Source organism: Cantharellus anzutake, assembly GCF_015039405.1.
Source record: "Cantharellus anzutake strain C23 chromosome Unknown EI90scaffold_60, whole genome shotgun sequence".
In the NCBI taxonomy this organism is placed as follows: Eukaryota; Fungi; Basidiomycota; class Agaricomycetes; order Cantharellales; family Hydnaceae; genus Cantharellus; species Cantharellus anzutake.
In genome coordinates, this window is record NW_024067010.1 from 12,609 (window position 1) to 271,612 (window position 259,004).

The window sequence follows — 259,004 nt, forward strand, 5'->3', positions numbered from 1 at the left end:
TCAGGCAAACTTCCGGGGATACCCGGAAGTCACATGAGGGGGTGGGAACCGGGCCCAGAACATGCGGCATGCAGAGCATGCACAGATGCAGGAAGCACAGTGGGTGGACACGGGTCCGGATGTGGGTCCAGGTCCGGGCTAGTTAGGGTGTGTTCCCTGACAATACTCAACTTCTCTGAGCATTGGAGAAGATCTTGCCCTGACCAGGTGAGTTTCAATGAGCGTTTCTGGAACACTCTTCCTTTATACGTGAAAAAAGAGCTAGTAATGTGTGACCGAATTTCAGTCGATTTCTCATTCAAAGATGACCTCTGGACTGCAGTATTACATGTAGACCATGCATATGATTCCATGTGTGCCATCAATGTGTATAGGGGAGGACTGATGTCCTCCAAATTTACAAATCCCTCTCGAGTGGCTCTCACAGCACTGCCCCTTCAACAAAAGGGGTGGCAAGCTCCGTTTCAAAGGTAACTATGACACGTAGTTTCCCTCCATCTGTAGCCTATAGTGCTAAGAAAACACAGGTGGTGACGAAACCCTTAGTGGCTTTGTTGTCAAGAACTCAGACTGAGGTGCCTACTCATGCACCTCCAAATAATAACCGGTGTGCTTTGAATACCGGATCTTCCAGTTATCAATGCCATCGCTCAAAGGATGCAAAGGGTAACCCACTTTGCTACAAATGTGGCAAAATTGGGTATTTGTTCCAATGCCCAAATCACCCACCCAGGGCCAAACTTTTTGCTCTGGGGATTGATGAGGATGTGAACGACAACACCCCAGCAACAGAAGCTGGGGTGGAAGAAGAAGAGCCATCTGGGGAGTCCCCAGATGACCCAGCAGCTGCTGTTGACGAAGGGGACGACTGCCTCATCGACAATCCATATGAACACCCTGATCCTCAGGATGAGTTAGAAAGTGAGCCTGAAGGTGAGGTCACCTTTGGGCATGTGGGTCTATGAGGAATGACATTCATGGACCCATCTGAGGACAATTATGCCCTCGGCTCAGAGAGTGGAGAAACTCCTGAGTGAAGAAGAAATCTACGCTGAACTGGTCGACGAACCTGTTCGTCAATTCAAGACTGAGGGCCAGTTACCCCCTCGCAAGCAGGAAACCGAAACGGTTCCTGCTAAAATTTCAAAGAAAAACCCACCCATGTTTGACACGAAGTTTAGACTATCATGAGAGGCAGGTAAATACCCTACAGATCGGAGTGCAGACTTGTGCCACACTCTGACTGGTCTTGTTGAAATCAATGGGACTAGAGCATTCACCCTGTTTGATAGTGGAGCAGAGACGGATGCACTGTCCCCTGACTTTGTCAGGGCGTGCCACATCCCTCTGCTAGAGCTACCAAACCCTTTGGTACTCCAAATGGGTACCAAAGGGAGTCGTTCCTGCATTTACTATGGAATGAATGTGAACACAAATAAGGTGATGCTTGACTTTGGCAAGCATGTCATCCACATTCACAGAGGCCAACTCCCTTCATTTGACATTGAAAGAGGGCTCGTGGCTCTCTATGCCGACTAAGCTCATGGGGCCAAACTCCCTAAACTCCTACTTTCTTGACTGAACTTCGCTACACTCGATCCTTAACTCCGTGGTGGGTTCTCCGGGTTTCCGCAAGGTCCGGGCTCAACAAATCCACTACCCACTCGTTGCAGGCTAGATTGTTGCCCTTATTCCTACTGTTGGAATCCACTCACTCACACCCACTCTAGCGCGTCCTAGCACCTTAGAGAAAATGGGGGAGGGGAGAACTTCTTTTCAAAAATCCGGTATGTACAGGATTATAAGAAATAATTATTTTTAGAAAGAATAGATGGAAAATATTGGTGCCATATGGCACCTGCATACCTTATTAGGCGAAATAATAAAAAAGGTAACAGTATCAATAAAAGAATATTGATCAATAACTGAAATGATGCAAAAATATGAAAAGATAAGAAAATAAGCGATATCTCAACGGATTTACGGAATTAAAGGCCGAAATTGGAAATGTAGCCGGAGATAACTCTCACACAGCCGACAAACATTTTTACCAATTTATTAGACGCCGTGGGAACGAGTGAGGCTGGAATTCTTGGTTGCCGCTTGAGATTCCCACGCCCGCACATGCCCGTGACCTGCTGTGCCTAACTTCTCCAACACGGAACTCCGTCAAATCTCCACCGATTGGGACGTTCTTGGTATCGTCATCGCACGAATTAGGACTATTTCTAGATACCAAATTCGTACCGAGTCGTTGCGTGAATGAAAGTCATTTCCCAATCATAGAATCAGGTATCTGAGCCGAGTCTGTGCATGGGCGATTATCCCACCTACAACGTTCCAATGGAACATTTCTTTGTCTCAACTGGGCACCAGGCCCACCGACACAATTCAAGCCTAGTTAAGAAGGCTTCACCCTCAAATAACCAGGCATCCAAATTGCCAAGCACACAGCAATTGTGACTTGGTAAGTGTCAGGGCACACCCGCCTGACCCTGCGCCGCACCCCGTGCCGTACTGCCCTACTCTGCTTTCCCCACTATCACTCCCTGTCCCTCCTTCCTCACTTTCCCCTTTTCTCTCTATTTCTATTCTACAGTCGATTTCCCTTTTCTCCATGTACCACTATGTACCTAACCCCGCTCCCCTGATCGCCGCACACGCCGCGCACACTCCTGCCTACTGAGCGGTGAAGGAGCGGAGCTGGATCACCTTATGTAACCAGTTTCCTACGTCCAATAACGATATTAGAGTTTTGTGCTGATTTGCGTACTGACCGTGTTTTGGTTGCCAAATATATGATTGTTCACTGTCTAAACAACAATAAACACCCCCCAACGATCTCACCTGACGTATAGATCGTCTACGGATAAAATTCTATATTGACTTTACTATGATTTCTAGTCAATATTACACCTATATTTACCACTTTTCAGTAGGATGTGATTTTCCTGATAATTTACTGAAGGAAAACTGCTAATAAAATAATTCCGCAATAAATGTTACTCAATACAGGAGTGACCAAACTGCTCTTTCTATCGCTTAGAGTGCGTGCTAGTTATCTAGCAGGTTCAGGATCGCTCACTTTTCTCCTGTGGTGTGATAACCAAGTATTGCTGAGAGATTATTCAATTAAGAAGTCCCTCCACCAAATTCTCACTAATTCTCACTATGACACTTTTGTTCAGCTGTGTCTAACTGACCCTAACTCACGCTTAGAGTGACGTGTTAGTTTTATATTAGCTAACAACTAATATTTGCTTTTATCTTTTGGAGCAAACCAACCAACCACTGTGTTAGAATGCGGGGATTCGGACGACTCCGGAATGGAATCGGAGACTTAGCATGGAAGGACCTTGGCCTCAGCGACTCAGGCGGAGCGCTGTGCCATTGCTGGTTGTCCTGGGGGTCCCTAATTTCGGATCTAGCAGAGGGAAAGTCTCTTGGGGGGAATTCAAGTCGATTTCAGACTGAGGTTACAAGTTACTAGGTACATTGTATATAAGGAGGGGTCCGGAATCAAAAGGAACAAGGGTAGGACAAAAGGAGACAAAGGGAGATGGAAAGAGGAACAACACCGAGGGTCAAGAGTTTGACTCAATGGTGTTTCCCAAAGGAGGAATGAAGGGCCAAGGCCCAAGAAGGAAGGAAGGAGGATGGGAGTCGGGAATGGCTAGCTGACTGAATGGAAAGGAAGCAGCAGCCCAAATAGGAATGAGGGAGAATAGCGGAATTGAAATGGACAATGCAATAGTTGCAAGGTCCGGAGTAAGTCCGGAAAGTCCGAACTCGGAGGTTAAATTCCGGAATATTGGCAAAGGTAATTAAATGGAATGAGCTAACCAATACAATGGGCATAAGCGGAGGTGGGGTCAAAGTCCGAGGTCGGAGCTAAGACCGGAGGTTCCGGAGACGAGACGTGAACAGGATACCAGAGCGGAGGTCCGGAGTTGGGAGCATAGGGTTTGTGTACTCGTCTGGAAGGTGTCGAGGTTGGGGTCGGACCCGGAATGTTCCGGAGTCGGACCGAAGGTGGTGTTGGAGCCGGAGGTGGGATAACCTCTTGGGAGTCGGCAAGGAGAAAGTGACGGAAGGGAAGTAGGGTTCCGGAAGTTGGAGTTCGGAGTTCCGGGAGCCCGGAGCGGAGGTCGGGATTGTATGGATATGACACACTGGTGAGGAGAATTAAACTTTTATTTCTACCTGAGGTTTGAGAGGGGGCAGAAGTGGTGGCCTTTTATGCTTTTCAGAGGCCTCTCTACTCCCACGCCTCGCACTAGTTACATGTGCTACATTTGTATTATAGATAGTTCTAGAATGATATAGGGGCTTGGGCTGTGTAAGCTTAATAATGGACTTAGGACATGACTCAGCAATAAGTAATTCATTTCTTTGTCTTTTGGGCCGATCTCAGCGGGATCTTGTAGCGCTGAAGCTATGCTCTACACCGCCTTAATTACGAACGGTTATCTTTAGAAATGACTCGGCTATAAAGGAACTTTCTAGACTGTTCTCTAATTGACCCCTTTTTGTGAAGCCGCATCATTACTAATGTTCTAGAGCCTTCCCAATTAATTAACTGATCCGCGGACTTCTGAATCACTTCATGCTTATGATCCGAGATCCAGATCATCAATCATTCCTTTGTTTCGATTTATTTGAGCTTAAAATCAAAAAGTTTTGATGAATCATGGGAAAATATACAAGATCCGGTTTTTTAGCATTTTCTCCTCTTCTGATGCGATCAAAAACTGTCCGCCCGCGCCGGGGAATACTCTATCATATGGTATTCGGTCCGCCAGACTTCCGGGCGCCAATATATTTCCCTTGAGTCACATTACTTTTTGTAAGAATTAGCAAATAAATATATATGAATTATAAGGTGTTTCGCCGTTTGAGCGATATCTCCGTCAGTCTTGAAGCTTTTAGAATGAAACAAAACCGTGGATAAAGTTAAGAAACAGTCCTTTCAGATGGTAAAAAGATTACAGTCAAAAGTGTACTGGTTCCCGAGATATTTACATTTCTTTCCCAATGTTCCTTCTTATTCTGCCGTCTATGTGCTATTTTCTTGTTGTAGGGTTATATTCTTTGAATATTACACCTATGCCAAGTTCTAGGCATGATTGTAGTAGATTAAATCTCATACTACATGGGTGTAGATAATTTATAATGATCTAATGTCTGTCCAGTCTCATAAAGATCATGAGATCTGTTAAACGTCTGAACTTGTCACCTGTTCGTTGACTATTCTGATAGATCATTGTTTTATTCTTTGAATATTATTCTCCTACAGCGGCCACCTCCAGGATCTCCTGCGGAGACACCCGGGGAGGTGCGGCTGTGTGCAGAGATGACGTGGCTTCTCCCACGTGACCCTAACTGCATGTATATAATAGCGCCTGGGGTGGGAACAGAAGAAGCAGCCTTCTTCTCAACTTCCCACTTCAGCCCAAGTGGTCAGGGATGCTCACCCCACGATGGGACCGCCGCTATGCATAGCCGACACCTGTCCCATCGAGTCCCTCGTGCCGGGACCTTGCCGCTTTCGGAGCTGTCCCTGACATCATCCCTATTTGGACTGCTGCTTCTTCCCATTCTAGCCAGTTAGTCATCATCCCCACTTCTCCTCATCCTCCTGCCCCTCTGGGCCTCGCCCTCCCTACCTCCTTTCGGACGTATCACAGGTCCTGCCTTATGACCTTCGGTACCACTCCGCTTCTGTCTACCCTTTGTTCCCGTTCGGACATCTTCGTTCCGATTCGGATCCCCTTTGTTTCCTTGTGCTTTTGCCCCCTCCATTATATATATCGGCACTTGTACATACTCGTTTTGGGCTCAGTCCGAAATCGACCTGAAATGCCCCCTAGAGACTTCCTGCTCGCCTACTGTGAAATTAAGGACCAAATGGACAAACAGCAATGGCACAGCACTCCACTTGAGTCGCTGAGGCCAAGGTCCCTCCATGCTAAGTCTCCGATTCCACTCTGGAGTCGTCTGAATCCATGACACATCTCTAACAGGCTCATAATGCTGCTATTCAGGGTGGAGTAGTAGCCATGGCAGAAGGTGTAGCAGCGAGTTGGGGTATCACCGATCAGTTGCCCAATTAGGAAGTTTGATACAATTTACATAATAATTTCTGTAATCCACCAATGCCCATTTGCTTTCAGTCTCAAACTAGTTTAAACTACCGATTAAAGTCGATTAAGACCAAACATTATTAAACAAGTTTAATACATATCTTCGATTAAACAACACTGCTCTCAAGACTAAATAACCTAGAGGAAGCTCTAGGGGGGGGCGACAACCTAGAGGAAACTCTAAGGGGGAGTGCCAAAATCAAAGAAAAACTCGCAACAAGACATGTGAGAAATAACCCAGACAAAAGTCCAGGGGGGAGTACCTGGACCTGGGAAGGAACCACACTCCCAGGAATGAACATTTGAGAACAACTTGAAGGGAACCTCACAGAGGCCCATTCCCAACAGACTTGGGATACGATTCCATCCAAGGAATTGTCCACAGGTGGACACAACAATGTCCACATGATCCCATTAAGACAACCATGAATGCATTAGAACTAGCATTCATGTTTCTTCGTGAAGTTGTACAACTTCACAGATTACCACACTTGATCACATCAGATCGAGATTCAAAATTCACGTCAAAATTCTGGCATGAACTACACCGAATACTCGGTGTGCAGTTGAGATTCAAAACTGCATTTCATCTGCAATGTGATGGTCAGACCTGTCAGGGCACACACCCTGACTAGCCCGGACCCGGACCCGCGTCCGGACCCGCTTCCACCCACCATGCTTCCTGCATGCACACATGCTCCACACGCTGCATGCTCCAGGCCTGGTTCCTACCCCTTCATGTGACTTCCAGGTATCCCCAGAAGTTTTGCTGATATTGGGGCCACTGTGGGAAGATGGGAAGTTAGCTTCCTTCTCATCTTCTTACCCACAGTAGGATTGTGCCCTGGATAGGGCTGGCCAGACCTGAGGCTGTGGGCCATAGGGGAGGGTCATGGGGACCTGGGAGTCATCCCCTGACAGACCAGATCAATGCAACTGGGCAGCGAAGCTGTTGATAGCAGAATTCACAATTGATGCAAGCTCAAACACATTGACAGGATTTGCCCCATTTGAATTAATCTATGGCATGTGCCTAACAGCACCACCTGGGAGTGAACGACTTTGCGAAAGGTGAAGGAAAACCTAATGGCAGCACATGATGCGATAATACACAATCACACTGCCCAAACAATCCAGGTGAATAAGAAAAGACACCCGGACCCACCTTTGAGAAAAGGCAAGCTTGCATACTTATCCACAGATAAGTTGAACCTACCCAAAGGAAGGGCAGGCAAACTAGAGCCCCTGTATATAGGGCCTTACAAAATTCTGGAAATATTTCCAGAGACATCAAACTACATCCTCAAGTTGCCACCACAACTTGAACAACATGGAGTCCACCCAAGATTCCATGTATCTCGGCTCACACCTCATGAGCCGAACGAGAAAGAAATCTTCCCAAATAGGGAAGTAAACATATTTTACAATTTTGGGGAAGACCCCAATTGCAAAGCAGTAGTTTGTGAAATCTTAAACCATGCATGGGTTCATAACGAACTCTGGTTTAAGGTCAAATGGGAGCTAGGGGACACCACATGGGAACCCCTAGAAAATTGCAATGACCTCATCCACCTGGACAAGTACCTCACATTACAAAATGTGAGGGAACTGGAAAATCTCCATATCAAAGAAGATAAGGAACCCTCGGCATCACTCCACCCCCAAAAATGGAGGTGGAAAAAGTGAAGCTGAAGGGTGATTGTGCACAGCCAAGAGCATGGGAAGATTCTGGGTGAGCAACTTGCCTGGACAGCCACACCATGTGCTAGATATCACATGGGCTAGGTGAGTAACTCGCCTAGACCACATGAACCACAGGCTTGTTGGAAAACAGCAGGCTAGCATGGCCATGTGAATTTTTGTACAGCCACATTCCCACAGCTGAGTGAGGAACTCGCCCAGCCAGCCACCTCTATTTATTTATTCTTTTGTATTCATTTCAGACTATTCTGCTCCCAAACTACATGGGAATTACCACTCATTGAATCACTTTTTCCCTCAGCTCTCTTTCACGTTATTTGCTTGAGACTGAGGTTAGTAACACCATTCCTTTATTTCAATCTATACTTATATACTGTATATTACCTCTAGTTGCCCCACTTTGCTAGGTAATATAATTTAGTTCTCTTTCACATTATTTGCCAGTAACTCGTGAAAAGTGATAGATGCTCCATGGGCTCCATGGAATTTCATGAAAATTCATGGGATTCCATGGGATTCCATGGGATTTGTTGAAATTTCATGAAATTTCATGGATTTTCATGGAGTTCCATGGAGTTCCATGGAGTTCCATGGAATTTCTGACAAATTACATGACTTTTACAGCCTCCCATGGGTGGTCATGGGCTTCTGTGTATGTTCATGGAATCCCATGGGCATTCATGGACTCTCATGGGTACCCATGGGTGCTCATGGACACCCATGGATGCTCATGAACTCCCAAAGGCCATTTATGTAACAGCTTCTATGTGCTTGTTATTTTGCTCTGGTACAAGGATTTGACACTCAATGCTGCCACAGTGATGTGCAGATGGTCAGAGCAGAGGGGGGGGGGGGGTTTCCATTGTTCAATCAAGTGTGAAGCAAATATTGCCATAATTAATGATGAAAGTTACTGAAGACAGGTAGCACTGACATGTCTATATTCACCAATACTATTTACATAAATTTTGCTGTGATCAAAACTGATGGAGATGTATGCATGTTTTTCCCTGGGCTCCTCACATGTATGATGCACCTGTGATTGGTTGTAAGGATTGTATTCCCCACCCTTAACCATATATGTAGCCTCATTATGGCATGTACTGATGGACTGGGAGTGTGAGGCAACACCAGTGCTTAAACAAGCACACCAACATATTCAGTGGACACTTGCAGTTGTGGCACAAAAATCAAAGTCCATATTTATTATTATAGAAATGGGATTTTCCCATTTTTAGCCTCTTATGGGCTCTGTGGAGTACAGTATCCCATGCCATGTAAATAGTTAGTATCCAACAACTATCATCACACAAAACCTGACCCAACCATGTTATTGTAAACCCAGCTCTCACAACCTCTGCCACATTATCTGTAGAATCATCTCTATGCTGACCCCCTATGCTGCACCCAAAACCTATGGAAATGGACCAATTCAGCCCCACAGTTCTAACATTTATACAGACTCCTGTTGTCAAAGACTGCCTAGTAGCATGTTGGGGCCCTAATTTGCAGATACATGGGAAGTCTAGGTGGAGGGCCCATAAATGGTAGGAACCAGGCAGAGCTGACATAACAGGGTCAAGGGTTAGTCAACTGAATATTACTGGCAACTTGGGTTACAGGCAACAACCCAAAAGGAGAATGGAGAGGGCGGTCCAAAGGCAGACTTGCAGGGCAGGCAACTAAATGGCCCAACAGAGTCAGGGGTGCACTTGTGGACATTGGAGCTGTCTGGAGGCCTTTGGGGTTCCATACTTAAGGAGGTGTAAGTAATATATGGAAATGGGGGGTGGTGACCATTGGGGGCCTCTGAGGTTGGTATGAGTGGAGCAGAGGTAATCAGGGATGGCTGGAGGTGACAGAAGGTGGTGGCAGAGGATGGATATGACACCTGTGAAGACATATGTATAAAGGCTTTTGGTTGGGTCCCCATGGGTCTCTGAGTCCTGCAATTTTAACTGATATTTTCACTTGCTATAGTATTGTCAGGGCACCTCACCTGAACATACAACCCTGAAACCCCTCCCCCCAGTCTCTCCCCATTTTTCCCTATTTTTCCATGTGTATTTACAACCAGGAGCCCACATACAGACCCATGTGACACCCTTTCCAAGCTGTGGGGATGTGCCTGGCTTCTGCCTGCAGTCACACTATGAACTGGCACAGTCCACTTCCTTTTATAGCAGCTTAGCAGGGATAGGGAAACTCACCCTTCTTCTCAACTCACCCCCCACTTAGCCCCCTCAGTGAGTTTGAGGAACTACAGGCAGGATCTAGTGCCCCACTGCCCAGAACACTGCACACACCCAACTCCAAGGTCGGGCTGCCCCTGAATGAGGAGTCCTGACAAGTATGTTGTTGTTCATGCACTGTCATGGACTTCTGTGGACCTCCATAAACATCCATGAACATTCATGGACCCTTCTAATAATGCTCCCATGGGTATTCATGGGTATCCATGGGCATTCATGGTACCCATGGAATTTCACAGAAATTGAAGAAAATGTTGTACATGGGCTTCCATGGGTGTCCATGGGTGTTCATGGCCCCCCATGAAAGCCCATGTGTCATATCCATACAATTCCAACCTCTGCTCCGGGCTCCTGGAACTCCGAAACTGAACTCCGGAGCCTTACTTCCCTTCCGTCACCTTCTCCTTGCCGACTCCCAAGAGGTTATCCCACCTCCAGCTTCAACACCACCTTTGGTCCGACTCTGGGACATCCTAGTTCCGACCTCAACCTCGACACCTTCCAGACGAGCATGCAATACCTATGCTCCCGACTCCGGACCTCCGCTCCGGAATCCCATTTGCGTCTCCATCTCTGGAACCTCCAGTCTTAGCTCTGACCTCGGACTTCGACCCCACCTCTGCTTATACCCATTGTATTGGTTAGCTCATTCCATTTAATTATGTTTGCCAATATTCCGGAGTTTAACTTCCGAGTTCGGACTTTCTGGACTTACCTCGGACCTTGCAACTATTGCATTGTCCTATTCAATTCCGCTATACTCCCTCATTCCTATTTGGGCTGCTGCTTCCTTTCTATTCAGTCAGCTGGTGTCATGGCTGTGCATTCCAGCCCGTTAACCGCCTGTCCCGACACTGCCCGAGCCCATTCCCACTATGCGAGCATGAGCGCGAGCCCCAACCTCAGCCCTATCCTCCCTGAGGACTCCCTGCTCACTCCCCTGCTTGCCCCTAGGCTCCCCTACACTTGGCCGACTTCCCTGCTGCTGCACCAACCTCCCCACCCTGAGTCCGCCTCCGGCACCGTGCCCAGTGTGACTCCCCTACCCCACCCACTTGGCCCCTACAGGGCCGCTATCATCCCCACTCCCAACTCTGGCCCAACTCTGAGTCCAGCACCGCTATGATACCATCGCCGCTATCATGGCCCTACGCTCTTTCCTTTATTTATCTGTTATTGTTTGTTTTGACCCTCGGTCATTGCCGGCCACTATGCAGCCAACCCTGCTCCTTGTTCTTGTTTGCTTCCGGACCCTTCGGCCTCCGGCCCGGGTCCACTTCCATTCAATTCTTCCTCCTATATATATCCTGTATGATACTTTATTGTACCTTAGCTCTAATATCGATGTGACCATGACCCCTAAGTCCTGACCCCAACAAGGCAACCCCAGTGAGTCCGAAATGAGGGCCAAGAGACAACTAGGGGGCACAGCGCTCCTTTAGAGTCGCTGAGGCCAAATGCCCTACCCTCGGGCCTCACAGCCATCGCAGCCTATAGCGGCCCGCAACGGTGACCCTCGGTGCCAACCCCGGACCAGTGTCTAACAGCTGGCCATTCCCCACTCCCATCCTCCCTCCTTCCTCCTTGGGCCTTGGCCCTTCATTCCTCCTTTGAGAAACACCATTGAGTCAAACCCTTGACCCTCGGTGTTGTCCCTCCTTTCAGCTCCCTTTGTCTCCTTTCAGAGTACCCTCACTCCTTTTGATTCCGGACCCCTCCTTATATACAATGTACATAGTAACTTGTAACCTCAGTCCGAAATCGACATGAAATGCCCCCAAGAGACTTTCCCTCTGCTAGATCCGAAATTAGGGACCCCCAGGACAACCAGCAATGGCACAGCGCTCCGCCTGAGTCGCTGAGGCCGAGGTCCTTCCACGCTAAGTCTCCGATTCCACTCTGGAGTCGTCTGAATCCACCCATTCTAACACCATAGAAACCCATGGAAACCCATGGATATCCATGGAGCCCATGGGAAATATTACACTTTTCAGATGTTACTCTTATTTGCTTGAAACTGAGTTGCCCCATGTTGCTAGCAACCTCATATTACTTTAAGGTTCACATGTAAAACCATACACAATTGTGGTGAATCCCATGCATGCAAGAACCTAAACCCCTCCCACCACCATGAGAAACAAAACAACAAAATGTTGTCCTCTGGGGGAGGCAACCCTTGATTCAATCCAAACAAGCTGCCAGACATCGAGATGCAACAACCCAGGGAGCAAAGCTCCTCAGAACAACAACAACACCAGGTGCAGATAAACACCATGGACTATATGATGCACACAGCACAAATGAGTGCCGCAAACCAACAACCTTCCACAATGCCAATAGGCACCACATACCCCCAGCCTCCCCAAAGGGGCTTTCAACCATATGCAGTGCAGACTGCACTGATGGCACAACAAATGCCATTCCAGGGGCAGCAATTGCTGCTGCAGCCCCAGGCATACTCTGCAGGGAACTTCCCTGGCCAAATCACTCCCTGGATCGGCCAATTTGGCCCAGGTCCAACAACACCCCAGCCAAACCAGTAACTGCAAAAAAGTGTAATCCCAAGTCATGAAGGGTCACAGTTTCATGAAGCTGCACAGAAATTCATGAGGGTTCATGAGGGTTCATGCAGGAGCATACACAGTCATGCAGTCTCATGAAAGTTTTCATGAAGTTTCATGAACCTCCATGAACCTTCATGACCAAATATAACCAGTTCAAGTTGGAAATTGACAGGACACATTATGCACCCCCATGCCTTCTTATGAATGTTCATGAATGTGCATGACTTTCCATGAAGAAGAATAGTGTCATATTGTCAGGGCACATACCCTGACCTAGTCCAGACCTGGACCCACATCTGGACCTCCTGCACTTCCCACATGCACTTCTGGCACCACATGCTCCAGTCCCTGGATCCTGTTTCCATGTGACTTCCAGATATCTCTGGAAGTTTTCCTGATATTGTGGCCACTGTGGGAAGATGAGAAGTTAGCTTCCTTCTCATCTCCTTACCCACAGTAGGATTGTGCCCTGGACTGGGCTAGTTACATGTGAGGCTGTGGACCATAGGGGAGGGTCATGGGGACCCAGGAGTCATCCCATGACACATATCCATACATACCTGACTCCTGCACCAACTCCAGAGTCCCACTTCACCCATCCCCTGGCCAGCCCCCAAGAGTCTACTCTACCTCTGGCCTGACATCACCTTCCATCTCCCAACTCCCACCCCACTTCTCCACTAAGGTACTACCTTCTGTTGTGTCTCCATACCCTGACCTCAGACACCATGCTGTACCTCTGTCTCCAAGATTTTGGCCTTAACCCTGACCTCAGACTTTGACCTCACCTCCACTTAAGTCCACTGCATAGGTGACCTCATTTCATTCAATCACCTTTCCTGGTATCCTTTTGGACTTCCAACTCTGCCTCTGTAACCTCTGTTACCCCTGGACCTCACAGATGCACCACAGACCCTGCAGTTTACTGCATTGTCCCATTCACTCTCACCTTTCTCCCTTACTCCTATTTGGGCAACTGCTTCTTTTCATTCAGCCAGTTACAGCCATACACCCCACTCCCACCTCTCCTCCTGCTTGTCAGGGCACACACCCTGACTAGCCTGGACCCAGACCCACATGTGTGCTTCTGCCCCGCATGCTCCACACGCTGCATGCTCTGGGTTTGGTTCCCATCCTTCATGTGACTTCTGGGTATCCCCAGAAGTTTTCACCATATTGGGGCCACTGCAGGAAAGTGAGAAGTTAACCCTCTTCTCACTTTCTTACCCACAGCAGGCAAGTGTACATTACTTGCCCTTTGTTTATTTCACTTTCTTACCCACAGTAGATTGTGCCCTGGACAGGGCTGTTTACAGGTCAGGTTGTGGGTTGTAGAGAGAGGGGTCATGGGGACCCAGAGGTCGTCCCCTGACACTGCTCCTCTGGGCCTGCACCCTCTTTACCCCCTCTCAGATGCACCATTGAGTCAAACCCTTGACCCTTGATGTTGTTCCTTTTCTTAGACCCCTTTGTCTCCACTCAGGCTCCTTGTCCCAATTCAGCCCCCTTTGTTTTCTCTGACCCTCCTTATATACAATGTACATAATTACTTGTAACCTCAGTCTGAAAATTGACTTGAAACCCCACCCAATTTCCCCTAGAGACTTTCCATTGTTAGCTCCAAAATTAATGACAAAACAGCAGTGGCACAGTGCTCCACCTGAGTTGCTGAGGCCAAGGTCCTCATGTATTAAGTCTCCATTCCACTTCTGGAACCATCTGAATGTGCCACCTTCTAACAAATAGAGCCACAACCCTGGGTGCATGGCCATATCTACACCAAATCTTCATGGATTTTGGCAATCAAACTGGCAATAATTTGAGAGAAATCAAGTGTTTCATGTAACCCAAAGTATTTTCTGTATTTTTTGAGAGTGCAGTAAGCAGAACAAGTGCACATATAGTGAACCAGCTCATCTGAATTCCTTCATATAATCTGGGACTATTGAATCACAATGAGATACAGAAAAAGCCTTAATTCATGTGACAAAAACGGCACCCACCACATAGCATTTGATGGAGAATTGAAGGAGAGACAAATGGGGAGAAATTTGGTTGCACCTTGCACACTCAAGCCATGTGCTGCTCAGTCATGACTCTCCATGAAGAGTCAGGAATATTCATGAAGGGTCATGAGCATTCATGTGCAGGTATGGGTATTTTTGGGCATGCTCATGAATTCCTGTGAAGAGTCATGACTATGTATGACCATGCATGAACATTCATGGACATTCATGGCTATGCATGAAGATTCATGATGCATGGCTTCATGACAATTTCATGCTGTTTCATGAAACTTCATGAAGGTTCATGCTTGCCAAAAAAATCGACTTTTTGGGTGGAAAATTAATGCTTTCAATATAAATATTGTATACAAGCATAAAGGTTCATGAACCTTTATGATGAAGTGGATTACACTTTTTGATAGTACCTCAGCCAAACATAGGCTGGGAATCAGCTATTGCATCAGCGGTAGCTGCCCAAATGGGTCAACTCTGTCAAGAGTTGAAAGAGATGAAGTCCCTTGGAGGAGGGAGACAAGGAAGCAACAGCAGCTCCTCATCCAGGCCATCCAAATGGGCATGGTCTAACAACTCGGGGGTGTCAGAAGACACCTGCGATAATTGCACCCATTGGAGGCATGAATACAATAGAGCATGCAGAGATGCCAAAGGCATCTTTGCCTTCCTGAAAGATACAGAGAGAGAAGTCGATCCCCAGAAGAGGGAGATCGAACTACTGAAACGTGATGTTAGACACTGATCTGGGGTCGGCACCAAGGGTCGCCGTTGCAGGCCGCTATAGGCCGCGATGGCCATGATGCTGCAAACAAGGCCTGAGGGTAGGGCATTTGGCCTCAGCGACTCTAAAGGAGCGCTGTGCCCCCTAGCTGTCTCTTGGCCCTCATTTCAGACTTACTGGGGTTGCCTTGCTGGGGTCAGGACTTAAGGGGTCGTGGTCAAATCGATATTAGAGCTAAAGTACTATAATGTAGTATACAGGATATATATATGAAGGCAGAATGAATTGAAGCGGACCCAGGCCGAAGGCCAAAGGGTCCGGAAGCAAAAGGGAACAAGGAGCGGGGTTGGCCGCACAGTGGCTGGCAATGACCGAGGGTCAAAACAAACAATATGTCAGGGACTCGTCCAGGGTTGAGGGGGTCCGGGTATAGCGTCCGGGACCGAGAGCCTGGCGGGGGGCGGATCGGGCGTGCGTACTGACAGGCCTGATGTGGGACAGTGGTCCCTGGCCACTTAGACTGAAGTGGAAAGTTGTTATTATTATTAAAGGAGAGATATTGTACTACTTACCTGAAGTGGAAAGTTGAGAAGAAGGCTACTTCTTCGGTTCCCACTTCAGGTTCGTTTATATACATGCGGCTTGGATCACATGACGGATGCCACGTCACCCTCACACACAGCTGTAACCACCCGGGTGTCTCCGTGGGAGATCCCGAGGGTATCCGGTGCAGGTGCGCGTGCTGGGCACAGCGGGAAGTCACCCGAGGTGCCCAGGCCAGGTACATGGTGGGCGCGCTGTAGATGGGTCAGTTGTACATTGATACAGAGAAAGTCGTCCATGTAGAATAAAGAGAGAATAAAGGAGAAGTAAGATAAGGAGAAACTGAGGAGGGGAGGATGAGGGGGAAGAAGGGAAAGGGGGAGGGGGTAAGGAAGGGTGGACCGGCGGGGTACCAGGTCAGGTTGGGCCGGGTGGAGCCGGGTCAGGCGGGTGTGCCCTGACACAATAACAGATAAATAAAGGAAGGAGTGTAGGGCCATGATAGCAGCGATGGTATCGTAGCGGCACTGGACTTGGAGTTGGGCCGGAGTTGGGCGTGGGAATGGTAGTGGCCCTGTAGGGGCCAAGTGGGTGGGGTAGAGGAGTTGTGCTGGGCATGGTGCCGGAGGCGGACTTGGGGCAGGAAGGTTGGTGTGGCTGTGGGGGAGTCGGCCAGGTGCAGGGGACCCTAGGGGCAAGCAGGGGAGTGAGCAGGGAGTCCTCAGGGAGGATAGTGTCAGGGGACGACTCCCGGGTCCCCATGACCCTCCCCTATGGTCCACAGTCCCAGGTGTAACCAGCCCTGTCCAGGGCACAACCTACTGTGGGTCAGAGATGATATATAAAAGAGAGGCAAGTATATACAACTTGCCTACTGTGGGTCAGAGATGAGAAGGAAGTTAACTTCTCATCTTCCCACAGTGGCCACAATACATCGAAAACTTCCGGAGATATCCGGAAGTCACATGAGACCCGAGACCCGAGGTCCGGGCCATCCGGCCGCACTGAGCATCCGGCACAGGGCGCGCGCGGGGAGTGCAACAGCCGGGTGCAGTCACGGGTGCGGGTGCGAGTGCGGGTGTGGATGCGGTATGGGCTAGGTCAGGGTGTATGCCCTGACAGATAGGGCTGAGGTCGGGGCTCGCGTAGCAGGAATGGCCTCAGGCGGCATCGGGATGGGCAGGGAACAGGCCGGAATGCATGGCCATGACACGTGAGCTCAAAGAGGCACATGCACTGGTAGACCTTTGTCAGGGCCTGGCCTTGGACTCGGAGGCTCCCTGACCTCAACCCCCATCTAACCTATCCTCACACTATGTGGGGCATGAGATGAGAAGAAGGGTAAAGGTCTCATCTCCCCGCATAGTTGCTATATAAAGGAATGGGTCACATGCCCACAACTATACAGCTCCTAGAGTTGTGTAGTGTGACCCAGAGGGAACATCCAGGCAGCAGTGCCCAGTAAGCATGGGAACGTTCTGGGTGAGTTGCTCACCCAGAATTGTGGCTGTGACCCGTGGGAACATTCTGGGTGAGCTGCTCGCTCAGAAAGTTCCCATGCTATCCCGTGCATGCATGTACACAACACACAAAGGCAACAACAAGGCAACAGTCAAAGAATAAAGGGGGTAAAGTAGGTGGGGAGTCCAGGGCACCCTAAGGCAGGGTGCTGAACCCTGACAACCTTGCTGCCAAACCCATTATGATGGAGGCCTCCCAGGTCAGGGGGAGGGGATACAGTGCCAGGCCTCATGAGGCACAACCCCATGCAGGGACTAGTGCACCAAGGGGTGGGGCACTGACTATCCTGCCACCCTGTGGGCAGGCAACCCTGTCCAGGTTGCATAAGGGCCTGCCCTCAGGAGGGCAAACCCATGTCAAGGGGAGGAGGGAGAGCAGTGGGCCACCAACAGCAGACCCCAAAGCAGGGACCACTGCCAGAGGCGGTGGGCCACTGAGTACCTCAGCACCCTATGGGCAAGCTACCCTGCAGGGAAGTGTCCACATGTTATATGAGACTGCTGAACTCAACAAGTTTGGCAAAGTTGAAGCTCCTGTCGATGTAACAATCAACCCCAACTTCCCCATGAGGAGAATAGCAGGGTCAGAAGTGGCACACAATGCCACATATGCTTGGTGGACAAGTGAGTGGAAAAGCATTTGTACAATGGTATGAACAGGCCGAAGCCACCTTCAAAAGCAGCAAGGTACACAGAGTCCTTTGTGAAAAAGCGAAGGAAACTGAGAAATATTTCTTGGAGCTCCTGAGTATTGCAAAACTCATGGGGGAGTACAACTCCCCAGAGAACAGGGGAAATTTTTCCTGGGAAAGTCTAGGCAAAGCTGCCTATGTGAAGTCCCAGTTCAAACCGCTCAGGACTCCTGAGGAACACACTGCAAAAGCTGCAGGGTGGGAAGCGAAAGCTTCCAAGTACTGAGAGAGAGATGCAAGTCTCCACGCTGGACAAACAAGCCAGCAACCATCCTTCCCCACAGGAAGAGCGGTAAACTTACTGTATTCTACACCTGAGCCAAGTGGCTTGGGAACACAACAACCCACTCCCACCCAGGGAGTGCTGAAGGAGAGAACAAAGGAAGGTCAGTTGGGAGGTTCAAACGAGACCACCACCAAGCTGTTCCCTGGTTCTTTAGTTAGGATGGGGAAGTGTACTAGTAATTTTTGTTGTAATTATAGTACCAATCTGAGTGTTTTGGCTAATTCTATTTTTATGGGTTAGTCTAAAAGTTTCTGGTAATTGACTTACAGATAAACCAAGCCCTGTGGAGCTGTTCCTTTATTGAAATTTCTTAATTTGTCTAGGTGTAATTCTGTGTAGCGTTGTTTAATTTGGAATTTAACTTGAATTAAATCTTCTACTTGGTGAAGTTTCAAAGATTCTACTCAGTTAATGGATTTGGATTGTGTCTGGAGTGTCCCTTGAGTTTGTTTTATTTTTGTCTTATTTTATTGCTTGTTTTAACAGTAGCAAAATAACTGTTTTGTGTTTACACTTTGAAATCTGGAGTGTTAACCAGCTCTCCTGTTGAAATATCTACTTAATATTCCCTCCTTAATTGCTGCCTTTTACTACAGTGGCAATCTTAACTGTATATCACTTTTTCGCACTGGAGTGACAACCAGAAATGCTTGAGAAAAATAATACTCTATTTTCTTACTTCTCTGGGGGGGCGAAAAGTCGCAGAAAGGGTCTCCCTTTTATACTCCTTGGGTCGCCTTCCTTTTTCATGCTCTACCTCGTATTTACAGGATTTATTTACAGTGTATTTTTCTCAAACTGAATAAAAAATGAAATTTTCACACTATAGTTCTACTGCACTCTGCTGTGCTGAACTGCAGCTCGTCAGACTGCACCTAGAATCCTTATTGTCCTTCCTTGCCTAAGCTATTTTAATGGTTAATTAGAACTTGACTGCACTGCATTTGTTGCAGTTTCCTATTTCAAATTCCTCATATTTACCATTAAATTCGCTATGACTTGGTGATTCTAAATTCAAACTTCGCATTACTATGCGTACGGCTGCGCTGAGACCTTCAGCTGATTTATTCCATTTTTATTCAGCAACATTTAGTTAAAATGAGACTTGAAATGGTAAATGAGTGAATTATTCAGGTTTAGAACCGAAAGAAAAAGTTGCTAGTAGTCAAGAATTACTCAAATGAATGTATTATAGCTCTCCACTTCATTAGAATATCATTCCCTAAAATTCCCGCCATGGTCCATCGCAGTTTAGTGGTTTTCGTGGATTTCGTTCATCTCCCCTGATTCCCCTTTGTATTATCACATCCTAATCCTCCATATGTATTGTTCGTTGTTATAATAGGTCGTCCTCGAAGATATCATATTTTTATGTATTTTATTTAGGGCTCTGGACCTCTTGAAGCTGTCTTCCCGCGCATTTTCAGGTTTCTAACTTCATGTCCTTGTATCTCATTCATTTCTGGATGGTTTTTCACGTTCTTGGTATCATAAATTTTCATTTATTCCCACCTTTCCAATGGTACTAAAGTTGTGTTCTATTTCCTGGTATTCGTTGAGTTAGCAAAAGTTCACATGCACATTCGGTAATCACATGCATTGTTCCCATAGTCATTCGTATGCAGGCACCGTTTCTGTTTAATTGTTCGGGATTTATGGTATGCGTGGATGTTTGTATCCTTCATATGGGCTTCCGTGATTTATTTCAGATTTTTCCCTCATGATCTAAGGTTGTTTTGCGCTTTCCATGCTTTGTTTTGACCGGGCTCTTCCTTATTTGGATGGAAATTGGTCTTCGTGATCTGCTGAAGCGCGGATCTCGGTTCTGACAGCTGGTTCCCTTCACATTGCCACCCTCACGTGTCATTAAACATGATGTGGATTTCTATATTCCTGTCATTGGTATAACTTCACAACGGCTGGACCGTTTGGGCTGAAAATTTGCATAACTATAGTTCCCTATTTTTCATAATTTCCGTGTATATTTTGTTGTATGTTTTAATTATGGATCCTTCGTAAACATTGTCTTTTCCCTGAGTCCGGACTTTTGATGTCGCTATTCCCGTTATTGGATATCTCATTAATGCGTAATCCTTTTATTATGAAAATTTGGGTGGATTAAGATTAGATCCCTTCCTTTCTAATGGGCTATCAAGCTCATCTTGGTCATTACTGGTTGTTCTTTGTGCTTGCTTTTTAAACATTGTCCTCATTTTCCGGGAGTTTTAGTCATATCTCCATCGTTTATGGGTAGTTTTCCCTGTAATTACTTTCATTGGGTCCGTTTGGAAAACATCTACATTTCCTATTATAAACACGACTTTGAATTTTGCATTAGTTCCTAAGGAATCCTTGTTCCGTGGTACTTCCATCCTCGGCTACATGTGCGGACATGGGAAAGTAGTTTCCATGGAGGTTCTCTGGTTGTTTTTATAGTCAAATCTTGGTCGATTGTCCTAATTCTTGGTTTAATATTTGCTATAAATTCCCCCGAGAATTCCGTCTTGTTGATGCTAAGCTTGAAGTATTTTTGCTAATTTTGTTTCTCCCATTTTGTCGTATGTAGTCATAATAATTCATAATAATTCATAAAATTTCGTAAAATTTCATAAAATTCAGGTTCTTCTATTTTCTCATATCTACTTGTCGTATGGGGTTTTGTGATTTATCTGGCATATTTCCATAATGGGTTTCCATGGTGTGACCGTTATTTCTCCTACACCAAGTCAAATTGTTAAGATGTGATAAGTTTGGTGGGTTGTGTTGTAAAACACACCTCATACACTTAAAAAAGTGTGAGGTCTCAGTGGGTAGCTCAGCACACAGAGCCGTAAGTGATACAAAGATGTGTATTTTACGGTGTGTGTAAGCAGTTAACCAGAGGTTACTGCTTACCCACATGACTATATGTATCTTGTAATTACATATGGCTTGGGGTTCAGGGCTATTGCCCTGACATCCTCACAGCATTTCTTTCGTTTCAGGTGATCTCACCTGAAGTTGTATCTGGATTCTCTCATTGTTTTGAGAGAGTGTGGTTGTGTTACCTCTCTGTTCGAGAGGTTTGTCGAAGGTGGATGTTTGGCTGAACCTTTGGTATGTGCCAATTCTCCTCCTGATTTCTGAATGGTGCCTTCTTTCAGCATCATCTTCTCCTATCCTTGGGAGAAGGATCTCCTTTGCATCTCTGTTGAGTCGCTGATGATACTCCAGTGTACTTTCACTGGTTGTTCTTTTCATGAATTTTTCATGAGTTCTGGTTTTGTCCTGGCCCATGGCCCAGGGATATTTTTTTGTTTCCTCACTATTTTGTGAGAAGTTTATTTCCTTCAGCAAGTCCATCTGCTCACTGATTTTGTCAGTCAATGTGTCAATTGCATTGGCCATTCTTTCTAGAGTTATCTCTAGACAAGCTGTGCTATTATGGCTTGTTTCCTCAATTTTTTTTGGATCAAGTTTATCACATTTATTATGTGCAATTCCTGGTTTTCCAGGAGGAAATTTGGCTGGGCAAGTAGTGACTCTCCCCAGTTAACATTGCCGCTTCTGGGGGTTCCAGAAGGGGTTCTTGGAGTGAAAACTCCATGCTCGCTTTGTTTAGGCAAGGCTGTCGTGGAGGGTGCTTCCCTTTCATAGAGGGGTCTGTTTGCTGGTTTTTCCTTACTTTTCCATAAGGCTTCCTCAGCGAACTCCCTCATTTCAGTTCACCTCCTCTTCATGATCTCAGAGACCTCCTCTGAGGTTGGCGACCTTGCCTTGTCTGGCATGGCATGGGGTAGTGTAAACAGCAGAAGTTCTTTTGGAGCTTCCACACTCTGGGAGATCCTGCTCTCAGGGCGTTTCTTTGTGCCTTCTCGGGCCTTTAGCCTGAGAAGAAGTTGGTCTTTGTTTTCCATCCTCCATTCAGACAGAACCTGGAACAAGTCCAGTAATTTTTCGGATAGCCAATGTGGAGGTTCTTCCCTCTGTTTCCCTTTGTCTGCCTTTGGGGCTTGGCTTGGGAAAATGGGGGAGGACTCCAGGGGATAGTGGGGCCCTGGATTTTCCTGCAACTCTATCCAATCAGCTTTTCGGGCTGATTGTTCAGTGCTTACATGTCAGGGCGTGGGAAAACGTTACCGTGACTCGCCGTCGGCGACCATTAAGGTCTGCTACTTCGGCGTAACAGCCCGTCAAGGGCGGGGATGACAATCGCAGCGGAACGGGGTTTCGGCTTCAACGACTCGTTCGTGAGCGTTGCGCCTCGTACTTGACACGGCCCCGATATTTCAGGAGACAAAGGAGAGCCAGGGGCATTCCCCCTTGAAGCGGGAAATCGACCATCACAGGAACCGAAAGAAACAGAGAAGGAAAGAGAATTGGGGTCCGATAGGGTGGACGCGTTCAAGCATACCTCCCTCTTCGCACGAAGGGGTTGAGTACAACCCTCTGATCGTGTGGCATCCGGAGGGTTGCTGGTTAGTTTTTTGCGTCAGACGATGAGTCTGACTCCGGCTCTGGTGTCGTGGCCGGTTCTGGTGTGGTGACTTTGGCCGCTCTGGCCTTAGCCGCACTTGACCCGGCTTTGTAGCACTCTTTTGCTACATGTCCCGGCTTACCGCAGAACATGCACAAGTTATTGTCGAAGCGCCGTTGATGCTCTTCCTTGGTCAGCCTGCCATCTTTCCCGAGTTTTGCGGCGAGGTCAGATTTAGGCTTACCGTCGGGGTGCTTGTCCTTTGATTTATTGTGGCGGATGTGGATGGTGTGGCAGGGGAAGGTGCGGCGGATCGGTGGGATTTGGAGGGGGGTGGTTTCTGGGAGCTGTCACAACCCGACATATCCGTCACCTCCCTCTATGCGCCCTAGTGCCTCTTGGTCCGTCCCTCCCGCTATCATCATCATCCGTCCACCCATCCGTCCACCTGTCACCCTCATCCGCACTTCCTCCCTCACACACGTACCCTCCAACCTAGGTTGCCTGCTTCATTGTTGTCCGCTCGCCAGCTGGACGGCTTGCTAGACGGCCGGATGGTTCTTTCTCTTTTGTCCGCTTGTGGACTATTGTTCTTCCTTTTGTTTCTTGCTTTCCTTTTGTTGACCAAGTTTGCCGATATTAACTATTTGTTTGTTTCTTCATTCATTAATATCGCGCTTGATCCGCCACTCCTTCCGGGCCGGTCTCATTTAGTTACTTGTGTTTATAACGCATGTAGGTTACACCGGATGTACCTCAGTTCGTATATCGACTTGGATTCCCCCTCTAAACTCTTATCCTCATCGTAAGGCTTCTGTCTGAAATTGGGACACCAACGTAAGAACGAAGCGCAGCGCTCCACCCGAGTCGCTGAAGCTAAAGTCCCGCCCCTCCGACCTTATGAGCCCAGATGACCTTGCACGCCTCGCGGGTCACCCGGATACGCTTCTGACACGTTCCTGACAGGAGCCTTTATCATAGGTGTCGGAGGCAGGTTTATGACGCTGATCAGTCTGGGTCTTTCGTTCCCAGTAGCGTGTATCGATTTCATTGGCGAGGTCCCGTAGGTCGTATAATGATGTTGGCTTACCAAACCGAGTGATTTCATCTTTGATACGATCGGGCAGACCGCGGTAGAACAGGGCGCGGAGGGCTCCTTCACCCCAGTTGTCCAACTTACCTGCGTAGCGGTTGAACTCGGTGACGTACTTCCCGATGGTCTGTCCATCCTTCATTGTTAGGTTGAACAAACGCTCTTCAGCTTCGCCGATGGGGTCGCGTGGGCCGAAGTTACGTTTGAGTTCTCCCACAAACCTTGTCCAGTCATTCATCCACTGTGGTTCTCGACCGGGCCGGTGGCCGCAAAGGATATCGGGCTCAAACCAGTCCAGTGCTGCCCCCTTCAAGTATGAGACGGTGAATAGGACTTTGTCAGCCTCGGTCAGGAAGGCTCGGGCGCGGGTCATAAAGTTTACTTCACATTGGACGAAGAACGTACGGAGTTTGTTACGGTCAGAGCCATTGAATGGTTCGGGTTCACGGACCTTCTTACGGGCCGGTTCAGGTCGAGGCAGCAGTGGAGGAGCTGGCGGTGGTGCCGGCGGTGGGATCATCTGGCGGATGTCGCAAGTGGTTCGAGCAAGGTCGCTGATTGCCTTGGTGAGTATGAAGGCCATACGTCCCTTCGGCAGGGCTTGCTCTGCTTGGTCAATATCGATCTCTTCGATCTCATCGACCGTAACCGGCGGATCGGCAGGTAGCTCCTCTCGGGGCGCTGGCTTGGGCTCTGGTTCGGGTTCTGGCACCGGCTCGATTGGTACCTGGGCCGTTGACTCGGCCTCATTACCAAGTGAATCACTGTCAACCTCGCTCGGCATTCGTTGCCAGCGGTATCAACGGCGTTTCACCAGCGTTGAGGACCGTAAGTCTGCCCGGTCTGCCATGAAGCTCTCGAATAATGGTTCGTCTGACTCTTCCCTATCAAATAATACGCGCGAGGTGTACTGTGTGTATGGTGATGCGGAAGTACCAGCCACTGGTTGGCGGGTCTGAGAATGGGTTCTGGGTTTGCGAGACATCGTTTAACGTCAAGAGCGAGGGGAGTTCGAAAATACTGTCAGGGCGTGGGAAAACGTTACCGTGACTCGCCGTCGGCGACCGTTAAGGTCCGCTACTTCGGCGTAACAGCCCGTCAAGGGCAGGGATGAGAATCGCGGCGGAATGGGGTTTCGGCTTCAACAACTCATTCGTGAGCATTGCGCCTCGTACTTGACACGGCCCCGATATTTCAGGAGACAGGGGGTGCGACTGGGTCAGGCAGAGGGTGCAGGGGGTAACCCTAGTTGATTTTCGAACTGAAGTACGAGGTAGTGTACAACCGGTATTTAAGTATAACGGAATGAATGGAATTAAGTCGCCAGATCTCATGGAGATTGCGGGCGGGGTTAAGAAGAAACGAAAACAAACAAAGAGTGTGGGAGAAGGACGGCCGTGTACGGTGAAGGAGAGAACGAAGGAAGGTCAGTTGGGAGGTTCAAACGAGACCACCACCAAGCTGTTCCCTGGTTCTTTAGTTAGGATGGGGAAGTGTACTAGTGTTATTTATTGTAAATAAAGTACCAATCCGAGTGTTTTGGCTAATTCTATTTTTATGGGTTAGTTTTAAAGTTCCTGGGAATTGACTTACAGATAAACCGAGCCCTGCGGAGCTGTTTCTTTATTGAAATTTATTAATTTGTCTAGGTGTAATTCTGTGTAGCGTTGTTTAATTTGGATTTAAACTTGAATTTAATCTTCTACTTGGTGAAGTTTCAAAGATTCTATTCAGTTAATGAATTTGGATGGTGTCTGGAGTGTCCCTTGAGTTCGTTTTATTTTTGTCTTTATTTTATCGCTTGTTTTAACAGTAGCAAAATAACTGTTTTGTGTTTACACTTTGAAATCTGGAGTGTTAACCAGCTCTCCTGTTGAAATATCTACTTAATATTTCTCTCCTTAATTGCTGCCTTTTACTACAGTGGCAATCTTAACTGTATATCACTTTTTCGCACTGGAGTGACAACCAGAAATGCTTGAGAAAAATAATACTCTATTTTCTTACTTCTCTGAGGGGGGCGAAAAGTCGCAGAAAGGGTCTCCCTTTTATACTCCTTGGGTCGCCTTCCTTTTTCACGCTCTACCTTCTATTTACAGGATTTATTTACAGTGTATTTTTCTCAAACTGAATAAAAATGAAATTTTCATGCTATAGTTCTACTGTGCTTTTGCTGCGCTGAACTGCGGTTCTACTGCGGTCAGACTGCGCCTAGAATTCTTATTGTCCTCCCTCGCCTAAGCTATTTTAATGGTTAATTAGAACTTGGCTGCGCTGCATTTGCCGCAGTTACCTATTTCAAATTCTATATATATACCATTAAATTTGCTATGACTCGATGACTCTGAATTCAAACTTCGCATTACTATGCGTACAGCTGTGCTGAGACCTTCAGCTGATTTATTCCATTTTTATTTAGTGACATTTAGTTAAAATGAGACTGAAATGGTAAATGAGTGAATTATTCAGGTTTGAAACTGAAAGAAAAAGTTGCTAGTGGTCAAGAATTACTCAAACAAATATGTTATAGCTCTCCACCTCATTAGAATATCGTTCCCTAAAATTCCCGCCATGGTCCGTCGTAGTTTAGTGGTTTTCGTGAATTTTGTTCATATTCTCTGATTTCCTTTTGTATTATCGCATCCTAATCCTCCATATGTATCGTTGGTTGATATAGTAGGTTGTCCTTGAAGATATCATATTTTTATCTATTTTATTTAGGACTCTGGACCTCTTGAAGCTGTTTTCCCGCGCATTTTCAGGTTTCTAACTTCATGTCCTTCTATCTCATTCATTTCTGAATGTTTCCTCACGTTCTTAGTATCATAAATTTTCATTTATTCCCACCTTTCCAATGGTACTAATATTGTGTCCTATTTCCTGGTATTCGTTGAGTTAGCAAAGATTCGCGCGCACATTCGGTAATCACGTGCGTCGTTCGTATGCGGGAGCCGTTTTCGTTTATTTGTTCGGGATTTATGATATGCGCGGGTGTTTATTTCTTTCATATGGGCTTCTGTGATTTATTTCAGATTTTTCCCTCATGTTCTAAGGTTGTTTTGCACTTTCCGTGCTTTGTTTTGACCGGGCTCTTCCTTATTTGGACGGAAATTGGTCTTCGCGATCTGCCAAAGTGCGGATCTCGGTTCCGACGGCCGGTTCCCTGTGCATCGCCACCCTCACGTGTCATTACACATGATGCGGATTCCTATATTCCCGTCATGGGTATAACTTCACAACGGCTGGACCGTTTGGGCTGAGAATTTGCATAGCTATAGTTTCCTATTTTTCATAATTTCCGTGTAAATTTCGTTGTATGTTTTAATTATGGATCCTATGCAATCATCGTCTTGTCCCTGAGCTCGGACTTTTGATGTCGCTATTCCCGTTATTGGATTTCTCATTAACGCATGATCCTTTTATTATGGAAATTTGGGAGGATTAAGAGTAGATCCCTTCCTTTCTAATGGGCTATCAAGCTTGTCTCGGTCGTTACTAGTTAATCTTCGCACTTGCTTTTTAGACATTGTCCTCGTTTTGCAGGAGTTTTAGTCATATCTCCGTCGTTTATGGGTAGCTTCCCCTGTAATTACTCTCATTGGTTCCGTTTGGGGGACATCTACATTTCCTATTATAAACACGACTTTGACTTTTGCATTAGTTCCTGAGGAACCTTTGTTCCATGGTACTTCCATCCTTGCTACGTGTGCGGACGTGGGAAAGTAGTTTCCGTGGAGGTTCTCTGATTATTTTTATAGTCAAATCTTGGTCGATTGTCCTAATTCTTGGTTTAATATTTGCTATAAATTCCCCCGAGAATTCCGTCTCGTTGATGGTAAGCTTGAAGTATTTTTGTTATTTTTCTTTCTTTCGATTTATCGTGTATAGTCATAATAATTTGTAAAAATTCGTAAAATTCGTTAAAATTCAGGTCCTTCTATGTTCTCATATCTACTTGTCGTATGAGGTTTTGTGATTTATCTGGCATATTTCCATAATGGGTTTCCATAGTGTGGCCATTATTTCTCCTACAACGGCCGTCAAGGAAACAAGCGTGATAAGAAAGACTCGTAGGCCCGTGACGGGCCGTGGAAACAGGTAGTGGTGATGGGGAAGTGTTACAGGAATGGGTTCCAGGGAACCCAACCTGAGCCGTTCGGCTCACTAATGGAGGTGGCTGCGTAGCCATCGGAGGGAGAGCGGAATGGGATGAGTGTCTGGCAGTGTAACCTGTGGGTTGGCCAACGGTAACTTGGTGCTCCTGGGAGCGTACCAGTAGCGAGTATGACATGGGCTCCTTGAGGGAGCCACCTGGCTGTCTGCTAACGGGGACTTGGCGCTCCTGGGAGCGTACCGGTAGCGGGTGTGCTGGGAGCAGTTGGCTAGCGGCGACTTGGCACTCAATGGAGCGTACCGGTAGCATGGGATACTGGGACTCCCAAAGGGAGTCACCCAGTTGGTGGCTATCGGTGACTTGGCGCTCATGGGAGCGTACCGGTAGCGGGGGTTGTTGGGGAAAGTGGGCTGGTGGACCAGTGCACGGTAGTGAGTGACCGTGGGAAGTGGGACCCGCAGGTGCGTGGCCAGACATTCTGGAGCTGCCTGGACTATATCCCTCTCCTAAGGAGGTGGGATAGGCTACAGTTCCTGATAGGGAACTTCTGGTTGGATGGGAGTGACCACTCAACCACCCGGTGGACTGGTGGGAGCGGGCAGCAGGAGGTTGGGCATGGGAATGCCCTCCTCGCTGCAGTTTTGTCATGGAGAGGATGAATAGGGAGGTGGACATGGTTCCAAGGTTACAGGTTGAGTTTACAGTGGTGGCACAATGGTGAGGATGTTACAATTGTGGTACAAGGTTTGTGGGTTATGTATTCGATAATGAGAAAACATCTTGGCAATTACCATACATATCATATGACTTGTATCTATCTAATACAAATGTTATAATGGCCAAAGGAAGTCCTTTGGAAATCAACAAATCCCCCAGCCAGCACCAAAACCCAGTGGGAAAGCTTGGCATGGGGTTTGGCAGAGAATGAAGTGAGAAGAAGTAAGAAATATCTTACCTGTGTGCCTGGTCTATAGGAGTCTAGGCCCATTTCCATAGCAAAGGGCCTCAAGGTCTGGTTGCCTGTCACGGACCATAAGATTCTCCATTTCCATAACAGGAAGGGTGACGGGCTTGTTCAGGCGGTGTCGGGCGGTGTCGGGCGGGCAGTGGAGTTGACGGGGTTGAAGCGGGGGAGGGAGAAGGTGTGGGGAGTGATCACCTGACCGTGGGAATTGCCGGGTCGTGACATTACATGTTTATCATGCAAGTCGATCACCTCCTGAGGAGGTGAGAGATCTTCCCCAGCTTGGGTGAGATCGATGTGACATGGAGTTCTAGGGGTATTGGGCCCTGCACTTACTCCACGTAAGTTTTTAAAACCTTCAGGGACCAGCCCTGAGGTGGTTGTTCTCTCTGGATCATGTTGATCCTCGTCATTGTCTGACAACGGCTGTTGATTTGAATCTCCCATGATGTGTCATATCCATCCCTGGCCATCGACTTCCGATCCCTCCGATCCCTCCAGTCTACCTCTGCTCCTTCTTCACTAACCTCGGAGCTCCCATATTCCGCAATCCCCTCGGTACCCCTCGATGGTCACCACCCCCTCCTTTCAATTTATTACCTACGCCTCCCTAAGTATGGAGCCCCGAAGTCTTCCGGACAGCTCCAACGTCTGCTAGCGCACCCCTGCCTCCACTGGGCAATACACTCGCTTGCCCTGCATAGCCCACCTTCAGGCCTATCCCTCCTTTCCGTTTCTGGGTTATCGCCTGCCTTTCCATTAACCCCATAACCCAACTTGTCGGTAATATTCAATTGGCTAATGTTTATCCCCGTTAGCTCTGCTCCGCTTGGCTCCACCATTTGCGGACCCGCCCTCACTGTAACTATATATACCCAACTTGTACATAGGTTACACTTCAGTAATAAAATCGACTAGAGTTTATCCCCCTTCAGTTCTGGTTGCCAGTTTAGTAAGTTAGGGCACAGACGTGTTACTTGGCACAGCGCTCCTGGCACAAGTCGCTGAGGCCGAAGCCCTCTGCCATGGAGACATTCTCTCATCTCAACCTGGTCTCTGACAGTATTTTATTACTCCCTGACTAGTACACGTCTTGTATGGCACCAAAAGCCCCTCGCACTCGTTCGCAACTACACACATTAGTTCCAAACTCTGCCTCACTGTCCCCAGAACCCTCACAGCCTGGTCCTAGTCGATTGGCGAGAAACCCAGTTGAGTTTTGAAGCTTTTCTAACCTTGAAACCCCTCTCCCATTGACTCCAATCATGCATCCCGTTAGGAATCAATCACCAGTTGCAGATTCCGACTTCGGAGACACCACGGAACAACCCATAGACCCCGTTCATTTCTTTGGACTTGGGCATAGCACTACTGTGGGTAAGAAAGTGTATAGATAAATAGAAAGTAGGCTACACTTGCCTACTGTGGGTAAGAAAGTGAGAAGAAGGTTAACTTCTCACTTTCCCACAGTGGCCCCAATATGGCGAAAACTTCCGGGGATACCCGGAAGTCACATGAGGTGGGATCCGGGGTCGGATCATGCGGCACACGGAGCACGTGGCGCAGGAAGTGCGCGGGAAGTGGAGCAGGTCCGGACACGGGTCCGGGTCCGGGCTAAGTCAGGGTATGTGCCCTGACAGTGGCTATTGCACAACTAGCCCAAGCCATTGCCAGCTTGGCTCGTCACACAGGACGTCCACCACCACCACCATCCTCTGCTCTCCAGACCAAGGTCCGTGAGCCCGAACAGTTTGATGGGAAAGATCCCTGAGAACTCCGAGTATTTCTGGTCCAATGCAAACTCAATTTCCAGGACCGTCCCCTCGCTTTTGCTAGTGACCGCGCTAAGGTCATCTTTGCACAGTCCTACCTTAAGGGAATGGCCCTCGATTGGTTCGAGCCGGATCTATTATTTGATCAAAATTCTACACTTCGTCCACGATGGATGAATAACTATCAGGAGTTCGTCAACAAACTCCAAACCAACTTCGGTCCTCACAATCCTGTGGGCAACGCCAAAGTTCAACTGATGACCCTGGATATGAAGGATGGGCACCACATCAATAAGTACGTTGTCGAGTTCAACCGACACGCCTCTCAACTTCATGGATACAGGGAAGCTGCGCTTCGTCATTTTTTCTATAATGGATTGCCGGAATGTATCAAGGACGATATTGCCAGAGTAGGTAAACCTTCTACTCTCTCGGAACTTTGCACCTTGTCGCAAACTCTTGATGCATGCTATTGGGAGCGTAAATCTGAAGTTACACATCACACAAAACCCTCCTCCTCTAACGTTTTCGACAAGTCCACCACCGCTTCTCATTCCGACCCCGTCCCTTCCTCCTCCTCTTTCAACTCCGCTTCCGGTAGCAAGCCTCCAAAGGACAACAAGAAGTCCGAGGCCAGCTCCACTAAACCGGACCTTTCGTCTAAACTCGGAGACAATGGCAAGCTCATGCTGTAGGCAGGATAATTGCCCATGCACAGACTTGGCTCGGATACCTGATTCTACAATTAGGAAACGACTTTCATTCACGCGACGACTCGGTACAAATTTGATACCTAAAAATAGTCCTAATTCTTACGATTCTGACGATACCAAGAACGTCCCAATCGGTGGAGATTTGACGGAGTTCCGTGTTGGAGAAGTTAGGCACAGCAGGTCACGGGCATGTGCGGGCGTGGGAATCTCAAGCAGCAACCCAGAATTCCAGCCTCACTCGTTCCCACGGCGTCTAATAAATTGGTAAAAATGCCCATTGGCTGCGTAATAATTCCATTCAGCCACATTTCCAATTTCGGCTCTTAATTCCGTAAATCCGTTGAGAAATCGCTTATTTTCTTTTATTTTCATATTTTGCCATCATTTCAGATATTGATTGATATTCTTTTATTGTTACTGTTACCCTTTTTTTTATTATTTCGCCTAATAAGGTATGCAGGTGCCATATGGTACCAATATTTCCCATCAATTATTCTAAAAATAATTGTTCCTTATATCCTGTACATACCGGATTTTGAAAAGAAGTTCTCCCCTCCCCCAAATTCTCTAAGGTGCTAGGATGCGCTAGAGTTGGAGTGAGTGTGTGGAATCCAACAGTAGGAATAAGGGCAACTGTCTAGCCCACAACGAGTGGGTAGTAGATTAGTTGAGCCTGGACCTTGTGGAATCCTGGAGAACCCACCACGGAGTTTTAGGATCGAGAGCATAGCGAGTTTAGTCAAGAAAGTAGAGTTTTGGAGAGTTGGGCCCCACGAGCTTGGTTGGCGCTGAGAGCCGCTAGCTCTCTTGCAATGCCACAAGAGTGTAAGCGCTGTCTCAACGAGAAACTTTGTATGTTCTGTGGTCAGACTGGCCACATGGTCAAGGACTGTCCCAAGTCTTCTTCTCGCGCGTCTAAGGCCCGTTCAGCCCAGACCAAGGAGCAAGGATCCGCTTCCGCAGATGCAAAAAATTAGTCCGCACCCCCGTGGACTCCGCACAGACTGGGGGTTGCGATCCTTCCTTCCGTGCACTCAAAGAAGTGTGTTTAAACGCATCTTCCATCTCCGACTTATCCTCCCTCCATATTCCTGTTTCTTTTTCTCTTTCAAATGGTCTATTTTCTCCTCTCAATGTTGACCCTTCAGTTAATGTTCTACCCATTGTAGATAGTGTTGCTGATGTACCACTCTCTCCTCCACCCCCTCCGACTACTTCCATAGATCGATCCACCTCTCTCCGTTTCTCTTCTTTCTCTTCTCCTGTTCCTTCTCCTCCGTCCGATGATAGGACACAAAATAAACTTTTCTGCTCCTATGAGAACGTCCCCGCACTCATAGACTCTGGGTCTTCGGATTGCTTCATCAACGACACATTCATAAAGAAGTTGGCCTTGAAGACATATCAGATTAAACCCCTACAACTACGCCTATTCGACGGTAGCACCAACTCAATCATAACCCATGCCGTTGATATTCCCCTCCGCTTCGCTTCCGGAAACATCACCCCCATGACTTTCTTTGTCACATCGCTGGATGGATCATGTTCCTTAGTCCTAGGACACAACTGGCTTACCCACTACAATCTGTTGATTGACTGGGTCTCAAGCAGTATTATGTTCCGAACTTCCGAACCTACCAAGACAGTTACTCCGAGCTCTCCCCTGTCATCTCCGGCACCACTGCCGTCGTCCAACATCCAACCATCTGATGTTTTGCCAGCACCTCAGTCACAGGCTCCCACTCCTCCGTTACCATCTATCGAGTTCGTCAGCTGTTCCGCATTTGCGAAGGCTTGTCGACTTGAAGGATCAGTATCCTTCAGCCTAACCATCCCTTCCGAGGAAAGCCGCTTGAGGGCTGCCTCATCCCACACCAATTCCGTTGACCTCTCGGGCATTCTGAAGGAGTATCACGAGTTCGCAGATGTGTTCAGTAAGAGCAAAGCCTCGATGCTGGCACCGCACCGTGAGTATGACCTGAAAATCGACCTTGAGGAAGGCACTTCACCACCCTTGGGTACTATGTACTCTCTCTCTACTTCGGAACTCGAGGCCCTCTGGGTGTTCTTAGATGAACACCTAGCCTCCGGGTTCATTTGTCCCGCTACTTCCGCTCACGTGGCACCGGTCCTCCTCGTCCACAAAAAGGACAGATCCCTCCATCTTTGCGTTGGCTTCCGAGGACTGAACAAGATCACCAAAAAGGATCGCTACCCACTCCCCCGCATCTCCGACCTCCTTGATGCACCTAGCCGTGCCACAGTCTACACCAGACTCAACCTCCGGCATGCTTACCACCTGGTTCGCATTGGAGCAGGCGACGAATGGAAGACTTCCTTCCACATGCGCTATGGTTCCTATGAGTGGCTTGTCATGCCATTCGGTCTCACAAATGCACCCGCAGCCTTCCAGCGATTCGTCAACATGATCTTTGCCGACCTCTTGGACGTTTCTGTGGTAGTCTACCTAGACGACATCCTTACCTACTTGGAAGACATGGCTTCACATCAGGAGCATGTCCGAGAAGTTCTTAGGAGACTCCGCAAACACGGCCTATATGCCAATCCAAAGAAATGCGAATTTCATACAGACACCACGGAATATCTCGGATACTGCCTCTCTCCCTCCGGACTCACCATGTCCATTGAGAAGGTTAAAGCCATCCAAGATTGGCCTGAGCCCTGTAAAGTCAAGGATGTCCAATCCTTCCTTGGCTTCGCTAACTTCTATCGGCATTTCATCCACCAATACTCCGACATTGTGGTCCCCTTGATGTGCCTTACATGTAAAGGGGCCCCTTGGTTATTCTCTGACGACTGTCGCTCTGCTTTCAACACCTTGAAAGAAGCCTTCACTTCTGCTCCTATCCTGACACATTGGCTACCTGATGCCCCCCTCATTGTAGAAACCGATGCCTCCGATTATGTGATCTCCGGAATCCTGTCCATCCACTGTGATGACGGAGAGATTCGCCCCATCACTTTCCGCTCTAGAACACTCTCGGCACCGGAGCTCAATTACAACACCCATGATAAGGAACTGCTCACCATTCATGATGCGTTCCGATCGTGGTGTCATTACCTTGAAGGTTCAGGAACCCCAATCAACGTCGTCACCAACCACAAGAACCTCGAGTATTTTTCCACCACCAAACTCTTGACCTGGCAGCAAGCCCGTTGGTCGGAGTTCCTCTCCCAGTTCCACATGACTGTCCGATTCCGTCCCAGAAGACTCGGAGTAAAACCAGATGCATTGACTAGACGCTGGGACGTCTATCCCAAAGAAGGGGATATGGACTACGCTCGCGTCAATCTGCAGAACTTCCGACCGGTCTTCACTTCGGAGCAGCTCACTGCATCCTTACAAGCTACGTTCCTAGCTGCCACAGTAATCTGAGCAGCCATACTCGTCGACACAGAGGCTCTCCATCAAGACATTCTAGCCTCCCTCTCCTCCGACACCACAATCTCTTCTCATCTCGCTTCCCCCAACCTCCCCAATTCCTGCTGGTCCGTTGATGCCGAAGGCCTGTTAAGGCTGGACAACCGCATTTACATTCCGGATTCTAACGATCTCCATCTCCGCGTTTTGTGAGACAAACATGACCACCAACTTTCCGGACACTTCGGTCAAAACCGGACTCTGGATCTAGTACATCGTGAGTATACCTGACCGGGCATCCATAACTTCATCAAGAGTTATGTATCCTCCTGCACTTCTTGTGCCCATGCCAAAGTTCCCCGTCATAAGCCTTATGGCTTGCTCAAACAACTCCCCATCCCCGAACATCCTTGGAACTCCATCTCCATGGATTTCATCGAACAGCTACCCTCCTCTTCCGGATTCACTTCCATCTTGGTCATTGTGGACCGCTTGTCCAAACAGTGCATTTTCATCCCTACCCACGACACCATCACCTCTCCGGAACTGGCCAAGCTCTTCCTCCTCCATGTGTTCTCCAAGCACGGAGTTCCTTCCCACATCACCTCTGACAGGGGTCCGGAGTTTGTCTCTCATTTTTTCCATTCACTTGGTAAGGCCCTCAACATCCACCTCCACTTCACCTCCGGTTATCATCCGGAAGGAGACGGTCAGACTGAATGGATGAACCAGATGCTCGAGCAGTACCTGCACATCTACAGTAACTACCAGCAGGACAATTGGTCCGAACTCCTGCCTCTCGCAGAGTTCGATACAACAACGCTCCGAATGCCACCACAGGCATCTCCCTGTTCTTCGCCAACAAAGGCTACCTGTCAGGGCACATACCCTGACTTAGCCCGGACCCGGACCCGTGTCCGGACCCGCTCCACTTCCCGCGCACTTCCTGCGCCGCACGCTCCGCATGCCGCATGATCCGACCCCGGATCCCACCTCATGTGACTTCCGGGTATCCCCGGAAGTTTTCGCCATATTGGGGCCACTGTGGGAAAGTGAGAAGTTAACCTTCTTCTCACTTTCTTACCCACAGTAGGCAAGTGTAGCCTACTCTCCATTTATCTATACACTTTCTTACCCACAGTAGTTATGCCCTGAGATGGGCTGTGTTTACAGGCTAGACTGTGGGCTGTAGAGAGGGGTCATGGGGACCCGGGGTCCGTCCCCTGACACTACCATCTGAACATCACCGTTCACCCAGAGCGAGACCTGACATCAGTACGCGCCCAAGAGTACTCCGTAGATCTCGACTTCCTCCATCACTTCCTTCGCGAGGAAATGCATCTCGCTCAGATCCATTATCAGGGCCCGGCAGACTCCTGTCAGAGTCCTGCCCCAGCTTTCGAAGTAGGGACCTCAGTCTATGTAAAGGCCAAGTATTTCCGCTCCACCTGACCTTCCAAAAAGCTCTCCGAGAAAAACCTCGGCCCATTCAAGATCATTGCCCATGTTGGAACTCACTCCCTCACTCTCTGCCTGCCAGAAAACATGCAAGCCATTCACCCGGTATTCCATGTCTCGCAGATCGAACCCTCCATCCCGAACATCATTCCAAACCGCCACCAGCCACCTCCGCCTCCCATAGAAATCGAAGGCGAGATGGAGTTTGAGATCGAAGAGATACTCGACTCCAAGATCAACCGATGTAGTCGCAACAAGTTGCTCTACCTGGTCAAGTGGCTAGGCTATGAAGGGACCGATGAGGCACAATGGCTCCTTGCCAGCGAACTCGATCATGCCTCCGACCTCATCGAAGCATTCCACTCTCGGTACCCAGATAAGCCTGGACCCGAAGCTCCTTAGGAACCCCGACACCTCTCCCATCTCTCCCTTTCTCTCCACTCCTCACTTCCGTTGTCACTTTTTCTTTTCTGTAAGTACAGCTCCCCTCACCTTACTAATTCTGGGCCTTCAAGGGTTCAGGCCTAAGAAGGGGATACTGTCATATCCATCCCCGGCCATCGACTTCCGATCCCTCCGATCCCTCCGGTCTACCTCCGCTCCTTCTTCACTAACCTCGGAGCTCCCATATTCCGCAATCCCCTCAGTACCTGTCACGACCCGACATATCCGTCACTTCCATCAACGCGTCCTAGTGCCACTTGGCCCGTCCTGCCCCCAGCCGGACGGCTTGCTAGACAGCCAGATGGCCTTTTCTCTTTTGTCCGCTTGCGGACTATTGTTCCTCCTATTGTTCCTTGCTTGCCTTTTGTTGACCAAGTTTGCCGATATTGATTATTTGTTCCTTTCTTCATTCATTAATATCGCGCTTGATCTGCCACTCCTTCCGGGCCGGTCTCATTTAGTTACTTGTGTTTATAATGCATGTAGGTTACACCGGATGTCCTCAGTTCGTATATTGACTTGGATTCCCCCTTGTCAGGGACTCGTCCGGGGTCGAGGGGGTCCGGGTATAGCGTCCGGGACCGAGAGCCTGGCGGGGGGCGGATCGGGCGTGCGTACTGACAGGCCCGATGTGGGACAGCGGTCCCTGGCCACTTAGACTGAAGTGGAAAGTTGTTATTATTATTAAAGGAGAAATATTGTACTACTTACCTGAAGTGGAAAGTTGAGAAGAAGGCTACTTCTTCGGTTCCCACTTCAGGTTCGTTTATATACATGCGGCTTGGATCACATGATGGGTGCCACGTCACCCTCGCACACAGCCGTAACCACCCGGGTGTCTCCGTGGGAGATCCCGAGGGTATCCGGTGCAGGCGCGCGTGCTGGGCACAGCGGGAAGTCGCCCGAGGTGCCCGGGCCGGGTACATGGTGGGCGCGCTGCAGATGGGTCAGTTGTACATTGATACAGAGAAAGTCGTCCGTGTAGAATAAAGAGAGAATAAAGGAGAAGTAAGATAAGGAGAAACTGAGGAGGGGAGGATGAGGGGGAAGAAGGGAAAGGGGGAGGAGGTAAGGAGGGGTGGACCGGCGGGGTACCGGGTCAGGTTGGGCCAGGTGGAGCTGGGTCAGGCGGGTGTGCCCTGACACCCCTCTAAACTCTTATCCTCATCGTAAGGCTTCTGTCTGAAATTGGGACACCAACGTAAGAACGAAGTGCAGCGCTCCACCCGAGTCGCTGAAGCTCAAAGTCCCACCCCTCCGACCTTACGAGCCCGGACAACTTCACGCACCTCGCGGGTCACCTGGATACGCTTCTGTGTCAGGGGATGGACCCCGGGTCCCCATGACCCCTCTCTACAGTCCACAGTCTAGCCTGTAAACACAGCCCATCTCAGGGCATAACTACTGTGGGTAAGAAAGTGTATAGATGAATGAAGAGTAGGCTACACTTGCCTACTGTGGGTAAGAAAGTGAGAAGAAGGTTAACTTCTCACTTTCCCACAGTGGCCCCAATATGGCGAAAACTTCCGGGGATACCCGGAAGTCACATGAGGTGGGATCCGGGGTCGGATCATGCGGCGCGCGGAGCGTGCGGCGCAGGAAGTGCGCGGGAAGTGGAGCGGGTCCGGATGCGGGTCCGGGTCCGGGCTAAGTCAGGGTATGTGCCCTGACATTCTGGCACGTTCCTGACAGTATATACGAACTCAAATCGCTCTTACGTTCTTTCCTTGCTCTATCATTGTTTCACTGAACTATGTCTAGAGCTTATCAAACCCGTTCACAGACATGCACCGAACCTGGTTCTTCTAGGCTTCCAGGTCTCGGGACGCTTGAAGAACTTTTGCGCAGACATGACCTAGACCCTTCTGAACGTCCGCCATTCCAAAGCTTTATGGCTGACCGTGACGACCCTACTTCCTCCTCCACTCCTGCACCCTCCCGTCGATTCTGTCGTTCCATATTCCAAGACCATGACGAGGCGGCTGCTGTTGAGAGAGATGTCGATCCGGACAGCCAAGCTGATGACTATGACCCCAAAGCTTCTCGTAACCCTACTCCACATCCTGATCCCGCTAATCCCCTAGACCTGCCAGATGCCCCACCCAACCATGGTAACGGTGGTGGTGACGGTGATGGTGGTGGTGGTGATGACGGTGGTGATGATCCACCTGAGGATCAGCTGCCAGATGACCCGGGTGTCAGGGCACGCCCGCCTGACCCGGCCCCACCTAACCCGGTGCCCCACCATCCACTCCTCTTGACCTCCCCCCTCTTCCCCTTTTCTCCCTTCCCTTCCTTCCTCCCCTTCTTTTCTATTCTCTCTCCTCTTTATTCCTTTCTTATCACACGGACGACTTCCTTTGTATCAATGTACCATTGACCCGGCTGCAGCGTAATGCGCCCAAACCCGGACACACCGGACGCTCCTAGGACCTCTTACGGAGGTACCCAGACGGAGGTGGCTGTGTGCTCGGATGACGTGGCGCTTCCCACGTGGCCTTCAACCACATGTATATAAACACAGCCTAAGTGGGAACTGAGAAGCAACCTTCTTCTCACATTTCCCACTTTAGGCAAGTAGCTTACACTTCCCTTGATAATGACAATAACACATTTCCCACTTTAGTCTTAGTGGCCAGGGACCCTTGTCTGCTTCGGGCCCGCTGCTACGCGCGCCCGCGTCATACCTACCGGACCCTCAGCCTCGGGCGATACACCCGGGCGCTCTCGACCCCGGGTCGGTCCCTGACAGCAGAAGAAGGTTTCAACCCCATCTCCCCCACCTCCCCCACCATGGTGACACAAGAACAGTATGACGACCTCCTGGCCCGGTTCCAGGAACTACAGGCCACTGTGGTAGCCCAAGCCCAGGGCCTGCCTGCACACGCACCCAGACCACCCAAAGTCGCCCCCCCCACCCCCTTCTCGGGAGTCAGAGAGGACCTCGACTGCTTTAAGGCCGAATGCGGGATCTACCTCTACGTCCGCGCGGCCGAATTCCCCAGCACCCTCTCCCAAGTCCTCTTCATGCTTTCTTACATGAAGGGAGGGACTGCAGGAGCATGGGCAACGCAACGCACCATGGCGCTACTGAGGACAGGCTCCCCTACACCCACCATGGACGAGTTCAATGCAGAACTTGACACCATGTTCCAAGACCCAAACCGGGCGGCTACAGCCCAGCAGAGGCTGGCTACTGTCCGACAGGGAAGTGACCCCGTGGACGGACTCATCCAGGAGTTTGAGATACTAGGGCCCACCTCACAGCTAGGCGACGTAGGGCTAGTCGACCGCTTCGAGCGGGCAATCAACTCCCGGCTCCGCGAGAGCATCTACCAGCTCCGCCCTATGCCCATCACCTGGGCCGAATGGAAGCGTGAAGCCACGCTCCTTGACAGCCAGTGGCGGCACTTCCAGAGGACGCAGCCATGCACGCCCCCACCCGGGCCCCCTCCACCTGCCCCACCTGCGACCCCTGTAACCCGTCCCAGACGAGGGACGAACCCGCACCCCGAGACCCGCCAGACCCGACGCCTGCACCCGGAAGACCTTCAAACGCTGATGAAGGGGCTGAAGGGCCAAGCGACGAAAGGACCGGAAGCAGGAGGGAAAGGACTGGACCCGGACCCAAGAGGACGCCCGGAGACCCAGCCTGTAAGGAGCACATGCCAGCCACCCACAAGGGATAGCTCACACAGACGCCACGATGCCCAGGAGCCGTCACCAGCACCGAAGCTCCATCGAGTCATCGCAAAGAAAAGGAGAAAAGGAGCACCCCGAGCCCGCAAGGATGAGGAAACCACAGAGACGGCCCCAGAGGTAGCAGTGTCCCCACCTGCTATCTATGTCCTCTCCAAACGGTCCCCGAGATCCCTCAACCTTGTCGTAAGGCTGACCTCCCTAACCTCCCTTGCCTCCGTGTCCGTATCAGCGCTCCTAGACTCAGGAGCCACCGGGAACTTCATGAGCCCTGAGTTCGTCCGGAGACACAAGCTCAAGACCACCCCGCTCCCCACACCCATCCCCATCCATAACGTCGATGGAACCCCAAACGAGAACGGGGCCATAACCGAAGAATTAGAAGCCCTCTTGACATTCGGACGCCATACAGAGCGGGCCCGCTTCGCAGTCGCGAACCTCGGGCGACAGTCCCTCATCATAGGACACTCATGGCTGCTCCACCACAACCCGGAGGTGGACTGGGTACGGCAAAAGGTCGTCATGTCCCGCTGCCCATCCTCCTGCCGGCCACCACGAGCACAAGGTGACCAAGACCCCACACTAGAGCCTGGAGACGGGATCTATGCTGCGATCATTCCTCCAGAGTGGGGACACGAGCTAAGAGCAACTACCACACCCTCCCAGCGGATGGCCCAAGAAGCCCAAGGCCCGGAGGCAGAACCCGTATCGTTCGAGGCACTGGTGCCAGAGCAATACCAAGATTTCCGGGATGTGTTCTCGAAAGAGGCCTTCGATCAACTACCCCCCCGGAAACCCTGGGACCACGCCATTGATCTAGTGCCGGACGCCAAGCTCCCCAGAGGGAAGACCTTCCCACTCTCGCGGCCAGAGCAGAAGGAGCTGGACGAGTTTCTGCGAGAGAACCTGCAGAACGGACGCATCCGACCGTCCAAGTCCCCGATGGGGGCCCCAGTCTTCTTTGTTAAGAAGAAGGACGGGTCACTACGGCTAGTTCAGGACTACCGGAAACTGAATGAGATCACGGTAAAGAACTCATACCCGCTCCCGCTCATCTCTGATGTCCTGGCCCGCCTCCGCAATGCCAAGTACTTCTCAGCGCTAGACTTGTGCTGGGGGTTCAACAACGTCCGAATCAAGGACGGTGACGAGTGGAAGGCCGCATTCGCAACCAACCGAGGGCTGTTCGAGCCCTTGGTAATGTTCTTCGGGCTATGTAACTCACCCGTGACCTTCCAAACCATGATGAATGACATCCTCCGGGATTTCATTGACCGAGAGGTCGTCATCTGCTACATGGATGACATTCTCATTTTCACCACTACCCTAGAGGAGCACCGGAGGGTCGTCCGAGAAGTCCTGGAGACGTTGCGAAAGAGGAGGCTCTTCCTGAAGCCAGAGAAATGCAAGTTCGAGCGGACGCAGATCGAGTATCTGGGACTTATCATCTCCGAGGGAAGTGTCGCGATGGACCCTGTGAAGATTAGAGGAGTCCTTGACTGGCCCACCCCAACCAAGGTAAAGGAAGTGCAGTCCTTCCTAGGGTTTGTGAATTTCTATCGCCGGTTCATCAGAGACTTCTCTGAGAAAGCCCGCCCGCTTCATGCATTGACCCGGAAGACCAAAGTCTGGAACTGGGGCCCGGACGAGGACCACGCCTTCCACGCCCTTAAGGAGGCCGTCACCACTGCCCCCGTCCTCTCCTTCCCCACTGATTCCGGCCACTTCAGGCTCGAGTGTGACGCCTCCAACTTCGCAACTGGTGCAGTCCTCTCTCAGCTTCAGTCGGATGGGGAGTTCCACCCGGTAGCGTTCATGTCCAAAAGCTTTACGGACGTGGAGCGCAACTACGAGGTATATGATAAGGAGATGCTCGCGATCGTCCGAGCCCTTGAAGAGTGGCGGCACTTCCTGGAGGGTGCCAAAGAGAGGGTTGAGGTCTACACGGATCACCGCAACCTGGGGTACTTCCACACGGCCCAGAGGCTAAACCGACGCCAAGCACGCTGGTCCCTCTTCCTCTCCCGCTTCTACTTCACCCTCGTCCACCGCCCAGGGAAGCTCATGGGGAAGCCAGATGCACTCTCACGACGCGCTGACCACCCGAAGGGGAAGGATGACAACGAGGGGCTGACACTCCTCCAACCCACCTGGTTTGAAGCCCGGGCAACAGAAGCGATCTCGGTAGAGGGAGAGGAGGCAGGGATCCTAGAGAGGATACGTGGAGTGAAGGAGCATGACGAGAGGGTGGTGAAAGCCATGCGGGAACTGGGAGAAGGGACCCTGAGGTCGGATGAATGGGAGAAGCAAGGAGAGTTAATCCTATACCGAGGAAAGGTGTACGTACCGAGAGACCAGCAACTCCGCCATGACCTGGTACGGTTGCACCATGACGCACGGGCAACGGGGCATCCGGGGCGATGGAAAACCCTAGAACTCGTTTCCCGTGACTACTGGTGGCCCCGGATGGCAGAATACGTCGGGCGGTACGTACGCGGGTGCGATACCTGCAACCGAGTCAAACCTTTCCCCTCACGAAAGGTTGGGAAGCTCACCCCAAACAAAGTCCCCACCCACCACTGGCAGATAATCTCAGTGGATATGGTAGGAGAGCTCCCAGAGTCGAAGGGGTACAACGCCATCCTGGTCGTGGTGGACCGCTTGTCCAAACGCATCCATGCGGTCCCCACCGTAATGACGATAGACTCAGCGGGCGTAGCGCAACTCTTCCTAGAACACATCTGGAAGCATCACGGGCTCCCAGAGGAGATCCTCAGTGACAGGGGGAGTGCCTTCGTCTCCCACTTCTCGAGAGAGCTCGCAGACCTCCTTGGAGTCAAACTCACCCCTTCAACACCCTACCACCCCCAGACGGACGGACAAACCGAGCGGGTCAACCAAGAAATCGAAGCCTACCTCCGAGTGTTCGTCAACCACCGCCAGGACGACTGGGCAGACTGGCTCCCGCTAGCAGAGTTCGCCTACAACAATCGCATCCACTCGTCCACCCACCGGACCCCCTTCGAACTCGACACCGGGCAACACCCCAGGATGGGGACAGAACCCACCCGTACGTCCGAAGTAGAGGCTGCTGATGCCTTTTCATCAAGGATGATGAAAATGCAAGAGGAGGCGAAGGCGGCGTTAGAACATGCAGCAGACGAGATGGCCCGCTATTACGATCGGGGCCGCGAAGCAGCCCCCAAGTACCAAGAGGGTGACCAAGTCTGGCTCAATGCCCAGAACTACACGACCGACCGCCCCACCAAGAAACTAGACCACAAATGGCTCGGCCCCTTCAAGATAGTCAAAGTCGTCTCCCCTGCCGCTGTCAAACTCCAACTCACCGCACGACAGAAAGGGATCCACCCGGTTGTATCTGTAACGAACATCAGGCCCCACCACCCGGATGAAATCGCAGAACGACCCCTCGACCCCCGCCCGGGCCCGGAACTCGTAGATGGAGAAGAGGAGTACGAAGTTGAAAAGGTATTAGACTCCAAATGGCTACGCCGGAAACTCTGGTACCTGGTAAAATTCACGGGCTGGCCAAACTCGGAGAACCAGTGGCTCCAGTGGGACCACTTAACCCACGCCCCCGACCAAATCGAGGAATTCCACAGAACGCACCCCCAAGCCCCCGGGAGAGAGAGGGAGAACCACCTGGCCGCTTCGAGGCGAAGCGGCTTAAGGAGGGGGTGATGTCAGGGCATGCCCACCTGACCCGGCCCCACCTAACCCGGTGCCCCACCATCCACTCCTCTTGACCTCCCCCCTCTTCCCCTTTTCTCCCTTCCCTTCCTTCCTCCCCTTCTTTTCTATTCTCTCTCCTCTTTATTCCTTTCTTATCACACGGACGACTTCCTTTGTATCAATGTACCATTGACCCGGCTGCAGCGTAACGCGCCCAAACCCGGACACACCGGACGACCCCCCGCACACCGGACGCTCCTAGGACCTCTTATGGAGGTACCCAGACAGAGGTGGCTGTGTGCTCGGATGACGTGGCGCTTCCCACGTGGCCTTCAACCACATGTATATAAACACAGCCTAAGTGGGAACTGAGAAGCAACCTTCTTCTCACATTTCCCACTTTAGGCAAGTAGCTTACACTTCCCTTGATAATGACAATAACACATTTCCCACTTTAGTCTTAGTGGCCAGGGACCCTTGTCTGCTTCGGGCCTGCTGCTACGCGCGCCCGCGTCATACCTACCGGACCCTCAGCCTCGGGCGATACACCCAGGCACTCTCGACCCCGGGTCGGTCCCTGACACCGGGTAGCCGTGTGTTGGCCCAGTTGACAGACGCTATTGCCACCCTGGCCCACTCAACCACTGCCACTCGTCAACCTCCAGACCCCAGCCGTAGGACAAAGCTTCGTGAGCCTGACCAGTTTGATGGTACTGACCCTCAGAAACTCCGCACTTTCCTTGTTCAGTGCGAACTCAACTTCCAGAACCGCCCCCAAGCATTTGTTAACGAGCATACGAAAGTCATCTACGCTACATCCTTCCTCAAGGGGATCACTCTGAGTTGGTTTGAGCCTGAACTTCTTCATGGTAACCCGCATTGCCATCCACGTTGGATGGACGACTACGAACTCTTCGTCCGAGAACTCGAAGAGAACTTCAGCCCGCACAACCCCTTTGGTGATGCTGAGCGTCATCTGAGTACTCTGACTATGTCGGATAATCACAGGATCGCCAAGTACGTTGTCGAGTTTAATCGCAATGCTTCACAGTTACCTGGATACGGTGAGGTTGCCTTGAGGCACCATTTCTATAATGGGTTGCCGGATAGGATCAAGGATGAGATCACTCGTTACGGTAAGCCACGCTCGTTGCATGACATGCGCTCTCTTGCCCAAGATATCGATGGACGATATTGGGAGCGCAAGGGCGAGTTGTCGCACCGTCCGAGAGATCGAGCTACCTCACCCGACTCCTCCAAGCAGAATGCGAAATTGGGCAAGAACCCGAAGTACTCTAAGTCCTCCAACCCTCCTGACTCCACGTCCGACCCCTCCACCTCCGCTGATCGCTCTACCAAGGACCCTAAAAAGTCTAAGGGAAAGCAACCCGACTCTGACCTGTCCTCGAAGCTTGACAAGAGTGGCAAGCTCACCAAAGAAGAACGCCAGCATCGCTTCGAGAACAACCTCTGCCTCTTCTGTGGGCACTCTGGGCATGTGGCCAAAGAGTGCCCTAAGTCCTCCTCCCATGCGGCCAAAGCTAGGGCAGCCCAGGCTGAGGATGTCGCGGATTCGGTGGTGGATTCGGATGAGGAAAAAAACTAGATAGTGACCCTCCAGGCCCCGTACGACCGGTTGGTCACGCTGACCCTGCTCGTACGTCTAGAGTCCTGCGCTTGAACACATCTGGGCTATCCACTCTTCATTCTCTTTCTGTTCCGATCTCTTTTTCTCCTTGTTCTGATGATGGTCGATTTCCAACTTCAAGGGAGTGTGCTCCCGGCTCTGATCTATTTTCCGCTTCAAGGGAGAATGCTCCCGGCTCTGCTCTGTCTTCTTCTTCCGGGGGGTCTGAACCCCGTAAAAATATGTCTTTTCCTTCTTCTCTTCCGTCTGGAAACTTTTCCGCTCTTATTGACTCAGGATCTTCTGACACATTTGTAGATACATCCTTCGTCAATAAACATCACATCTCCACATACCCTGTCGCGCCTCTGCAACTCCGACTATTTGACGGCTCCATGAACTCCATGATCACCCAAGCCATCAATCTGCCCATCCGATTCACCACTGGTGAGGTTACTCCGACGACATGTTATGTCACATCGTTGGATGGCTCTTGCGCTATCGTCCTAGGACATGACTGGCTCACCCGACACAATCCGTTGATTGACTGGGTCTCGAGCAGTATAACTTTCCAGATGTCTGTGCAATCCAGTCCAACCGCCCTGAGCTCTCCTCCCGTAGTTGTGGACCCAGTCCCAATGCAAGGGAATCCGACCTCTGACCCACAGTGTGCATCCGTCCGTCAGGCAATCGTCAGTCCGGCTGTGTTCGCCCGGACTGCCTGACTCGATGGGTCCATCACTTTCTGCCTGGAAAATCTGTCCACTTTAGCAGAGTTGCACTCGACATCCACCTCTTCTGACCCTGTCGACCTCTCAACTGTTCCTAAGGCGTATCACGAGTTTGCGGATGTTTTCAGTAAGAGTAAAGCCAATACTCTTGCGCCGCACCGTGAATATGACCTGAAGATCGAGTTGGAGGAAGGCTCCCATCCTCCCCTTGGCACCCTATATTCCCTTTCCCAGTCTGAGCTTGAGGCTCTCCATACATTCCTTGATGAGCACTTGGTGTCCGGTTTCATCCGTCCTTTGTCTTCAACCCACACCACGCCAGTGCTCTTCATCCGCAAGAAAGACGGTTCTCTACGTCTTTGTGTGGACTTCAGGGGCCTCAACAAGATCACAAAGAAAGATAGGTATCCGCTGCCGCGTATCTCTGATCTCCTAGACGTTCCTAGCTGTGCAAAGATCTACACCAAGCTCGACCTCCGCCATGCGTACCATTTGGTGTGGATAGCAGCAGGCAATGAGAGGAAGACTTCCTTCTGCACGCGCTACGGATAGTGGCTTGTCATGCCATTCAGTTTGACCAACGCACCCGCAGCCTTTCAGCGCTTCGTCAATACCATCTTTGCTGATCTTCTCGACACTCGCGTGGTGGTCTACTTGGACGATATCCTGGTTTATTTGGAAGATGAGACTCAGCATGAGGATCACATCCGGGAAGTCCTAAGTAGGCTATGCAAGCACAGGTTATTTGCCAATCCGCAGAAGTGTGAATTCTCAACTGACACTACGGAGTATTTGGGCTACATCCTTTCACCGACTGGTTTGTCCATGTCACCCGAAAAGATTCAATCCATTCAGGATTGGCCCGAGCCCCGTAAGGTCAAGGACATCCAGTCCTTCTTGGGATTTGCAAACTTCTATCACCGTTTCATCCATGATTATTCCAGTATAGTTCTTCCGCTGACCAGACTCACCCATAAAAATGTGGCTTGGTCCTTCTCTGATGAGTGTCATTCTGCCTTCCTTTGCCTCAAAGAAGCTTTCACATCCGCCCCCATCCTTACTCACTGGGTACCTGATCGTCCGCTAATAGTTGAAACTGACGCGTCTGACTATGCAATCTCAGGTATTCTCTCCATCCGTTGTGAGGATGATGAGATTCGCCTGGTTGCTTTTCGCTCGAGAACACTGACAGTGCCCGAACTCAACTACGATACCCATGATAAGGAGCTCCTAGCTATCTTTGAAGCTTTCTGCTCTTGGCGACACTATCTTGAAGGCTCTGGCACTCCTATTGATGTTGTCACGGATCACAAGAACTTGGAATATTTCACCACTACCAAACTCTTGACCCGCAGGCAGGCGCGCTGGTCAGAGTTTCTCTTGCAGTTTAATATGGTTGTCCATTTTCGTCCGGGAAGACTTGGTGCGAAACCTGATGCGTTGACTAGATGCTGGGACGTCTACCCCAAAGAAGGGGATAGGGACTATGTGTCAGAAACTATGTTCGAGGTGATCGCGGGAAGCGGAGCGGAGTACGGCGGCGTAAGTGGTCACTTAGCTAATGAGCTACTCCGTTGCAAGGCGTCGAGGGGGTTGGGACTTCGGCTTCAACGACTTTGCCAGAGCGTTGCGCCACGCGTTCCAGGCTGTCCCGTATTTCACGTTAGCGGGAAAGACCTTGCGGCGACGTTGACTGAAGCGGGGATGAAGTTGAGAGGCGAACTTAAGATGAAAGTACTTGGGGGGGGAATTCTAGTCGATATTCGAACTCAGGTACATCGACAGTAAACGACAAGTATAAATAAGAAAGGAGAACAGAGAAGGGGCCAGTCGGTCCGGCGCGGGACGGGAGCGGGACGATAAGTACAACAGAACTAAAAGGGCGATGCGGACCAGGGTAATGGAACAGAAGAAAAGAATGGAACAGAGGACGGCGAAGTTGGGAGGCAGAATGGATAGGCCGACAATATAGGCGCGCGGATCAGAATGTCAATATACGTATAAATCAAATATCAATAGAGGAATAATCAATTGTCAATAAAGGAATGTCAATAAGGAGCGGATCACGGCGACCATAACAACCGCTAGTTAGTTAAGCGAATGAATAGAGTAAAACGGTATCGACCGAATGGCTGAGGAACCCAAGTGGTGGCGGGAGAACGAAGGAGGCGCTGCTACAGGGCCGTAGAACGGGAACCACTATCGGCGCCGCTAGGTGATGGGCAATGGCGAGATTAACGGGCGCGAGTAACGGCGCGAGGGTGGGGGTGCAGAAAGTGGTAGAGGGGCGGGAACTTTGCGGGGCCGTGACACTATGCCCACGTCAATCCGCAGAATTTTTGCCCTGTCTTCACCACTGAACAGCTCTCGGCCTCCCTACGAGCCACTTGCCTAGCCACTCCAGTCCTTTGGGCCAGCTCTATGGTTGACATCAAAGCTATCCACAAGGACATCATTACCACCCTGCCATCCGACTCCTCTGTTGCTGAATATCTCTCTGGTCCTATCCCTGCAGACTCTCGTTGGTCCTTAGACGCGGACGGCCTATTAAGGCTCGACAAGCATATCTACGTACTGGACACAAACGATCTTCGTCTCAGGATCTTGAGATACAAGCATGACCATCCACTCTCCGGACACTTTGGTCAGAACCGCACGTTGGATCTGGTCCATCGAGAGTACACTTGGCCAGGTATCCGTTCATTTGTTAAGGACTACATCTCGTCCTGTACTGCCTGCACCCGTGCCAAGGTCCCTCATCACAAGCCCTATGGCTTGCTGAAACAACTCCCTGTCCCCGGTTGCCTGTGGAACTCAATATCCATGGACTTCATTGAACAGCTTCCCCCGTCCTCTGGCTTCACGGCCATCCTGGTAGTCGTTGACCGTCTTTCTTGTTGGAGGAACCGTGTGCTATGGGAGGCCGGACGAGTTTTCGTACAGCCACATTCCCACATCCGAGCGAGGAACTCGCCCGGACAGCCACATTCCCGCGGTAGCGTGACTACTTGGTCACAACACCTTTTCTTCTTATTTTGGTCACTTCGGACTTATCCGCGAAGACCACAAACTATATTCAATCTTTTGAATTAGTTTCCTTTTCCCTCAGTTCTCGCGCATATTGCTTGAGACTGAGGTTAGTTACTTTCCTTCATTTCTTATATCTTGTAACTTATTGTATATTACCTTACAGCTATTGGCACTAGGTAATACACCAGTTCTCGCGCATATTGCTTGAGACTGAGCTATTGGCACTAGAGCAAGCGGTTATTCCGTTAGGTTATGAGCCCAGGAGCTCTCTATAGCTCCAAGTCCACAAGAGAACTCGCCATCTAGCTCTACAATGAACTATAAGACAACTCCTGCATGGCCCTGTGCCAAAACTTTCGAGTACACTAAACTCAAGTTTGATGGGTCAAACTATGCAACTTGGAAACAGCGAATCGCTCTAGTCTTGGAAAGTCAAAATCTATTTGGCTATGCAGATGGTTCTATCCCAAGACCGCTACCCCCATACATTCCCCGCTCATTTGCCGATTCCGACCCCGCTTCATCTCAATCAACAACCACAACTCCCTTAGAGACATGGAAGAAGGGCAACTCTGAAGCCCTCCTCCAGATCTTAGCATCTATCGAGGATGAGATTACAGAAACTTATTCTGATCTCATGGTCGCGTCTGAAATGTGGAACGCGATACAAACCCAGTTCTCAGGGATAGGCATCAAATCCGTGGTATCATTATTGATGAAGTTGCGGAATGAAGAAAGGACTCAGAAATGGGACCATCGAGTCCATTTGCAACTATGAGCGCAAAGGGAAATGTCGGGAGCAGAAGCCGAGTATGCAAAGCGGAAACAGTGAATGTCCAAGATCGGACTCAAGGCAAAGGAAAGGATTGAGATGCCAAAACTGCAGGAGGCGAAGCCATTCCACTGAGGAATGTTGGGCTGAAGGGGGAGATGTGAGAGAGCAAGGTCCGAAGAGAAGTCCGGGGAAGAGGCCGAAAAGAGACTCGGCAAGCGGTAGTGATGGGAGCTCAGATAGTCAGCCCCACATAACAACTCCGGCAGAAGCACCCCACCTCAGACAAGAGGAAAGGGTTGATTGCACTGCTTCACCCAAAGGCAGCACCTATTTTATCATCGACTCTGGTGCGACTTCGCATATGAGCGCGGACCGCTCACTTTTCACCACATATCAAAGTTTTAATCAACCTAAACATATCCGAGTCGCAAATCAGAAATCCGCAATAGCGATCGGCATCGGAAATATCAAAGTCCAAACACTCACCGAAAATAATTTGCGCCCGGTGACAATCAAAAATGTCCTCCACGTTCCATCAATCACAAACAATCTCCTCTCTATCCACCAACTCTCCAGTGTCGGACTCTCAACTACCCTCGGTACAGAAACCGCTGACATTCGGTGCTCCAAGACCAAACAACTCATTGCCCAAGCCTACTCTCACGGAAGTCTTTATAGACTCCAAGTAGAAGTCCAACAGACCCGCGAGGAAATTCCCGGAGTCATGGAAGAGCGGGCAGGTGAAGTTCTTGGAAGGGTAACAAGCGACATATGGGGACCAGTACACCAAGCGAACCGGGAAGGACATCGCTACATTGCAACCTTCACCGATGAATATAGTCGCTATACACGTGTTGGATCCACAAGCACGAAGGAAGCTACCCTAGAGCTCTTCAAGAGCTGGAAAGCCAGTGCTGAGATGGAGACTGGTCGGAAACTCAAGATATTCCGGACCAACGGAAGTGGAGTGTATGATTCGGAAATTTTCCAGAGGCTCCTGGCGAAAGAGGGGATCAAACATGAAATTGTTAACGCAGATTCCTCACAAGACGGCATTGCAGAGTGCGCAGACCATACTTGGAACAATCGCGCAAAGTCCATGCTGAGGGAAGCCCGGGAAGTGCTGAGAGTTAAGAAACTCCCGCAGAACCTCTGGGATTTCGTGATCCGACACGAGATCTGGACCAAGAACCGAGTCTTGGCAGGCACCTCAGAGGGAGAGAAGACCCCATACGAGATCTATGTTGGGGAGAAACCGAAACCCAGGCAGATGAGGCCATTTGGGTGTGCAGCATACATGCGCATACCAGAAAAATCCCAGGAAAGGCTGGGTGTGCGATCTTTCGAGGGAGTCTACATCGGATTCGATGAGAGGAAGAGCAACTGGATGCTCTATAACCGGGAGAAACGACGGATAATCGGCGCGCGCAAGGTCGAGTTTATTGAAACCGACAGTAGCAGATGCGCGCGAATGGGTGTGGTTGATGGAAAGGGGGGAATATGGAAAGGAGTGGCTGAGAGTAAACCTAAGGGCGTCGCAGGACGTCAATATGGCGATTTAAGGGGGGAGAAAGGTGCGAAGAACCAGAAAATGGAGAAGCGCGCACCGAAAATCTCCAAATCGACGAAAACTCGCCCATCCAACCTCCAAAACCCATCGAAATCGACGCCAAATGCTCGCGCGAAGCAGCCTGTCACCACAGAATCCATTCCCCGTCGATCAACGCGCAAAAATCCTTCGAAATCGTCGAAAAATGTCGACAGAAATCGCGAAATTGACCAAAACACTGACTATTCATCAGACCAACCAGTGACACCAAAACCGAGGCTAAGAGCGCGCGTAGAGCGGCTCAACACCACAGATAATGGACACCGTCGATCCAATCGCCAGAGATCCAGGAAGTTGTCCAGGGAGTCAGATCCGGACACTAGTACGGACTCAAATCCGGAATGCCCAAGTCATACACCAAAAATCTTCGAAGCAACGACTTCAGTGGGCGAAATCGAGACGGATTCTTCAGTGGGCGATACAGAAGACGACGACGGGTCATCACTCGCATTTTCGAGGATGGAAAACGGTGATGAAATTGATTCGCGCACGTCAGAATCGCTACAAGACTCTGACAAAGCGACGGTGCGCGATGCCTCAGACTGGATGGAAGAACTCATAGAAGACTATGAGAGTGGAGAGGATTGTAGAGATGAATGTAGGGATGGAGAAGATAGTTGGGAAGGTGGCGCTTCAAGGGGGGAACCGATGACCAATGGATACGACGGAGCAAGACATGCACGCGAATTGGCCATACTGAACCGCCGAAACCTCCCATTCACTCCAAATCCAGATCGATATCCATTCCCCAATCCAATCCCATTGTTCAAATGGAACAGATCGCCAGGATCGACGACTACAGAGTCAGATCAGCAAAGATCGGTCCACACCAACGAATGCGCAGGAAGCGCAGGTGAAGAGACAACATACCGATCAACAAACGACGGCGAATCTTCACCAATCACAGCCGAAGCTCCCCGATGCAATCAAGAGATGAGGCACAGAGAGACCTCAAGCCGGGTGGAAGCATTTATCGCGAAGTATGAGAACTTCGAACGATATCGGGATGTCGAGATTGACAATCCGATCGACGCGCAGTTATGCGAAAGCCGAATCAGTACTGCTAAGAGGCAGGATTAGTAGGCGAAATTGACGGGAGAGACAGCTAAAGGCTGCTCAACGGTGAATGATGATTCTCACCTGTTTTGAAACCCCGTTCTTTCCTTTATCTTTTATCTTGTGTTTGTTGTTTCTTTGACAACGCCTCACATCCGATTTGTGTGATCTGGGCATCCATTATTTGGACTGCAGGATTTACCCCATTGCTACAGATGACTCTGGAGGAGCATTGAGAGCTAGGGAAACTCACCTGGACTCGTTCCAGTGGGCGCACACGGAGTGGGCGTGTTGGAGGAACCGTGTGCTATGGGAGGCCGGACGAGTTTTCGTACAGCCACATTCCCACATCCGAGCGAGGAACTCGCCCGGACAGCCACATTCCCGCGGTAGCGTGACTACTTGGTCACAACACCTTTTCTTCTTATTTTGGTCACTTCGGACTTATCCGCGAAGACCACAAACTATATTCAATCTTTTGAATTAGTTTCCTTTTCCCTCAGTTCTCGCGCATATTGCTTGAGACTGAGGTTAGTTACTTTCCTTCATTTCTTATATCTTGTAACTTATTGTATATTACCTTACAGCTATTGGCACTAGGTAATACACCAGTTCTCGCGCATATTGCTTGAGACTGAGCTATTGGCACTAGAGCAAGCGGTTATTCCGTTATTTCTAAGCAATGTGTCTTTATTCCTACACATGATACCATTGATGTGCCCAGTCTCGCCAAGCTGTTCCTCCTCCATGTATTCTCTAAACACGGCATACCTTCTCACATCACTTCGGATTGAGGATCCGAGTTTGTATCCCATTTCTTCCGCTCTCTAGGTAAGGCTCTTGACATCCGCCTTCACTTCACTTCGGGTTATCACCCAGAAGGGGATGGTCAGACCGAGCGGATGAACCAGACGTTAGAACAGTATCTTCAGGTGTATTGCAACTACCAGCAGGATAATTGGGCTGAGCTATTGCCCCTGGCTGAGTTCGCGTACAACAATGCCCCTAATGCTACTACTGGCGCCTCTCCATTCTTTGCCAACAAGGGATACCATCCGACCCTCTCCATCCATCCGGAACGAGATCTGACTTCAGTATGCACCCAAGAGTACTCGGTTGATCTCGATTCCTTACATCAGTTCCTACATGAGGAAATGTCCTCAGTGCAACGGCGTTATCAGGGCCCTGCAGACGCTAGACGTTCACCTGCACCTGACTTTGAGGTTGGTACTATGGTCTTTGTTAAGGCTAAGTATTTTAGATCCACCTGACCCTCGAAGAAACTCTCAGAAAAAAACCTCGGGCCCTTTGAGATCATCGCTGTGCCAGGAACCTATTCCCGCACCATCCACCTCCCTGAGACTATGAGAGCCGTGCACCTGGTCTTTCATGTGTCCCAACTCGAACCAGCCATCCCCAACACCATCCCCAACTGCATACAACCTCCACCTCCGCCCGTTGAGATTGACGGTGAACCTGAGTATGAGATTGCTGAAATACTAGATTCAAAGTTGGATCGTAGGCGTCGTAACTGTAAGTTACTGTACCTGAGTACTCGTGCATTGTAACGGGTCTATCGCCTAGACTCAAGACAGAGAAAGGGGGGAGGGTGGTAGTGAATGCGTGTGTGATGGAGGTTCGGTTCTTTGGGTCCGGGTTTTGGTCCGTGGGTGCTACTGAGTCTGCAAAAACCTCAAACAAACACTCACCTACGTCTCTCTTGGACGTCAAGGCTGAGTATTATGATGTGAGGGGTCTTAGACGTGAGCAACTAGCTCAGAGGGGGCGTTAGGGTCGTGGATGGCGTCTTTGCCACTTGGATGCAACTTCTGCTTGTCCCTTCACAGGTCTATTCAATACTAACTTGTTATGTACAAGCTGTTATCTAGTTTATATATGTTTGAAATGAAATGAATGGACTGGGGGAATGTAAACGGGCCGTTTGTCATATCCATCCCTGGCCATCGACTTCCGGTCCCTCCGATCCCTCCGGTCTAGCTCCGCTCCTCCCTCACTAACCTCGGAGCTCCCGCATTCCGCAATCCTCTCGGTACCCCTCGATGGTCACCACCCCCCCATTTCAATTTATTACCTACGCCTCCCTAAGTACGGAGCCCTGAAGACTTCCGGACAGCTCCGACGTCCACTAGCACACCCCCGCCTCCGCTGGGCAATACACTCGCCTGCCCTGCAGAGCCCACCTTTGGGCCTATCCCTCCTTTCCGTTTCTGGGTTATCACCTGCCTTTCCGCTAACCCCGCAACCCGACTCGTCGGTAATATTCAGTCAGCTAATGTTTAAACCCCATTAGCTCCGCTCCGTTCGGCTCCACCAATTGCGGACCCATCTTCGCTGTAACCATATATATATCCCACTTGTACATAGGTTACACCCCAGTAATAAAATCAACTAGAGTTACCCCCTTAGGTTCTGATTGCCAGTCAGTAAGTTAGGGCACGGATGTGTCACTAGGCACAGTGCTCTTGGCAGAAGTCGCTGAGGCCAAAGCCCTCCGCTATGGAGACACTCCCTCATCTCGAATCTGGTCTCTGACACCGTTAGGCAACCGTAAATGATGAATATCCAATTGGGAACAAAGAAACAATAAAAGAAATATGAATGAATGGGGAATATATCATAACGGGTCCGAAATGGGAAATGTAAAAGTTAACTCCGCAACGCTTCGCCACAGCGCCCGCCTATCCTCCCGTCAGCAACCTCCTCGTCTCCAGCTTTCCAACGAGCCCCTATTCGTCCCATTTGGTGCAGTACTTCTTGAGATGTGGCCATTGACAGGTGCTGTCAAGACCACGTGAGAGTATACTCCGTGCTGAACCATCTGGATGTGGGATTGCCATTCTGGGAAATGCTCCGGGGGTGAAGAAGGGTGGTAGAGCATCACTATCGGGTGGAAAAACGGCTAGGTTGTGTGTGTGGGTATGGAGGTCTGGAGAGGGGGTGAAATTGGCGGCGTGGTTGGGCGTGGGAATTTTGCTTGGGGTTGTCGGGAATGATGGGGAAAATAAGGAAAAATATGGAGTGAGTGTATGGAGTGTTGGATAGTGATAGAATGAGTATCGGGAGCGTCAGCGGATATGTACTGTGTGTTGGTGACCAAATTCCGCAGAATCCGACTTTTTGCGGTACACGGAGTTGTCCCCACAACAGTGTCAACTGGCCATGTTGATTAGGGTATGGCACATTGGAGGTATATACAAAAAATGAAAAAAAAATAGAGATTTCAGGGCGACGCGCCCACACCACGGGAAGTATACGTGGGCAGGTCACCCACTCCCCCACCATCCGACTTCTCCTTCTTCTTCCTCGACCTCTCCTCCCGCATAATCTTGGCGACCTTGCTGGGCAACTGCCTCACAGCGTCAGTCAGCTCCTTGAGGGTGTCCACGATTGCCTCACCCCACTTCTCCATGTCACCCCCATCCTCATCCCAATCATCCTCCTCGTCCTCCGTATCCTCTCCCTCATCCTCGGACGCGTGTGCTGGCGCCTTGGGTGAGATCACCCGCAGTTTCTTCTGCTGTGAGGGCGTCGCAGTCCCCACTCGAATCGTGACCAGGTTGCATTTGGCCCTGGCACGCGTGCAGTTCGTGCACACCTGGTACCTGCCCCGCTCGCAGACCAGCTGGGACTTGAGGCATCAACCACAGGGGGGCTTTTCCCTTGCGGCCTGTGGGGGGTCGACTGAGGCCTTGCGCTAAAAAAAAAAAAAAAAAAAAAATACTTGTGTTAGCCTCAGAGATCGCGTGGCAGTAAGTGTTTAAGAATGCTGGCTACTCACCTTGCCCTTGGACGTCCCAGCCGCCCGTGCCTGCTGGCGCTTCGCCTCTGCCTCCCACTCCTTGGCTTCCTCTTCCTCACGCCTTTTCTTTTCCTCAGCTGCCTTTTTGACCGCCTTGCACCTCACCTGCTCATTCAGCTTCGCCTGCATCATGGCAGGCTCGTCGTCCGTTGCCTCCTGGATGTCCTTCTCCTCCCAGGACGCGATGTTGTGAAGATCAAGAGTTTTGGACATGAAGGGCGGGTTATTGAGTAGAGCTGTCGAGTAATGACTGGACTTAGTCAAATTGATGGAGAGAATGTTTGATTTCACACACGGACTCAAAATTCGGAATTGGCCGAACGATTCCCACATGCACCAATTGGGCCTCCAGGGGCGTCGGCCCTAAGAAGGGGATACTGTCACGACCCGACATATCCATCACTTCCATCAATGCGTCCTAGTGCCACTTGGCCCGTCCTGCCCACTATCATCATCATCCGTCCACCCATCCGTCCACCCGTCACCCTCATCCGCACTTCCTCCCTCGCGCGCGTACCTTCCAACCTAGGTTGCCCGCTTCATTGTTGTCCGCCCCCAGCTGGACGGCTTGCTAGACGGCCGGATGGCCTTTTCTCTTTTGTCCGCTTGTGGACTATTGTTCCTCCTATTGTTCCTTGCTTGCCTTTTGTTGACCAAGTTTGCCGATATTGATTATTTGTTCCTTTCTTCATTCATTAATATCGCACTTGATCCGCCACTCCTTCCGGGCCGGTCTCATTTAGTTACTTGTGTTTATAACACATGTAGGTTACACCGGATGTACCTCAGTTCGTATATCGACTTGGATTCCCCCTCTAAACTCTTATCCTCATCGTATGGCTTCTGTCTGAAATTGGGACACCAACGTAAGAACAAAGTGCAGCACTCCACCTGAGTCGCTGAAGCTAAAAGTCCTGCCCCTCTGACCTTACGAGCCCGGACCACTTCGTGCACCTCGTGGGTCACCTGGATACGCTTCTGGCACGTTCCTGACAGTACCCCTCAATGGTCACCACCCCCTCCTTTCAATTTATTACCTACGCCTCCCTAAGTATGGAGCCCCAAAGTCTTCTGGACAGCTCCGACGTCCGCTAGCGCACCCCCGCCTCCGCTGGGCAATACACTCGCTTGCCCTGCATAGCCCACCTTCGGGCCTATCCCTCCTTTCCATTTCTGGGTTATCGCCTGCCTTTCCGTTAACCCCGTAACCCGACTCGTCAGTAATATTCAATCGGCTAATGTTTAACCCTGTTAGCTCCGCTCCGCCATTTGCAGACCTGCCCTCGCTGTAACTATATATACCCAACTTGTACATAGGTTACACTTCAGTAATAAAATCAACTAGAGTTTTATCCCCCTTCAGTCCTGGTTGCCAGTTCAGTAAGTTAGGGCACAGACATGTTACTTGGCACAGCACTCCTGGCACAAGTCGCTGAGGCTGAAGCCCTCCGCCATGGAGACATTCTCTCATCTCAACCTGGTCTCTGACATGATGGGAGATTGCAGTTTCTTTATAAACCGCTCGTTTTTCTTTATCGTCACTGCAGATGCAACCTTGCCCTTGCAGGCATGTTTAGGCACCATTGGCACTACCAATTCAAGTTGTTAAGATTTGATAGATTTGGTGGGTTGTGTTGTAAAACACACCTCATACACTTAAAAAAGTGTGAGGACTCAGTGGGGTAGCTCAGCACACAGAGCTGTAAGTGATACAAAGATGTGTATTTTATGGTGTGTGTAAGCAGTTAACGGAAGTTACCGCTTACCCACATGACTATATGTATCTTGTAATTACATATGGCTCAGGGTTCAGGGCTATTGCCCTGACAGACGGTTTGGTTTCGTGTTGACCTTCTCTCATATCAGGCCGCTGTTAGGTACAGGTCAGGCAAATAGGGATGACTGGCAGGGACAAGGCTCCAGGGTTGGGCTTCAGCCTCAGTGACTCCAAGAGAGCGCTGTGCCCACCTACTGTCTCACTGCCCACATTTCAAGGTGACTTGAGGCTGCCTTGTTAAGGGGGACAAAACCTAGTCAATATTCAGACTAAAGTTATGATGATGTAATATACAAGTATATATAGTAAGGAAACTGAATGGGTCAGGTGACAAATAAAACAAAAAGGGCCCGGCATCTGGGTCAGAGTGCATGGTCGTGACAGCTGCTCCAGCAGTATTTCCCCCATATATCCCCCATTTCTTCGTCGATTTCCACATAATTTGTATCATTAAAAACTGTCATCAAAACGAATCGAAGTAGGCTGTAGTGGAGAGATTTAGTGCAGCCATTGTGGAAATCATCGACTTTATTCATTGTGTGGCCATCAATCGGCATAATTTGCCAATATATTCACAAACCTGCCATTGATTTCTCTCAAACTTGGCACTATAAGAAAAGTATACTCCACAGGCACTCACAATATTTTTTCATATTTTTAAGACTCCTGAGAGACTCTGGATGTCGACCTTTTCCCTTTTTCCATGCAATCCATGCAATCCATGTTCGGTGAATATTCATGACAACACATCTTAGAACTTGAATGTGGTAATATATATGCTTACATGCAACATAACATGTGTGTTCTTCCTGTTATAAATTTCCTCTTACCCAGAGCTTGTATGTACTTTTAAGTGATGGAAAGAGGAGAATCTTCCAAATCGGTGGAGATTTGACAGAGATGCCAGCCTCTCAAGCAACCCATAGTGCATGGGAAAGGGGCTTGCACATACCAGAGATAATGGTTATCTACAATGGCTCGTAAAATCTCAAAAGCATTAAAAATCCCTTTGAAAACACTACGGCAAAGTATAAATGCTCAAAATCATTGAGAAACATTGCCCATTCCCCCACCTCAACCCTAATTTCGATAATTTTGATTTATCTCTTCCATTTTCCTGTCTACTATTTATGTATGTACAACTTCCCCTAACATCGCGGGACACATAGTTATCAGGACGTCCTCAGATTTTCCCACAGTCCATTTTTGGCAGCAAGCCGCATCACCAGGACGTCCACATTGAAATAGGCCGTTTAGGCCCTAAAAAACACCCCTTGATAGGGTGGGTTAATTGGCTGACTAGCCTGAGGATCTAGCATTGAAAGAACAGCTTTGACAACAAACTTGGCACCTTAAGCATTAACCTTTGTGATGGCATTGATCATCCGGTCATGCACCATTACTACTAGAAGAACTAGCGTCGTGCAAGTGCTAGGAAGATCTGCACCAATATTAAGCTATGGCTTCAAGAGAGAAAGTTATTTCACCTCAGCTCCAGATATGTGAACTGAGACCGATATTTGCCCTAGCGCCTTCTTGAATCTTCACTATTGCGATCCTACAAAGGATGCCAGCGAGAATATTCAGATGGCAAACTACAGAGCATGCGAATACACGCGTCGACATAAAAAAATGTCTGACTTTACCATTTCGCATGTAATCGGGCTTGGAAGCTGGTTGGGCAAAAAAAAATAAGACGGCACTAGCCAAATGGAAACAAACAAAGCTAATATAAGGATACAGCAACACTGTCGATCATAACATGTCAGAACGCACATACAAATCACCAAGGAAAAGGTAGAAGCTCTATGGACAGGTATAAACCTTGTCGTATCGAACAATGTAACGTCAGATTTTCGCTTCTAGACCGCTCCAATGCTTGTTTTTCCCAATCTCCCAACGCGGTATGCTGACTCTAAATCCAGCCTTGAGAAACACCTTGGCGAGCAAACTTGCCTCCTTAAAAACCTTCGCAATAGCATCGATCTGCACGTCCTTGCCATTACCACCACTCAGCGACAGCAGCTGATTTTTTCACCAAACCCTCGGACGTTGCTACCGTTTCTATTACGAGTCAGGATCAGAGTTTGGTGCAGAGATCGGACTCCGGTGGCGGAGAGGCCATGGCAGATGGGAGGCAGGGAGACACTGCTATGGCTTTCCGATGAACCGCTCCGTGTCGCGCGAGCTGATCTGGTCTTGCAAACCGTTTGCCACATCTCTCTTCGGAACAAACGTACGGTCTATCACCAGTATGCGTTCGAATCTAGAAACAAAAAAGAAAAACAACGCCATTCATTAGTAAACTTAGAAAAAAGAAGGAACTTGTAATGTCCTGCCTACAAGGGAGCGGAAGCAAAGAGCGGGGGAGAAAACAGAAAGAACACGGGAACGCACATGCTTTGCTAAGTTCGAGCTCTCCGTAAAACATTTCCCACAATGTGTACACTTGAACGGTTTATGTCCGTTATGCGTCCTCTTGTGAATCGTCAACGCACCAGCGATCGCAAAGGATTTACCGCATCCCGGTTCGTCACAGACGAAGGGACCTACAGCCATTCAAAACCCGATTCAACGAGGCGAAGTTCCCGTCGACCATCAGCATTAGGGTTTAGCGAAGGAGGGTAGAATTAATGAGCACAAGTAACAAGAACGCAGACAAAGGCAACTGAAAAGAGGGAAACGGTGGAAACTCACGCTCATTGGTGTGTCTCCTCTTATGCTGCTGCAGCGTAGCAGCCTCCGAGAAGCACTGGCCGCACCTTTCACACCTAAAAGGTCTATACCCCGTATGCGTCTGAAGGTGTCGTAAAATCTTCTGTTTACTGCTGAGTGCACCTCCACTTCCACCGCTTCCACCTTGTCTGCCGCTCACTTTCTTCTCACCCTTCCCGCCTTCTCCACCTTCTCCACCTCCTTCATCGCCAAGAGAAGTAGAGTAAGGAGCAGAACCCGAATTGTTCCGGTCACATCCCCCCCAAAAGCACTCATAGACATTCTTGCCGGACCCCACATGCACCGACGTCAAATGCTCCGTAAGAAGTAAAGGACTGGGAAAGGCCTCTGAGCAGTCTTTCCATCGACATATGTGCTGGTGCTGTTGCTGTTGCTGTTGCGTTTGCGGGTCACTTTCTGATTGCCGAGATTCAGGTGGCAGTTGTGAGTGAGGGGATCGTGAAGAGTGAGACTCGGATTGATCGTGTGAGGAAGGTAGAGTGGGTAATAAGCTGATCTCGGACGAATACTTTGCTTCAAGATCCCCATCCACACTTGACAAAGATGGGGTAGAGGGAACTTCGGGTGATGTATACGAAAACGGAGGTGAGGGCATTAGAGGTGGTGAGGGTATTAACGGATGATGGAGCTGGGGAGGACGAGAATGAGGGCGGCTTCGGAAATGGCACGAGGATGAGTATAATGGAGCATGATGATGATGTGAAGTTGCCGCTGCAGGCGGGTCCGAAAGGTGATGGTGATGTTCTGCGTGTGTGGAGGAGTGCTTCTCGTCAACGGGATGTCTTTGAGCAGACACTGGATATGGGAAAGGTGCATTGGGTCGAGTCCAATTAACAATTTCTTCGCATGGGTGTTCGCGGTGGTAAAGGGCGCTAAGGGTGCTTGTGTTTGTGGTACTACCTGCGGCGTCGGCCGTGGAGAAAGAGGGATCAAAGGAAGCCATGGACGGAAGGGGGATATGCTTGCTGTGAACATGATGAGATAGTTCATGTACATTCATGAAGATCTGATTACAGTTCGTCCATTTACACTGACAGATCGTACCCCCTTGAGAACTCAGGGGATAGTCGCCTGAGACAAAATTGCACAGTGACCCTGGATTTACAGTGGCGCTAGGGTGACGAGTCCTGGATGATGCTGGCGCCGTAACCAGGTGCGTATTTGTGGAAGAACTGGAAGGTAATAACGCATTGTCCAATTGAGCCATCGTTAGTTGCTCGACGGATGTAGCATTCCTGGGCGTGATCGTCCCATTGTCCAATGGATTTGGCGGCGAAGATAACGACCCTGAGGCTGAAAGATGTAAAGAAGGCAGAGAAGATAGCATCTCTGCGCTTTCTCCGATGCCGACACCAACACCACCAGATGTATTCCAACAGGGGTTCAACGCTTGAGGGAAAAGGTCATCGTGAGACGTCGAGCAGCAATCAAGCAGCTGTGCGTGTGTGGAAGACTAGCTTTTAAACGTTATTACGAGTGGTAAGGTAAAACACGACGCACCATATCATCCGCCTGTGCGCAGGAAGGATCAAAACAAGCCCACCCCTCCCAATTAAAATTAAGATCGGGTAAATTCATAAGGGCATCACAATCGGAATCGGAACAGATGTTTTCCTGATTGCAATCATTATCACAGAGGAGGATGCAATTCTTGGTACAAGATTCAGGAGGGGGTTGCTGCGCTGCATTGCATATGAAGCAGGCATCCTCGCATGTGGCATCGCACGATGAAGAAGGCTGTTGAAGAGAGCAAGACGAACAGTTCACAACGTCAGTGTCTGTATCGGTATTATTTTTGGTATTGTCGCCACTGGTAGTGAGATTGAAAGAGTGGGGATAGGGTGGATCGGAACCCATGAAGATAGCTTCGTTTTTGGCCATTTGGTAAAATATTCCTGCTGCTGGCTCAGGGCCTAAGACTTGGAAAGATGGGAAGGTTCAAGCTCACTTTAATGCTTAGGCTCCAAGTCAAGTTCACGATTCATTGACTGTGACGGTACTCGTTCCCGAATGTAGCTTATGTAAGCGTCACCCACGTTGAATTCTCACATCGCACTGCCACCTTCAGCTGTGCCGGGGTCTCGAGACCCACAGTACGACGCCCCCAGCAAAGGACATGCTAAAACCTATAATTCCACTCGTTGGACTGTTGAGCAAAGCATGCCTGTATGTCAACAAAGTGCAGGTTAGCGGTTTGGACGTTCTTCAACGCGCTCTGAAAGAAAGTAATGGGCGGGGAAAGGGTGTCTTAACTAGTAAGCATCCCCTTCTATTCCAGTATCGGCTGATAACCTGCCTAGCCTCCCCTCCATGGTTAGACAAGATCTCACTAACCCTCTCTTTTTACTAAGTCTCTAATCACATTTCAGTGTTCGTTTGATACCCTTCCATTCAAGTCTTGACACTTTATGCGTCATGTAGGGTAGACGAACCATTTGTATGGGGGTGCCTCCCGATCTCTCAATATTTCCGGCCTCGTGATATGCGGTGGACACTTGGCGCTTCTGATATCATGTTCACGAATCCGTACGAACATTCTAGTCATCACCGATGGATGGTCACTGCAGTACTGAATCTTTGTGCTTAATAGGATATTCTCTTCCTTCTTCCGTGCTGGGCAGGTTATCGAGACCTTTCGAGGGAGAGGCATATACCAGCCGGCCGTTAATGATGCAGTAAGAAAACTCGATGATGGAGCCTGGATACATCTCTTTCCCGAAGGATATGTCAACCAGGCTGGAGGCCTGCTAAGGTTTCGATGGGGCGTGTGAGTTATCCCTTTCGGCCTAGAAGTCTATCCCTGAAACTGACCTGACCTTAGTGGGAGAATCATCATGAACACTCGCGCATTCCCTACGATAATACCTATGTGGCTTTCAGGTATCAATTAAGCATTCTAGGGGAGTTGAGTTTTTACGATTAGCTGACCGGTTTGAAATACAGGATTTGACAAACTGATGCCCGAATCCCGCTCCTTTCCTAAATTCATACCCCGCCTAAGTCCTAAACACGAAGTGTCTATCACTTTCGGAAACCCTATAGATTTTAAAGCGTCATATTCCCCACTTGGACCGTCAACGCAGAAAGCAGCACAGTTAATGGAGCTTGGCGAAAGGCTAGAGACCCATCGCCGTCGGCGGAGATCCGACACCCACATATATTCGCAGTCACCAAAACCGCCCCTTACCCAGCGGTATTTATACCCTCTCTCGGATCACCTGTTCCCTTCGAGGCGCCAGCAACTGCTTGAGAAACGCATCCAAAGTGAAACTGGATTGGCCGAATCCCTGGATTACGGAATATCATCAGAAGCGGAGGTAGTCCAGTTGAGAAAGGATGTGACGGCGCACCTTCAAGAGTGTGTACATGCCCTTGGCAAGCTGGTGGGGAAGTAGGTTCAGAGGTGTGTTCGCATGTCCACTTGTGGATTCCGTGATACTTGCAAATTTACATTGGGCGCACCTTGCTTGATTAGAAATCATTACACTATCTACATGGAGCGCACGCATGGTTCGTTGTGACCATTGTGAGATCCTTGGGTGCGGGTCTAAATAATAGCTCTATGTGCAAATGCAAACTGGGTGGTTGGGGCTCTGTTAAGTTTCGACATTCTGGTGCATTTGGTGTGCGAATTAGTAGCGTCGCATTTGGTGTATGAGTTCTGCTCACATTGCGGAGAGCTGTTGCACCTTACCCGGAACGAGTAATCATGTTGGAAGACAGGCCGATAGTTCATCGAACTAAGACATCAGTACCAGATGTCTTCATGCATGCAGGATTTGGCACGCAATGAATGCGTATTTCCCCGTTACTCCGTAGGGGGTCCTGCAAATGTTCGATCCACAAATGAATTTCACCGTTCAAAAGGTCTTGTTTATCCTACGGTGAGGAACCCTACTTCGATGAATCCACGTTGCGCAGTAGTGTGCGAATGACAATTCAAAATTCCATGGATACGTACAATTCTCGGCGGGGCAGTGGCTTTGTCATCTAGCAAGAGCAAGGTGGTCGCTCCTTGATGGGCTGATTTATCGTGGATGGTAACTTTCTGCGTGTCAGAATCCCTCTAGAGCTTCTGGCTGGAATGCAACGCAAACGGGGAACGGGGTTTTGGAGTCCCTGATTCTGCCTGGGCTGTGTAACCATTTATATAGAGTGGCCTGCCACCCTTTTCCTGCTTGTGTGATCAAGGTTTTGGGATCGCATTACTGTATCGGCTGGTACTGAAAACGCTAAGCCTCGTCTCTACACCTGCATCGTAATACCCGAAATGCTAGAGGGCTTTTCGGATTTGATTGCAAAGTTCTTGGAGCTTGTCGTCTCCGCCCGTAGGATGATCAGAAGCTATTAGGTATTCCAAACGTCACCAATCACAACGTTAAGGTGGCGTGGTCCTTGATCTACATTGTCGCAATATGAGAATAGGAGCCGAGGAAAGAGCATGGACATAGACGGTCAGGGCTTTCATCCCATCCTGGATTGTTCTTTACGGGCAGGAAGAAGGCATCAGGATCATCATCCTCCACATCCTTGTATGTCAGTCAACCGCCGTACCAAACTTCTCCGTTGCAAACGAGGAACGCATTTTTTCTGATGGGGCGGCGATCGATCATCGAGTTCCAGATCCCTGGCCTTGGGGTCGAGTGAAATTAGCGGAGGCCCCTCCTGCTGTGGAATAAACTCCGATGTGTTCATAAATGTTACCGCGTGTTGAGCGGGAAGCCTAAAAAAGGGTACTACTTCAGGTAGGATTTATCAGAGTTGTGCCCTAGACACTAGTTTCTTCCGGAATCAGAAGAACGGCTGGATAATGCCGGTGCGGATAACTCAAACATTGAAACATGGTAGACGAAACCGAGCGACTGGCTCCCCCGGATCCGTCGGCCAGCCCTCATCGTGAGTGCTGACATATAGACATCTTAAGAGAGAGCCCCAAGGGACGATGAATAAGAATCGGACTGAGCAGTGAGATCCGAGAAACTGAATAGATGGGTGGCCAAAACTCATTAAAGTGCCTAGCTTCATCACCTCTCGGACTGTAAGCTCAAAGGAAAAAAGCGATGGGAAAATCCGCCGAAGACTAGAAGGTGATCCGAGGGATGATCATACAGTGATAACGAATGGAGTGAATGGAAGGCTGAACCGATAAAGAGATGCGAACATGTAGTTCAGGCTGGTGCCAGTACACATTCCATGACGAGAGAAAGATCGCTAATCTTGCTTGATTATTACGTAGAGGTCATGATGTAATATAATTTAGGTCCTCAATAGAGGTTCGGATGATTATGTGTGGAGCGGCTACTCCTCTCAGCCCGTAAGAACGTTGAGCCATATCAATTCAATGTCTTAAATGTCATCATTCATGGCCGTATAGGCATGCATGAGGGATGTAAGACAGCACTACTGTGGGTGAGGCTGATTTAGTCATTTCGTGCTTCCTTGTCGGTTTCATCAGAGGCTCATGCGCTGAGCGGTAACGGTTGTCCAGTATATGCTCTTCAGAAACCCAGCTATGACCAGAACGCGTGGGGCTAAAGCTTCCGATGACGGTATCCTAGACTGGTCTGTCCGACTGCGTGTGCGCATGTGTGTGACTTCTGGATATCTTGCCCGCAGAACAGATTCGACTGCAGATTGTTTACTTTTATTGTGCTCGAGGGACACATTGTATTCTCTTCATCAAATTCACCTGTGGTGCTTCAAATTCTGGCAGGTACCTGGTGTGAAGGTTGGCGACTCTTATGGTCGTGTTTTGTGATGCTTCAGCTGACCAAATTATGTCTGTCATTACTCCCAGAGCGATAGTCTTGTAGGGGGAAATGGGAATTGAGATGGCGAGTCGAAAAGGTTGCTTCAAGTGTGGAAATCTGGGGCACATAGCAGAGAACTGCCCATCTGATCAGAGGTTGTGCTATAACTGCCGTCAAGTGAGTTTTTTGAGAACTCGCTCGCCCTCTGGTTCCTGACCCTCGACAATGCTGCACCACCAACTATCTTTCCCATCTGCCGACCCCATGAAGGGAGGGCACGAGAGCGCGGAGTGTCCCAGTCCACGAAGCGTTAGCGCTAAGCAATGCTATGGATGTGGTGGAATAGGACATGTGCAGTCAGACTGTGCGTCATTAAAAATTGCTGCTAGGGCTGCGTCTAGCACATCTGCCAACACGAAGTGCTTCGTGAGTTCCCCCCATTATGCTTCAAGTTAGTGCGTTATGTGTTGAGATAAGATATATTTCCCCTTACCCCTATGCTTCTTAGAATTGTGGCCGCTTCGGACATCTATCCAAATTTTGCCCCTCTGGTGCGGCACCACCACGGCCCCCGGTTGGACCGGCGGCGTCCCAGCCACCTGTAAGATGCCTGAGGTGTAATGGCATTAATCATTATGCAAAAGATTGTACTGCGCCGATGCCTGCACACTTAAGTGGTGCTGTTGGCGCCAGGACATGCTATAAATGTCAAAAAGAGGGCCATGTGGGTTGCGCGATTTACATGCCTGACTTGACCGTTATTCCTCAATACGTTGATTCACAGCTTGCCCGAGACTGTCCGCAGGCCGATGTCTCGTCCGCCAAAATCTGCTACCACTGCCGGGAAGGGGGTCATGTTCGTACTTGCTCTTTGACACCTAACGTCAAAACTAATCCATGAATTAGATTGCCGCTTTCTGTCCAAATATGTCTGCCAATGGTATTGGGAATGGGGAGGCATTCCCATCAAATCGAACGAAGACTTGCTACCACTGCCAAATGGAAGGACATGTTTGTATTCATCAGGCCCTGACAGCATCGGCCGTCTTAATAACTATGCGCGCAGATTGCCCGTGACTGCCCCGAAGCAGGGAATTCTACCGATGCGGACAGATCTAAAAGATGCTACGTGTGTCAAAACGACGGACATGTATGTGGAGATGATTTTATGTGGCCCAGAATTTTCCTCCTGATAATGTGGCCCCCCTCAGATCGCCAGGGATTGTCCGGACGCTGGTGAGAGCGGCTTTGGCCCACGAAGTAAAACCTGTTACCATTGTCACCAAGAAGGACACGTACGTTATTGGTATTCCTCAGCATTTGAGCAGCAATAATTTGACACGCACGCTCGTATGACACCTCTTTTGCTAGATTGCTCGCGAATGTCCGGAGGCATCCTAAGTTGGTAGTTTGCAACTAACGTCTATAGAAAAAGACGCGATTCGGTACATGATTAGCACGCAATCCATTGGAGATGAAAGTTCGCCTCGCGCAAGTTGTGACCCCCTTCTTGTATTCGTATCCTGATCCCTCTTGCTCTGAGTGCCTGATTAGCGCTTTGTATCTACGTCCTTTTGCGTAATGCGGACCCAACAAGTGTCGGCAGATGCGGCACTGCCACATATGCCCGAGGCCCGTCAGGTCATTGACCGGTATAACCCCTGCCTGATTGACCGGTGTCCTTACTATTAGTAATTCTCCTTGTCGACGTACATGGCTACTGCGTTTGCGAGGGTGTACTGTGAAGATATTGAGAAGGAACATTATTCCGACTATGCTACAACTGTCAAGCCCGACATTGATTTATCTCATCACCTTTCGCAACTGTCTAAGCGACGTCCTGCATCGACGCTCAAGAGCCTTTTCAAATGGCTGGACGACCCTGAAATGATATCTTTCGCAGGTCTAACAATAGTATATTTTAGCGTTGCTGAGCTCTCGACTGACATTGTTGTCCAGGAGGAATGCCTCCGCCTGAGTACTTTCCGTTTGACTCGATTTCAGCAGACGCGTTGGTCCCAGAATCTTTGGGCGGACCGTCTCCCACATCATATACACAAGCCGCGCTTTCGTCTTCATGCAAGGATCATGTTGATACTACCAATCAACAAGACACTTTTGGGCCGGTGTCGTGGCTCTGGGGTTGGCTGTTCGCGAGCACCGAACACACGCCTCGCACGCGGCCCTTCACAATACCCAAATTTTCACCGGATCCCAAGTCGCCAACCGCCATACAATTAAGTACTTCTCTTCAGTATGGCACTGCTCAAGGTCACCCTGCCCTGGTTGAATTTATCACTTATTTCACGCGTAAAGTGTACCAGCCCCTGAACGCAGATTCTGCGGTCCTTCTCCACGTTGGTCAGTTCATAACTACTAGTTCTAGTTTCCCTGGACTTGATTGCGATAATGATCTGCAGGCAACACCGATGGTTGGGTAAAAGTCGTGCAGACCTTCTGTGAATTCGGCGATTATTTCTTGACCGAAGACTGGGCATACACTTCCGCCCTATCGGCGGCAGCACCATATGGCGTAAAACCCGTTGGTGTAGCCATGGACGGACAGGGACTCCGCGCCGATGCACTCGAAGAAGTTCTTGAGCACTGGAACCCTGCTCTCAGAGGAGGGGCGAGGTAGGACACCTCAAACTGGGATCTGGGGATTACGTGCCTGACGGCCTTTTTTTCAATTTTTTCGCCTTAGGCCTCATGGTGCGGGATATTCCACGAGCGTCGATCGTTTAGTCATGAGGCTGACACCAGACTCCCAGTTCTCTACACGGTCCCAGTTGGTCAGAATCCATGTGGCACGGTAAGGATTCCATCTGCAGTCCTATCGTACCATTGATTTATTCGATGACAGACTATGGGTGCCAAGCGCAAGAAGGCGATCTACGAGGTTTGCGTTAAATATGGTAAGCCACACAAGCCACACCCCGATTCAAATATCAACTCCCTTGCGGCAGATGTCATCATTGTGGAGGATGATCCCTACTTCTTCCTACAAGTCGGGGAGTACGTTGCGCCCAGTTTTCGCCCACATTCATCATCCTCTGCCATAAGCGGAGATGACGAGTTGAGGTTTATCGACAGCCTGGAGCCCAGTTTTTTGAGGCAAGTTCACGGTGCCACGTTATGTGAGAGTGCTCAAATGGCTTAATTTTCTTGCTTAGGTTCGATTACCAAGGAAGAGTCATACGCATGGACACGTTCTCAAAGGCAAACAACTCTTAGGCCTGATTTTCTACAAGCGAGCTGAGGGCACGAATTGTTCCCGTTTTCATTTTGTCAGACCATTGCACCAGGATGTCGCCTCGGCTGGTTTACCACGAACTCTCTCTTCGCTGAGAGACTGGAACGCCAATCCGAAACTACGACCCAAGCGCCAAGTGGCTTCGTTCAGGCGTGTTAACATCCCATAGTATCCCAGTACCGCTGTCTTAATGCTTCCCTTTCCAGGCGCTGGTAGCCCAACTCCTTGTTCACCAATGGAAATACCCTGGGTATATTCGCTGGTTACAGGGTATCCGAGTGGCGTACACTCAGCGACGAGACACTATAATTGATGTACTTGGTGAAATCTTCGACCTCAAGGAGGAAGAAACCGATGACACCAAAGGAAGGATTTTACCGCTCAGTGGGGATGTCAAGGTTTTCGTAGCTCGGAACAGGTCTCAGAGTGTGAACGAGAAGAAGGGAAATATATTATTCAGTTTCGTAGTACCAACTGCGGGGATGTTTTTATGGGTAAGTATTTCTTCCTTTGGATCACAATGCTCGGCTAATGAGATGCCTTCTATAGCTGAAACTTCATATGTACAACCATAAATCGTATTCGCCCACTGCTCCTCCACCGAAGACACCGGATGATGCGCTCGAGGCCCAGTTCTGGACGGAGCTTGCGGAGGATCACGTTCTCTTTGCCCCCGGCTGGATATTTGGTACTGATGACGACGCTAGACTTATATCTGCGGAAGCAGTGTCACCGGACACTGGGGCCCTAATCCAAGTTGGCATGGGTGAGAAGTATTGGACCACGATGAGTGAGCATGGGAAGTATGGCCATTTGCGAATGAGCTACTCCATGGCAACGGTGAGTTTCCGGTCTCTAAATATTGATCGAAGGCGACGTTTATAAATTTGAGTCGACAGGTTGAGGAGTTACGTCTCGGGATAACCCGCTTTGCGAACGTCCTTAGGAAGCGATTCTACCTTTAAACTCTTAATCCCTATAGATGTTCATACTGTATATAATCCCGTCTGAGGATAACCCATCCGGTGAGGTCAGTTACATTACCCGCGAACGCCATATATAGGAGATAAGCCAAAATGTTCGAAACCTGCCATCGACTGCAACAGCTGCATATCCCCTGTCCGGGATGAACAGTTTTGTGCGAGGGATGAAACGAACACATCCGTTATCGTCCATGTTCCGTTGTCATGGTCGGGTTCCTATCCCTGTGCATGTCCGTCGTCCGAGCCAACACCTTACATATTGTCAGTGCTGGCGATTGCTACTGATTGATCTAGGGGTTGGTCAGAGAAATGGGATCGAGTCATCTACTGGGTCTGTGGCTCGCATCACCGATGCGAACGTCAGCATGACCCCCGGGGACCGGCATTTCGGGTAAAGACTACTGATTCCGTGACGGGTACAGGTCTCTACGTTGAACATACGACCACTTGGATTGGTAGATGGAGCCGAGCATCTTGCAAAGAATAAGTGTGGCGGAAGGATTATATGATACATACTTTTCCGTGTTACTGGTACAATTAATCAATTGCTACCCATTTGACTCAGATGTACACTTCTAGGGACTATCAGACCCTGCTCGGAAGTCATCTTCATCTTCAGGATTCTGAGGGGGGGGGGGGGCTCCACATGTACTTCAGTGAGTGCCCAGGCTGGAAGTGACAGAGAACATGAGATGACTGTTGGGAGGATTGGAATGGAAGAATAGAAAGGTAGGATGACTCACTTGCTATGATTCCGTCAAATGAATGCTAAGTATCAAGTATACATGGAGTAACTCCAATTATGGATAACCAAGCAGTGGATTAACCTTAGTCTCAAGAGAAGTGAGGGAAAAGAAAGGAGCCTGAAGTTCGCAAGCTAAACATCCAAAATTCACGCACACACACACACACGCCACTAGGGGGAATATTATCAAGTTTAAATTCTCGACACCGAGAGAACGAGATCGAACCATTCCACTATTAGTTTTACTATACGCGCAAGTGGCGCTCTCCCACAAACCAGAAACCGATACTGACGTGGGATAGTGATCACAATGAGAGATGTGTGGAAGTCTGAGAAAGTAAAGCATGCGAGAACGCGCTGATGGATGCGATGAGGAAATTAACTCAAGGGTGTGTGCGTAATTAATTACTCCTGATGGAGGGTGCATACCAGGTGGTCGAGAAGATTACAGAGCAATTTCATGGAGGAAAAAAGTGAAGCCGATGAATCAACCGCTACACGGCTGCGAGAAGATAAGAGATATGATCCATAACAGGTTGACGGCATCCTCAAAGTTGCGGACACCAGATGGTTGGCAAAAAAACGGAGCACCCCATATGGGGATCCATCAACGTTTCACTTTCTAATTCTTGAAAATCAAGCATATATCCTTCCTGTGCATACATGACAACCAAGAGACCGAGATAGTTGGGCGTTGGTACAACACATTTCTTTCGAGTGCAGCGACGACAGGCTAGCCGAGGAGCGTTAAAAGCAAGCGAGAAAGAGTAAGAGCAGAATTGGTAAAGGGAGCACAAAGTGTTGGCGCCAAAAGGGCGGAACATGCGCCATTTTAGATCGGAGGCTGACCGGTAAGATTGATATGAACAGCCTTGACTTCGGTATAGTTCGCCAGAGCGTACTCTCCACACTCACGTCCGATGCCACTCTCTACAATCAGAAGTATGGAACATCAGCAAACAACAACACACCACTATAAGAACCCGCAAACACGGAAAAAGAGGGGGGAACTACACACGTTTATACCCTCCAAACGGAACGCTGACATCCAAAAGGTTATAACAATTGACCCAAACGGTCCCGGCTTTCAAGCGATTCGTAATCCCAATGGCTCTGGTGACATCTTTCGTAAACACGGCAGCTGCCAACCCATAAACACTATCGTTCGCCAATCTAATCAGCTCCTCCTCATTGTTGAACCTAGCCAAGACGACGACAGGTCCAAAAATTTCTTCTTTGACGATGGTCATTTCGGGCTTGACGTCGGTGAAGATAGTTGGTTGGATGAAGAACCCTTCCGTTCCGTGGCGTTCGCCTCCAAGGTGAACTGTAGCACCTTCTTTCTTACCAATGCTGATGTGGTTCATGATGCGCTGAAAGCAGGCGATCGAGCATTAGGGCTAGACTAATAATTTGAATAGAAGGGACGCGCACGTTGTATTGTGTCTCAGAGACTTGTGGCCCCTGGAAAGTATCGGGTTGGAACGGATCACCGACTTTAATCTCCTTCAACTTCTTCGTGAACTTTTCAAGGAAAGTATCGTAAATCTTCTCGTGCACAAACACTCGCGAACCAGCACAACATGTCTGTCCATGGTTGAATCTAAAAAAAAAGACCAAAGAAAGGGGGTACGGAATCATGCTGATCAGTCCCTGAATCACGAAAAGGAAGAGAGAAAGAGAGAGAGTGGAAGGAACTACTCACCCAATACCGAAGGCAGCCCATGAGACAGCTGTGTCCAACTCAGCGTCATCCCAAATAATAGCAGGACTCTTTCCGCCCAACTCAAGCGTAACCTTCTTTAGATTCGAGTTTGCTGCACTCTTCAAAATATGTCTCCCCACGAGCGTACTCCCCGTGAACGCAACCTTATCAATCCCCATGTGTGCGCTGATGGCCGCCCCAGCTGTGTTCCCTATACCAGTCAGGATGTTCACAACACCCCGAGGGAACCCAACTTCTTCGATGAGGGAGGCCACGCGGATGGCTGTGAGAGGAGTCCATTCCGAGGGCTTGAAGACGATCGTGTTTCCTGTTGCGAGGGCTGGGGCCAGTTTCCATGAAAGCATCCAGAGCTAAGTAAGGTGAAGGAACATTCATTCCTCCAACGCCGTCAGGGACAAGCGAGGATGACGCACGGGGAAGTTCCACGGCGTGATCTGACCAACGACTCCAATAGGCTCGTGGCGGGTATAAGCAAATTTGGTATCGTTCACTGTTCACCAACCAAACGAACCATCATCAAGGAGGATCGCGGTAATTCCGGGAAGACGTGAAGCGGTAGGTGGCGTCATCAGAACAATTATGTAAGCACGAAGGGATCGGGACCAGACGAGCGAGTAGGTACAATCAGTCACCCAAGGTTGAGAGGGCAGCGAATGTTGAATAACGAATCAGACGGGACGCTGAATGCGAGGTAAAAACATGGGGTCTCACGACCCACCTTCGATCGTCTTCCCATGAACCTTGTCCGCCCACCCAGCATAATACCTAAACGTATCGATGGCCCCCTGCAGATCCACCGCTCTAGCGATCGCAAACGCCTTTCCATTATTCAAAGATTCCAACGCGGCAAGTTCATCAGCGTTCGCTTCGATCAAATCTGCCAACTTGAATAAAAGTCTTGCACGTTCGGTGGGAGGGACTTTGGTTCCCCAACGTGTCTCGAAAGCTTCTCGAGCGGCTCTGACGGCTATATCGACGTCTTTGTCGGTCGCAGCTGGGATATTGCTGAGGGGTTTCCCGGTCGCGGGGTTGACGATTCTGTGGGAGAGGATCAAGGGAGTTACATCGTGGGGATTGGGCAGGGTGGGAATAAAGACAACAAAGTGGAAACAAAGTTAGATGGAGTCTGGGGTAAAGGGTCCGCTCCCTACGCACTCGACGGTGGTTTTGTCAACACCCTCGACGAATTCTCCATTGATATAGAGTCCAGAGTTAAAGGAAGACTTTCCGTGAAAGTTACCCGCCAAGTCCTTAAAGTCGTACTCGAAATTAGGAGGAGCCATACTGGATCGTTGGGTGTTGAAAGAGAGGGGGGGATTTGGGGAGGTTACGATTTGGAGATGGAGGGAGCCTTATCTACGTCTGGAAGAACTGCACCTCCACATTCAGGGTTTCATGAGCAAGAACTCGATTGGGATTGGACAGACTAGGGTTCTCCGGATCCGTAGGGTGAGAGTCATGATAGATTCATTTCTAGGCAGGTGATCAAGCTCTATTGGAACAGAAGAAGCCTAGCGCATTGGAGATCAACGTTCCTAACAATGGGTATGAGGCCCGATGACCTTTTCTCCTCCGATCGCGAGCCATCCCACACTGGCCGAGCGATTCCACAACTTACAACTTGGTGAAAATAATAATAATCAACTGCGCCACTGCGCCACGATAACGCTTTCCATCGTCATGGTTTCCCAGTACATAGTATGACGGATGCACAAAAGTCGTCGAACCCAGACTCGTACCCATGTTTTGCAGCGGAGTTGGCCGAATTTATTGTGTAATATCAAATTTCGGCCCTGGAATCTCCGTGGGCCGCATGTCCACTAGTGTTGGGTCATTCTAGTTACTATGGGCGAACACGGCTCTAGTATAGTTAGATGTATACGCCAAAAATAAAAATCAGTCCAGACATAGTTTGCAGACTACCCACTTGACCGTGCCCATGCATGTATGCGCACCAAACCTTTGCATCGTGCAGCGACAAATTTGCTGATTTTGCAAACTGATATTGCCTCGCACGACCACCATCTCACTTCCTATGAACGATAGCGGCATGCTTGGAGGTGAAGGTGGCCAAGTGCATATATGTACTACATATGCCGCCATCATTAAAGCTACTATCAAGGGTAGGACCTGGTACCACCGAGTCCTGCTATGTGTGAGCATGTGTACTATTGCCAATCGTATGCCATACTACCCGCCGCCAGCCCAAAAGAAGCCCCATGGATGGCATGAACGAGCTAGTTACTACTGTAATCAAGCTAAGTGACTGAACGTCGAAAATTGTCGAAATGATAATCCAAGATGTAGAAATGATTGTCCCAGGTGTCTGATGGATCTAACTGTCATAACTGCCTGGACTATGTACTTGTGATGGGTGCCTGGCGATAGGATTTACACAAATCAGTTGAACGCATCGTAATTATAGGATAATAAAAGCGTACGCTAGTACGTGAGGAGCTGAAAGTTTATTCCCATCACCTCCAGTGTCGCTGCAGCATTATTGGGCTCCTCCGAAGTAACGATGAGTTCTTCCAAGTGCGGTAGGCGTTGACTTAGTAAACTCCTCCATCCCTCATCTTCTCCCCCGCCAACAGCATCAATAAACTTTTCCACGTCCCAGTCTTCCGTGCCGATAGTCACACTGGAGAGATTCGGTGGGAGCAAATCAAAGAATTTGCGGCTCTCTTGCGGCCCATCGTCAACGACACTCGGATGCCCGAATAGGTACAAGCATGGGACAGAGAGCTTCTTTAGCGAAATGAAATCACTGAGGGTACCCATGGGTTCAAGACTTTCATCGATATCCGCCAAATAGCCTGAAACCGTAATGCGGAGAGTGGTCAGACTCCGGATTTGGTGTCGGAGAGCCCTGCAGAAAGCAGGAGGATCGATCTCATGATATAAGACAGCATCACCGCCATTATCATAAATCAGTATATCCAACGCTTCAGGGATTTGCAAAATGCCATCCAATAGCTCTGGGGCAACAACGCTCAAGTTGAAATCAAGCTTCTTGAGTTTTGACGATCGGTTGGTGAAGCGCATGCTTTGAAAAATTCGAGGTGCCGGACCGTCATCGTCGCTGAATTCTGCATCATTGCTGGATTCTGCATTGTTGGATTCTGCATCATTGTTGGATTCTGCATCATTGCTGGATTCCGCCTTGTGCCAACGAACCGTACCCCATCCTGCAAATTGGCTCACTCGGAATGAGTTGAGAGCGGGAAGGGACATAAAGGGGACGACATCCGCAGCGCGCAGACCATCCTCGTCCATGTGGAAGTTCAGCTCGAAACTCCTCAAAGACTGGAAGGCTACGGGGAGGGGCCCATGATATTCACCGGGACCCCAGGCCCACTTTGTGGTTATCACTGCATCAGAATTCATTTCCCGTATCACTAGACTTTCCAACGATGGCAGGATATGCATCAACAATGAAAAGTAAGGTCGACACCAACCCTTCTTGAGGTCGGAAACAGCACGAGCTGACATTCCCTTTTCGCGCGCTAAAGTTTGGAGAGTACTCAGTTTGCTTTCGTCTGCAACGTATGGCATTTCTGGCTTTGTTTCCTCTTCATCATAAAGGCCATACCATGAAATGGCAAGATGCCGGGTGAGTGGTCGTAGTTCAGGCCGCGAAATAAGCGTATGTACGAATCCTCGAAGTTGGCGTTCGTCTTCTGTCTCGTGGCCACCGTCCTCGAGAGACACGGACCGATATAGCTGAGTTTCGGCAATGCCACGTAAACGACGGGATGTGAGTGTGAGAGAGATGAGCTCAGAGGAGGATGACACATCCCGAGCAATGTGCATGATAATTTCATTGGGAATATCTTCGAAAGTGCGCATTGCCGTTGCTTGTGGATGCGTTTGACAGGCGGTTTCACAGGTTTTGAATTGCACGTGTGGAGTCAATTTGACTCATAAAAATTCAGCTCATATGCAACCCAACCCCACCAACCAAACCCAAACCCTCATTCTTCATAATATTATATCCTCGTGAATCGAATCGGCTTCACTGCACCCGACGGATCACCTATTGCGCACCGCAACTCGTCGGCTCGATGAAGCCCACGACTCAATTTCTTTGCTCGAGCTTTTTAGTCCAATTCAAGAATGTTGAACGCAACGTTGTTCGTCGGGCGCGCGCGGGGTTAGACAAAGTTCTAGCCACGTCCGTAAATTTGCCTTTGTGCTTTAACATTCGGCATCTAGCTTCACATGTCGTAATTCAACACCCTCACCGCATTTGAATGTAACCTGATCATTGGTCCGGTCTGTGAGATTTCCCCTGAGGTATAAATATGGAGGAGCCCATTAGGGCTACCTCCGATTTAAAAAGACCTAGGATGGCACCCCCAACCTTCGAGTTTGACTTTCAAACGACGGGTGGAAACTTCACCGGAAAGGTTGCTTTCAGCGCAGGGCTGTTCATCAACAATGAGTTTGTGGAATCTGTTGAAGGTTCGACTGTCGAGTGAGTCAAGTTTCCAACTCTCAGTTACCAAGTCACATTCACACACATGCGTTCTCCCCCTCAAACCTTCGATAAGGCTCGTAAACCCGACGGACGGGAAGCCTCTTGGTCATGTCAGTGCAGCCACTGACAAGGACATCGACATTGCCGTGAAGGCGGCTCGAGAAGCGTTTGAACAGAGATGGGGAACCAAGGTCCCACCCCCGAGCGTGCTCGATTGATACGCCGTCTTGCCGATTTGGTGGAACAACATGCTGATGAGCTTGCTGCCCTGGAAAGTCTGAATAATGGTAGGTTTTCTTTGGTTTGGTAGCCCATAATACTGTCAATAACCTCGATAATGTTCTAGGAAAGACTGTTTTCGTGTCACGATTTGTAGATGTTCAAGGCTTCGTGAACACGTTGAGATACTATGCCGGGTGGGCGGACAAAATCCATGGGAAGACCATTGAAGGCCAGTCGCTAACGTATTCAAGAATTCCCAGCTGAAATTTCCAATCTCCTTTTTTAGTGAATGACGCCAAGTTTGCATATACACGCCATGAGCCCATTGGAGTCGTCGGTCAGATTATTCCCTGGTCAGTGGTATCCAATGACGCGAATGACATGATCTAATACCCAGTGTCAGGAACTTCCCCGTGCGAACCGCAGCTTTTCCTGTGGATTGACGCTGAATTCGAATCCTCTCTAGCTCGGCATGTTCGCTTGGAAGATTTCCCCTGCACTTGCCACCGGGAACACTATCGTCATCAAGCCGTCCGAGTGGACACCACTCACGGCCATCCGTGTTGCGGCTCTTGCGAAGGAGGCCGGATTCCCCAAGGGCGTTCTAAACGTTGTTACAGGACTTGGAAGTGTTGCGGGCGCTGCCATATCGAGCCATATGGACATTGATAAGGTTGCTTTCACTGGAAGTAAGCCGCTCCTCTTCGGCGATCATTCGGCGAGGAAGAAGAGGAGAAAACTGATGATCAGCATCGCTTTAAGGCACGCTCGTGGGAAGGCATATCCTCAAATCGGCGGCTGCTTCGAACTTGAAGAAGGTCACCCTAGAACTGGGCGGGAAATCTCCGTCTATCATTTTTGATGACGCCGACTTGGACAAGGCCGTCAGCTGGGCCGCCTTTGGTATTGTGTAAGTGATAGCATTATCCCCTTCTCTGGTGGGTTCTCTGAGGCGTCTTTTAAAGATTCAACCACGGCCAAACTTGCAGCGCTGGCTCGCGTGTCTATGTGCATGAGAAGATATATGATGAGTTCTTGCTGAAGTTTACGGAGAAGCTGAAGAGCCTGAAAGTTGGGAACCCATTCGCTCCAGACACTTTCCAAGGCCCCCAAGCGTCCGAAACGCAATTCAAGGCAGGTTATTGATGTTCCGCTCCAAGCTGAAGTTAACGTTTTCCCTTTCACATTTCAGCGTATAATGGGTTATATCGAGAGTGGCAAGAAAGATGGTGCCACACTCCACCTTGGTGGAAGTCAGCATGGTACGGAAGGCTTTTTCATCGAGCCTACCATTTTCACGGACGTGAAGCCGGATATGAAAATTATGAGGGAAGAGATATTTGGCCCAGGTATGCGAACTTTCCAATCGCTCCGACTCAACCACTTTACTCATAGTGGCCACCAACTCCAGTTGTTGTCGTTGCCAAGTTCTCAAATGATGAGGAAGCTGTGCGTCTGGCGAACGACACGTTGTACGGGTTAGCAGCAGGCATCTTCACGAAAGATATATCCCGTGCCATCGACGTTTCGAACAAGCTTAAGTCTGGAACCGTATGGATAAACGAGTTCAACAAAGTCGAAGTGACCTTACCATTTGGTGGGTACAAACGTGAGCTGTTCTTTGATCTCCGCCTCCCCTTGGCCTTTGTCGGCTGATTGGCGACCAACTAGAGAGCGGAATTGGCCGAGAACTCGGTGAATATGCACTCCAGAATTACACTGAAGTGAAGGCCGTGCACATCAATCTTTCAGCTACGCCGCCGATCTAAGTGCATTTTCCAATCCAGCCTTCAGAGTTTGGACAGCGTGCTAGTGACCCTTGTCTGCGATCGTCTCCCCGCTATCAGAACGCGCGAAAGCATTCGTGATTTGACTGTATCCTTGTATTCATCTAACCATGTTGAAATTTGCCTCGTCTCTTGGATCAATCATTTCGGGTGTTCAATCCCAGAGCAGATGTCCCGCAAATCTATGGCCGGGGAATGGATCCCACTAACATGCAAACAGATCCGGGGGAATTCCGGGTGTGGAACTGATGGTGGTCAAAGCCTAGAACATCAGACCGCATATGCTCATGCGCAGCTGAGTGCAGCATTTTTTTTTTGGCCCAGCTTCAATTGTAAGTCTTCACACGGTGCTGTAAAAGCGCTAGCATTGATGGGCGTTCTGAGCTAAACATTGCCCCGTTCGGACTTTCCCCATCCACCCACGGGCTTATATACCAATGGGACCAAAAGTCTTAATCCTTTTGCGGATTCATTACATTCGGTATCAGATGATTTGCGACCTCTTTAGAACGATGTCTGTTACCCGGCTCGAAGCTGTGGATACAAGCTCCAGCCCATATCCTCCCCTCTTTCGCTTCCTTTCTATGCTTCTGCCAGAAAATGAGCCTACCTGTCTTCATGGAGCACGACTTCAAAGCGCATGGGCGCACGCAATCCAGTGGGATGATCTCATTCAGCGTCAGCCTCTTTATCAACAATGAGTTTGTTGACAGCGTCGACGGCATTGTGGAGTATGCTGTTGCTCTGATAAATCATCCAATTTTCAGGGTATGTTCGGATCACATATTGGAAATGACGGATCCAAATTTGCACAACGCCAAGTCTCTTCATTTCATCAGCAGGGAGCGCCGCGTCAAGATCGTGTAAATACTGCCATTTCATGTAGTCATATCATCCCCTCGCGGACTTGGTGGAGCGATACACGCCAGAGGGTCTCAGCCACTAAATCCTTATTGGTGGCTGGCTTTCCAGTGTTGCATTCAGGAAAGGCATCTTCTATATCTTCTATGTCCTGCATGGGCCTGGACATCTGAAGCTCCAATTCTCATCAACATAACAAGGTATTTCACTGGATGGACAGACAAATATTTAGAAGATTATTGAGGGTCACTAAGGATATCCCACAACGCATAGCATTGTAGTAAGACAGATCACTGATTTTATGCCTTGCGATGCCCACTTCTTTGGGATCGTTTCAGAAACTCCCCGGTACTTTTTTAGTCTCTTCATTTAACTTTCGTGCACCAGCGCCGCCTCCTTCATCCCCAAGCTTGCCATGTTCCCCTGAGATATTGCAGCAACGCTCGTCACAGGAATATTAGCCCTTCTCACTGTCAACCATTGGTGTGCCTGCTATCACGAGGTGGGTTTCCCTGAGCATGCGGCGATACCCAGCCATTGGCAAACCAACCTTCATTTCGTCGAGTGGGTTAACTTATGGGGTAACCGAGGTAATATGGTGCCTTACCATTGAACCTCACGACGGACTGGGACGGCATATTTTGAAAGCTGCCACTGAATCAAAGGTAATCCCGGGCTCAGGCTCACCTCCGAGTAATTGAGACCGCCGGTTTAGACACACCCATCAGCTGAGCAGTACGCGAGACCGCGAGCGTCTTTCGCCCCCAAGATTCGAAATTCAGGCATTCAAGGGAATTGAAATAGGGTGCTATGTATTTTCATCAACGAAAAAGGACATCGTTCACTTGGTGAACGACATGATATGTGGTCTAGCAGCTAGCGCCTTCGCTCGGGCAGATCAAAGTCCTGAGCAATGCACAGAGGGCAATACGAGTCGACTGATTGAGCGTTCCGTGCTATTTGGGGTGCATGAACGCGAGGACCACGCCTCAAATATCTGCAGGATGCGCCAACGAGCAGATGCAGGCTTTGCACTGACTGAAGAATGCTCTTGGAAGAGAATCCAGAAATATTATTTTTCATGCAACTTCGAAAGCTACAGATTTTTAGTCTTTCCGTCTCATCCTGTCTCGAGACCTTTCGAAGAGCATGGGAAAAAGGGAGTAAGACTCAGGGGATGACCAAGTTGCTTCCGGTTCTCAGATGGGTAAAAGCGGCAAGAACCGAAAAGGTTGCAGTCCTTTCGCTCCTCGTGGTTGATTGCACAGTGCCAGTACAATCCTGGCTATTGCAACGCGGCCATTCCTCAAATTTATAGCCGATCAGAGAGCCCTGCTTTGGTGCTACACGTTTGCACCTAGTTCCCTTTCACTTATCAACATCCAACAATATATCATTTCTCCATTCCGAATCCGCTCCCTTCCCCTGAGGGAAGGGAGGGGGGTTATGTCGTCCACTATTACGGTACCTTTAAAGAGCAGATCTGGTGCGTACCTTCATAATTTGTGATGCATTTGCCTCTGTATCCTTCCTCCGTATGATGTGAACCTTACATGTCCACCGATCATGACCAGTCTCATGAAGTGACAGGAAAAATAAAATCTAGAATTGTTCTGAACCCCATCTTCCTTCCATCCTTTGTACTTGAGTATATGTTCAGTCCTGACTGACTTCCTTTATTCCAGGTCACATTCGGAATTCATCCTCCATAGCTAATTCATTGGCATGCCCTCTCCCGGATTTGGCGCCCCTATTCAAGGTGCGTTTCGTCTTTGTCCGATACTTCAGATGCATATTCCCTATCAACGAAACACTATTGGAATTCGCTCGTTGCACACGAACGAAAACATGATTGCTGAAGAATGGAGTCCTCACTTTGATATTTTCAGCCCCAGTACTGTTGAGAGTGTAGAACTGACCAACTTACGCCGAAGTGTAGATTCTCGCACCCTTTTTTTGGTGTAGCTTTCGCTGGGTAGGGTGTGCCTGTAGTAAGGGGCCGGCGGTGCCTTTAACCATTTGCTAGGGAAATGCTTTGGTACTTTCTTGGCTGAGTCATCACGTCAAATAAGGCCGCTTACGTACATAATGACTCGGAAACGACCTCGACCCCATGTATTTACCATTATTTGTACCGTGACGCTTTCTATTAAGAGTGTCCCTTTCACAACAGAACAAACGCTGAAAGATTTTTTTGAGAGACCTAGCTATAGAATTTCTGTTAGCGTGCACACCGTCTTATCCAGTCCCCTTCATGCATGTCGCCCCCATCGTTTGAGTTCGATTTCAACAGTGCTCCTGGAGGAGGATTCCGAGGAAGGTCATTCTTTAGCACGGGGCTGTTTATCAACAATGAGTTCGTTGATGCGGTCGATGGTAACAGAATTGGGTGAGTTTAAATCCTTCTGAATTGAGCTCACTCGAAACATCCATCTGGCGCACTAGTATTGTTAACCCTACAAGTGGGAAAACGATAGGAATTGTGGCTGCAGCGACAGAAAAGGATGTTGACATTGCAGTGCGAGCCGCGCGGGAGGCTTTTGAGCAAAGATGGGGAATGAAGGCACCTCCCACGGAACGTAGACGACTATTAAACCGTTTGGCGGACTTAGTTGCGGAAAATGCGGATGAGCTTTCAGCACTTGAGGCGCTGGAGAACGGCAAGCTGCTTTGGGCGATCTCGCGGGGCCAGCAGGCTGACTCTCTTGTCAATCAGGGAAGGCATTGATTGCGGCCAAGATGATGGATGTGGAAGGGACCATCGGTATCCTGAGGTACTTTGCTGGATGGGCCGATAAGATTCAGGGAAAGACAATCGAAGGTTTGGCGTCCCAGCTGTTAATACGCTTCCATCCTTCATGACTGAGTTTTGGTCAGTCAACGACTCCAAACTTGCGTACACACGCCACGAACCCATCGGCGTAGTTGGTCAAATTATCCCCTGGTCAGCCCTTATCCACATCCATGGGTTTCTGTGTGCACGCTGATAGTTCGTAATTAATAGGAATCTTCCCGTAAGCTGCTCGCCCCTGCTGCTGATTGACGTTCTTTACCTATTTCGTCCAGCTTGGCATGTTCACCGTGAAAATTGCGCCTGCCCTAGCCACAGGAAACACCGTTGTGATCAAGCCTTCGGAATGGACGCCCCTCACTGCGATCCGCATGTGTGAACTGATCAAGGAAGCAGGGTTTCCCAAGGGTGTGATTAATGTTGTTACTGGATATGGGGACACAGCTGGCGCAGCGATCGCTAGCCATATGGATATTGACAAGGTCGCGTTCACTGGAAGTAAGTGGTGATGTTCAGGCCTCGCAACCCTTTAATGCTGTTCGATGTGCTTGGACAACTTCAGGCAGTCTGGTTGGGAGGCACGTCATGAAAGCTGCCGCTGCTTCCAACTTGAAGAGAGTCACCCTCGAGCTGGGCGGAAAATCACCCAACATTATTTTTCAGGATGCCGACCTGGACAGGGCGGTTTCATGGGCGGCCTTTGGTGCCTTGTTAGTCTTTTACGTTCTGCTCCTATCACCGAGTCCTCACAGAAGTTGCTCCTCAGAGCCAACCAGGGCCAACTATGCATAGCCGGTTCGCGTGTCTTTGTACACGAGGACATCTACGACAAGTTCTTGGCAGCGTTCACTGAAAAGATGAAGTCTGTGAGAATTGGCGATCCTTTTCTTCCAGATACATTCCAGGGGCCTCAAGTGACCGAGACCCATTTCAATGTAAGTGCCTTTCGGGATAATAACTGTCCCCCGACATGATGAGAGCTGATTTTCCAACCACGACCCAAGCGAATCATGAATTATATCGAGATTGGGAAGAGGGAAGGCGCCACAGTACATTTGGGGGGAGAACGTTATGGAGCCGAGGGACTTTACATTCAGCCGACTATCTTCACCGACGTAAAAGCCGATATGACGATAATGAAAGAAGAGATATTTGGTCCAGGCATGTGTTCCATTCCAACCTGCTTGCGGCCCATGACGATTATTCTCCCTCAGTGGTGGTTATTGCCAAGTTTTCAAGTGACGAAGAAGCGGTGAGGATGGCAAATGATACCGTCTACGGCCTCGCTGCAGGACTCTTCACCTGCGATGTGTCGCGCGCGATCAGCGTGGCGAATCAACTGAAAGCAGGTACCGTGTGGATAAACTGCTATGGTGCCAGTTCCCTAAATGCCCCCTTTGGAGGGTATAAACGTGCGTAGTTCGTGCTTCTAACCCCTCCCCTCTTCGTCGTGTTTCCCACCTGAGATTCGCCCCTTTTTAGAGAGCGGAATCGGCCGTGAACTTGGCGAATATGCTCTGGAGCATTATACTGCAGTGAAGGCGGTGCACATCAACATGTCAGCTTCCCCTCCGATTTAACAGATCTGTGGTATTCTTTTGGGTGATTGTACTTTTAGAGTTATCAGAGTCGATCTATAGTGAAGTCAATGGTCGCGAACCTGGCTCTATGTTACCTGGAAGATCCTGAGATGGAACAGCTGGGGAGCCGACACGCAGACTCTCTCCGTGTGATAATTGTTGGATGGAACGTGCTACCGGTTACGTGGAGTGAATTAACAGAACCGCCTGGGTGTAAGTTTGCAACACCGTGCAATTGTAGAATTAGGTACAGCCACCATGATATATCGGTGCTTATACCAGTAAATCCCAGGAGTCATGGGTCCACATAGGATCGTTCAGGCGTGATCTGGGAACATCTGGAGCGTATAGAACTAAAAAAAAAAAAGCAGTTCGCAAGCCTGGCGACCTGCCTGTTTACAAAGACGGGCTTGCTTACGTCAGCTAAATCGGGGATTTTGATCGCATCTCTTCATGCCCACCGACGTCGACGACCTTATCATCGCAACGCTGGAAGGACCAAATACACCACCGTCCGATTCTTTCTCGGAAACTCCACCTCCAGCGCCCAACCTCCCAAATCCTGATGGTACTAACTTGAATGAAAGCGGTCCAACGCCCGAGTCCGTTGGCGCCATTCCATCACAAGGTCCTGCTTTCTTCTACCAACGCCGGGATGAGTGGGTAAAAGGGGACTACCGCCCCTCTCAGGGAGGAAGAGTAATAGCGGACAAAGATCGGCAAACAGTTCAGTCGTCCGCTGGGACGCCGGGTTCGGGTTCCTTTGAACCTCGCACACGACGAAGCGACAATGGACCTCTTGCAAGGCTCGGAGAAGTCCTTTCGAGGCCTCAGGCCATTGAGGATGAAGAAGTATGGGAAGACTATCTGAAGAGTATTCATGCGAGGCTTGTTGGTGGATCAAGATTGAGGAAGGGCATGTCGTTGGCTCACGCAGTAAGTACCGTATCCTTATGGCGATTACTGTGGCTTTTAATGCAATCAATCACGGATTCTACTGGTCATGGGCATCTCCCGTCCATCATGTGCAGGTCAAGATACTCCATGCAGGGTGGCTTAGGGATGGGACTTGGACTGGGGCACCGGAGATGGCGCAATTTTCATCCACATCAAATCCTACGTCTGTATCTAGAGCTAATCAAACGTTGCGGTCCTTCAGGACTATTCCTGGTGGACAGCCTTCTCACACTTATGCTGCCAACGTGGCACTTGGATGTCCAGAATGAATGATCTGGGGGAGACTGAGTGTTCAACCTTGGACTCAAACAGAACAAGCCAGAATCATCGTCAAGATCTTTTGTCCTGCTCGGTGCTACGACAACGAACGCGTGTTTCAGCGCCTGAAAATGCAGAATGAGACTGGAAGGCCCTCTATCACCAGCATCGGCACACATCCATTAATAGATGTTGCAATGGTCTATTTTTAGTGTTGACTTGGGCTCGCGGCATTGTGAGGGAGTAAAGCTGAGCTACTGCACTGTTGGGGACCGCTGAACCATTCATGAGTCACTGACACCTAACACACATTCGTGTACTTCCAGAATTTAATCTCGATTTTTTTCGCCTACACACGTTTTGACATCGTTTCAACCTGAATGCATCATATCTCCGGGAACACACCCGTCTGACTAATGACAGTATAATTTCTTCGGTCTTGCATTTGAAGAACGGGAGGGGACCAAGTCAGAAGGCGTCATGACATTCAGGTCGAGGAGAACGTGGACGCAGCAACACACGGTCCTCAATGACCAGGACTCAAGCCTAGTCCATGGTGCACAAAACAACGCGTATGGGTAGAAGCAGACTTCGCGATCATCTGGCTCCCGGTGAGACCTTTGAGTGCAGGGAGTGCTGAGAACAATGAGGTCATGAAATGATTCGTGGCTTACAAGAATAACACCGTCCCCTCTTATGAATAGAAGGTCTAGGTTACGTTTCGCTACCTTGATGTGGGTGAGAATGACGGAATCCATGTAAGGGAAGAGGTCGAACTCACTCGAATTGTGGGCTGCTGCCCAGGGATTTGTTCATGTAATCCTTCGACAATCGTTATAGTCTCTTCAACATCGCTCATTATCAAGTTCATATGACCGTCGAACGCCTACAAAATGTATGACTTAAGGGGAAAAGCGCGCTCAGTCCAAACACACATGCAAGACGCCGGTTAACTCGCGGTCCCCGCGTAGCTTCACATAGATACGCTCACTAAGAGACAGGCGAACGAGATCGAGAGGTACCCGGACCCCTGATGTGAGATGGCCCTCCGCCATGCGCCGGAAGCAGTTATGACAAGATAAACGTGAGTACACGTGATGGGCCAGATTGAGTTTGAAAGTATTCAGCTTCAACTCAGCTATGCCGAAGCATTACTGTCGGTCTCACCTTACGCCTGGTTATGAGAGGGGTGCTTATGGAATGTTGCAGGTGACTACTGTGATGTCTTTTTAACCCATGATTCGGCTTCAGGTGAGAGTGACAGAATGGGTCTCCAAACTCAGCTCATGCATTTTATTCACCAGTACGCAAGGCTCATAACAGTGGGCGGAATCATTTGGCGAACGTTCGAGATTATTATGCTTGTACGGCGTTCCCTGATTTTATGCCCATACAGAGGCCATATGCCCTTGTGATCTGTTTTGGTAGCGCTGGGTCATGATAAAGCACAGAACATTATCGACCAAATTACCCAAGCATACGAATCCGGAAATGGGCCGCCGCCAGGAGGCTTTGGATTTACTGCAGCGTCATTAGGTGGGGAAGGGCTAAATAAGGCGTTGTGCTCCACTGACAATCAGGCATTCGTAAAAGGTGCTCCAGCGCCAGCATACGGCCCACCCCAGTTTGGTGCGTTTTGAAGCCAGAAGCTTCTGCCCTTGATTCGAATATTTTTCCCACGTGTTTAGGACCCCCACCTGTGTTCAACCCTATGATGATGAATGGACCTCGCTACATGGGTGAGTGATTCACGAGCGCATGTGTCTCATATACCTGCAACAATAACTCTACATCAGGTCCTCCGGGACCCAACGGTCCACCGCCTCCCGGGGGAATTGGTACGCCCCCCTTCCCACCCAGTGGACCAAGTGGCCCCAATGCACCTCCTTCGACTTTCCCCCCATTTACTCCTAATGGACCTGCTCCCCCTGGACAGTTCCCCCCTGGACCACCTGCTCCTGGTCAGCCATTCCCGCCGAGACCCCCAGCAGGTCCTCCTGGTTCGTCCGCACCCCCCGCCGGTCCTGGCGGCATTCACCCAGATAGGTGTGTCATATCGAGAGGTTCCGGGCGCAAAATCAGATACTCACTGCCGGCGTTCCTAGATTGCGTAATTTCATGTGATATCATTTGGAGTGTCAGCGTGCGCGGAGATTGTTTGTACGGCGTCAATAAATCGTTCTTTTCTTTCTTGTTGAAATGATGTTTCCCTTTTACAAGCATGCAATTCTAATTTCTATGGTCAGCTTAATATTCAAGGTAGGGTGTTGGACATTCCGCAGCCATGATGTTCTCTCCTGTTTGCTTGACGGAGGGACGTTTCAAAAGCAATCTGTCTGAAATGTGAGTATCTTGGATGATCTCCGAATATTCTGTGTTACCGTTACCGAGAAAGCCTATCGCTTCATGCAACCCTCACATGTCTCATCTTTGACAAAGGAAACTTCCAATTTACAGCAGCTGAGATTGTCAGATCGATGGGTGAGCGCCGATTTCCGTTTCGGGATGGTTGCCTAGCACAGCTTTGCGCACTATCCCCGCTTAGTTGAATGATACGGATGAAATACTGTGTCTAGTATGTACGGATGTTTCGTGAAATGAGGACGCGTATTAGGCTTCCTCATCAGAGGTCGTGGATCGGATTCGTAATGACATTGAGATCTCTATTTGTTTCAAGGAGTTGTTCGATGAGTTTAGATTAGACACTGAGGCAGCGCTTGAGCTAGTGGATGGCGTCAGTTGGTGGAGCGGCGGTTCCTCAAACAAGTAACCCAGTTGATCAAATGTGCCACGCGTGATAGCCGCGCGGTTCATTCCACCTGCATGAAGCTGATCCCGGCGTTCTTTGCATGCCATTGCCTCGTGCTCGGAGACTGTATCGGAAATGCTTTGACAAACGATAGAAAAACGGGGAGTGAAAGCGACCCAGTGTTTTGTGAACTTGGTAGTGTGGAGGTTGCCGTGTTTTCACTAGTGCCTCGAGTTCAAGATCACAACAAACTACTACACACGACCACTGACCTTCCTCCCCTCTCAGTTTTCTACCCCTGAACACCTCCTGAAGCCCCTGCATATAGGCCGTCTCATCTCTGCAGAGCTGCTGCCGATGCCATGGCTGAAGCAATGTCTAACATGATGATGGCGCTTCGTCCTTCCTTCAGGTCAAATCGCCAAAACTCGACGCGTCCCGTCACTCCCCCTGCTGATGATCGACGACCTCACCCTCCTAGAATTGACACAAGAGAAGCTGCAGAGAATGCTGCCCGCGCTGCCCAAATTCCTCCTGTCTTCAGGAAACAGCACATACCCGATCCATCCCTCCCAATCGAAATGCTTCTCCAAGCTGAACTCCCCCCTCGTGCCGATCTCCCCCCAAACGCTGAGCCTATGTTTTCTGCTCGCGGACCATCTGAACGGGCCCAAGATCTACTCAGGCAACCTATACCACCGCCTTCATTCACAAGGAAGATTCGAGAGCGGTTGAATCGCGCTCTTCGGGATGGTGGCCGGTCTATCCTTTCCCCTTATGATGATCGTCGTAGATGGCCACTTTGGTCTGGAACATTTTGGTCAGAGATATACCGAATGCTCGAAATTCGTGATCAGTACGACCAAGTGAGGAAGTGGCTGGACGCGAATCAGACTCCACGCTCCGCCCCTCTTATCCCTCGGCTGTACGAGGGCTGGAAAAAGTTCAACTGGTCAGAATTAGATTCAGATCTTAAAGCCGACGATCCCACCGCACATTTACCTCAACCAGATCGATTGTTACCTATATTATCGAATCAGTGGATTGAAGATGACTTGGTAAGTCTCGCCTTTGTCTGGATCTCATTCATCTCGTTCTCATGTCTCGCTACTTCAACAAATCGCGTCTCCAGATGGATCTCTTAGTTAGACTGACTTCCCTAAACATGAAGTCAAGGCCAGTGCCTCCAGGGCTCGTTGTACCGCTGCGGTTCTGGAGGGAACTGGTGCACTTATACGAGAATGACGGTTTTTTTGATGAGATGCACTATCCATGCCTATCCGAAACATGGCTAACAGTTAAATCCGGAAATCTCGACGTTGGATTCATCGTCAACGACGCGAAACCCTTGCCAGGCGATCAGGGGACTCATTGGACTGCCTGTGTTCTCAGCGTGTCGACAGGGGAATACCGCTTCGGGGATTCCTTGGACGCCCAACCGCCCCTACTGCTTCAACCTGCCCTCGAATTGTGGCTGGCGAGGTGCAATGCGTTACCACCGGGTGCCCAGCTCCGAAGAGGAAACGACCTCGATCACGCATCTCAAACTGACGGATGGTCCTGTGGGATTATTGCCGTGAATACACTTGAGCATCACTTCCTTGATTATCCTCTGTGGGGCCCCAACAAGAATGCGGATATACGAATCACCAAGTACATCAACTTGCTTGAATACAATCGCGGAGCCCCGGTATGTGTTTGGGAATGACCCAAGCTTGCTCTTCAGTATTCACATCCTTCCCTTCTGACTTTGTTGATTCGCTTGTTTCAGTTACCTCCGCCACGATCACGTGCTAGCTCCGTCTCCACTGACGCTTCCCAGCGGTCTCGTTCACGAACTAGGACTCTTTCCACCCGTCCAGATGTAGATTAAATTAAAGCCACTTACGCGTCATAACAGCCTACTAACATATTTCACTATTTCCAGGTTTACTTTGGTGATATTCCCGTTGAAGGGCAAGATTTAGCGGTTTTGAGGGGCTGGACACCCGAAGAAGGTGCCGGCATCTCTTCGAAATATCAAGTTACTGTGCCATTTCGTGCGGATCATTCTCGTTCTCGATCTAATGTACGTCGCAGGATCCCGGGCTTTGACAAGTATGTCTCGTTAATCTTCCTTATCTTCCAGTCTCGCCTTTCTCAGGAGAACGTCCCCATCCTCAATAACCAGGCGCCAAGCGAAAGTAAGTGGTTGCGTGGAGGATATGATGATAAACTTGACATTCGTGCCAGTTCCAGGTCGCCAAACACGTAATGGGCCCGATCAACCTCTCCCTATGCAGGACCCTAATAACTCCCCCCAACTATCGTCTCGTTCGCCTGCCATTCAACACTCTCGACCCATTGGTGTCCCAAGTGCGCCAGCTCACATTCGACCCACACGTGATAGAGGCCGCGTTCCTGCTGACATTCCTGCCGGTCAAGGTGAATGGGAGCGTGAGTCACCTCAAGAAGATCGTGGCAGACGACCGCGACCCATTATGCCGCCTCCACCTTCTGGAAAAATTGAGGATCCGCGCTTATGGCCTGAGGATCAACTGAATAACACGCCAGTATGTACAGCCACCCCTGTGTCATCAATCATTATATGGCGCTGCGTTGACCTCATCGGTTATTTCCATTCGGTTTTCATATCGGCTCCTCCCTTATGACTCCCTGCGCGCCTATTCTCCATTTAGCCCGAGGAGCGGGGCGCCATGTCAGCTGGCTGGGGTGCAGCCTCAGCGCCTGTTCTGCCGTCAGCACCTATAATACCACCGATTAATGGGGGTTTGCGACGCAATCCAACCTTGCAACCAACCAGTGGCGCCCCTTCGGTACCTGTCATGTCGCAGAGTGCGAATCCACCGGTGCCCTTCCCAACTTTATCGACGTCACAACCACAGTCGTCTGCTTTAGTCCGGGGACACCGACGATCGAAGGTAGCGTCTGTTTTATTCTGATTAAGAACATGACTGGTATGAGCCTATCACTTCTAGACTGACCCACAGGTAGAAATACCAGGCGATCCGGAAGGTTGGCGGAACAGCAATGCTTCTTCTGTCAGCTCAATCTGGAAATCCGTTCGAAAAAGTGTTGGGAGCGAAAGAGGCTCGGGGGGAAGCCGCTCACCTTCGACGGTACGTTGGCTCAGTGCACCAGATACGCTTGTGAAGCAGTGACGTTCTGCAGGATCGATCGGGGAGATCGTCTGTAGCCCTGTCCTCTAATGGGTCCTCAGTGGGACCACGGGGACGGACGGATACTCTGGGCACGTCTCCGGCACGACGACGGAGGGTACGTTTCTCAATGATATACCTGTCTACATCTAAACTCCCTACAGAAATCTTCACTACGGTCAAGCGAACGTCCACCAGGAGAAACGAGGATTCCTGGTTTAAGCGTCAAATTCGAGGGGGGGCACAAGATTGAGAAGGAAGTAGTCAACGTGCGTGCATCCACATCTGCGCGCAATGAAAAATTCATGTTTTCGAAGCACGATTCATATCGCCGTCGAGCGTCTTCACCTGCTGCCAGAGATGAGGTGGAGTGTCATTCCTGGGCTTTGTTAACATTATGGTGCTGACATGACATCCAGAGACGCGCCAGATACCAATTTCGGGAAGCGATAGCGCCTCCACGAGGGTTTTCTTTCGAGGATCCATGGCTCCCGTCGAAATGGCGTCAGGATGCATTGGAGAATAAATACAGAGTCGTAATCGACCAGGAGCCTAACCGCTTCGTAGTTCAGGGTTCTTCCCGAACTGATGTTTCGGACGCGACACAAGAGTTATATCGGGCAAGTATAAACCATTATGTTCTCCCTCTGCCGACCTAAATTTGTTACCTGAAGGTGTTCCGCGAGCATCAGAACAACGGTGCAGAATACTTCTCCGTTTCCCCACGGGCTGCACATCGCATTCATCTTTGGGCCATTTGCCAACGACTTCAGAAGGAAACGAATACTAAGATTTCAGTGGACGTGAACAATAACATGATTTCCCTCACCGGCCATAAAAGCGCACTGTCATCAGCGCGCCGGAGCATTTTATCGTATGCGCGTCAGATAGACGATGAAAAACACACCCATTATATTGTTCCAACGAGCAAAGATCTCCGGAGGGTTCTGATGATCTCCTTGCCTCGTATCATCTCTCAGTGTGGTGGGCCAGAAGATGAGGAGGAAGCTCGGCAAATGTTCACAATGTGAGTGAGCATCTTTGGATTCGGGAGTCGGTTTCGACTGACACGGTCGGCAGAACGAACCCAGGTGAAAATGGGGGTACTGGAGAAATGATCGTCGATCTGTGGTGTCATCCATCTATGTCAAGTCCGTTGAGGGAAGGCCTCACTCGAGAGGTCGAGGAATTCATGCAGAATCGTATGCGCGAAATATGGGCAATTCGCGTTCCCACGTGGCGTGTGCATGCATTACGAAACTCTCACATCTTCAGAAGGTACGACGACAAGAATCCAGACGGCACACTGATGCCATCCATTGCGGTTCTTGAGAAGAGATTTGGGGTTCAAATCGCATTCCCTGACTCCAAGCGACCAACTTGGGACCAACAACCGATCAAGAACATGCCTAGTCCGAGACCAGGCGACGGGTCCGAAGTGCAGTTCACGAAGCTTAGGGGTTCTCAAGCTCAACTTCCCTTGATGGTAAGCGAGCTTGAGGTGAGTTGTGCCCACCGTGATTTTCCGGTGATGCCCCGCTTATTCTGCTGTTTTCAGGATCGCATGAAGCGTTTTCTACAGGTCACTCTTCGAGTCCCCGCCCAATTCCATCGTGACCTCAAATCAACAAATGTCATCAAGCGTCTCGAGTCCATGGGCGTTGATGCCCAAATATCCAACCCCATGGATGACCACTTTGAATGTCTTCTAAGTGCAGTGCGCCAGGAGGATCTGGAAGCAGGACAACATGACATTTCACGCATGGCGAGCAGAATATCTAAGGGATGGCCTGCCATAGATCCACTGCCCACGGCGAAACGAAAAACAAGCAGGGAAGGCAATGTGATCATTAACGAGCCAGATCGTGTGAGAGACTTGCCTCCACCTCCACGAGGCGAGGGACCGATCACACGGGAGCGAACAAGATCGGTACGCGTTAAGCCCTAGGATGCAAGCGACTGCACTATGACGAAATAATACGCAGTGATGATGAACTCCGTTCCCCGTGCCATAGGACTCGAACAACCCACCGCTCTACACCCAGTATATTCCGATGCAACCACTTTTACCGCACTTATCCACAGTCGTCCTTTTCTCCCACCATCCACAATTCCTTTAATTCACTAACGTCCTGACTGTAATTTCTTTCCCCCGATTCAGCGTGTATAATGACAGCATGCTGGTAGGGCGTCATTTGTATTTGATATTCACAAGAGAATCAAAGTACATGGTTGATGCGTGTTAACGAAAATGTAGTGTTCTGACAAGTACGGTAAAGATGACAGAGTTATGTACACATGGGCAAAAAAAGACTGATGTGAGGGAACTGTACATAAATGGGTGAACTGTGTGTGTAGACACTAGACGTTTTCAGCCAAAACCCGAAAACAATATGCGGAAGCTGAACCGGGGAAAACCAAAAGCATATATCTGGCAAATGGAGTAAAACACAAAGCCAACATGTCAAGATCATCTCAATTTCGCACGGCCATCTTCTGAAGCAGAGGGTGAACCCACGCTTTCCCAATCTGATATGCTGAGAGGTCCTCCACCCCTAGGCTCAAGGTCACTAACGGAGTGATGAGATGGGCTGGAGGCTTCCGATACGTTCTCATTCATATGGGTGTGGGCATTCCGGATATCTTCGATCCCCAAGTCGTCAAAGCTCCCACTGCCGATGGAAAATGCCAAATGCGACTCCCCTGATTCGGATGGCGCAACTTCACCATCCGTCCATGAAAATGCAGAGACTGACGCTTCTGACCATGCATTTGGTGAGCTCTCGAATACACCCAGAGCGCCATTGTGCATATTGAACGAGGGGCCGAGGTAGTTGTAAGGAGGAGGTGAGGATAAGTCCATGTTAGGAGAAAGAGCGAAGACCTGAGGATGGGGAGAGGATGCGTGTGACAGGGTTGGATGACGGGCGTTTGTTGATGGCGATGTGTCTGTAAATTGTCTGCTTACCCCTGGAGAAGGGAAGGAGAGAAGGTCATTACTCAGTTCACCAATCGGAGGTGTGGGAGTAGAACCATGCAGGACGGAGTCAGGTGCCTTGGTTGATTCGGGGTTCGGATCAGCAAACGGGTTCGGCAGGATCGATGGTGGCTGCTGTACCAACGCAGTGACTGCGTTTCCTGCGGATGACAAGGGCGTCAGTGGGATTTGAGGGATGGGCAAATTTGACTAAAGGAAAGGGTTAAGATAACGACGCGGTGTGCAGCGGTTCCTTCCATCTCACCTTGTCGAGCTCCATCATTTCAACACCTGTCGAGGTGGATGCATCGTCATTTCGTCTGTTCTTCCGCTCCCGGACTTGATTAGAGTCCAAGACACTGTCAATTAGACGCTCCAGAGCCGAAGAGGTGGCATGATTCTCTCTATCACCTAAAGTGTGTGCGTTGGATGTGTCTGATAAGGCATGGCGCCTAGGGGGCGGCACCGCAGCCACTTCTACAGGAGCAGTCCCAGAAGCGCGCTTGCGCGCGTGCCACCAACCCTTAGCCTTTACCGAAACCCTCTGTATCTCCGGTTTGATATGAGGCTCCCAAGCCTATATACGAATAACCGTTACATGAAGCAAAATGCCTCGGAGAAATAAACCGCTCGCCTCTTTAACAGCGTAGGCAACCACCACGGTGGCTACGACTGAGACAACGACAACAGCGGCTACTGGGGGTGACATTACAAAGTGGGAAGGTGGTGACTACGGCAACTTGGATCGCGGTATCGAGGAAGCGCATCCGGAGTTGATATAGTCCACGTGCAGTTTCCCACGGCTCCGTTGCTCTTTTGACTGCCAAGAACCTGCATCGCAATCGTTTTGACTCCGTACGTTGTTACAAAGAAAGTAGAAACCAGCGCTCCTATTCTTTTGGGTTGTTAAACAGCGAGCAAGAGATGCAGGGCTACACGAAATACAAGAAAAGAAAGAGAGGCGTGGGAAAGCGGACGAACTAGGGGAAAATGACGACATGAAGCACCCACCAACTTGCATGTTAGTCAATTTGGACAGATCCCGAGGGCAAATAGAAGAATTTGCACCCAGTGCGACGAACCATCGACACCTTTATGCTGACTGGCGACAAAAAAAAAGACAAATAACTATGGACACAGTTCACCGATTACCAGGCGCAAGAACAAATGGCCGAACACCATTACACCGAAGGTTTAGAAAGGTTGAGGCGCATGGCATTGGCCTCGCTAACTGTCCGAGCTTGTAACCAACCCCGCTCTCTGTTTGGTCGGTGGTTCTGACTCAAGTGGGAACACTGCTGAGCACTCCCGACGCACCTGGAAGCCCCCGAGCCAGGGGGACGTTCGGGTCCACAATGCGACCTAAAGAGTGCTAGCCTTCAGTTGGCTAGTGATTTTAATGGCGCGAGCGATGTCAGGGGTGGAGACGAACGCAGTCAGCCGATAGATGCTGTCGTGGGCTGGGCGGATTAGCGCTTCATCTGCTGAAATTCTGTCCATGGAAATAACTGTCATCAGGTCCCTGTCACTCAGGTCTATACTTGGGGACGTCTCTTATTTGACAAAGGTCTTGTGTGGTCGAACGTCGCTGAGTATTTGTTGGCTAGATGCACACTCTCCATCCAGGTGCACTACGCGTTACTGCGTGTCCAGTGATGCGAAACCTCCCACGCAGAACTGGTCTCCGAAATTGATGGGAGTCGGAATATATTGGGAGCAGAGGAATCAAACCTTTGAGCCACTGGATCTTGCGGCTGAACGCAAGAGGCTCGCCTCGCTACCTTCTTCAGAAGCTGCCGAAGATGCTGTCCTGCAAGAGTACATTCATCAACAATAATACTAACATCTCAAGCTAGGGGGCTCCGGTACAACTACCGTGAATGCCCCCTGTGGAATCCGGCCTCTGCCATGAGTGACGCCATGCTCTTGGCGGTAAGAAGCCTCCACCCTGATGGCTTCCAAACGATGGTGATTCCCGTGGCGAGGACGGGAGTCTGGCCGCGTGGACAATCAGTACTAGTGGACGACGTCCCACAGGAAGAAATGAACGAAAGTCAGGACATCACAGCGCTTAGCGTGTTTGGGGACTATATTTTGTTCGTTGGCCATTCCACAACGTGGAAATAATGACAAGTGAAGTGCTGCGGACGCGAGTCACTGGAACAGCCATTATTACATGTCCAAACAAATCTGGAAATATGTATGTCAGCTTCCAGCTCACTCGGTCGTCCATCCAGGATCGGCATTAATGCTTCCTTGAATAGTGTCCACCTACTTGACCTTGACTTAGGTTCGTTCTCTCCGATATATGCGACATTACCTATTTAAATAGGATGAGTTGTAGATGAGCAATACGTATATAGTACAAACCCCATGAAGGCTGGCTAGGACGGGTTCTAGATCCATCGGAACTACTAGTAGTCACAGAACCGAAGTCAAACCCGATGATTCCGACTCCCAGACAGTTCAGTCCCCCGTGTACCCAACCTACTGCCCACGCTAACCGGCCAACCAATCGAGCTGCATTTTTTCCGGTGCCATAATCTTATCGAGCTGAACTCGGGCGTCAAAGGGCCACCTGGAACCAGCATTATGTCACCACGCCAGACCAGCCGTGTAAGATACGAGTCATGGTATAGGAGGAAACGGCGCCACGGGGAGGAAGTATGCTCAATCAATAATTTTAAGGACCCCAATCCTCGCGCTCAGAGATCTGTCCACAATTGGCGTTTATGCGCAAGTGTCCGACTCATTTCGACACTTACCAGACTTGGACCTGTGAATGTGCGTTCTTGCAAGCTGTGCATTAGTTTTCGTTGTCGGCCCCTGATCGGGGTCCACGTTGCGTTAAGGCATTCAGAGTGCAGCAGCCTGTTGCGTTTGGGGCATGCTTCAGTCCCTACTTCCAAAACGGTATTCCAGCACATCCGTTTTCTCGGCTGTAACTGGCCACAGGACGCCGGGGACACATTCGTGTGCTCGCTCGGTTGCTCTCCCGTAACCACGCGGGCGGTTTTAACACTTAGATTCGAGAAGTCGATTTATCCGTTACAGTATCAATACAGGCCAGGACGTAAGGGGCGCAGCCATCCATTCCATTTTATCCATTCAGTGTCCTAGAAGGTATTGTGACAATCGGTGCCTGAAAGGTTGATGGATGAACGAGCGACAGGGGAACGGATGATCAAGGGGCGAAAGGAAAACGGTGCCTCATCAATAAACCAATAGATAGATGACTGATGTAACCTGGGGAGTGTCGATCGTAGAGCAGTGAGACGAGTGGCTACCAAGACAGACAGAGAAAGCAGGAGACATGTAGCTGGACGTGTTGGAATCCAGTACATATCGGGGCAAACGTTGGACAAAGTGGGGAGTGTATGAGGAGTTAGTGAAATCGGGCAGGACGTGTGAAATTGAAAGGAGGGACACGATGTGAGTCTCATGTTCTCAGGACATAAAAACCAAATAAAAACAAAAACTGGAACGAGGGACACTGAAAACGTGACCCCAGCATTGTGAAATGTATTGCCGGATGTGAAATTGGGGGAGTAACCTAAATAGGCAGCTCGGCTTGATGTTTCCATATTCAATTGCAGTTTTGACATTTGCATAGGGCTCACTGCGTGTAAGGATTGCTGGACGAATCCCAAGGCGGCAGTGACTATACAATCTCGCCGCAAATTCTCGCCGCGAAGGGCCATGTCACAATGCCAGAGGGTATGGACATACCCATGTCCTCCATGCGGGCCATGTCTGTCTGGATAATAGCCATGGGGGCCAGGCCCAAGGTCCCGAATACGTTATGTTGCATGAGCAAGGGGTGAGAATGTGCCTGCGACCGAATTAGACGATTTCGCTGTACTATTTGATAATATGTGACATTTTTCCACCAAGATCATTCCATTCTCTTTTTCTTCTGTTCACGGCAGGATGAGCCCGGATTCCTCATTTAAAAGCCTTCCCTTGGTCATTCACTGGTACCCTCCCCCTCTGCGGCGCTCACGACCAGCGGAACAAGCTTGCCTCCTTTGTTCTGTTTTCTTTTCTGGGAAAGTTACAGTGGGGTTGTCCAACATGTTCAGGCGCGCTCTTTTCTTCCTTCTCCTCTTCACTGCTTCCGTGTTCGCCTTCCCCGCCCACAGGCGGGAGTTACGCCGCCTTGCACCTCAGCTTCGGGACCCTGTGCACGGAGAAACGAACGCGAAGCGATTCGCGAACGGCCTGCCTCCTTTACCACCAGCTTGGAGGAGGAATATTAGGGCCTCACGAACTGACGGTACGTCTGCCGTCACATTCACAAACGTACGAAAATATGACTCCAATATGGTTTGATTCCCAGCGGCCAAAAGGGCACAGGGCAGCGGCACAACGACTTGGAGCGGCAGAATTAAAGTAACTGGCGCGTCGGGTGGTGGGGCCCTTGGGTACCTCACATTGACCAGTGCTCAGGACCGGTGAGCGTTTCGTCTGCTTTCTCCAAGTTGTATCGCATCTGAGTTGGCGCTTTTTTGTCTCTTCTGGGATTGATCAATAGCTATATCGTAGGCAAGGCATCAAGCGCCGATACGTTTACGGCCACGTTATTTCAAAGTGGTATCACTCAGAGCGTGAGCTTTAAGGACACTGTGGGTTAATTTTTCTTTCTTTCTTCTACATCACCATTAAGTTTGTTTTTTAAATGCAACTTTCCAGAATGCTCCGAGTTCTCATCCCTATTTGGCTGGTCTTGTCTCGCCGGGTTCCCCACTCCGTACGACAAATCAGAATTTTGCTACTTTGGGAGATTCTGTGCAAAGTAAATCCGGGAGCAATCCACCAGCCTAACCCGATCTAATTCCATCCGAACGCAGCTTCTCCCAATAGTACCCCTCAATCTGGCGGTGGAGTTTCCATTGCTGGAGACGAATACGAGACGGCGATCTGGGATTATGACGCCTCATCTCAGAATATTGCACCCAAGTGGGTAAATCATGATAGCAGTGAGTGTCTTCTTTGTTCCATTCGGGGATTCGCGTCCTTGGGGGGTCAAGCCCTCTATCCACACTCGCTTACTTGGGACAATCCCGTGTAGGCACGCCAGCGATCTCAATCTTGTGGGATGCAACTGGACAGGCGATTTACCTCACGGCCAATCCGACGGGCGTTACCAGCGCTCATCCTGGGTCACAAATTGTGGTGCGTAAGCCGTCAGGATCGGCGTCTCGTTGTGTACGCGCCTGTTTTGCTGATTTTTACTCGCGTCTTGCAGACACTCTCTTTAGCTTGATGACGACCTGTAATGACAAGACCTGACTTCCCTCACTTGCTGGGCTCTTTACTTATCTTGGTATCCAGGCATTCAATCTAGTTTGGATGACTCTGCTATTTTCATTATGATTCAATGAATTGTTAACTTCAAGAAGCGTGTCCTTTTATACTAACGCACGGGAAACCATCGCAATGTTTTTCGCCGTATCGTGCTCAAGAACTACCCCTATGTTCATTCATTCCCGTTATCTTACGCAGAATTAATCTAGTTACTTTTAAGCTAGACATCAGAAAATGCTATGCTTCGTCGAGTCAGCAGGTTGTTGCTTCCCTTCTGAGTCGAATGCAGCTCCTCTGGCACATCATTGGTCCGGTGATATGACAGGCTCAGATCCCCATCAGTGGAGCGGAGGTTGTCAAACCATCCGCTCAAAGCAGCCAGTTCTCTAGTGACGTCAATGAAATGAAAGCAGATAGCTCGTCGAGTCTTCCGGGAGACTAGCGGTTGATGGCGATGACAAAGGGTATGTGCGTAGGTATCAGGGTTAGAGAGTATCTCGCTTGCCTTATATAAGGATGTCCGTATGGCACCCATGAGTTTGCAGCGCCAAGGCTGACCCGGAGGCCTATGACGTTAGATAACCATCAAACGGCGAACCCCAAGGAGAAACCAGACTCCCCAATGATGGTTAGAGCCCCGGTGGTGGTTGACCAATGATGACTAAGTTCCCAGTGTAAACCGCGAGCGACGGCACCAAACACGAGATGTATGATGTCGGATGAACGGCGAGCTCTACAGCAGTACTTTGGAATCGAGAGCAATAGCCCAAAGGTGTCTGATGAGCAGAATCCAACTCGTGGCAGAGTTTGACGCAAGATGATAAGGGGCGCCTTGAAATTCAGTCTGAAATCAGAAAGTATGCACTGAGATGCCAGCCAAATTCGAGGTGTTTGATACCGGATAAACTGCAGCTAGTTGGTGACCTCCGTGAGCTGACAAAGAGACAGTATGTTGATGCCGAGCGTGGAAGGTGGACATGCAATTTGGACAGCTGGACAGTTCAATAAAAACGGGCAGAGCAGAGAAGGGGACAATCGATACCTGGACAATACGTGGAATCAAATTCTAATGGTTGTGCCGGTGTCTAGCCTACATAACGGCGTAACCCCCCTCACAAAAAACTCCACTGGCTGCCAGATTGAGTGTTCCGGGCGACTTGAGAGCCGAACGAACTTGTCTTTGTGCAAGTGTAACCGAGTCGTGGGACGACAAGGACCTTGAATTCCGCCGCTATATATAGATAGCGCTTTAAGTTTCAGGTCATCGTTCGATTATTATTTCATATCGATCACCGACTATATAATAATATAAATTCCTCCTATTCACGGGAATCGCCGCTCACCTGCAACTCGGAGCGGTCCATCTCGTTCTGCCATGCTGCAGTGTTGAGGACGAGGGTCCTAACTTGCCTCCAGCATGGCGGTAGCTTCTGCAGGGGGAGTTCTGCTCTCGTCTCCCACCTGCTCGCTCTCGCTTTGGTGTGAACTGGTGAGTTTCCCTGGCGCAGCAAGGCTTGTAACTTACGCACGCTACCAACATGTTCCCCCTGGTTTCGCCTAGTTACCGCGCTCTCGTTCTTCTACTGATCGGTTGTCTCATCTCGTTGTTCACTCTGCACTTATTTCTTTGTCTACCCTCCACCTTCCCCAGCTCCTCCTATCATGCCTTGTTGTCCTGGAACACTCGTGTTCTGGTCTTTGTATTGGTACTGGTAATGGAGAAATCCCAAGTGCCCTATGATACCCGCTGAAGCCGTACTCGAAGGCAGGGCGCCACAGCGTTGGATTTGCTTCGTAAATGTAATAGCTCATCTAGGAACTTCCTTTTTTCTTGTATAGGAATGTTCTGGTTAGGCGCCAGTGATAGGAAGATGCCTACGCGAATTGGTCAATTAATGGCACTGCGTTCTTCCTGAAGCAATAACCTCGGTGTCAGTCGACGCAGTAAGCCACTTTTCTTGTTGCATCTCGGGCATGTTTCCATTTTCGAGGCTGCATGTAGCTGGTCGCCCAATCTTATGATCACACTAAGACTTATGTACATAATGAGATTCGAGTAGCCGATTGATCGTTGCAACCCCACAGTGATGTGTACGTAATCCGTCAGGCGGATCTATAAACTCGCCCAGACCCATAACATTGTGGAGGGCAAACTAGTGGATGGCCATCACGTAGACGAGTACATATCGGCGACGGAAGATCCGCTCAAACTCGCAGCACGTGGCCAAAAAAGGGACCAGTCCAGATAGAGTGTTATCATTGGCTCCTCGGCATAGGCCGATGATTCACCGGATGATCTGATTTGGTGGCCCCCGCGGTTTATCTCACCCCGCGTGCGATACGGCCCTGGAGAGCAGTTGAAAAGGCAAGAAGTGGTTTATCTGCATGCACTGCATGTCTTCACTTCCGAGCCCCTCATGTTGGAAAACTTCAGACTCGTACACAGGGCGTAGAGTTATTCAAAGCTCGCCTTAGGGGCGGAAGCGTACCATAGTTTTGAACTGTAACTTAGGTTGCATATCAGCTGAAATATATGATGGCCATTTGAATTGAATCCGGCAATGTTTATGGCCATGGGCCTGGAAGTTCAAATGTGGCATTCTCCCGTTCGCCCCCACCTTCAGGTCCATTGCGCTTAGGATGGCCTCTCAACTGGTTAGATCACCCATTCTCATTAATACACATGACTTGACTCATTGGTATTTCTTAGTCCTTGGCAAGATTCGTCCAGAGAGCCGTAAGGGGAGTGAAGAGACCCCAATCTGTAGGTCTCACTGTACTTATTTTTGTTTATCTAACTAATAATCTCTCAGCGTGCTTTATCTTCCCTACTCGTTCAATCACAGCCTAAACTTGCTTCACTTCCCCACTTCCCCGTCATCAAGATCTTGCCGACATCCCAAGATGATAATGAAATAACTGCTGTGCTATCGATGCGAGCTTTGACCCGACTGTTAACAATGCTGGAGAACCCCTCTCCTGGAGCAGGGCTAGCTGCTCCGCCAGAGAACTCTTGCTTCTCCTTTACGTCCATTCCCGGCAAAGGTATCGGTATGATAGCAACTACTCGCATCTCCCCGGGTGACCTCATCTTATCTGAGCGGCCCGTACTTGTGTTGCCTCAGAATCTGAAAGCCTCATACGGGGTAGATCCTCACCCTGTACATGAAGTTTGGCCCCTCCTAAGCTCAAACCAGCGGGAAAAAATAGAGTCACTTCGGAATGCTTTCGCCAGTCGCGAGACGTTGTTGGTGAATCCCGAGACATGGTCAAAGATCGGGCTCATTAGCACCAACGCTCTTAATGCAAGGCTTCCCGTTGCAACCGAAAACGGAAAAGAGGACTACGCGGGTATTTTCCCATCCATAGCGAGGTGCAATCACAGGTGCGTAATTTGCGAATCTGCTGGTAGTTATTTAGTCTGAATGAAGCACCGACTTCAGTTGCAGTCCAAATGCTATGTATGACTTTAATCCAAAAACTTTCAGTGCCTCCTTGATTGCCACCAGCCCCATCGAGGATGCCGAAGAAATCACCATAACCTACATCGATCCTTGCCTCTCTCAGAGTGCTCGCAAGGCATTGTTGCTTGAAAGTTATGATTTCGAGTGCGAGTGCCCCGCGTGTGTGTCATCAGACATTGCAAGCAGCGATCGACGCCGTATGCGGATATCCAATTTTATGGATCATTTGGAAGTCCCATCGCAAAAAAATGAGTTTAAGGATGACATCATTCCCTATCCTAATGTGGCCCTAACTCATCCGAGTACCACGCCATCAATTCTGCGGCGGGTGGTGTATGTCGCGGACGCCATCTTTCGCCTTATCGAGGAAGAGGGTCTACACGCACTGATCCCATCGAGCCCTATTTACCAAGTTGTCGAACGGGCGGCTTTTGCATCTGTGCTCCTTGGTGACAAGGATGTTTTCGACATTTGGTCCAGACAAGCCTCGATATATTCTCGAACAGCAAGGTGGATGCATAACGGGAAGCCATTACTAAGTGAAGATCAGTGGGAACAGGCCTTCAATGACCCAGAGGCGTATTTCGCAACTTGGGGCCGAAATAGCGATTCATGAATGTCGGCTTTCTCTTCTGATCCTATTTTGAACGGATTTTTAATCCCCATTATCATGTACTCCAAACCCTCTGTCCGTTTCTCCCGATTAGTTCCACATAAGGCTCTTGTGGTGATCCATCTCCAAAACGCAACTCGACTGCCTCTCGATCCCCACATGTACCACTTGCCCAAGTAGCTTGGCCTTCTCCAGTGGAGAGAACCTGTAAAAATTATACATTAACAATCCTTTCCCCTTGGAACCCTCCGACTCACCAAATTTCCGTCCCCTTGGAAGAAAAGAGTACATTTCCGGTCATCTTGACTTGTCTCACCCCCAAAGTCATGCACTATTCGAAAAGCGCCAGGGTCTAATGGCCAATGGAGCTCATGAAACGCTTTTTGAGTGTATATTATCACGAAACGACGTTCCGGTGACATCGTGTAGACAAACGCTCCACCGCCTGGATTTCGCGGTGATGATGGTATCGAGCGGGCTGTATACGAACCGAAGGGGAAACCATACTGGTGCGGGTACGAGTACGAGGATGCATAAAGAAGGAAATTTTCAGGCGATGGAGAAGTGATCCGAACATGTGGCTTGGAAGAGGAAAAGACTAGTCGGGGCCGACTTGGAGGTCGTTTGCTCTGCTCATGGTCTTGCTTCCGCTCTCTGGGTATGTGCGGCGTAAAGTCGAACCAGATGTTGTTCTGGTTTTCCGAGTTAACAATCGCGAGCTTCCCGCCTTCACTGAACGTGAGCGTCGCATTGCGATAATCTGGTCGATGGGGATTGATATTCCCCGATACCCCAGCCTGCCACAGCACTCGGCCTCCTTCGGAGAGACTTATAACACAAAGTTCGGCATCCTCCTGTCTGAAAAGTATTCGTATCCCCCCAGATAGGTCGATGTTATCACCGAGCCTGGCTCTGAGGTCATTTCCTCCATGAAATACCATCGCTTTAGATTCGCCGGGCTTGATGGCTATCAGTCCCCAGACTTTTCCCTCTTTAAATTCATTCTGTAGCACCAAACTGCTGATATCCGCCTCATCGCCTTCAGCGTTTCCCCATCTATCATGAATGAAGGGTCCAGGGGGGCGTTTAGGTAGCCGGGTGGTGGATCAAGCGTTGGCGATATGTCCCCAGAATACTGCACTGATGGTTCCGACACATTGCCAATGCAAACCCAATTTGCAACATCTGATCCAACTGGAAACCCGTACCCAATGTTCCCAGTTCCAAGACGCTCTTTCGAAGATGAATCCGGACCTTCCCAAACGGGCCCATCGATGTGGCGCAGATCACGAGTGATGAGGTTATTTGTCACATAAGCACCACGAATGATTTGGCGTTTGGATTGTGCACCCCAAACTGAAGGTCCTTGTCCTATTCCAATCTCCAAGTAGTTCCCCGCTGTAACGATTGTGTTGTGATCTACTCGAGTGTAGAGATATTTTCCCTCGTCTAAAAATATCATTAGGGATAGTTGTGGTCTCGATAAGACTGATGGCTTACGTGGATTGAAGTCAACCATGTTGATTGCACCCAGGCCAAGGCGTTTCTCTGTTACGATCGTATTAGATGTAACCAAAGACCCAGGAGCACTGAATAGAACTGCATGATTGACAGTATCATCAGTCGGCTAAATGGGTAGCTAGTAGGGTAACCTGCCTATAGCGCCATCTGTGGTATCTCTCACCAGATTCCCTGCGACCAGCCCATCTTCGCAAGCGTAGCTGATGCCATCCGCCCATCTGAACTCAGCCTCATCGCAGCCAACTCCCGCCGGGCCTATAATATTATTAGTAATCCTTATGTTGGTAGCCCCTTCGAACGCTTGTACAGTAGACCAATGTCGCGTGTTCCTGAGTATGCATCTATCAAGAACCTTCGCATCCCCAAATTTCATCTAGTTCCTGGACTAACGCAACAGACACGTGTCATACCTGGTTTCTCGCTGGTGCGCCCCCAAGCTGCACCATCACAGCACCCTTTTCATTCCAACCGTACTTTTCCTTGTTCCCCTCTATTACGAGGTTCCTTATCCTAATGCCACTCTTAGAAAAAGCGTGCAGAACATGGCCATCGCAATCCTCTTGAGCATCAATGATCGCCATTTCTTTCTCATCTGTTGGGTATCCTTCTGTGGCGAGCTCCTGGAAATCGGACAATTGGATCGTTGAATGGACGAGCCACCTTGAACGTCTGGGAAGATAGACTGTAAGTGGAGATGAGGTGTCGGATAGTGCGTCTCGAATTGTCTTGTCGGTGAAGTCAGATTCAGACTGGGAATGAAGGATTACGTGGCGACCAAGTGGGTACAAAGGGAGTTCAGGTGTAGGGTAAGTTCCTGGAGCGTATATTGCTCCCGCAGCTGGTCGTCCCGCCGGAGGTGAAGGAATTACAGCACCTGCTTCCTTGCTACGTTGCTGCTGTGATACGGGCCGTGGAGGAATAGGGGGAGGTACTGCGGAAACGGGCCTAGGGGGTATTGCAGGGGGTATACTGGAGGTACTGGGGTGGTTCGCCTCGAGGGCGTCATATGGGCGTGATGCGCCAGCGAAGGGTGGAGACCCCTGCCAAGTAGTATCGAACCGCTGATAATCGTTCTGGGGTATCGGTGTCTGATGTCCCGTATAGTTTTGAGGCGGGGCGCTGGCACCATAGCTTGGATATCCCTGGTAGTATGGGGAGTGTTGTGGTTGTTCGCCCCAGGATGCAGAGCCTACGTGACTAGGGGAACCACTACTACCAAACGAAGAGTCACCACCAAGGTGCAATTTTTGCTTCAGGCGATTAGCTAGTTGGTCAAATCCAGACATATCCGAGTCTTCAGCTTCGCAATTGCCTTAATCGTAGTCGCCACGATCAGATGTGACGTGACGCTTGTCGTTCGATCGAAGTTCATTTTCGCAAGCAGATTCCCGCCATCGCCCTAGTCCATGCGACACATGGATTCATGAATAGCTGGGTTCTGGTCTTCTTCAGCCTCGTATCTGGTTCAGCTCAGGGTTTCTTCCTCTGGAGAGCATACTGTACTAGCACGACCAACAACCGGTAACGCGTGACGCGAGGGTCTTGGATTGAATTGACAACTGAATTGATTGGCAGCCTCCGGCAACTCCCGAGGCCGTGGGAACTGGTTGTTGGTCGTGCTGGCACAGTTCGGTCTCATAACAAGGATGTTTTGCTGGCATGTACGCCTGCATCAGGACTGGGTCGCTCGGCCTAGACCCGAACTCCGGACACACTTCTGCCAACATCAAGCGGTTTCTCCGGAATTTCCTCTCGTGTTTCATTCAACTTCTGATCTTCTCTCTGATCCAATCTCCCAACACGGGATGGAAACGTGCCCTATAATAATATCGAGCTGAAATAAATTAAATAATCCATTTGAGTCGCAATAAGAATCGCCATACCCAGCACTGAAAGATGGGATCGATTACACTTGACACACACGATTGCGCTAATCGATTCAAGAACAAATCAGACATGGATGGCCAATAAACATCGAAGAAAAAGTTCTATTTCAAGTCGGAGACCCAGTATATCTCTCAACGGACAATCTTAATCAAGGTGAAAATAAGAATAAGTCGCGAAAGTCGTCTCCAAAATTTATTCGGGCATTGCGAATAGTCAGAGGCTTTACCGAACGCGAGTTCTGAGCTGGATCGAATTGTCAGACGAACCCAAAAGACAAGGTATCCACTCGGTATCTCGCCGGAAACTGCTAAGGCCTCAGATCCCTGATGACGATATCCTATTCCCCAGTTGGAACGTGAACGATTGCGTAGGACTCGGTCCTTCAGAAGACATACTTGTACGACGCGTCATAAAACACGGCGGGCAAGGCAAGAATGCAACATGCTTTGTGCAGTGGTCGAATAGCTCTACGAGCTGGGAACGGTGGAGCTTATTGCGCGGAAAGACAGCGCTTTAGACATCTTAGGGGTAAGCAACCTGCGACAAGATAATATACCGATATCAGACATCGCTAAAGGCATAAAAGGCCTAACTCTCGCGACGATATCCCTAGGACCCGTTCACCACTAATTATATCTAGATAATCCCAACTACCGGTGTACGCGCACACGATTACACCGCCCAGGAGGGGCCCCGGGTGCGATAGGGCCTAGGTTCAAAATCGTACTTGAAATGGAGGCTAAAAGACTACGCGGCAGCATGTCGCCACCTAGCTTTGATCGAATCAGGAAATACCGAACCCACAACGGGACCTCGCTTCTGGCAGCCCCGGGTCGAAGTCAACGGCCTGTCCAACGTAATCCTAAACGCAATTGAAAGCCACGCCCTGCACTCTCCTTTCCTCGAGGCACAGGCGATATTGAGTTCAGGAGCGGTGATTAGCGCTGGAAACCGATTCAAACGTCCTCTAGCGCCTCCCACTTCCTTGCCTTTCAGTCTGGATCGACTAGCCCCCAACCCACCGTGGCGCGCCCCATATTCGCCGAGGCGGCCGTGGACGTGGTAGGATCAATGACACGGAGCGGGCCCTATCACAAAACCTCCGCAAATGGCGCATGTACCTCGATCGCGCTAAGGACTGCGTTGGACAGGCCGTTCACTCCCTCCAAGAAGGGGGTCCCGGCCCTGGCTCCGTTGGTCCCGCTTCAATGCGTGCCAGGTGTCTGCATACTGCAGCATAAGCTCTTGTATCCATGCCTGCGACCAGCTGAAATCTTGGTCTCGCGGATGTCGGTCTAGGCCTGGCGGGTATGTGGTTTGCAGTGTGTGTACTCGTCATTGCTGGATGGTGTCCCAAGAGGGGTGCAGAGTGATCTAAGCGTAAGGAGACAGTTCCAAGTGTCAGCCCTCTTAAATCTTCCGCAAGATCCAAGGAGAAATATTATCATGTCTCAGGCCCGTAATATTCACGCCCAAGACATTTAAATAGCTGTCTTTCCACGCAACAAACTGTGCTGTTCGCCCATTTAACCGTTCTCTAGTTTTCAAGTCCGGATGGTCATTTTAGAAATTGACTCGCATTATAAGGTTAGCTATTTCTCCCTTCTTGGAGTGTTTCTTACGCCGACTGTTGAAGCAGGAGGGACGAATTTAGAGCCGTGGACGGTTGGAAGAAGCACACTCACGGAGTGGCTCAAATAGCTTTCCTGGATGAGCATGAATGTAATATGTTTACTCATAACTGCTTTGATTCTTGAGCCCACTGCGGCGACTTCGGTAGACATGGATTGCGGCACGTTTTTCAATGGCATTAATAGGTTAATAGACAGTGGGCAGCGTGTGTCTTAATTCATCACAGACTGCGCGGTTTCGGGACCAGATGCATTGGGGGACACAAGAGAATCTCGCAGGTAGTCGTTTTGTTTGTTTGTTTTATTCTGGATATTTAACCTGCAGAGCTTCAGGAGCGCCAAGGGCAGGGGTCTCGAGAAAAATACATGCAAATAAAGTAAAAATAACAGATAAGTCCGATCTGAGAAAACTCGTCCTTCTTCGTCCGAATGAAACCCAAACCATATTCCCCTGGTGAGTCGTACGCAGGCAGTCGTTCTCTGTCGCTGAAACATTCTAAATGAAAGCTTCATTACGTCTTGGTCGACTTGTGTCGGATGATTCAGAGTTCCCTTTCTGCCAAGCAGCGGACAGGATAAAAGGGGGCTGTAGAGGCGGGCCCCCTGATGTGTGATCAAGTAATGGATATACTCAGTTAGGTAGAGATGTATTCGAGACACTCCAGGGTGTCCCATGATGAAAGAGGTATAGTCCGCGGACATTGAGTCGGGGGTGATGGGCGCCAATGCTGTTCACTCCTGGAAGTGGTTGGGTCATTTGCATCTGGGGCAGCTTCGGTGTCGTGCCATTGGTAGGATAGCGAGCGGTGCCTGCCACACTGTGAATTGTAATGTGTTTATCTCGAGGCTTCAATTCAAATTCGATTTCTGGATTTTGCTCGCCCACAGCGATCTACCACGTACTTCCTCTGTTGTGCGAGCCTTGACATTATATTATACAACTATAGGCATCTCGATCCCCCGTCCTATTATCTTAGTTCACTATGCCGCCGTCAGCTTCTAAGCAAAAGCGAATGGCTGAAAAGGCCGCCAAGGCCAACCTAAAAGCCAAAGGGAGTACCACGACTGGCTCGACGCCTGCTGGCTCAGAGGCGGGGGAAAGTCCTGCGAGCACTCCGATTACCAGCTTATCTGCTAATGCGAGCCAAGAAGACGTGAGAATCACGATGCAAAAATTAGCCATCGCGACGAATCGGTTAGTTATGTCTTGTTTTAAGGGTTGTAACAATAATCGATCTGCCCTGAAGGAGTGCTGCCGGTATCCTAATTTCCGATCCTAAGGGACGAGACATTAAAATTAGCAGTTACACCCTATCCTTTCACGGGCGCCTGTTGTTCGAGGGTGCTGAGATTTCTCTTAACTATGGCCAAAGGTAATCCAGCGAGCATCTGCACGTACGTACTACTCCTCATCACTGTTCTTCCAGATACGGATTACTCGGGGAAAATGGATCTGGGAAATCTACCTTTCTTCATTCGTTGAACGAACGTGACATAGAAATACCAGAACATATCGATGTTTGTACCCTTCTGCGCTCACAGAATCCCTCCTCATATCTCCAATTCCCAGATCCACCTCGTGTCAGCAGAGGCTGCACCGTCGGATGTCAATGCTGTGGACTACATCATAGCTTCTGCAAAGGCTAAGGTAGCCCTCATCGAGAAACAAATAGAAGAATTAAGCGTTGCCGATGATGTGGATGAAGCTATGCTTGAGGCCAAATATGAGGAATTGGATGATCTGGATCCGAACACCTTTGAGGCTAAGGCAGCCAGCATCCTTCACGGGTTAGGGTTTTCACAACAGATGATGGCCAAGCCAACCAAAGACATGTCTGGTGGTTGGCGCATGAGGGTAGCTTTGGCCCGCGCACTTTTTGTCAAACCCCACTTGCTCCTGCTAGGTCCGTTGAATATTTCTGATTTCTATCGCAACCGTTGACTTCAACTCCACAGACGAACCAAGTGGGTGAGACGCAGATCGGAATGTATTCGTGCTACTGACAGCCTTGGACAGCCAACCACTTGGATCTAGGTGCAGTTGTCTGGCTGGAAGCATACCTATCCACCTACAATCATATCTTGGTTGTAAGTTTTCGGTAGTCTCTTCCAGCTGCGAGGCCAGCCATAAATCCTTTTTGCAGATAACCTCACATTCGCAAGATTTTATGGACAACGTCAGTTGATGCTCCTTACGTTGGTGTCCCCATCCTGATCTCATAACTAGGTTTGCACCAATATCATGGAGTTGACACCGAAAAAAAAGGTGCCAATCATGGACGCTACACTCACGATTCATCAGCCTCATGCACTCCCTAGATGACATACTATACAGGGAATTACAGCGTCTACGTGAGAACCAAGGCGGAGAATGAAACGAACCAGATGAAGGCATACCACAAGCAGCAAGAGGAAATTGCGCACATAAAGAGGTAGTTTTGCGGTCGCGCTGTACCACTGAGGCTTCGCTCCAGCTGATAATTTTTCAGATTCATCGCAAGTGCTGGTACTTACGCAAATTTAGTGAAGCAAGCAAAAAGCAAGCAAAAGGTGGGAAATCTCCCATCGTCCAGGCTGGGCTGACTTCCAGCGCACTCTAGATTATTGATAAAATGGAGGCAGCTGGTCTTGTCGAGAAAGTCGAGGTTCCGAAGTCGTTGCGATTCGACTTCGAGGACGTTGCTAAACTGCCGCCTCCCATAATTGCCTTCAATGACGTCGCGTTCTCATACTCAGGCAAGGAGGAAGATTTCCTGTACGAGAATATTTCATTTGGTATAGAGTAAGTTCCACTCCCAAACGACCCCTACAACAATTGCTGATCCATTTTCACGTAGTATGGACTCCCGTATCGCCATTCTGGGAAACAATGGGACAGGCAAATCTACCCTCCTACATCTTATTACCAGTGCGCTTCAGCCAACGAGGGGGTCCATCTCAAAGCACGTCAACCTTAAATTGGCCAAGTATTCACAGCACTCCGCCGACCAGCTGCCTTACGACAAAAGCGCACTCGAATACTTCACAGCGCTTTACAAGGAGAAATACCCGGAGAAGGACGTGATGGTAGGTTGCATTCTTCCGCCTATTCAAACTTTTTTCTCACAAAACGCAGGCATGGCGGCAACAGGTTGGGCGCTTCGGTTTGAGTGGCGCACATCAGACATGTCCCATCAAGCAGCTTTCAGATGGGTTGAGAAACCGGTAAGATCCTCATGCTTTACGCTGACCGGATGATATTGATATTTCACCCAGCGTGGTGTTTGCGCAGCTCGCCATGGAGCATCCGCACATCCTTCTTCTGGGTACAGTTCTGCTGAAGAACATAGCATTCAACGTACTGACCGAGTGCTTCTTAGATGAGCCAACCAACCACTTGGACATGGGATCCATCGATGCCCTGGCAAAAGCAATCAAAGAGTTCTCGGGAGGTGTAGTTATTGTGTCACACGACTTCCGTACGCATGTCTCTGGTTCCCGAGGACTCGTATCTGATGGCAATCTACTCCAGGTTTGATATCTCAAGTGGCCGAAGACCTTTGGGAGGTCAAGGATAAGACAATACGCAGTCTAACACGTGAAGGCATCGACATCAAAGAGTACAAGGCTGGACTGGTCAAACAAAGTTTGTCTATTGTTACCTCTGCGGGTAGACATCTCTGACGATGCTTCATCCTTTAGGTATGAAGATTATCGAGAAGCTCCAGACAAAGAAAGGCTCGTTGGTGTGAACCTCAACCAGTTATGATGACGAACTTTGAGTCTATTTTCCGTGTAAGACGAACTACATAGATACGTCATTAATACATACATGGACCAGTCATCCAGTCAGATCCTTCAAGTTGATAGGTTCTGTACAGTTTCGATGGCGGATAATGCCGAATTAGCGTGGGAAGTACTTTTTTCCTCACATCGACGATAGCGAAAGAAGACATTCCAAGAACCCCGACACGTAAATGTGGGTCTTGGATGTAGTACCTGCATACTCGGGTGAACTGACCCGTCTGCATTATTTAGCTCAGAATGTCTGACGCTGGAGATGACGTTAATCCACCCATTGAGGTTGAAGTTCCCGCAGAGGCCCCGAAAGGGAAGCTCTCAGTTGAGGATGCTCTTAAGGTGGGAATGATATCTTGGCTCATACTGACCATCATGCTAAGACAGTCAAATAGATGGTTCTGAAGAATGCCCTACTTCACGACGGTCTTGCCCGTGGTCTTCGCGAGTGTGCCAAGGCCCTCGACAGGCGTCAGGCCCACCTTTGCGTACTTGTCGAGACTTGCACCGAAGCAGAATACATCAAGCTGATCGAAGCTCTTTGTGCTGAGCACAAGATCAACCTCATCAAGGTTGGAGATGCCAAGGTGCTCGGTACTTGGGCTGGGCTTTGCAAGATAGACCGTGAGGGTAACCCACGCAAAATTGTCCGCACATCATGTGTCGTTGTGACGGATTATGGTGCCGAGAGTGAGGGGATGCATGTTCTTCTGGACTACTTCCGCACGGTTCGTATGCTGTCTATGTTTTGAATCTTTCCTAACTGATGTTCGCCTCAATTAGCGATGAGTATGCTCGCCCGACTGCCATTCATTACTCGAGCAGTTGCGTCATTCGCACTTACGCTGTCCTTCCCCATTTGAAAGATAATGCAATCATCTACCTCAGATATCCCTTCATTGTTCAGTGACTAACGTGCAAGCAGATGAGAGATTTAGTAATGCCACGAGGGCGCCATGTCCAATGTCCCAACTGATTTCTTAATCGCCTTGCAAAATTATGATTAAAGCAGCTACCGACTAATGAATGTCGCACCACGGGTGGTCCTGACTGTTCGTGGGCTCGCATTCAAGGACCTGACCGTTCCTTTTATTTATTCACCACATTTACTGCCATCAAAATGAATATCAACACCTGAGGAAGTACAAGTGCGCTGTCGCTTACTTAATGCCGGTCGTCGGAACTGCCGCGTACAGCCATACACTACAAGATCAATTTTGAGACTGTCAGTGTGTCCACCTGGGATAACATGCTCCCGCCTCAAGGGTGTAGTATCAATGCCATCTAACGCTAGTAATAAATTTCGCGACATGGCTTCATCTCCTGGTCGTCGCCCCTGGTCTCTGCTGGTTGAGTACTCCAAGCTTGTGTCCACACGCGTTTTTCGCCGGCACGTATTGTTAACTCGACCTATATGCTTTCCCAGCCAATCAACCACTCGGCTCTTAGGATGGTCAATGGTTCCTTGCTCCCCGCGTCCCTTCGCTCCTCAGGCAGGCCACTCACTTCCGGTATGATTAGCGCCCTTTCTTTCGCCTTCCCTCGAGGTATCTTGTCGCAACACACTTGTACCCTGGCCCTCAGCCGCCGAACGACATGGAGGCCATGATGGATCTCCTCCATCTTCGGTCAGCTCCGAGGATTTGTGGCGGGTTGTTCGGGATCGGAGTAGCTCCGATCCCAATTGTATCGATCAATCACGCACATCCTATTGCGAGTGGTTGCTGTACGGACTGCGGCCATTCCGGTAACAAGACGTGTACTAGCTCTGGTCTATGGTACACTCTGTGCCCCGCGCGTATTCTCTCAATTAATAATCGCTCAGGGATTGAGGATTTCGCCAATACCTTCATAATGGAAAAGGGCATCGGGCAGTATCCTTCAACATCCCGCTGCTGGATGGCTTAGTGTCCGATGTCCAAAAACTTAAACATAATCACTACCCTGGTGGAGTACTGGATATGCGACAGGGTGTTCCGAACCACGCGTTCGGTGGCGGGCGCGCGCCGCGCGCGCGACTTCCCATATTAGCCCTCACTTTGAGTGTCAGCCTGGCAGGTACCGTAAGAGCTTTGACGCGAGCACACCTCTGCATCCTGTTGGCACGATCGCGTTTGGACTTCGGCTGGCTCCGCTAAACTTATGCCAATGTGAATTCCGCTGGTCCTATTTCTCCTTCACTCAATTGTCCTCTCACCTACCGAGTAACCTAGGGTCCTTCATTCCCCCCATACATACGCTTGCAGCCTCTCCTTTCCCACAAACCACAACCCAAGATCAATGATCAATGATTGCGTTTGACACGCCACATTTTAAATGCCGACTGTTATGACACTCCTCTCGTGATCGGTTTCCGTCCTTCATTTTGTTCTCTCCCCTTCCCGCTCTCTTGATCTTCAAAAATTGGTTACGCCTTCACCTCTCTGACGTCCGCCGGCCTTATCCATCCTTCATCATCTGCACACAATGACTTACTTGCACTTTGTCAGAGCGATTAAAAGTACCATTCACTGAGCATAAACGCCGACATGCTTGGCCTGTTCACTTCACTCCTTGTCATCGCAAAAGAAGATTGCCTGCGTTTGATTGTCTGAAAGTGTATGATCCGCGTTTATCTGGGTCGGACTGTGCTGTCTGAGGTAGCACGCTTGATTAGTCAAAGTTTCTCGCACAAACGGTAACTGAGACCGAAATTAATTATGGGCAGATGATGACCTATCTCCGGGACCTGCACCACTATTCTAACGGCACACTATAGCAGATAAAATTTGATGTTCAGAATTCAGCGAGCTATCTCTGTCGACTCTCCTTGTCAGATGCATGGCTCCAGATACACCGTGGGGGGGGGGGTCTATTATCCAAGGACATGAGATGTAGAACCGAGTGAAAAATGCCATTTTGGATCTCAGAACAGATTACAAAGGGAAGACCGGCCAGCAGTTATTCGGACTAGCTACTTGCACAATTTCATACCTCACATACCCAGAGAGCGCTTTCAACCCTTCGAAGACCTGTCTAGGGATAATTATCAAGCAACAACGGGAACGTTTGTCCAGTCTTTCATTCCCACTGGCATTCAATATTTACGCCGCCGAGTCCTCTGCAACTTGGATCAGTGGCGACTTACCATGCTCGCTGAGGGGCAAGATTGCTCTTGCCATTCAGGTGGGGTTCATACCAAGCATTGTCCAAAGTCCAAAGTTTGCAGTGAATGATTTGTGAGTCCTCCTGTGGCAGTCTGACTGTTTGTGTTTTGTTCACATCGTCAGCGGTAACACGGCCACTGTTTGGATTCCCGTGCTACGCGGCCGTTAATTTACCTTGCATCCCGCGACGCTTCGGGATCGGTAAGCATTCTCCTATTATTATCTCCCAGCGAGGGGCATAGCTTTATGCTTGCCTACTCCGTCACATCACGCGGGTCATCTGAACGGCTAGATGAGGTTTATAGCGCCATGACCGATGACAAACAACTGTAGACGTACCCAGCCCTGGAATTATCATCGTCAGCAACAGGATCGATGTCGAAGACGAATGCGTTGTCTCCACGCAGGAGGGAGAGCGGTTGGCACGAGGCTGGGGGTGTGTATTATGCAAACCAGCGCCTTCCGTATCGACGAGCCGTCCTGCGAACTCATTCAACAGTGCCGGAAGGCAGGACCTATGACTGGTCTGCCACCCCAATTCTATGGCCCTGCGATACGGCTCCAGATGCGCTGTCCACTACGACATTACCCCTCTGCAGCCCACCGCCAAGAGGGATAAGGAAGGGGGGGATCGGTCTGCTGGCTGCATTATTATGTGACACCCATGAATGCCTTGATTTCACATACAAGCATTATTATTCCTGCCCCATTCACTATATACACACCTATCTTGATTCTGGCACAAACAATCTTCCCCTTCATTTTTCGGGTGCGCGTGCGCCCACCTGAATTCAGAATTAACGAAGCGCTCGGAAGATGTATTCACACCACTAGATGCTGCTCGGAACCAGAACTGGAGCGAACAGTGCGTCTCCTTGCTGGCATTGAACCACGTATTAATATTGGTGGCATCAGGTACCAGCCTCTAGGAGCAATATCTGCTGCGGCGGGATCCGGATGGATGGATGGATGGATGGATGTATTCATTTTAAAGTACGTAACCGTGCCTATCGGCATATGCCGTACTATAGTGACTCGGGTGAAAAAAGTTTGGAGAACATAAGGATGTGAAGAAAGGAATTTGTGTGACCTAGGAAGTATGAGACATCGAGTAATCAATGGTGTGAAGGAGAATAAAGTGAGATGAAGCAATAACACATAAAGGGGCATGCGACCCCTGCACTGAGATTGAACAACGGGTGAGGGAGAATGGAGGTGGGAAGAGGTTGTATAGAGCCAAAGAAAAGGACACACGACCCCCAGTGTTGGGGTCGCATGTTTTGCTGCTGTGTGCCTATGGTTAAGTCAATGTTTGAGTGCGCGGTTCTTGCGGGTGGGTGAGTTGGAGGGTGCTTTCACGGGTTTATGTCACGGTAGGCTGGTGAATGTTCCAGTGGCAGCGAAAGGCGATGGGTGTTGGTGGCATCTTGCTCATGCTTGTTGAATAAAGGCATGTGGCAGATAGGCCTTTGGTAGAAGGGGTAGTGGAGAGAAATGAAAGTGTTGGGGTGACGGCAGGACTTGAACCTGCATTCCTTGCAGTCAACTTTTTGTCGGCATATGGGGCTATCGTTGGCGCTACCACTATCGCGCCTCGTCACTAAGAGGTAGTGGAGAGAAAGATGAATCGGAAGGGTGTTGGGGTGATGGCAGGACTTGAACCTGCACTCCTCTGGCCTGCCCATGGACTTATGGAGGCTACCATTGGCGCTACCACTATTGCACCTCACCAACCCAAAAGGTAGTGGAGAAGAGAAAAAGAAGGAAGGGTTGGGGTGACGGTGGGACTTGAACCCACAGTCCTCTGGCCAGTCCCGTCTGGGCTTACGGAGGTCACCATTGGCGTTGCCACTATCGCGCTCGTCATCCCAAAAAGGTAGTGGTGAGAAGAAAAAGGATGGGTTGGCTTGACGGCGGGACATGCACCCGCGCTCTTGCATCTCTCCAGCCAGTGCGGCTCTGGGCTTACGGGGTTGCGGTTGATTGGCATTACCACGGTGGCCACGTCATCCTCCCTTCAGATGTTAGAGGCCTAATTAGTTTTAAACAGGGGCACCGCGTGAAGGTTTAGGCCCGTGCCGGGTGTTCGCTGTAGTAGCAGAACTCCCCCTCGACTGACATCCATCGTCGAGGCCCAGGGATCCGGATCCGTGTCAGTCTAAGGCGTCAGCCATGCACGTGGTTCATCGTAATCGTACTCGGACAGGATGTCTTTTTGGGTGATGGTCGATGCCTCTCGTGGACCCGTCCCATTACCCAATGAATCTTTCTACACTTTCATTCCCAGCGCGGATGTGACAGTAAAGTTGCGTCCCGAAGTATCAGGTGGCACCGCCCACACTTTGCGCCAAACCGGGACGATACATATCTCTAACCAAAGAGTGAAGAGTCATGCTTTCCGTCCCTATCTCATATCTCATTCTTCCCGTTAATAGCTCGTCTTCATTGCCGACAAGGCGACCCCCCAACCTGAGTCATCTCTCGATACCATATCTATTCCACCGCTTGCCATCACCTCAACCTCCTTTTTGCAGCCATGGTTTTCCGCCAATTACCTCAATCTGACACTCGGAAGACCAGTAGAAGGGGGTGGAATAACATCTGGTAGTACTATTGAGGTTCGACTCAATGATAGGGGTCTGTTTCAGTTTGTTGAGATTGTTGAGAGGATGCGTGCGCAGGCCGTTCAGAGGATACAAGCCCAAATCGAGCATAATACTCTCCGTGAGTTTCTCTGAGGATAGTTCTTACCTCAACAAAATGAATGTTCTTTCCAGCGCCCTACGTTGAACCCTCAGTGATTCAAGATGCCCCTAATCTACCTCCCTCATCTTCCACTGGTCCAACCAACGAGCTACCTCCCGCATACGAACTATAGAAGGTACACAGTCTCCAGGACTAGGGAGGACACAATTTATAAGTTTCCGCTATTAGTTGGCATACCTTCGTTGGGTGGTGCTGGCCATCCGCCGCGCATGTCCCTAATTCAGCGTCTAGCTATTCTTGTTCATAGTATTTTCTGTGAAGTTGGCGTCCGTGATGATTTTGAATAATTTTCTCTCGGCAGAACGGAAGCTTCGGACATTTGGCTCAGAAATACTCTCCTCTCTTTTGGCGTCGTGCTGGTTCCCCCAGTTTATGCTATTTGCCATCTTTCTGATTTCAGGGTCGAATTATCGCATTGCCATTTTTCGCAAGATATGGGGATCGTGTTGTACCTCTCCCAGCCTTCCCGATAGTGATATTTGTTTCAACGTCGGTGTTACTGGGGGGAAGAAAGTTAAGATCGCGATTTTTGGGGTGCGTTTGTTTCTTCGCCCCTCTACCCATCTCCTTAAATAACGCTCGAAGCAGATCTCTGTACACTTTCACGAGCACTTACACACTCCTCAAGCAGTGAACGCTCCGGTGTTCGACGGCCGTGGTGGGCTCACCAGCCCACCAGCACCACAGGATATACTGTCCGACCAAGTGATTAATTCTGTTTTGGAGTACATATTTCTAGCAATGTCGCTGGAGCTGGTCATGAAGCGACTTTATGGGCACAGTTCATTAAAATATCAAGACCGCTCGCGACGTGTTCGCATATGGCACGATTGAAGCTGATGATTAGCTTATCGGTTGGGCTTCTAATAGTTCCCTCATCAGCAAAGATAATACAGGCGTGGATTTATTCTAAGAATCATAACCGTCTATAGCTCGAACGAGATACCCAAAAGACTTCTAAACAATAACATGTGCGGTCGGCGGGTTTGGTGGCGACAGAGAAGTGATCACTCGGCCCCAAAGCACCCCCGCCGATAATTATAAGAACGAGGCAGCATTGAAGGCACGACCTGTGTCTTGCGCCGATTCCTTCAGGTTGCGATATCGAAAGCCAGGGAAGAGGCGGAGGGACTTGGAGTTGGAATATCGGATGTCATCTTTATAATATTGACCATAAGTGCCTTTATTGGGAATGTGTGGAACACCGGCATCGTGCATGGCATCGACTATGAAGTGAGTTGATGCTGAGTTATTTCGTCAGCGGCGGTAGCGTCGTAAATCACGTACGCATTTCTTGCCACGAGAAGGATTCTAATTCATGGCGTAACCACAGAATGAGTCTCTCGTTCATCTAAGAGGGAGATCAGGCGTACCAGAGGTGAAAATGACGCGTTCGCCACCAGCGGCTTGAGTTTCGAGGGAAAGAACGTGGAGGAGTGCAGAGTCTCGAACGTCCACGAAATCTCCGACGAGCTCGCCACTGTCATCGCCAGTAGCCAGTACATCATAGAGGATTTGCAAAGATGATGACAAATGATCGGCACTGGGTATCTGGGATGAATGATTCAGCCCAAGCTGAGTTGCTTCTGGGTAGTAGGAACGTACATTGTTAATGAAAGGCTATTGAAAGGAAGAGACACGTCAGAAGGACAAAAGGCGAAACTCGGGACTGCAAGGCTCACCCCCCAATTCCAAGTGGACAAAGCGGAGACGAAGTCGAAACTAGGTCTTTTCTCTTCCATCCACTTCCACGCAGCCTGCTCAGCGAGAAGCTTACTGGCCACGTATACTGCGTATGGGTTGGATCTCCTTCCATTCTCGCGGACGTGAGCGGCGACGTATTCATTGTATATCCTCTCATCAAAAACAACAGGAGGAATTGCGCCGCCAGAATATACGGCCATGGCAGTTGAGGAAAAGATGATGCGCCTAATGTTAGCACTGCTCGCAAGGCATATTAGGCACAGGTTCCATACTCATTAGGCACTCAAAACGCACCCGTATTTGGAGGCGCTCTCCAGCAACCCGATAGTGCCTCTTATGGCCGGACCCAAGATCTCTGAATGGGGTGCCAATGTCGGCCAGATCCACACATTGGAACCAATAGTTACACGCACCCTTGTGATCTTTGAATGTGAACCGAACCGGAGTAGCACAATGTACGATACCCTCGACGTGACGGACGGCCTCATCGAATGCCCCTGCCTGGCATGAAAGTAAATATCATAAAGGTTGCAAGAATAATAGAATAACGACTTACCTTCTGGATGTCGGGTATGATGGTGTATTCAACTTTTCCCTTGTACGAAGGGAATCGTCTAACCAAAAACTCGCCCTCCTCTTTATAGCGCGTACTATAAAGGGGGTTAAGGACGAAAACTGCCGAGAAGGAATGCTTACGTTGCCAGTACTGAATAACCTCGATCCACAAGGACCTTCACAACCCATGCACTGATATTTGTCGATCAGCACCTTGGGATCCTGCTGCATGATCCAGATATACACTTACCCTACATACCCTACAGGAGGAGAGTGTAAATAAAGGGACAGACACAAGGAATGTCAATACCCACCTGAAGCACCAGTGACGAGGATCTTCGCGGGGGCCGAGATAGCAGGCATGCTGATGTGAATATGGGGGAATGGGATGTGAACAAAATAGTTGAAGAAGGGCAAGTATGGAAGGAGTACAGAACATAACCTCTTGACTTGGTTTTATACGCCTCGGGGCACTAGTGCCTCCGTGGCGTCAAGGGCCCGTAGTCAAGATAAATTTCATCCTCAGCGCGAAAAAACCGGAGATGCAAGCAATTGATGGGAAAGCTAAGTCCAAACACCACACCGCATAAAGTAACAGATGGAGCAAGAACATGCACTACCAGTGTTGTGCGTTACGATCCGCAGCTGACCTGTACGTCGTCCAGGGACTCGGAGGGTCGACGAGCAGCAACTAGCGTGGGAAACCGCAAGACCAATTGCGATACATTTCGGCCATGTCATTTCCGAAACCAATGGGAAGATAAAAGCAGCGTACGACATGCGGTGCCCATTCGCCTTACGTTGGGATACGAGGCTTTTAAAGCGTGCTCCGAGAATGTGATTTATGGTTGAACCTGAGAGGCTGTCGGTGGAACAAGCTTTATATATATACGTACACCGGGACGGGATCGCTCATTAATCAATATAGAGTTGTATCCAGCCTCTCAAAGTCTGGAAAGGGGGGCATTACGAACCAAGAGGTGACCCCAGTCGGAACATTGGTGGTAAAGAAATTCCGATTTCTGGGCGGTTAGCCGCGTATGTGCATGAGAAGTCGGCACATAGGGAGTATTCTAATCAAATTCCGACCAGGATGTACTGTGTCATGTAATATGTACTGGTACTATGTGACATTATGGGTGATGGGAAAGTGAAGCTTACTTGATATTGATATTGTTGTCGGGGTTCCACATGCTCTTCAAGTGCGTCAACTCAGAAGGAGCATGGTATCACCATGTCGAACGGTCATTAAAGCCTGGCCTACATCGTAATCTGAATGAACGTTACTGTATCGTCGGCAAAGCGTTACGGACGGGCGGATCACAATTTATTACAACATGAAGGTCTGGACTCAACGAGCCTGATAGTAAGGAACCTTGATGTAGTGGTAGCATATTAGTCTTCGGTAGATGACTGATAACTAAGTGTCGTCGGTTCGATCCCGGCAGGTTCCTCGCTTTTTTTTTTTGTTCAACGGAATTATCATTATCCTTTTCGCTGGCACGATGACATGCACATGAATTGCCTTTTGTCTCTTCAAATGCCGCATCAATCAGGTAGAAGTGAGGCGAGAAACACAACAGAGTTCTTATGATACATCTGCTGTAACTTGCAAACCAGGATCGATCACGAAATGCTCCACCCCGTATAAAGCAGCAACCGAGGCAGTTGCGCCACTGAGAAGCAAGGATAAAGGTGTCCGAGGCACAGGGACCTCTGGTGGATAGAAGTGTGAGCGCATCCGATTCAAGAGAAGATATGTTAATGACCAAGCTATGGCATCGAGAAGTTTGGTGAACAACGAGCGAGATGCAGAACCACATAATTGTTACCCAGAGGGGCAGTGAAACCGAAAGGGGCTTACCGGTAGCTACACCACTTCCGTTCCGTACATCACCTGTGTTAACGATGTAACCCGCCCCGGCAAAGACAAAGCCGAAAGAAAACCGCTGGACAAATGGGGGGAGAGAAGGATGTTTAGGCGAAAGCAATGACGTTCCAATCACTAAGCACGGAGACATGTAAGAGGACCGAAGACTGCGTGAACTTGGGTACGCACACAAGCCGCTCAAGCCAATTGCTGGCCATCTGTTGTAAAAATCGCATGAGCGGCTCCACAAAGAATGGAAGAACTCACGGTGTCGATGCTAGCCCATGGAGGACGCCAAGCGCTTTGGTTTCCCCGACGCTAGTCTCAACAGAAGTTTTCTCAACCATTATTCACACTTTAAAAAGCGCGTGATTCCGGGAATTCAACGGATCCGAGCCTAAAGTTCCCACGTTCCATGCCCCCACCAAATCCAAATCACAGACTTCGCTGAGCCTTACAGCAGAGCTTTGGGAGAGAGGAGGTTAGTCTTTTTGTATTCCCCAAGCCCACGGCCCCCAATTATTTTATTGTCTTTCCTCCAGCTTTAATAGTCGTTATGCCTGCAGTTCCTGGCCCGCGAGGGGATCCCTCCTTTGGCGATTCCAGAAGTCCATTTTCCGAAAAATCCCTGCGAGCTTATGTGAGGGCGTCGAAATCATTTGACAACTTAATTGCGCTCGCAAATGATCGAGAGCGATGGGACAATATGAAAGCCGGCGCTAAGAAAGTCATGTGGAGAGATGTTGGGGAACCACCAATACCAATCGACAATTTCCAGGAATGCCTTGAGCATGCTCTGAGGGGTGGCATAAGTGAGTTTTTCCTGTAACATATCTTGTAATGGATGCACTGAAATTCATGTTTCGGTCAGGAGCCGGCCTTCTGGCAGGCGCTATCCGCGCAGGCGTGAATATTTTCCTCCTGCTTTTCAAAATATTGCGGAAACCCAAGTGAGTGATTTTATGCCCTGTGTATTTCATTGCCTTTTAAATGATGTTGACTCAAAGGTCGTTTCGCACACCATTGGTCCTTCGGGCTCTATTTGGCACTGACACCCTGCGTTTCGGCGCAATGCTTGCGTCTTTCGCTTTCATTTACAAGTTCATTCTTAATGCTCTTCCCCTCACCCCTGTTCCTGACCGGCTCGTCATCCTCCGGTCTAAGAAAAAATTACTCGATATGGAAGCCACCCTTGAGACCCCGGACGACAATCTCAGCACAGGCCAGCAGACGCCTCTCACTATCCATTCAAAAAAGCATCCGGAATCCAAGAGAGGTCATCTAAGTCTTCACAGCGAGATAGTGTATTCAAGATTAGATGGCGCAAGGTGGCACGCCGTGCTTGCCGGCGCTTTGGCTGGGCTGAGCGTTCTATGGGAAAAGAAATCACGGAGGATAACGATCGCCCAGCAGATTTTCGTCCGGTTCGTATCCAGTTTGCTCTCGTTCTCTATGTGTTTCATTTTTTCCGGGTGCCACCAGCGGTCTTCAAGGGGTTTGGAATGCTTGGAGCCCACGGCTGGGCATTGAAATGCCTTTCGGCCCGGTGATAGTATTTTCTCTTGCGTAAGCTGATCCTTGCCTTCATTTTCGTGGCACTGAGATGATATTTACAGCTGTGGACAAATTATGTATGCTTTCCTTCTTCGACCGGAAACCATACCACAGTCGTATAATGACTGGTACGCAGCTGAAGCGGCCTTTGATCGTACTGGCACTCATCGTTCCAGCAGGATATTGAGAGCATCGAAAGTATGGCCAGAAACAATGGAAATAAACCGTGAACTCGTTCGGAATGGTAAATTTGATCTTCCTAAATTCAAGACTCTCTTGAGCCGACCAGTGCGTTTCCCTTTCCTGTACCATTTTTTCCTTTCTCAAGGCATTTCTCTACAAGGGTAATACTAAACGGAACCAAGAGGCTCTCAATAATATATGGGAACATGCAGTGAAAGGCGATTTCATGGGACGTCAGAATGGCACATGCCAGATGATCCATCCTTGGCTCGATAGTTGCATCCGGGTTGAGATAGAGCGCTTCGTGTCCGTGTGGACATGGATGTTCCCCATATACGGTGCTCTTCATTTCATTCCAATGATCTTGTTCAAGCGAAGACTTTTCATGAAAGAACCACTCGCTATGCTGCTGAAGAGCCTGAAAGGGACGATGCGAAGCTCTACTTTCCTAGGGATCTTCGTAAATATTTATCAATGTAGGTCATCCTGTTTGCCCCGTGCCATCCACTTACAGCCCCGTACCTTATATTAGCGATATTATGTGCAAAGAATAAGCTATATGACTCACAATGGGCTGCAAACAATCTGAGCCCTCAGATGCGTTCCGTCCTGATATCTCGCTTTTCATTCTGGCTCCTTGGTGCAATGTGTGCCCTGGCTCTTTTCATCGAGGAATCGCGGCGACGTGCCGAGTTGGCAATGTATGTTCTTCCCAAAGGGCTTGAAAGCGCATGGAGTATGATGCGCAACCGTGGATATGTCCCATTTATACCCTGGGGAGAGAGTGTTGTGCGTGTATTGTGTTTCTCGATTTGATTCACTGATAAAGTTGTGATACCCAGCTGAGCGCTGTCGCCATGGGCATGGTAATGGTATGGCATCGTCTGTATCAATTCTTCTGTAACTAACACGATTCCCTGCATTTGCACTAGAGCACTTATCAGGCAAGCAATATTTTTCTTGAAGTGTGTTTGCATGTGCCGAGCACCATTCCCTTAGAATGATCCCCACCATCTCTCTGGACTTGTTCGCCGCGTTCTCTATCAGTTCATTGGCCCAAATTAGATCGCCTCCCGCCCCATAAACATTGACAGTCGTACACTCCCGTGATTCTCAACCACATTATTGCTCCATGCGCACGGAACCCGAGGGTGCGGCAATGGGTAACGGCGTAGCTATTCTTATTGCTTAGTCTTCGTTTCCGCTTAATTCATTGGTAGATTATGGCGGTAATTAGTCCGTCTAGGTGCTGATGGACGACTTCGAGGTTCCGAGTCGAAAGTCATCTTTGAACATTTTTTTGCTCTTCTGATCGCATGATATGTATGGTAGACATTCACGGTCGTCCCAGTTCCGTGCTGCGGAATTGCCGCTTGAGGATGGATTAATGTGAGATATGTAGGCCGTGATCCACTCGTTTCAGGAAGTCAGGCATTATCGTTGATTCCTATTCCGTCGTTCACCCTGGGCCATGATTCTGGCCAACTCACCTTGGGCTGTTGAGTGTTCAGGGGGTTGCATGGCTGATGTAGGGATCTTAACGTCGGCAGAGGCCGGCGATTGAGTTCAAGGTGGTTGACGAAATCGTAAGACAATCAGAAAGTCGCTGAACCAAGGGCCGAACTCGATATTACACAAAGGGGTGTGAATACAAAAATCTCTGCTCCTACTATCTACAAAGTGTCTCTGCTTTTATACCGTTCTGGGGACGTTTATGTAAGCGTCTATAAAAGCTGAAACCCTTGTAGATAGTAAAAGTAGAGATCTTGTATTTACACCCCTTGTGTAATATCGAGTTCGACCCTTCAGCGACTTTCTGATTGCCTCAAGTCTCTCAACCACCTGAACTCAATCGCCGGCCTCTGCCGACGTTAAGCTCTCTCACAGCTGAGCTTACGATGGGTCAGCGACAGATTGCCGTTTGGATTGACTCTCCAAGTAGGTCGTTCGGGTCGCAGGTAGGCAATGGTAGGCACCTACATCGCAGCACCCATTAGGCCATGCACCGAAAGAGGACATTCCATTCCGGATCCGATCCTATGACGGCATGCACTGCGAAACCCCATACACGGCTTTCCCTTCCCGCCTTCCATTACTAGAGTGCGTGCTTCGCATCGCGAATACCTGCACGCCATGGGATACCTATGGGCAAATGTTGAGAGGAAGCCTTCCTCCTTTGAATGCGAACGTGACGTTATCAAGAGGACGGGGAACGTGTAAAGGACGAAACGTGAGTGGCAATTGATGGGATCGCTACGAAGTAAGTCACATGAGACTAAAAGGTTGAGAAGGAATACGTCATCAAAGTGACACGATTTACGCAATATCGGTCACTATGAAAGGGTTTGTGACACTCTGTCTTGACGGGAACCATTTTCTTCTTATCCCATAAGCTGCAGTGTCCAGAAGACCATTGCCCCTCGGTGACTGGGCAAACGCGTTGCTGCGCATGGAGCACATGGATTGATCGGACATTGGGCCTCAGGCTCACTGTGCCATCTACCGCCCCTGTATCACTAAAAGTCTTGCGAAGCTTTTCAAAGTGCTCCAACGCAAATTCCCTTTGTGCTGACGAATTTCAGCTATTCCCACCTCTCCTGAGCTCGGCTGTTCCCAAATTTCAGAGGCAGCACAGGAGGACTCCTGATGTTCTAGCAGATGCAACGCCTCTCTTTATGTATTGGATGACTGTTATTAGTAACCTGAGACGTGATAATCCTTAACTCCAGGATATCTGCTTTCACATCAGTGGGCGAGAAGTGCTAATCCCAGGTCGCACTGATGAACCGGGGGACTGAATAGCCTTTGCTGCTGTTGCCCAATTCAACTATGTCAGGCATGGTTGACCCATATCCATGCCATTGGAGACCATTACTTTAGCTGGGCTGCATTATTTAAAAGCCAAATTGTCGACAAGAACTGATGTTGAAGGCCAGAGAAGCCCTGAACTAGCAAACATTAGTCAGCCCTCTGGAACATCTGAGTCCTATTGGTCACTGTTACCACTCCATGCGTCTTACAGCGTACAATTTTATGTCACCACGCAGACTCTTAGATCCGCTGCGTACTGCATAATATTCCAATAATACTCTCCTGATGCTTCATCGCACCCTTAAAAAAGATTGAGAGTAGCAATTCGGACACCCCCCCAGACACAAGGACACCTGACTGTCAACCTCACCACGCCGCAGAATCTTGTCGTCTCTTGGATCCCTGCTATACGTGGATGATGCGCACTCAGCTTAGCGTTCTTATTTTGCCCCTGGTTTTGATCCTTGTGCCGTGCGTTTATGCAGCCTTTCTAAGTGTCGATCGTCGTGCCCGCCCCTCCGCGCGTCCGTCAGACTACCCCGATCTTCTTAATACGAATTCTAAGAGACTCGCCGCTGGCCTCCCTCCGTTGCCCCCTATCAGAAAGTGGTCTCAGAATGATATGACTGGTATGTCAGCGCAGCAAATACATACACAGATTGACCTTATATGGTTCCACCGCCCCTCTTTTAGCTGCGAAGAGATCTTTGCCCTCCCATTCCATGTGCGATCTGATCTTATGCATTAGTCGACTAACGCCTCACCCCCTCCGCCAGTGCTCGAAGGGGGACCGTGAGGGACTTCATCGGAACAATCAAGGTGACTAACCCAGCCACCGGCAGCACCTTGGGATTTCTTGGAAAGAGTCTCGTTGATGACCAGTGAGTTCGGGCGCCCTTGGAATTCAAGTCCAAAATTCGATGGTGTTGGGGCCACCTTAGTTATAGACTTTCAACGCAGTCACAAGCCGCAGTTTTCTCATTTCGTGCAGAGTCGACCGAAACTTCCTATATGCTCCTCATTCGGGACATGGTCTGCAACTTTTCTACGCGATCACCTCAAATATTACTGACTTTGCTGCCCCCGCGAACGCTGATGCATGTGTTTTAGGATGGTGCCCCTTCAGAGACATACTTGGAAGCCTGCATTAACAACAGTCGGAATCTCAGGTCTGACCCACCAAATACTGCGGTCCTCACAAATTCTGCTGCTAGTGCGTCTTCCGCTTTTTTCACAATGAGCCCTTAGCTTATATTTATGAAGTGACCCCGTCAGCCCACCCTGGTGACTCTCCGGAATCTTTTCTGGACGCCTTAGTGGGGGATGCATGTGAATCCGCGATTTGGGGTTACGACCCATCATCGATGGCTGTCACCCCGCAATGGGTTAATTATAATTTAGGTACGTCTTCTAAACACATCAAATGCTCGTTAACTGAGTACTATGTTGCTGTGTCGAAAGACGTCCCCCCATCTTGGGTCATGTATGACTCAACCAAGGACATATTCTTCATTGTGGTGAATCCCCCCAGGTATATGATGTCAAATCCTTCAGCTCAGGTAGTTGTGAGTGAATAGTCCTCCCTGGATCAATTCCCCCGACAGAGGATGATACTGTGGAATTTTTCTAGGTCCTCACGTTAGTTAATGACCACTGAGACTCGTGTTCTTCCGTGAAAGGGGCCTGGTCATAATTTACGCTGTTGGACGCTTAAATTTGGTGCGATTACCCCTGCGGCAGCTGTCTTTTAAGCTTTGACTGCTTGAGGCTATATGATTCAAACTGCTCGGTACAGTAGCTACCGGTCCCTTCTATGATAGGTCTTTTGGCACATTCATTTTAGGCAGATGAGTCAACATGTCACTCATTCCTTCCCAGCTTTCTGGCCAGCGTTTAAATGCTAGGACCCTTTTCAGAGCGAATAACGATTCAGTTGAAATATTTTCCCGGTGAAACCCCGATAGTTTTCATGGTGTGCGCAGCTCAGACGTTTTTTTATGAGAGAAGCTGATGGGTCTCGGCCATTTCTCGAAAAAGGAACAGATGGGCTCACCTGCGGTTGATCTTCGAACTAAAACATTTTCTTTGGGACTTAGCTTGGACGCGTAGGCATGCACACCATGCTGCGCACCCTAGCCTCATGGGTCCCACAAGGCTTTAGAACCCTCGAAAGCTTGATGGGTCCAACTGTCCTACGTGCTTCTGTACAACAGCACTCCGACAATGACCCCAGATCCCAGACCACAGAAGCGGCGATGATAGCACATGCACAGATCCGGCTACAGGTCAGATTAAGACCAAGGGGCTTCACGCATCGGCAACGTGGCTGTTGTGCACTATTCTAGTATAGTGCACTGTATTTCCATGTCAACGTGTTTGAGAATTGACGTAAATCCTTTGTTGTGGACACTTCTTGTCGAGCTAATGGCCAGTTTCATCTCGTTACATGTGAATGGGTCTAGATGTCGTCTGTACGACATCGGAGCTCACATTTGCTGTTGGATGACTATTACGTACCTCAGTTTAGGTGATATAGCTTATCTACTTTACGTCCCCAGAACAATTTCAGAACGCTTATGTAACCGGGTGCACTTGTCACTAACCGAACGGCGCGAGGTGGCCATATGCAAGGTGCCCTTACAGAGTCGCAATATATAATACTTGGGGGAGTGAGACATTGTTGGAGAAAGAAAAAGTGGATCATTGGGGAATAGAAGGAATGCCAGTATGACAAGCCAGCCTGCTAAGTTAACGCGGAGTGCTTAAGAAGCCATTGGCACCCGAGGAGGATATGACATGCTTTCGTTCAAAGGGTTGGGACCTGCTAAATAGGGATATAGCAGGCTATGAGTCGCACGCAAGAAAATTGATTCCCACACATGTCAACTAGAGAACAGAAACACGTGCAGGATCCTTGGCGTTCCGCTCTTCGTGATACCACTGTTACACAATATTGCCGAGAGATCAAGATCGGCTGACCTTGAGCTGATGTAACTATCCATCAGTGCCCGTGTTAAAACAATTCAACGAGAGAAGTGTAGAACAGGACAGGAATACTACCCACCGATCTTGAGCACTAGTAGTGCCGAAAAAGCCAATTGTTTAGATTTCTGGCAGCCCAGTGACCTTTGTCCTTGCTTAGCCCTGACCAGGTCGGCTTTTATGTCTTACCTTAGCTCGAGTTGGCCGAATTTATTCGTCTAGTCGTCTAGACCGTTGTACCGCTACCAGTAGCGCTCATAAGCAGCTAAATAAACACCTTCTATACGAGAAACTCGCACGATGCACACAAGCTAGGGGGCGCCACGCTCACTCGCAGTTCGCAATCCCTCACGCCTCTAAGCTAGCAGAAGAGGAGGCAAATCTCTTGCGAGCCTCCTTGCATGCATCCTCACGTTGGTCTTCCCATACACGGAATCCCGAAGCTGAGTCGCAATACTGCATAGTAATTTTGTGCCCCACAAAGGAAGGGAAAAAAACGACGGGAGTGATGATGTCGAAAACAGAAAAGACGAGGATGTCGTCTTGTCATATCCGGAGCGGACCGAACGGATACACAATTCATGATCTTGCCGCATGGTGATCTACCCATGCAGTCGCCCGTAAAGGAATCGTCGCCCAGCAGAGAAACACAACACTCAAGTAATTTCCTTCGCCACGGTACATTTCCGTACGTTCCCAGTCCTACCGGTGCTGAGTCGGCGGTTGGACAACTGTTGCATGCGGATCCCGACACATGCGACTCCATGCTCCTGAGGTACCGTCCCACAACGCCACGCATGTGGTTGTGCCGCTTCCATATGGACGTAATGTATCCCAGTTTCGCGGGTTGGGCTCTCAGCAGGGTTTGAAGTAAAAGTTCGATCCAAAAATCTGTAAGGAGAGAATTTCCTGAAGGCAAATCAGTTTGGCCAGTTTCCCTGTGAACTCGAGTGTAACCAAAATTATTTTCCTGTGAACGTTTTCTTGTTTCCGCGGGAAAACGTCCAGTTGAACTTATGTAAACACTGGGTGGTACGTAAGCAATAACAAATTACCGAAAAAAGGGACCTGGCTCTTGCCTTATAAGGGAGTCCGCTGGCACAAGTTTGACATCGAGTTCCTTGTTGAGGGGAGGTCTTGTTTCTTGCCTTCGACCCCCCGGTGCTGGTTCTCCCCCTTAACGAAGTACTGAATGACCCAAAAGGCAACAATTTGGTGCTGAAATCTTAGGTTAGATGGGCAAACCCAAGATACCATTTTATATTGTTGGGGTCACGGGTAATAGGTGCAAATTAGATGCGTTGATTTTTTTGCACCCTTGCTGCAATCGTGCCCGTCCTGGCATTTTCCGCCTCTACGGGAATTGCGCGTCTGAAGTGATAGTTAGAGTGTTCCAGCGAATCGTGTTGGCGGACGACCCACTCAACTTGCAATCTGGCCACACTGGCGTTAGCAGATGAAACATCTTGCCTTGTCGTGCTTAGGTTTACATCTTGTTGACTAACTCATGTAAACGTAAGTGTCACAAATGGCAAAGATAGCGGCATGCGAATCGCATTGATAGGGTGTTTGTTCTAACAATGTTGCTCCATGATAAGAAGAATGCAGATCCAAAAATGGTTATTGCCCCAGCATAAGGTGAGGCAATAACGCCGGAACGAGGCTCCTGATGCGCTAAAAAAACGCAAGGATGTTGCCGTGATCGAACTCCGGACATAACACGTAAAGAGATGAGGGAAAAAGGGAAAAGGGAAAAACTCGCAATGATAGTAAGCTCCAAGTCCCAGGATGCAATTAAAGTGAAGTTTCTTGTGGGAAGTGAAAGAAAGCAATATGAATGCATGGGAACCCATGCATCATCTCGACTTACAGAACCCTTAAGTAGCCGTAACGAAAAGCCATGGAAGGCAGTCCAAGTGAAGTGTAAGCAGAAGATAAATAAAACCATATATATGATAAACGAAGGGCAGGCGCAGCAATAAATGCGCCGGCCAACATGCTACATTAATGCAGCAGCAGGCCATTAGAGTCCATGATTCGGCTATAATTAATTGACATTGATCAACCGATTGGAGCAACTGGAGTAAAGACAAGTTGAGTAACAAAAGCACAGACATGGACAAATAGCTGCCCGCTTACATTCCACGGTTTGGGATCCAGGATGATTAAGGATTACTGCAGATGGATTGGCAGTAAGATACAGCGTCTGTCCAACAGGGTCCCACACGGCGGAGATTGGTGGTTGGCCTGTATGGTGATGTGTTAAATCAGTATAGGTTTAAAGACCCTCAAACCGGACAGGGAGGCTAGGGGAACAAAAACGATAATATAATGAGAGAAGCAGACACTTACTTCCGTCGTGATTCACCCACTTGGGTATCGCTGTTGGAGGAGAGGGTGTGTAATCCCAAATCGCTGTCTCGTACTGCGATCCAGGGATAGAAACGCTGCCACCGGACTGAGGAGTGCTCCCGGGAACAGCTGTGGTTTGGTGTTTAAGAAGATAAGCATGCAATTAGATCAGGTCTGATGCAGTACGGACAAGAGTAAAAGGACGCGACGTACTTTGCACTGGTGCATCGCCCACGATAGCTGCATTGCTATTCGACGCGAGGATCTCAACACCAGGGGAGATAAGCCCCGCCAAAAAGGGATGAGAGCCAGGGGCATTCTGTTGTGAGAAGAATGACCCCCCTAGGTGTCAATGGCCATAAAGAACACCGCAAGAAGGACGCTTACAGTATCCGTAAAGGTAACACTGGAGGTGACACCTTGCTTGAAGAACGTAGCCGTGAATTGATCAGCCGTCGACGCACTGCCCACAATGTATCTGTTTTTTTATTGAGGACGATGAGTCAGGCATGAAGTCAATATATTTGAATATGCAACGAGGAAGCAAGCGGAAAACGCTGACCGGCTCTTGTCACCCGACAACTGAAGGAAACCAATCGTGTTCTGATCCACCACGCTGGAAACCTTGATCTTGCCCTTCCAAACTCGAGTGTCGCTGTTCTGAGCCCTCTTGGCAGCTAAAAAAAAGTTGAGGGAAAAAAATCAGAATCTCATGCCATGTTGACGGACGGTAAAGTACACTTACAGTCAGTTCGCGAAGCCCCACGCCGTAAAGTTGGAGGTAATAGAGGCAAACCCCTCGCGAGCCTCTTGGCATTCGTGTCACTACGCGCACGAAGCTGGGGCGCAACACGGCGTAGCTCACGCTTTTCGAAAGAAGGGAGGGCGAAGACGGAAGTGATGAGGAGGAGGAAGCAGAGAAGGGTGTGCTTGAACATGGTGTATGTCTTGTTGTATCCTAGTTGGTCTGCACTCTAATTTGGAATGCTAAGGCCTACGACGAAACAACGCAGCAAGTCGTTGTGGGAAGAGGGGGATGACGGTGAGTGAAAGAGAAGACCAGAAAGGGGGGGGGGTTCAGGTTCTCGGGTCTTATGTAAAAACGAGGGAAGGAGTTCTTTAACAGGAAAACAGTGAAAGAGGGTTGATCTTCACACAACTCACAACTTGTTCAGAGGAAGGCTGAAAAAAAGAACGAATCACACGAGTTTCCAATTCTAAGGTACCCTTTCAGACCTTATACAATGTGGCCCAACTCCATTACAAATAGTATCACGGCGACAGAACGGGTTCAAAAAGAAATCCCAACAATTCGGTTCCTCCTTCCTCGAGGCATTTGTGTGGAGTGATTGAATTAGTTGATAAGGCTTACACGCCATCATGCAACATACTACCTGACGTTATTTCAACGTACCAAAGGCAGGCCACGCAGGCACTGGTGTGTGTGTGTGTGTGTTCAGAACTAGAACCTCAACCCGCTTCATGTCACAAGTCCAGCTGCGTCCGGTTTTAATACAAATGTCAAGGGGAGGGTCAGCAATTCAATTCTATAATGAATAAGACATTTACATATGCGTCCCTGTCAATGATAACAAATTCCCAAAAAAGGAATAAACTTCGGTCCCAGTGGACCTTCCTGATTTATTTTTAGTCCCACGCCATTACATCAAAGAAGGTTAGTATTCAATCCTTGAGACTCTGTAGCCTGCGCCAACTTGAACGTCTTGGAGGTCTGTAACAATGTGTTGACTTGTCGCACAGATCGCGGAAAAGTTTGTCCCCTCCCCCTTAAGGCACGAACATCTCGTATTTCAACAAGTTTTGGATCGACCCCTGTATCCGTGTGAAACATCACGGCACCATGTTTACCGTGGCAACCGTCTCAACACACAAGAAGTACGTATGTTAACGTGGGCGCTTATACAGACAGTTAACACGTAAAATCGAGTAGCCAACTACAAGATCCGTCAGAATGGGTGCAAGGCCTACTTGCATCGTTCCTCCAACACGGTATTGACAAGTTCAAGGAACTCTGGACATCAACTTCCTGTCGATGGTGAAATAGGTTTCTGGAATGACTAATCACTATTTTCATATCAGGGTCCTGTTTGTGACCGGTAACGAATACGAGAAACTTAATATATTCTTATCCAAAAGTAGCAATATAACTCATTCATTGTTCGCCTGTCGATTTATTTCGATCTGACATAAAATATGGAACCGACCGCAGTGGCACGGACTGTGATCGGGTCCACCACGATGTTCATAGACTGTGATACATAAAGGCCCAGCCGTTATATTTACACAGCAATGTGATAGATCGAGTCCATTCTCTCCTGTACCTTCCGCAGCTTGTTGGCGGCCATCCCTATGTCTTGGCATTGGCAGGAATCTTCACTCAACGTTTGCGCTGAACGACCCTGTGTTCCTGACAACTCATACTATTTGAACTCAGCGCTTTTGCGACACGGTTGGCCGCGCGAACCGCCTGCAAATGGGGGAATTAATAAATCGTTGGAGCCATCTGTCCCTGAACCTCCGTTCGTCGTCATTTCACTTGCAACACCATCATGGACTCGCCATACATGCACCCATGCTCACCCGAGACTGCAAACATGGATGAGGGGCCACAGGACCCCTTTGGCTATGGTGGCAACTTGTTGAAAATCAGAACTGGCTGCCATCCAGGCACACAAGTGGACCTCTGTGTCGCAGCAAATACGCTTTTCTCCGATTTGGTTTTCAATTTCTGTGATGCATTCTGGTCAGGTAAATTCCCGCTGCTTCTGTAGCCGGCCTAGCAAGTTTTTCGCTGCAAAAACCACATGCCTCTGCAAGGGGTCCTCTAATATTACAAATACCCTAGGTTACGAGGATCCTCACCAGTTACATCCTCCCAACTGCCGTTTCCTCAACCTATCCAATTCCATATTCCCAGGTTAGGTGTGTAAATATCAAAATTGGAGTGAGGGTTGCGAGATGGGAAAGGTGAGGAATTTTCAGGGCGGTGCACTCATCGCAAGCACCTGAAAAAATCCAGAGGAAATTCACCATGACTGTGTTCGGCGAATCAGAACACGAATCACACTTGTTGGTGTCTCAAGCATGACTAGGCGCACGCCCTAACTCAACTCTCAGAGTGATCATATCAGAGCCGAGCTGCTTCCAACTCGAAAGGGAAGAAAACAACCCCTGAATTCGGTGAAGCATAGCGTTTCATAGGATAACGAGCGTGAATGAACAGGGCGTAGTAGTCCATGGGAAGGCATAGGACGCGGAGGCAGCGATCGTGCTTGTTTCCTGTGCATTGCGAACCCATAAACTGCACACCAATACGAATGGACGCGTTTCTTGAAATACACGATTCATTCTAGTCGTGATAGAACTGGAGTAAAGCTGTCCATACCGATACCGAGATACGTAAATTTGCGACCCATACACCCATGCACGATTTAATCCTCGTTCTTTGGGGTTACTTGGTCTTGCAATTCAGCAAGCCACCTTCAGCGGACAAGGTATCCGCGTAGAACAATTACCTTGCTTCCAAGGTATATCACGTCAGCCGTCGGTTTCCAAGTAGAAGTTATATTATCGATTGAGTTTTCTTCGCCTTTGAGCGTTGTTCAACTGCCAGTCTTCTTTCGAACCGGCACGCGCGCTGGACAACGACAAGGTGGACGCCCCCTCGCGGGGGTTCATAGGAAGATCTTCTTATGAAACCAGGAACTCGGTCGAATGCATATTCTCACACCTTGCGGAGGGGTGATACGATATGACATATTCCTGGGGATGCAGCTTGTTACAAAGGCTGGCCCTAGCAGCTTGTGCCTGTCGCTTATAGCCCTCATCCTCATCTCCATCTCCATCTCCTCTCCACCATATGAATAATAATTCATGGGTGGGGGGTTTCATTGGCTACTTACTTCACCCATGACAACTCCGCTTCCTGCTTCTGGATCGAAAGACGACCAATATCGTCCTATGCTCATGCAGTGCACTTGTCCCTCGCATCATTGTCACTTAAAAAGTACACTGATTTGTGTCGATAAAGCGACAAGAATTACGGCTCCTTTGTATCTGCTTCTACATGCCAGGGGTCAATGCAAATGCCAAGAATTCAATCAACTTGATATTTCTGTCATGTTCAAGAGATAGACTTTACGAAAGACGATACATAAAGATAGTGCCTAGCAGCGAAACACTGGTGGCACTACTGCTCTTTCATTCAGTACTGACCCTCTATTGAGCGATCGTCAGGATCATCCATCCACGTATTTTCAAATTGCCTGCTTCTCGGCGTAGACGGCAGTCGAGACATTCTCAGAGAGATGATTCTTCCGGTTCACCATCCCCTTGCTCGCGTGTAACAGCATGTCTCGCAAGTTTCGTGCCCTTTCCAGGACCGTGAGTAATTTGGGCGGACGTAAAGACCTCTGCGGAGTGCTCGATTGGACACCTGATTGAAAAATTGTCTGGGAGCCCAGCCGGCGTGGTGAAAAGTTGAAGGAGAATGCATATCAATACCGGTACCCCAGTTCGCCCTTGCCTATAATCCGCTAATTGGCTCGATACCTATCCAGTGTAGGGAAATGGGTATGGTCGGTTGACCAATACTTGGGGAGTTAACACCACGCTTAAAGCTCATCCGGACCGCGTCTGTTGGTTTGGCTACATTTTACACTTTTATTGTTACACTAGCTGTGGACTCAAACGGTTTCAAGGGCGAGACAAGACCCCCGATATTCAGCCCGGGAATCCCCAATCAACATTTTCCTCTCTTACAACAGATTGCTGGGATACTCATGTCCAGTAATCCCCACAAACGTCTCCTTGATACTCCGTGCGTTCACGAACCTATAGAAAATGTTGATCGACCCGGCCTTGTCATTCGTCCCGCTCCCACGGCTTCCGCCAAATGGTTGCTGACCGACGATGGCACCAGTACATTTATCGTTATAATAAATGTTCCCAGCGGCGTTGCGCAAGCGGCTGGATGCATGTATAAGCGCAGCCCGGTCTGTGGCGAATCTGTTTCGAGAATTTAGCGTCAATTCAGATTCAGAAAGGAAAACTTGAGATGCATACATCGATCCAGTGAGCGCGTATGTGGATGTGGTGTCGATGAGGCTCAGGACTTCCTCATATTCCTCCTCATCGTAAACATATACCTATGACTGGAAAATGAACTTGTCTAGCGTGTTGGTGCTCGACTGGGACTCACCGTCAAAACTGGCCCAAAGACTTCTTCGACCATTGTTATGCTCCTCGGATCCTTAGTAAGGATGATAGTCGGCTGAATAAAGAATCCCTTGAAGTCGTCGCCTTAACCGTTTGAGTTAAGCCCTTCAGTGCATCCAACGTTTGTGCTCCTCCAACGCACCAGAACCACCAATGAGAATTTCCCCACCAGCCGCCCTGGCTGCCGAGATGAGCCGAAGTATCTTATCATATGCAAACCTCCCGCTGTCAGATACCCAGATTAGATAGTGCACCGAAGGAGGTCACAGAAACATCGCACATCACGGGGCCCATAAAATTCTGGAAGGCCTCTGGCGGCCCGACTTTAATGGATGCAGTGGTTTGCAAAAGCTTGTCTTTGAACCCCCCATTCCACAACGAAGCCGGAACATACAGACGCGACAAAGCTGAGCATTTCTGGCCTTGATATTCGAATGCCGAGCGCACGGACTGCTGAACTGCGTTATCGACGTCGGCACTGGAGTGGACGAGATGAAAGTTCTTCCCGCCTAAATAGGGAAAAGTATCGAGAAACACAACCTGACTGGGTAACGTACCTGTCTCCCCGACGATCCTAGGATAACTCTTGTACTTCTCAATGTTATTCCCAATGCTCTTCCATAACGATTTGAATACCGCCGTACTCCCCGTAAAGTGCAGTGAAGCGAAGTCGGGATGATCAATCGCCTGTTTCACAATTTCCGGCGCAGGTCCAGGAACAAATTGAATAACGTTACCTGGGAGACCTGCTTCGAGGAGGATCTTGTGTGTGATGTAGTTAGCGTAGATGGAGAGTGGCGAGGGTTTCCAAAGGACCACGTTTCCGACAAGCGCGGGCGCTTCGGGTGGTAGCATAAATTGGGCAGCTTGCTAGGTTAGGTAGATAAACTTACTTCCGGGAAGGTTGCCGCCAATGGCAGTGAAATTGAATGGTGATACTGCTAGCACGAAGCCCTCAAGCGCGCGATACTCCACACGGCTGGCTTGTCAATGAGTGGTAGGCTGCTCCCTCCCCGTCGTAAACGACTCACTTCCATACACCGGGGGAATTCTTGACTGGCTGTTGGGCATACAACTCCTCGACGTATTTTACTCCGAAACGGAAAAAATCCGCGAGCTATCGAAAACGCACGAAATCGGAATGATTACTCCTAAGAGTCGCAGAATGTTTGCTGACCTCCGCAGCGGCGTCAATCTCAGCCTGCCAAGCGTTCTTCCCTTGGCCGAGCATTGTCGCTGCCGTAATCTGGTAGCGATACTTTCCACTGATGAGATCGGCAGCTTTGAGGAATATTGCGGCCCTGTCGTTCCAGGGAAGGTTCTCCCATGCTGTCTTCCCTTCCAATGCGCCATTTATTGCAGTGTCAATTAGCGCAGAATCGGCTTCGTGATAGGAGCACAAGTGGGTAGCGTGGTCAGCTGGAATAAATTGTTTTGCCTGCGAGTTTGTCCTGACCTGAGGGGGGACATTGCGAGTGATCTTGGTTCAGGCAATAGAATGCATGAAAGTTCAACGAGATGGACTCACCGCTTTCCCATTGATTACACAAGGGACTTCAAAGGGTAGTTCCTGCTTCATTTGAGCGATCGCCGCCTCAAGTACCAGTCGTTCCGGCGTTCCCGGGGCGTACACTCTCTGAAATGGTGATAAGGAGACTTAAGGCACTCCTAGACTCATGATCACGCACAAGAGGCTCATTTTCGACGACAGGAACTTTGAAGGTAGCAAGGGTCGCCATGATGGTCGGAGATCGGAAAACAGGGTTGCCGGAGGACTCCGATGCTCACTGAGATTTCCCACGCAAGAGACCGTTCAACCTCAATTGGAAGGAAACAAGCTGGTCTAGTTTCGGTACCCCCGGTATAATCATGGTGAGTTGGCACGCCCTCCAACTTCAAACCTGCGCATCGAACCGACTCTTTCATTATTATTCGGCGATATTTCAATCAGTGAACTAAGACTAGCAGAGGAATATTGACCCTCAAGCCCCCAGCCTCGGCCACCACCTTCATCAATCATGTCCCACGGGTAAATCACCAACCCATGTCCCTACGAGCTGCAGGGCTCTTCGCCACCATCCCGTTCAAAGTGCTCGCCGTTCACCATTTCCCCATTGAGTTGGCAGATCCCCGCTCCAGAGATGCCTTCACAATAAGTAATTGGCCGAGCTTGCGAGGCGATTGTGCTGCACGTATTAGCCTATGTAAATACCGGTTTCGTGCTTTCCGTGATATTGTTCCCGACTCTTCCAGCGATATCCCGTAGGCGTCCCCAATTGAGCATTGACGCCACAAGTGGGGGCCATTTCAGAACCAACTAGACTTACATCCGAGCCTTTCTGGTTTCAGCTTGCTCTCTGCCTTGCGATACTCACCTGGACGCGATCCCCAGCTCGGCCGCCTTAAATAATAGTTATTTGTATGTAATTATGCGCTGGAGACTGGTCTCGATGCCTGAAACGCGTCCTCCCAGCCGTATCACCAGGGATTCTTTGAGTCTTGAAATGGGCGCAGTCGATCTTCTGTGAGCTTCCATCCTCTATTCACCGCTTTCTGTGCTTCCCCGTGGATCTGACGTGCCCACTGACAGTCTTGGGCCCATGCTGTAAGTCATCTTGACGGAGTATGGCCAGCATCTAAGCATAGTGCTAGCCTTGGCCTCACCCTCAACGGTTTGCTTATGGGATCGCTCTTTATTCAATACTTCAACTACTTTACTGTGTCTGCCAAAAGGTATTCCCTTAATTTCAGGCGGCAAACTCCAGGTGATCGACCCCCCGTGAAGGGATCCTGCCTGGCTGAAATACACAGTGGGTGACGTGTGCATCTACGATGATCAGGCTCAAACACGAAGAACACTTCATGTGCAGGTCGCTTTCCTAATGATTGCTGACATCGTGAATTTTGTTTTTGACTTCACTTTTGTCTGGCAGTAAGTTGCTGTGCTCACGTTTCCACAACATGCGTTAACATGGCGCTTATCAGGTACACGATCACCCACTTCGGTTTGGACCTTTCACTGTCACTCGCTGTTGGTTCTCATTGCTTGCCAGGCGATTTTGAATACATTCAGAGAAGTACATGGGTCTTTAACACTGGTACGTTATACTGGATATGATCTTATTTCCATTTCAACTTGAGTTTTATGCACTAGACCCCGTCATGACGGTGAGATCTCCTCGCATCACAGCGATTTAAATTTCACTTGTGATTTTAGGTCATAATCTCCACTACTGTGCAAAGTTTCTACGCGTGGCGCGTTAGGAAACTTACAGGCCACACCTGGCTCTACGTGCTGCTCTTCGTCTCTGCGTCTATCCAATTCTGTAAGCGATGACACAACGTATCGCGCCGTGTTGATGACTGAATCTTTTCACATGTCTATGTCGACTGTGTTCATTAGTGAGCGGTAAGCGCACTTTCGCTCTGTAGTTCCGCCGTAGCTTGATTTCACACCACAGGGCTCGGGACAACCATTGGTTGTTCTATCGTGAAAGACTTCTATAGATTCCAATCGTTCCGTTCCGTCGTTATTGTTTGGCTTACCCTTTCAGCTGTCACGGATATTGCCATTGCTGCTATTATGGTCGAGTATCTACGCACTCACCGTACGGGGATTCAAAAAACCGAAGATGCTATTACCAGACTGGTTCGATGTGCGGGTTGCTGATTGGTCTCTGGCTGCGCTCATTGATTTACTGAATACTAGTCACTATCCAAACTGGTGCCCTCACCTCGATTTGGGCCATCGTTGATCTCATTGTCTACCTAAGCTTTGTAAGTTCATAATTCTACCTAATTCATACCATGTTGATTCAGGTCTGGGATAGAACAATACTCTGTGTGCAAGTCTCCTATCGAATTGCCCTGCCAATCCTAATCCGATCCTCACTTTCAGGCATCTCATATTCAACATGAGTCTTTCCAAACTCTACTCCAACTCTTGCCTCTCCTCCTGTGAGTCATGTGAACCAATGCCCGAGGACGGAAAATGATCTCTTATTCCAGTAAATTCGCGCGCCGCTTGGACCGAAAGTGTTACTCAAAGCGAGAAGAATCTTGTACGTTCCTCCCCTGCGTCTGAAATGAAATTGATTTATAAGTATTCCCTGGGGCACCTAAGGGACATGGCGTGTCCATCATGACGACCTCCGTTATGCATCATGACAGCATCGAACTTGACCAGACAGCTAACTCTTCCTCCAGCCATGTGCAGCGCCAACTCCGTCACGCTCTCAATTCACGTCGCCTAAGTAATATCCCTGATACGCGTGCTTCTCATCCGAAAGGACTCCAGTTACGTCCCCAGGAATCCAGCGTAAGCGAATATGACCAGGACCAAGGCGACTTCATCATGGATGAGTCTAAGACCGAGAATAGTGAACCTGGAGCCCTTTCTTTTCAGGAAATCGAATCTAAGCCTCACCTTCGAGATGACGATCCAGACCTGCTCTCTCCTACGCTCACCAATCTCAGTGTTGAGGGTTATAAATCCCCTAGGATCTGACCACACCGTTCCTTGCCTTCTTGTCACGCCCTTGATTCGGGGTTCGACTTCGCCATTCCACTGGTACTCGGCCACTTATAATTCCAAACTCATCTGAACTTTGTTCGGTCCATGTCCTTTGTTCTTGTCTCGCAAGCACCCTCGACTCCTCACGGATTATACCAGCTTCGCTTACGCTCATCGCTCTGCATATAGCACCCCTCGCCACCACCAGGACGTTGTGCACGGCTTGTATGGATTACAACAGAAAGGATTCTGCAGCATGAAGAGGCATTTGTAAATTGAATGTTGTACTACATATGTTCTTTGCAATCAGCCTCTCTGATATTGAAGCAGGCCGGTAGCACCAAATTCTTTAAAGTCCGCAGCCTTGATGGTCATAAAATCCATGAATTTGAACTATTACTCCTCGGGAGATAGGCTTGGGGAAGTGGGTGCTTCGAGGATTGCCTCTGAGCTACCAGCCCTTGGTTCCTCGAATTTCAACTTCAAGACACTTCCTCAACCCATGCATTGTTTCTCCGATTCTCCACGTCATTTTCTTCCTCGAAGACCGGTCAATGAATGGCGCGACGCAAGTCTGGCAGATGCCAAAGAACAGATGCTCCAAGATCCAGCTCAATCGAGCACCCGTCATCTCAATGGCCGGTTCTGCATTGAGCTCTAAGATGCTCACTGAGAACGGGGACCTTGTCTTGCCGTTCTCCGAGAGATTGTGTGTAACGAGTAAATCGGCACCGAAAAGCTCAAAGGCATTAGGAAGGGGCTGATAGCGCAATCTCAGGAGTCGCCGGGGCAATGATGAGTGATGCAGCTCACCTGGAAATGGACTGATGTCTCAAGCGCTGCTCGGAACACGTCTGCCAGAATTTCACAAACTTGATCAATGATATCTTGCACATTCTCCTCCGAGAGGCAAGAGTGCTCAAAGCTATTTGAGGGCGGTCCAGATAAAATCCGACAGCCAATCATTTCTTGGAGCGTCCGCACATTGCGGTTAGGGTCTGGATTTTCCGATGTAACCTTCTGCCAGGATGTATTAGTGAGATGCGCCTTTAGATCAACATCTTGTTCTCCATTCGGACTGGACGGCAGTTCGTATGGGCTTCCGGCAAACAGAACGAGGATGTTCTCGTCGACAAAGAGAGTCAATGCGCCTGAGGCAACACAGTAGACACGAAGGTGGAACTTATAGGGGAAGAGATTAGGCGGGTGAAGTAAATGAAACTATCGAGAACTGACCTTAGTAGGTCGATGATGTCGTGGAAGGGGTGAATCCCTGAGAGCATTGGCTTCCGTGGGATCCATTAAGAGAGGTTTATCCAGGTATTCCTGATAGACATGCCAGTCATTCATAAGACCCCAGATACAGAGTCAATAACAGGTGTACAAAGGACGATGGGCACCTGTATTACAAAGTGGCGGAGCTGCGATGCGATGATCTTGTCCCCACCGTCAGGAACTCGTTTGCTTATTCCGTCTATTGTCCTGCCTGTTTCTTCATCAGAGGATTCAGAATCAAAATCCCAGAAAATCCGTTGGAGGGCTTCTTTGCTGCTAAACAGGCGGATACCAACCCCCCTTTCGCTCATAGAAGGCTTTAGGATGAACCACTTCCTGTCGGACATTTCTAAACTACTGTCATTTTGATCCAGGATTTCACCGAGCTCCCATAGTTCGTCGCTCCACATTTCATCAAGCTCATCCACGAAAGAGATATCTATAGCCCAAGTCTTGGGAACAGACGAACGACGAACGATGAAGGCGTCCGGATGTTTGATGGCGTAAAAATGCAAAGATTGGTGAAGAAAACGCCCCGGACCAGAGATTTGCGTATCGTGTACGAAGAAGCCAATGTAGATACGGGGTCTCGTAACGTAAGCTCATGATCCAGGGAGTCGTAGGTGCACCATTGAAGGAAAGGAGATCGACACGAATCCGAGGAAGTTGTCCGATAATCAGAGGGAATGGTGTCGGATGACGAGATCGTGACCATTGGGAAGTTCTCTTTCAATGCGTTTAATATCAGCTTCTGAGCAAAAGGTGCTGCAGGGAAGGAACACCAGGCATGAAAACCACCCATTTTCAGGATCCTTCGAAATCAGTTTAGCTCAGAAGTTAGTTGACAATGAGTTGGCGGCGACGAAATACGTAGTGTTTGTCATTTTGTCCTCCACGTGCGTGCCTGTAACATTATGACGGAGTGTGCAACGGGACTAAGTACACTGATCAGAGAAAGACCAAGGCCAACTATTGTGTCTAGTGGACTAGACCTCAGCGACTCCACTAGCAATATGAGAAGAGATGGACACCAGATGCTGGGCATGAGACTCGGTGACTGCCGCTTCAGGTAATGTACTCGATATCGCTCCTGGCATGAATGAAAACTGCAGGAGTTTTAAGCCTTCTATACCGATCTTGATCTCTTCCCGATGCCCTTAATGTCGTGGACGTGATGATCTCGTTTGCTCACCAGAGGGATGCTCAGTATATATGGTAGGTGACGTGGTGTTAGGCAGGATCCCAGCCTCTACTAAAGTAGACGTGGTGTGCCGGTCGGGATTATGGGACTCCTGGGGTTTTGTTACATCTGAGTGGTGAGGAAAGGAGAAAAACCCTGCTATTGTCTCCGTCCGTCCTCGTAGTCCTGTGCTCTTGGTTTCTCCCAGCACCCCAGCTTCTCCGTTCGTGCTCCCTTCGTTTGTCGGTGGATCGTGAGTTCCATATGAAGTCTACTATCCCTATCGTCTCCTTCACCTTATGCATGAGGTTGTTGTTGTTGTTGGCTTGGTCTCCTTGTCCGTGGTGTCTAAACAGCGCGAATTCCTCCAGCGGCCATGCCATCGTATGTGTGGCTATGCGAGATGCTTGTTGACTCAACCATAACACACGTTCTTCCTTCCCTCATATTACTTGGAAGCAGGCACTTCATTATGGTGAGGCTCCCCACGGTTACCGGCGAGTCTGCTGACTTATTCTGAGTGAAAAAGGCAATTTGCCAGTATTTTTTGCGCGGCCGTTGCAAGTTCGGAGGTGCGATCTTCGCTCACGTTGCACTGCAGTACCCCCTAACCAACTCGCCAGATCGATGTATAAATGAGCATCCCAAAGATAAACCAAACATATTTGGAGGTTAGTTGAGCCTAATGGCGTCGCATAGTTCACTTGCGTGCAAGACTAATGCATGTGACAGTTTCTCAGAGTAGTTCTGGAAATTCAAAGCCAGAGTGGACGCCTCCATTCACGTAAGTGGGTTTTGTCCTGTTGGGGAGGGGAAAGTGACGTGTTTATGAAGAACCGAATCAATTAATCGAGATATGACGGAGGGCAAGGACAGACCTCTCTGGCCCTTCTCTTCCTACGGTCCAGCCAAGTAAGAGTATTGGTGTCTAGATAGATGCATCGCTAACATTCTGTCGCTCTTAGAGGAGAGCCAAATCTAATTTCGGGCCTTGATGAGTCCCCAGAAGAGATGCGCATCAAGTTCTGGCAGGCTAACATGCAAGGGAATCCGGCCCTTTATGTGCGTTCTCTTCCTTGCAATGCACGCCCCTCCCAGCTCATTGTTCACTGATAATGGGCGTCCAGACCCAATACGAAGCCACGCAGATGCAACTTACGAATAATGCGTTCGACCGGATACGCAATGACCTCAATGGTGCCTGGAAGCAGGCCGCCATGCAGTCACCGAACTTCCCTCCAGAGATGCTTTCGCAAGCCGGCTTGACGAGCTCAACACGTCCAGGCAACAATGCCTTTGGTCAACCAAGCGCATTTGGCAAGCCTGCGTTCGGACAGCCTGCATTTGGAACATCCGCCTTCGGATCGTCATCTCCCACATTTGGCCAAACATCAGCATTTGGTGCGGCAGCTCAGCCAACTCAATTCGGATCTTCTGGTGGATTTAGCGCATTCGCCAACAATCAGCCCAGTGCCTTTGCAACTGCCGCTTCAATTCAGCCCCCCACATCCATCTTTGGGCAAACTTCCGGTCCTGGCGCCAGCTTTGGACAGCCGGCTTCGGGCTCGAGTTTTCAGGGTCCTACTTCAGCCTTTGGAAATTCCGCATTTGGCGGCGAAGGCACTCGATCGGCATTTCGACCATCTGGAAATAGTGGTGGGGGATTCAGTGCGTTCTCAAACCCTGGTGGAAACGCATCTTTTGCCGGCCCCCCCACATCAACAGCTGGCCCATTTACGCCTCCACAACCGGCAGGCACTTTCCAGCAGCCATCCACCTTCGGACAACCCCAGACGCCCGTTTTTGGACAGCCATTGGCATTCGGACAAACAGGTACTGGTTCCACCTTCACTAAGCCCCAAGAACCTCCCATATCGGCGTTCTCTTCGTTCTCTCCATCCCAACCTCAGAACGCTTCCGGGACAGTATTTATACCCAGGGCAGGACCTGCTCCCTTGTCCCCCGTTAATTACCCTTTTGAACAATTACTCCCCCCAAACTACATTGACATCATACCAAAGGATGCGCGAGCAAAGTTTGAAGCGCCAGCCTTCGTCTTGGGGGAGATACCTGAATGGGTACCCCCTCCTCAGCTGTCCTGATCCCCTCGTTTTCCAGTTAAGCGACCTAAATTTGGGGTTTGCTACCTAGGATACTTGCTTATTTCATGAAGGGCGTTTACTCTTGGATCAATCACTTCGACACCAATAACTCCCATATTAATGACTGAATTGTAATTCGGAACATGCAACAACAACGATTCGTTTCGCAAGCATTTTCATCAAATTCTCGTTCGTTTTCGAGGCGGCATACCCACCAAACCTGTGGGCGGAGGGTGACCACGGTTTTGCGTGTATGAACGCCCGGCGTGAAGTTGATTCTGTCCGCCTTGAGCCGTGGATACGTTTCCCGTAGCGGGTCTCGAAGGCACCATTGCCGAAGCTTCATCATTCGTCACACGCCTCAAAGGGTAAGTCTGGTTTTGTGGGAGAAGTTGGAACGCGCTAAAGACGGTATTAATTATTATGTTAAGATAGGTGAGGAAGCCTACTTTTTAGTAGGTCGCGGTTCGGCAGCAAACCAGCGATGCTGTAACGCTTCCTTAGCAGTAATGCGCCTCGTAGGATCATATGTTAACAGTCGGTTAATAAGATCATATCCCAATGGCGCATGGAGGCGTGTGGAGAACCATTGATGTAAGGACGGGCGATGCCTGCGTTGAATCTCCTTAATACTTGAATCTCTGAGGATTGGACGCGTACTTATCCAGTCGCAACATGCTCTGGTACTCAGGCATATGAGTTAGCCCAGGCCAATGCTCGGCTAGGTGCCGTAGAATGAGTAGGGATTGGCATGGCAAGCAGGCCTAACACTGACGATCAGGGGTCCCTAAGACCTCAATTATCTTCGTGACTTGGTCCTTCTGGAACGGGACAGTCTTCTTCGCGTCCAGCTTTGCCTCCTCACCTTTAAAGATGGGTCGCAGGCTGAGAAGTTCCGCAAAAATACACCCAACTGCCCAATTATCCACCGCTTTTGTGTAGTGCTTACTCCCCATGAGCAATTCCGGAGCACGATACCAAATTGTTACGACCACCTTGTCGCCGACGTAGAGAGGCTGGAGAGGATTATGACATAGACGGGCAAGACCAAGGTCTCCAATCTTGACAACTCCACCGGATGTGACAAGGATATTTGCTGGTTTAAGGTCTCGGTGCATGATTTGTTGATTATGGAGGTACAGGACGCCATTGATGAGCTGAAAGAGAAGGGATTTGATGACGGGCACTGCTATTGAGGTGCGAAGGACAGAAGAATGATGGTGAATGATTTGCTAGGCGTGAAACCGCATTCAGGATGTAATAACTCGGAGATAGTGTGCGTCTACTGACGAGAAAGTCATGCTCGGCGTACTCGAACACCATGTAGATCGACTTGTCCTCAAGCATTACTTCTCGAAGCTTAATGACATTTATGTTCTCGATCTCCATATTCAGCTGCATGCGCACGAAGATAGTCAGTGGAACTCCAGCCAACTTCGCCACGCACTCACGGCAATCTCGCGACAAGCGCTTTGACTGATACCAGTGTAGGTAACAACCTCGCCCTCTTTGTCGGGTTTGAATTTCTTAATGGCGTATATCTGCCCCTCTGGATCAAGGCTCCGGGCCTTATAAACACGGCCGTACGTCCCAGATGATATGAAACCAAGGATAGAATATTTGTCTACAACTGGTCGACGTGCCTTGTCCTTTTTCGCGCGGTAAAGCTGCATTGCGTCAATAGGTGGGGCGTTCATGGCCGATATCACTATTCCCGTCGCTGTTAAATAACTTCGGCGCAGGGGCTCAGCAGCTATATTATCGTCACATGCATGAGAGTCTGAACGTGTGCATGCGAACCAAGAGCTAAGCACAAGGACTCGGGAGTGTTCGAACTCGGCGTGACACTAGAAGCGACTCCACAACATACACCGCTCAGTGGTTCATTCACGACCTCGCCCAGAGTCTCTGAAGAATGGATGGATGGGAAATGCGACAGCCTGATGACGACGCGAACCGAATCCCCCCAGTCAACCACTGGCTCCATCGCCCATATTATATCAACTGTCTGGATCATTGTTATGCAGGCAATGTTCGAACACCTAAGCACATCTCAAGCATACAAGCACCCTCTCTTACATTGGGTCTAAACAGTCGGCAAGAAACAGGAACTACAGTCGCACCTAATTGTATGGTCTTACGTCCGATGTTGCACGGATTTTACAGCATATCGGTCAATAGCCGAGTTGATCAGCGCCGGGAAGGAGCCAACGTATTGTGCAGCTAATGCGCAAGCCACGATCTACCCAAACACCATCGATGGTTCCACTCCCATCCCGGCTCTCAATGAAATCTTGTTTTACAGACTGTATTCCATGTTTCCATTGGTATCGGGCTTCTCCTTCCAGGACGAGGATTGAACGGGGTGGTAGCCAGAGGCAAGTTGGAGCGTTGGTCGACGCACCATCCTCCGGAGTAAAATCCATGACCACCCCCGAGAGTAGACTGAGAACGATGATCCCGTCGCCAAATCTTCCAAGCAAATCGACATGCGGCGAAATCCCTTCCCCCGGACGGTAAAGATTGAGTATAATCTGTCGGGCCGGATATCGTTGGTTTATTGAAGTCGGGGGGAACAGTAGTGTGTAAGTCGATGCATTGAGATGGGGTTGAAGCAAGATCGAAAGACCGCCAATGAGCTCGAGAATGAAGGAGGGGAGACCAGATGAACCAGAACCGAACAGCATAACTTGATTCACTGTGCCACCCTGGAAATATGGAAGGATATTCTGTACCACGAATTCCGCACGATCCTCAGACAGTCGCACTGGAGGTAGATGCAGCCCAGGAACCGAAGGAACTCTATCCACAATCGCGGGAATGGGCTCCCATAGGTCATCGTTACTATCTGCTCTGGGGAGACTGATTGCGGAGATCGCTTGAGATGTAAGTGAAGGAAGCTGGCCTTCTAATTCCTGATGGACTCCTTCCTTACTGTCGGACCTGAAGGGCTTGTCCTCGCTGGAACTACTCGATGTGGGATGACCCTGTTCACACATACGCGGTTACGAATTTGGTAAACATAACAATCGAAGCCTGCAAAGAGGAACAAGCCGATGGGATTGTAGTCTGAAGCTCACATTCCCTTATCGGGTAATGGCTACTCTCTTTCAGGAGATTGTGATCGAGGTCAATTGTCTCAATAAGTTCGAACGGCATCGGATTTACTTAACAATCGAGCGTTGTCCCAACCTGAGTGCTAGAGGGTGGCTCTTCAAGCATTCCCAAACTTCGTGGACGCAATCAATTCGGTCGTTGAACCCAAAATTCCCACGCAAGTTGGTCACGTCGTTGTCCTTCGTCTACCCGCCACGACACGACGCGGTGCACTTTGAATGGAGACTACTTTTATCCCCCGAGTATTGTCCAAGAGGCCTAAAGTTGCATCTTCAGGGCAGATTGTCTCGGTGCCTCAAGAGGATAGCGGCGCCGTTCAAGTGGCGCCTATCTCTAACATCAGGCCGGATGAAAAGCACCCTGACGTTCGTGGAAATACCAAAGGCAAGAAAGCCCAGGAGGGATACCTCTCCGACCTTGAAGTCTTAAGTCTTTTGGAACTTAGCCTTTCGGATTACGCGCTCTGCGTTGACATTGAAACTCGACTCTTCATAAAATACTCCGAGGATGGATGTGAGCTACTCTGTTCATATCGCTGGGGCGTGGGACCACACATAACTCAACGATTCTGATCCAGATCTTCCCCTCGAGCAGATAATTACCAGAAGTCCATATTTCCAACAAGCTCTGTCTCGATCCCACACAAAGCACCCTGTGCGGCTCCCCCCTCAAATATCCATAATTCGTGCTATCCGAACTTCGCCCATGAACGAGCTGCTTGATGTTCGCGTGCTCCTATCGGAGCCAACGCCCTGGCCAGCCGGTTCCTCGTCCTCAAGAGGCGGGGAAGAGGGGGATGATGGCGGCTTTGAGATACGAAGAAAGGACTGGGAGAATATTGACCAGACCCTGCAAGGCGTGACAAAGGAAGGGTGGGATACCCAGAGTGTCTATGTTGTGTGTTTAGCATGACCCTGTTGTTCGCCTGTTACAAGGCTAATGATCTATTCCTTTATTGTGACAGGAAAATGTTCCTCTGCATATCCGAACCATCCCTAAAATCCATCGTTTCGTCACTGGATTGCTCTGCGCGAACGCTCCAAACTCAGCGGTTTCCTCAAAAGTCAACGCAGATGACCCTTCGCCATTGTTTTCGATACAACATATTGCGACACACGCGGGTGCCCACGAGTCCGGTGCCCAAAGCTACGCGAAGAAAGACAAATGCTATGGCTATGCGTTTATTACATTCAAAGAGAGGCGAATAGGAGAGAGATTGCTGAGTGAATGGCCCTGGAGTTTCTCGGAATCCCGCGACCACTACAGGGCTGGCAAAATTTTAGCTGTGTCTGATGAAGTGACGGAGGCTTTGAGATACAGCTTCCGGACACTTTCAAAGTTGGTTGTCTTTCAGGGTAAACGTTGTATGACTAATAACATGACCAATAGATCCCGATGGTTGCAGCTTAAGGACGAGTATCTAAAGCAGATGACAGAGGCACTCTCCCAAGAATCGGCATTGCCACTTCAGGCAGTCCCCGAGGAATGTACTCGCAATTCCGCTCAGTCTAAAATCGTTGCTACTCCGGAACCAGATCCCCCAACGCGAATCCAGACACCTCCCCCGCCGAACTATCCAATAGGTTGTCTCCTCTTCGTGAAGAACCTCCACCCAGAAACAAACAAAACCACACTAAGAGAGCTCTTCTCGGCGGTCCTCAGGGACGCACCGCCGAAGGGCCAATTCTCTCCGATCGATTATGTAGACTACACAAAGAAGCTAGACACGGTACGGATTTTTGACCATTAATACGTTGAAGGTGTTTGGTCTAATCTTTTGCATGTTCAGTGCTACCTTCGCTTATCGGATTCATCATACTCTTCTATGATACAGTCTTACTTTGCATCCAATTTGGTGTATCAATCTTCGGGTACCGATAGTGCTGGGAATAAAGCTACTGCCGATACTCCATCTTCGCGGAAGCTGATCCAAGCGGAAATAGTAAGCGGGAGGAAAGAACGAATCTACTGGGAGAAAGTTCCGGAGAAGCTAAGGATGTCGGCGATCAGGAAAGCCAATACTGCTGCTGAAAAGCCTCTAGGGGGTGCGGAGGGGGCCAATGGCCAGAACGATCCGAAGTCGAGAAAAAGGAAGAAATGACGCCTGGCAGTCCCGTTTGCAATGCTGGGTGTATGCTAGTGTGTCATAAATATTCCTCTGATGTCCACGGAAACAGTGATAGCATTGGTGTGTTGATTGCATATGCACAAATCTCATTCTCCGCTGCTGACGGCACAATTTTGCGTGACGAGGAATCCTTGGTTAAATAAGCGCCAATGTGACTGGTGACAAGTCACGGTTGTTCTATCACACATCACGCAAGTGCGATCGACTCTTTGACCAGTCGACGCGTCAGTTATTCCACAGACCTACACTTCGGATCATTGACTCGCCTAAAACCTCTGCGCGATGATTATCAAAGTCAAGGTGTGCGGACGCCTCGCGATCGAGCTTGCCGGCACCGAATCTGACTTTGAATCACGGCGCACAGACTCTTACAGGGAAAGAGGTTCGCGATCACAATTTGAAGGGAATTTCAAACTAATTCGAATCCTTTGGGCGCAGATTGAGCTTGACATCGACCCCGATGACAAAGTACGTTGCCGCAATAAAGAAGCGCCCCTGCTGAATTGACTTACTTGACTGTCAACGATGCAAGATCAACCGCATCAAGGAGAAAGTCGAGGAACAGTCCGGTGTACCACCACCACAGCAGCGTCTGATTTTTGGCGGGCGACAAATGTGAGTCAACTGAATTTGGGTTTACCCTGCGCGCGTTGCTTTTGTGCTTATGGTTTGTGCAGGGCTGACGACAAGACGGTTCGAGAACTAAACGTAACTGCTGGATCCGTCCTGCATCTTGTCCTTGCACTGCGTGGAGGTTGTTAGTGATGGTTTTTCCGGTTTGAGATGTCGCAGGGGCAGGTTGAAGGGGAGGCTGTACATGTTAACATAGAAAGCATTTTATGAACGCTTTTGCAGTTCTGTTTGATTTGCAGCTCTCTCAGTTGGTGTGCACACCCCTCGGTCACTCGGCGAACACCGCTTGGCGAGCTTCGGGCAACGCACTGGGTTCTCTTACAAGAGAATGCTATGTGAAGCATACCTTTGGCGTGGCCGATTTCCGTGAATGGCGAGTTCTGATGGTGTGAACTTCGCCTCGTGTATCGATAATCCCGCCACCATCTTACCTAAGCACACGGCGTCTATTCGCTGACGTGGACTCAAGCGCCCAGCAGCTTCTGTACCATCGGGACACACCCTTGGGACGTTTATTTTGGCGGGGTTTCGAAACTCACGACTGCCTCGTGTCTGTGACCAAAAACCGCATCACTTTAATGAGGATGAATACTTTTCCTTCCCATCCTCACCTGCTCAACTAGTTTTCCTGCACTGGAGCACGCGCCTCCGCCCCCACGCCGCCAAAGGGCTCCTTTCTCTCTCCTTGCATAGTCTCAGATACACACTTTCGCTTAGCGTGGGCCGGGACCAGCTTTGAGGGACACCCGCCCCAACGGACCACCATGAGCACACCGGCTCAGCCAAATACCCAGCAATATACGCAGCATGTGGCTGCGGCACCAGGGGGCGTCTATTACGATCCTCGTGAGTTGCGATCAATGATCCGAATGCTTAGGAAGACAAAATATCTAACCCTTTCCCACCAAGGCTGGTACACCCATTACATCGTCCCCCCCAATGGTGCCTCGCAATATACACAGGGGACATCATATCCTGTCCACTACGCAACAGCTACGACGGCCAACTACCCTTCCCCATCCTATGATTACTATTCCACCTCTACTGTACCACTCAAGTCATCCGAGAATAAACCGTTGCCACCTTCACGTCCAAATAAACGCCCACCACCAAGGCGCTCAAAGGCCTTTGGAGGATTCTTTCCTTCAAGATCTAGTTCAGCGAATACCGTCCCCAAGGTGGAGAGCACACCTGTAGTACGATCGCCCCTACCGCAATATCCGATGCATTATCAGCAAGGATATGCACTTCCATATCAGTATACATATCTCTATCCGTGGATGGCTACTGCTCTGCAACAACAAGTACAGCAGGCTGCTGCAGCTGCACAGCAACAGCAAGCAGGAACAACTCCTGTTTCCAAGGACCGGCAGCAGCAGCAACAATCACAGTCAACCCCCATAATAAAAGCTGATCCTCCGCAAAGGAGACCCTCCACGCCTGCGGCACCGATATTACCAGAACCAGGCACCCCCGACACGTTCACTGCTCAACCTCCACCAGTGGTGACCCTCAAGATCCCGCACACTGACACTGAAGATGAGCCGGACGATGAGCCGTCGAGTGTCACGCCCCATCTATCACCACTGCAGCCTCCAGAGATCATCATCACAAATGAAACCGGGGAGTCTTCCGCGGCAAATCTCCCCTCACCTGTGGACCCTCACAACGTTGCACTCCCTCTTTCCCCTCCGCGTAGTAGTTCCCCCGCCATGCGAGGCTCGTCTCCTCGTCCTACTCCACCTGTCATGCCGTCAATAGCAGGGACGATGGCTGCTGTCTCTCTTGGTCCAACTCCCAACCCCCCCCACGCTGAGTCCGACGAGCATCGCATGCGGCCCTTCCACCAAGCGCCTTCATTAGCAGATGCTTCAAAGTCGTCTTCTTCGCAGCCGATTATACCTGCTGGCACGGCGCCGTCAGATTCTGAGGTCGAGACGCTGAATGCCGCCGTACAGGCAGCACGCCAAGAGCATCGCCATGACTTACCCATTTGGATGCGTCAAGATGGCAATAAAGGCACAGCTTTACCAAGCCGGAGGAGTCGAACTGCATCAAGCCATAATATCAATGGTGCCCCCATACTTCCCGGTAATCACTCGAATAGCGAAATGGGCCCACCAAGCAGCCGTAGGACTGTTGGGAGATCACGCACACTACCGTATGAACCTGTGGAAGGGAGTTTTCTTTTCCAGCCTCCCGTCTCGACCACACCCACACCCCCCGACGAGGATGACCATGTTCCTGAACCATCACCCGCTCCTGCATCGTCCTCGACCACTCGCCGCATCGGGCCATTCCCCTTCGGGATACCAAAGTTTGTTGGGAGATTTGGGTTTGGGAGAAAGGCACCTCCAGCTGCCCCTATCATTCCCATCATACCTGAGCTTTCGGAGGAATCGCCAGTAGTGCAGACACGGGCAAGTGCTGACCAGAGTATGCAAGTCAAAAAGGGGAAGTGGCGTAGTGTGATTCCGACATTAGAAGAAGACGACCGACCACCCTCGCTGACTCCTTCGGAAGTCACGACAAGCACTGTAACAATACCCACACCCACTTCATCCAGGTCCGCTCAGTACCAACAACACCTCGCGCAACAGCAAGGGCTACAAGACCATCATTATCAACAGGACCATCAGAAGTCAAAGCCCACTGCCATAATTCCGGACAACATCCCCCCTTCCTCACCCGAAGTGGAAACTCCCCCAACCAGACACCGACGCCATCGAAAGTATACCCCCATCACAGATTCAACTCTAGGATTCAGCCAGTCAAGGGAGGCGAATTCCAATCCACCTCCGCCACCACTGAAGATCTATTTTGGAGCGTCTTCTGAGCCATACTACGGCTTCTCCATTGCATCCCCTTACACAGTCTATTTTAATAACCGTCTATATTCCACCGCAGAGCACCTGTATCACGCGTTCAAGTTCATACCAGCGAAAGTTGGAAGACGGGTTGGAAGTGGGAACGGATTCATGGGAGTTGGTAGGAATGAGGCGTTGAGGATCGCGGAGGCTGTGAGGAACGCAGGGCCTCGAGGCCTGGATGCTTGGCTGGCTGCAAAGGCCTATGATGCGTGGATTCGACCTGATTGGGAAGATATCAAGGTTGACAAGGTACGGCGCTCTTTACGTTCCATTTCTAAATTTGATCGATCGCGGTCCAGATGGAGGAAGTCCTCTACCTGAAGTTCACACAGCATAGGGAACTTCGAGAAGAACTCATTTCTACATATCCAGCTCAGCTTATGTGGGGAACGAAGCGAGACGCCTTTTTCGGTATCGGACCGGACGGAGATGGAAGAAATGAGCTTGGCAAACTTCTCATGAGCGTCCGGGAGCGATTAAAGGATGAGGGAGGGTATGACATATCCGACTCCAGTTAGCCCTGAAATCCGATCATTCCCACTCTGTATCCTCGCTTCCCCTTGGGCTCCTAGTGTTCCTATATCATCCAGAATCATTCAACCACTTTTCCACCATACCCCAATCCCAAGCTCTGGACAGCGTTCAGTGGCTTCTCATCTTGTTTGCTTTCCGTCAAAATGCCTTTCTCTCTTAAACAATTTACTCTAAGTTTATAATCTTTGTTCGTTTCTTAGTGGATGTTTCACACTTGTACTTATTGCGAATCAAGATAGCACGCAAGACAATCAATCACAGCAAGTTACAAATGAAATGTCTGGGAACGATCGTGGTGTTACCAAGGCTAACAGCTTGATCCGATTGTTTCACCTAATCGTTGCGTCTTCGCCGGTAACGCGGAGAACGAGAACGCACGTACGGACTGCGAGAGCGTGAGCGACTTCTTCGACGGACAGGGGAGCGAGAGCGGGATGGAGACCTCGAACGACTCCTCGAACGACTACGGGGCCTTCTGTGCGGAGCCCTGTCTTCTTCCGCTCCTCCTAAGGTGCGATCGGGTGACCCTCTACGAGGCAATCCGCGGCGGTTAAGCGCAGCGCTACCACGAGCACGCCCTCGCTCCGAAAGCCCATTCCTGTTTTCCTCATGGCCTGGAAGTCCGCCCCCACGCCCGAGGAATGATCCTACCCCGCGAGGTGCGCCTCCTCGCCAGTTTTGAGTAAGTTTAGATTCAGTGTCGCGGGTCCACCGGGAAGTTGGTGCGCGAGGATCCCAATCCCCCTTCCCGCTCCACGAGTAGCCGCAGCGCCTCTAATACTCGGGCCACCAGCGCCAAACGATCCCGAGGCACTGGGGATACCGGTTGATGTGGGGACCATGACTGCAACGTCGAGCCAGTCTCCTGGCTGGACTCGGAGTTCTTCTATGGTGCGTTCTTCGGCAATCTTTTTGTCCTTTTCTTCTATTCTCCCGCGTCGTTCCAATTCGTCTGTGCCTTGCTCGGTCTCAAAGTCTCCTTCCAACAAGTTGATTTGCGTGAGGTCCCTGGCGTGGATCGTACCTAGGTCTTTGTAGGAAATACGCCCTCTGTCGGTGGGATCAGGGAAAACGGCACGGAAGGAGAAGCGTGCAGCGCCATGTCGAAGAGAACTGGTAAGTGGGTTTGGCGGCAGCGCACGGAGTGCAGTGACCAGTTCGCGGAGGGTTGCATCATTCCTATGATGACAGATGTAATTACAACACATCCAGTGCAAGCCACTAATCTTTGTACGTACCATGTATACAGCTGATACTCGTCGGCAACAGGTAAGACGTTGTCTTCGAATATGCTCAAGCGGTGGTGTCCACCAATTTTTACAAACGCCCGTAACAGAAACGGGCATATCTAGGACACATTCGATCAGTTGCACCATGGATGATAGTAGCACCCACTGACCTTACTACGGTCTACAACTGGTTTCGAAGTGGGGGCATCGTCTGCCATTAGTTTGAAAGAACCCAATTTAAGGTAGTGATCACATGGAGCTACAGTAGAATTAAATTAGTTCCCCCTACAGCGATATTATAAACATCACTATATGCAGCATTATCTGTTTCTCAGAGAACCCGTCACTAAGTGCTGAAGTACGAGACAAATTCCTACGCCGTGCGATCTCTCATTTAGACTCACCATTGAATCTCAGCCTCTCTGTACTACTTCTGACCCCGATACCCCCAGTTTTGATCACCATAGTGCATAGAGGGAGGCGTTGGATGAACGCAAGGTGAATATTTATGGCCACTCCACTGTGATCCCATAGTGGCCGAAGACGCCCCAGGCAACGTAACTAGTGTTTGTGGTCACGCTGCGATATCGTGCACTCAGAGCCGTATTGATCGCCCTTGATGTCAGCGGCGATTCTCATACAGCTAAACTAGCTTCTCAAAAATGGGAGGAAGCCGGCAATGCCGCTTCAGGCAGTTATCAGATTTTGCTGAGCAGTACATTCTGTCATAGGGATAGAGAAACGAATATTTTCTGCCTGAGGTCAGTCATCCAACAAATCATCATGGAACAAAGCTGGTCATGGTGGACTTTAAGCATGTGGTTAGCATAAAGTGAGTAGGCCAACAACGGCCACTTTCACTGTAGTCGGTAGTACGGAGATCGGGGTACATAGGATACTAGAGGTTTCCCAATTCCACAGTGCGTCCCCTGTCATGCACGCAAGTGATGCCTTCCCCATTCTGGAGATTAACGCGACTACTAATCGGCCAAAGCTTCCGTTCGCGAAGAAAGATGTCGAACATGCCTACTAGAGCCCAAGTAGAACGCACCCTATTCACATTAGTTTCTGTTTGTGGAGGCTGGCGAGTTGACTTTTCGCAAGCAACGTAGCTCGAGTAATTGCATCATAAGAGCCCGTTACGCCACGCTCACCCTGAGGTAAGGACGTCACAGTATCAATGACACCAGTTTGTGTGATGCCACCAATATCACCGTTAGGATACATGACGACCGCCAAGGTGCTTTCCATTAATGGCTCCTCGAATGAAGTGAGATCAGCCAGAAAGAATGATTCAGGGACTGAGTTGGGTAACGGGCTTGAACTAGGTTTGAAGTGGCCAAAAGTGAAGGATGAAGGCGTCCGTGCAAAGTTGAGTGAGAGAGGAGCAGATAGCGTTCTTGAGATGGTTGTCCTGCCAGTCGTCTCCGAGAAGGTGGCGGTAGGAAGTTGCGCTAGATGATCACCAATGAGAAGGCGGCAGAAAGAGCAGGATAACGGGCGCAAGAGGAGAATAAGCGCAGAACGCTTACTGTTCTTTAGTGCAGTGACCACAGCTAACAGGGTGGCGTCAAGGGCATTCCCGTCATAATTAATGCATGCAGCATCAATATAGAGGCACCATACCGCCTTCCCTGGCTCAATGGCCAAACTCTTGAGAGGCAAGAATTCGGAGCTATAGGCCAAGGTTTTAGTAAGCCACAAGTGTCAAATAAAGGTTGACGTGAACCTTAAGAGGGTTCCATAAATATACTGGGATATAATTTGAGCCTCCTCCCCAGGAGGACCAGTTTTGAAGAGAGGAGAGCACATAGCGGATAAATCAACATTAGGAACTACATCATCAGTTCTCGAATGAGCTACAGAGTCGAAAGTATGACTGATTAAAGGGCCTCACCAATGAATCCACTTGCTGGATGATCGATGTCTGGTTCAGCAACCTCGGCCTTGACGCCACACACTATAGTAGTGTCTCCAAGCCTTACGAGGGCCGACCCATCTGCGGTCGAAATGGATCCTTGACAAAACGCTGAGCTTCAATAGGTCAAGATTTGCATCATCATACCGGAATTGACACTGATGTCCCGCCAGCTTGAATCACCTCTGCCATCAGGCCTGACGCCTTCCGCAAGAAATCGTTCCAAGTAAGCTCGCGGATGAAGTCGTTGGAAGGTAAGCGCTTGGAGCGACGTTGACATTTTTCCCGCACAAATAAATAAATAAATCTCACGTGTTTTACCCGAGTACAGTTCCGTGCCGCCGCCAACAGAAGGGAAAGTAACAGCATGTCCCAAATCGTGGGGAATGTAAGCTTCAACAATCCGTACGTGCTTGCCTGATTTGTAGTCACTAGACTGCTCTTGCATATCACCGAGCTTGGCATCATGTTGACGCGAGCGGACGGATCCTCGGGAAGCTTGCAACACGTATTGCTCTTGTTCTGATGGGCAAGCATAAACCAATATATGACCGGTCAAGTGCGTGTGTTTCCAAAGCTTTCAGAAATGATTCTGAGGTTTATTGGCCCCCCAGTCGACTGTGGCGACTACGTTACTGTTACCAATTCTCGCGGTATTGTTGTGTCTGGGCAGAAAGCCGAACAGAAACTTTACCGACATCACACCATGTACCCTGGTGGTTTGAAGGAGATACCATACAAAAGAATGATGGAAGTGAAGCCAGAAATGGTGAGTTACCTGGAGTCCAGGCACCCTGCCGCCATTTCAATCCCCCTTCCCCCAGATTCTGCGGAGAGCTGTATCAGGGATGCTACCGAAAAACAAATTAAGAGAAAGGCGATTAGAGCGGCTGTTCATCTTTGAGGGCGACGAGAATCCTCATGCTGCAAATGTCATCAAGCGATGGGAGGACGGTCAAGTACCAGGGTTAGGCCCTCGGCCACGATATCCAGCTGGGGTCAAAGCTACACTATATGATCGACTTCGTCGAAGATAGCACAAGGAAGATGGGTACTCATGTATCATAATCATAACATGTTAATATGAAATCTCGGCCAGAAGAGAAAGCCATGCTGTATGATTTGGAAAGTACCAATTTAACGACACTTATTCCACCTCCCTGAACCTTCCCGTCATCGGCAAAAATAATCAAGATCGGGCTCCTACGAAGGGACCCAAGTACAAGGCACCGCTTGTGCTTTTGTCGATCGTCCTCTCCAACTCCTGCCTCTTTTCCTCCCAGGATTTGAGAGACTTGACTAACTGGACAAGCTTATCGTGGTTTCCCTGTCGGACATCATTAATTGAGACGCTTCCCATGCGGACGTCATTGTCCAAAAGGAAATCGAAAAGGATGAAAAGACCATCGAGTTTCTCGTCCGTTGGTGAAGATGGAAAGGCAGAATCTGTGACCTCGGACCCATAAGGAGTGCCTTTAATATGCTCAGCCACACGGTAGAGAACAAGGCCTGTGGAGAGTGATGCGGAGAGGTCGGTCGCCCTATGTTTCGTTCCTGCAAGATGTGAGTTGACCCATTTTAGGAGTTCGACGTCTTGCGGCTAAAATAAGAGTCATCAGGACGCTGTACACGGCATACGTCATGTGGCAACTTACGGATTCGACGGGAATACTCTTGACACTGTTTTCAACCTGGCGCCTTGTAGGTCGGGCAGGCGCACTTGCAGTTTTAGGCGTGCGATCTACATGTGGCGTTGAGGGGCCCAGGGTTGAGCCATCGCCTCGTAATGTAGTACTATCTCCTGTGATGTCCGAGACAGCACCACTTGGCCCATTCTCAGATGGCAGACCCATTAGGACCTGCGCATCGCGACTTGAGAGCTGGCTAGTGTTTTCTCGCCGAAGAGCACGCTGAGTCGCATCCCGGGCTGTGGGTGAGGGAGGACGAGGTGCAGGTGACATGGCCTGGGCAACGCTGAGGGGGATGGTGGGAATGTTGACAGATGAAATCACGGCCTCTGTACGAATAGATGTGACTACAATGCCCAACAGCAGCGTAGGAAGGACCCACTTGAGTAGTCGCGTGCGATGGTAGCCTTCATCAATGCCTTCATCCATTCCCGAATGGTAATTTGTTCATCTGAACTGAAGTAATGAGTCATGCCGGTGTCGTGAACTATCCGGAATCCATATCGGCCAGGATATATGTTTTCATCGGCGATGATGCGATATCCTTTGATGTTAATGTAACCCTTGATCTTCGCTTCCTAGTTGAAACAGAGGACTGTAAGTGTGTATTCAATAACCTTGGATTGACTTACTCCCTTCCCCCGCAGATAATACAAATGTGGCCCTTTCAGAACGAAATATCTTAACTTCCATGTGTTATACCTTTCACCCTTCTTCCTCATCCATCCATCATGATCAAATTCCTCTATCTGCTCCAAGAAAGATTTATCAGACTTCAGAATCACGGGGCCATTAGCGTTGGCTGGAGGCTTTTCGGTTGGTGAAACCTCAAGTATTTTCCTCGGCTTATCCTCAGCATCTCCACTTGAGCGACGCTTTCCAGCAGATGAAGGTCTACCTCCTTCACCACTTCGACCTTTTCTTGTGGATCCCGAGATATAGAGGCGAGAAATACCGCGGGATACCTTTTCATGTCCAGCAGATGTAGGAGAAATCTCTTGACTGGATTCCCTATATCAAACATTAGCAATCGTGTTCGAGCAGCCTGGCGGACAGCACTCACGAGTACCGCGGAGCGGGTTTTCGTGATTTACCTAGGGAAGCGCTGAAGAACGAAAGCCGTTGGGCCTCCGCGGAAGGACTAGGGGTTTTGGTCGCAGAATCTATGCTCCTCTTCGACTTATGATTAGAACGCCTTTCAGAAGCTGGGGGCATCTTTTGAGGGCTAGATGGAGCATTAGCCCCCTCTAAACCTGCCGTTTGGTCCCGAGACACGGATCGCATGAATCCCTTCTTTGCCTTGCTGCGAAGGCTCGTCGGAGCACTCTCGGTCTGTGCGAGTATGTAGATAAGAGCTCAAGGAATTTTATCGTGAAGTCGATATGTACTCACGTCAGTTGCCGCTTTGTCTACTCCATCCGAGACCTGGGAAAGGGCCGCTGAACTTGTGCTCGTCTTCTTGGAGTGTGCAGACCACAATCCCTTAGCTGATAGGGCGCCATCGCTGGGGGACAACGAGAGAGATGCGGGCCTCGACTTCTGTATTTATAGAAAGGCTCATTAGGAACATCTGGGAGATGAGGTCGACGTTGTGTGAGTGATCTAACCTTTGTGGTCTCAGCAGTAACAACGCCAAGCCCAATCAATCGTCCTTCGGTGGGTATACCTCCGAGTTCAGTGGCCGCCAACGCTCCTGCGTGGACGGGAACAGATGCGGACACCGGCAGGGCAAACGATGGTGAGGCGGCCAGGTCGCCTGTATGCGGGGCACTCTCAGGGCTATACAGCATCACACTGGGGCTGCGGACTGAATGAGGCAATGATGATGGGCCCTGAAGTTGGTGCTCGGATGGGTTGGACGAAATGGCAGAAATAGGCCGATTGAGGTGATTCTTGAGATCATTGATCGCATGCGCTATTTTCATCCGTTTGCCAAGCGCATGAATCTCCAACTCTTTCAACATATTGACATCGAGTTCGAGGAGGACATCTCCACTGATCTCATGTTCTTTACAGAGATTGGTCAACTCAGTATGTCAGAATAATAGATCCATGTCGTACCAATAAACTTCGCGCAAATGCCTTCATCGAAACCTTAGTCTTCAGCCATGCAATTACTTGATCGACAGTCCAATCGGTGGTGAGACGTTCCCGATGTCCACAGAGATATCCGCTGGAGGAACCGGAGGTCCATGAGTAATCTCCTGAGACAGGTGTGATGGCTTGAAAGATGAAACACTAGGCCGCTTGTTCCGAAGAGACTTAGCAGAGGAAGACGATACTGGTTTTGATGCAGAAAATTGGGATGGTTCTTGAGCTGGGAGCTCAGTGATGGTGGTGGTCTCGGAGATCGGTTGTTCTGCAGAAAGACTGGTGGATGGGGGTATGGACTCCTTATCGATATAGGATTTTTCAGCGGGCATTCCAGGAATGGGGGTGGGAGCTCGGGACTCCTCTTTCTTGGCAGGTAAGGGAGGTTGGACCATTGTAAAGGTGCCATTTCGCAAGTTTCCATTAACTGGAAGTTTGGGCGTAACAAAGGTACTCTGTTGATCATGCTGTTTTAAGCTATCTTCCGTCTCCTCGTTAATTGCTTCCTGAACTGCTGGCTGCACCGGCATATCCGACACAGAGTGAGGACTTTCGCTCACATCCTTGTGTGAAAAGACTGCTAGCTGAGGACGAGGCGGGAATCATCCTCAGACTCGGACTCGTCTGACACTTCCACTTCGATGGGGGGCCGATGGGACTGTAGAACCTTCTTGCTATTTTGTCGAGAAGCATTCTGCGCCAAGAGAGCACGCGTATCCCGATGCGTATTACCACTATTGTCCTCAGCACCAGACTTCCCTCATCGTCTGTAGGGATGTCATCCTTCGTGCTAGCGAACGAAAACGAGCGGCTGGCATCCCCATTGTTTCGGACGCCAAGTTGTTCAATAGCTTCCTGGATATCTGTCATGGTAGCATGCATAACGGTGTCGGGCCCGAGGTGCGAAGTGCCTCAGGCTCCTCATGATCCCCTCCCTGCGAGTCGCTTTCCTCCGGGACGCTGCCAAGTATCTGTGAAGCAGGAGCCATTGGCACAACAACGTCAGTCGGCGGATGAGGAGTAGTATAGCTCATTGGAAACAGGCCAGTCTGGCCAGCCGGGTTTGTCCCCTTCCACCATTCGTCTTGATAGAGGTCATCTTTCTCAACGACGAGTATTCGATCACCCGCTTTGAAATCTATCTCGTCCTCGTGCTCCCGCACGAAATCATGTAAGCCCCAGACATACTCCATGCCTCCCAAGGAACCGCTGAGTGGTCTCTTCACTCGGTTGGTCGAGGTAGCGTTGACGGCTCTGACGAGCGCTGTACTTGCGGCAACCGGTATTTAGATTGGATTTGAGTCCCACCTCACGTGCCGATAGTCCGACACCTCCCGAATTTATGTATGGATTGAACACAAACGGCACAAGATCAATGACAAGCAAACAGCCTTTAGGAATCAGGGGAGATAATAATCTTTTTGGATAATGCTATTTCGGCGTTCATGATGGAACTCGTTGCTGCACCGATCGCAACATTGTTCGACATCACAACGAACTTGATATCTAATACGGCGCACTGCCGTATGCGGCCGACATGAACGCAGGAGCCATCTTGGGAATCTCGGTCTAGGCGTGGCTGAGGACGATCGTTGTCTTCATGCACGATAATTGCGTGCTGAGGGGCCGAAGGGACTCGCAATGACTGAGCTTCAGTAGAGAACTCAGCTAAAGTTTCACGGACTTGTTGGGGACTAGGCGGTGGTCGATGAGAGAAACGGACCGATACGGTTTCTGTATGGCCTTCCGTTACAGGAACCCGGCTACATGACGCTGAGATACGCAACGGCGACTCCGCGCGTAGGTTGAAAGATGTACCATCTTGGGTGAGCCCCCCCAGTATTTTGGCTGTTTCCCACTCCAATTTCTCTTCCTCTCCTCCGATGTAAGGAATTACATTATCCATAATATCCATGCTCGGACCCCGGGATACCCAGCCCCCGATATCGACTGCATTGTGCTCACCAGTACCGCATCCAGCGGTCCGTACTTTTTCTCCAATGCAGCGAGGGGGATTACAAGCCCAGTAGTTGAGCAATTTGCGTTGGTGACAATAAATCCCCGTTGGAGGCGTGGCGTTTGCACGGAGCGCTGGTGAGGAATGATTGCAAAATGCGCAGGATTGACTAGGGGGACGATGAGTGGTATCTGAGCATCGCGTCGGTGATTCTTCGCATTTGAAAAAACTGCGAATTCAGATGCACGGAATGCCAGCTCTGCCCGAAACGGGAATGGATAACCGAACAGCGGTTAAGAATTACTTGTGACTCCAGGAGAGAAGGTGACACTCACCAACGTCGCCAGCTACATCTGCATCTAAACCGGAGAAAATGACGACGCAGCCCTGAAAGCGGTCGGGGACACATTCCTGGACAACAAGGTCCCTTGCTGATGCTGGAACTGCCGTCGTTTGCTTCCAGCGGCCCTTCACGGCTTGATGATACGGTCGTCCGGCAGATCGGGCTGAGGCGCCTAGTGCATGGAGGCGGAAGTATGGATGTGCTGCTATAAGCTTGATGAATCGTTGGCCAACCGTGCCTGTTGCGCCGAGAACCCCAACAGGAAAAGGGACATGCACGCGTTCAGCGGCCATCGCACTATCCAGGAGGGTGCGATGACCCAAGTAGGTGGATCTGGCGTAAGCACCCACTGGAAATTTTGAGTCGGCCGACGGTATTCAAAGAATTCTGATCATGTGCCCTTTTGGCCAGGAATAGGTGCAACAGTACTACTACTAGTACTTGTTCAACAGCAGCATCAGTGGACCTCCCATTTTTGAATACATTGCACACATGTCCCAGCTTCCAGGTTAGTTCCGTCGCTGATCATTTCTACAATTTATCCTCTGTCTGATAAGTTGGATTGGTTCAGAGGCAGATGCAAACGCAGCACAACTCATCTACCCCCCACACGCCACAGCAAACGCAGCAGCACTCGCCAACATCAAATTCCTTGCTGCATGCTTTTGTGGTGCTGTCGCCGGCGTTTTGGGGCTCGAGAATCACTATGGATTCGCCCTGTTTGCGGCGTCATCAGTGGCCACGGCTCTAGCCATCTACCTTGTGCATATTGCAGGGAATCGCGCATATAGGGATGGGACTTCATTGAAGGGATCAAACGATACGAACAGGTCGTCTAAAATCAGCACATTCGTGAGAGGAGGGGTATGGGAGATTCTGAATCCAGGGCACGAGAATTTTTTCTCATTCATATTATTGTGGACTTTGTTCTACGGTGAGTTGCTTTTTTTATTGTCCCTTGATTTAGATGGAGTAATGGGTTTGTTGGGACTAATGGTCTTTACGTTATTGTTTCCCTTCTGTACAGGTATAGTGCATGGTAGGTCGAGCTTTTCATGCGTTGGGCAGTCGTGCCACGATTTGATGTCCTTCCCCTAGTGTATGATTGAGGGACGCTTACAAGGTTATTTTCCCCTCTCCGGCCGACTGAGCTGCTTGTGAGTTGCAAGATCCATTATCGATCGGTTGCCTGAAAATTCCAACCTTCATTTGTTGCTCTCGCAATTACAGTTACAGTACTTAAACCAATATTTGTGAACTTGTATAGGTGTGAGCGCTGTTACTAAACTCGAAATCTGTGTTAAATGCGACAGCACCCTTGTATTGCTATTAATATTCTTTCGCTCTCTTTAATGGATATCACCCCTTCCGTTTCCACGAGCCAGCCACGCGACCGAGCAACCACGTTGCAAGAATTCAAAACTCACTCAATAGGCTGATTTCATATCCTTCAGACCGCTCAATTCAATATTTGGCACCATCTTACGCGTAGTCGACACGCAAGGTACGGGAAAGTTTCTTCCCCTCAATGCTGCCCGGAATTTTACAACCATCATCTTTACGAATCGAAATGATTATTGCTCGTCAGAACTATATAGTGCCAACCATTTGCCAGGCTTATGAACAGCTTTCCCCCTCTCAATCACAATATCTTTTCTCATCCCCCCTTCGCCCGTGCCGCTCAGGTCCGAATCTACCTCGACACACCCCTCTCTAAGGCCGCTGACTCGATCAGATGCCTGCGTCTGCCCACATGAATGCGTTCACCCTGTACGACCTCTCCGGTAGTCTCACATCTGATAATGAGTTTAGAGACTCGGAGGCGCGCTCAGCCTACTACTGCCAAGTTCTGAGACAGAACCCACTTTCGACAAAAATCATCCGTATGGCGGACTGGCCACTGCAGTCGCTGAAAGACCCTGCCAGCGCCTGGCTGTATTTTACCTCAACCGACAAGATGGAGGGGTACATTAAATTCGGGTCCAAGGAGCCCACCCATTGGAAGAACATCTTAATCAGCTACACCCTTCAAGCTCGTACGCCGTGATCGAGGGTTGGGCGGACCGGATTGTGTTTTGACAGTTTTCTTAGATCGCGATGGTTTACCGGACTAGATGGCGGGAAGTACAAGTGGAAACCAGCTTCGCGCTCGTTACATGTGAGTGCTTGCGTGGGAGTGTTGTTACCGTTACCTCAGATCCCGATCTCATGATTTTCTTCGCGGAGACCAGTGCTACGATGAGAACGAGCGGCTATTGGCGGTTTATGAGTACGGCGTAGATGATGTCTACTTCGCGAAGCTGGATATCAAACAAGGTGCCGAAGACATGGTGATAGAAATCATCACGACATTGTTGTTGAATCGTCACAACATTCATCGCTCCCCGTAATTTTGCCGCTTCAGGAGGGGGGGGGAGAGACCTTGGAGCCTTTCGTGGCTTGTTATTTCCTAAGATTTCAGTTTACGAATATGGCTTGTAGTCAAATCTCTCCTTCATCTTTGGAAGTTCAATTCGTCTCTGGATAGCGGCTGTTGCACCTGTTGTATTCATGATTCGCCCTGTATGTTGGAGTTGAGGTTTTGCATCATTTATGTTCACAATCTCATGAGATTAATAACATGGTTTTGGCCGTATCCACGGCGGCATGCCGGGTCAGTCTAACCATATGGGATGTCACAATTTCTGGTGTTTCCGAAAGCAGCGAGGTTCGGTATCTTGCTTTATGATCCCCGTACTGACCTGAATATATGACGAGGGGTAACTTCATAAGACACGCGAGCGAGGAAACGTAAAGATGCCCCTGGCAACTAAAAAACATTCATAGAAACAATTAGGCCAAATCACTTGGTCGCATCCGTAACGCATCGTGGCCTGATCTTCGGTGCATGATCCCATTGGATGAGTTAGCATGGTGTAACCGCAGCAATGAACAAAATCCGCCGAGAATGTCATGAGGAAAAGAAAAAGCCATGCGTTGCTACCTCAGCGTATCAGCAGATCAGCCTTTCAGCTCATCCAATAGTGACTGCAGTCGGCCCCATTCTGGTTCCTCTTCAAAATATGCTTTGGTACGCCCCATGAAACCCCTCACGATTGTTCGTGCCTGGAATCGCCAGTTTATCTTCTTCCCATCAGATTCGAATGTCATTTTGCTATGATCATCCTGTGACCCTACTCGTGGGCCCAAATTACGCATTATATCAACCAATTCCTCAACTTCAACCACGCCTTCGCGCCAGCGATCCATATCAGTCGTTACGGAATCGTCCGTCCCAGTGCCGCAGCGATATGCACTTATATGAGCTTCCAATGCATCGCCCCAGCGGTTTTGGTAAGTCAGGAGCCTTGCATAAGCTTGAAAAATGCGCGGTGAAGAGGATATTCGCGGGAGGATCGTACGAGTGAACAAATCCGACACTCTCGGCAATAATGCCTTTCCCTCATTGGGATTATACATCTCCACTCCATCCGGGGCGCCGGCGTCCTCGCAGTTCTTGTTTGCGTCCGGTCGCACAATTCCATCAACAAGACGGTCTAGCACATCCACGTCGACCGCGGAATCGCCTTCTTTCTCACTGCGCTCCTCCACGATTCGTCCAACCGCACGAGCAGCCTCTGCCAGCTCACCTACATCCATGCATACGACCATATAATTCTGCCACATGCGCCAGTTTTCCCAACTGAACTTGAGACCTTGTTTCAGTGCACGGAACGCCATCATTTTATTTTCAAATGGGATCCTGTCACTCCTCAGGCTCATTTCTGGGAAGGGCACCTCCTAGCACGACGAATGGGTCATTTCCAATAATTAGCTTGGTGATGGTGTTGAGTACCTTGGGGTATCTGTCATCGGTGTCTGCAATTTCGAGCAGTTGGCCTGTAGCCCCCATTCTTAGATACACACTTGCCAGATTGCTCCAACTCTCTCCATCATCTTCGTCGATGGTCACGCATCTCGCGAATGCATCGCGGGCATCAGCCCACTGCTCTTCCCGAAGACATGCACAACCAAGGATAAACCAGGTCCTCGATAGCAATGGGTTTATGGCAACAGCTTTCTTTAGCCATTCGATTGCAGAGGAAAATTCATTCCGCGCAAAGTGATACCCACCCAATGAGCGGGCAGCACGACCAGACTTGTCCTGAGACACTTCCCATGCGTGGGTGTAATGCGAGTAACAATATTCGGGCTCCAGATCCCCAAGCAGACACCAGAGCTTCGCTTCGCGGGCTGTGTCCATCGCTGCGCGCCTCGATCTGGAACGACTTTTTGCCCGCGATAGAACAGTTTCGGATTCTTCCTTGCGGCCGTGAAGAAGGTCATGGACGATGCTGATTCCATTTTCAGGTCGTTCCATTGACTGCCAGCATTTGACAACCTCCTCCCACATCTCAAGACGCTCAAAGATATCCATTGCTGAGCGAACAACTCCAAGGGACAGATAACGGATAGCCATCTCACGATCCAATTGCCACTTACTTGGAAGAGGGATGGAGTGAATGTACAGCAATCTTTCCGATACGGGAGAATCAGAAGTGGGCATCTGGTCAATAAGTGCTTGGAGCTGAAGGGTAGAGCGCTCGATTGTTCGTGTCCTCGTGCCTTCTAATCTCGACCGAAGGAGGAGGGCCATGGTGTACACTGACCAGTTGCGAGGATGTGTGAGGATCCGCTCCACGTAGGGAGACATTTGTTCTGTGGTCAGTCCGTGATGAGGCTGGGTGTTGTGAACATTGAGACACATGGCAAGAAGAACGCTTTGATCAAGAGGATGGAGAGAGGGCTGACTGGAGGGATTGATATAATCTAAGAGACCATCCCCAAGATCGGATTTCCGTTGGGATGATGTAAACTCGGTATGTTCTAAAAGCGTATCATCATTCATCGGAATGGTGGCTGGAAAGTTACTCCGTTCATCCTTGAATTCGATAGGGTTTTCTCCAAGTCGCAGACGTCCCTGCGCAAGTAAGACTAGTTGCGAAAGATCGTTCTGCTGAAATTTAGTGCGTTTGCCCAGCGCCCCCGTGAGCAAGTATTGCAGTCCGAAAATCCCTGCAGCTTGAACGAAATGCAGGGAAGCTTCTCTGTCGTTCCCTAGAATATGGTAAAGAAGACCGCGTTCGAGGATGATTGTACCTCGCAGGTCTCGCAGGCCATCCTCACTTCCTAATTCCGATAGCAGCTCATCCAATAAGTTAAACACTGATGATGGTGGGGCAACGGGTTCGTCAAGGATTTGCGTGTGTATTTTGGTGGCTCGCAAATTCCACCATGGGACGGTAATAAGATGCGGGAATGGCTGGGCGAAGATAATTTGTGAAAGACGGAGGAAGACGGCCTTCTTAGCGAGATGGTATGCAGGTTCGCCTCTATATGCTAACTCCCTAAGGGCTAATATGTTGAGAGTAGACGTTGCGCCATCGTTGCTGGGATTTTCGGTGGGAGAAGAGAAGAATAGGTCACTAGGGTCGAGTTGTAGATCAGGACCTGTCCAATTCTCTTGTAAAAAGCAGTGGAGAAATGCAACACCGATCGTGAGCAAAGACATCTCTGCCTCTGCATGATCAGATGAAGGGGCTACGGGGACATTTAATAGATATTCTGTGCCCTTTTGGGCCACAATGCCGAGAGATTCTGGTCGGACAAACAAAATCTTCGCGAACTGACTCTGCAACACCCCAGTGAAGTCTCCATCGATAATCATCCCCACTAGTTTCGAAGCATCTGAGGAAGTATCCGTCAAATGAGGTTCCCTTTTGCCGCTAACGAGTGCGAGTTCTATCGATCGCATGGGATTGCCAGTGTCCATGATGAAGTTGAGAGGTTCAAGAGTCGAGGCCACTAACACAGCCCTTTGCAACGTAGGAAGTAATGTGTAAATGCCAGTCTGAGATATTTGGATACGCCGAGGGCACGCTGCGACCTTCGTCCTCAAAACTTAGCTACGACGCAATTGGGCTGTCCCATTCAAATCATTGTGATTGGTCACTGTCAAATCGGCCAACCCCGCATCGATTATCAGCGTGCTGAATGTTGACATTCGTGTGTCAGGGGGAATTAGCAGGCGAGTGCTTCCAATGCGGTTCGCTGAACATGCGTCCATATTTGTATTCGATTCAAGTAACGCCACTACCAGCCCCGCAATTGTTCAATCACACCTCCGAATCTGCTTGCACTCAGCTAATGGCAAAGACTTTCTTCAGGTCTAGAAGCTTTTTTATCTTTTGTTGCTGTTTCTTTTTTACCCTATCGCGTGCGTCGTTCAAGTTGATGACATGCTGCAAAGGCTTCCATCCATTATGCCATGTGAGCAGGAAGATGCTTCCCAAGCGCGTGTTGCGGGTCGATCAATCATCAAGCTTTCCTGGTTCCTTGTCGATTCTACCACCCCTCCATACCGCGGTTTCTTTTTTTTGGACTCACTTAAGAGCAGGACTGATTAATTCATCCGCTGTTTCTCGAGTGGGATGTGGCAGCCTCTGATCGCCAGAACTGTGTAGCGCATGATCGGGGATCGATAACCAATGCAATCGAAATCCTCTGAACGCAACGGGTGCCGTAATGCCAGACTCGCATCTATGCAAAACTGCGACAGTCTTGAGCCCTTTTCCATGGATTTTTGGTATGTTTGGGAGATCTTGTAGCCGGCACTTCATGACCGGACCCTCAACCTCCGTGGCTAAACAAAGTCACGCCTATTCGAAAAGTCCTGATATAGAACAACCAATCGTTGTTCTTGGGAGATCGATGCTGCAGATTTTCGACACATGGGGATTGTGCTAATATTACACTCAGTTCCTAGTGAATCGCAGGTCCCATCCATTCATCTGTGTCTGAGGGCTTTAGATATGTTCATTTATTGCACAACAGTAGCACTCCGCAGAGGCAGCCATGATTGACATTTCTGAGTGCTGTCATGCGTTCCCTGGCCCCTCTTCCCTGTTTAGAACCTGGAGTATAGTGTTCTGCAGACCCGAAAAATGCATGCGTATGTTAGTCGTTTTGGGCTAGATCAGGAGGAGGGAATTTATGAGTCGTGTCCCTCAATGTAGGTTGGGTTGCTGAAGCAATGACGGGCGAACGACCAAGTTTTGATATTTGCATTTACATTGGTAAGTGTTCATGTTCTTCACGAGCTCCGCTCGATCTCTCCGAGCAGCATGGTCCCATCGGTTGAAGCAGTCAACACTGTTACATGTCCAGAGTAAGTAGCCACGATACAGGCTGGTTATGTGAGCTTACCGATGGGTTCCTTGGGGTGGAAATCGACAGCGGTAACAGTCCCTTTGTGTCCCGGAAGCTAGTGGAACAGTTCAACACACGGAACAGGGAAGAGAAGTTTTGTAAAGCCAACCTTATACAGAATTCTTCCGCTCTCAACGTCCCATATTGTTACGGTACGATCCGCACCCCCCACAGCGGCACGTCTGCCTTCATCATCCCTACTCCAAGCACATCGACTCAGAAGCTGCTCAAATCCTGCCGGTGCCCCTGGAGCGAAGGGATACATTGGTATGAATGAGAAAAACACTGAGTAAATCTGACTAACCCTGTAAAACACGGTGTACACGGCTGGGATTGGGGGAGAAGGGCCGCACGTCCCAGATGATCGTGTTGGAGGAGAACGACGGGGATAAGAGGTGGTTTCCAGAGGGGGAGAAGGAAAGAGAGGATGGTGTGTCGGTGTGCCCACTCAGAGTCATCACCTCGGCGCGTTTCCTTATGTCGTATACCTAAGGGCAATATGTGAGTGCAGTGAACAGAAGGTTGGCATTTACCTACATGAATAGCATTGTCCAGAGACCCTGCATATATCTGCGCCCCATCTGGTGACCAGCATACAGCAGTCACAGGGCATCCGATTTCCCATTCGTCAACCGAATCTTTCGTCTCCCCAGTCCAAATTTTCAGAAGTCCATCATCGGCTCCAGAAGCAAGTAATTCTGTCCCTCCCGCTATTACACGGTCAATCGAATTGATCACACCTCCATGAGCACGAATACGCCGTACTCGGAGTCCCGTGGTCAGGTCGGACACGCCCAGGGTTTTGTCCGCCGACGCAGTGAACAGATTCGTACTCGTTAGCGACCATTGAAGGTCTAAAATAGCGGCTTTGTGGATGTTCTGAATATGTCCATAGTTAGAATTTGGCGAATATGTTCTCCATAACGACACGCTGCGGTCGCCTGAGCACGCCGCGAGGTTTTGACCAGTAGAGTCAAAGCGGCAGCTAAGGATTTCGGCCTGTTGTAAAATAAATTAGCACTAACATATCGGCTCAAATACAAGCTACCGAACACTGTGCGCTCCTGTCAAGCTGACGATTGGTGCCTCGAGGCCAGAGGTTCTTTGGATGGAACGGATGAGTCCTTTATTCCGGTCATTTCCAGACGAAATCGCAATTTCTGTGGGAGGTGGCGTCTGACCCCTCAAACGTTTTACAAGCGCACCCGAAGGAGGAGGTGATGGTGCCTTTCTCTTAGTGTGGCTCTCCATTTTGACTTGCAAATTAAGACAACAATATTCAGTGATTATTACGGAACCAAAAAGCACGTGAGGATTCTCAGGAGTCTGGCTGGAAAATAATTGATTACTCTTCAAGTCTGCACGTGGGAAGCTGGCGTCATTAACATCGAGTTGTCCCATGCATCCCAACGTATCCAGTGGAATGACATGTGGTGACAATGCTTTCCCGTCTTGATGCTTTTTAGGTAAGCATTGGCATCGAGGGAGGCATGAGTCATTGGCATCGAAAAGTTCGAAGCGACGACAGCATTTCCCGAAAGCTTGTTCGTTCAGGGTGACACATGATCAACGCCTAGCAGGTTCCTGATGATGAAACTCATCGTCAATTTGCGAAACGTCAATTCGTAGGGTTGTGTAGGGGCCTATATGGTTGGTGAAACGTAGCGATAGCGTTTCTTAACCGGTGCCCGAATTGTGAATGGCGGTGATTGCGAGTCGGCAACATTGCCACTCCCCTCTGGAGAACACATTGTTTTCCTGGGAGGGCGGACAGCCTGGTAGATAACCTGCTGGACGAGTATTCCTGGAAGACATGAGGACCGTCGAATCAAGGCTGAAACATCTTACCTAATGCCAGCATGGCGCTAGGATCCATGGACCGATACATGTTAAGCCCCGGTTTCGAGTTCGATTCTACTATCTGTTTCGCCCTCTTTTTCTCATTACTTTTTTGCACTCCCAGAACACGCTCCTCGAACTTCGGGTGGTACCTCCTCCTTAGCAATCCACGAGTATCCCAATGATTGCTAGCTATCGAATGGATGGCCTTCATTAATTCCTGGATATACAGTGAGCACATGTGAAATTAAAGGAGGGTTGAAGAGCGCACAATGGATGGAGTAGGAAGTCCGCTATGATCATTGTTTTCTTGATGAAGACGGTAGACTTGCTCATCTTATGGTACATAATAGGCTTTGTGAGATGTTCATAATTCAAGCAACAGAAGAAGCCAACCATCATCATCAGAGGCGCCAGCCTCATTATCCCCGGTCTCATGACTTGAGAGTTCGCTGTCTGATGAGTCCGTGGTTTCAACGACACTTTCACAGTTGGAGGTCCCGTTATGTGGATTCGGCGGGTCAATAGAATCCGGATTTTTCTGGGAAGCTTCTGACGTTTGTACGCTAGGAGATTCCGAGAGCAGCATTTATGTACTTGCGTCTGGGGCAGAACTGACCGGCGAATCCCGAACCGAAACAAGCAATCTGAATTTGTCAGTTGCGTGCCAAAAGTTGCCACCATGCCAAAAGTTGCCACCATGCCACGGCGGATCGTCACGTCTGACGATGAGAATCACGCATCGAGCGTTCTTGATGATCGGAGTAATGGGATAGACACGATTTCCTCCGACAATGACGCGTCTCATTCCACTCAGCGCACTCGGAAACGTGCTCGTGTCTCGTCGGGTGGCAAATCCATCAAACGCGAGGGTGACAAGCGAGAGGCCAGGGGAAGGGCTAAAGAGAACAAAATAGGGCAGTCGCTTGGAACCCCAGCGGCTTCTGGGGCAACGCAAGAGGACGATAACAACGACGATGACGAGGAGGCGGCAGCCGTAGCAGCGCAGGTGCCCAAGGCGGTGACTCTGCCGCGTGATATTGACGGGTATATTTGGGTCCGTCTTGTCCTTGCCTGTGTGCTAACTCTGATGGCTTAGATACGTGCCAGGCTCCATCGTTCGAGTGAAGTTACATAATTTCGTTACCTACGATGATGTCGAATTCCGCCCAGGACCATACTTGAACATGATCCTTGGTCCTAATGGCACTGGAAAATCCTCTATTGCTTGCGCCATTTGTTTGGGCCTTGGGTTTCCTCCTTCGGTTCGTAGTATTTTGTAGTTTGGAGCATTCTACATTCACACAAACACTCTAGATCCTTGGGCGTGCCACAGAACTTAGCGCTTTCGTCAAGCATGGCCATAAGGAAGCATATGTTGAGATTGAGCTCAAAGGGCGATCACGGGAGAGAAACATTGTCGTTCGACGCAAGTTATTTTCCAACAAAAACAGGAGCGAATTTACCCTCAATGGGGAAGAGTCTACAATGATAAAGGTCACCAAGAAGAGGTCAGAGCTGAATGTTCAAGTCGGGAACCTCTGGTAGGACGACCACTTTTTGGGCAGTGACTCGATTTAATCCCCTACAGTACATTCCTTCCCCAAGACAAAGTGTCTCATTTTGCTCAGCTCACTCCACAGCAGTTGCTCCGCGAGACACAAAAGGCGGCGGGGGATCCACGCTTGATTGAATGGCACGATCTCCTCATTGATGAGGGAAAAAAGCTAAAGAACACAAGAGAGGTTTTTACATTGTTTAATGACTTAGTACATTTGGATTAACCTCCCTACATTAGTCCTATGGGAGCATCTCCGCGAAATTGGCTTTCGAGAAAGCTCAGAATGAGCGCATCAAAGCTGACGTTGAGAAGTTCGAAGCAAGACAGAGGCTGCAGAGCGAGGTATGAGCGTATCAATGTACGGGATTCGTCGCGGTACTCAGGAGATCCAGCTTGAATTCTGGGAGCTTGCGCTTCCATACATCCGTTACCTTGAAGCCAAATTGGCCATGCCGGCTTTAAAACAGGCTAAGTTGGTGGCCCAAGCAAAGGTGAACGAAATTCTTGGACGGAATGCGCCTCTGAAGGCACTATCTGAGTAAGTTTTCGCCTTCAGTCTGTAATCCGGCGGCGCTTACAGATGTGTTGCGTGGAGTACATGGAAAAAGCAGGCCGCGACTCTTAAATCTAGGAAAACGGAATATGAAACCGCACTGAAGAAAAAAACAAATGATCTAAAGGAGACAGCGAGCGGGGCTGATCGTTTAGTACGTGTTCCTGAGTCGTTCATCATTATCCTCCTCATGAGGATACACAGCACACAACATGTGAGCGTTTTCATAAGGAAATGGGGATCAAAGAAAGGAACGAGAAGACCCGAAGGGAACGACTAACTCAAAACGCAAAACTGATCAAGCAACTTCAAGAGAAGCTGGAGAATCCGCCCGATGTGCCTGAGGACATGGAGGTTGTGAAACGCGAATCGCAACCCACTTTCGATGCTTTAAGTCAAATTGCCATTCAAGGTAGTGATGTCAAGCACCAACTGCACGACCTAGATCAAGAGAGAAAGCGCGCAGAGGACCTTGTTAGCCGAACAAAGCAGAAGTACGAGTCTTTCACGATCCAAGCCGTTGGCTTCTCTAAATTTTATTACTGCAGTCTCGACCGAATCATGGACCCCCTTCAACGTAGATGGAACAACTTACGACAGTGGGATGATGGCACGTTCCGAGCCGCTTGCTGGCTGAAGGAAAATCAGAGGCACTTCAATGCCGAAGTATTCATGCCCCCCTGCATATCTGTTTCCGTGACGGACAAGCGCTTCGCAGCAGCGATAGAGTCCAACATTAGTGCATCTCACTTCAAAGTGCGTGGTATTGTGCAGAGCGATGACACTGGTGGCATTTACACCTGTCTGAAGACTTTCATCTGCCAAAACGAAGAAGATTATCAAACATTCAACAGGATCGTGAATGACAATGGTCTTTTTAAAGATCAGGGCGGAAAAGCGGCTCGTATCAATGTGTGGTTCCGACCCGCGACGGAATTGCCTGAAAGGGTCTTCAATGCAGAAGATGTAAGCTCAGCCTCCTATTTACACTCAGCCCTTATTGACAACAAGCTAGTTGAAACGTCTCGGCTTCGACGTGTATGCGTTCGACTACATCGAATGCCCGGATCCCGTGAAAATTTTTCTTACAAAAGAATGCAATCTCTATGCGATGGTGAGTTGTTAGCGATGAAAGATGTTTTGATTCCTGATGTTTCGTCACGTCAAGCCCGTCTCGTTACGGGATGGCACTGTCAATCGTGAAATCGTAATGGCGAAGTTGTCGGAGTCGAGAGCACGCGGAGGATTGTTTGTTGAAGGGAGAACGAAGTACAATGTAGGGCGATCTCGCTATGGCAGTCGGCTTCCCTTCATGAACACGAGCCAATTTAAAGAGGCACGAAACCTCGGTGATGGAGGAGGTACGTAATTCGTTTACTGTGTCCCTCGCTCCGAAATAAAATCTTGCGTTGACCAGTCGAGGAAACCACGAAGCGGAGGTTCCAGGCTGATCTGGGGAACGCCGAGAAGCAGCTCAGAGACATTGGGGACCGTATAACTCAAGTGCAGGAAACTGACGAGAGGCTCAAGGAGCGCAGGAAGGAATTCGAGGAGCGAAAAGTACGGTTTGGAGTAGACTTATTGGGCTCTGCCGTTAATGTATCATTAGTCGTCCTTTGACAAACGCATCAAGGCCATTCAGGACGTGAGGTCCTTCGTCGCCACCACAAACGACAAGCTTGGTACGTGTTGTCTCTCCTAGCGACGGAGTTTATGTGGGTAACAATGCCACTTCAGAGAGAGCGGAGCGAGAACGCGATGCACTCATGAATGTGGAGTCTCTGGAACAGCAGAAAGCTTCCATCCGGGCGAGATTGATGCAAGAGCTAACAAAGGGCTCAGAGCTCACGGAGAATTATAAGGTCTCTGCTATTCATACTCCAAGTTCTACACTATAACCTGATATATTGGCTTTTTAGGAGGCCTTACTTCAAATGCTGAGTCTCCAGGAGAGGATCACCAAAATCTCGTTAGAACTTCTTCAGGCTATTGTAAATGACCAAGTTTTGGATAGTATCGTGCGCAAGCAGAATGCTCGCGGTGACAAGGCGCTAGCTTTCTTCAACAAAAGTGTGTCCATCTCACCGGATGAGGGCCGTTTTCACAGTATTCTTTATCCATGACAGAGAAGGCAGCCCATGACGAAGCAAAAACGACGCTGAAACGGCTACAAGAGGACATCACGAACAAATTCGACAACCTTGAAGAGTCGCTCCGAGCCCGCTTTGATGCTGTGCCGAAGGTATTTTCATCCCGTTCCATAAGACCTTAATGGCTTATAGATGCTCGTAGGAAGAGAAAGACGGCTGGACAGTCGAATTCATCCAGGACAAGATTAATGAGTACGAGTCAGCCCTGGAAGCCAACTTCAATATCCAGCCTGGTGTTGTTGATCAGTATAAGCGTCGCCTCCAGGAGGTAGGGATCTGCCTCGTCGACTGGTGCACCGGGAACTTACATCTTACCCAAGATCGAAAGCCTTGAACGGAGAGAAGTTGCGAGCAAGAGCGATCTTCAAAAGGTGGAAAGGAACATCGAGAAAGTGAAGGTACTGTGGTTGAGCCTTGTTACCCGTGAGGTAACTAAGGATGGGGATCTAGAGTAAATGGTTGCCTGCTCTGCAAAATTTGGTATCGAGCATTGGGGAGAAGTTCTCTGCAGCCTTTGATCGTAGGTCGCCTTGCTCCTCTCCCCATAACCCTTGGTTGACAAGGCATCCCAAGGGATGGGGTGTGCCGGCGAGATTCGCATATCTGAAGCTGACGATTATGAGCACTGGACGCTCGACATATTGGTCAAATTCCGGGACAAGGAGCGACTTCAGCAGCTGACTGCACAGCGTCAATCTGGGGTGAACGCTCTTTATCAACAATCCTGTACCTGATGAGCTTGACGGAGCATGCCAGAGCTCCGTTCTCGCTCGTGGACGAAATCAATCAGGTGGGTCCAGGGAGTGTGGAACAAATTATTCGTGCTCACGAGTCTCTTCCCAGGGTATGGATGCTCGTGCTGAGCGCGCAGTCCACGATCAACTCGTGCAAGTGACTTGTGCAAACGAAGTCGGTGGACAGTAAGTCCCTGTCATCTTCGATAATAACGATTCCTAGACGGTGCCGTTTCCAGATACTTTTTGATTACACCAAAGCTACTCCCAGATCTGACCTATCATCGTCGCATGCGGGTCCTTTGCGTGAACAACGGTGAATGGCTCCCTGATGAGCCCATCGGGAATCTCAGATCTCTTGTGGACGATTATGTGGCTCACAACAAGAACTAAGAACTCGTCCTTGGTGTAACTGCGTAATTTTTCTTCCGGGTGTATAAATTTTCATTTGAATGTGAGGTGCCTTTGGTTGTTCGATACTCCCCTTATACTTGTACATAGAAGCTCCCTAGGAACACTTACAACTCGGCCATTAATGAGATTCGTTCGTAATCGCAGGGTGCTAGCGTGCTTGTCCACGCGCAAGGGCCGTAATCGCTGGATAAGGGCATCTTAGATGTCATGCATGCGGAGGTTCTGGAGAGGTTGATTGGACTTCGCAGGCAAGAGATCATAAATTGTGGCATGTGTACTTGTATGTCCATCATGGTGGGTCCTGCGCCTTACATATAACTCCCATAACTTGTCAGAAACGGCCATGTCCCACATGAACACTGTATGTCATTGACACCACAGCGCAATATTTTTGGTTGAAGGATTCGCCGACTGTGAGTAGGGAAACTAGTTGGAGTATTGGATAACACGGAATGCCTGGGCTTAATGGGTGCCTACAGTAAGTTAGTCAAGCCACGAGCGGTTCGGGCGAGGTGAGTCTTGGGGGAAATGACAAGAACCACAGCACTTAAAGATTCTCACATATTCCGCCACTCGGCTTTAACTGGCAGTGCGTCCCGAGTCCTATGGCCGTCGATGGCTACCTCCAGATGCCTCTAAGTACTACATAGTATCATCCAATCTGGCCGACTCAGTGATGAAATAGATCACGTACGTGCATACAATTAATAACTTGGCGATCTGTTAAGGCCTTTAGGATATATGCTTTGTCGAGTTATACCTTGTCATGCATGTGGCCGGACTGACATTACTTTACCACACGCCTGATGTATTATGAGTATGACGGACCCACCGCAGAGCACTCGATCCATATATAATTGCGATATTGTACTCAAGGATCAACTGCTCCGCTGTTAACACATGTCGCTTATTCAGCCTCGATACAAGACATCAGTTGATCTGATGGATAGTGCTATGGAATGGAACAAAACTTGAAAACAAATATCCACCCGTCATCTACGAACTCCCGAGCCCTTGAAGGCCGCGGTATTGTACACACCGAGCCACGAACCAAGAGACCTGGCCAAGCAGCAGTGATCAGCTTTGAGATTTACCCGATTCGCCTAGATACTCCTCTAGTAGGGCCCGTTTCCTCAGTTTCAGCAAAATATCCTCCAACTCCTCTTTAGAAGGTAGGTCCGGGGGCTGGACATCGGCAGAACTAAGCACGGAAAGTAGAGGTGGCAATCGAATGGAATTTCCTGCTGCGACATCTTCCATGTCGACATCACTGTCTACCTTTTGGTTCCCGGCCGATGGTAGATTTGACTCCAGAGAGAGATCGGCAAGTGAGCTGAGAGCGGTAGGCTTTGGACGAGGAATAGGGGGAATGTTGTCGGAAGGAGGTAGTTCAAGTATTTCTGCAAGTTTTTGATAGGCATGTTCCCACGCTAGAGGCACCCAGTTTTCAGAAAGGAAGAATGGTGAGAGGGAGCACTCACTGTACCTTTATCTTCAGCTTGTATTTCATACTGAAGAAGAGCATCATTGGCTTCGTCCAAATCACCATAATAAGCGGGGCCATGGTTTTGATATTTGCGATAGTACACTGCTACTTGGTTCTCCTCGTCGGCCTCCGAGGCTACATTTACACAAGCACGAATGTGGTCATAGTCGTTATAGTGTGCACAACACTTACTACTCTTTTCAAAAAGCTCCTTTACACCAGGGAGATCCTTTGCACGACCAAAATACCTGTGGCATTGATAAGACGGAAGAGCGGCAATCCGTAGGACAGACCTCACTTATAGCCCTTTGTTCCTGGAACCTCCTTTCCCTCGCTATCCAGCATAGCGACGTTCCGACGATAGTTTGCCCCTCCCAGAGCTATGATTTGATTCTCCCAATGCCGCTTCTCTCGTAGAAGCTTGTTGATTTCGTCATTCAAGTCCCGAATTTCATAGTCCGTCAAACCCACTAAATGCAGCACCCGGAGCTGGTCCAACAGGGCATGAGGTCGAGCACGAGGATAAAACACTCACTGTCTTGGATCTTGGACACTTTCCGACTGATCTCTCGCAATATTTCGCCTCGCCAACGTTCACAGTCACGCAAACTTTTACAGGAGGAAGCCATTCGAGGGCGCTTGTCACTCCTACCTGCAACCCCTAACTCTGCCGCCTTCGCTTCGCGGAAGCGATACAGCATGGACCTGAAAGAGCCACCTTTGCATGGTCCTCAAGATAGACGGGAATCGTACTTACTGGGCTTTCTCCTCATTACGTGCCTAAGGACCCCCGCTGTTAACATTGCAAGCGATAAACGTAAGTATTTTACAAACCATAGTTCGGATTAGACGTTAGAGTTGTTGTTGTTGTTGTTGATATCAGATTTGTTACCCCGTCGTCGCGCTCGCGTTAGCACGTGACAGAGCGGCACCAGATGCATTGACTCCATCCTCCTTACGAAGTCATAGAGGCTGGAGTCCTGCCTACATCCCTCCATCTGTTCTTTCCCCTCCGGGTTTCCTTCAGGATTCGTACTCTGGACCGATGCGCGATCATAGCTCCCCAATGGCCATAACCTGACACCACGCTCTCAGTTTGAAACCACGTCCATCACTTCAGTACCCCCTCCATTCCGACTGAGAACAACGCTATGACCCCCGACGAAGATCTCCACAATTGCGTCCTTGAACAGGACCATGGGACGCAACATGCTTTGGTGTTGAGATCGGTTCGTTAATGTTCCTTACGAGGCCGGTGTGAACCACTGACTGCTTAAAGATTCGTCTTTTGGTTCATTCGCTCCCTTTCACTCCCATCCTCCGATCAACCCGTAGCGTCCAAGCCACACTAATACGGCTACAGAAATCTCTATCTGTTGGCCACTGAGAGTTTCATTTACTCTGCTTGAGCGCGTTTTTAGATGGGGTCTCACTCTCAGTCATTTGGAAATCAGGACTGGAGAATCCCCTCGCCCTCGTCTTCACTCCCGTTGCTTATTACGCCGCCAGCAGAAGAGAATGTTCTATGTGCCGCCTGTTTCTTAGTCTGAACTCTGACACCGTCTTTCAAAAGGAGTCCCAGCGCTTCTGCGACTGACCCCAACCCGTGTATGCTACCGGTTTGTAATACCCGCCTTATCGACTACCTGTTCATTCTGAGTACCACAACCGGTTGAAGGCAGTTCATTGGCTGGGTAGAAGTAAGTCATTTAACAAACAAGAGCCCAACCATGGGCCAATGTGGTCTCCTGGCCCAATGGTAAGGCGTCTGACTACGGATCAGGAGATTGTCGGTTCGAGTCCGGCGGAGATCAGGTTTTTGTTTCGCAACCACTGAAAAACATCGTGCTGCGTTTTTCAGCATGGATGTGTTGGGCTGGGCTTTGGGTGGCACAGCGATTTTCCGGTCACTGTTGGAATAAGTCAGCCAAGACTCAAAAGGTTTCTTCTACGTCCGGTTGAGATCAATAATACTTTTGAGTCCAAAGTCCAAAGAAACAAGAAAATAAAGCAGGAAGCGGTTAACCAACAGCCATAACAACGTCGCCACTGTCTCTCCGACTTGCTAAAGCGCTACTTGAATTGTAGGGAGCGATGGTTGGTTCAGGTCCTTCCTCAATGGGTGTCCCGTCCCACAACCGAGGCCGCCGAATAATGCCATCCGAAGTCGAACCGATCCCTCTACCATTTCCAAACGAAGAGAAAAATAGCCTCCTGGGTAGAGGTGAAGCGTTGCTCGCAGCAGTAGCTGAGGCAGTCGCAGCCCGAGTCCCATGGGAGTGTTGGAGATGGGCAGGAACAGCGGAAGCGGGTGGCAAAGACTGTGGGAACGCTGTATGTTGGCGATAGGATGATCGGTTACGATGGAAATTGAAGTTGGAGGAACGGCGCGAGAAGAAAGGCGTGACGTTCCCGTTGACAGGTGAGAAGAGGATGGAGGCGGGGTTTGATGATTGACCCTCATCGTCGTTATCGGAAATGGCGACGTCATCGTCAGAGTCATATGCATGGGGGTTATGGTATAAATTTCGTGAAGGACCAGGCGCAGAGTAGTAGTAGACAGGGTCGCCATATTCCGATACAGATCCTTCCTCGTCCTCGTCATCTGATTGCGATGATAAACGACTTCGGAGCGCCTCCTTTACTCTGCCTAGATTGCATTGGTTATATGGGTGAAAATCGCATCACGCTAAATTTAACATACGTCTGATCCGGATATCGAGCTCATCTTCGTCTAGAGGATCATCAGGAGTTAGTCCCATGGACTGAGCCGCAGTATGCCTGGGTGTTTCATGCGTCTGAACGCTTGGAGCAAATGGGAGATCACGAAGGTTCTCTAATACAGCTTGTCTAAAGGAAGCACTGAGAAACGAGAAGAGTGACTGGGAGGGAAATGGGAACCTACTTAGTGCTCTCCAGATAGTTTTTTTGCACATTCTCATCTGACATATTGTTTGTTTGTACCTCAAGCCGATATCTTGGACCAAACCACTCGAGATACTCATTATATGGGAGATTCGGATCGAGGTCCCGGTCGATTCCAATAGCGCAGGCCGTCTCATATGTCCAAACACAAGAGACGTTTCTGACTGTGTACCCCCCTCCTCCGAGGAGAACAAGGGGCACATTCGCCTTCCTCAAGAACCGAACGCAGTCTGCATGGCCATTCATGGAGAGATTAAAACTTCCAAGCTTGTCGCCTGACAATGAATCAGCGCCACATTGCAGGACAACAGCATCAGGCCGGTACCAATCGAGTACATATTGAATAACCTGGAGGGTTGACATAAGCGCACCCCGTTCGGCCCAGCAGGACAGTCCCACCTACTGGCTCAAAAACGCTTTTGAAATCTTCATCAGTAACACCTTGAAGGAAGGGTACATTGACCGCATAGCCTTTCCCTTTGCCAAGTCCTCTATCTTCAACTTTCCCGGTCCCAGGAAAGCAATCCTTCTGTTTGTGGAAGGAACAGGTGAGGACTCGGTCCGTGGTATAAAAGGCTTCCTCAACACCATCGCCGTGGTGAAAGTCTATGTCAATATACAGCACACGTGTGTGCAACCTGAGCAACTCGAGTATGGCAAGAACTGAGATGGAGGCAGTCAGCCACGTATGAGATGAGACCAGCCGCGAACAGCACCAATGTCGTTGATATAGCAGAAACCTGATGCTTCTCCTCTTTTAGCATGATGAAGGCCGCCTGCCCAATTAATGGCGATGTCAGCCATTCCGGTGTTAATTCTGTCAGCAGCAGCTATAGGGTGGGTGGGTGAATTTCTGTACTGAACGCGTCGATTTGTAAATTTTTCCCACCAAGAGAGCCCCCAGCGGAAATCGAACAGAATTCAAAGAGACCGTCAAACGCAGGATTATCTTCACCAGTGAGAACTAGCGTTTGCAAATATTAGTGTATCGTCATGGGCACTAATGTTCGCTCCTCACATCTGGATCCTCCACCAGTCATATCCATTGCAGTCTCGGGAGTCACCCGATGAAGGAAGTCTACGAACTCATCCGTGTGGAAGCGTGTCATCTGAAGAGGCGACGCTCGATGAGGCCGCTGGTATCCGCATATTCTTAAGAACACATCTAGAAAGGATAGAAGTCACACGGCTTACTATAACATCCATACCTGGCAACATGTTGTAGGCAGCTACGAGATTATGGGTTATGCGCATCCTGAGAGGCTTCATTGGATGGCCCAATCCATATGAGAATGAACCGATATCAGGATCGTAGTAGTATGCAACCCGTCTTTTCGACATCCCTCTCGGGTCCAACGCAATGCCGCGAGCTAGGTAGCACCAGTAAAGCGGTAATGCGTTGGGATTTAATGTACTTAGGTACGATGCAATGGGACCCCACGTGATGTCACGGGCCTTACTGTAATCAGGCAGTGGCCCCGCGACGTGCCGCTCATTAACAGACCCAGCTCGAGGGGCATACGGGCGCAGTTCAATGGCCTCCCCAAATTCATCCAATCTCGTGGAGTAGTAGGTAATTCTTGTATTTTACCGCGCCTTCTTGTTAAAATTCTTTGGAGCACGTTCCAGACCTTGTTTAGATGTGTCAATGGCCAACAATCTATGGATGGGGATGTCCTTAGAAAGAGTCTGATGCTCCGACTCCCAAAATTATGCAACTGTGTGGACCCCTTTCCAAAACCTTCAGTGACATCCAGCGCAGCCATCCGTTCCGGGTCCGTCAAGCTTTCGGACGGATTGACCATAAAAGTAGACGATTACCAACAAGACATCACCTGGAAGATTAGCGAGCGCTTTGCGTTGGACGAGATTGAAGCTTTCGTTCTGCTCCGTTCCTTCCTCTACAATGAGCAATACCACTACGCGCCCTCTTCGAAAGGAGCAGATGCTGATGTTGAAGCCGCGCTCTTAGACTCGATCACAGACTTCTATTTCGAAGAACGTCTCTTTCTCCTCCGACTCCTTCCCCCACTATACCGAGCTCAGGCTGATGACAGCAATCTCCTTCATGACTTAGCTACTGAGATTCTTCACGAAGCTGCACCCGACCCCTCCCAATACATAAAAAATCTCATCGCCAACTTTGTGCGACGTACCAAGCAGGTTATCCCGGTGAAGCCCCCTCCAAACCAGGCGACGACACCACTGAGTGTACGCTCAAAATGGGCAAAACAGATCGTACGTGAACAGATATGCATTTTAGAGGTCATCTTCTTCGCCACGTATAATATGAGGAGCCAAGGATCATTGGTGGCCGATTTCTATGAAGCAATTTACTCTACATCGCTTGGTGCTGCGCAAACAAATGCGGAGTCTCTCATCGACCTGGAGTCGGAACAGCTTTTGAAGGATCTGGAGTCGCTTGCTATTATCACTGCTGTCCAAGTCCTATGCGTGGAGGCTTTATATGATCAGGAACTTGATCTCGATGTGGTTTCCTCTGCACGACACGGGTACTTGGCAGAGCCAAAAGAGCTTGAAAGAATGCACAAGCACGTACTTTCTACTCCGCCCCAGCCGCGCTTCAGTCCAATAGTTCTTGCATGGACATGTGTTGTTCGACGAGTCGTTCAGGCAACCGAGAATGACAGTTATCCACAGGAATACAGTTCCCTTGTGTCCCTTCTTGTCCCAGAACGCGACGCGCGGGATGCTACCTGGCAAGACTTGACGCGTGTGGCATTAAATCCTGCAATGGATATCTTCGGTGCTATACAACGTTTACTAGTCTCTCCATTACTTGACACGGAGGTTGCAGCCAAGCAAGGATCCTCTATCATTTTCCCCAATGATAACGTTGTGCGTGCCATTGTCAAAGGTGAGCGGTGAATATCTCAATCGAACTATCACCCATCACTGTTTTTAACGCACCAGGCCTCGTGATTGGATTAATGGACTTGATTCGCGTTGAATACATTGAAGATATTGATTCTCTACTAGATATTTGGGTACTTCTGTTCGGGTCTGGAGAATGGCAATCCGTTGCACCCCTCTGCGCAGACTTTTGGCAGGTGGATTTCCCCCGCGATGCATCGAACCGTCGAGCCCTGTTGGAAATGACGCGCGACCGATTCCCCGTTCAAGCGCGACCCTTCGTCCGCATCCTTCGTTCACTAACCGCCACGGGTAATTTCAAAGGTCTAGAAGGATATGTTTGGGAGCGGGAATTGGATAATGATCGTGCAGGATGTGCCTTGTCTGTTTTCAACTACTTCAACTCGCTCATGTCATTCACTCAAGTCGTTGTCTTGGGCAAGCCGGAGCAGCAAGGATTGTTCGAGGTTCGCAACTTTGCAGGAGGCACTGTGTATACGAACACACGACCGCTTCGTCTTCCTGGCGGTTCCATCTTAGCTGCACGCTCCCAAGGTACCGTGATCAGTGATGCGGAGGAAGGTGCTCCTTTAGTGGTCCTATGGCAGCACAACCATTCCGGTTGGAAGATCGCACTTGCACTGCTCAAAGAGTACGTTAAAATCAAACAGGTCGCGTCTGGAGGTGCCCGATCTAGGTTCGGCCCGCTCGATCGTGGAATTGGCGCCTCAGGTGTGCAGTCACAGCTCTTACCGTATGATCTCTCTTTCGGGGATCTGGGTATCGACGAAGGCTCGTTAGACCAGGATGTCATTACGGACGTTCTCGAGCTATTGCGCAGTGTCTTCCGAAACAACCATCTCCTCACTGAAACGCTCATGGAGACGATGCTCCCAGAGCACGACGGCTCGTCCAGTGGATGGGGCCGCGCATCACTGATAGAGGTCATTCCTTTCATACTTCAGGAGGCTCTGCATTCAACCTCATTGAGTAATGATGGTTTGCATTCCCCAACCAAACTTGTCACCAACATTCTGGGCTTGATGACGGCCATTCTCCCTCATCACCCAGGAAGCGTGTGGACATCTTTGCGAAACTCAACCCCTCTGTTCGGAAGTTCACGCCACCGAAGCTCTACACCCAACTTCCTAGCACATGAACGCCAGATGGGTGCATACCCCATGACTCTCGCACTGTTAGAACTTGTCCGAGCCCTCCTTGATGAGAGCGTGAGGATGATGTATGAAGTAACTCCTTCATTCCGAGTGGTCAAAACCGAGGTCCTCCTTCGTGCTCTGTCCTTTGTTCACAATGAGATCTGGATAGAATACAACGGATGGAAGTACTTAGCCTTATCGGAAAAGTTTGAGATTGGGTCCAAAATTGCGAACCTCTTCGCCGATATTCTTGTCCAAGCACCAAGCTTAGATTTACAATCCGATCTGTCTCCCACTCCGGAAGATACCAGCTCTACGCTCTCAACGCTGGCTAAATTTGTCATGGATGCCTTCTTCGTCAAATCCCTACCGAACACCGTCACCCCGCTAGTAAATGCTATTGCAACTGGCCAGGGGACTCGGGAGTCATTGCACAAGGCCCGACGGTTCAACGACGCCCACCATCTGGACTTGCTCATCGAGGTTAGCGTGCACTTAACTCGTCTGATCTTAGTTCGCAAGAGCGGAACACCAGCCACAAAGACATCACTTCTGGAACAAGGTCTCCTTACAGGAGCTTTGGCCGGAGCCATCACTACAGACCAACAGAAGAATCAACTGAGCCCCCTCGACATAGTTGCGCGCCATTTCACTCGTTCCCCGCATGAACATTCCCTCAAACTCGAGTCTATCAAACTTCTTACTACCTTGTGTGTATCCATCTCCTCGTGTCACCCCTCGCCACCCTCCATCCTCGGACGTCTAAGTGATCCTGAGGACGTAGTCAAATATTTCATCTCGATTGTGCAACACGCCGATGATGAATCCTCAGTCCGACTGGCTGCCTGGAACTTCATTTCAACTTCCATCGAAACGCAGCCCCCTCTAGCCTCCTTTTTTCTGACAGGCAAGGCCATGCCGTCTACCTTGGAGATGACTTCGAGAAACCCCTCCGCATCAAGTAGTTCTGAGCCTCCAACAGCCTTGGAAGCCGCGCGGGAGACTCTGGCGAGATGGAATACTCTGTGGGAAGCCAATCCTGCCATTCTAGCCACTTGCATGTCGTTCCTGGACTTGCTATGGCAGCATGGGCATGAGCATGTCAATGTGATTGAGGACGTGCGCAAGGATGAAAAGTTCTGGGGTGATATGAAGAACCTGATCGATGCCAAATTGGGGCCCGTCCCTTCGACCGATGTGATGGATTTAATGGACGTTGAAGGTCAGCTAAGATCGACACTAAATGAGATCGCATCGAGCCATTCCTATCAGACGGTCGTGAAAGCCCATGCCATCCACCTGATTGCCCTTGACCTCTCTATGCCAGACAAACGATCTCCCCTTCCACCCTTCAGCAGCTTCCATATCATTACCAAGCTCCTTGATACCCCTCTCAAGTTCACCGAAGCCGTGGAGGAGGCAATGGCTAGCCCCGTAGAGCCCACCCGTCACCTACGGGTACAGGCAGATTTGGAAGCCGCATATCCGCTCATGCCGTTGGAAAGTCTTCGTGCAGTGGCGCTTGTATCTGAACGAGTTTTTGGCGATGACTATCTTTTCCCCTCACTATTTGTTGAGGAGAGGCTGCACAACTACTACACAACCACGCATGTCCAGCCCCCCACTTCCGCATTAATCATGCACAAACTCGTCCTTTCCCTTAACCTCGAGTGGTCTCTGATTGATTCACATATGAATCTGACGCGTTCTTGGTCCAAACTCCTCCATTTCGCCAGGAAGACCATCATTGCTCGGAAGGATAGTTACAAAAGTCTCTTCGCCTCTGCTACTTCGTTCGCCCGTCTCATCGCAGGGGAAGCGCGGGCAGGTCCCGTGATCGTGGCCGTACACTCCGAGCGACTTGCCATTCTCCTGGCCTTGTTGGAAGCCATGTTACCTTACGAAGCTAGCGCTGAGGAAGTTCACAATCTTATTGTCGCGTTGGAATGCATCGTTTCCCTTCAAAGTATTTCACCATTACAGCCCCTGTCTCGGCTAGTTCAGCCGGAATTCCAGCAACTGCTCCTTCAAATATGCTACTTTTGTTGCCACAAAGCCAGGTCAGCAAAGCTGGACAAACTGCCGGCTGCAAAAAGATCATCAGTGATACAAGCCGTTGGGACGATACTCCGATTTTGCATAGATGGCCTGCGGATCGTGTTAGAGCAAGCGCGCTCTGTGGATGATCCGGGATTGGATGAGGATCTCTCCTTACTAGTGTCGGTGTTTGAGGAATGTATAAGACCGGAGCACGGCTCGAGTCAGTCTCTTTGGTTATCTCAACTTCAGGCGTCCAATTCTATTCGGCTATCTCTGGAGGTGCTGTCCAAGGCGGATCTGACAGGCGAAGCACACCCTGCAACTATCCGTTCCCGTCAGTTCCCCTACTATGCACGCCATGTTCTCCATTTCCATCTTGCCCTCGCCAGCTTACCATCATCGGCTGAACGTTTGGCACACGAAGGTGCCATGTCGGCGTATGCCAGCAATTCGCTCACCTCCTACCTGGGACGTGGGTCTGTTGAAGTCTATGATATTTCTCATCGCTCATGGTGCTCCATCCTTGCTATCGTCACAAGCCTGATATTAGCGCTGGGATCGGGAGGGACGCACTTCGTTAAAGCTGAAATCGTCGGCTTTGTTCAGCTTTATGGGTCGCAATTGTCAAAAGTGCTGTCATGGCGTGTCGGAGATGCCCTTTCGACAGCCCTGGTGCGCGAACTGGAAGCAACCACAGCGTTATTCAATGCAATCGCGGTAACGACCTCGCAAAGACACGGCGACGGTCTCGCTGCGCGTGATATCCTGCGCGCGTACAGCGAAAAGGCACTGTTTCTATTGCAGCAACTTAATGCAGCTGTATCTTATCCGAATCAAGTCGCCTCCTCCTTGGATCCCTTAGATCCAGCTGAGCACTCACTGTTTGAACAGGAGCTCACTCTTGGAAGTGTGTCATCCTCGATTGAATTTCTGGATGATGGAAAGCGGCCAATCCTAGCGAGTTTTGTTCAAAAATTCGTCTCAGTTTCCGCGACGACTTTGGCAACACTTGCTATTGTCGGTGGAAGTGATGCTATTCTGATGCGACATGAGTTCAAATCAATAGACACAATTCTCACTACGCCGGTAAGCATAAAGGCCGTTATAAATATGGGCCCGCCAACTGACGCCCCCTTCAGAGCTCTAAAATATCTCCAGATGAGCCAGCTACTGTTGGCACATTAGTTGAACTTGGTAACTGGGTCGTCCAGCTCCTGTCGCATCTATTAAAGCGGCCCTCTTCTCCAATTTCGGTTATTTCATCCGCTGTCGATATTGCGCCATTCGACAGATCGACGACCGTGAAGAGCTTGGCAAGTTTGATAGAAAAGCTTATGGTCTATGCCACAACTCAACTTTCGCGCTGGCTCGAACGTGACCTTACGACTGATTCGGATGCGGGCATTCTCACGCAAACTAATGGGCGAGAAGACATGGACACGACAGGCACGCCAAAGGGCACGCGGGGTGGCAGAATAACACTCATTCACGCGCAAGTGCAATCCGCCGTTCAAGATCAGGCTAGAGATTTGAGTCTACTGGCAACTCGAGCGAAGGAAGTGCTGGGGAAAATGGCCAGTGATGATGAGGGCTCAGCGTTGATATTGCTTGAGATTCTGATTGGCTTCACCTCCGCCAAATTACTTCCGACTCCCAATAGTGGCAGATGAGCCACAAGCCAGGGGTTGCAAATCTCGTTCAAACATTGTAATAATCTTGCTGGTTGTTTGCTGGTTGTTCACGGTGTGTAGTAACTCAATGCTTAATGTCTGGGTTCGTAAGTGGAAAATCGATTTATAACAGGTCGGGCGCGCTTCCACCTCTCGAATCTTCTGGCGACCGTCCTGTCGCTGCTGTCAAAGAGCGCGCACGCACGATTGGATGCAGGCGGAAGACAATATCTTAGGTGGAAGAATTGATGTAGTAGAATGTATATGAATAACCCTACTCTGCGGCCATTGTACATGTTCAGACCTATGAACAGACGGCTCGGCACTTTGCGTCACTGCCCTAGCGAACACTCGTTATACGTTAGGTTCATTCAATGGTGAAAAAGAGCTCAGATTACCTCTCTGAATCAGTATTCAAAAATCTCATGCTGGATATCATAGTAAGAAAGTCAGGAGGGACTGATAGTTGCACTGGATTGGTTATACATATATCAAGACGCGACGCCACAGAGTTCAGGGCAGGCGGAGGAACGTGATTACCCATCAGTACTAGTAGCCTAGCTAGTGAATATTACTGCGTACTACTCGCTCAATGATTGTGGTGTTGGTTCGTTGCGGCCGACAGAGCTGGAATGAAGCTCAGCTGCCATCCCCTAATTTTGGCATAATTAATTCCACCTTGGATCGGCCAAGTCATGCATCTGATGGCCGTCATGGCCGAATGGCTGGATCGAATTGCAAAATTGTAGGCTCGTCAATATCCTACAAAAGCCGTGCCACGACTAAATTAAAGTGATGCCTAAATACCAACTTATGCTCGATGCAACTCCCAATATCGAGCGAGGCCCTGGTGTCAAATCTTGGTTTTATAATAATCACAGTGGTCATGACAGGAACGGTCATTTCTCCGCCAACTACCACATGCACATAACTTATCAGGCGAAAGCCACATCAGAGCGGCGGAATTCTTCCAATCCATAATTACCCAAAAAAAAGGAATACGCGTTGTGGGCGGCCCCACGCACGGCCAAAACCTAGGATCCGCTCCGGAGAGCCAAACCTTGAACCATTTCTTTGCACTGATTGGGGGAAACGAATTTCGGTCTGAGGAGACACGTTCAAGCCTAGCCAGAGAGGCCGATCTTGGAGCCCTCGCTGAAGCGTCCCTCCTGATACTCATTCCACAAACAAGGCGTAAGTATTAGACGTTTCTGTACCAAGCACGGAAATTCTGACAGTGGAAGGGCGGTGCTAATTATATTGACACCAAACTGCGGAATTAGTCTTTCGACGGAAAGGCCACGTTCCAGTTCAGCTTGCGCTGTATTCTGGTTGATCAGGGTCATCTAGAACGCGTATGCTCACAGTTGTCACCACGACATGCATGAGCAGCCTGATGATACATATTCCAAATTTGCATGCATGACTAGTACTGGCACTAGTATAGTTCAGCGTGCCGGATGCGAACAGCGGTTAGGAGCTTTGTCGGGGATGTAACGAGATTTCATTGAGCGAAAAAGGGTGCCGAAGAGCAGGATTTTCCATACCTCATAATCCGGAGGTCCTGATTCCCTGGATGATAGTAGAAGCCCAGTATAGCAACTCCAATGCAACAAATTTTTAATGCCGTATCGGTCCAAAAGGGCGTTTTTTGGATCAATATTCCAGATGAGTGAATTGCACCTTTAGTTTCGAGATGTATTTACAGTATGCAGAGTACGTAGCGTCGGTGTTGTCGATGGTGAAGCCGATCTTATAAAGGAGAATTCTTGAAACCCACCCCAAGTGGTTGCTTTGCCTGGAGTATATATGTCGCCAATATATGGTACGATCGATCGGCCCACGAGTACCAGCGAGCAGCACCACTCGATAAAACCCGGTTCTCCATCCGTACCAAGGTCAAGTACTCATTCCCCTGGACACATCAGGCCGAAATTGCCAGACCTAGACAAGCCAACAAGAAGCTTCTGTTTTCATCCAGGATGGCGATTAATGCACAGTAGAATGTAATACTCTAAACGATGACCCTTTAGGGCTTGAAGGTATTCCACGCTTCATTCAGTGTCCCAAATACTCCATTTGCAACCATGCGTTGCTCAACTGTGGTATTCATTGTGCAAAGCTTTAAAGAAGCGGAATTTAGTTCGCTCAACAAAAATCTGGTGTGAAACCGATCCAGTAACTCGCCTTGTCAGGATGCAACCTGGAAATCGCCTTCATATACCGCACCTTCACCTGTGCCGGCGTAACTAACTCGTGCATACCAACCTTCTGCCATCCTAACTCGGACCATAGGACCGTGTCAAGACTCGCAATCAGCGCTCGAAGGTTGTTCTCCTTTCCGTTTTTCCATGCTCCGAGTTTCCCATCTACCGCATCTTTCAGCCTTGCTCGCTCGAGTTCCTCAGCTTCAGCGGCTTGGTTGGCTGCACGCAAGCGATTTGATGCTTCCGAAGAAGTGGCAGGTTTGGGAGGCTGGGGTCGTCGGGTCGTCACAGGTTTAGCGAAGGATGTCGATCCTTCGCCGTCAGCTCCATACTCAGTGGAAAGCATCTTTCTGCACCTTGCCGCTCCACGCAACGCTTCTCGTCTCACACGCTGTCCAGGCGGCCAATCAATCGTGACGAGCTTTTCCCAATCATGTTTCGCCTGAATCCATTTTTCACCACCCTCATATGCCTCAGCTCGCTTATACAATGCCTTAACATATGCATCACCAAGATTGAGAGTCTCGCCATCAGTGAAAGGGGGTGCGGGTTCGTCTTTTGCAGGGTGGAAGTCTTCACCAATGATCTGGAGCACCGTGGTACAATCAGCAATTGCCCCTTTCGAATCACCGGTTTTAAGGCGAGTAGCAGCACGATTGTTGTGCAGGGGAAGGAGGTATAAATGTCCAGAGGGAATGGAGGCGATGGCCGACGTGTATGACGCCTCGGCTTCCGCGAACCGACCGAGCCTGAACAGCCCGGTTCCTTTCGACCGGTAGGACTTGGCAGTAGCTAATACGCTTTGTGAAGCCGATACAAAAGCCCGCTTTCTTAAACGCGGGGGGGAGATGGGACGAGAGGCAGGAATGGGTGAGGCACGAGCGCTCTGGTCTTGTTTCTTGCCTTCAGAAACGGGGTCAGAGATGGTGGCAACACGGTTGCGGCGTCGGCGGTGAGGAGAGACGTAAGTAGTTGTGGGTTCCTTGGAAAATAAATCGGCCTGCGGCGGAGGCGCAACAGGAGAATCTGAACGTGTAAATTGAGGTCGCTTCAACGGTTGTAAGGAGTTCTGGAGGCTTGTCTCCTCTGCCCCTTCGTTCCCGTCATCATAATTGTCTCGGAACCTCGATTGAACATCGACGGGCTCCGGCAGCACCGTGGCGGAGGGATCTGCGGCCCAGCTTAAGCGTTCACCTGTCCGCAGCCTAGATCCCGAAATATTGGTTTCAGAAGCACCCCTTCTGTCTTCGTAAGCCTTTTGAAGCTGCGCCCTTCCCTGAGACAAGAGTGCATTTGCCTTGGTGAACATGCTGAGCCCAATTTCGCTTGCTTGAGCGAGATACTTGTCTGCCTGCTCTTTCAACTGAGCAGCGTTCAGGCCAGAACCGCCGATTTGTTGTTTCAGCTCTATTTCACGAGATGGGGAAGAATCATCTGACCCTCCTGCCCCAGTATGATGACGACGCTCGCGCCCTCGTTCTCGCCATTCATACCCAGCTGTCTCGTCTTCCGCTGAAGCGGGCCGTCTCGGTCGTGGAGATCGAGGTGTGTCGCGTGACCCGTTGAGAAGGGTCTCAAGTGCAGCCTGGACATCAACGCCTGATGCAGTGGAAGCGAGGGCAGCCCGTGCCTCTTGGGGCGCAAAACCCATTTCAACAATTTGGCCAACAATATGTGGCGGAGGGGACGTGTTTTTAGGGTGAGACGACTCTTCCCATTGTTGCGGGATCTGCTGTAAAAAAGAGGATCAGAAGCCGTGCGAGTTGTACACATTCGAGTCACGTACGGAATTTGAAGCTGGTTGAGGTCGCGACCTTACAGGACGTCCAAACCCACTCAGCAGATCCTCCTCACCATCTCTGTCATCCTCATCAATGAGTGCACCGGAATTCCCATCGCCAAAATCAAAATCGCCGGGTGTGCGACTTCTAGATTGGGGACGCGAAGCGCGTGAAGATGTTGGCTTAGGCTGCCCATCGAGGGCAGAAAAATCAAACAGTTCCTGTGCCATACTAGTTTGGTATGGTATTGAAGGTGCAGGCTTGGGTGCATGTATAGACGTGGTTGTATCCGTTAACGAAAGAAGATCAAAGTCTTTCCAGGAATCACCTGGATCAGTCCCATTCGGTGGGAGGGATGTCTGGGACTTTGATGAAGGAGCAGCGCTACTGGGTCTTGGGGAGGGTGTAAGAATAGTGGGAGACAACAGCGAGGATGACAAGCCCATTAGAGACGACGATTCTCCGGTTGCAGCGGACGACTTAGGCCCACGGGCCCCAATCGAATCGTAGCGATCCCAGAAGCCATTCTGAGACCAGAGCTCTTCACCGGGGCGGGCATTCTTTTCCGTTCGTTCGCGTTCAGCCTGGGCCTGTCGCTCCGCAATAGTCCTATCAGCATGAGACGTTGTCTCGATGGAAAGGAGACCACTGAACGCTTCGTGAGAGTTAGAAACAGCTATAGGTGGATGAGAAGCGGGAGTATATCTTCCCGACTGAGAGGGGAAGCTTGAATTACTGCGTGATGGCAGGGGCCGTGAGGGTCCACTGGAGGCGATCGCAGCGAAGGCATCATAAGGTTTTGACACATTGACTCGTGAGGGTTGTGACAAGCCGGAACCCAGGGTCTGAGGCTGGCTCTTAGGCTTAATCGTAGTGTCACCCCATACAAGCCCAGCAAAGTCGTCCATAATAACGTTATGCTCGCCAGGGAACTCCGTCAGAACTCTCGGGCAACGTGACGGGTGTGTCCAATTGTTGACATTTGTTTGTATTTGGCCAGAACGTCTCAACAATGTCAGAGTACTCTGGTCTCTTCAAGGCTGGTTTGCAGCGCGCGATCGGTTCAGAGGCAGTCACTTCATCCTTTAAGACACAGGCGTTTCCCAATGCTAATTTTCCCGGGCCAGCATCAAATGACACCCGTCGTTTCTTGCATCCTCCCTCCCAGGCCTTGATAGCTTCACCATCACGACGCATACGCTTCGCGCAGCCATCTCCCCGGAGGAAGCATCGCTCTTCTTTTGCAACCAATGTATCATCTCCCCTGGCAGGCATTAAAACTCCGGTAAAAGCTGCAGAGATCGCGGCCCGCATGCAAAGCATGATGCTTTCCCCATCGAGGGCCATGTGCAGGCCTAAACATTCAGTACCCGGACCAAATGATGGATCGCTATCGGGTGCCCCAGTGAAACAGAGGCCGTTCACAAGGTGAGCATCCTTCACACAGATCGAGTTTTCGCAATGCTAATCTCATGCCCACGTTAGACTGCGCCGTCTTCCACCCGCACGGAAACCACCACCGAATGTCCCCATTCCTGACATCCCGCCCTCAGTCTCGAGTATGGATTCACAGCCTTCCTCATCAACCTCATCGCCCTTTTCGCTCATCGCATCTCTTCCACCTCCTCCACAACCTCCGTTCTCACCTGCTGCTCTACCAGGTTTCAGGATCCAGCCTGCAACTCCAGATACGCCTCCCATGCGTCGCCAAATATCTGAAGTAGACGATGTATTCAGCTCCCCAGTGCTGCATCGCCCTGTTCCAAGCCAGTCACGGACGGTGGCCCAAGCTCTGCAGGGCCCCAGGATTGGTCTTGCGAACAGTCAAGTCCTGGAGAGTTCAGACATAGAGTACGAAGATGATGCGGTTCGTCCCGACAGCAGCCCGGTACACTCGCCCATGCGGTGGTAAAGTAACTCACCGAGGGGCTACAATGATACAATGAAAGGGTGCATTGAGCAAGTGGAAACCGCCATAAGCTACATCTTGGACTCACTTCGAGCACATTCCGGCTTCCATGCGGTTTAATAACGTTTTATCAACCTGCATTAATACTCTGCATATTGCTGTAACATTAGCCATCCTGTGACGATAGATAATCCATTCCATTCCACTCCCAGAACCACCAGGACCAAATGGTACAATATGCATATAGCAGAGAACATTTAAATTGCAAGACCCTGTTCTCACACACCCACGTCAACGCAATAAGATCTCGAGATCACTAGCCTCAGGGGCAATAAACTTACCCTCGGGAACCCCTGGACCGAATTAAGCAGTGAGGATCACAACGCCACCGTGCGTGATGAGGACGGTGTGCTCGGCTTGAGCACTGCGTGCACCGCTATGGGAGCGAATTATAAGGGACATTTGAGTGAGCGTGAAACTCAGCCATTGCACAAGAAGAGGAAAGTCGCCAAATCTCACGTTTCCGTAAGTACTGTCCAACCATCGGGAAGCACCCAACCTCTAGCATCATCCCCTTGAACCAGGCAAGGCTAAAAGGGATAGTAATCTGTTCGTGATCGAAGAGGGAAATGCAGACAACTGTCACCTCAATGGTGAAGCAATGACCTGGCTTCATCACTCCTGGTTCGTCGTTTTCTCCAAGAAAGGAACACGGCATTAGTTTAGTTGTTGAGGCGAGGAAAAACTCCACATACTATGGTGTAGAATCCACGGGGGAGAATGGAACGCCTCTCCAATTCCATGTCCAGCCAAGTCTGCGCTAACCGAAAACCCTCTCGATGCTGCTAGTTCCGAAATAGCCTTTCCAATGCCTTTGAAAGGTCTCCCAGGACCGCACGCTAGTATCCCGGCTTGCAATGCGCTGCGAGTCGCAGAGATGAGTGAGCGGCCTTGGTCGTCCTAGGCTTGAGGGTAAGAAAAAGCGTCGGCGTCCTGGTGCTCCAAGACCAACCACTTCTCCGACAACGAATGTGTCCGAAGTATCGCCATGATACCCGTCTGCATACACCGTCACATCTATGTTTATCACATCACCACTTTCAAGCGGCCGACTGGGGCGCCCTGAGACACGAGAATCGTCTATAGGATATACACTCACTCATCAGGAATACCATGGGCAATGACATTGTTCACGCTTGTACAGCATGATTTGGGAAAGCCCTTGTAGAGCAATGGGGACGGGTACGCGTTGCGAGATATGATGAAGTGATGTATCCGGTTGTCTATAGTCGCTGTTGTTACCCCTGGCTATGTGGGCTATGAATATACTGGACTATTTGAGACAATATAATTCGTCACCTTCACCAGACTCTCTGCAAAAACCCTGGTTTCCTTCGCAAGTCTGCAGGCATTTCTCATCTTTAATTCCTCTTCCCCGCCTAATTCCAAGCTCCTCTCTACTTCATGGATATCCGCACGCTCGCGGGTCCTGAGAGTTGATGAATATGGTGGACGGATGATATGCATTGGCACCAAGTTAGGTGGGATGTGCCGTGTGCCTTCCGCAGTTGGGCAACTGGGGAGCACCAGGTCGTAATCACCAAATTTCAGAGTTGTTTCTCCATCTGGTATTTTTCGCGTGGAATACGGCAAGTAAAAACGAGGATGACGCGTCCTTGCACGGCCAAGGATGCTGGACAACAAACGGGATCCCAAGCTACACATTTCGTCACAGCCACTATCTGACAAAGAACTAAATTTCCGCAATCGGTGGCCTGCCAGGTTTGATTTCCTCCTACCCACTGACTCCAAAAAATACTCATTCAGCTGCAGGCTGCAAGTCGACCTCGAGGCAAACGTGTGTCCCATTACGTAAGCAACGAACCGAACGAGTGTCGACCCATCGACCCCAATGCCATCGGGTACAAAAATCCCTACTCTGTCTCCTTTTGTTGCTCTTGCTGCGTCACTGCCCCTTGTCGCATATTTGCTCCATCGCGCTACTACATTCCCTTCACTGGATTCCCTGAAACTCCAAATTAGCCCTGGACTCTACGCTCTTCCTCCAGGACCCGAAAAGGATAGATTGCAAGAAGTGTATCCTGAAGACCTGTTTGGGTCGAACGGGGCTATGCTTCACTACCGTATGGTCGTGTGAAGTACTCTCTGCTCGGGCCAGAGGATGGAAGGAAGGCAAGCGGCAAGATACATCACAGGAGTACGTGTTACTCATACTTATACGTATTTTAGGTCATTTTCATTCATGGATGGAGCGTTCCCAGCCCAATTTACAAGGTCCGTTTTCTTGAATGATTCCAAAGTCACTTCTCCCACTGAGACTCGTTAACCTCTAGGACATAGTAGATATTCTTGCTTTAGAAGGCTTTCGCGTTCTTGTTTTTGGTTGGCGAATCATTAGTATCAAGGAGCTGCTATTGAACCCTGGAATTGCTAGATCTTTATGGGCGAGGCTATTCAGATTCTCCAGACGTTCCTGAATCCCCGCTTCTGTACGTTACCCAAGTTGCCCTTTTGATGCAATATTTGGGTTGGACGCGTGCACGAGTGGTTGGGGTCAGCATGGGTGCTGGCATTTCGGCGACGCTGGCTGCGCGTCTTCCCCACCTTATTGATAACGACATTGTGTTCATCTGCGCCGCTGGCAACCTTCCAGTATGTTTCTTGAGTGTTCCCGACTGAAAATCAAAGAGCCCCATTCTGAGGCCAATCTACAGGCTAATTATCATGGGAGAATAAGGGCGCTGCTCACGACACCTCCCTTCGTATGGTTATCAAGCACTAAACTAATCCGAGTGCGTTGAGCCTTCTGTGAACAACTTCGGCCTTTCTAATCTATGTCACTCTCCTCAAGACTTGGAAACAGCTTCCAGACCCTCCCCTGACCCCTGACGATAAGATGAAGCAGGTGAGTACCCACCACCGAAGCCCACCGCGGATAGTACCATACGCCTTTTAGCTATTGTTGTTGCAAGCTCGAACGCTCCCTCATTATGGACGGGTGTTAGCATCCTCCCTTCGAAGGGGCCCGGTGAAGGGCATCACCGAAGCATACCGCACAGTCGGGAAGAGTACCAACCGTGCCTTGATCATTCATGTGGGTAAAGTTTCCGACCGGCTACGAAAAAAGAGCCGACGTTCCAATCGCTTTACTCAAACAGGGTACGGAAGACACCACCACGCCATACCATCCATTCGCGGACCCCATCCTGAGGAATCTTTTGCCAAAGGCCAAACTTGTAGCAATCGAAAATGTAGGACACGACCTCACCGTAACTCGCCCAAAAGAGGTAGCCGAAGCCATACTTGCATTCTTCAATGCCGAGCCCGAGGATTCATAACCTATTTTTGTACCTACCTACCTACCTACTGGAATTTTCTTGAGCCAGATTACAATCAAATGTAGCGAATGCCGCCATATCCAGCACAAACACATCTCTAGCCTCACGCGCGTGCAGTGTACGAACCGCACTTTTGATTCGCTTATCGCGACTTGCGATGTGGCAAGTGAGCTGAATTCAACGATCGGACACGGCAAATCCCGCACTCTTACATCCTGATTGTTGCTGTGAAGAAACTATCCCATACAGCCAATTAATACGGTGGTATCTGGATCCAGACTCGTGTTATCGTGTCCTTAGCCTCTATGTCATCAGCCGACGTTACTAGCCCCGATGGTCCGTCCACGGCTGCGGAAGTAGAGCTACCTCCACCTCCGCCGGCTGCACTTGACGTGATCTACTGCGGCGGTGCGTATCTGAACTCATCGTCGACACTGACCCATACCATAATCCATCTTTCTTATCATGGCGTTCAAATGATGATTTGACGGGTGGAAAATACTGTCATTATTCCTATGGAATTCTGTCCTACTACGGACGAACCTTCACTTCCGATTACGCGCTATCTCAATATGTGTCTAACACGACCCCAGTCTGTGGTTTTCCGCCAGAGTACTGTGAATTTGGCTCCAGTGTCACGCGGTGCAAAAAATGGCTCGAAGAAACCCACCCAGACATATACCCAAATTATTATAGCGAAGGTATGATCATGTAACCTCCCATTTGAGAAAGTCTAGACCAAAAATCCGGAGCATGAGGGATCATGGCCGCCACACAAGTGCGCCGCCCAATACATCACTGAATTGCCCATGATTTTCTGTTGGGAAGCTTGATCTGATGGCTGTTCCCAGCTCGGAATCTCCATTTGTCGACTACCAACTTATTTTCCCCATTTAACATCCCCAATCTGCTCATCTTTTTCGCGATATTGACACGGCTCCTATCATGTGGACAGACGCCTTAGCATCGAGGATTGGGACCCTCTCCCTAGAAGCCCAAGAAAAACTGGAACAAGAAGCGGCGAAAAAGGAGGCAAAGGCCCAAGCCAAAGCTGATGCCGATGCGAAGAAGAAACAGGTGTGTATGGGAATTTCGGGACCCCCAAGCATTTATATGGTCGCTTTGCACCATTCCCATCACCACATTTCTGGTTAATGTGCCAGTTGTTTTTCCGTCGGACTGACTTTTTCGTACCTATTGTTTCTTTCCGAGGATCGTGATCTGACACCCTCTGTACGGTCCGTAGGCCTCCAAAGTGAGTCAGGCAATTGTGGCGCTTGTTATCTCCCTCGGTAGCCCCCCTTGCTAAAAGGAATCGTGGATTTTTGCTGTTGCCTGGGAACTCCGCAGGTCACCATCAAGCGTATCGAGCGGACGAAGAAGAAGCATGTGACGGCCATACATAATTTAGATGCATTCGGTGAGCTTCCCGTCAGAACCCCGTACACACGTCTCGCCTATGCGCAAAATCGAAATATTTCCTCACTCGCTTCTTGCGTTTACACCCTCATGCTGATATTGCACGTGAGACATTCACATTTGCACCTTGCGCATTTGATCGGCGTGGAATTTCTTTCCGCTCGATCCCCGCTCAAGATTCTGTTTCAGATGACTTCCGTTGTCACGGACTGTCACTGTCCTGCATCAGGACTCTGTTCACACGACCTCCCCTGGCCCCGAGTTGTTCCTCACTTCACTGTTGTGAGAAGGCTTACTGCCTCTTATATGCTTGATTTTCCCACCACCATCCCAGAATTTATCCGATCTTATTGTGGAAGTCGATAACATGTGGCGGAAAACCTCCTCATTCATCTTCCGCTTCCAACTTCACAGACTGACGCATTCTCCTCTTCTCGTATATCCACATTTCACTCACTTTTATTTATTCCCCCTTATTATTATTACAGGCATTGACCTCAAGAAGGCAGCGAAATTATTTGCGCAGCGTTTCGCTGCAGGGGCGAGTGTCAGCAAAAACACTCAGGGACAAGACGAAATCGTGATACAGGGAGACGTGTCGGACGAAGTGGTGGATATGCTCGAGGAAGCAAACGCAAAGGGCCCAGGGACCAGTGGTGTATCGATTCTGGCAGGCGTTCCTGCGGATAACGTCGTCTTAACCACAGATAAGAAAAAGAAAGCTGTTGATTAATTGTAATGCGACGGACCCCTGATCAATCGTTCGACAATTCACGTCTGTGCTGAGTAGCAATCTGCTAGTCACATTGTAAGGATTTTTCTGGGTGGGGAGGATGTTGCCAAGTACGTGGAGACGCCTTGTTAGGTAAAGGAAGTTCTGTTCAGTCACAAATCAGTGCCTGAACGAACACATCATTGATCCCTTTTCTTTGTCCCAAATCCTTCAAATTATTGCAATATATTCGACGAGAGCCAAAAAAAAAAAAAAAAAAGAAAAACTGCTTCGCCGGTCCTCCCAGAGTGGTGGATATATATAAATCATCGTTTCCATGCCATACCATTAAGCCAAGCTAGCCTACGTAATGATCGACCTTTTGCTGCGTGGAAATTCCAATCCAATGTTGTTCCTTCCATTCCGAAAGATGTTGTGCAAAGTCCCCAAAATTCGAGAATTAACAGTACCCGTACATACAGCTAGGCCCGGTCCTACCTAATGGAGATTGAGATTTCCCCCCCCTCTTTTGGGTTACGCACGTTGCGAAGAAACAAGATGAAAGATGGGCGCGCGCGTGCACGCAGAAATTGCATGGAGGAAAGGGGGGGGACACAAAATGAAAACCATTACCATTCGGATCGTACATTCGCCGATATACTATGCGCGTACGTGTACTACGTCCACGAATTGGCTCAAGTATTTAACTTGGGGATCTTTTAGCAACAATTTAAATTTGCATACTTATTACTAATGGGAATAAGGTTTCTTCGTCAGCAAGAAGAGAAGACCATCTAGCTTGTCTTCTATCCGCTGTAGTATAAGGATGAACAGTCGAACCGATATGATGGATCCCACAGGACAGAATGCATCCCACGCCAGCTACACGTTAGCTACCCGTGCAACACACTGGGGGAGGGGGGGGGAGGGAATGGAACGTTAGGTAGTGTGATCTGTACCGATAATGAAATGAAATCCAGCGGCCCCCACGATCGTAATTAGGGCTCCGAGAGAGAGAGAGAGATGATTCGCGCGGCGAATGTGAGACTGAGTGGCGTTCAAAGACCATACGCGTACATCCCATGTTCAAGAGAATCGAACTACTACTACTCTCAGGTTGCGAGTCCGAAATTAGCTGGAACCCGAGTATTTGCATTGATCAAGGGCTGCCCCCCCTCCCTCCCCCGAGAACAATGAAAGGGTCAGCAAAGAACTCGCTTGTTAGAGAGAAGAGAGTAACTGTAACTGACTTCGGGATAAGAAGCATGCAGGGCCAACAAGCTTTATTGTGTCACCGCCGATACACAAGTAACAACTATAGCACAGTTGGCGTGAGAGAGGGGCCAGCTCACGACAAATACCATGTGAGCACTTTGAGACTGATGGGGCAAGTGCCTTATTGGAGTAGAAACCCCGCGCGCGCGGGGGGGGGGGCGGTCGGGAAAGTTCATTCACCGGCATGCATGCATGCAAGAGGTGCGCGGATCGCTCGCGCGCGTCCAAATCGAACTGTTGGATGGCCGTGAGTAACACACTGGAAAGCGCTCGTAACACCCCCCCTCATACCCCCTTTTCCCCCAAACTGGCAGGAATCAGAATGGAGATGAACGGTACAACGTTCTGTTGTAAAATTAATGAACTGGGTTCATATTGACCTGAATCGATCGTTCTTCAGGGAGGACTCCAAGGTATTAACTTCTTGGGAAGAATGATGCTGAGAAGCATGCCTTTCGAACTTTCAAAGGCTGCGTTTAGGGAATCAGCTCCAAGTCTGCAGGGCCGCCAGGGTTGGCCCAGGTGATTCGAAAGTAGTATAAACATGCACGGGTACCAAGGGGAGGCCCGAGCACTGCAGGTCGAAGTTGCATGAAACTCTAAACCCCAAGGACTTGCATCGGCCATGAAACGGGGTGTGCCCGGTCCCTGGGCTGTGAGAATAATAATAATGATTAGATTGCATGAAGATGAGCTTGAGACATCATTATTATATACATGCACGGCGCCCGCACTGGGATAAATTTTAACCCCCCCTTTCCCCTCCCCCCCCTTCCCATCCGCACTGAAAATCGTGCGCCCGATCCGAACTTAGTTCGGAGACGGGGCGGCCGGCGGCAATCACGGTTGCTAGTGTACAAGAATGGGGCATCTCAACCGGTAGAATTATAAAGAAGAACATCATTTTATGTACTATACTATACCGATATGATGAACGAAATGAATGAATGAACATAAAGTATGTACTACCCCCCCATGCAAGGCCGTCGCTTAATTTTTATCTGTCCCCGGAAACGAACTGCGGTCCGATCCATGATGTGGGTGAGTGGGCTTTTTCTTTTCATTTCATTATTCACATACATACCACTAGCTTCGCAACAAGCGCAATCAACGCATCAGTGCTGCATGTGCCACTGTGTTACTACCATTATACCGACTGTTCGGTATACGCAGTAGTATTATTGCCACCGGTAGTAGTAGTACTAGTACTAGTTACAGCACTTTTACTTAAACGTCGATCCGGTAACTTGCCACATGGTTTTCATTATCGTGTATGCATTTTCGACCCTAAATCGGTGAAAGGGGGAAGAGGCCGATCACCTTCTGCCTTCCTATATAAATACCAAAATTTATCTTTTTTTTCATGATGCACCAATGGGGACCATGGATTCACTATATTAGTATCTGATGAGGGAAGAAGACACTCACTGGTAGGAAAGAAATCCCGCGGGCACGAGTACTAGCTTATACAACCTTCCATGCAATCTGATCTGGGGATCGGCGGCAAGTGCCATTATATAGCTAGCTAGCTGAGCTTCAAGCTAGTACTGACATTGGGAATAAGGCGTATAAATTAATCATCCGCAGCTCAAGCTAATCGTCAATCAATGATGTCAAGGGCCCAATCTCTGATCGACAGGTGGCTGGGTCCCCCCTCCCCTAATGACAATCATAAAGAAGAGAACTCAAGACTCGGGCTCCTAGATCAGCGAAGAAAATAATGTCTAAGCACATGTCGATAGTGTGAATGTGAATTGCGTGGTAGGGAGAAAGTCAAAGGAAAATCAACTTCTTTATGATCACTATTCGGTGAGTTCCGTATAGTAGTACGATTCGAACGTTCTCCCACATTATATACAAAGCGTCCAAAATATCAAGGAATGAGAGAGAGAGAGGAACCGTAGGGCCCTCCGGACATTACTTGTAAAAAAAATGTACTGGGTATTAATTTATCAAGACTATATAGTCCTTTTGCATTAAGCGCGAGTATACATATAGTATGTATCGTTGATGCGAAATGAAAGTGAAAGTGGGCGCTTCTCTATGAAATGAAGAGATGCCAAGGCGTGTAAAGGAAATTCCAACTCTCCCCCCCCCCCCCCAACCCTTTTCTTCTTCTTCTTCTTTTTTGTTTAATTTGCGCAGCAGCATATCAAGAACTCTTACAGAACATCACGCTAACTTTGATTGTGGCGGAGGTAGCCTAACGTCGTGGAAAAAAATATCGAAATCAAAATCAAAAATCAGAAACCAATCATTATTTGCTGATCATGAGCAATAGCCTTGAGTGCGACGCCACGCTCATATTGGCAGAAAGAAAAAAAAAAGAGAAAAAGATTGTCCCACATGTCATGAAATCACGGATCGAGAAACCTGGGGGTTCCGATTCTCCATGGGAATAATTTTTGCATGAGTGCCAAGTCGGTTTGCCGGACCAGGATTCCATGGCGAGGAGGGGGAAGGGGAAGGGAAGGACCAGCCGGACCGGTTTTCCAGCTAGACCAGGTGTGTGTCGGCAGCACGGCCCTTGATGAACTGATACACACCCACGCTACTATAGCTAGCTAGCTTTTCCAAGCCAAGTCACTGCATTAATGATTCAGATTCGCCACGGACATGATATCGGCTGGGGGTTACGAACCGATCAAACACGTCAAGTCCGCGCGCGCGCGCGAAGTCCTCAGGCCCGGGTCCACAGCAGCATCGATCATGCATGGCTACGCCAGGTCGATCGATCGAGGTGATTAAGGCTGGCATCGCGGCCGCGGCCAAGATACCTTATCTAAGACAACAACAACAACAGTACTCTATGATGCAATTTTTTTCATCATCATGTGGTTTACACTGGGCGCGTTGGTGATCATGATTCATGATTCTAACCCATATTCCAACTCTCCTTACAAGCAACAATAAGTCACCGGAAGTTCACATGCCAAAAAGCCTAAAGCTCGCCCGAATAAGAACTTTAGAATTTTTTTTTTTTCCCCGGGATCAACCTAGTATAGTATACTCTCACAAGCATAAAGTGGGGTGGGTTGGGGGAGGGACAAGAGATTTTTTTTCTTACCGGTATTATGACGTAATATGATGATGTTGCCAATCAGCAAGCAAAAAGCAGTGTTAGGAATGAAACTTTTGTGAGGTAGGGCGGCTTAGGTGTAAAGGGGCTCGGTCCATGCGTATGTAAAATGAAACTTCGCGAACCAACCCGATTAGGAAAAATCGAGTGGCGTCGACCAAACACAAAAACACAAAAAAAACATATAGATCCCGGTTCGAGAAGAAAAGAGGATTTTCAAAGCATCCTCGTATATTAATATTCGTTTAGTAGGACCCCCAGCCAGGATGTTGTATCAAGCCGTCGATTTTTTTTTTGTTTACTTGTACACGATTGGCATGACCTCCGCGTTCGAATGGCCACTGGCACGTCACACAACAGGGATGTTCTTAGCACCTGCATCGTACCTAGCGTTCACTCGTGCCTTTATCGCCACATGAATTAGTTGGGGAAACGAGCCGGAGGTAAAAAAAGACGGTCCATTTCCCTTTCCCTTTCCCATAAAGGATTTCCGGAAGAAGAATCTCGGACGCTCCTTTTAATTAAGAAATCACTTTCTCCACTGACCTGCCATTATCGAGACGACGCTGATTAAGTTGTAAAGGACCAAAGTAAAACCAAAACGGCGCGGGAATCGGAAGCATAGTCATAGTTTGCCTCCACATTATGGCACTACTCACTCATGCTCATGTGTCCGTTCATCGCGGAAGAAGGAGTAAAAAGATTGCAAAGGAGTAAATAAATGATGCTTCGTTCCTGCCAAGCATCCCCAATGGGTTAACAAGTGGACATACTATTGGCTATTCGGACGGACGTATATAGCCGTTTATGCACTAAAATTGTCGATATACACGATAAACCGCATTTGACTGCTATTACTAGCTCTGGTGTAACCTGTTCAGGCCCCAACCCCTCATCGGCTAGGATCGGGAGTGTGATAGCATAGTTCCTATATTGAGCATACCCGAATATAATCCCTCAACGATTGTGAGGTGGCATGTGGCCTGACGTTGGTGGCGGCTGCGAGCCACGCCGTCCGCGTGCTTTTTTGTCCTCTCCTTCATGTAGTAGTATGTCATACATCTACTATACCCAATGTGGCCCTAATACAGCACTGTCATGGTGGCAAGCAAACAGTGTATAGTAGCATATCCATTGGCAACTTGCAACACAAAGCGTAAAGTATAAAGTGTTTATACCGAACCCGCGGCCGCGCCGGAAACTTATACCATATATAGAATTATACACAAAAACCCAACCCACCACCATCAACCACGATCCGAGTTTCATACATGCATATTCCGGAATTCATATGTAATGCAAGCGCTTGAACCATGGACGATCTCCCGAGCACCCCATTTGATCTCCTCCATATATAATATATTCATCAGCAATTGATTACTATGTAATATCCCAAAGCCGCAATCGATCTAGTAGGTGGGGTCCGTGCACACCCCCCGCGGCGCCCTGGCACAAACAACCGTGGGGACAGCCATCATGAAAGAAAAAGGAAACACATGAACACAAAGGGTTAATACCTTTCTTCCAGCCATGACAGTTTTTACTGACGCCACACCCTGTCCCTCAATTCCAAGGATGAAAATGGTATCCATCAATCTCATCGATCCCCCTCGCGGCCTCCGCGGAGTTTATGGGGGGAAAGCTCTACCTACCTCTAACCTGGAAGTCCGATATATATTCACTCACTCAGGCCTAGCTTGGCGCACCCGCATAAAATCGGGACATTCACGCGCGTTGCTGTGAAAATGGTAATGGTTCTCATTTGTATAACAAATAGGTTAGGTATGTGTCATCGGAAACCAGTAATTGGCCTGGAGCGCTCTTTGGTTACTTTATCCGTTCTCATGACAGTTCCGTGGAGCTACTACTACTAGTATAGTACCCCCGTACTACCACTCATTAGCGCGGACATAGCAGCTACTGTTACTATTACTACTACTACTAGAACAAATCTATTCAAGGACCTAAATTTCAGTAGTTCGTCCGAAAAGAATAATTGCACTGCAACGACGTTCGTGCAATGTATCTATGATGTACACAACGAAATTTCTGGAGCTTTTGATAAGCGTCGATGGTTAGCTACCTAAGCTAGCTACTTCATCTTAGCTCTTTCGCTATTCGTTCCCTTTTTTCACTTGGGGGTACGTACAATTGCCATCCATTCGAAAAAGGTACACGAACCATCATAATATACTATATCTACTATATATACCCGTCACCAGGCTGTCAACCTTTGCTAGCTAGCTACAGTGCGTGCAAGCGAATCAGATGAAATCAGGTCAATCACACACACACACACATAAAAAAAAGCATCATCGAAGCTAGCTAGCTAGGACCGGAACCTAATTTCTATTGCTATAACAGAGCAAGAGACGTGATGTGATGAAAAAAACAGTACAGTATAAGTACAGAGTTGTTTAAAGATTAAAAAGAGAAGAAGAAGGCGTGGAAGAGCTCGAGAGAAGTAGAACAAAAAAAAAAGAAGGGGGGGGGGGAGGACCTCCCCACATCATTCATGACATGATCAGTGCCAGTGGCGTGGGTCGGTCCTGGCATATCATGATGCGTGGTGAATCATCTTCCAAGGCCAATCATACACACATATGTATGTTCAAATTCCTCTCAAGATTTTCCTTTTTCTTTCTCTCTCTCTCTCTCTCTCTCTTTCAAGTCGATGATACGAATTAACCCCCCCCCCCAACGGTTGATCACATAGAACATCTATATACGGATGTGAGTTGTGTAGGGTTTCGTTCAACACAATTAATCGTAATGCCAGTTGAGACCGGATGGCGACCACGACGAAAGAAATCAGTCCTCCTTGTTATAGTATGTGGTGGTTTTTTTTTTTTCGTTTCAGAAAGTTACGGCAGGGGAAGTTGATCCAAGTCGTCGTACCTTAGTCGGATGCCAAGTACCACCTACCTAGAAACAACGGAAGGGAACGGGAGCAATATATATTGACTTTGGGAAGGGAAACGCTCAACCCATAGATGCTAAATGCCGAGATGAAATCGGACATCTCCACAAACGGGGGGAGAAGGGTGTACAGTAAGGGTCGGATTGGATACGTTAGAATGCTCATATATATATATAGGGTACTACAACACTACCCCAAGTCAGAATTAGCATTGCATTGCAGTTGAGGCTTTTAATACTTGGGGAAGGGGGGGGGGGCAATGCGAATGCATGCATTCGATCTCTAGTTGATGGGAAGTTGTTATGCAAGGGATCATTTGCATGATGGAGGAAAACGAGGACGTCCGAGGAGATCAAAGGAAGCGAATCAATACCTATAGGATTATACTAGACGTGGGGTAGGGCCGAGTATGACATCGAAGCTAGTATGCACCGATGTAGTACTACGCGCTAGCTTGTCCCAAACTGGGTACCCAGAGGCACAAGTGCGCACGACGTGTCATTGTGGCGAAGCAGCTATATAGCATGGAACAGCGCGTAAGGAAACACCAAGTTAACACTCCCTCCCAGTGATACTCATATGACGAGCCTAGCGACAGATTCGGAGGCGAAATAGTAGAATCCCTGCTACTAAAGCATGCATTGCAAAGAAGTTGCGCGGCGTTTCACTGGTCTGCCCCGCTATAGGCGTGTCACTTGGACGTCGAGGCTTTGATACGCCCGTATGCAAAGAGAAGCAAACTAGTACTAGTAAGTAATTTCGCCTGCCTAAAGTTATAGTTTTCCTCCCAGCAGTTCAACCAAACCATTCATAGCAATGGCATCGCGCCTATGAGCGAAGCGATGCCGAATTCAACTATCCTCCCCCCCCCCCTCCTCGAAGACCAGGGAAAAATGAAAAGAAGAAAAGAAAAAAGCTGCCGATACCGATACGTACCTGATAAAGAAATTCAACACTTGTAAATTTGTCGGCCTGGCTATCCCGTTTACTCGCGTATCCGACATGCGATGGCGCTGCGCCGAATTAATTTGCTCATATAGAGAGAAGAAGAAGAAGAAGAAGAAAAAAGAAAACAGCTGGAAAGCTGAAGATGATGACCTTACTGTTCAAGAAATAAAATTAAAATTAATAGAATCAACAACAACAACCGTTGATACGTACCCCCCCTGCTACTCGCCAGTCATGCATAGCTGACAACACGTTCATTGTTTCATTCATAGATTTAATTTCTTTCGTACGATTGGAGAACACCCTGTTTCGACTAGCTGGCCATGACCTAGAAGGATGATGATGATTTAGGAATCCAGTCCTCGTCCCCCAAAGAAACCGACAGCGAGGATTGCACAATCCCAATACCAGTGCCAGCCTTCAGTTGGTAAAAAAAGCACTCGGATCCCAAAGTCCACCATGCATGCAAGATGATAAGTTACAATGCAACTTGGCACTTGCACATCATGTCAATGGCAGCGCGAGCGCGCGAGGCTGCTAGGGCTACTCACATCTGTTTCTCAACTTGGAGATTAATTGGATTACCCACCCTTCGCAGCTAGAACCTTCCCTGAACATCTGTACCTACGGTCGCAACGCGCAACGCACACGTCGCATGCATGGATGGCCCAGTACATCAGACATCGTATGATACGGATCAAAACAAAACAAAAAAGAGCAAGGATCGCGAACTCGGAGAATTCCAAATGGTACCTCTCATGAAAAAAACCCTGAATTCAGCGTCCATCCAAAGACAAGAGTCATGCAATCGACGAATGAGAAGAGAAGAGAGGCAAAAAAAAAGCAAAGTAGACCCCTACCTCTGGGCTAACCCGGGAATGTTTGTACATAATATTCTAACCCACATACATACATATTTGAATCCACAATAGTATTGAAGACCGGTACAATTCATCATTCAAAAGTGTATTTAACAACGGAATTAGACGCCACGAGCGGCGGAAGTGGGAGGGAAACCCGGAGCAACGTATCTATCCCTTCCCCATTCACTTTCCCTATTGTACAAACATACCCTTTAAGTAGAACCAACCCAATTCCCATTCCCTTTTCGGGAAACACATCATCCCCCTCATCATCTCCGCGGCGTATACCACGCCTTGTCAAGCTAACGTGATGATACCACCCAAACTGATACTTGAAACAGGTCCTCCCCCAAAAAAAAACACATGCACCTGAAATCCAGACAGAAGACATGGATTGGTTGATCGCGCGTGGACCAACCAAATCGTCGTTCGAACTGCGACTGTCCGAAAAACCGAAGGAAGACCTTGGCATGGAAATGGTGTTAGCAACACGCGAATACTACTGATGCGGCGACGCCCGACAGTACTGAGGTTGAACAAGAAGCCCAGTAGACTTGGCACCGCCAGACAGCCGATTCCCTGACGTGATGACAACTTTCTTGGCGTTGCGTGGATCGACGGAGGAAGTGCGAGCACTTATGTAACTATGAGACACGTGGACGAGGGCACGAGTACTAGTAGTACGACTCGATCCCCTGAGCTGATCACTCTGTCCCCCCCCCTTGTGCTGTATCAGTACATAGGGCACCTGGAACAGACAAGTCTGAATGTGGTACCATAAGAAAGATAGGGCGTGACGTGCGGATTCTACATCAGAAGTGAACCCGCTGCCATACTCGGTCCCACTCCATACATATCGATCGAGCAACACCCATACCGTGCGGTTCTGATCAACGCGCGGTGCTTGCCAGACGACTAATTCACGCGGCATCCTCCCTTCACTCTATATACCTTCCCCCACCCCACCCCTAAATCGAGGTCCCAGAATCCAGTCGATCATCCAAGTTCGGTTATACCCCGAACAGGAAGTCCAAGCACAGAGTTATTGACTTCATAAGAATGCATGCAACGTTTGAAAACCATCTTGCGGTTTTTCCCGTTGTATGATACTATAGAACAGGCTGTGGCAGCTTGCATCTGGTAGCTACCAGGTAGATCCGTGATTCCAGAAGCAACTCCAAAAAAGCTCCCACAAGAAGCCAAATACTTTCCCCTCCCCCTCCAACTCTCATTCTATCTCTGTATCTGGCTCTTGAATACAATTGACATCTCTTAGTGCCCCCCTCTCCTTGGATACGAATATCAAGTTTCATCCTCGGCAAAGTGTAAGCGGGAGGAGGGGGTGTCGGAGTTGACGTGTCAAAGCCAAAGGAATGCATTCTCCGAAACCCTGCACTTTTCTTCGAGGGGGATTGGCTCCATTGCACCTGCCCATGGCTAGACGGAACCGACATGAACCACATAGCCATATGACATCGCCATTGATACTTTCATAAAAGGGTGAAACTTTTGTACAAGAGAGGGGGTGGTCAGTATTCGGCCGAAGCCTGCTGCCCCTCTACCTTCCTCGCAAGTTAGAAGTCCTGCGCGTGCCTGCATAAGGGGTTATGTGTGAGTGCGTGTGTGCGCGTGTACCGGGGAGCGAAAAAGGCACGCAATCAACGGAGAAACGTCGCGTTCGTTTCCCCCCCCCCCCCTTCTAGGCACTAGTCTGACCAGGAGGCTATCCAAATCGAGAACCAGAAGTATGAAGCTTCTAGCATTTGACAAGAACTTGCCAATGAGGCCAGGTTGGGGCCCCTGGACGCGGGGGGAAGGTCAAGATAAATTGTTAGAAGCAATACCAGAGTATACCGTATGTTGTGTGATGGATGTAGCACTACTAGTACTTGTTGCGGTACGTAGTATAGGTCCAAAGAGCAAATGCACGACATGTAGTATGATAACGATCAACGATCAAGTTCGAGCGTGATGCCATCGATGCAATGCAATGGCATTCCATGAGCATGAGTCGTATAATCAGAGACAACTCGGATATACCCGGTTCACAGAGCTTAACCACTAGTGTCATAATGTCAGCCGATCTGCACGTGTATTGTAGCCAAAAAAAAAAAACCCAGTACTGATAGAAAGATAACCGATAAGCTAGGGTGCGATGGTTGTGTGTGACGCGTCCTCGTGGTCAGATTGGATAGGTCTCGGGCGGGGTCGGTCAGTCGGTCGGTCGGTCAGTCGGTCAGTCAGTCACTTGGCGAAGCACAGCACAGCCGATCACGTATCGGAGGTTGTAGAACCAGGGGCGGGATTGCACAAGAACCCTTACTTTGAACCCCAACTTCTTCGATGTTATCGATGAAGTCATAGTAGGGACATACACGACGCAAGCGTTCGCTTCTTTGCGTACTACTACTACCACGGCGCGTGTGACCGGTTTCAGCCCATGGGAAATGAAAACGATAACGTAGTTGGTTTTTTTTTTTTTTGCTTTTCGTCGGGAGAGGAAAGAAAGCAAAAGGGAGGTGTGGAAACTGGCACTGATTTTCAGCTTTCCGCTGTACCAAGAGTGCTAATATTCGCCTCGTCTCGCAGGCGGCTGATGGGCTGATGGTGGAACCACTGTATTGTTGCACTAGTGTGGGAAGTGCAAGGACGGTTACGTATGAACGCGAATAGAGTCCGTGCAGTTGGTCCGAGTTGCAAATGCAGAAAAGTTGTATTACCTGGCGCGTCGCTAGCTCGACGGACGTCCACACATACGGAGATACAGATGAACATTGCCAGATCAAGAACCACAAACCAGGCAATCTCCGTCTGGAGCTGGAGATGAAGATAGATATGGTGAATCCACGGGATCACAGGACATGTGAATTCCTCGAGCGCTCGTCAGATCAAAAGTCCTTTTCCCGCAACAAGCCGTCCGGGCCCCCACCGCAGCCCTCCGATTGTAAATGTGAATCGCTAGAGTTGTATGTATGGCGCCATAGCCGTCGGAGGCTAGCGATACGGCTCAACTACAGTGGAAACAATAGATGGCGTATGACCACTGTAACATGATCAATGCATTCCTGGAAGTGGTCGATCACCTTCCCAAGCGAGACGAGAACAAGGTGATGCCGCCAAGTCCAACCAGATCAGAATCCTAGATCCAGCAGCAGGGTACAAGCACCCTAACCCGTTCAAGTCATGCGTCAATATCTATGGCTGCCCCTCTGCAGCTCAAGAAAAATAGCTCATCGGAGATGGCTTATATCCACCTGCAATTGCCTCTATCCAAAAATGTCACTCCACAATCCGTTGGAGCCGAGGCGGTTAAACGAGTTCCAACGTTGCCGGTAGTACAATAAAAGGCAATCACATTGCACGGCTAAACTCCAAAAAGAGGTAGATATTCATATCGGCCTCTTTTTCTCCTTACGGCTTTCGCAAGGATAGACAAATATAGGTGGTGCCGCATTGCATTTTGATGCGCAAGCAACTTTGCCTGCAAGCGAGTTAGAGGGGGTAACGTGAAGACTAGTGCCCAACATGTGCCTGGCACTCGCTTCCCGTTGAGTGAATCCAAAACGATGGCTGAAATTAAAACGAAATGAAACGCGAGAGCGGAAGAAGGAGAGTAACATGGAGTTCAAACGAGGTGAGAAATGGAATTCGAAGAGAGAAAGAAAGCACGAATAACTGGAAAAGGATCATGGAGAGCACAAGAGGACGCACGCACACATATAGCAAAAGGAGCGCGGATCTGGACACGTCACGCGACGAGGAGAATCACTCATTTCAACCACATCCTATTATTGCTCTAGTCGATCACAATCGCAAGTTCTCAAGAAAGTAGCGAGCCGTAAATATTGTCAACTTGGGACTCGTCACGGGACTGGTGCATTGATTGTATTGCGGAAATGACCGTGAGGAGATTTGGCATGAATTTGAAACTAATGTATGTATGTAGCTGATTTCATTTGAGGGCTTGCACAAAATTGGCAAAGGTTGACACGCACGGTTGAGCCATGACCTCAAGATGCAAGCTTGTGCTTTGGACTTGTTCTTCAACAGTTAGGGGCTTTTTTCTCCTCACACCCGTGCGGTAGGGCAAACAGACAAAGAAAGACGCCACAGAACAGCAAAGTCTAGACCATTTAGTCGACCATTGATAAAAATGCTAGTGAGCGAAGCAAGAATGCGGACGAATTCGAACCGCTGCACGAAGCTTAAGGCAATGGGGTCTTCCTTTCCTTGTTCAGCCCTCTCTCCAATCAGTCTGTGGCTATCTCCGCGCAGGGGGGGCAGCCCCCTCCTCTCCAATCCAACGTTGGAGCTGAGCTTTAATTCTACGTGGTTCTCGGGTAACGTCAGCGTCCCTGTGGGGAAGCCCAAAGCCGAAAGAGGGCTCTCGAGCAACCGTTCAACGACCCTAACTACGCGCCCTACTCTAGGTCCCTAACCCTGACCCGCGCGGGCGAGCTAAAAAAACTGGGAGTTAGTCACGTAATGTTGCCTCGTGTATGTCTGATGTAGTCTGACTGTTATGGATGGAAGGGGGCCAATCACATTGGATCGGCACCGATTTCGCCATCCTTATCCTTATCATCATCGCCTATCGCGCGTAGCGTTCCACGATAGCTAGAAAGCAGGACGTTGATTGTTGACGCAATCTTATGTACAACGTTTTTTTGTCGCAACGGACCCGATCTTCCCCAACGAAACTGATGAACACGCACGATGATCAGCCCCATTCACATAATTTGTCAGAACTCGAACGCAATGACACACCCCAAGTTCAACTCCTCGGAATGGGGTCCTGTCACCATCTCGTGCCCCCCCAAATCCAACCCCGCAATCAGACACAAAAGATCGGCGTGATCATTCGGTCGCAACCCCTGACGTCCGCACGGAGGCACAGATGGAAAGGTCATGACCCGTCGGAAAAAGGGGCTTAGACCTCTTCGTGTTATCCTGTTGGACATGTGCCGCGGCACCCTTAAGTCCCAGGATACTGCTTCCTGACCCTCGGCCCTAACCGTGCGCGCCTACGTTGGATTGTCAAATCACTGATACATAAAAGAGACCCATCGCCAAACCCCAAATGGGGAACCATCTTGACACCGGTCCCCCCCCCCCCTTCATCCATGATATTGTGTTGCAGTGCAACCGCACTTTACGTCGGAATTCCGCCTCCATTGCCGTTCCTTTGCAACAGCCACACTTTTATTCCCTCACTTCCAAATGCGGTCCCCCCAGCTGTGCCTCAAACGACGTGTATATATATAATGTATATAATTTAATTCGAATGATCTCCGTCCGATTATGGATTCCCGATCGGCATATTCACTGGCTGTGTGCTTAGGCTGTTAGTTGTGCAATTGTGTATAAGAAATACAAGGCCTCATACAAGAAGAATATTGCTAAGAGTAATGCGGTAAAAAATTCGGTCACATACACATAGTGCAAATCATATTGTAATTAAAATTTTATTATCGCTGGTTTGCTCGGTACTCGTTTAATGAAGACAGCCGGCAGCTTTATAACACATCATGCCATATCTATCATGAATGCATAGCTTGCGCTTATCAGATCTGGATCGGACAGGACAGGAAAGATATTTTACGGCAGGCCAACTCAATTTTCTGGCTTTTTAATTTCCTCACTTGGTATAGTTGTTCACAGAACATACCCAGTGTCAGCACGTGCGGCGTTTCTGATGAGGTCCTCTAAACTCGTGGAGTTTCCTTGTCGATACTAGTATACTATCGGCGCTATTAGTATTACGGACATGCCCCGTGGAGTCAACCTGGAATATTACGTAGTCATTCTGCTTAGGCCTGCCCTAAGCAAAATGATGCTGACTTTCTGGATGATCAGAGTAGTGTATACAATAAGTACCCTCGCACTATGCATGGTCAGTCATGATCCACCCATTGCGGCGTGTTGTAACTCAAGGGCCAGGGGGTGGCCAGCCACAGGCTAATTTGCACGTATCATGGCTACAGATCAACTCCGTTACTCTTCCTGATAACTGGCTGATTGTCCCCTCCCTACAGGCTAGTTCTATCAATATGTACTGGGATCCAGATCCAGGCACGTACAGTGATGGACGTAAAACGTGGTTCATCTATTCGGGTGTTTTCCCCACATTCATAGATCCTAGTATTTTTGGCTACCGGGGAAGGTACTCTTGAATTGTGTCCAATGGTGTGTTGGCCGATCGGAGAAGTGGCGCGGCCCTGGGCGGTTATATGCCTCGAGTGTCGAACCGACACCGCTTATGCCTATGTGGCACATTGACGTTCTATATTACGTACACCACGGGTCTGCAAGCGCCGGCTAATGATCGAGTTGCAATTCATGCATTCTGGGACCTCTTTTTGGGCTCTGTCACGCGTGCTGTGTAGTACCTAGCTTCCCATTCTGTCGTGCAGACTGTAGAAATCAACCCTTCTGAATGTCACGCTAAACACAGTGAATAACGCGACGAGGCTCATGAGTTGACATGCGACACAGTCTCAAACAAAATACAACAAATCGATGTATGACTTCACACGCTCATCGAGCGTCAATTTGCATGACAATATTATACCGTCGGGTTACATGCACGGTTCGGATCTTGCAGATATTAAAACGAGCGCGCGCAGTACCTTATTGCCTTCGCATATCATATGCAGCGATTCGACGCGGGGTACACGTACACGCGAATTATGGCCTTGTTGTGTTTTTGCATGTCCTAGTATAATCTATTGGAGCACATGTGATGTACCCGCATGATCAACAACAGCTTGAGCCTGGGTTCGAACGAACAGGGGGATGGCCTGAGAGCTGTACGACATGTTTTTGGGAATTGAGGTCTAAGTTCGCATTTGCAGGACGGGTAGCTTTTTACTATAAAGAGTCTCCATCCCAACTGAGCCACGTTTGCTGAGCAATTTTTCCCAACACATGACCTACTCGATACATTCAGAATGGGTATAATGTTGCTTTATTTGCGTGATGATGATGATGGGCGCCAGTGCGCGGGCACGAGAAAATTATAGAGTATTATTATTATTTTTTTTTTTGGAGGGGAGCTTTACAGCGCCTTATCAATGTTTAAAAATCCAATTGAAAATACTGCCGCCCCAACACCCTTCAAAGCTGTGTGCGTGGGATACGGTCCGGCTGTCCTGATGTTGTTGTTGATCCATCTTATCATGTACAACTTAAATTTCCAAGGAGTACAGCTGGGTCCGGACATAGGGCTCGTTCCGGGGGGCGAGAAAAAAAGAGTTCAAAATAATCTCCTAAAATTAAATTTGATTCCGTATGACCGTCCCGGCCACGGATGGGCGGAAGGACGGAATTTAGAGTTCATATCAAGCTATTACAACAGATGGGCAGGCAGTTGAACCAACCCACGCGAACGCGTTGCCAACACCTGCATATATACACAAATTGGAATTACGCGACGTAGACGGCAGTCCAAAAAATATGAAAATAATAATATTCCCAGTCCACCAAGCGAATCCACCACCACGGCCCACTCTTCCCCTCCCCCTCGAACGTGCTTAATTGGTTTTTTTGGTTTATGTGTTATCATTACCTTCTCTGGGCGGACGGCGCGAGCATTGTTCTGGGGCTAGGCATGCTGATTTGACCAATCTCTGGGCATAGGGCGAACATTCATTGACGTAATGTGCGAACAGTTGGGCAGTTCTCGCCCCGAAAACCTCTACTTCGATTCTTGCGATCCTACATTCCTTTGCAATACACACACACCAGCTTTTTTTTTTGGCTTATAAGCACAGACACAATTCGAGCGACTCTCCTGCCACGTTGTGCATACAAGCTATGGCGAATCACCAATATCATTTACATACAATCACCGCACATTCCCATGATGTTCGTCCCTCCCCAGAAAGCCTCCCCCACGCACCACACCCAACCTCGTCCGGTTGGCCACGAATATTTGTTCCCTCCCTCTTCGCACATATGGGGAGGCGTGAGGATAAGGATTGATCGGTTAGGATCCCCAACTCGTGGTGCGACGGGTGAGAATGGACAAATGAGCGTCATAACCAGCTGGCCCTTGCCCAGTAAGTGGTTCTAATCTGGGAACCTATGTAGTGCTCATGGATGAAAAGTCGGATTCGCATATGCATCGTGCGAATTCTTGCCTTCCGCCGACGCGGCAGTACCCGCCAAGTCCCAGATCTAGGAGCTGTGTAGAATGTGTGGAGGAAAAGTCGAGGAGAAACAAAAGATTGCCGCACAAAATGCAGAGATACATATGCTATCCAACACGATATAGCCAGCCAGATCTAGTCAACCCGAAGGCATCGCTCGTTGTATCGAGGTAAGATCTCCATAAAATCTGATCAGCCCCAGCCCCAGTTGGGGCACAAAGCAAGGCGAATATCTTACTGACAAGGTTAGAGACGCAACCTCGTCTTGGATACCTGTGCTTATTACGCGGATCAAAATATATATATGCGACGTAATTTCCGGCGGTTGTGATGACAGATTCGGACCTCGCTTAACGTCGAGTTGGGCCTGGGAATTTGCAAAATAAATATCTCGGTCCGTCTGTGCTCCAGGCACTTGACCTCCAGGCGCTCGTCTAAACGCCATACACGACGTCAGCCATCATGAAAGCAAGTTGGATAAGCTAGGCTCGATTCAGATACAATGAACGAACATGAAGTGACTCCGCCGGATCGGAGTAAAAGACAGTTGGGAAGCATTGCCAAGCAAGCTGTCAGTTGATTGGGTGTTCGCACGACGCGGCTCGCTTCAGGCCGATGGCATATCTGGTTGTTCGTCACGATAACGTGGGAACCAACGGACCCAACACCGCACGTTCACAACACGCGCGCGATACGAAGCTATCTTAATTCAATAATACAGTATGTCATTTCTCGCCTTATCTTTCTCTCAAACCTTTTTCGTCTTCGTGGATCCACAAGTGCAACGTTCGACCAGTTGAACTAGGCGAGGTTGGAAATTGTGCATGGATCCTTGCAACCTCAAAAAGTCCTTCTCTAGCACACACTGCGAATCGTCGTGATCATCGTCAAAAAGGAATAACTTTCCCGGGCTGCGGAAGTATGCGAGGACACAGAGAAGTGGATATTTTGTGCTGATTGGTCGTTCGAAATCATCGAGGTCCGGAACGGCGGAGAAGCGGACCGTGCACAGGCTGTGGAGTGGGTGTGGCCGTGCGGAGGCGTTCGTGGGTGTTGGGTTTGGATGGTTGGGGGGGATCCAAAGACCCGGAATGGGAAGTTGGGAATTACCCTATGTATATGTGGGGGAAGGTAAACAGAGTAAGAAAAATCAGTGGCAGCCGTGATCACAAGCCATCGTGGCGGGAGCAAACATAACGCCCGCGGCTGATGGTTGGCGCCATCCTATCGGCCTCACAGTTGCGTGCACGTAGCAGAAAACTCTCATGAGAACGTTTCATCTGACAAATTCGAAAAAGACGGCAGTTCACACGTGCATACCTGCGGCCCCGCTCGCGTGTTGTACAAAACCGTGTGATTGGCGCTGGGTGGTGAGGGGGGAGGGGGGGCCTGATGAACAACACAACTAGGTTGCTTGCAGGAGCGTGGGGCGGTAGAAATCCAATTGTGTGGCGCGCTTGGAATGTGAAATATCTGTCTGTTGAGACATGGATGGCTAGCTCTAAGCCGGCAGGGATTATGCATGGGGTGCGATGGTGTCTGAGGGCTTGACAGCGCATCGTGGCTACAATGTTGAGGGTGTTTCAGTGAGGGTGTTTCCCAATTGGTTGAAAAAGGCACCACAACGGCAGCCGGCGCCGAAGTTCGAGACGCGCGTCAATCTCGATCGGTCTTGCAGGATGTGTGAATTGACTAGTGTGATATATGGATATTGGTACACACGTGTTCCGCTCTCATTTACCCGAAACAAAAGGCCCAAATGTATTGCAATGGCTGATTACCAGTAAGGGGAGTCTAGTTCGTTGCGTGGTCTCTGTCCGACCGATCGCGAGCGGTCCGTTGATCTGGACGGGGTTGTTTCTTGGAAGAGGGGTGTGTTCGGGACATCCGGCATAGGGCGCCGATGCACCCGGGCGGGGAAAGGAGTTGTGCAACATCCATTAATGTTGGATGAAATGATATGATATGCACAATGATGATTTCTCTATCCTAACCTCCTTGTTGAGGGGAGGGGTTTGATGCAAGGGACGCGAAGAACGCTTGCCATTGCAGATCCAAACTTTGGTCATATAAGTAAGGTTGTTTGCATGGAAGTAAGGTTGCAGGGATTAGGATCGGATTCGATATTTAAGTCCACTGATGGGTTGTTGATTGAGCGGGATCTGCAAATTGAAGTTGAAGAGTTTTTCGGAGTGGCGACCGCGTCGATCACCGCTCAGGGTGGTTCGCATGTGGATTTCAAAGCTACTGGGTTGTAGTACTGGGTGCGAGGGAAATAGATGAAGCTGGAGCTTCGCTGACGGATGGTCAGGCCGACATGAAGACGAAACGGGACAAAAGTAGCGTTTGAAACAATATGCGTGTCAAGAATGAGCATGAGTGTTTATTTGAGATTTAAGTACTACTTGATGGGGACTAGAGTGGAATGGAATGTCCGGTTGGATTGGGAGCGAGAGAAGCGAAAATGGTGTTGCACTAGCGCAACTCGTTATCAGTACAGTATTAGGAGAGAGGCGCGCGATCAGTGGCTAGACGGGCATCGCGTGCGATCCGATGGTACCGCCCTGTTGATCATGTGAATGTCTAAGGGTAGAGAGGTAGCGAGGGCGACCCGGGCCTGATATGTTTAACAACCTGTTCTGTCATGTCCGTCGAGCTTCGGGGGCGTCAAGTTCCACACAGCACAGCCAGCAAATCGAGGGTGTGGCTCAAGGCGGAGATCGACAACAAGTCATTTCGTAATTCAACGGGAGCCCCGCCTCGTCGGTCCGACGTCCGTCCCTTTGTCGGACCTCAAACAGGTCACCTGCCTCTCAAAGTTGCCCCCCCCCCAACGAACTGTGTTCATCCCACAAGCATCGTGACACAAACAAATTGGAGATCCCACAGTTTACTTGACATTGCAAAGCTGGACGGCAAACGTTGGGGTGGCAGGGCTATTGGCAACGAGGATTTTGGAAAGGGGTGGTTTGAAATGGACAAATGAATTCAATTTGGCCAATCATATTACCAGCCTTATATAGCAATGCATGGCGGTATTTTTTTACATTGCAGTTGCGCAACTGCTTTGCGGAGCTCAATTTTAGAGAATTTGATTTTGTTTGAGTCAATTCAGGATGGAAAGTTGGGAACCCCGTGGAAATAATTAGTATTGTGTGATTTAAATTCAAGGTCCTAAATGGAAATGGATTGTATTGAGTTCGACCCTGCATAATTCAGATGTTGGTTGTGGATTCTTTGTGTTTGTTGATGATGGTGTGCATGGTGTGTGAACGGATTTGGGGTGGAATAACCTAACGAAAACGTTTTGGGGGTGAAACGGGGACAGTGAGGGGACGTGCTAGATGGCAAATAATGTATGTAATGTAGCGGGGGCCGCGTGGGACGGGAGTAAATTTCTAGTGATCGGGACGGATTGAGGTTTTAGAGTTCGATTGTTAAAATATACTCGGGCTTTTTTGAGTCAATGTAATGCATGTGCTCGTGCACATGGTTGGGGTAAAAAACGGTAAAGCAAACTACACTTGTGCAGTGGCGACATGGTTTGTGTGGCCCTGGGAGATGGGAATCGCCAATCGTTGTTGAGGGGGGAAACTAAACAAAATGATGGTGGAACTCGCATTTCCCAAGCAAATGCATACATGTGTAGGTATCGCGAAAGCTAATGGGGTTCCACCAAGAAAAAAAAACCAAAGAAAGAAAGAAAGCGAAGACGCAATTGGGTAATTCAAGTCATAATCATGTACTAGTGGATTGATGGAGGTAGCTGCGGGTGCATCGTAGCACAACGAGGAAGAGGATCGATTCCCGCGGTCGTGCACTGGCTCTCTTCGGTTCGCATGCACGTGTACAAACACTCAAATACTTCTGCCGATCGAGCTCATTGGGGGGGGTTCAACTCTATGAATGGGACATTTGTTGTACGAAGCGCGGTAGGAGTGGCAAATGTTATGATGATCGGTGTACGCCTGTCAAGAAACACGCGGAGTATAGTACAAGTGAACGAAAGAAGAAAGGGGGGGGGGGAGGGAGGATCTTCTGCATCACATGCAGTACAATGCTCCGAACGATCATCCTGTTGCATTGTGTTACCCGGCTGGGCCAACTAGCTGGTTAATGGAAGTGGCTGGTCCAGGAGTGAGTGTAGATCGCTCATTCCGCCGGATGAATGCATACCGCCGGTCATTAGACAGTAGAGCAAATGGACTGAGATGTATTGGCGGCCATCAGCCGGTGATCGTCAGACAATGGGCATGATAGCAACACTATCGATGTGAGTACCTTCCGAAATGTATGGCGTGATACCCCTTAGCGTAATGACTGAGGGGCTTCGAATCTTCCTGCAACGAAGACGATGTATAGTGGATGAGGAAACAAAGAAAAACCGCGCAAATGAGGTACATGTATGGGTTGTTGGCAATCGCCAGTTGGTTGGTTCGCCGTTGATGATGGCAGTTTGAAATGAAAGCCGTTTTTCGTCATGAAGGAACTTGGCAAGTGGGCACCATCAGCGGGTGCTCAGCGTATGATGGAATAGTGCGCGTGGTGAGACTGTAGTGAGCGCTACGCTCCTCGTGATCACCGAATCGTAATTGCCGGTATAGGAGTTTGCTGGCTTATTGCACATGATGAATAAGCTGAACCTTTGCTCGGTAAGCTGAGGTGGTGCAGGTATGCGGGAAGGGGGCATTCGAGGGCGTCAGCGTGATGGACGTTGGAGACAACAGCAGGAATCTTCGTAGCGGTACAGAGGTGGGGGGACACGCAAGTGGGGTGGAATCAATAAGGAGTTGGGCGCAGCTTCCTTTCCGAGAATGGCATGGCCACCTCCACTTTCCACTTCTGTCCACCAGGTGTTTACCGGGACCCTGAACCACAATCTGGGAGGACACCAACCTCTCTGGGCTAGAAACTGTCGCCTACTGGCTTTGATCCACGTCTCAGCGGGGGTACATCCATGGTACTTCGGGGGGATCACTCCCAGTGACCGATCACGTCTGCCGATGAGCGGCAATGTATATCCGAATCCGCGTGTCTTGACAATTAGGGAATCTTGCCCGTTGTTGATGTGAACGCCCTCTTCCGACTCGCATCGTTTGGCTGGCGCTCAATCGTTACATGTTGGGTTGCGTCAGCCGTGGTTGCTCTCAGTTTGGATGGGATCTTGCGGTATATGGGCGTGTATGAACTGTGGGGAGACGGTAATGTCCGCTTGGATTAGCGAGTTTTGTTACCCGAGCGTGGCTGCTGTTGGCAGAGCAAAAGTAAGCGAAACATCATTGACATCTGTCTAGCAATATGGCTTGCGAGCACGGTGTTTTGGGTACTGTGATGCTGTGGGACGGTTGTGTAGGCCGTTACTGTGAGTGTCCCACTTGGTTACGGAGGATAGGTGCTTGTCAATGATGCAACGATGATTTGAACGTTGACGAAACATGGGTTTCCGCGAAAGAGTCAATTGCGGCTCTCGTGAAGTGGGATCCAGCCCTGTCCTTCTAGACTTCGAAGACCTTTCGGTCCGTACATCCATGTCCATGGTCAGTCCGTGGAGATGTCGACGGAGCACGGGCTTTTCAGCCAGCTTCATCTGACGATCGGTTGAGGCTTTCTTTGCCATGCAATATTATTGTCGATGTCTACAGCCGCCTTTTCTGATCATTTGACCTCACTCCATTAAGTATAACAACTGCCACGACCTGGCTGCCGCGCTTCCCTCCCCACACACCTTCGATGGGAGAAATTCCGTTCTCATTGAGATCGTCGACCCGTGTCCGTGCTCGGTACGTACCCTTTTGCACCCTTGGAACAAAAAAGAAATCCCTTACCAACCGACCTGACGAATCATTCCAACTCCCTTCCCGTTTCTTTTGGGCTTAGAAGAGGCACCGGTTAGACCTTCTGATCTTGGCAAGGGTTGGGGCTAGGCACGATGCACCCTTTCCCCCGTCCTCCACTTCCTTGGCCCGCTGTCTCTGTTGATTTTGATCTTGGCTCTGCCGACATGACCCCTTTTTTTGATCTCGAGGTACGTGCACTATGTTTGTTTGTTTAACCGAATCCAGAACCTTGTCGGGTTTTTGGTTTTTTTCGCTTTGTTCGTTGGCATTGTTGTTTGCGTTTCCGCGCCCCTGTCGTCCGTCGGCCATAGTTGTTGGCCATGAATAATAATTCAGAATAACGTAAAAATACATGAATGAATATGAGGTTGATATGAGATATGAGCTATGTAGTTGTACATGCACAGGTGGTGTGGCAGTGGATTTATTGAGGATCGAGATTGGGATGAGCTGAAGGGGAAGGAATTTTCGGGTTAATCCACAGAGTGGGGGCGCTTGGGACTGTTGGCAATGATGGGGAAAATAGGAAGAAAAACATGTAATATTGAGTCCGCGGGTGATGAAGAAGGGGTGGTGGCTCCTTTGGGAGGAGGGAAGAAGAGAGCGAGAAGCCGTCATTGGATTCCGTCTACTTGGAAATATGTAACATTGAAGAAAACAAACAAACAAACAAAACAAAACGAAAGTTCATTGCGAGAAAGAAGAGAGAGACGAGCAATTGTGTGCTGAAATTTGCTTCTTTTTCTGTTTTTGTCATTTCGCTTTTTTGTTTGTGATATTTGTAAAAAGCAGATTTGAGTTGACTGTATGTTGGAAGAAGCATTTGAACCCGGAATCTCGATTAGGAAGTGAGAAGTCCCTGAAGAGAATAAATTAGAACAGGGAGAGATGAGAAAAAAAGCGAAAAAGAAATTCAAATGAATAGAGAAATAAATGGGACTCAAATCAGAAAAGACCAGTTGAATGGTGGACGAGAATGTATTTATTCAATTATCAAATTGTCTATAAGAGAATGCAATCGCTCGAATGAATAATAGCAGAATGAGGACCTCACTTGATATTTTTGTGTTATAATTGCGAAATATCAATCAACTATTTCTAATTCTCGAAGAGGGATAAAACTAAGAGTCTTTCCTGTCACTCATCTCTCCTGGGTCCCTCGTTGAGCTCTCCCTTGAAAAACGCGCGCTCTCCCACTTGTCCCTGTCGCCCTCGACAACATCTCTCTAACTTCTCCCTCGGTCGTTTTCCAACGAATCCTACTCTCGCTCTTCACATCCGACCCCCCCCCGCGTCGGCGTCCAACATCCACATCGACAAGCCATACTTGTCAAAAACACCATCTTCGATCTCTCGAGCTTTCCAAAACTCTCCCCCCTTTAGACGTTTCTTCAAAACGGCTACCTCTACCATTTCCTCATCTTCACTTTCATCCACAATCGTCGCTACCACGTCTTCCACTCCTTCAACGCTGTCTGTCGTTACTGGTGCAGGGGCACAAGGTTTAAACACGATGAATACAAAGTCTTCATCCACCGCCGAGCCCATGTTCGTCGGAAGAAGTCTAAATGGAAGGGTAGTTTCTCTGCTCAACGATGACGCTAATAATGCTGCTGTCGTTCATTTGGGCCTAGCCCCGACGGCCGCTAATGGTACTCCTTCGGCTACACCTACATCTGGCGCCCCCCATCACCATCAAGTATCCCCTCAATCACCCTTAAATCATCTCGTTCACTCAGCGATGGGCACTTCGACCACGACGTCTTCTGCGGCAGCTGCCGCAGGACATTTACCTCAATACACTGCCTCTGCGCCTGCACAATCCTCCATTCAACATCAACAACTCCCCTCCCCTGCCACCCCAACCACGAACCAAACTTCCCTTGTTCCACAACCACCACAACCACACGCTTTACCAAATGGAGGAACCGGTCGTGCCACTGCGACCGAGAAGAAGCGTAATCATGTTTGCACGACGTGCTCCAAGGCGTTTACCACCAGTGGACATCTTGCCCGTCACATCCGCGTCCACACGGGCGAAAGGAATCACAAATGCCCTTTCCCAGGTTGTGAAACAAGATGTTCGAGGCAAGATAACTTGCAGCAACAGTGAGTACGACCTTTCCACTTGTGTGTGCGCTTGTACTGGGGCGTTTCTGACCAATGTGTTTTTCTTTATCCCACTTGATCTCAACGACCAATCTCGTGACTACTTCTCTTCCCTGACGATCCATCGACCTACATATCTGCGACCTGGTTTTGCTTCCGTTTACCCACGCATGCCACTCTCCATCAAACCAAAAAAAACTCACTCTCATCCTGACATCCCTATTCCGCGCCAAACGCGTCTGTCTCCGCATCAATCTGTTCATCGATCGTTCTCGTACGAAATACTTGTTCCTCTTCTCTTCCCTTTTCCCTCTTCATTTACCTTTCACCCACGCCCATTTGACTATCGGTCCGGCCCCCATAACCACGTACACACCACCTGGATATTAAATGGGGTGATACCCTTTCCTCTAAAATAGTTTCCGCATTCATCTCTCTCCTCGATCCCGACGAACTTCCCACAACAAACGAGCTCAAATGGCGGTTGCTAATGCCAATGCTGCTGCGGCTGCGGCTGCGAACGCTAATGCTGCGGCAATGTCAGTCGCTAATGTCGCATTAGCAACAACTATGATGAACAATGATGCCAACTTGATGAATCGGGGCGCCAATGGGAGTGTGATTCGTCGTGGCAGAGCAACGACGAAAAGGGATAGGGAGATTTATACCCCTACCCCTCCCGCTAGCCCTGATGGTGCTACGGGGTTGGGTGGTTCGTATGGAACTGGAAGCGCTGGGAATGGGGGGAGTATAACACTTCATCCGGTTTCTGAAAGGGCTGGGGGTGATCCGTATCCGGGACATGGAGCAACATATGGTGCATTGTCTTCTCTTTCATATTCTCATGGTGTTGGTGCCACCACTGCCGCTGGTGTCGGTGTTGGAGTTGCCGTAGGTGGATATGGTGTCCCTATGAGCAATGGGAACGGAATGAATGGGTATGGCGTCTATGGCGGGCAGACGGAGGGGCCTGTGGTATTGTTTTCACCAACAGATTACCCTCAACCTCCCCAACCTCATTCGCATTCACATCCTCATTCAAGAGGAAGTGAGGGCCATAGAGAAGCTGGTAACCCTTCCTCGAGCTACCCTTCTCCTTCGAGTCATTCTGGAACTGGTGCCGGTGGGAACGGTGTGAATGGGACCAGTGGAACTACCGGCGGCGCACACCCTGGAATACATCGTTCTAATTCTTATGCTTCTCATCATTCGAGCACGCATAATTCGCCATATCACTCTGCTGTTAACATTAATTCTGGATCTCACGTAAGTCACTTCATTTTCTACGATTTTCCCTCTTCTTCGATGCGCTGGCTTTGCTTCTCTTTCCGAACCATGGTTGTATCGTCGGTCTGAGGGCAAAGAGCCAGCGGTCACGAGTTATACAAGCGAATCGCCGCTCCATTGAATTGCAATCGAACAAGCGGTTTTACTGACCAACTTCTTCTCTTCGGTTCTTCGGTTCCACTCCCAACAAAAACAACAACAACAACATGCATTGGTCTTGCATCAAATTCCTTTGGTTTTATCCTGTGGGATGGGATTTGAAATTGCTTGTGACCCTGTTGTTTGGTCGCGTTCTGGACTCTGGAATTTTCTTCCGGTAATCTTAATTTTCGCTTGGTCTTGATTCGTTGGTTCGTTGATTGGTTTGGTTTTCTCATCGTTGGTTCTTGGATTGATGACGTATTTCCGAATGTTGGGCGGCGACAATGACCAACTCTTACACTCCCTTACTACGTTGCGAACGATGATCATGGCAAACTGCAACATCTACAACAGCCCAACTCGAATTACGCCTCTTCCACGCATTCTTCACCTGCTGCCAGTGTTAATGGGCAGGATGATCGACATTCTCAGCATTCCGGGCATCACGGTAGTACCCTAAAGTACTACGTGCCTCATCATTCCTCGTACGAGGATTACAGCTCTGTCGTTTCCATACCTATAGGTGCGGCGGCGGGTATGGGGAGTGTTAACTTGTCCAGTGTCCTTCCTTCGTCTGCCGATTCGAGTGGCGCAAGTGGAGCAGCTGCAAGTGGGGCCTATGCGTATCACCTTCCTCCACTTAGCACGTCTGTTTCTACAGCTTCTTTGGGATCGTCGCCTTCTTCGAGTCAATCCTCCATTTCACCTTCAGGTCATGGCCATTCTCATCCTAATGCAAACGCGAGCGGAGCGACCCCATCTTCGTCAAGGGGAGGTCAACATCTGCCACCTATTTCCACCAGTCCGTCTGCTTCGTCTATCCTTTCACCATTATCTGTGTACGATTCTCCTCATCTTCCCTCTTCGGCGACAGCGACTGGAGCGGTGGCTGGTTGTGGTGAGTACAGTGCGGGCTCAGATGTAAACGTCAAGGTAGAGTCGCCTGGGTCTGGCGGCAATTCACCTCATTTGGCCCACCATCATCATCATCATCACCTTTCGCATCATGGTCATGGCCATGGGCATCATCAGGGTGCGAATGCTGCTAGTGGGTATGGGACGCATGGGGATATGGTTGGCATGGGGATGATGGGCGGGATACCTGCTGTTGTTGGTGGGAGTTGGAGGTGAGATTAACGAGCGAAGACAAGGTGCCTCCCTTGCTGCCTCCGCCTCCTTCGAATAGTTGCTTGTCAAGCAGGACATGCCACGCCGAATTGTTGTTTACATGCGCGCACCACCGTTTCCCTCTCACTCCTGTGGTACTCAAAATTGGGCCGTTAATTCATCCCCCTACCCGCTGCCCTATTTGTTCTGCGTTTCATCTCGAATCATCATTGGCTGCCGATGTCAATGTCAACATGATTCTGCCTAGAATTCTTGCTGTTTCTTCGTACATCTGGCCTGAATCCCTTCCGTCATCGTACCTCAACATCGTTCTTGTGCTAATACGTCGCCCGTCCCCTTTTGTATATCTGTATGTTAGACTTCTGCTTTGGGCTGCTGTGCATGCATACATGCATGTCGCCCTCATGGCCTTCCTCCCATAGGCGCACTTAGCAATTTCCGTGCTACTCGATCATGTAGTTTTGCCTCGAGGGTTTGACCACGACCCATCTTCTCCACTGGCCGACCCGTCCTTCCTACGCATCCTCCCTGTTCCCCTCCGACTCGCCTTGCGTCCTCGCTCATGGTGTGTGATATAATTCTGGTTGCATTTTAAATTATTGTATCCTCTTTTGGTTTTTGTTTTCACAACTTTAACATTGTCATTCTTGTCAAGTTTTTTTTTTTATTTCCCTTCGTACAATTGAATGTTTGTGGTTTGTTGTGCCATAATCCAGACTGCCGCACCATCGCTCTCGAATTATCTAAACTTTCGAGTTCTCTGGCGTGTGCATTTGCATTTTATTTTCTTGCGCTTTTTTCCCTTGCGCTTTCTTCTGAAGGCTTTCATGTCCGAATGCGGATATACCGCGGCATTCGCTCTCACTTGAAGCGCTACCTCCTATCATCTCCCATAACTCGATTGTACTCCCTTCCGTGTACCTTGCTATCCTCCTGTCTCCCCTGTCTCTCCCTTTCGACCTTCACATTCAAAAAACAAACGTGACTGGCGCTGTCACCCACTCTTCATCTCACACCAACACCCGTACTTACAATCCACACAACGAACAATCCGCAACCAATGATTCTCAACAAGCATAGTCATCATAATGCCCCGTATATCATCATTCATCAATTTCACCTTACTTTTTTGGCTTCTTTTTTTTCTTCTCTCTCTTGACTTTTTCACTTTTGCTTGCGATGTCTAAGTATTTTTTTTGTAACATCATAATATTTTTTTGGACCTTAGCTTGCTGGGTCGTCTGCGTGTACAGCGGACGTGCTGATACATTCACTGTCTGATATTTGGTTTTTTTTTTTCTTGGAATAATACTATTGGGTAGACGGTGTCTCTTCCGCTGCATGCAACCATTCGATTTGAGCTAAATGAGGAATCAGTGGCCAAATGGGTTGAACCACAACTCACAGCTGCGCTGTTGCGCCTCTAATTTTTGTTTTTCACTTGGTTATGGACCGTTTTCAAATCTTTCACTCATTATCTCGCCCAGCTTTCCTCTTTCCGCGGTACTAGGTACCCACGCCTGGATTCGCCCTGAGAACTACAACTTGTGACGCCTGTATGTCTTCTTTTTTCCCTCGTCCCTCATTCTCCGGATCAGAGCGTACGACTCGAACCCCTTGCCCTGACGATTCTTCTGGACCTTCCAATGCCGCGCGGACCCTTGGAAGACAGCTAATAATATACTTAGGGGTGCCACCCTTAAAAAGCTTGGGCAATCAGGGTTTAATTTCGATCCCAATTGTTGCCGCACATGTGTACGTGTTGCCAAAATGACTGAGCCAGACAAAGAGAGTGTCTATCTCCCGAACGAGGCTCTCTCATGCATCTTCCACAATGATGGACTTGGCTTACTTGAGTTGGGTGTGAATCACCATGGATCGCGATAGGTTGGAGCCCCGCGCGTGGCTGGCAAGGGAACGCCCGTGCCTTAATGTGCTAACTGGTGAAAGAGAAAAGTTTTCTGTGGGGACGGGCCGTGATCGTGTGATAAGCACGACCTCCCTTCCCCTTGCTGCCCAATTCATTCACGACCGTTGCGTCTGGATGACAACACGGCTGACAAAAGCCTCAAGGCGAATCCCGCCTTTCCTCCCTTCTCCCTTACACATTTTACTTCGCAATGCCGATCGTGGTTCTGTAATATGCAGCTGGGTCTCAGAACCAATCGAATATTCAAGAGAGGTTGGGGCATTGAATCTGGGCCTCATTCTCTCTCCCGCGATCGTGGTCGGTAACGTACCCCCAGTCGGCGCTGGTCGCTTCCGTCTCCCCCCCCCCCGAGGATTCCAGCCTTTCTCTTACCACTCCATTACAACATCCACTCACTTTTGCTTCTATCGTTTTAGCTTTATCACACTCAGGTCATGATTTGAACGCGTGTGGTACCCCCCCATCCCCTGTTGCTGTGTGATTAGTTGGTGTGGGCACCGTTACGCGTGCCTGGCGATGCTTTCCCATATATAAATGGTGGCTAAATCACAATCAGCCTGCTTCTATTCACTTAAGCTACGCGCTATCCATGGGTAGATATTGGATATGTGTACCCTAGGATACGCCTTCTCTGGGCTTCTTGTCCTGATTCCATCGGATAGCATGGTGTACTTGAGTCGTGTTGAATGTAAAGAACAGGAATGATTCACCTCATTTTTTGTTCGGACTGCGGGTAAGCAGATTTAGGTCGAACATGCGTATGAAAAAAGTATGCCATGGACAGTGACGGGCCGGCTCGGCCCGTTTATTTTGCGCTACCACATTGCATTGACGTTGCAGACTAGTACCGCCTTGGTATAGTTATCCGCATCACATCAACATCACGTCGTCTTCCTTTCACCCGGAAATGACTTACCCCCTTTTACCGCCACGGCCACCGTGGCCATCAACCATGCTCATGCCTCCGGGTCTTCGCCGTTCTCGCTTGAATCTAGCCCAATCTGGGTTCCCCATTTGGGCCATTTGTCATGCGCTACCCCCATGTTTTCCTCCATCCCCCTAACGTGCAACCATCTATTGATCTGCAGGCAAGGATTTTCATATCGAACACGCAGGAACTTGGGTCTATTCAACCCACAAATGTTACTAGAATTTGATTTCAACTCCAAAACGACGTTCATCCCAATTCAGTGATCCAGCCGTCTCGCTTTTCCACACCAGGACACGAATCAGTGCTTGGTATGATAAGCCAATTTGTTCCACCGGATAGTCCTTCCAGCGGTAGACTGACCTATCGGTGTTGATGTCACATCCAAATAATGGCGCAGAGGATCTGCAGTGTTTCTCTATTCAATCGGCATGAAGCGCAAGTTATATACCCGGCCTAGTCGACCGGAAGCACAATCAACTTGCCAAGCAGGAAGGAATAGCAGACTGGGGCTAATGTGCGGATCATATGACTCACCTATAGACCGACTAGCACGCTCGCTTGCGGTCGTTGGCTTTAATTTGATTCTGATCCTAAACAAGGATGCTGACTGCACGCTTAAGGTTATGCCTATTAACGGCAATAACACAATACTCTGGATGAAGATATAGGGGTTCTGTGCAAGAAAGGAAGCGCATGATTTGTGTCGTGCTGTTACCCGATATACTGAAAAAAAAAAAAGCTGCAGGCGACTTCTAGTGCGATAGCATGAGCACGCATGTACAACAGTTGTTGCACGCAAAAAATAAAAAGCCACGATGCTTCTTGCTGCGCGAAGCATCATAAGCGTCATGGTATTATGATATGACTGGAGTGCTGCGCAAAAACCAGATTGCAACCGTTGCGTGTGTGCCGCACGTCAAGTGGTCCGCATGCGCAGAAATTACCGAAATCGACCACTTGGTTCGAAATTCGAAATAGAATTTAAGCCGAGATTAGGGAAAAGGCCTCGTTGCTTTCGCTCGACTGGTGCAGCGGTGAGGCGTATTCCGTGGAAGATGAAGAATGGCATCATTTGAAACATTCTGGTTTCCTGGATGCGGTGCGAGGAAGCGGTGACTATCAAAGTGGCGTCTCATAGTCATCGAGGTTTGGTTGCGATAAACGTCAACTGAACCTTGCTTGGATCTCACAGCTATGATCAGCACCCATTTTTGGAACGAGGGACGTGTTGACAATGAAGACAATGAATTTCTTCTTGAAGGTTACATAGCACGGCTCGGACCGATTGTGAAGGCAAGAGTCAGCTTCTGCCCGATGGGTGTCACTGCACGCTGGATCGTAGCTACTATATACGCATGGGGAGTCTCGGGCCTCAGAAGCCCTTCTCGCGCAGGTTTAGGTTGGGATTAAAAGCTTTGGGGCCGATGTCACGTCTTTGTGGTAACCTAGTTGCTTTGGAGTTCTGTGAGGGTTTTCGTCCTCATCGAGCGTGACTTCAGAGCTATACCGAGGGGTTGAAGGCGTGGTGTGCGCTAATGGGAATGTCTTCGTGCCAAATCCAGCCACCTCCAGGCAGGGGGATTTTCGAGGAATCCCGTGGGGAACTAATTGCAAGAGATCGGGAGGTGCTGCAGACACGAAACAATGCCGAAGCATTCGTTCTTTCTTCTGTAACACTCCTTTCTTGATAATAGAGCCCACAGATGTTAACCACGAGAATACTGGAACGAGGGGAATCCTAATTCTAGGATTTGTGCGCTGCCCCATTGTTGTTGTGAAGCAACGCAGCAGACTGTCAGCAAACGGAGAACAGGCCAGTATCTTATCTGCAATCGAATGCCGCAATGCGCGCCACCGAATTGCGCCACCGAATTCGCGATGTGTTGCAATCAGGATTCGTTCCCGGTCGGGTTGGCCACGCGTGGTCACTGGTCAGTGTCAGGCCCGGGGCAGAACGGCCTGGCAGGACCCGGCGGCACAAGAAGTGAGCGAGTTTTAAGTTGGCTCCTTGGCAAAAGTAGGGGTTGTTTAACCCTCTATGTTGATGTGTCCGCGGGTCCAAACATGCACGGCAGGCGCCCATGACGCACGATTCAACTTAGTCGCGGTCCCAAAATTTTGGGCCGCCCAGTAAATTCAAATAAGTGGAAAGCTCGCTTCGTGGTTGGGGTCCGTTCGACCGTCAAAATAGGGGGGCCCCAAGCGTAAAAGTAGGACAGGCAACGGGTGGTACAGCCCCAAACAGGAAGATATCGGATCATCCATGTGACGGGGCAGTTAGGCACGCCGGGGTAAGTTCATGCATTTTGATCTCCGAATGAGCCCCAAACAATACGGAAAGCTCAGGTGTCAAGGTGTGGGAGATGACGAGTGGTCACATTAAGTGGTTTGAGGGCCGAAGGTGCACATGCTTGGAGAGTCCTAACTCCGCCATCATGCAACACTTGCGGTTGAAATTATGAAATCGGCAGGATTACTGCCGGTCACGCAAGTTGCTATCACCAAGAACAGTACATGTCATGTTCGGGGCAGTAACGTGCTCGCGGCATTACAGTAACACTTAGCTGTCGCGTGTAGTGCTGCAGGGTGTTGCACTCGCACCCGACCTCAACAAAGTCAATGGCGTGGAGCTCCAAACGACAATATATCGCATTCCAAACCGGGAAACTCACCGTGGCTGGAAATGGTCGCGTTCGGTTTCCACTTGGCAGGCCCACTGGACAGCTGAGGGTTCTCAAACTACCGTACATGCTACAAACAATTGTTTTCAACTCCTTCTGAGAGATTGGTTCGCGTAGGGCAGATGTGACGCCTCCGGAGAGGATAAGAGTAACAAACGGAGGCACACAAGGATCCCGGCGAGAATAGATATGATCAAATGACCGAGATAGTTTTTAAACATTCCAAACATCGCCTAAGATGATGCCTTGGCTACCTGGGCTGAGGTATGACTCCTGATTTTCCGAGCAGTTCCCACAGGACGCAGCGAACCGCAGTTTAGACCCAATGCAGTGTTATCATGGACAGTCCGTTGCTTGATATGTATACAGCTGGTGAGCCACCTTACAGCATGGACCTGTATCTGGGAATCTGATGGAGTTTTCCAGGTAGCCACGCTCGGGTGCGTAATTTAATTAGCCATTATAAGTAAATAGCTCAACAGCCTACGAAAACTACTCCTTCTGAAAGGATTTAAAGACCAGGGTCCCGACACCGGCAAAAGGAGTCGAATGATGGATCCGGGTACGGGGCTGCCGAAGAAATAAAAGGTGAGAAGAAGAAATTACACCTGGTATAATCGTCAAAAGACAGACTGAATACTGAAAATGAGTCCAGACTGTGAGCAATACCAGGATGGAGGGAATTGAAACTCACAATGGAATATTTTTAGGTCAAATCCACTTCCACGGTCTCACCGACCTCTTCATTACTGAACTCTGGCTCCAATTCGGTGTCTTTCGCGATGGGCGTCGGAGGGGGAATCTCGACAGACTTGGGGCCCTTCTCTCCTTCGCCAGCAAGATTCAATTTCATATTCTTTGTGGACTCTATAAGATCCTGTGCATCCTCTTCGTCGTCTTCCTCGGTCGGAGAGACGGTGACTTGGGGAGGAGGGACTTCAGGAGGAAACTTGAATGTTTTGTCCATCGTCCCACTCTTGCGATGGGCTTGATGAGGAGATCTTATCGATGTCTGCGGTTCGTCACTCTGAAGAGGGCTTCGCGGCGGAGGTTTGGGGCTCGAAGTAGATTCCCGTTTGGGAGATAATGCGAGAATGGGGGGGGACTGAGTCTGACCATGGAATTGCTTGTCAGGAACTGGGGGGGATTTAGGTGAGGTTGGGCTCTGGGGAACATTCACAGCAGTAGTCGATGAGGACGAATTTTTTGGACGTGCAAATGAAGCAGAGGAAAGAAATGCCGATGGAGTGGCGCCAAGGTAGAATGAAGATATGGGCACCATCCTGATGAAATGGCGGGTAAGAAATCAATCGGGAGAATAATCGGAAACGTACCGCTTTTCTTGTAAACACGCGACTATCCATTGCGGTTGAACCACAGGAATGCTGAGTTGAAGAGCCTTCTGATACTCAACACCAACACCACCTCTTGAGACCCCACTGGCGTCAGGTATCATTTCTGGGGTGGTGCATACAAAGTGAGTCGTATCAATCTGGATTCTGTCGCTCCACTTTGCTCGCATTTCTTGGAGGGCGAGCTTGGCATTCTCTAATAAGACCCTGTCCTGAACGTTGCCAAAGCAAACAGATATCCCGGACGTGTCATTCATGGAATGCGTTTTCACTTCGACAAGATTGCTCGAAAAATTACCAGCAGTGGTGCGCAGGATCAGTTGGAAAGTGTATGCTGTCTCAACTGAGAGTCCAGAGAGTTTTGTTGAAGTATTCTGAAGTGGGGAAGGAATAGCAGCGAGTCGTTGGCCATTTTTATGTATTTCTAAAGCGCGTAACTTTGCAGTGGCAAGCTCCAATGCTGGCCATTCCAGCGTCACTGATGTCTGCGTGATATTCCGTACCTTAGGCAAAGATCTTAAGTATGGGTGGTCAAAGACTGTGTGTATTGCTCCTACCGCAAGCTGAGGAGCCTTTGGCAATTCTGAGCCGTAGGTACTCAAAATATTCCGTTGTAGGTCCCAAAATTCGGCCCGATGACGTTTTTCTTGGGATATGTTGCGATGAACAGCAATATCAACGATAGATCCAGAAGCTACTCCTGGAGGAAGGAGCAAACTTGGGAATTCAATTAAGTGAGCTCGTTCGCCTATTAAAATCTGGAAGACAGATATTAGTAAATAAGGAATAGCTTCAGAGCGGTCAGATGCGAACCGCCATGCCGGCATCTAAGACAGAGTGTGAAGATCAAAAAACATCTCCAGTGGAATAGCAAGCGTCACTCACCCAACTTGCCAACTGTGAAGGTGAACGAGTCCTGCGTCTCCTCCGACATTTGGGACTTGTTTCGGGACGTACGAATACATCCGGCAACTCCCCTCAGTGAGTGGTCACGTTGGCTAGTCTTTTGAGCCGTAGGTTGTTTCCTATGCTTCTGTGATGATCGGGATTTCGAAAAATGCATATCCTCCGCTGCGAACGGATAGTCAGTTCGCCTTTTGTAATATGTAGTACGCAAACGTTTGCTACGACAGGTGGGTCATCAATTGTATCAATTGCATGCTCGGGCCTTGTTAGATGTTTCCACAATCCATTCTTTAGCTGCCGCAATCCCATGCTCTGAAAATGGTGGTCTGATATTCACAAAAAAACAAAAACTCTAACTCGTAGCGAACTCGGTACGTTTCTTCTAGTTTGCAATTCTTATAGAGGATGAGCTCAATGCGACGTCTCGTTGATATTCTTTTCGGCGAGTAGATGAGGCGTCCCAGCCATCTCCTGATACTCATTCCACAAACAACGTGGAAGTATCAGACGCCTCTATACCAATCACGGAAATTCAGACAGTAGGGGGCGGTGACATAACACCAAACTGCGGAATTAGTCTTTCGAGCGAAACGTTCCACCCATCAGCTTGCGCTGTGTTCCCATTGATCAGGGTCATATAGAACGCGTAACAGGAATCATTCCCGTGCTCGCAGTTGTCGACATGGTCATAATGGATGACAGCCCGAGGCAAGCCTTGCCCGAAGTACACCTCAATCATGCGCAGTGATATGGGGCAGTTTTTCCACTTGATAGTGCGAAGATGGGTCCCATCATCCACGCTCAGACACTGGTGAGACAATTCGTTATACATATCACTCGCGTCATATTCGACATGATTCAATTGGCCCCCTAAGCCCCATACGAATAGCGCGACTGTTGTAAATCCGGAGTTCCATATATGGCAACCCGGTTCAGCAGCCCCACTCGCAGTCCAGATGTAATATAGAAATGAGAGGAAACTGTGGTGCTAAAGCACCCATATTTGTATTATGCAGCAATCCGGAGCTTTCTATGCGCGGCATTTACGCGAGCGCTTAGTCACATCCTCCACATTATCTGTCCCGGATATCTCCGGTGACTTGCCATTTCCAACAGAGACGAATGTCCCTAATAAGGGACAGGAGATTTAGCTCTCCATCTCCTGGGAAAGACCTGACAGCATTGCATGACAGGAGGGTCGCTGAACATGCTTCAGGTGGAATCGCTCGTGGGCAACATGCTATACCAAGATGTGGATGGTGCAATCCAGACTACCTCGAGAACGTACACTCTGGAGTCCAAGGATATACTGTACCTACATGACTGGGAGCCTGTCACGCGTCACGCTGGCCTTGCGGCTCAAATTGGTCCTTTGTCACGCGTCACACTGGGTCTGAGGCTCTGGGTCCCTCGTCACGCTGTGAGTACGGTTTCAAGGTGGCTGTGACATTTTCAATTCGAGCGAGTTTTCAATTTCCAAAAAAGGCAATTATACTTCATGAATTAAAAACGAAAATCGCCATTTGACACTTTTCGGGGATTTTTGCAAGAGGGGAATTTTCGAATGTTCAAATTTAGAAATATATGCTGCCTGCTTATTTTGTTGTGCAGGAAAATGCCGACTCATGTGTCATGCCTCTGGAGGTGTGTCACACCTTGAAGGGCCGCTTGCGGCAGGCTCTCCCTTGTCACGCTCAAACCCAAGGCGGCTCCCGGTCGTGTAGGTACAGTATACCCTGTCATGTTGATCCGTCCGGCCAACTCCGCAACAAGCGGTCATGTGATTATCATGGCCACCTACCTATTGACGAAGCTCGCACGCGGCCACGAAGTACAAACAGCGAAATAGTAGATATTGCTGTAAAGATTCCGGGCACGTTTGGCTCACTAATTCCTTAATTAAATATTCCGATTGAGTGAAGTTAGCATGCAGTTGCTTTGACGTACGCGAATTTCCCACCGTTAGCTTTCGCAGAATCCTAATTACCATTCCCCTAGTAACTTGAGTCATCGAGGCCTTGCACAATTGCAATTATAGGGGAGGGCTTCAGCAAGAAGGGCGGTAAGGGCGAAGTACAATCATTTCGAGGCATAGCAACACTGGGTGTCACTCGGGATCCAAATTCTGCCCATGGCAAGCAGGCGCGCAGAGCTTTGGAAGAACCACGCGGCTATCCAAGAGAACTGTTGTTAATCAATCAATCAACTGTTCCTCCCGATCGACTGTGGTTAGTAGACTGTAGAGGTTTAGAACAGTAGGTATCCCTGTCTTGGTTTCCTGGCCCAATGGTAAGGCGTCTGACTACGAATCAGGAGATTGTCGGTTCGAGCCCGGCGGAGATCAACTTTTTTGACATCTAGTCACCGAATGTATGCTGCACTGCATATTACCATTCTGTTACCCTTCACTGTCAATAGTTCCAACGTTGATGTGAACATATAGCAAAATAAGTTACAACATGGTATCCGGGCTTCCGTGTAGTCTAATGTCTTGCTCTCCAGCGAAGCTAGAAGCAAGCAAGCACAGCGGACACCAGGTTTTGCATCCTCTGCATTTCCTTTGCACATGAAGGGTGGTCGGGTGAAGTGAATTGGTGATCATCAAGTAGATCGAGCATGTCCGCAGCTTCGAGTGCCCGTGCATGTTCGCTCGACACTCGCCTGTGAGGTTGGGACTCCATATTCAACTTCATTCTTGAATAGTATCGCGGGGCACTTGAATCAAATAGGAGTGAGATGGCTGAGGCAGCTGAAGTTAGACTCAGTTTATTCGCTTGCGTGGAGATGGTCGACAATGATTGGAGGATACGACGATTATTCGATGTGACGTATGCTTCGTTGATTTTGTCAAGCATGCTCTCAAATCTGAGAGGCGGATCAGCTAAGAACTCCGGGGCTAGACAAGCACATACGTGAGAGTGACTACCTCTGGAAAGGCCAGACTAGCATCAGATAACAGTGCAAATAACATATCCGTCTCCTTGCTCGATTGGGAGCTGTTCAACATAGAGACAATGAATGTTGTAACGAGGAGAGCATAATCCGCATTAGCAATTCCCAACATGCTGAACGGGACTCGTATGGCTTCATATTCGAAATCATCTCCGCTGACTCCATTTGTGGGACTAAGATCGCACCCAGCGATACGGGCAAGTTCTTTGAACTGACGGTTCGACTTACATGTGGGAAGAAGCGCCAGGAAGAACCCAATAACGGAGTGGTGAACGGGACGACCAGATTGCGGTATGGGCTGAATGAAGCGGGCACCAAACTGTAGCAACGACCGTAGGAGTGCCTCAGCTGATGAAGAAGTCGGGGGGTGGCGCAGTCCTTTGATAATGACCGCGCTCAAGGACAATGAGAATCGACAGTCAGTGCCAATTGAGATGTACCTCTCGATCCGTATCTTCCCACTTTCGAGACTACAAAGGGAACTCTCAAACAGAGAAACAAGATCGGATCGAGCGTAACTCTCGTGACGTCGAAGTGTGCTAATGACGTGTGATAATAATTGCGCAGACTCCATGAATAGAGGGAGGAAACTGATTTTCAGCAAAGCCACGGCGAGCCAAATGAGGGGCGGGAGGCCGCGAGAATTCAAGGGAAGCCCCCCTATGAGTTTATGTATGCATCGTATCATGCTGACCATAGGGGTCATGTCTTTCCCTTTCAACTCTGGTTCATTTAACGCGGCTTTAAGAGCGACAAGAATTTGGTAGAGGAGATCGTCTTCGATTGTAATTGGGCGCAAGATGCCAACTACGACAAAGGCGCGCGCTTGCGTGTATGAGATGAGTTGGAAGGCAGAGAACGTCGCTAAACTCATCCATCGCGCACGCCAAGTATTCTGCAGGCCTAAACACGGAGCGTCAAACTAGAATAAGCCCTACCGAGTGGTGATACTCACCTGACGATGGCGCTCCGATCGTAATGAGCTCGACCAGAGTCCCTGTAACGCTCTCGAGCGACTCAACATCCAACCCATCCGCATGGGGATAGAGAGCGAGCTCTTCGCTTCGCCCAGAGACACGCTTCAAGCCAAAGGAGTGCAATGTTACGTCGTTCGAAGCATGTGTCAAGATCTCCCGCAGACGTTTCAGAGCGTTCGGATCATCAGTCCGAGCAGCACAGAGTGAGTGGATCAGGTTTACGAAGATACCGTAGATGGACGTTCTCATAAGCAATGGGCCATGAGCTGCGAGTAACGTAATGAAATGTGCAAGTTCGGGTACGAACAGTTGGGTTTGAATGGGAGTGCGAGGGTTGTAGAAGGCAATGAGGCAAAGCCGAGTCAGGGCTCCTAATTCATTCCACGGTGAATCATCCAGAGAGAAGGCACTTGCTTTTGCAAGAGTCTGCGCAGAGAGAAGATTAAGAATTATTTACCTCCCCTTCAAAAAACTCTTACCCGGCGAACACGTCCAAGAAGCTTGGCCTTCACGTTGACGGTCCCAATGATGGAGAACACATCAGCGATAGACTCACACGCACGCGTTCCAAAGCCGGCCTCGGCCGCGGCTTTCACGAGCTCGTCTAGGACCAAATTCTGAACTACGGCACCGTCAAGTTTTGCCACTTCCGTCCAAATGCACTGGTGAATTGTCGCAGAGAGCTGGTGGGAAATGTAAGAGGAGGAACGTGCGAAGTGCGCTTCCACTAACCTCCGTGTCACGGATGGTAATATCAATCATCATTCGAATCATAGAGCGAACACCTTCTTCGGAGGCATCGAATAACCCGTCATTGGGGTCACGAAATCTGGATAGATTGCGTATCCAAGGACGGAGAAAGTGCAGACAAATAGACTTCTGCCACCTTGAGGATCGCTCTGTGTCCATTCTAGCACGTTGGACGTCTGCAGGCGGTAATTCCCCTCCATCGAGCTCCTGGTTAGGATGACGTATTTGCATCATGGAGTATTTCTTGAGAATGACCGCAGCCTGCTTCTGGACGACAGGCGATTCATCATAGCCAATTGAGAATTCCTTCATGAAGTCCAAGGTCAAGCCGGGTGCAAATTGCGACAGTTTCTCGCTGAAATGGGTTGCGAAGGCTGTTGGGTTGGAAGGAGTGAAGGAACCTGTCATCCAGGGTCAGAAAAAGGACCATTCCCCGGATCGATCGGGCACACCTCGGCTCACTAACAGGTTGCCGTCATTGTATTTCAATCGGGCAGATGCGGCGTAAATGAGCTCGAAAGCAGCGCAACGCAGGGTGAAGTCTGAATGCGAGACGTTGATGAGCCCAAGGTTTATGAAGATGGCGGAAATGTCTCCTTCCACCACAACACCCCTGGTGAAGCCTGTTCTGCTTGCTCTCGATCGGCCTTTAGCAATCCGGAATGCCTGGAAACACGGATATTGGAGCCCTGAGTTTCCGCCTCGCATATATGACTGCAACCCTCACCCTGATGATATCATCACATGCAGGAGAATCAAGTATGATATAGTCCTCGCCACGTCGAACAATGAACTCATTGTGCTTCTCCCTGCTTGGGCTCTTGAACACATCATCAATGTCCGTGTAATGGATCAAGTCAGTAAGAAGACTTTTAAGGCCAGGATACAGTCGTTGGCTTGTTTTCTGTTGGGGCAGTGAGCAATCGTTACTAGCAGACGAAAAGCGCCTTACTGTCGTGACCCGCACGAAAGTCTGCTCAAAATTCAGGGTTACATGTGTAGGAACCCGTCTTTCATCTAGAAGAATGACACTTGAGAATGGTTCCGGCACCGGCAGATCCGTGCCTGAAGCATGGGATTAGTATCGCGATTACATGGAACAAGTCCCCACTCAACCAGACTCTGATTCTTCTTCGTCCAGAATCTTCAGTGAAGGGTATAGGAGCCGGAATTCCGGTGAGGTCGAAAGGTAGGCCGCAGCGCGGCCTTTGAGTGGAACATCTACACAATGATCCTATGCCATGGGGCAGCAGCATGATACGTGAAATGAATACTTACCTTCAAGCATAAAATGTGCTTTCCTAAGGAAACGTTGAGCGAAGCGATTCGGGTTTACAATCCTAATCTCATCGAGGCGAGAAAGTAGGTCCATTGGAGCGACTTCGAAAAACTCCTTGAACCATGTAAAGGGCATCTCAGATGATGCACAGAAACCAGTGCAATCCAGCAGCAAATTAAATTTGGCCGCACTAGCAGATGTCACGGTCTGGGCGATAATTGTTAGCGTCTCAATAAAGTAAATAATGATCAAGGCATACTCGGAAGATGTGGATAATAAGGACGTGGACATCTATCTTCTCGACGTTAATCCTTCCGAGGCGAAATAAAAAGGTGGTCTCATCCTGAAGATCTCGTTAACGGAAACCTGTCAACAGACTGAATTCGCCAACCGCTGCGGTTTCGTCAAGGTCTAGGAACAAGGGCTCGACATTTCCTGTCCATTTGACGGCATTGCGAAGCAGAAAATTGAGGTATAAATCGTGTTGAGCTGAAGACAAATCAGGCGGAGGGGTGATCTTCGGTGGGGCTCCGATCTCGACGAGAGCTCCACAAAGATTGTCCCAGGCCATCTTGCCTTGCTGATGAGTCACTGCGCCCAATTGATGTATTGGGGAGTCTCTTGATCTGAGGAGATCTTTCCCAATGCTGTCGGCATTCTTCTGCATGAATTTGTGGAGAAGCATATGGTCTGTCTCATCATAAGGCGACCCAATAGTGGCTTGATTATCGAGGTCATTTGTTCCAGGGGTGGGCGACTTCATGGAAAATTCGGTCAGCTGCGTCAGCTAGTCAAGCATACAAACAAACAAACCAAGAGTGCCTTTACGTATTGGGTTACAGGCTCGATATTTTGCGCCAGGAACCTGTTGAATGGAACCATGAATTTCTCCCTACCGAATCGCACGTTATTTGCCAAATTCTGGACAATCTTAGCAACGAAAACGAGTCCTCGTCTGATCTTAGCATTCTGAAACGGCGCGTCCATATCGATCAACCACGGGGACACAACAGCGGGGGAAATAAATCTATATCATTCCGTGAGTATATTTAGTTGCTGCCGAGTGAGTGACTCGCCTTAAAAATACGAAGGCTCCTATTGCTGGAGATATGGCATCTTTTTCCTTCCCCCTTTCCCCTCGTTCCTCACTTGAAATAGATGAGCAGTTGAGAAGAACGCAAAAAAAAAATCATGGTCTTACACCCGGCGTGCAATGTGCTCGCATAACTCCCGGATCATCCTAGAAGGCTACTGTAAACAGACGCTGGAATTGGGGTCTTGGCACCTTACGGAGGGACAATATCCACTGAGCCTACTACAACATTGAGAAATGCTTGTGTGACGATCCGGAGGTTTTCGGCATTTGTCTCGATATCCTCATTGGGTCGTAATTTGTTCGGGTCAACTTCATACGAGTTTGTATCTGCTTGAGAAAGCATTATCTCCAACAACGGCGTCAAAATTCTATGCAAATATTGATAGCCATATTTCCGACAAAATGCGGTCAACAGCAAATTGCGCATGTCATTTCCTCGAAAAAGCGCTTTTTCAGCTAAACAGACACCTGAGTAAACGCAATTACCAGGTCCATGACCTCACCCACGTGCGAGCCCTACTTCTTGATCAATGACGGCCTTCAGCAGATACATCAGCGTTCCGCGGGTGTTGAACACGTTCAAAATGAGCTCGCAGAGCCCTTCATGATCGGGCGAAGGCCACCGCTCCAAAAGGACCGATGCCATTACCAGCTGAAAGTCGAGTGAGGGACCGTTCCGATAGAAGGACCTCAATACTTACATCCGGAGATTTCAGTAACTGTAGCAATGAGCGACTTAGTAACATAGCCTGTGAATAGTTGATAACGACCTGACCTCGCACAGCTTGCTTGTCTTTTCATGTACAGGCTTCGTCATGGGTATCGCAACATCAAAATCTGCACCGTCCTTGAGAGCCTTAGTGAACATGGTAAGGAATAAAGCTCGAACGCGAGCATCTTCATGATAGCTCAAACGGAGACAATGGGCCAATCCTGCCCGCATATTGGCCTGCAAAAGATTATTGATTCCTTGAACTGAGTATTCCCAAAGTCGGGAGTGATCCTGATCCGACATGGGCTTCGAAAGCTGGATGGTGTTAGATGAATGAAACGAAAATAGGGTGAAATCCTACGCACATGGCCACTTGATACACTAGCAGATTCTGGTGCATATTGCGGCTGATATGGAATAGGTGATCCTGAACGCGACGACAAGGGCAAAACTCACATCGTGCTCGCGGGAACTTTGCATCCATCTATCAATGACGGTTGAGAAGAAAGTGAAATACCGATAGAACAAACGTGATTCCATATGAATCGAGTGAAGCGCGTTTGAGCCGTCGACGGCCTCAAGGCGGAGGCCATTGGTGAGAGATACAACGCATTGTAGGCACGCCAGATCAAGGTCATTGATGAGCCTCCCGCTTGCATCAGACACCAAAACGTCCTATTTCGCATGTCAAAGCTTAAAGGTTCGATGGGAACTGGGATGATTGCGTACCGGAAAAGAATGAGAACTCCAACCCGATACAGTGTCCAATATCACGTTCCTCTGATTGTTGTCTTTGCGAAGCGGAAAGTAATCACGTCTCGACGTAACAGCATCGATCAGAACACATAGTTTTGACTTGGCACGCCACCCTTGGTCGTTATTAGAGGCTTGGTGAACAAATCTTACGAGGATATTGAGCGTGGCACCCAGATCCAGTGTCTCAGCAGGGAGGATAGGTTTAGAACCAAACGCATCGGCTCTGTCCACAATGGACTTCAACACTGACATTGCCTAAAATTGATTTATTTTCAGCGCATCGCAAGGGATGGGATTATTAAACAATAGAACTTGCCTGGTCAGCGAAAAGGATGAAAGGCGCATCCCAATCGGGCAGAGTCGCACCGAACGTGTCCTCGATCCGCCTTCAGATAACAAGGAGAGGCGGGCTCAGACGACGCGAACAATAGCCATGAACATAGGCAAACTTACATTCCCAGGAAAGACAAAACATTCGGAAACATATTGGGGCTCAACTCATTTCCCAACGCCTCTTTCGCAAGTTCTCTCAGTTGGACTGACTCTACCGTTAGGAAATCGACCATTTGTCGCAAATAATCTTTGGCAGCATCAGCTACACCACTGTCTAGTAATCTCTGAAGCCGCAACGGCAATGTCTCAGCAACTAAATCATCCAGAGACGATGAATTGGTTTCCGAGATGTCGCTGGACGTGCAACAACCAGCAAAAGATGCAAGGAATAACGTCAGATTGGCCCACTCCTTGCTATCATCCTGAATCTGGGCACAAAAATGTATTGGACCGCTGCGCTCTATTGCAAGGAATTGATACTTACAGTGAATGACGTGGAACTCTGGTTAAGGAACTGGTTGCTGAGATTCGGGTGTGTCAATGAGTGCTGAGTATCGGATGGAATTCGGGCACAACTCTCGAGCAAAATTTGCCATCGACGATATATTTCCATCCAAGCAACCGTGTAGAAAGGAAAGGTGAATGCCAGTTTACGAATGCAAGCACGGATACGTTTTTGACGAGCAAGTCTGCCTAGAAGGGACTAAGTATCTCCTTATGCACCTTGCAACGTAGCTGGGCGACATACCTAGCGCCTGATCTGGCGTTTCATTGAGCTCGAAATATGTATCCGCGCGCTTCCGAGCGTTTTCTTCTGGTATATACATCTTAATAGATGTCATTCCCAAGGCGTCTGCACGCCCAACGACGCCCAACAAGTCGCATGCCAAATTAACAGACCCATCCCGGCCAGAGGCTAGATATAGAATTGCGAGAACTTCAGACGACACTACATCCTCTAACACCCTGAACGGACTATAGGTTTGAGAGCGATTCGTCTGGGGGAAGGCACTCAGATAAGTCAGGCGGGTAAAGAGATAGCAAGTCGCATACATAAAGGAGGAGTTTAGCTGCGATGTACGCATGAATCGATTGAAGATAGATATGGTCATGGCTTGAGAAATCTTCCTCGTCATGAAGATGTTCCATTTTGAACCTTGCTGTCCGTACCCTGATGATGATATGGGCACTTGCAACACGCTACTATCAGCAGCCACTTACTGCCAAGCAGCCATCTGTCGCAATTGCGGAGATAAACCTCCGCTCCTGGAAGCCCTTAGTAGCTCTTCCCCGAATGTTGCTGAGACTTTCATTCCTGACAGCCTCACGGTGGGATGCATATTCGGCCGGATTATATTTGCCAGGGCTTCGGGGAATTCTATGTCTTCAGACTCTGAGCTTTCATGCAAGAGCATCTGGGGATCAAGTCGGATGATGGACATTATACCCAATAGCAAGTGGTCTCGGTCACATAAAGTCGGATCAGTGGACCAAGAGTCATGGACCTCCCGGGACATAGTGGGGTCATTGGATGGGGCGGTGAACCTGAATTGCTTGTTCGGCGTCCTGTGCTCTTGCTTGACAATATTCTGAATGAAATATATCATCAGTTTAAGCACTTCTGAACGTATAGTATGATCGCTGACGATAAACAGCCTCCGTAATCCCCTAGCAAGTGTGTACAAATCACCTATAGCCTCGGGAGAAAACCTTCGGTACTAAAGAAGCATAATGAACAAGAGCTCGAGGCAGAGGTTGTATGTCACACCTCAATGATTAAAGTGAGGATTGCGTCAACTGCGCACAGTTTGACGACGTCCGATTCTGCGACAAGACACTTGGAAAATAGGTCATCTTTCACCGTTGACCCATTGTACCTGTGGATAGCGGCTAACACATCGGTATAGAGAGCCCGATTCGAGACATCATCTCGCTCATGAAACGCCATCGTGCCTTGTTCTTGTGTCGGTCGGAATATCGCCGCCTGGGGGATAAGGGGGCCAGTCAATGACCAAGCGCCCATAACAACAGTTGACACTCACATGCAAGTCGGACGCAAACTCATAGGCATTTGACCGAATCGGAGAACTATCGGGCAGGGAAGCCATCATAGTGTGCGCTTTGCAGAAGATAACATAACAAGCCATAGAAAGTTCTGAGTTCAGGAGAGAGGGGCCAAAAAGTGCCTTTTGCAACATCATGAGGAAGTTCGGCTGACGCTGATTGACTGTGAGTCGACAGTTCGATATCTAAAACATGTAAGGGCATACCTTGGTGTTCTGAGGCTCGTAAGCCTGTTGCGTAAGCTGCCTAAGGCGATCTGGTGCTGTGATTAATAGGGAGGCGAGTGCAGCCCACAACGATGGCTGTTCCTGTGGCAACATGCTCAGCATCATTGAGAAAAGCTTGTCATATAGTCGTTCTGTAGTCCCCTCCATTCTTGCTGGATTAACAATTTGCTCTCTCACTTGGGTGGGGAAGCAGACAGCCCATGTGCAGATTGCAGGGCGCAGACAGAGTGTAGTCGCAACTTTTCCCTTTGGGCCCATGCTCACTAGAAGGGACGAGAGCTCTGCGAGGCGCAAAAATGAGTGACACAGGTGTATCAATTTCATTACAAAATGAATATTTGACAACAAACCTCTCAATATGCTAAAGAGCCGATCGCGATCCAGAGCGCAGACAGCAATCAGCCTGACCTCTGTCATATCCTCCTCCTCACCTTTCACTGAATCCGCGATATCACGAAGCTTGCTATGAATCTTCGCGAAAACCACCGGCCAGTTTGAGGCAGAAAGATAGAATATGGCGCGACATGAATATAAGTGAATTAACCACTCGATCGTGGCAGTCGAATTCGACAGATGGAACGACGTCGCGGTCATTTCGAACGCGGATTGTGGGTATTCATAGGTGTCTCCTTTTTCAACTGAGAGACCCCACTGATGCCGACCAACGGAAAAAGCTGGCACAAGGGGGAACAAGGTACGATAAGTGGCTTGAAAGGATTCCTTTGCACCACGCATGTCAATTGCCCCGAAGTCCGGGAAAGAGCCAGTGCGGGTATGACCTGGTGCTCGGATTTGCTTCGGTTGGAAACGCTTTTGCTGTCGAAGGAATCTGATCATGACAATGAGAATATACTCCGCGACGGGTTCATCGAATGGGGGAGGATCGACCCATGAGTCCTTTACTTGGTCGTGGAAGTTTTTCGCTCTTTTAAGGGTTTCGTCCCGATGGTAAACCCAGTGCCTAGTCATGGCAGTCGTCATGACCTTAAGGACGTGAAGAATAGACAACAGGACATCAAGTGGAATTCCTTCGCGTGGGGGTGGAGAGACAGGCTACGTGATCCGCAAAATCCAATCATCAGAATGAGAGGCAATTTAAATCAAGAGCGTACTTTGAGGATTTTTTGAAGCAATTCGGCCAGGGACCAAACGACGAAGTCTAGCCTGGTTTGTGCAATTTGGACGAGAGCCTCAACAGTCTGTTGCATGGCAGGGTCAACTTCTAGATCCAACAATGAGAGTCCGGAGTTCTGAGGGAGCTAAATAGTGCGTATCACACAACCAAGAAGACTCTCAGATGATCCAAGAGAAGTCGAGATCATAATACACAAACCTGGTTTCGCAAGCGATGGACGATGCTTGCAACCACAGCCTGCTGAGGCGAGTTCATGTCGGCACCATAGCGGAGCGCGTCATGGGCAGAGTTGGGCGAATTTACCTCTTCAGGATCCCCATTTGAGCGGGTGATTGCCGCCATCTGGCGAATCTACACGACGATTCAAGGCTGGCCAGGACCGGGACAGGAAAGTGTTTCAAGAGCGTCTGTAGTTCACCGAGCCTTGTGTCGTAGCAAGGGAAAGCCTTCAGATGGTCATAGCCTGGAAGCAGAAATAGGATATTTGCGCTCCTCAAAACAACAAAGAGTGGCGGAGTTCTCCGGTTCAGGTCCTGGAGACATGTTCAGAATGGGGATTGGACTCATCTCATACCAGCGCATGCATTGTTGACTAATCGAACGTGCCTCGTTGTCATGTCAAGGTGCCGACCTCAGTAGTCCACATACTGAGGCAATTTGAATTTATGACCAAACTGGTGTGTCTTCTGCTCATTTCTTAGTTCTGCGCAAGTGTAGTGACCCCTCATAACAGTAAGCTGTGTGCATGTACAAATGCTGAAGATTCAGAAGTGTCATGGTGTTTCGGTCTGCTTAGCTTCATCATTGGAAGAGAGCTTGCAGTAAACCAAACTATCGGTAAACCATCTGAGATTAATGGCTGCGAGCTGACGCTCGCTTCGATCATTGCCCTCCCGGCCAACCGAGCACAAGCACCCTCAGTGAAACCAGCTAATCTATTTCCGAGTTGGACTTCAACCGCTTTGCACCCCGCTTCTTACAATTTCACCACAAAATAGCCCTCCTGGGCCCATCAATCACACGGCAGATAACGATAGGTGCATACCTGGTGGCAGAGCCTACGTTCATTATTCCCCCCTCGATAGATGACCACTGTGTTCGAACCACCATCTGTAAATGACTGTCCACCAGGAATTGTCTCACGGCTGCTCATCAGATTGAAATTGAGTGTTCGAATTTTTGGGGTGGGCATGAATCCTGCCTAAGTGGGCATAGGAAAGTTGCGCATTTCAGGAAAGCATTCTTTTCTCGAAGACATGTTTGGATGGACCTAGAGTGTTGATGCCCTGCAAATGGCTCACTTCAGGCGTGTGCTGGCGCGGAGATTACCGTGGTTTTATCGACGGCGTTGTTCTCGTATATGTATCTGCCTCGTGGAAGTGTTTGATGACAGTGTTTGGATGCCCAGCCTCAGACTGGGGGACGGCGTGGCCCACGCAACCGCATGTCGTTGTTGAAGTATCATCAGCTTCCCTCAGTTGCATGTCAAACCTGCCTCGAGGTTGCCTCCTTGTCCGGGTTTCCATTTTCCTCCCATGTCTGCACAACAATACAATCTGACGAACGGGTAACGAACCGCACAAACACCTCGCTTTGAGTTCGTGGCTTTTCTCATGGCCCTGGCTCTGTGTTTTATTGTATTGCCGCCTCGCGTTTCTTGCATGCTTTCTCCCTCCCGGGGATGCATAAATATAAGGGACCTTCCTGACCCTCCAAACTTCCCCTCAGATCACATTTGTCTTCGTCGTCGTTCGAAGACCCTAGCTATTCCATCGACTCTGTCGTTTTCCATCGTTCCACTCTCTGTCTATCGACCATGTCGGACGTTCTGGTAGGCATATCTCCCCAATGAACGCCGTGTCGAAGCCGTTGGCCTATCTCTTTCAATACAGACCGGTGACATCGTTTCTGTCAACCTCCCCACCGTCGGCCACCGTGAGGGCCGGGTCATCGGCCAGCATATTGATTATGCAGTATGTTTACTTACTTCCGCCACTCTGTGATTGTCTTCAACTCTCATTTCTTTAGGGTCGCCTGATCGTTCAGGTTCAATTTGAGCCTGGCAATTACTACAATGCTTGGTGGGACGCTTTCACCACTGCATCTCATCTTTCATCTCCTGATATACTCACGGTTAGGGCCCAACTGTTACCCGCGTTCGAAGGACGACTTACATCAATGGTCCGCGGGTTACTCAGCAAGTGATCGAGAGAACCTATTACTAGACGCTGAAATCGTCCAACCCACTCTTATCATCCAATCCTCGATAGCTGTCGCCCCTCGAAACTGCTATCACAATTACCGATTCTAATATATTCCACGTTGATCCCTCTCCCTCAGCAGCTGATCCATGAACCAAGCGATTCTGAGGTACCCAGGACGTTCCACCTCTGTATGCAATCAAGGTGCATCGGGACCTAATATCATGCAAACGGAAACTGCTCAACCTATATTTCTTATGCACCGTAAGGTCTACGTGGCTCTTACGGAGCGTCAGCCGGTACGATGCTCAGCAAAATACATTACTTTCACACTCCCTTGCCCAACAACCACAAACAGAGATCGATTTGCCTGAACTTTCCAACAACTGTAGATACTTGTTTCAATATTCCATGCACATGAGTTAAGTATGTGATCACAATCCTCACGGTTTGCCCTACGAATTCCTGGGAGTGAGATCGAAGCGCCCTGAATTTCCACACTAGCCGATTACGTAGCTATTGAAAGCGGTCGGGCCCGGGCCTCGATCGTACGAAGGGCTACTAGCTCAGCCTCGGGAATGAGACCGGATGGCACAAAGAGCTTCATGTGACAGTGAGATCGGATGATACAGTGAGATAGAATCGCGCTGGAATACGCTCACGGTTTCCAACGAACATCATGAGTCATGCAATGCCAGGATATTGGAGCTAGAACTGATTGGGCATGGAGGTAAGATGTTGGACGGTGACGTTCAATATTAGCTTGCCAAAGCATATTGTAACAGGGCATGATATATGTAGGCCGAGGGCTGCGCAACGTATCATTCTGGCAATACTAGAGTTACAGTATTCCAGCCCCAGGGATGAGTAACCCCAGGGACGTCGAAGATCACTGCCAACAATCAAGAGTTCAGTGGCGTCAGAGACTGGGTTCGGACATTAACACAACTTTTCGAACGTATATTAGACGCATGCTCAATCCCTGCGTGAATTCCGCCAAAATCACATCACCGCTCGAAGCCAAGGCAAAAGTAGGGGCACCCACTCCTGGAATAAACTTTCGTACATACACCAGTGCATGTCGAGCGATAAAATTCTGATTTGGCACATGTAGTTCATAGGGACAGCCACACGCAGGGATAGCCATGGAAGCAGGAAAAGAATGTCTGATTGGCCCCCTTGTTCACGCCAAAAAAAAGAGTGGATGAAAAGGGAGGTACAAAATGTCAAGCAGTCAAGTATACCTGGAATCGCCAGCCAGGTACTCTCAATTGAAATCACGCCACCTCCAGGCGGTAGGCGAGACATTAACAAGAAGCGCCAACATTCATTGGAGACATATTACATATATCAAAAGTGGCTAGATGCCGAGTACTGTGGTAGCTCCCATTAATCGCACTTTTCAGAAATCTTGTATAGGCCGACGAAGTACTTGTAATCAGAGGCAGGATCTAATAAACGAGAAATGAAATTACAGAGTCTCTAAATGAAATGGGAACTCACCAAACGTCTGCGCTTCAAAGGCAATATCATGTTGGCCACGACTGAGATACCATTTGCCATTGCTGTAGCCGCCCTGTGGAATTGGCTCAGCATCCGGAGTGACTTTTCGACATCGGTTGGTAGTAAAACATACCGCAATGCAACTATCCCCATTTGGCTTACGACTACCTTCACACCAGACCTGTTTGTTCGTTTCTGGATCATAATCTGAGGTGTGATAGGAGTTGCTATCGATAGAAATCGTCCATTTCTCGATACGCCATTCAGCATCCGTGAATTGGAGGTACGCATCGTAAGGCACGTTCACAGTGATAGTGTTTTTTACAGAACCATTTGTACCAAGCTTCCTGTTAACGGATACCTTTGTCCAATCAGTATACACGAGATTCTGGCAGGGGGGATTCGGGGGTGGCTTAGGCTGTTCGGAAGGTGGGCAGTAGGATGTAGTGGAAATCAAAGTCGTAGTCAACGTAGATGTGGTCGTGTCGGTGACCGTCTGTGTCGCGGTGGAAAGAGTGGTAAACGTGGTAGTAACTATGGAAGTAATGAAGGACAGCGACGTGGAGACTGAAGTCGTGGTACTGGTCTCTGTGGCCGTAGAAGTCTCTGTTATGGTGCGTGTGATAGGCGGGAATGTTGTGGTCTCCGTGGCGGTAGAAGTGCTTATGCTTGTGACAGTCGATGTGACGGGAGGAGGAATGCTAGTGGTGGTGGATGTCTCCGTGATCGTGATCGGCACATACTGCGTGATAGGCGGAAGCGTGGTCGTGGCGGTGCTCACGCTGACAGTCGTGCTCGTCTCCGTCGTCGTGCTTATATCTGTCTTTGTCGTCGTGCTGGTAGAGATTTCGGTGGTGGTCAATGTGAAGGAAGTCGTCGTCGTAGATGTCTCCGTGCTTGTAACAGGAGGCAAGATCGAGAAGGATGTGCTAGTGACCGTCTCAGTGCTCCTGAGTGTGATAGGCTGCGGCACAGACGTTATGGTAGTAGTCGTAGTGAGAGTGGAGTAGTGGGTTGTCGTGGTTGGAGGAAGAGTGATCGTCAGCGGAGAGGGACAAGCAAACGGATTGGATGTCGTCGAAGTTAAATATGGCGTCTGAATGCTGGGAGGTGTGACGATAAGGACTCAGGATTTGAGCATAGAGAAATGCTGGTGGCACTCACACGATACCATCACGGGTAACAGTGGACGTTGCGATGTAATAAGAAGTTTCAGCCCGTACAGGAGCGGCAGGAGTTGGACGAGGGACGACAAGGGTAGTTTGCCCAGCAACTTGATAGGTAACTGCGATTAAAAAACCGGCAGATAGCAGAATAAGAGTCGAGTGTTCATAAGAGATATTCCGATTAGTCTCACCTGTAGCAATCCCATGACTATTCTGATGCACTCCCACCACTGAGGCACCAGCGACACCAGTAGGATCTGGAAATGGCTAATAATCGGTTAAAACGGAAGCCAAGAGCGTCAAATATTCCAAAGCAGGTGGTTAGTCCCCGCAACAACTTTCTTTACCTAAATCAGTAGGGTTTTGTATCTACTTACTGGGCCGGTTGAAACAAGGTCTACGAACCGGGTGGTCCCAATGACGACTTGAATGTCAGGCTGGCAGCCCAGCTCATCGCATAGACCATTGGTCGTGGCACGGGCTAAGCCTACACATAAAATAACGCGAAGTACTATGGAAAGCATCAGGACTCGTTCTAAGCGAGAACAAGGCGATCAAACTTTATAGGTGTTGTCCCCCTGAGAACGGCAGGGACCGCCAAAAAGTAGCAGGGTTCAAGTCTGACGCCGTGATTGCTTTCGCTGCCGAAACGAGAATTGACACCCGGAGTCGCCTCCCCGAGAATCTTGGCCATAATGCGGAGAAGTGTCGGTACATTGGATTTGAGGGAGATTACGGGTGGTCGCTGTTGTCAAGTCCCTGTAAAGCCACAGTGCATAATATTCGTACTTTTTGTTTGTTTTGTGAGTGCGGGGCCGAGAAACTCCGCCTTGGGTGGGGGGTGCAAAGGCAGGGCCGAACGTGCGTGCGTCTTAGTAATGAAGGACAGTGATATACTAAACTGAGACAGATAATGAGGACAATGTTCGGAGATGTCACCGAGGCATTTGACAGGTTATCGGGGACCGGCAACGTACCGAATGCTTGGTAGTCAAACACCATGGGCTATGAATTACCTTGCTTGCAAGGTCACTTTCCGGGTCCACAATTCGTGGGAATCTTCACTTTCCCATGCCACCGTTCTGTGATCCCATTGGCTACTGCTGTTGTCTCGTGATCACCTCACATGTTTTTAAATGCGGAGTTGTCCGATTCCTCTGTGAGCCCAGCCTTGGCCAGCATGCTAGAGACAACGATCAATCATGATGACCCAGTCTTGCTACTGGGATCCGCAACGGATGTAGGATGTGGACTTGCTGTTTTCGATGACACTCCCAACTGACTGTTATCATTTGTAAAAGTTGAATCATATCATGGCCAGAGCTCCGTGATAATGCTACATAAGCATTGAATGGTGTTAGCTCTCCTGTTGGTGGAGGTGCTAGATCAATGATGGTCTGTCAGATTGTTTGGCCTTGGGTGTCATATCTGTACATACCCGATCCCGATCTGACTCCCGGACCCCCATCATCACCACCTCCGGAGTCCTACCCTACCACTGTCCATTCTGATATTCACCTTCGGTCCTGACACCACACCTCCTCTCACCCCTCATGACACCTCCACTCTTCCGTCCTCCTCCTGCCCTATCTCCGTCCGTTCCGATATTCACCTCGGACCGAACATCACTCCTCTCACTCCTCCTCTTCCTCCTCATGACACCTCCACTC

The 259,004-nt window shown here is 49.3% G+C and overlaps 74 protein-coding genes and 3 non-coding genes across 77 annotated transcripts; 46 read left to right on the top strand and 31 right to left on the bottom strand.

The window, feature by feature from the left end:
• Positions 1–60,397: 60,397 nt before the first annotated feature.
• EI90DRAFT_3074954 (uncharacterized protein) lies at positions 60,398–63,409 on the bottom strand. Its single transcript, XM_039061534.1, is given in 6 exon segments — positions 60,398–60,922; positions 61,054–61,205; positions 61,354–62,827; positions 62,893–63,273; positions 63,340–63,367; positions 63,378–63,409. 4 exon segments carry the CDS (start codon positions 63,271–63,273, stop codon positions 60,737–60,739), a joined length of 2,193 nt encoding a protein of 730 aa, XP_038911610.1. The 5' UTR covers positions 63,340–63,367; positions 63,378–63,409; the 3' UTR covers positions 60,398–60,736.
• A 32-nt stretch (positions 63,410–63,441) lies between these two features.
• EI90DRAFT_3074959 (uncharacterized protein) lies at positions 63,442–64,905 on the top strand. The gene is made up of 7 exons (XM_039061535.1): positions 63,442–63,647; positions 63,744–63,762; positions 63,814–63,918; positions 63,983–64,159; positions 64,214–64,272; positions 64,336–64,795; positions 64,868–64,905. The coding sequence occupies exons 1-6, from the start codon at positions 63,509–63,511 to the stop codon at positions 64,785–64,787; spliced, it is 951 nt and encodes a 316-aa protein (XP_038911611.1). The 5' UTR covers positions 63,442–63,508; the 3' UTR covers positions 64,788–64,795; positions 64,868–64,905.
• Positions 64,906–67,229: 2,324 nt separating this feature from the next.
• On the top strand, positions 67,230–67,785 carry EI90DRAFT_2834638 (uncharacterized protein; the record flags this gene model as incomplete). The annotated part of the gene is made up of 3 exons (XM_039053644.1): positions 67,230–67,319; positions 67,413–67,568; positions 67,651–67,785. Coding segments are annotated over 3 exons (381 nt in total), but the record flags the coding sequence as incomplete, so codon positions are not given.
• EI90DRAFT_2320252 (uncharacterized protein) lies at positions 67,590–68,677 on the top strand. The gene is made up of 5 exons (XM_039052875.1): positions 67,590–67,597; positions 67,651–67,866; positions 67,927–67,998; positions 68,049–68,255; positions 68,311–68,677. The coding sequence occupies exons 2-5, from the start codon at positions 67,848–67,850 to the stop codon at positions 68,496–68,498; spliced, it is 486 nt and encodes a 161-aa protein (XP_038911613.1). The 5' UTR covers positions 67,590–67,597; positions 67,651–67,847; the 3' UTR covers positions 68,499–68,677.
• On the top strand, positions 68,506–71,401 carry EI90DRAFT_2319303 (pyridoxal phosphate-dependent transferase). Its single transcript, XM_039052874.1, has 11 exons — positions 68,506–69,045; positions 69,102–69,503; positions 69,563–69,776; positions 69,847–69,854; positions 69,914–69,954; positions 70,006–70,057; positions 70,109–70,256; positions 70,316–70,361; positions 70,435–70,545; positions 70,602–70,889; positions 70,945–71,401. Exons 1-11 carry the CDS (start codon positions 68,856–68,858, stop codon positions 71,278–71,280), a joined length of 1,836 nt encoding a protein of 611 aa, XP_038911614.1. The 5' UTR covers positions 68,506–68,855; the 3' UTR covers positions 71,281–71,401.
• A 1,554-nt stretch (positions 71,402–72,955) lies between these two features.
• EI90DRAFT_3019480 (aldehyde dehydrogenase domain-containing protein) lies at positions 72,956–75,132 on the bottom strand (the record flags this gene model as incomplete). The annotated part of the gene is made up of 7 exons (XM_039057372.1): positions 72,956–73,053; positions 73,142–73,496; positions 73,558–73,726; positions 73,829–74,199; positions 74,263–74,339; positions 74,568–74,887; positions 75,005–75,132. 7 exons carry the CDS (start codon positions 75,130–75,132, stop codon positions 72,956–72,958), a joined length of 1,518 nt encoding a protein of 505 aa, XP_038911615.1.
• Positions 75,133–76,120: 988 nt separating this feature from the next.
• Positions 76,121–77,925, bottom strand: EI90DRAFT_2319253 (uncharacterized protein). Its single transcript, XM_039052873.1, has 2 exons — positions 76,291–77,925; positions 76,121–76,227 (listed from the first exon to the last, which is right to left on the bottom strand). Exon 1 carries the CDS (start codon positions 77,696–77,698, stop codon positions 76,292–76,294), a length of 1,407 nt encoding a protein of 468 aa, XP_038911616.1. The 5' UTR covers positions 77,699–77,925; the 3' UTR covers positions 76,121–76,227; position 76,291.
• A 273-nt stretch (positions 77,926–78,198) lies between these two features.
• EI90DRAFT_3146812 (NAD-dependent aldehyde dehydrogenase) lies at positions 78,199–80,320 on the top strand (the record flags this gene model as incomplete). The annotated part of the gene is made up of 12 exons (XM_039065459.1): positions 78,199–78,326; positions 78,403–78,520; positions 78,589–78,616; positions 78,676–78,780; positions 78,838–78,904; positions 78,955–78,964; positions 79,018–79,240; positions 79,314–79,461; positions 79,517–79,685; positions 79,744–79,900; positions 79,963–80,160; positions 80,223–80,320. The coding sequence occupies 12 exons, from the start codon at positions 78,199–78,201 to the stop codon at positions 80,318–80,320; spliced, it is 1,449 nt and encodes a 482-aa protein (XP_038911617.1).
• A 3,051-nt stretch (positions 80,321–83,371) lies between these two features.
• Positions 83,372–85,774, top strand: EI90DRAFT_3281968 (aldehyde dehydrogenase domain-containing protein). Its single transcript, XM_039066866.1, has 11 exons — positions 83,372–83,588; positions 83,645–83,859; positions 83,916–84,020; positions 84,077–84,143; positions 84,204–84,213; positions 84,266–84,488; positions 84,553–84,700; positions 84,757–84,925; positions 84,995–85,151; positions 85,205–85,402; positions 85,473–85,774. Exons 1-11 carry the CDS (start codon positions 83,458–83,460, stop codon positions 85,568–85,570), a joined length of 1,521 nt encoding a protein of 506 aa, XP_038911618.1. The 5' UTR covers positions 83,372–83,457; the 3' UTR covers positions 85,571–85,774.
• A 600-nt stretch (positions 85,775–86,374) lies between these two features.
• EI90DRAFT_2829895 (uncharacterized protein) lies at positions 86,375–86,643 on the top strand (the record flags this gene model as incomplete). The annotated part of the gene is made up of 2 exons (XM_039053608.1): positions 86,375–86,506; positions 86,602–86,643. Coding segments are annotated over 2 exons (174 nt in total), but the record flags the coding sequence as incomplete, so codon positions are not given.
• A 391-nt stretch (positions 86,644–87,034) lies between these two features.
• Positions 87,035–87,840, bottom strand: EI90DRAFT_2976930 (uncharacterized protein; the record flags this gene model as incomplete). Its single annotated transcript, XM_039055896.1, has 4 exons — positions 87,035–87,403; positions 87,460–87,513; positions 87,567–87,671; positions 87,721–87,840. The coding sequence occupies 4 exons, from the start codon at positions 87,838–87,840 to the stop codon at positions 87,383–87,385; spliced, it is 300 nt and encodes a 99-aa protein (XP_038911620.1). The 3' UTR covers positions 87,035–87,382.
• Positions 87,841–87,925: 85 nt separating this feature from the next.
• On the top strand, positions 87,926–88,425 carry EI90DRAFT_2934505 (U1 zinc finger-domain-containing protein; the record flags this gene model as incomplete). Its single annotated transcript, XM_039055110.1, has 4 exons — positions 87,926–87,941; positions 87,995–88,036; positions 88,090–88,149; positions 88,214–88,425. The coding sequence occupies 4 exons, from the start codon at positions 87,926–87,928 to the stop codon at positions 88,423–88,425; spliced, it is 330 nt and encodes a 109-aa protein (XP_038911621.1).
• A 1,771-nt stretch (positions 88,426–90,196) lies between these two features.
• Positions 90,197–92,542, top strand: EI90DRAFT_2321650 (uncharacterized protein). Its single transcript, XM_039052878.1, has 8 exons — positions 90,197–90,486; positions 90,546–90,592; positions 90,667–91,224; positions 91,306–91,398; positions 91,462–91,557; positions 91,678–91,717; positions 91,767–92,455; positions 92,513–92,542. Exons 3-7 carry the CDS (start codon positions 90,667–90,669, stop codon positions 92,183–92,185), a joined length of 1,206 nt encoding a protein of 401 aa, XP_038911622.1. The 5' UTR covers positions 90,197–90,486; positions 90,546–90,592; the 3' UTR covers positions 92,186–92,455; positions 92,513–92,542.
• On the top strand, positions 91,965–92,890 carry EI90DRAFT_3075005 (uncharacterized protein). Its single transcript, XM_039061536.1, has 3 exons — positions 91,965–92,455; positions 92,513–92,810; positions 92,857–92,890. The coding sequence occupies exons 1-2, from the start codon at positions 92,231–92,233 to the stop codon at positions 92,693–92,695; spliced, it is 408 nt and encodes a 135-aa protein (XP_038911623.1). The 5' UTR covers positions 91,965–92,230; the 3' UTR covers positions 92,696–92,810; positions 92,857–92,890.
• A 360-nt stretch (positions 92,891–93,250) lies between these two features.
• EI90DRAFT_2321059 (uncharacterized protein) lies at positions 93,251–94,901 on the top strand. Its single transcript, XM_039052877.1, has 4 exons — positions 93,251–93,312; positions 93,367–93,719; positions 93,773–94,178; positions 94,251–94,901. Exons 2-4 carry the CDS (start codon positions 93,508–93,510, stop codon positions 94,638–94,640), a joined length of 1,008 nt encoding a protein of 335 aa, XP_038911624.1. The 5' UTR covers positions 93,251–93,312; positions 93,367–93,507; the 3' UTR covers positions 94,641–94,901.
• On the bottom strand, positions 94,857–96,378 carry EI90DRAFT_3157285 (uncharacterized protein; the record flags this gene model as incomplete). The annotated part of the gene is made up of 3 exons (XM_039066102.1): positions 94,857–95,879; positions 95,935–96,213; positions 96,268–96,378. 3 exons carry the CDS (start codon positions 96,376–96,378, stop codon positions 95,163–95,165), a joined length of 1,107 nt encoding a protein of 368 aa, XP_038911625.1. The 3' UTR covers positions 94,857–95,162.
• A 2,875-nt stretch (positions 96,379–99,253) lies between these two features.
• On the top strand, positions 99,254–101,279 carry EI90DRAFT_3075014 (uncharacterized protein). The gene is made up of 7 exons (XM_039061537.1): positions 99,254–99,945; positions 100,009–100,123; positions 100,204–100,294; positions 100,362–100,464; positions 100,520–100,648; positions 100,741–100,844; positions 100,918–101,279. Exons 1-7 carry the CDS (start codon positions 99,744–99,746, stop codon positions 100,933–100,935), a joined length of 762 nt encoding a protein of 253 aa, XP_038911626.1. The 5' UTR covers positions 99,254–99,743; the 3' UTR covers positions 100,936–101,279.
• Positions 101,280–102,312: 1,033 nt separating this feature from the next.
• Positions 102,313–103,068, top strand: EI90DRAFT_3075017 (uncharacterized protein). Its single transcript, XM_039061538.1, has 2 exons — positions 102,313–102,465; positions 102,538–103,068. Exons 1-2 carry the CDS (start codon positions 102,394–102,396, stop codon positions 102,715–102,717), a joined length of 252 nt encoding a protein of 83 aa, XP_038911627.1. The 5' UTR covers positions 102,313–102,393; the 3' UTR covers positions 102,718–103,068.
• A 548-nt stretch (positions 103,069–103,616) lies between these two features.
• Positions 103,617–105,056, top strand: EI90DRAFT_3129735 (uncharacterized protein; the record flags this gene model as incomplete). The annotated part of the gene is made up of 4 exons (XM_039064237.1): positions 103,617–103,631; positions 103,687–103,740; positions 103,790–104,361; positions 104,426–105,056. 4 exons carry the CDS (start codon positions 103,617–103,619, stop codon positions 105,054–105,056), a joined length of 1,272 nt encoding a protein of 423 aa, XP_038911628.1.
• A 52-nt stretch (positions 105,057–105,108) lies between these two features.
• EI90DRAFT_3146815 (uncharacterized protein) lies at positions 105,109–107,860 on the bottom strand (the record flags this gene model as incomplete). Its single annotated transcript, XM_039065460.1, has 8 exons — positions 105,109–105,258; positions 105,311–106,109; positions 106,190–106,286; positions 106,308–106,502; positions 106,554–106,652; positions 106,710–106,926; positions 106,985–107,505; positions 107,554–107,860. The coding sequence occupies 8 exons, from the start codon at positions 107,858–107,860 to the stop codon at positions 105,109–105,111; spliced, it is 2,385 nt and encodes a 794-aa protein (XP_038911629.1).
• A 3,079-nt stretch (positions 107,861–110,939) lies between these two features.
• EI90DRAFT_2976936 (P-loop containing nucleoside triphosphate hydrolase protein) lies at positions 110,940–113,918 on the top strand. Its single transcript, XM_039055897.1, has 17 exons — positions 110,940–111,287; positions 111,340–111,465; positions 111,520–111,610; positions 111,663–111,996; positions 112,049–112,057; positions 112,110–112,180; positions 112,237–112,269; positions 112,320–112,358; positions 112,412–112,524; positions 112,582–112,642; positions 112,693–112,874; positions 112,930–113,158; positions 113,208–113,296; positions 113,348–113,397; positions 113,452–113,550; positions 113,604–113,717; positions 113,774–113,918. The coding sequence occupies exons 1-17, from the start codon at positions 111,076–111,078 to the stop codon at positions 113,821–113,823; spliced, it is 1,902 nt and encodes a 633-aa protein (XP_038911630.1). The 5' UTR covers positions 110,940–111,075; the 3' UTR covers positions 113,824–113,918.
• Positions 113,919–114,033: 115 nt separating this feature from the next.
• On the top strand, positions 114,034–114,964 carry EI90DRAFT_3000448 (uncharacterized protein). Its single transcript, XM_039056313.1, has 4 exons — positions 114,034–114,050; positions 114,110–114,211; positions 114,265–114,597; positions 114,653–114,964. Exons 2-4 carry the CDS (start codon positions 114,116–114,118, stop codon positions 114,656–114,658), a joined length of 435 nt encoding a protein of 144 aa, XP_038911631.1. The 5' UTR covers positions 114,034–114,050; positions 114,110–114,115; the 3' UTR covers positions 114,659–114,964.
• Positions 114,965–115,413: 449 nt separating this feature from the next.
• EI90DRAFT_3075040 (uncharacterized protein) lies at positions 115,414–116,358 on the top strand. The gene is made up of 4 exons (XM_039061539.1): positions 115,414–115,667; positions 115,733–115,816; positions 115,840–116,032; positions 116,083–116,358. The coding sequence occupies exons 1-4, from the start codon at positions 115,466–115,468 to the stop codon at positions 116,168–116,170; spliced, it is 567 nt and encodes a 188-aa protein (XP_038911632.1). The 5' UTR covers positions 115,414–115,465; the 3' UTR covers positions 116,171–116,358.
• Positions 116,359–119,231: 2,873 nt separating this feature from the next.
• EI90DRAFT_2895810 (uncharacterized protein) lies at positions 119,232–119,702 on the top strand (the record flags this gene model as incomplete). Its single annotated transcript, XM_039054017.1, has 2 exons — positions 119,232–119,396; positions 119,451–119,702. Coding segments are annotated over 2 exons (417 nt in total), but the record flags the coding sequence as incomplete, so codon positions are not given.
• On the top strand, positions 119,650–120,741 carry EI90DRAFT_3075047 (uncharacterized protein). The gene is made up of 3 exons (XM_039061540.1): positions 119,650–119,896; positions 119,950–120,315; positions 120,370–120,741. The coding sequence occupies exons 2-3, from the start codon at positions 120,055–120,057 to the stop codon at positions 120,613–120,615; spliced, it is 507 nt and encodes a 168-aa protein (XP_038911634.1). The 5' UTR covers positions 119,650–119,896; positions 119,950–120,054; the 3' UTR covers positions 120,616–120,741.
• Positions 120,742–120,819: 78 nt separating this feature from the next.
• Positions 120,820–122,403, bottom strand: EI90DRAFT_3129739 (uncharacterized protein; the record flags this gene model as incomplete). Its single annotated transcript, XM_039064238.1, has 11 exons — positions 120,820–121,007; positions 121,069–121,092; positions 121,155–121,332; positions 121,387–121,401; positions 121,464–121,722; positions 121,780–121,840; positions 121,899–121,986; positions 122,042–122,135; positions 122,182–122,232; positions 122,291–122,300; positions 122,355–122,403. The coding sequence occupies 11 exons, from the start codon at positions 122,401–122,403 to the stop codon at positions 120,820–120,822; spliced, it is 1,017 nt and encodes a 338-aa protein (XP_038911635.1).
• Positions 122,404–123,410: 1,007 nt separating this feature from the next.
• Positions 123,411–123,494, top strand: EI90DRAFT_t202. The gene has a single exon. It is a non-coding gene; the product is annotated as a tRNA-Arg (tRNA).
• Positions 123,495–123,554: 60 nt separating this feature from the next.
• Positions 123,555–124,265, bottom strand: EI90DRAFT_3075054 (uncharacterized protein). Its single transcript, XM_039061541.1, has 4 exons — positions 124,178–124,265; positions 124,100–124,128; positions 123,905–124,045; positions 123,555–123,813 (listed from the first exon to the last, which is right to left on the bottom strand). Exons 1-4 carry the CDS (start codon positions 124,255–124,257, stop codon positions 123,629–123,631), a joined length of 435 nt encoding a protein of 144 aa, XP_038911636.1. The 5' UTR covers positions 124,258–124,265; the 3' UTR covers positions 123,555–123,628.
• Positions 124,037–127,070, top strand: EI90DRAFT_2976948 (uncharacterized protein). Its single transcript, XM_039055898.1, has 12 exons — positions 124,037–124,391; positions 124,453–124,722; positions 124,782–124,860; positions 124,918–125,334; positions 125,393–125,476; positions 125,527–125,592; positions 125,644–125,752; positions 125,808–126,123; positions 126,180–126,436; positions 126,490–126,519; positions 126,580–126,591; positions 126,647–127,070. Exons 2-12 carry the CDS (start codon positions 124,467–124,469, stop codon positions 126,710–126,712), a joined length of 1,692 nt encoding a protein of 563 aa, XP_038911637.1. The 5' UTR covers positions 124,037–124,391; positions 124,453–124,466; the 3' UTR covers positions 126,713–127,070.
• A 1,510-nt stretch (positions 127,071–128,580) lies between these two features.
• EI90DRAFT_3075063 (uncharacterized protein) lies at positions 128,581–130,378 on the top strand. Its single transcript, XM_039061542.1, has 8 exons — positions 128,581–129,087; positions 129,152–129,182; positions 129,235–129,339; positions 129,400–129,490; positions 129,569–129,671; positions 129,722–129,859; positions 129,920–130,023; positions 130,089–130,378. The coding sequence occupies exons 1-8, from the start codon at positions 128,874–128,876 to the stop codon at positions 130,113–130,115; spliced, it is 813 nt and encodes a 270-aa protein (XP_038911638.1). The 5' UTR covers positions 128,581–128,873; the 3' UTR covers positions 130,116–130,378.
• Positions 130,379–133,004: 2,626 nt separating this feature from the next.
• On the bottom strand, positions 133,005–133,687 carry EI90DRAFT_3075071 (uncharacterized protein; the record flags this gene model as incomplete). Its single annotated transcript, XM_039061543.1, has 1 exon — positions 133,005–133,687. A coding segment is annotated over exon 1 (374 nt), but the record flags the coding sequence as incomplete, so codon positions are not given.
• EI90DRAFT_3075072 (uncharacterized protein) lies at positions 133,021–135,170 on the bottom strand. The gene is made up of 7 exons (XM_039061544.1): positions 134,538–135,170; positions 134,355–134,469; positions 134,180–134,270; positions 134,006–134,111; positions 133,793–133,921; positions 133,580–133,687; positions 133,021–133,518 (listed from the first exon to the last, which is right to left on the bottom strand). Exons 1-7 carry the CDS (start codon positions 134,728–134,730, stop codon positions 133,502–133,504), a joined length of 759 nt encoding a protein of 252 aa, XP_038911640.1. The 5' UTR covers positions 134,731–135,170; the 3' UTR covers positions 133,021–133,501.
• A 3,251-nt stretch (positions 135,171–138,421) lies between these two features.
• Positions 138,422–140,769, bottom strand: EI90DRAFT_3292072 (Aldehyde/histidinol dehydrogenase; the record flags this gene model as incomplete). Its single annotated transcript, XM_039067312.1, has 11 exons — positions 138,422–138,820; positions 138,878–138,960; positions 139,014–139,114; positions 139,173–139,255; positions 139,311–139,539; positions 139,588–139,869; positions 139,924–140,009; positions 140,062–140,147; positions 140,208–140,486; positions 140,559–140,666; positions 140,719–140,769. 11 exons carry the CDS (start codon positions 140,767–140,769, stop codon positions 138,571–138,573), a joined length of 1,638 nt encoding a protein of 545 aa, XP_038911641.1. The 3' UTR covers positions 138,422–138,570.
• Positions 140,655–141,364, top strand: EI90DRAFT_3075077 (uncharacterized protein). Its single transcript, XM_039061545.1, has 3 exons — positions 140,655–140,674; positions 140,742–140,902; positions 140,982–141,364. The coding sequence occupies exon 3, from the start codon at positions 141,075–141,077 to the stop codon at positions 141,294–141,296; it is 222 nt and encodes a 73-aa protein (XP_038911642.1). The 5' UTR covers positions 140,655–140,674; positions 140,742–140,902; positions 140,982–141,074; the 3' UTR covers positions 141,297–141,364.
• Positions 141,291–143,724, top strand: EI90DRAFT_2325060 (uncharacterized protein). The gene is made up of 17 exons (XM_039052880.1): positions 141,291–141,449; positions 141,504–141,554; positions 141,621–141,635; positions 141,683–141,763; positions 141,816–141,840; positions 141,901–141,962; positions 142,016–142,035; positions 142,084–142,128; positions 142,185–142,198; positions 142,248–142,356; positions 142,434–142,439; positions 142,492–142,686; positions 142,740–142,807; positions 142,861–142,871; positions 142,929–142,987; positions 143,039–143,091; positions 143,154–143,724. Exons 2-17 carry the CDS (start codon positions 141,535–141,537, stop codon positions 143,535–143,537), a joined length of 1,167 nt encoding a protein of 388 aa, XP_038911643.1. The 5' UTR covers positions 141,291–141,449; positions 141,504–141,534; the 3' UTR covers positions 143,538–143,724.
• A 270-nt stretch (positions 143,725–143,994) lies between these two features.
• Positions 143,995–145,981, bottom strand: EI90DRAFT_3243497 (tubulin-tyrosine ligase family-domain-containing protein; the record flags this gene model as incomplete). The annotated part of the gene is made up of 5 exons (XM_039066542.1): positions 145,360–145,981; positions 144,944–145,270; positions 144,780–144,869; positions 144,357–144,725; positions 143,995–144,303 (listed from the first exon to the last, which is right to left on the bottom strand). The coding sequence occupies exons 1-5, from the start codon at positions 145,618–145,620 to the stop codon at positions 143,995–143,997; spliced, it is 1,356 nt and encodes a 451-aa protein (XP_038911644.1). The 5' UTR covers positions 145,621–145,981.
• A 652-nt stretch (positions 145,982–146,633) lies between these two features.
• EI90DRAFT_3129745 (uncharacterized protein) lies at positions 146,634–148,100 on the top strand (the record flags this gene model as incomplete). Its single annotated transcript, XM_039064239.1, has 5 exons — positions 146,634–146,669; positions 146,739–146,782; positions 146,833–146,910; positions 146,964–147,060; positions 147,126–148,100. The coding sequence occupies 5 exons, from the start codon at positions 146,634–146,636 to the stop codon at positions 148,098–148,100; spliced, it is 1,230 nt and encodes a 409-aa protein (XP_038911645.1).
• A 326-nt stretch (positions 148,101–148,426) lies between these two features.
• Positions 148,427–150,011, bottom strand: EI90DRAFT_3000467 (kinase-like protein; the record flags this gene model as incomplete). The annotated part of the gene is made up of 6 exons (XM_039056314.1): positions 149,552–150,011; positions 149,391–149,495; positions 148,876–149,332; positions 148,761–148,821; positions 148,550–148,711; positions 148,427–148,502 (listed from the first exon to the last, which is right to left on the bottom strand). Coding segments are annotated over exons 1-6 (1,107 nt in total), but the record flags the coding sequence as incomplete, so codon positions are not given.
• Positions 150,012–150,091: 80 nt separating this feature from the next.
• Positions 150,092–151,100, bottom strand: EI90DRAFT_3075090 (uncharacterized protein; the record flags this gene model as incomplete). Its single annotated transcript, XM_039061546.1, has 1 exon — positions 150,092–151,100. A coding segment is annotated over one exon (826 nt), but the record flags the coding sequence as incomplete, so codon positions are not given.
• EI90DRAFT_3000472 (uncharacterized protein) lies at positions 151,056–153,580 on the top strand. Its single transcript, XM_039056315.1, has 5 exons — positions 151,056–151,730; positions 151,795–152,114; positions 152,182–152,555; positions 152,607–152,946; positions 153,007–153,580. The coding sequence occupies exons 1-5, from the start codon at positions 151,436–151,438 to the stop codon at positions 153,316–153,318; spliced, it is 1,641 nt and encodes a 546-aa protein (XP_038911648.1). The 5' UTR covers positions 151,056–151,435; the 3' UTR covers positions 153,319–153,580.
• Positions 153,581–153,627: 47 nt separating this feature from the next.
• EI90DRAFT_3129749 (ubiquitin) lies at positions 153,628–154,107 on the top strand (the record flags this gene model as incomplete). The annotated part of the gene is made up of 5 exons (XM_039064240.1): positions 153,628–153,645; positions 153,710–153,727; positions 153,784–153,813; positions 153,878–153,960; positions 154,023–154,107. The coding sequence occupies 5 exons, from the start codon at positions 153,628–153,630 to the stop codon at positions 154,105–154,107; spliced, it is 234 nt and encodes a 77-aa protein (XP_038911649.1).
• Positions 154,108–156,692: 2,585 nt separating this feature from the next.
• EI90DRAFT_3075100 (uncharacterized protein) lies at positions 156,693–157,422 on the top strand. Its single transcript, XM_039061547.1, has 2 exons — positions 156,693–157,097; positions 157,148–157,422. Exons 1-2 carry the CDS (start codon positions 156,957–156,959, stop codon positions 157,364–157,366), a joined length of 360 nt encoding a protein of 119 aa, XP_038911650.1. The 5' UTR covers positions 156,693–156,956; the 3' UTR covers positions 157,367–157,422.
• Positions 157,423–157,533: 111 nt separating this feature from the next.
• On the bottom strand, positions 157,534–158,862 carry EI90DRAFT_2976968 (Sin3 associated polypeptide p18-domain-containing protein). The gene is made up of 3 exons (XM_039055899.1): positions 158,782–158,862; positions 158,621–158,730; positions 157,534–158,561 (listed from the first exon to the last, which is right to left on the bottom strand). The coding sequence occupies exons 1-3, from the start codon at positions 158,827–158,829 to the stop codon at positions 158,030–158,032; spliced, it is 690 nt and encodes a 229-aa protein (XP_038911651.1). The 5' UTR covers positions 158,830–158,862; the 3' UTR covers positions 157,534–158,029.
• A 419-nt stretch (positions 158,863–159,281) lies between these two features.
• Positions 159,282–160,828, bottom strand: EI90DRAFT_3000478 (ribosomal protein S5 domain 2-type protein). The gene is made up of 5 exons (XM_039056316.1): positions 160,677–160,828; positions 160,509–160,628; positions 160,341–160,446; positions 160,144–160,286; positions 159,282–160,065 (listed from the first exon to the last, which is right to left on the bottom strand). The coding sequence occupies exons 1-5, from the start codon at positions 160,807–160,809 to the stop codon at positions 159,668–159,670; spliced, it is 900 nt and encodes a 299-aa protein (XP_038911652.1). The 5' UTR covers positions 160,810–160,828; the 3' UTR covers positions 159,282–159,667.
• Positions 160,829–160,964: 136 nt separating this feature from the next.
• Positions 160,965–161,690, top strand: EI90DRAFT_3075108 (ribosomal protein L13-domain-containing protein). The gene is made up of 3 exons (XM_039061548.1): positions 160,965–161,088; positions 161,144–161,298; positions 161,354–161,690. The coding sequence occupies exons 1-3, from the start codon at positions 161,055–161,057 to the stop codon at positions 161,564–161,566; spliced, it is 402 nt and encodes a 133-aa protein (XP_038911653.1). The 5' UTR covers positions 160,965–161,054; the 3' UTR covers positions 161,567–161,690.
• On the bottom strand, positions 161,510–165,588 carry EI90DRAFT_3075110 (uncharacterized protein). Its single transcript, XM_039061549.1, has 11 exons — positions 165,194–165,588; positions 164,940–165,042; positions 164,365–164,892; positions 164,279–164,285; positions 163,825–164,225; positions 163,610–163,756; positions 163,281–163,549; positions 162,850–163,228; positions 162,600–162,795; positions 162,185–162,546; positions 161,510–162,129 (listed from the first exon to the last, which is right to left on the bottom strand). The coding sequence occupies exons 1-11, from the start codon at positions 165,499–165,501 to the stop codon at positions 161,719–161,721; spliced, it is 3,111 nt and encodes a 1,036-aa protein (XP_038911654.1). The 5' UTR covers positions 165,502–165,588; the 3' UTR covers positions 161,510–161,718.
• A 113-nt stretch (positions 165,589–165,701) lies between these two features.
• Positions 165,702–167,012, bottom strand: EI90DRAFT_3281983 (aspartate-semialdehyde dehydrogenase; the record flags this gene model as incomplete). The annotated part of the gene is made up of 3 exons (XM_039066867.1): positions 166,601–167,012; positions 166,260–166,524; positions 165,702–166,224 (listed from the first exon to the last, which is right to left on the bottom strand). The coding sequence occupies exons 1-3, from the start codon at positions 166,899–166,901 to the stop codon at positions 165,702–165,704; spliced, it is 1,089 nt and encodes a 362-aa protein (XP_038911655.1). The 5' UTR covers positions 166,902–167,012.
• Positions 167,007–168,085, top strand: EI90DRAFT_2324164 (uncharacterized protein). Its single transcript, XM_039052879.1, has 5 exons — positions 167,007–167,116; positions 167,180–167,542; positions 167,636–167,647; positions 167,707–167,765; positions 167,876–168,085. Exons 1-4 carry the CDS (start codon positions 167,101–167,103, stop codon positions 167,715–167,717), a joined length of 402 nt encoding a protein of 133 aa, XP_038911656.1. The 5' UTR covers positions 167,007–167,100; the 3' UTR covers positions 167,718–167,765; positions 167,876–168,085.
• Positions 167,984–169,087, top strand: EI90DRAFT_3075114 (uncharacterized protein). Its single transcript, XM_039061550.1, has 3 exons — positions 167,984–168,588; positions 168,700–168,766; positions 168,840–169,087. The coding sequence occupies exons 1-3, from the start codon at positions 168,344–168,346 to the stop codon at positions 168,996–168,998; spliced, it is 471 nt and encodes a 156-aa protein (XP_038911657.1). The 5' UTR covers positions 167,984–168,343; the 3' UTR covers positions 168,999–169,087.
• A 237-nt stretch (positions 169,088–169,324) lies between these two features.
• On the bottom strand, positions 169,325–172,681 carry EI90DRAFT_3292084 (uncharacterized protein). Its single transcript, XM_039067313.1, has 2 exons — positions 170,444–172,681; positions 169,325–170,388 (listed from the first exon to the last, which is right to left on the bottom strand). Exons 1-2 carry the CDS (start codon positions 172,418–172,420, stop codon positions 169,609–169,611), a joined length of 2,757 nt encoding a protein of 918 aa, XP_038911658.1. The 5' UTR covers positions 172,421–172,681; the 3' UTR covers positions 169,325–169,608.
• A 1,059-nt stretch (positions 172,682–173,740) lies between these two features.
• Positions 173,741–175,107, bottom strand: EI90DRAFT_3146830 (WD40 repeat-like protein; the record flags this gene model as incomplete). The annotated part of the gene is made up of 6 exons (XM_039065461.1): positions 173,741–173,799; positions 173,854–173,911; positions 173,966–174,102; positions 174,161–174,344; positions 174,394–174,855; positions 174,910–175,107. 6 exons carry the CDS (start codon positions 175,105–175,107, stop codon positions 173,741–173,743), a joined length of 1,098 nt encoding a protein of 365 aa, XP_038911659.1.
• A 271-nt stretch (positions 175,108–175,378) lies between these two features.
• EI90DRAFT_2326407 (uncharacterized protein) lies at positions 175,379–176,325 on the bottom strand. Its single transcript, XM_039052882.1, has 4 exons — positions 176,092–176,325; positions 175,967–176,031; positions 175,705–175,915; positions 175,379–175,660 (listed from the first exon to the last, which is right to left on the bottom strand). Exons 1-4 carry the CDS (start codon positions 176,282–176,284, stop codon positions 175,500–175,502), a joined length of 630 nt encoding a protein of 209 aa, XP_038911660.1. The 5' UTR covers positions 176,285–176,325; the 3' UTR covers positions 175,379–175,499.
• Positions 176,326–176,377: 52 nt separating this feature from the next.
• EI90DRAFT_3129760 (uncharacterized protein) lies at positions 176,378–181,086 on the top strand (the record flags this gene model as incomplete). The annotated part of the gene is made up of 22 exons (XM_039064241.1): positions 176,378–176,742; positions 176,795–176,960; positions 177,013–177,239; positions 177,287–177,440; positions 177,494–177,598; positions 177,649–177,794; positions 177,852–177,963; positions 178,014–178,775; positions 178,825–178,923; positions 178,978–179,170; positions 179,227–179,369; positions 179,419–179,491; positions 179,547–179,671; positions 179,729–179,879; positions 179,936–180,051; positions 180,102–180,227; positions 180,280–180,357; positions 180,410–180,479; positions 180,533–180,660; positions 180,708–180,749; positions 180,803–180,879; positions 180,933–181,086. The coding sequence occupies 22 exons, from the start codon at positions 176,378–176,380 to the stop codon at positions 181,084–181,086; spliced, it is 3,612 nt and encodes a 1,203-aa protein (XP_038911661.1).
• Positions 181,087–182,119: 1,033 nt separating this feature from the next.
• EI90DRAFT_3243623 (Isy1-like splicing factor) lies at positions 182,120–183,792 on the bottom strand (the record flags this gene model as incomplete). Its single annotated transcript, XM_039066543.1, has 7 exons — positions 182,120–182,537; positions 182,594–182,728; positions 182,786–182,841; positions 182,892–183,063; positions 183,129–183,298; positions 183,351–183,373; positions 183,790–183,792. 7 exons carry the CDS (start codon positions 183,790–183,792, stop codon positions 182,185–182,187), a joined length of 912 nt encoding a protein of 303 aa, XP_038911662.1. The 3' UTR covers positions 182,120–182,184.
• Positions 183,793–184,335: 543 nt separating this feature from the next.
• On the top strand, positions 184,336–184,407 carry EI90DRAFT_t203. The gene has a single exon. It is a non-coding gene; the product is annotated as a tRNA-Arg (tRNA).
• Positions 184,408–185,277: 870 nt separating this feature from the next.
• On the bottom strand, positions 185,278–186,859 carry EI90DRAFT_2934380 (histone deacetylase complex, catalytic component RPD3; the record flags this gene model as incomplete). The annotated part of the gene is made up of 7 exons (XM_039055106.1): positions 185,278–185,443; positions 185,499–185,866; positions 185,922–186,181; positions 186,235–186,348; positions 186,408–186,482; positions 186,537–186,654; positions 186,713–186,859. 7 exons carry the CDS (start codon positions 186,857–186,859, stop codon positions 185,278–185,280), a joined length of 1,248 nt encoding a protein of 415 aa, XP_038911663.1.
• A 351-nt stretch (positions 186,860–187,210) lies between these two features.
• EI90DRAFT_2934390 (uncharacterized protein) lies at positions 187,211–193,259 on the top strand (the record flags this gene model as incomplete). The annotated part of the gene is made up of 3 exons (XM_039055107.1): positions 187,211–188,396; positions 188,453–192,675; positions 192,729–193,259. 3 exons carry the CDS (start codon positions 187,211–187,213, stop codon positions 193,257–193,259), a joined length of 5,940 nt encoding a protein of 1,979 aa, XP_038911664.1.
• A 2,148-nt stretch (positions 193,260–195,407) lies between these two features.
• EI90DRAFT_3129764 (uncharacterized protein) lies at positions 195,408–198,155 on the bottom strand (the record flags this gene model as incomplete). Its single annotated transcript, XM_039064242.1, has 2 exons — positions 195,408–197,198; positions 197,253–198,155. The coding sequence occupies 2 exons, from the start codon at positions 198,153–198,155 to the stop codon at positions 195,408–195,410; spliced, it is 2,694 nt and encodes an 897-aa protein (XP_038911665.1).
• Positions 198,156–198,319: 164 nt separating this feature from the next.
• On the top strand, positions 198,320–199,176 carry EI90DRAFT_3075138 (uncharacterized protein). Its single transcript, XM_039061551.1, has 2 exons — positions 198,320–198,675; positions 198,733–199,176. The coding sequence occupies exons 1-2, from the start codon at positions 198,560–198,562 to the stop codon at positions 199,157–199,159; spliced, it is 543 nt and encodes a 180-aa protein (XP_038911666.1). The 5' UTR covers positions 198,320–198,559; the 3' UTR covers positions 199,160–199,176.
• Positions 199,177–199,519: 343 nt separating this feature from the next.
• On the bottom strand, positions 199,520–200,881 carry EI90DRAFT_2934363 (methionine aminopeptidase; the record flags this gene model as incomplete). The annotated part of the gene is made up of 7 exons (XM_039055105.1): positions 199,520–199,592; positions 199,676–199,746; positions 199,803–199,852; positions 199,912–200,116; positions 200,169–200,268; positions 200,316–200,464; positions 200,516–200,881. 7 exons carry the CDS (start codon positions 200,879–200,881, stop codon positions 199,520–199,522), a joined length of 1,014 nt encoding a protein of 337 aa, XP_038911667.1.
• A 457-nt stretch (positions 200,882–201,338) lies between these two features.
• On the top strand, positions 201,339–202,678 carry EI90DRAFT_3292091 (Alpha/Beta hydrolase protein; the record flags this gene model as incomplete). Its single annotated transcript, XM_039067314.1, has 8 exons — positions 201,339–201,374; positions 201,407–201,451; positions 201,511–201,559; positions 201,612–201,829; positions 201,892–201,969; positions 202,029–202,082; positions 202,134–202,271; positions 202,336–202,678. 8 exons carry the CDS (start codon positions 201,339–201,341, stop codon positions 202,513–202,515), a joined length of 798 nt encoding a protein of 265 aa, XP_038911668.1. The 3' UTR covers positions 202,516–202,678.
• Positions 202,679–203,107: 429 nt separating this feature from the next.
• EI90DRAFT_2934448 (translation initiation factor SUI1) lies at positions 203,108–204,667 on the top strand (the record flags this gene model as incomplete). Its single annotated transcript, XM_039055109.1, has 4 exons — positions 203,108–203,216; positions 203,471–203,592; positions 203,866–203,935; positions 204,423–204,667. Coding segments are annotated over 4 exons (546 nt in total), but the record flags the coding sequence as incomplete, so codon positions are not given.
• Positions 204,443–204,997, bottom strand: EI90DRAFT_3075155 (uncharacterized protein; the record flags this gene model as incomplete). The annotated part of the gene is given in 2 exon segments (XM_039061552.1): positions 204,443–204,920; positions 204,933–204,997. Coding segments are annotated over 2 exon segments (166 nt in total), but the record flags the coding sequence as incomplete, so codon positions are not given.
• Positions 204,998–206,766: 1,769 nt separating this feature from the next.
• On the top strand, positions 206,767–207,404 carry EI90DRAFT_2328425 (uncharacterized protein). Its single transcript, XM_039052883.1, has 2 exons — positions 206,767–206,958; positions 207,012–207,404. The coding sequence occupies exons 1-2, from the start codon at positions 206,882–206,884 to the stop codon at positions 207,286–207,288; spliced, it is 354 nt and encodes a 117-aa protein (XP_038911671.1). The 5' UTR covers positions 206,767–206,881; the 3' UTR covers positions 207,289–207,404.
• Positions 207,405–219,800: 12,396 nt separating this feature from the next.
• On the top strand, positions 219,801–220,135 carry EI90DRAFT_3075168 (uncharacterized protein). The gene has a single exon (XM_039061553.1). The coding sequence runs from the start codon at positions 219,962–219,964 to the stop codon at positions 220,115–220,117; it is 156 nt and encodes a 51-aa protein (XP_038911672.1). The 5' UTR covers positions 219,801–219,961; the 3' UTR covers positions 220,118–220,135.
• Positions 220,136–226,826: 6,691 nt separating this feature from the next.
• EI90DRAFT_2328781 (uncharacterized protein) lies at positions 226,827–227,626 on the bottom strand. Its single transcript, XM_039052884.1, has 2 exons — positions 227,185–227,626; positions 226,827–227,128 (listed from the first exon to the last, which is right to left on the bottom strand). Exons 1-2 carry the CDS (start codon positions 227,496–227,498, stop codon positions 227,029–227,031), a joined length of 414 nt encoding a protein of 137 aa, XP_038911673.1. The 5' UTR covers positions 227,499–227,626; the 3' UTR covers positions 226,827–227,028.
• Positions 227,627–227,810: 184 nt separating this feature from the next.
• On the top strand, positions 227,811–229,831 carry EI90DRAFT_3129770 (uncharacterized protein; the record flags this gene model as incomplete). Its single annotated transcript, XM_039064243.1, has 2 exons — positions 227,811–227,906; positions 229,040–229,831. The coding sequence occupies 2 exons, from the start codon at positions 227,811–227,813 to the stop codon at positions 229,829–229,831; spliced, it is 888 nt and encodes a 295-aa protein (XP_038911674.1).
• A 384-nt stretch (positions 229,832–230,215) lies between these two features.
• Positions 230,216–232,481, top strand: EI90DRAFT_2328969 (uncharacterized protein). Its single transcript, XM_039052886.1, has 2 exons — positions 230,216–231,093; positions 231,610–232,481. The coding sequence occupies exons 1-2, from the start codon at positions 230,305–230,307 to the stop codon at positions 232,384–232,386; spliced, it is 1,566 nt and encodes a 521-aa protein (XP_038911675.1). The 5' UTR covers positions 230,216–230,304; the 3' UTR covers positions 232,387–232,481.
• Positions 232,482–234,847: 2,366 nt separating this feature from the next.
• On the top strand, positions 234,848–235,683 carry EI90DRAFT_3075182 (uncharacterized protein). Its single transcript, XM_039061554.1, is given in 3 exon segments — positions 234,848–235,126; positions 235,146–235,164; positions 235,230–235,683. The coding sequence occupies 3 exon segments, from the start codon at positions 235,085–235,087 to the stop codon at positions 235,505–235,507; spliced, it is 339 nt and encodes a 112-aa protein (XP_038911676.1). The 5' UTR covers positions 234,848–235,084; the 3' UTR covers positions 235,508–235,683.
• EI90DRAFT_2328886 (uncharacterized protein) lies at positions 235,519–236,168 on the bottom strand. The gene has a single exon (XM_039052885.1). The coding sequence runs from the start codon at positions 236,092–236,094 to the stop codon at positions 235,660–235,662; it is 435 nt and encodes a 144-aa protein (XP_038911677.1). The 5' UTR covers positions 236,095–236,168; the 3' UTR covers positions 235,519–235,659.
• Positions 236,169–238,262: 2,094 nt separating this feature from the next.
• EI90DRAFT_2977012 (uncharacterized protein) lies at positions 238,263–240,257 on the bottom strand. Its single transcript, XM_039055900.1, has 6 exons — positions 240,163–240,257; positions 240,091–240,104; positions 239,835–240,035; positions 239,260–239,780; positions 238,620–239,208; positions 238,263–238,564 (listed from the first exon to the last, which is right to left on the bottom strand). The coding sequence occupies exons 1-5, from the start codon at positions 240,209–240,211 to the stop codon at positions 238,632–238,634; spliced, it is 1,362 nt and encodes a 453-aa protein (XP_038911678.1). The 5' UTR covers positions 240,212–240,257; the 3' UTR covers positions 238,263–238,564; positions 238,620–238,631.
• Positions 240,258–242,455: 2,198 nt separating this feature from the next.
• EI90DRAFT_t204 lies at positions 242,456–242,527 on the top strand. The gene has a single exon. It is a non-coding gene; the product is annotated as a tRNA-Arg (tRNA).
• Positions 242,528–242,690: 163 nt separating this feature from the next.
• Positions 242,691–252,806, bottom strand: EI90DRAFT_3157325 (uncharacterized protein; the record flags this gene model as incomplete). The annotated part of the gene is made up of 35 exons (XM_039066103.1): positions 242,691–243,048; positions 243,096–244,038; positions 244,091–244,538; positions 244,592–244,795; positions 244,845–245,263; positions 245,315–245,528; positions 245,590–245,766; positions 245,815–245,927; positions 245,979–246,083; positions 246,141–246,348; positions 246,401–246,484; positions 246,533–246,898; positions 246,955–247,168; positions 247,218–247,289; positions 247,343–247,381; positions 247,432–247,693; positions 247,745–247,889; positions 247,939–247,956; positions 248,013–248,264; positions 248,315–248,356; positions 248,406–248,624; positions 248,679–248,956; positions 249,018–249,091; positions 249,159–249,466; positions 249,523–249,731; positions 249,787–250,036; positions 250,092–250,209; positions 250,260–250,627; positions 250,685–250,756; positions 250,807–251,022; positions 251,081–251,257; positions 251,309–251,610; positions 251,680–252,382; positions 252,442–252,588; positions 252,663–252,806. 35 exons carry the CDS (start codon positions 252,804–252,806, stop codon positions 242,691–242,693), a joined length of 8,268 nt encoding a protein of 2,755 aa, XP_038911679.1.
• A 1,474-nt stretch (positions 252,807–254,280) lies between these two features.
• On the top strand, positions 254,281–254,669 carry EI90DRAFT_3129774 (uncharacterized protein; the record flags this gene model as incomplete). Its single annotated transcript, XM_039064244.1, has 3 exons — positions 254,281–254,295; positions 254,357–254,437; positions 254,493–254,669. The coding sequence occupies 3 exons, from the start codon at positions 254,281–254,283 to the stop codon at positions 254,667–254,669; spliced, it is 273 nt and encodes a 90-aa protein (XP_038911680.1).
• A 1,434-nt stretch (positions 254,670–256,103) lies between these two features.
• On the top strand, positions 256,104–256,601 carry EI90DRAFT_2329644 (uncharacterized protein). Its single transcript, XM_039052888.1, has 2 exons — positions 256,104–256,451; positions 256,512–256,601. Exon 1 carries the CDS (start codon positions 256,152–256,154, stop codon positions 256,377–256,379), a length of 228 nt encoding a protein of 75 aa, XP_038911681.1. The 5' UTR covers positions 256,104–256,151; the 3' UTR covers positions 256,380–256,451; positions 256,512–256,601.
• Positions 256,384–257,275, top strand: EI90DRAFT_2329680 (uncharacterized protein). The gene is made up of 2 exons (XM_039052889.1): positions 256,384–256,451; positions 256,512–257,275. The coding sequence occupies exon 2, from the start codon at positions 256,705–256,707 to the stop codon at positions 257,176–257,178; it is 474 nt and encodes a 157-aa protein (XP_038911682.1). The 5' UTR covers positions 256,384–256,451; positions 256,512–256,704; the 3' UTR covers positions 257,179–257,275.
• On the bottom strand, positions 257,215–258,156 carry EI90DRAFT_2329636 (uncharacterized protein). Its single transcript, XM_039052887.1, has 4 exons — positions 257,712–258,156; positions 257,526–257,601; positions 257,333–257,453; positions 257,215–257,264 (listed from the first exon to the last, which is right to left on the bottom strand). Exons 1-4 carry the CDS (start codon positions 257,856–257,858, stop codon positions 257,252–257,254), a joined length of 357 nt encoding a protein of 118 aa, XP_038911683.1. The 5' UTR covers positions 257,859–258,156; the 3' UTR covers positions 257,215–257,251.
• Between the last annotated feature and the right edge of the window lie 848 nt (positions 258,157–259,004).

What these genes read in the sequence shown, in the direction of transcription:
- EI90DRAFT_3074954 (XM_039061534.1), bottom strand. Translation starts at nt 63,273, where the DNA reads ATGGCCAAAAACGAAGCTATCTTCATGGGTTCCGATCCACCCTATCCC. An exon ending in GCGCACAGGCGGATGATATG is followed by an intron (nt 62,828 to 62,892) that starts GTGCGTCGTGTT and finishes ACACACGCACAG; the next exon opens with CTGCTTGATTGCTGCTCGAC. An exon ending in GAGGAGACACACCAATGAGC is followed by an intron (nt 61,206 to 61,353) that starts GTGAGTTTCCAC and finishes GAATGGCTGTAG; the next exon opens with GTCCCTTCGTCTGTGACGAA.
- EI90DRAFT_3074959 (XM_039061535.1), top strand. Translation starts at nt 63,509, where the DNA reads ATGCTAAAACCTATAATTCCACTCGTTGGACTGTTGAGCAAAGCATGC. An exon ending in CTAAGGTTTCGATGGGGCGT is followed by an intron (nt 64,160 to 64,213) that starts GTGAGTTATCCC and finishes ACCTGACCTTAG; the next exon opens with TGGGAGAATCATCATGAACA. An exon ending in AATACCTATGTGGCTTTCAG is followed by an intron (nt 64,273 to 64,335) that starts GTATCAATTAAG and finishes TTTGAAATACAG; the next exon opens with GATTTGACAAACTGATGCCC.
- EI90DRAFT_2320252 (XM_039052875.1), top strand. An exon ending in ACTGCCGGGAAGGGGGTCAT is followed by an intron (nt 67,999 to 68,048) that starts GTTCGTACTTGC and finishes TCCATGAATTAG; the next exon opens with ATTGCCGCTTTCTGTCCAAA. An exon ending in AATTCTACCGATGCGGACAG is followed by an intron (nt 68,256 to 68,310) that starts ATCTAAAAGATG and finishes GGAGATGATTTT; the next exon opens with ATGTGGCCCAGAATTTTCCT.
- EI90DRAFT_2319303 (XM_039052874.1), top strand. Translation starts at nt 68,856, where the DNA reads ATGGCTACTGCGTTTGCGAGGGTGTACTGTGAAGATATTGAGAAGGAA. An exon ending in GTCAGAATCCATGTGGCACG is followed by an intron (nt 69,955 to 70,005) that starts GTAAGGATTCCA and finishes ATTCGATGACAG; the next exon opens with ACTATGGGTGCCAAGCGCAA. An exon ending in CGAGGTTTGCGTTAAATATG is followed by an intron (nt 70,058 to 70,108) that starts GTAAGCCACACA and finishes CCCTTGCGGCAG; the next exon opens with ATGTCATCATTGTGGAGGAT.
- EI90DRAFT_2319253 (XM_039052873.1), bottom strand. Translation starts at nt 77,698, where the DNA reads ATGCGCACTTTCGAAGATATTCCCAATGAAATTATCATGCACATTGCT.
- EI90DRAFT_3281968 (XM_039066866.1), top strand. Translation starts at nt 83,458, where the DNA reads ATGTCGCCCCCATCGTTTGAGTTCGATTTCAACAGTGCTCCTGGAGGA. An exon ending in ACTTGAGGCGCTGGAGAACG is followed by an intron (nt 83,860 to 83,915) that starts GCAAGCTGCTTT and finishes CTTGTCAATCAG; the next exon opens with GGAAGGCATTGATTGCGGCC. An exon ending in CCCCTTTGGAGGGTATAAAC is followed by an intron (nt 85,403 to 85,472) that starts GTGCGTAGTTCG and finishes GCCCCTTTTTAG; the next exon opens with AGAGCGGAATCGGCCGTGAA.
- EI90DRAFT_2321650 (XM_039052878.1), top strand. Translation starts at nt 90,667, where the DNA reads ATGGATCTCTTAGTTAGACTGACTTCCCTAAACATGAAGTCAAGGCCA. An exon ending in CTCTTTCCACCCGTCCAGAT is followed by an intron (nt 91,399 to 91,461) that starts GTAGATTAAATT and finishes CACTATTTCCAG; the next exon opens with GTTTACTTTGGTGATATTCC. An exon ending in TAACCAGGCGCCAAGCGAAA is followed by an intron (nt 91,718 to 91,766) that starts GTAAGTGGTTGC and finishes CATTCGTGCCAG; the next exon opens with TTCCAGGTCGCCAAACACGT.
- EI90DRAFT_3075005 (XM_039061536.1), top strand. Translation starts at nt 92,231, where the DNA reads ATGTCAGCTGGCTGGGGTGCAGCCTCAGCGCCTGTTCTGCCGTCAGCA. An exon ending in GGGGACACCGACGATCGAAG is followed by an intron (nt 92,456 to 92,512) that starts GTAGCGTCTGTT and finishes TATCACTTCTAG; the next exon opens with ACTGACCCACAGGTAGAAAT.
- EI90DRAFT_2321059 (XM_039052877.1), top strand. Translation starts at nt 93,508, where the DNA reads ATGATTTCCCTCACCGGCCATAAAAGCGCACTGTCATCAGCGCGCCGG. An exon ending in GCTCGGCAAATGTTCACAAT is followed by an intron (nt 93,720 to 93,772) that starts GTGAGTGAGCAT and finishes CACGGTCGGCAG; the next exon opens with AACGAACCCAGGTGAAAATG. An exon ending in AAGCTCAACTTCCCTTGATG is followed by an intron (nt 94,179 to 94,250) that starts GTAAGCGAGCTT and finishes TGCTGTTTTCAG; the next exon opens with GATCGCATGAAGCGTTTTCT.
- EI90DRAFT_3075014 (XM_039061537.1), top strand. Translation starts at nt 99,744, where the DNA reads ATGTTCAGGCGCGCTCTTTTCTTCCTTCTCCTCTTCACTGCTTCCGTG. An exon ending in TTTGGGAGATTCTGTGCAAA is followed by an intron (nt 100,465 to 100,519) that starts GTAAATCCGGGA and finishes ATCCGAACGCAG; the next exon opens with CTTCTCCCAATAGTACCCCT. An exon ending in GTGGGTAAATCATGATAGCA is followed by an intron (nt 100,649 to 100,740) that starts GTGAGTGTCTTC and finishes AATCCCGTGTAG; the next exon opens with GCACGCCAGCGATCTCAATC.
- EI90DRAFT_3075017 (XM_039061538.1), top strand. Translation starts at nt 102,394, where the DNA reads ATGGCGGTAGCTTCTGCAGGGGGAGTTCTGCTCTCGTCTCCCACCTGC. An exon ending in TCTCGCTTTGGTGTGAACTG is followed by an intron (nt 102,466 to 102,537) that starts GTGAGTTTCCCT and finishes GGTTTCGCCTAG; the next exon opens with TTACCGCGCTCTCGTTCTTC.
- EI90DRAFT_2976936 (XM_039055897.1), top strand. Translation starts at nt 111,076, where the DNA reads ATGCCGCCGTCAGCTTCTAAGCAAAAGCGAATGGCTGAAAAGGCCGCC. An exon ending in TTAGCCATCGCGACGAATCG is followed by an intron (nt 111,288 to 111,339) that starts GTTAGTTATGTC and finishes TCTGCCCTGAAG; the next exon opens with GAGTGCTGCCGGTATCCTAA. An exon ending in AGTTGACACCGAAAAAAAAG is followed by an intron (nt 112,359 to 112,411) that starts GTGCCAATCATG and finishes TGCACTCCCTAG; the next exon opens with ATGACATACTATACAGGGAA.
- EI90DRAFT_3000448 (XM_039056313.1), top strand. Translation starts at nt 114,116, where the DNA reads ATGTCTGACGCTGGAGATGACGTTAATCCACCCATTGAGGTTGAAGTT. An exon ending in CAGTTGAGGATGCTCTTAAG is followed by an intron (nt 114,212 to 114,264) that starts GTGGGAATGATA and finishes ACAGTCAAATAG; the next exon opens with ATGGTTCTGAAGAATGCCCT.
- EI90DRAFT_3075040 (XM_039061539.1), top strand. Translation starts at nt 115,466, where the DNA reads ATGGAGGCCATGATGGATCTCCTCCATCTTCGGTCAGCTCCGAGGATT. An exon ending in GTACACTCTGTGCCCCGCGC is followed by an intron (nt 115,668 to 115,732) that starts GTATTCTCTCAA and finishes ATAATGGAAAAG; the next exon opens with GGCATCGGGCAGTATCCTTC. An exon ending in TGCCAATGTGAATTCCGCTG is followed by an intron (nt 116,033 to 116,082) that starts GTCCTATTTCTC and finishes CGAGTAACCTAG; the next exon opens with GGTCCTTCATTCCCCCCATA.
- EI90DRAFT_3075047 (XM_039061540.1), top strand. Translation starts at nt 120,055, where the DNA reads ATGATTTTGAATAATTTTCTCTCGGCAGAACGGAAGCTTCGGACATTT. An exon ending in TTAAGATCGCGATTTTTGGG is followed by an intron (nt 120,316 to 120,369) that starts GTGCGTTTGTTT and finishes CGCTCGAAGCAG; the next exon opens with ATCTCTGTACACTTTCACGA.
- EI90DRAFT_3075054 (XM_039061541.1), bottom strand. Translation starts at nt 124,257, where the DNA reads ATGGTTGAGAAAACTTCTGTTGAGACTAGCGTCGGGGAAACCAAAGCG. An exon ending in CATGGGCTAGCATCGACACC is followed by an intron (nt 124,129 to 124,177) that starts GTGAGTTCTTCC and finishes TTTTTACAACAG; the next exon opens with ATGGCCAGCAATTGGCTTGA. An exon ending in AATTGGCTTGAGCGGCTTGT is followed by an intron (nt 124,046 to 124,099) that starts GTGCGTACCCAA and finishes CTCCGTGCTTAG; the next exon opens with TGATTGGAACGTCATTGCTT.
- EI90DRAFT_2976948 (XM_039055898.1), top strand. Translation starts at nt 124,467, where the DNA reads ATGCCTGCAGTTCCTGGCCCGCGAGGGGATCCCTCCTTTGGCGATTCC. An exon ending in GTGATAGTATTTTCTCTTGC is followed by an intron (nt 125,477 to 125,526) that starts GTAAGCTGATCC and finishes TGATATTTACAG; the next exon opens with CTGTGGACAAATTATGTATG. An exon ending in CTTCGTAAATATTTATCAAT is followed by an intron (nt 126,124 to 126,179) that starts GTAGGTCATCCT and finishes ACCTTATATTAG; the next exon opens with CGATATTATGTGCAAAGAAT.
- EI90DRAFT_3075063 (XM_039061542.1), top strand. Translation starts at nt 128,874, where the DNA reads ATGATGCGCACTCAGCTTAGCGTTCTTATTTTGCCCCTGGTTTTGATC. An exon ending in CCTCACAAATTCTGCTGCTA is followed by an intron (nt 129,672 to 129,721) that starts GTGCGTCTTCCG and finishes ATATTTATGAAG; the next exon opens with TGACCCCGTCAGCCCACCCT. An exon ending in ATGGGTTAATTATAATTTAG is followed by an intron (nt 129,860 to 129,919) that starts GTACGTCTTCTA and finishes CTGTGTCGAAAG; the next exon opens with ACGTCCCCCCATCTTGGGTC.
- EI90DRAFT_3075072 (XM_039061544.1), bottom strand. Translation starts at nt 134,730, where the DNA reads ATGTTCAAGCACACCCTTCTCTGCTTCCTCCTCCTCATCACTTCCGTC. An exon ending in GTGTTACCTTTACGGATACT is followed by an intron (nt 134,112 to 134,179) that starts GTAAGCGTCCTT and finishes TTCTCACAACAG; the next exon opens with AATGCCCCTGGCTCTCATCC. An exon ending in GGGCGATGCACCAGTGCAAA is followed by an intron (nt 133,922 to 134,005) that starts GTACGTCGCGTC and finishes ACCAAACCACAG; the next exon opens with CTGTTCCCGGGAGCACTCCT.
- EI90DRAFT_3075077 (XM_039061545.1), top strand. Translation starts at nt 141,075, where the DNA reads ATGTCCCTACGAGCTGCAGGGCTCTTCGCCACCATCCCGTTCAAAGTG.
- EI90DRAFT_2325060 (XM_039052880.1), top strand. Translation starts at nt 141,535, where the DNA reads ATGGGCGCAGTCGATCTTCT. An exon ending in TTTACTGTGTCTGCCAAAAG is followed by an intron (nt 141,764 to 141,815) that starts GTATTCCCTTAA and finishes CCCCCCGTGAAG; the next exon opens with GGATCCTGCCTGGCTGAAAT. An exon ending in CAACTCTTGCCTCTCCTCCT is followed by an intron (nt 142,988 to 143,038) that starts GTGAGTCATGTG and finishes CTCTTATTCCAG; the next exon opens with TAAATTCGCGCGCCGCTTGG.
- EI90DRAFT_3000472 (XM_039056315.1), top strand. Translation starts at nt 151,436, where the DNA reads ATGGAGACTACTTTTATCCCCCGAGTATTGTCCAAGAGGCCTAAAGTT. An exon ending in AAAATACTCCGAGGATGGAT is followed by an intron (nt 151,731 to 151,794) that starts GTGAGCTACTCT and finishes ATTCTGATCCAG; the next exon opens with ATCTTCCCCTCGAGCAGATA. An exon ending in ACACAAAGAAGCTAGACACG is followed by an intron (nt 152,947 to 153,006) that starts GTACGGATTTTT and finishes TTGCATGTTCAG; the next exon opens with TGCTACCTTCGCTTATCGGA.
- EI90DRAFT_3075100 (XM_039061547.1), top strand. Translation starts at nt 156,957, where the DNA reads ATGGGAGTTGGTAGGAATGAGGCGTTGAGGATCGCGGAGGCTGTGAGG. An exon ending in AAGATATCAAGGTTGACAAG is followed by an intron (nt 157,098 to 157,147) that starts GTACGGCGCTCT and finishes ATCGCGGTCCAG; the next exon opens with ATGGAGGAAGTCCTCTACCT.
- EI90DRAFT_2976968 (XM_039055899.1), bottom strand. Translation starts at nt 158,829, where the DNA reads ATGGCAGACGATGCCCCCACTTCGAAACCAGTTGTAGACCGTAGTAAG. An exon ending in CAGTTGTAGACCGTAGTAAG is followed by an intron (nt 158,731 to 158,781) that starts GTCAGTGGGTGC and finishes AATGTGTCCTAG; the next exon opens with ATATGCCCGTTTCTGTTACG. An exon ending in GAGTATCAGCTGTATACATG is followed by an intron (nt 158,562 to 158,620) that starts GTACGTACAAAG and finishes CTGTCATCATAG; the next exon opens with GAATGATGCAACCCTCCGCG.
- EI90DRAFT_3000478 (XM_039056316.1), bottom strand. Translation starts at nt 160,809, where the DNA reads ATGTCAACGTCGCTCCAAGCGCTTACCTTCCAACGACTTCATCCGCGA. An exon ending in GGACATCAGTGTCAATTCCG is followed by an intron (nt 160,629 to 160,676) that starts GTATGATGATGC and finishes CGTTTTGTCAAG; the next exon opens with GATCCATTTCGACCGCAGAT. An exon ending in TCCAGCAAGTGGATTCATTG is followed by an intron (nt 160,447 to 160,508) that starts GTGAGGCCCTTT and finishes CTGATGATGTAG; the next exon opens with TTCCTAATGTTGATTTATCC.
- EI90DRAFT_3075108 (XM_039061548.1), top strand. Translation starts at nt 161,055, where the DNA reads ATGGGCAAGCATAAACCAATATATGACCGGTCAA. An exon ending in ACCAATATATGACCGGTCAA is followed by an intron (nt 161,089 to 161,143) that starts GTGCGTGTGTTT and finishes TTGGCCCCCCAG; the next exon opens with TCGACTGTGGCGACTACGTT. An exon ending in TGGAAGTGAAGCCAGAAATG is followed by an intron (nt 161,299 to 161,353) that starts GTGAGTTACCTG and finishes CCCTTCCCCCAG; the next exon opens with ATTCTGCGGAGAGCTGTATC.
- EI90DRAFT_3075110 (XM_039061549.1), bottom strand. Translation starts at nt 165,501, where the DNA reads ATGGAGTATGTCTGGGGCTTACATGATTTCGTGCGGGAGCACGAGGAC. An exon ending in GGCCCCCCATCGAAGTGGAA is followed by an intron (nt 164,893 to 164,939) that starts GTGTCAGACGAG and finishes CCTCGTCCTCAG; the next exon opens with CTAGCAGTCTTTTCACACAA. An exon ending in TTACTGCTGAGACCACAAAG is followed by an intron (nt 163,757 to 163,824) that starts GTTAGATCACTC and finishes CTATAAATACAG; the next exon opens with AAGTCGAGGCCCGCATCTCT.
- EI90DRAFT_3075114 (XM_039061550.1), top strand. Translation starts at nt 168,344, where the DNA reads ATGCCTGCGTCTGCCCACATGAATGCGTTCACCCTGTACGACCTCTCC. An exon ending in GAGGGGTACATTAAATTCGG is followed by an intron (nt 168,589 to 168,699) that starts GTCCAAGGAGCC and finishes CAGTTTTCTTAG; the next exon opens with ATCGCGATGGTTTACCGGAC. An exon ending in CAGCTTCGCGCTCGTTACAT is followed by an intron (nt 168,767 to 168,839) that starts GTGAGTGCTTGC and finishes CGCGGAGACCAG; the next exon opens with TGCTACGATGAGAACGAGCG.
- EI90DRAFT_3292084 (XM_039067313.1), bottom strand. Translation starts at nt 172,420, where the DNA reads ATGGACACTGGCAATCCCATGCGATCGATAGAACTCGCACTCGTTAGC. An exon ending in CCGATGACAGATACCCCAAG is followed by an intron (nt 170,389 to 170,443) that starts GTACTCAACACC and finishes TCGTCGTGCTAG; the next exon opens with GAGGTGCCCTTCCCAGAAAT.
- EI90DRAFT_2326407 (XM_039052882.1), bottom strand. Translation starts at nt 176,284, where the DNA reads ATGCTGCTCTCGGAATCTCCTAGCGTACAAACGTCAGAAGCTTCCCAG. An exon ending in GACTTCCTACTCCATCCATT is followed by an intron (nt 175,916 to 175,966) that starts GTGCGCTCTTCA and finishes CTGTATATCCAG; the next exon opens with GAATTAATGAAGGCCATCCA. An exon ending in TAGCGCCATGCTGGCATTAG is followed by an intron (nt 175,661 to 175,704) that starts GTAAGATGTTTC and finishes CATGTCTTCCAG; the next exon opens with GAATACTCGTCCAGCAGGTT.
- EI90DRAFT_3075138 (XM_039061551.1), top strand. Translation starts at nt 198,560, where the DNA reads ATGCAAAGCATGATGCTTTCCCCATCGAGGGCCATGTGCAGGCCTAAA. An exon ending in AAACAGAGGCCGTTCACAAG is followed by an intron (nt 198,676 to 198,732) that starts GTGAGCATCCTT and finishes TGCCCACGTTAG; the next exon opens with ACTGCGCCGTCTTCCACCCG.
- EI90DRAFT_2328425 (XM_039052883.1), top strand. Translation starts at nt 206,882, where the DNA reads ATGTACTACCCCCCCATGCAAGGCCGTCGCTTAATTTTTATCTGTCCC. An exon ending in ACTGCGGTCCGATCCATGAT is followed by an intron (nt 206,959 to 207,011) that starts GTGGGTGAGTGG and finishes ACATACCACTAG; the next exon opens with CTTCGCAACAAGCGCAATCA.
- EI90DRAFT_3075168 (XM_039061553.1), top strand. Translation starts at nt 219,962, where the DNA reads ATGCCTCGAGTGTCGAACCGACACCGCTTATGCCTATGTGGCACATTG.
- EI90DRAFT_2328781 (XM_039052884.1), bottom strand. Translation starts at nt 227,498, where the DNA reads ATGGCAAAGAAAGCCTCAACCGATCGTCAGATGAAGCTGGCTGAAAAG. An exon ending in CCAAAACACCGTGCTCGCAA is followed by an intron (nt 227,129 to 227,184) that starts GCCATATTGCTA and finishes CTCTGCCAACAG; the next exon opens with CAGCCACGCTCGGGTAACAA.
- EI90DRAFT_2328969 (XM_039052886.1), top strand. Translation starts at nt 230,305, where the DNA reads ATGGCGGTTGCTAATGCCAATGCTGCTGCGGCTGCGGCTGCGAACGCT. An exon ending in ACATTAATTCTGGATCTCAC is followed by an intron (nt 231,094 to 231,609) that starts GTAAGTCACTTC and finishes CATCTACAACAG; the next exon opens with CCCAACTCGAATTACGCCTC.
- EI90DRAFT_3075182 (XM_039061554.1), top strand. Translation starts at nt 235,085, where the DNA reads ATGCCATGGACAGTGACGGGCCGGCTCGGCCCGTTTATTTTG.
- EI90DRAFT_2328886 (XM_039052885.1), bottom strand. Translation starts at nt 236,094, where the DNA reads ATGACGCTTATGATGCTTCGCGCAGCAAGAAGCATCGTGGCTTTTTAT.
- EI90DRAFT_2977012 (XM_039055900.1), bottom strand. Translation starts at nt 240,211, where the DNA reads ATGTCGGAGGAGACGCAGGACTCGTTCACCTTCACAGTTGGCAAGTTG. An exon ending in CAAAGGCTCCTCAGCTTGCG is followed by an intron (nt 239,781 to 239,834) that starts GTAGGAGCAATA and finishes TCTTTGCCTAAG; the next exon opens with GTACGGAATATCACGCAGAC. An exon ending in GCGTGTTTACAAGAAAAGCG is followed by an intron (nt 239,209 to 239,259) that starts GTACGTTTCCGA and finishes CCATTTCATCAG; the next exon opens with GATGGTGCCCATATCTTCAT.
- EI90DRAFT_2329644 (XM_039052888.1), top strand. Translation starts at nt 256,152, where the DNA reads ATGAAATGGGAACTCACCAAACGTCTGCGCTTCAAAGGCAATATCATG.
- EI90DRAFT_2329680 (XM_039052889.1), top strand. Translation starts at nt 256,705, where the DNA reads ATGGAAGTAATGAAGGACAGCGACGTGGAGACTGAAGTCGTGGTACTG.
- EI90DRAFT_2329636 (XM_039052887.1), bottom strand. Translation starts at nt 257,858, where the DNA reads ATGCTTTCCATAGTACTTCGCGTTATTTTATGTGTAGGCTTAGCCCGT. An exon ending in ACCTTGTTTCAACCGGCCCA is followed by an intron (nt 257,602 to 257,711) that starts GTAAGTAGATAC and finishes ACCGATTATTAG; the next exon opens with CCATTTCCAGATCCTACTGG. An exon ending in TAGTCATGGGATTGCTACAG is followed by an intron (nt 257,454 to 257,525) that starts GTGAGACTAATC and finishes TTTTAATCGCAG; the next exon opens with TTACCTATCAAGTTGCTGGG.